The sequence below is a fragment of the Panthera leo genome, chromosome B3, assembly GCF_018350215.1.
Source record: "Panthera leo isolate Ple1 chromosome B3, P.leo_Ple1_pat1.1, whole genome shotgun sequence".
NCBI classification, from domain to species: Eukaryota; Metazoa; Chordata; class Mammalia; order Carnivora; family Felidae; genus Panthera; species Panthera leo.
Genome location: NC_056684.1, coordinates 110,027,886 through 110,253,807, shown reverse-complemented (window position 1 = coordinate 110,253,807; position 225,922 = coordinate 110,027,886). Strand labels below are relative to the sequence as shown.

The 225,922-nt window shown below is 41.8% G+C and overlaps 4 protein-coding genes, 2 long non-coding RNA genes, 1 other non-coding gene and 1 pseudogene across 19 annotated transcripts in view; 6 read left to right on the top strand and 2 right to left on the bottom strand.

Annotated features, from left to right (window-relative positions):
* Nucleotides 1-8,746: 8,746 nt before the first annotated feature.
* AKAP5 (A-kinase anchoring protein 5) lies at nt 8,747-10,279 on the bottom strand. The gene has a single exon (XM_042943484.1). It carries the CDS (start codon nt 10,039-10,041, stop codon nt 8,752-8,754), a length of 1,290 nt encoding a protein of 429 aa, XP_042799418.1. The 5' UTR covers nt 10,042-10,279; the 3' UTR covers nt 8,747-8,751.
* A 7,545-nt stretch (nt 10,280-17,824) lies between these two features.
* MTHFD1 (methylenetetrahydrofolate dehydrogenase, cyclohydrolase and formyltetrahydrofolate synthetase 1) lies at nt 17,825-86,444 on the bottom strand. Of its 2 annotated transcripts, XM_042943465.1 has the most exons (29): nt 86,294-86,444; nt 85,964-86,105; nt 64,658-64,742; nt 57,239-57,298; nt 56,516-56,569; nt 55,289-55,425; nt 55,049-55,149; nt 52,859-52,995; nt 51,748-51,859; nt 47,357-47,484; nt 46,663-46,760; nt 45,851-46,024; nt 45,082-45,218; nt 43,511-43,557; nt 42,761-42,868; nt 42,544-42,618; nt 39,189-39,291; nt 35,232-35,308; nt 34,471-34,611; nt 32,019-32,087; nt 31,634-31,745; nt 31,396-31,535; nt 28,848-28,889; nt 26,430-26,530; nt 25,426-25,603; nt 23,030-23,137; nt 22,103-22,255; nt 19,388-19,481; nt 17,825-18,078 (listed from the first exon to the last, which is right to left on the bottom strand). In XM_042943465.1, the coding sequence occupies exons 3-28, from the start codon at nt 64,703-64,705 to the stop codon at nt 19,392-19,394; spliced, it is 2,730 nt and encodes a 909-aa protein (XP_042799399.1). In that variant the 5' UTR covers nt 64,706-64,742; nt 85,964-86,105; nt 86,294-86,444; the 3' UTR covers nt 17,825-18,078; nt 19,388-19,391. The 2 variants fall into 2 exon arrangements, with proteins under 2 accessions (XP_042799399.1, XP_042799398.1); XM_042943464.1 differs by lacking the exons at nt 85,964-86,105; nt 86,294-86,444 and adding an exon at nt 80,184-80,322.
* Nucleotides 74,333-80,176, top strand: LOC122222818. The gene is made up of 3 exons (XR_006203887.1): nt 74,333-74,994; nt 76,587-77,014; nt 79,774-80,176. It is a non-coding gene; the product is annotated as an uncharacterized LOC122222818 (long non-coding RNA).
* On the top strand, nt 80,338-129,769 carry LOC122222814 (coiled-coil domain-containing protein 170-like). 10 transcript variants are annotated; one of them, XM_042943474.1, is made up of 9 exons: nt 86,537-86,632; nt 88,645-88,710; nt 95,837-96,019; nt 103,179-103,435; nt 114,127-114,262; nt 117,492-117,692; nt 123,719-123,958; nt 125,227-125,442; nt 129,458-129,769. In XM_042943474.1, exons 1-9 carry the CDS (start codon nt 86,630-86,632, stop codon nt 129,617-129,619), a joined length of 1,464 nt encoding a protein of 487 aa, XP_042799408.1. In that variant the 5' UTR covers nt 86,537-86,629; the 3' UTR covers nt 129,620-129,769. The 10 variants fall into 10 exon arrangements, with proteins under 10 accessions (XP_042799406.1, XP_042799405.1, XP_042799403.1 ...); XM_042943477.1 differs by lacking the exon at nt 88,645-88,710 and adding an exon at nt 95,338-95,359 and having other exon boundaries at nt 86,560-86,632; XM_042943472.1 differs by lacking the exons at nt 86,537-86,632; nt 88,645-88,710 and adding an exon at nt 80,338-80,478 and having other exon boundaries at nt 95,837-95,965.
* Nucleotides 85,897-86,103, top strand: LOC122223510. The gene has a single exon (XR_006204359.1). It is a non-coding gene; the product is annotated as a small nucleolar RNA U3 (small nucleolar RNA).
* Nucleotides 129,770-137,250: 7,481 nt separating the features above from the next.
* LOC122221364 lies at nt 137,251-145,629 on the top strand. Its single transcript, XR_006203165.1, has 2 exons — nt 137,251-137,380; nt 145,377-145,629. It is a non-coding gene; the product is annotated as an uncharacterized LOC122221364 (long non-coding RNA).
* Nucleotides 145,630-179,935: 34,306 nt separating this feature from the next.
* ESR2 (estrogen receptor 2) overlaps nt 179,936-225,922 on the top strand; it is a 59,642-nt gene continuing 13,655 nt past the window's right edge. For 2 of the 3 annotated variants that reach the window (XM_042943462.1, XM_042943461.1), the window contains exons 1-6: nt 179,936-180,364; nt 182,732-182,904; nt 195,089-195,205; nt 206,224-206,523; nt 206,907-207,045; nt 214,884-215,017. In XM_042943462.1, the coding sequence (XP_042799396.1) occupies nt 179,946-180,364; nt 182,732-182,904; nt 195,089-195,205; nt 206,224-206,523; nt 206,907-207,045; nt 214,884-215,017 (1,282 nt within the window). In that variant the 5' untranslated portion in view covers nt 179,936-179,945. The remainder of the gene's footprint in view (nt 180,365-182,731; nt 182,905-195,088; nt 195,206-206,223; nt 206,524-206,906; nt 207,046-214,883; nt 215,018-225,922) is intronic. The other variant, XM_042943463.1, reaches the window with a different exon arrangement.
* On the top strand, nt 194,726-194,913 carry LOC122223246 (annotated as a pseudogene).

Genomic DNA, 225,922 nt, shown 5'->3' with positions numbered 1-225,922 from the left:
TAAACTGAGACCTTCTTTAATAGAGTTCTTTTGCCTTCAACTCTTTTTGCCTTCCAATGCTGAGTGAGTGCAGTGTGCCCTCTTTTTCCCTCCATCATTTCAGCTTGCAGTGTTGTTATTATTACCCTAGAACTTTGTATCTAATCACTAAATGCTTCTCTTAAATTCATTTTACAGCTGAGTAGCCAATTTGGAGAATGAACCCCCCTCCTCTCAGATAAACTATCTTTCATCGTTTAGACGGTGTTGAAACTTTTTTCATTGAAACAACTTGGTGATATTGTATCAAAATAATAAAGTATCTTCCTCTAAACTATTAGACAACTATGGTGTCCTTTCACGCCAGAAATCTGAAGGAATAGCAGGACCTTGGGGAGGGTTGTCTGCACACCTGAACTGGTCCTTGCTCTCCTGGGAACTGTGGGAGGGGCTTGTGTGGGAAGAGGGCCTAAGAAGGAGGCCGTCGTCAGCTGTAGCTGTTACTCCTTGTTTGGTCTGTCTGAATTTCTGGAAGGTCCATGTTAGATTCCTGCGGACCAAATAGGCCCTGGAAGAATGAGGTCTTGTGAGTTTAGCCTTGCCACATTTTTCTGTAGTGGGAGCCATATGGTACTTAGTCCAAACCATATGTAGGTAAATATCTAATTAAGGAAATTTTTTTGTTGTTCTAAGTGCCTTGTAGGGAGAAACATCCAAAGAATCTATGGTGGTTCTTTAGAAGAAGGACATAACATTTAAAAAGGTAAGAGAAAAGGTTTTAAAATGCAGACCAGAGAATCCAGCAGTCTCCAAGTTTTTTGTTTTTTGTTTTTTTTTAACTGGACTATTTCTCATTTTGCAACATCGCCCTTCTTACACATATGTGCAAAGTCTGGTGCTATGAGCTCAGTGGTTCTCATCTTCTCTTTCCATCACAATCTTTTAAAATGTGGGAGGAAAGGCATATAAATGGAAGCCTCCTTTTTTATTTTAAACATCTCCTGTTTCACTGTTAACACCATCACAGTTTTGCAGATCTCTCAAACTGGTGGCTATATTCAGAGCCACCACGTATGGCCATGATCATGCACAATAGACGCTAGGGGGCGCCACTCCCTGCCATGACTGCAGTTGAGCTGTGCAGTTTGCACAGCCGTGCATGACAGCCTTGCTTTTCCTTCCTGGTTTAAACATAGGGTTTAAGAAGCCCTTATTTTGAGTGTCTGCAGCAAGTAGCAGTTTCCACTTATGCAGTCAGGAAATTAAACTAAAATACACATGTGGTATAAAAAAATAATGAAATCAGAATAAGAAAAAAAGACTCCCTAGGTGACACAACTATATGCTTGTCAAAATCTGTAGAACTGTGCAGAGTGGATTTTACTGTATATAATGATTATTATTCACTGTTAAACCTCCGCAGATCAGAAAAAAACACATCAGCCAGACATTCAGGGTATAGAAGAAACCCATAAAACTAAAACGATAATTCTAAGCAAATTCACTATGAAATCAGTGAAATTGCCGATAAGGCTGTTTGTGGCATATCTGGATAGAAGATTATAAAATACATTTAATACACCTAACCCATCGAACGTCCTAGCTTAGCCTAGTGACTTTTTTCACTGGAATTGCGTGGTGACCTATTGTTTTGGCATTCTGTACATCTCAGCCTTACCCAGAGTACAAGGATAAGTTCTAACTAGTTCTGATCAGGAGGATGGAAATACTACGGTTTGGGATGATGTCTTTAAATAGTCAATATTCTACATTTTTATGCCATAAATGGTTGTTCCACATGGAAGCTGTGCATTGTAATTTGTATATGAGGCTATCTGATTGATCTGAGGGTGCATGCCTGTAGCTGCAGTAGTTGTGACTGACTGATCATCACAGATGTGGCCCGGAGACCCACTTGTAGGCATACTGACTAGAACTTCCTGTGTCCTGAAGGTATGGATGTCACAGGAGGGATTTGGGAATAAAGGATTCGAGTACAAGTATACAAATGACGCCATCTGCTTTTTGTGTCACCCTGTGTTCCCCATCTCCCCGAGTGCAGAAGTGGAAGGTCTGGGTTTCACGGCCACAAGTAGAGCTGTGAAAAGCTGAATCCTTGCCCCATAATTGCACTGCAATAAAAAAATCAAGGCTGAAAGTCCGATCTGAGTTTAGGCACAAAATGAGTCAACAGGGAAAGTGCATCTTGTCTTGCTAATGTGCAGAAACTGTTGAACACCACCACCATTGCTGTTATGAGCTGGAATTTACAGAGACAATTTTTTTTTTTAAGTTTATTTTGAGAGAGTGCATGAGCGCATAAGTGGGGGAAGGGCAGAGAGGGAGAGAGGGAATCCCAAGCAGGTTCTGCACTGTCAGTGTGGAGCTCAACACAGGGGTTGATCCCACAACCCTGAGATCATGACCTAAGCCAAAACCAAGAGCTGGCCGCTCAACCGACTGAGCCACCCAGGCGCCCCTACAGAGACGAGTTTCAGTTTGGGACTTTTCTAGTCTGGGAGCCACCACACCATTCTCCACTTACCTAGGTTGTCTTTAATTATTCATGGCACCTGTGCCCAGCTTTGCTGAGGATTTTCTGAGGATGTGTAGTGTGCTCATGTACAAACGCATATAATCTTCCTCAGTCTATGGCGGGGTTACGTCCTAATAAACCCATTGTAAATTGAAAACATCGTAAGTTGAAAATGCATTTAATACACTTAACCCACTGAACAGCAGAGCTTAGCCTGGCTACCTTAAACATAGCTCAGAACTCTTACATTAGCCTACTTTGGAAAAATCATCTAACAGAAAGCCTATTTTATAATAAAGTACTGAATACTTCATGTAATGTATTGAATACTGTACTGAAGGTGAAAAACAATGGTTGTATGGGTACAGAATGGTTTGAGTGTATCAGTTATTGACCCTCATGATCACATGGTTGAATGTGAATTGTGGCTGCTGCCAGAGTATCACACTAGTGTTAGTCTAGGAAAGATCGAAATGCAAACTTCCAAGCATGGTTTCTACTGAACGCTTTCACACGATCATGAAGTCAAAAAATCAGGGCACCTGGGTGGCTCAATTGGCCAAGCGTCCAACTCTTGACTGCAGGATCATGAGTTCAAAGCCCCGTGTTGGGCTCCATGTCGGGTGTGAAGCCTACTTAAAAAAAAAAGAAAAAGGCCCTTGGCCCTCACTGTCCCAATGAAGTAAAAAAATCATTAGTTGAACAACCTAAGTTGGGGACTGTCTGTACTCACTCTCAGAAACTCAACCCCTCATGATCTCAAGCTTCTCGGGGGGAGGGTGGGGAAAGTAGGAACTCACTCCAGACTTCAGCAGTAATGGTGGGTCTAAAAAACGATTCACAGGATTGCCTGTGAAAACAAGTCTTGCAAAAGGTGGTGTATCTTTCTTTTACAACAGAATTGTGATTTAATAAGAATTTTTAAATCCTGCAGAAATACCCTATATACGGGGTCTGTTCACTAGTAAGACATTTTACTTTGGCACACATTTTGGTTTTAGGACGCTATCCACTCTATTTTCTTTTTTAAGTAACCTCTACACCCAACGTGGGACTCAAACTCACAGCCCTGAGATCAAGAGTCACATGCTCTACTGACTGAGCCAGCCAGGTGCCCCAGACACAATCGACTTTAAACTGGTCCTGAGATTTAGAAAAGACAATCTGTAATAGAAGTCCAATTATTACCATTGTGCTGTGCTTAAGAAAAACAGGGTTGTCAATGTTAGGGAAATAAAATCAGTGTCTGTAAACACAGAACTTGTGAAACACCCAGCTTTAGCAGCAACATCTGAATAATTTAAGCATTTTCATATCAAGATTGCTTAATTATTTGGAAAACCATAAAGATTACTAACAATTATTAGGTTAATATAATGTAGAAAAACAACTAATGAGTATAGCAGGAGATGGTGAAAACAAGTGGACTTTTTGCCAAATTTATAGATGGCATCAAAGTCAGAAATGCCCTTTAGATGGATAGTTCGCTGATATTGAATTCAAGTTTGAGGTGTTTGTGTTTCTCTTTGCTGTAGGTGGAATCTTTTTTAAGTCTGTTTGATCGTTTCCTTATTTATAGAACACATGAGCAGGGAAGGGTCAGAGAGTGAGAAAATCCCAAGCAGGTTCCACACTATCAGCACGGAGCCTGATACAGGGCTCGAACACATGAACTGTGAGATCATGACCTGAGCTGAAACCAAGAGTCAGGCGCTTAACCGCTTAACCAACTGTGAGCCACCAAGGAGCCCCTGCAGGTGAGCTCTTTTGGGCAGATCATTGTAAAATCTGTCCGACACCCAACTAGCAAAGTAGAACTCTTGGTAATGTTAACTCAATAGTTTTCATCAGTGTGATCTTTATACTTTTAGGAAATAAATATAATATACCACATTTCTCTTAAAAGATTTAGGTAAATAAAATAAACATGAGCCAATATAACATTTATTCTATATTAATAGTCAGTACATATATTAATTCAGGTTAAAACCTTTTTTCTACAGAGTATTTCTTTAATATTAGCATCTGATCCACAGTCCTATAGTACTAATTTTAATGAGAAATACAAAATGGAACTTTTACTTTCATAATAGCTCATCCACTTAACATTTTTACAGACAAAGAACTACTATAAATATGTAACATTATGCAGGCTTTTTTCTGCACCTGTTCACAAATCATAATGAATATAACTGTGTAACTATTTAGGAACTGAATGCTTTCAAACTGTCCCTGTATTTAGATGACCGCCTCCCCACACTGGGCAAATTAACCAGTGTCTCTTTATTCTCCCCTCTATGGCACTCACGGTGCTGCATTGCCTGTGGCTCTTTGCCCTAATCCCTGCCCCAGTTCCTGTGGTTGCTGTTGCCTGGCTTGAGCTCTTGAAGGGCTGGGAGCCCGTCTTCTTCACCAAACAGTGTTGGGCATATGTTATACCCAACACATGTTGAACCAAACTGAATTTAATCAGGACATCTAAATTTCATGGAGCTTCCTTCTGTTTAATTTTTGTAACTAAATAAGGATTGCAAGAACTTTTTTTCAAAAATGTATCATAAAATGTACTATTGATTGAATTCTGCATAATAAGAAACTTTATGTTACAGGATGAAACATCATAGGAATTTGAACCTAAAGAACCTGAAACCATAAATGAGGACTTAAAAAAAATTTTTTTTCAGAAATGGCAGGCAGAAAAGTCAACCCCTGATGTATTGAGTATCAGATGAAATTAGAAAGACTTTACATATCTGAATAAAGTTGAGATTAAAAGGATCTTTCCAAACAATGGGGTTCTAAAGCCTAACAATTATTTTAAAAATTCTGCTGGAAAGCCCCCACCCCCACAAATGAACTCATAACTATAAAAAATAAGGCAACTTGAAGTTAAACATTTATGAAGTTAACTCTGGATTGCATGCAAAAGCCAGATTTGACTGGTGCCCTCCCATGACTAATGGACTTTAGCAGTAAGGCTTTTCACAGATACTCGTGAAATAAGATAATCTCTCAGAAATAAATCAGAGTTTCTTAGACTCCACTAAATAGTAGACCAATTAAGATCATCACAAACTTCGTGCTGTCAAATGCCTTGAAATTGCCTTGAAAGAAAATTATGCAGACAGCTTTTCTGAAGAACTCCATTTGTGCCGCATGCTTATTATTCTTTGAGGTGGAGGAGGAGGCAGGGAACATAATTTCTGTTTGAAAGTTCTTTTGTTTTCTGCTACCTTCACTTAGATATTACCCAGTACTATTTTTATACCCTATAAAGTACTTTGAGAAAATGTTAAGTGAATAGTGCTAGAGAAAATAGAAGAGGGTTTTCATATTCACTGGGTTGTAAAGCGAAGTGAATAATACTGGACTCTTAGAAGGGGGAAGATAATGTGCCGAAAAAATTAACAAGCATCCAATAAACCAACCCACCTTGTAAAATCCTAAACTCAAAGACAAACTGAATCCCAACTAATTAATAAGTGTTCATTAAAAGCAGCATTTATACCACAGCACGTTTAAGTGAAAATTAATGTAGTGTCATTGAATTGCCTTTTAAATGATCATTTTAATCATGTCAAATGGATATGAATTGAATAGGAACCTACTTAAATTCATTTAATGTCTCGCATATAAAGTCGAATTGCTTAAAATAAACACTATTGAAATGAAACATATTTTATAAGAGACTTCCAAGTTATGTGACTCCTGCTTGTGTCTACAACAATACAGTTTGGATCACCTTAGAATTCCTTTTAATAGGATTTGGCCATGTGGCAGGTATATTTAGATGGAGACCAATTAATTTCTGGATTCCTTTTTCAAACCGGAATCCTACTTATTTAACTCCCCAGATATTCTGAGTAGGAAAGATTAAGGAAAAACCAATTAAGATGAATGCAAGTGGAGTTACACATCTTACCACAGAAACAATCAATTATAATACATTCTAACCAAAAATATATATCAAACCATAGTGGAAAAAAAAAAGTAGAAACCTAGGACTAGAGAAAGTGCTATTTTAACAAAAATAATTACACATATTTATCTTGTATCTGTTTTTAAAACTCCCAAATAAATATGCTTAAGCCTTCCAAAATATTTTCAATCACTGGTAAGTGCTGTGCTCTGTGCTCATTCATGAGAGATTACTAAAAAGTTTACAATGCAAGTATATTGGCTTGAGCCATTCTGGCAGTAAGTGAAGACAGGATTCTTCAAAACAGTTAAAATGCACCAACTTTGATCAGGTTTTTGACAATTGTTCACTTTTAAATATGATCTGGTATTTGCTGGTAGCCATCCAAGTCCATTAGCACCACAGAGAGTGAATGAAAAAGAGTAGTTTTAGGGAGAATGACTTAGCAGTCTTTTTTAAATGCTTAAAAATTGTACACTAAAAGAAATTCATTTCTTGGGTCATGTGTTTTGAAAATCCACGCTCACATTGCTAAATTGAAGGATTTTTGTGGGTTTCTGGTCCCAAGGTTATAGGCATGAAGGTAGGAAAGTCTGGGGGGATAATTTTGCACCTCAGGAAAGAATCTTGCTAATAATATCCATTATTTGGTTCAGTTCCAAAGTCAGATTAGGTTTTTCTGCCAGAGGTCTCAAGATGTACTCACAGCAAGAAACAAAGAAGGTTCTATAGGACAAATTAGCACATACTTTCTATACGTAATAATGCTGGAAGTCACCTAGATCATTTACAATCATCCAATGTACACTCTTTTCCCCAAGAATGTACAAATATTCTTTAACAAATACCTTACAACTCAAATGGAGAGCTCTTCATACTTCATCCACTTTCAGAGTAATGCCGCCCCTTAGACAGTGGGGGACTCTACAGTTTGAACCTTTACCTGTGAGGTAGGGAAGTGTATTGTAGTATTATGGCCATTTCACACAAGGAAAGATTGAAATGTAATTACTTTTTCAAAAAATATGGTAATTATTAATGAGATCGGTGATTTAAATAACCGAATAAAATGCAAACAAGCCCTTATGGTTACATTAAGTTCATTTCTTCTGTAAGGGATTAGCTGGACTGGAAATACTGATGAAAAAGTTATTTTTCAAAATCCACGTAAAATGTTTGTTACTGGTATCTCAACACAGAGGCACAATGAGAGAATACTGACATTTAAAATTCAATGTGCTTTAGCAGTAACTTTTTACTTTTTCTATTAACTATGTACTTGGCTCCTTCTTGGTCAAGAATGGACAATATTTTCACCAGGTTATTATGATTTCCTAGTACTTTCACTGCCAGGCAGGCTTTGAATTCACGTTCCCTCTTCGAGGAGAGGTTGATGAATACGGGCTCTAGAGAAGCAATCCTGCAAGATGAATCCTATGTTATCTGTGATAATTTGTTACTCGGGCAGTGTGCCTTCCCCTGGATGGAAAACAATGATCTCACTTTTTGTTGCTGCTGTTGCTGTTGCTTAGCTTTTCAGGTTTTGTTTTTAAGCTTTTCAGTAGACGACCCCATGCAGAAATGGATTTATACAGGTCTGCTGGAGGCAGAAGATGGAGAGCGAAGATGCCCTGCCTGTTTCTACACCTTTGCACTTGGTAATTATTTGTCTGTCTGAAGTAAATTGTGAATGGCTTGTGTACAGTATTTAAGCAGGACTAGAAAAACACTCATGTTTAATTCAAATATGCACATTCTGCTGAAACTAAGAAAAGGCAATATTTTTTTGAGGTAAGACTACTGCCTATGAGTGTAACAACTATAAATCACACATTCACAAAAATAGCTCACCTTCTTCACCATTTTAAACATAAAAGTGCACTGTGGGGGTGGGGGGGAAGCTTTGAAAATCGAATGTGATGTTAACCTATACACAGGATCGAACTATCAAAGGGAAACCAGGCTTTGTGACATCAGAGAACAGTAAAGAGTTTATGTCATCCCATAAGTGCTCAATTAATACAGCTTCCTTCCCCCAAGTACCCCAATCTCCACGTGTCATTTTCACACCTCCCTGTATGTCACTGTGCATTGCAATCTGTATGGGCTTCCTCTGATCCAGAAGTGACTACATCTCAGGGGGAGAAAGGGTTTTATAAACGTAATTCTTTAGCACTTCTGGATCAGAACTGTACCTTTAAATTCCACAGATGATAAATCCCTCATTTGTTACTGAAAAAGAAATGCCACAAGTATGTAAAATAATTCAGCCAGCATTAAGCTTTTTTTCTTTTCCTCCCATGATTTGGAAATTAAGTCACTGCAGAAGATTGTTTATTTTATTATCATCAGAGGCCATTTCATTAATCAGCTGTTCTATAGACAACTGAATAGCATTCTTGACAAGAGAAGAAGCCGTTTCTTTTAAGAGTGTTTCGTATTGTTCTGAAGTTCTACCCTCAAAACCACTATCATTAGCAAAAACCCCTATTTGCTCATTTTCAATTGAAATTAAGAATTGCTTAGGGACATTTTTAGATTTCTTAACATCAAATTCACTGATTTCAGTGTCTGTAATAATAATAGCGATTGGCTCCATTCTTTTGCTTTCTTCTGGTTTTGGTTTCTCTGCAGTGACCTCATTTCCTCTAAGCTCTGATTCCTGGCTCAGTTCAGTATCTTTTGGCTCACTCTCTTCAGCAACCATCTCTCCACTTTCGTGCTGTTTCCAATTTGGTCCACTTTCTAGGATATTGCTTTTGGCTTCTTCCACAATTTGCTGATCTGGGACTGCAGGTGAGGGAGGGACATCAGAAGCCACCGGCAGTTGCTGTTGTGTTTCTGAAGGTTCAAGTGGGCTTGCTTGCTGGGGTTGAACGCGTTGTTTTTCCTCAGTTGTTTCAGTATCTCGTTCAATGACTAGCGTTCCTGTGTGAATGGCAGAATGCCCAGTGTCTAACCCAAGTTCTACTGCAATCACTTTTTCCCCAGGTGCCGTTGTGCTGTGGCTCACGTTTGGCTCACAGACCTCATCGCCCCCTTTCTGTGAGACAGCTTTACTCACATCCTGGGGCAACTTGGGCGTGGTTGCCTGGTCATCGGATTGGGTTGGAGCTTCTGTATCCAAACGTTCAGCCTCTCCCTGGACTCTGAGGCTGCAGTCGGAGTCTTCTATAATTTTGGAATGATTACTTCTTTTCTCTCCTTTTGAGAATTTTATGCAGGGAATCTTGAGTCTGGATTTTGCCTTTTTCCTAGAAAGATCAGCATCCTCAGCACTGATTTCAGGTTGCACTTTAGCCTCAAAGGGCTTTTGCTGCTTTGAAGCTTCTGACCTTTTCCTGTGCGTTACAAGACGTTTGATTGACGCCCAGGCCCCCACTGGGGCCTGGGGCTGATCAGAAGCTCCCGCCTCTGGGAGACCCGTTCTTGCTGCACCAGCAGCTTTAGAGCTAGCTTTGGGCTTCATCTCTTTGGCTGCTTTCTTTCTTCTCTTGAAGCAAAGCACTGATGCTTTTTCCTCCTGCCGCTCATCTTGAGGACTAACTTCTGTGGGTCTCTTCTCATCCTTGCTTTCGACTTGAATTTCAGAAACTGTGGCTTCCATTTTTACATTACACTCGTTCTTTCTCTAGAAAACTATATTCTTTCTTCCTTAGCGGCCTTTATGACCAAAAAGTGGGCAAAAATACCATACTAAGTAAAATTTCTTCCAGATGTATTCACTCTTTTTGTCTTACTCCAGTTATTTTAGGTGGCTTCTCCAGTGCACAACTCCTAGTTTCTCTATTACTTGAAATTTCCTCTTTTTAATTTCTTCATGAAAGCCCTTTACGGGATAGATTTTTATTTTATTTAAGGATCAACCTGATGAGAGAAAAGAGAGTGGCATTTTATTTCACCATCAGCCTATTGTTTTCTAGGAAAACAATTTCCTAGATTTCCGTCGAACGTATATGATTCTACCAGGCACGTTTCCCACAGAATAACTTACTGAAATAACTGGAGAATTAAAATATCAAAAAGATTTCCATGTGAATCTATTTTCCTCTACTCTCTTTCTTAAAACTTCATCTTGGATTATTTGCAAATCTGATATCAATTCTTTCATTGCGCTGTCTTTACGAATGTTTATGACTCAATTCCAAACATTTGTTAACAAAGTTAACAAAACAAACATTAACAAAACAATGAAAGGCAAGGTGATAAGCAAGCTAGGGTAATTTTTATTACATGCAGTAAAGAATTCTGCAGCTGCAAAGGATCTTAGAGATTTTTCAAGCCCAGCCAGATGAAGAAATCGAGCTCCAGAGTGGGTGGTTGGACTGCTGAAAGCCATACAGTTAGACAAGGTCATAGCCAGAGTTAGAACTGAAGACTTTGCCTCTCCGATGTTCTTTCCATTCTACCATAAGGTTTCGGTTCTAAAAATGTATGTTCTGTCAGGGAGCTGCTACTTTTCATACATACTTTCAGGAAATTTAACATCACTGTCATTCACCACTCTTAAATGTAGTTGTATGGTTTTGACATTTTTTTCCCTAAGTATCTACTGTTCAAAAGTTTTCCATAATGAGCACATAGCCAAAGGTCAGTAAGAGTGAATGATAATAAGAACTAACATTTATTGAGCAGCGTCTGTGCCTTAGGAAAGGCTAAGCACGTTTACATACATCTCTAATCTTCCCCACAACATTACGAAGTGAGTAGGTGCTGGTATCACTATCTGCAGAGGAAGAAACTGAGGCACAGAGTTAAGCAACTTGCCTGAGATTCCACAGCTAGTAGGTAATCTTTGGTTGAATCCAAGCTCTGAAAGTGCGCAACAGAGTTTTATCAGGAAAATGAATTATTTGGAGATACTAATCTGCAGTAGATTCACTAGTCAAAAATGTTTTCATTGCTTAAATTTAACTTATGGTTATTTAACCATAACACAGCCCATGAACTCATAATTGAACCAAGACTAGACTGGGTTCGTGTTATTTTAAAATCAAGCTTCTGAAATTCCTTATATTTTGTTTTCTTGGTTCTGGAACTAATTAAGGAGCCAAAGATAATCGCTAAGCTATGTGATTGGCAAACTGATTGGTTACATATAAATATAAAATTAATCCACAGAATAGCGTGACCAACGAACAAAGATGTGAGGGGATGATCTCAACAAAAGTTGTACCAATTTTTGTTGATCGAAGTCCTAAAATAAGCAAGGGGACTCTTTCCTTGTACTATTTTTATGTAAATCCTTCAGCGTTGTAGGTTTATTTGGGCAGCTCTTGATTCTATGAACCACAAGAGGAACTGGAACTCTGCAAATCAGTTTATGATCTAAGTTTTCCCTTAGGTTGGATTTCCATACTCGATGCCCCTGATGGAAGGACAAGATCATCCCAGAACAGCGCGGGAACTAAAATATGAACATTGTAGGTGTCCCTCCTCAAATGATGCTTCCATACGCTCCAGAATCACAGCTGATTATAGCTCTCTCTTTAAGTCTTCTCCTGTCTCGGAGTTCTCAGCACCTGAGTGTTTACCAGCCAGAGAATGTATAACTAACAGAAATATTGAAATTAGACCATGTTTAAGACTGTAGGATTTGAAATTGCTCTGGATTGCCCAAAGACAACTGCCTGAGAAGCTCACTTGAATGGATATCACAGTAGAAATAAATTCCCCAAAAACCTAACCGAAATGGGGAAAATACAATCTGAAGACCTTAAAACTTTGAAGAGTGTTAGTCTGCAGATGATTCCTCCTTAGCCAGCAGGGTACTCTTACCGCCACAGCAATCTTAAAGTCCCTGTTGTCATTTCCTGACCGAGTCTCATGTCTAACGCCCCTTTCCCCCTTGAGCAGAGAAACCCGGAGGAAAAGAGCGAGCCCCCTGCGAGGAAAGCTGCGAATCTCTCCCAGGGCCGGATGCGGACCACCAAGCTGCCTCCGGAGGAAGGCGGCTCGTTCGGCTGGACGCGCTCGGTGGCAGGTGCTGGAGCGCACGATAAAGAACTCAAAAAGGAAAGTGCCGGGGGCGTGGAACAGATAGCCCAGCTTCAGGCTGTCTGCACAAACAGAATGGCCAGGGGCCCCAAATCACATTCCTCTCAAATGAGGGTAAGGAAGGGCAAGCGGTCCCCGCAACCCCTGCTGCCAGGACGAGCTGTAACGCGGAGAGGGCGGGTGGGCACAGCTGACCAGGGTGGCCGCTGGCTGGAGATGCGGGCGGACGGACGACCCTCCCGGTTCTTACCCCGGCCACCTCGGGGGCCCCGGTTGTGGGCGCCCACCCCGCCGCGCGGGCGGCCAGAGGACCTGACCCTGGCCCAGACCCCCTTCCCTGCCACCCCCTCGCCGTCCCTCACTTACCGAGGGCGCGGGGGTCCCCGGCGACCCTGCTGCCGAGGTCAGGGGGCGGCTCGCGGGGCCGGGCGCCCAGGAGGCTGGGAAGCCTCGGTCGTACCCGCAGTGAACAACCCTCTGCAGTGGGACCGCAGCCCGCGGCGCCCCCTCCCCAGAGAGCGGGGAGCGACAGCCCGCGGCTCCAATGCGCGCCGGGAGGGCGGGCGGGCGCGGGGCGGGGCCAGGGCGGGCGGGGGCGGGGGCGCGGCCTGAGAGAGCCCCCTTCCCCCCCCCCGCCCCCCCCGCCGCGTGGGAGCGCACCCGGCGCTTCGAGCCCCCGCGCGAGTTCCCGCCGCGCGACCCCGTCCGGCCCGGGGCTGGGGACCACCCGCAGATGGGGTGGGGACAGGGGGAGTGAGCCCCGCACCTCCTGAGATGCAAAGTAGCAAAATCTGGTTTTAAATTATGGGCAGTGCCATCGAAGCCCCCTCGACACACCAAATATTTAAAGACACAGCAGATACATTTTGAAAGGATTCAAAACTGTGCACGGTGAGACCTCGTTTGGAGAGAAAATTACGTCTGTGAATTGAGACCAAAAAAACCAAAAAAACAAAAAAACAAAAAAACAGAACAAAACACAGACACACACAAACCAGCTATCCTAGGAGTGGCTTTGGGTGCAATGGTGTCATTATGGTTCATTGCCAAATGGACTCTGAGGCCCAAGACCTAGACAGACCCTAATCTCCCTAGTCTAGGGGGCCAGGTGGAGGTGATACAATCTGTGTGCGGAGGAGGTCAGGGCACAGGAACCCAGCCCCATCCATCTTTTATACCTTACGTATTTACAATGTGTGCTTAATCTTGTCCCTCTCGATTAAGCGGGAGTGGGGATCAGGAGATTGCTTTCCTCACGATTCCAGTCCCAATCAGAGCAAAGGGCACAGGCAACATCTACCCTCCTTCCTGACTGGATGGCTAGGTTGTGTATTTTCATACGTTTTCTGGGTCTTTGTCTAAACCGGTTACAAGCGTAGTGAAACACACCGCAAGCATTTATTTGTACTTAGCGCATCGGTTTCATTAACCAATGAGGTGTTGCTGTGAGGGCTTAGGTGTGAGGGCTTCAGGATTACCAGTACCTACCCGGGCATTCCTGGGAGTTCCAGCAGTGAGGTCCTCCCGGGGTTACAGTTCTGGGCTCCTCAGGGGCCCTCCCCGGGACACCGTCCAGATGAAGAACCTGTTCAGGCGGAGCAAAGAATTACCAAACAGCGCTGTACTTACTACCTCCATTCTTTGACAGGATTCTGATCTTCACGGAAATAAATCTGGTATCTGCTTTTGGATGTTTTTCCAGAAATACATTTTACCTTTGTGAGATTCTGTAGCTCTCACTGAGACTTAAGAAAGAAACACGAGGACCCAACAGCAAAGCCGAATCTAAGTTGTCGGGGTCTTAAACTTACAGGTAAAGTTAGAGATGAAAGCTGTAAAACAGGAAAATCCATTAGCATCTACTTTAGTGGTAATTAAGAATTCAGTTTGTCTTTGTGCAGACAGCCAACACCAGCCTGTGAAAATGCCATTTATATTCCCAGATGGGTTGCTAACCTTGCTGACACTTTTGAACTTTAAACAAGCCAAAAGAAATCCATGGCACTCATAAACAACTGAGATGCTATTACTCATTGAGATCCAAGTTTCCCCAAATCTACTAGACATAGGCATTTACAACAATTTCAGGCAAAAATAAGATGAGCTTATCCAGATGAAGACAGGTAGGAGAGCTGTCTTATTAGGCAGGAGTTGGAAATAAAATAAGGGACAGGTAAAAAACAACAAAATCCACTTTAATGACTTGTAGATCTTTTATCACTTTTCTTGGGAAAAAAAAAGACTAGTGGAAGGGAACTGGTAAGAGGTTGAGGTAAATTGATTTTGTATTTGAAGGGAAGATTTCTTTAAGGTATATTTCAAATAACTCATCCCCAACCTGTACCACATGTGCGTGCACACACACACACACACACTCACAAAGAATATAGTACTATAAATAAAATACTGCACTGTGATTTTTCTTTAGGATATGACTACAAACTGATGCCATATCTGAATTTTAAGAAATGTATTCAGTACTTCATGCATGAAAGAAACCCGTCATCCCTGAACTCAAGTGACAGTTAGTAAGCTATTACCCATATCGTTGTCTGCTACTCCATTAGTAGCTTTTCATTATATAATGAGAAACAGGCTATAAATAGATTTCTCCAATCTGATGAGAAATTATCCTTCCTACAGCTTATCTTGTCAATATCACCAGCCATAGCGTGCCAATAGCATAGTTTGCTTGTTTATCTGAACTCCTCTTTACCTGATCTCAACTGGTCCTACCGTTTCTCCCATTCTGGCCCTCATCCCCCCGGGCCTGGGCCTGTAGCTACCAAAAATGGCTTAGAACTCCTTAGCAGTAATTCTTACACACATTTGAGAGACCTTCTGGGAATCAGCCCACCACCCTCTTCCCTGGTACACCATTAAATGAACTTGTGCCTCGTGTTCTCTGGTACTTTTATCTGTTTCGGGGCACCGTCCGGTTGGTTGTACCAGTGAACACAAACTCAACGGGAGTTCTGTCGTAATCTGCTTTACTTGACAGTACATGCGTGCTGCCTCTTCTGAATTGTTACTACGAACATCTTCAGTGCATGGCGACAGCCTCTGAAGTACAGAATAGAGAAGGTCCGCTCTGTTCATCAGTAACATTACAAATAGGGGGAGGGAAAGCATCAGTGGCCCGGAAAAGGGTTAAGAACGGGGAGGCCAGTGATCTGGAAGGGCTCCTCGGCCCAAGGTAAAGACACTGGACTTTGTCTGGCAACATATAATATGTACTCCGAGCACTAATGCTTCTGCAGGTCTTGAATTTAGGTCTTCAATTAGCCTGCAGTTATTTATTTATTTTTTAGCCTCGGTGCTCTTTACCCTTAAAAAAAACTTTTTAAGTAATCTCTACTCCCAGTGTGGGGCTCAAACTCACGGCCCTGAGACCAAGAGTCACATGCTCCACTAACGGAACCAGCCAGGTACCCTCTTAAGAAGTGTGGTCACACTTCTTAACCACAGATCGAAGAATCAGTTTCACAAAACCCATGCTATTAATCGCTCAGCAGCCTTCCCAACCTCTTTATTTCTTCCCTCTGTTTCTTCTGCCTTTCACTCTCCCTTCCTTCAAGAGGGAAGTGAAATGGACACAGCTTTCCACCTGTCACAAATGGGAAGTCTGCTTCTGTACCACGTGGCAGGGGCTGCCTTCCAGGAACAGCTCTGATGGGCAGAATAACAGGAGCAGAGGCTTTAGTGTCAGAGGACTTAAAAAGTCCATCTGGCAGGCAGCAAGTAGTGCAATTTTGAACCCTGCCTTCCTGCAAAATGGAGATACAAACCTAATTTACAAATTTGTTCTGTTATCATTTCTCTTGACACATTTCTAGCCAAAGCTCAGCTCCCATTTTGAAGCTAGAGGTCACTTTTGAGCAATTCCATTACTAACAATTTACCCAACACGTGCTTCTACACAGACTGCACAGATGCATGAGAGAATATTCGCTGCTCTCATTTGTAACAGCAATAACCATGAAACGATGGTAAGTGTCCATTGATAGAGGACTGCTGAAATACTACACAGCTGTAAAAAACAAGGTGTGTCTCCAGCTGCTGACATAGTAAGATCTCCAAGATATACTGCCGGGGGAAAAAGCAAGTGGTACCATTTGAATTTTTACTGAAGACATTTTACTCCTCCTTAGGAAAATTCTTGCATTCGTGATAGTCCATTCATTCTAAGCAGTATCTGGTAAAAAACAGTTTGGACTACTTATTATATTAGGGGTTTGTTTACTATCTTTGGCTTATACACCCTCCACTCACCTTCTCCCACCAATCGTGTTCACTATTCCTATCAATATTAAGGACATAAACCCACCTGGCTTTTGGTGATGAGGAAGCCTAAATCCTTTAAGATGATCTTTGAGTCACCACGTCTAACAATAGCCTGCTTTCTACCCTTATTTACAAAATGAATTCCTGGCAAGTCCCATTCCAGATGACGTCTCATAGGACATTAAAAAACCCCATCAAAAACAGTGAACTCTGTGCAGACGGGGCCCAAATGATGCTTTGGAACAGGAACTGACACCATCGTTGTGAACAATGTGCCAGGCACTATACAAAGCATGGTGAAGCTTGGGCTCTGCACTCATGATCCCTTTACCATATGCCTCCGAAGCACTGCCATCAATTCTTTGGATGGCAAAACTGACTGCATGACAACACCAACGTGAACCCAGGGAATTAAATGTAATAAAACCAAGGACACCGGGACAAATATTGCTCTGCCAATGCCAGCAGTGTTTACATCAGCATCAATGGTGATGCAACATCTCCTGGAAGGATCCAACGCAGGAAGATAAGGGAGAAGAGGGAGGAAAAAACAGGAGAGGAAGAACAGAGAAGATAAACAAGAAGAGGAGGGAAAACATTTCAGGGAAAAAAACATTCCAGAGGGAGGGGTAGAGACCAGGGCACATGGCACAAGCCCAATCAACATTTGCTGAACCAACAGAGCAGACAGGATGGACCTGTAGTTAATGCTTCATGACCGTCCTTCCTGAAGACTTAAAAAAATGAATGGTGCTAAAGCTGTGCCAGAAATGGGACCTCCAAGGAAGTTCAGCACAAAAACCTGGATAAGTGTGACTTTCTCAGGTCTGTTTTAAAGGAACAATATAGAAAGGTACGTGATTAAAAAGGCACATTCTCTACACCCTACTTCCCCCTCAACCCTCTCAGGAGGGATCCCGATTGTGTCCCCCCCAAGAACTCTGCGTGCATGTGCCATTTACCCCTTTGAACACAACAGTGTCAATAAAGAAGGTCTTGCAACTTGCTTCTTCAGTCCCGGGTGCCTGCTGGCAAAGGGGCTCCCGCAGGACGGCAGTGATACTGTAGCACAGTCTGTTAAGGCTAGAATTTATATTTAAACATCCAGATTGCAAAATCATTTCCTTTTATTCTGTGGAACTTCAATCAAGTAAGTTGACTTGTGCATGATTTATGTTAATTTATACATGGTGGTGGGAATTAAGACTGAAGAAAGGCTCCTGGGGAAACTTCTGCTCTTTCTTTCAGAAGATCTTCAGGGCAAGGGCTGACTCCTCTCCACCTTCCCCACACTTCCTAACCAACAGTCGGCCCGAATAGACACTGGCCAAATGTTCAGAGCGGCTCCTCGAAGAGGGGAAATCTAGAAGGAAAAGGACATGAGAAGTAAACGTTCCTCTACGAGCTGAAACACACCCCCACCCCCACCCTGCAGCATCCTCCTTTTGCTCTGCCAAAGCTGCTAACGCTTCCATCCTTCCCACAACCAACTCCAGGAGGGCAGGGTTTGCCCACGGACCTGAACACAATGCACGCCACTCTTCTACTATGGCTATGTGAACACTGTTCGGGCCGGGAGTGAGCCAGGGGGACACCTCCAGTGTCACATAAGTCCCCCAGGCATGGAGCACACCGTCTCTGCTCCCTCTGCAGGGACTTGTGTAAGCACCCATCCTTGCGGCTGCTGGGAAGAGGACTATACTTTGCCATCAGCCGGACCTTTACTTTCTTAAACAACCTGAGAGTTTTCGTTCTGCATTATTACCCTCTGACACCCTTGTCTTCAATGGCTCCTTCTAGTTAGTGTTGCTTAATTCCTAGACTTGTAACTCTAGGTCACTTGCAGCTGTCAGGATTCCCCTTTGTAACTGCCCAGATCAGGACTCAGTTTCCTGAAAACCAGGTCTTCCCTTTTCTTAGTTTATTCCCCGTTTTGCTGGAGGACACTGCTAAATACCTTCCTAGGAAGGGAGGTGGGGTGGCACAGCTGGACGTGTCTGAAAACATCTAGATACATTTGGTGGGGTGTTAAGCACAGGTGGGGAGTCAGCTTGCCCCGTGAACTTGGGAGTCTATTCTTCCATTGTCGAAAAGTCCCTTACTGCTGATAAGAAGACAAGTCTTCAGTCTGATTCCTATTTTCTCATAGACAAACCATTTTTTCTTTTCTGGAAAAGGCTTTTTAGGATTACATCTTTGATGTTTTTGAAATTTCAACTAGATGTATCTAGGGAAGGCTCATTCATTGTGACGAGTACTTGGGAGCCTTTCACTTAAGACCCCATGAAGTCCTAGACTCTTTTCTTTTCTACATTCTGGAACATTTACTCAACTCCTGCCCACCATCTACTCAGAGTACACAGACCCCTAGTGGCACCTGCCTTCCAGGGTGCCAACAACTCAGAACGCAGCCTCCGCACCAGTCCCTCCAGAGTTCACGAGACGGTGGCTTTCTCCCCTACACTGCCCCTGAACAAGCCACGCTCTTCGTCCAAAAATGTGTTGAGATATTTCCTTCATTGGTCACTGCAACTCTCCCCTCAGTGATGTTTGGAAAGAGAAGTTCTGAAAGTATCACAACGGGCATTTTCAGAGCGTTAGCTTGAGTCCCATAATTCATAACTGTGCCTTGTAAGGAAAAAAAAGCAAAACTCTCACAGTTGACAACTTACCTGTTTAGAACAACCCATTCACCTGTTCAGTTTCAGGGTCCAAATCAATATCATAGAAACAGGGCCGGGTGGGGAGTCCAGGCATTGTGCTCATCTAGGAGATGTGAAATAGCAGTAAAAATAAAGTCATCTTCGTTTCCACCTTCCCTTCAGATAAAAAGCCCAAGGCACAAAAACAGAATATTATTTTTACAGTTGTCAATAAAGGGGCACTCTTCTTGTTACACACCAAGTCACCGATCCTGTTATGGTCTCACAGAGAGACCAGCGAGTCTTCAGCAAGCCAACACCGGGCTTCACTACCATCTCCCACATTGACCACTGCAACAAGAAGTAGCGAGGAAGGCCTTCCACCTACATTCTCTAAGGCAGGTATGGGGATGCTGAGGAGTCTCCTCCCCCCTCCTCAGCCCTCATAAGACCAAAGGGAGGTGCAGGGTTTGTCTGCCTTTTAATTTTGTTTTAATTTGTTTTAATAAGTCTGGGGTTGGGGTGCCCGGGTGGCTTGGTGGGTTGAGCATCCGACTTTGGCTCAGGTTATGAACTCGCGGTTCATGGGTTCGAGCCCCATATCAGGCTCTGTGCTGACAGCTTGGAGCCTGGAGCCTGCTTCGGATTCTGTGTCTCCCTCTCTCTCTGCCCCTCCCCTGCTCATGCTCTGTCTCTGTCTCAAAAATAAATATAAACAGGGGCGCCTGGGTGGCTCAGTCGGTTAAGCGGCCGACTTCGGCTCAGGTCACGATCTCACGGTCTGTGAGTTTGAGCCCCGCGTCGGGCTCTGTACTGACAGCTCAGAGCCTGGAGCCTGTTTCAGATTCTGTGTCTCCCTCTCTCTGACCCTCCCCTGTTCATGCTCTGTCTCTCCCTGTCTCAAAAATAAATAAAATGTTAAAAAAAAAATTTTTTTTTTAAATTAAAAAAAAAATAAATGTAAACATTAAAAAAAAAAAAAAAAAAGTCTTGTGTTGATGCCCGTATCATTCTGCTTCAGCAGCACATTAGGAATTAGTATCCGTTAACTTGGGCCAAGACATTTCTGTACAAAATCGAAATAGTTTTACAATCACTGTTCTTAGGGGTCCAGTTTGGCCTTCTAAAACTGAGCTTGTAATGCCTATGGATTATATTTGTACTTCCTTCTTTTCTAAAGACCTGGCTTTGACAAAAATCTACCTCGCGACAAATCCTTAAGGCTTGTAAGTAAACTTTCACCTGTAACAGTATCTTGTATAATGAATATGTACAAGTTCCAAATCAGATCCAGACAGGAAAAGAGTTTAAGCTGAACTTCCACAACTTAACGATAACTTCCCAGAACATTCTCTAGGGACCTGCTATCAGTCTCTATTCTGGAACTCTGTAAGCAACTGGTGGGTGTGTGGACAAGAAGGGGGAAGGAAGGGATTGGTCCTCAGACCTAGCAGAAAAGCCTGGAGGTGACGGTGAAGATGACGGGCTTGTGCCCATTGATGCAGACATGCTACTGGCAAACTCAGGCCGGACCTGTCAGTTTCGCCTTCCCCTCGATGGCCAACCCCCTGCACGCACATCAAAAGCGAGCGCCCAGTGCAGCTCCTCCTATTCCAGCTGGCGGCTGCTGACAGTGTCTCCAGAGAGAATAACACCCGTTTCTGTGACAGTCAAGATGCCAGGCCAATGGTTTAACATTCCTATCGAAAGGTAACTTCTCTAAATCCCCAGGACCGAAGAACGTCGTCACAAAGCTGAACCTCCTGCTCTCTGCAGTGGCTGAAGGGGCACCAGCTTGCCCCACGCTGAGAGCTGAGTGGAGCAGGGCACACATCTTTAATAACTTGCCCAAGGCCAAAACCAGCAGTGAAAACTGGATGTGGCTTTAAAGTTACACACTTCAGACTTACAATGCTACCTCTTACCACTTTCTTTCTATCTATCCTGAAAGAGTAACCCAGCTCCAGCAGGAGATCTGTTGGTTTCTTTTCCATTATGAATTGGCTCAGTTTACTATTTCGATCCTGTACTGCAGGTAAGGACTAGCTGCAGGTATAGGACATTGGGCGGATCAAAGGGGGAAACCTAGGCACAGGATCAGCATTAACCTGGGAAGGTCAGTGCAAACTGTGAGTGTGCCCTTCAGCACTCTCCCTCCCTTGTCAGCAAAGCTCCTTCTTTAATATGCAGGAAGTCATAAGGAAGCATTTGATAATTCATCTTGAAGCAGAAATAAGCAACCTCATTTTCCAAGTCTAAAGGGTTCAATCGCATTTTAAGGGGGGAATTCTTTACTCAGAAACAACCAATTCCTTGAGTTTCAGGCATAAGCTGCAGGCCTGTCAAGATGATCAGGGAAGGTCGGAGCCTCTGTCCCTACCCCCTAACCCCCTACTGTTGGCCGGACTGAGTTAATCTGTGAAAGGTACCCAATGAATGTCAGTTGTGATGATACATTAGCACTACACAGACTATCGATTAGGCCTGTCCTGGATTCAGTCAAGGTCATACTGCCCCTGGGAAACTGATGAGAACTGTTACTCATCACAAGTAGTCATGGCTTCACCCTTGAAAGGACACCAGGATGATCCACAGCAAGAGGATTAATCCTAACAGGCCCGACGCCAGCTTGCTCGTCAGCCATGGACTCTGCTCAGCTGGCACTTGCTTGATAGCTTCAGTGATCAATTTCAGACGAGAAGCACAGATGAACCACCCCCCACTCTGCCTGCAGCACTCACTTACCGTCCCCACCAAGGGGTACAGAAAACCGGCCCCGACGCTGGCACGGATGTCACGGATGGGCAGGACGAAGCCTGTGGGCACGCCCTTCTGCTCTGGGTTGTGAGACAAGGACAAGTGTGTTTTGGCCATGCAGATGGGCAGGTTCCCAAAGCCCTGGGGAGAGAAAGAAACAAAGCAGGACAAATGAAAGGTTGACAACAAAGCACATCTGGGCATCGTGATGATACGGATTCTTCAATTTACTTAAAACGTCTAATTCCTGGGGCACCTGGGTGGTTTAGTCGATTAAGCCTCTGACTTCAGCTCAGGCCATATTCTCGTGGTTCATGAGTTCAAGCCTCATGTGGGGCTCTGTGCTCACAGCCCAGCTCCTGAAGCCTGCCTCAAATTCTGTCTCCCTCTCTTTCTGTCCCTCCCCTGCTCGTACTCTGTCTCTCTCTCTCAAAAATAAATATTAAAAAAATAAAAAAAACAATAAAACATCTAATTTCCTTTACATACACCTCTACCTCACTGACCTCAAGCTCTGTATTCTAGACCCCCCCCACCCCCCAAAAAAAGAATCACTGTTGGGTGAGGGAGGTAAACATCCACAACCATATTCCAAAAGTGAGCATTTTATTTTCGTCCATACAACCTATTAAAAATGATAGTTTGGAGCAGATGTGAGGACACAACTGAAGGTAGGCTCTCAGTATTTGAGGAAGACACTTCCTATTTCTCCATGGCTTTTCTACGCGTTCATATACCACCTCTGGGTAGATAAAGAACTGGACCACCTAATCCAAGCTCAGTATCCAGAGGGGAGAAGACTGTCACCCAGAGAAGTGAGGCAGTGGGTGCCCAGCAGGGTGGGGAGAACTCAGGGGCTCTGACACCCAGGCTGCTCTGTAAAGAGTTAAAAGAACCAACCAACCAAACACCCACCTGTTTTGTGTAAACGTCAGCTTTGTGTTGAGCTTCGGGGAGCAATTCAATGTCATCGGCCCCGTAGATCTTCTGCGCAATGATCCTGATTTTATCCTCAACTGGAAGCTAATGCACAGGAAAGAGGGGGAGATGCCATGACTGGACACACATGATGATGCTGAACTGGGCCACAGTCTAGGTCCGAGTTCCCACAAGGGCGAGAAGATGCTTTCACATACACATACAGATACACAAATAGTTTGAGGTGCATGTGGGTTACAAACATTTTCTTTTTTAATATCAAGCTCCAGATTTTATACGTGGAAAACGTCCCACAGAGGTAAAGTTACTGTGTGTGTGTGTGTGTGTGTGTGTGCGCACGCACACGTGTGTTATGTGTATTCAGGACCTCCCTAGGTACGTCATAAACAATACTGCTGACTACCCAAGAATAATTATTTCTTCATAAATACAAAGTAGTGTTCTAATATTGCAGATCAGACTCATGTCAAACCAGACCTGGGATACTCCTGACGAAAGACAACCAGCATCCATCCAACAACTCCCAGTTTGTTATGTGAGAGGCAGATGCTATTTTTAACATAAGGCAGTGACTGCAAACCACTGTTGCTTAGAAATAGCCATAAAAACAAAATCACCTACGTATTAAAAAAACACCCCAGTGACTTACACGACAACATGCACCGGGCGTGCTGCAGAAGGCCATGACTTGTGTGGCACCTGAAACGAACAGTGCCAGGCACGGAGGCCAGTGGTCTCTCACCCAGTGAGAGCCTCCCCCTCCACGGGGCTGCTCCGCTGGGGAATGAAATGCAAACCGCGTTAAGGAGAGACTGACTAGAGGAAATGGGAAGGAAAGCTCCTTGGATGAGCAAAGTACTAAAATTAGGCAATAACCTGACTATGCTCCCTGGCAACTAAGGCTAACAGGACACATCGGGCGAATGTTGTTTTCTGAAAGGAGCAATAATCTATAAAGATAAAAATTTCCTTTGGAGCTACACAGTGCCAATTTAAGGAGAGGCTTTATATAATGGACAAAAATAAGAGGACTATTCAATCACGGTTGTATACAGACGCGACAGAGATCGCTTTCCCATGTGTCTTATCATTGGAGCTTTATAAATGCTGAGGCACATTCAGAGCTTCTGAAGTGAAAGTACTTTCATTGAGGGGTGACTGAAGGCTAACAGATGCTAAATAAGACAAAAAGCGGCAGATTCCAGTTTATCAGAACAGAGAAAATTCCAAGTAGAAACGAGTGATAAAGTCTTTATCACTCAACTTCTGGGCCTCCTGCTGATCTTCAAGGACTGGGGGTTCCTAACTCAGGTACTAAGGATGGAGCTTAGAGAGAGGCCCTATAAATGCTTTCTTTGCATGTGTGTACAGATTGGCATTTACGGCATTTCCTGAAAATATGATTGGTTGAACAGATTTTCAAACCAGTCTATAAAACTAAAGCCTAATGGGAAAATGTCAATGTCAATAGGACAATGTCAATGAAATGTCAGTGTATTTTATCTGCAAAGGGCAAACAGAAACAAGAGAATGTTAAAAACCCAAGAATACTTGGGTTTCTTCCCTCTACCTTTTTATGGCTATTTTTGAAAGTCTATGACTATATTTTAAAAACCAAGCCAGAACCAGCCTGGAAAATACAAGCAGAATTAACTACCACATCCATCCCATGTTCCTAACAAAGTTTCCAGGTGTCGTGAGCATGCTGCTTAATGTCTAATCACATCCTGAAATACACGGACAGACAGCTGAAAACAAAACACAACCCTACTATAAGAACAACGTTTCCCTGAACTCACTTTATCGCATCACAGAATAAGCAGTTACTCAGTGATGAAAAGAATACTAAAACCTGCCGGGATGCTTTGGCTTTGCACTAGAGCTTCTCTGCACGTGAGGCAGCCCCAAACCAGGAGGTGAGCTTGGGAGCACGCAGCTTTCCCCTGGTACTGGGAAGTGGTCAAAAAGCTTTTCTGAGCATGATGGAGCTCCCTGCCGATTTGCAACAACATGGCTGGTGCCTTGGGTTAAAGGCTGTAGTGAATTACACTACTGGTTCTACATTTAACCCTTTCTCCTGACAGCAGAGAGAAGGTACCATGAGCCTTCCCAAAAGTTAGCCCGGGAGCCAACCTCCCAGAGTGTTCTTGCCTGGACCTGCTCCTCTGTAAATAAGCAGAAACATGCACTGGTAAGAAAGCTGTCTAGGGTTGAAAGCCCAGGCTGTGGTTGTGTAACTCACCTACGTGGGAATCAAACTCACAAGGCTAAAGACGCTAAACACGGGCTCTAAAGAGAGGCAGCCACACAGAAACCTCACTGTGCTTTTTTTTCCTTTTTGTTTTTGTTTTGTCTTATAGCAAGTAACCCACCTTGAGGTCATAGAGGAGCTGGAAGCTGCTGGGTGCCTGAGCTGCTCTCTGGACGGCCTGAGCTAGGGCTAAGGCGCCCTTGCCCCCTTCTGCCCAGTGAGTGCATTTCACAGCATCGAAAGCCCCGTGTTCTTTGGCGAGGCGGCTGACGAGGTCCAGCTCAGCTTCCGTATCTGTCCTGTAAAGGTAGCGCTTCGTGTTAAAGCATTGATGACAGTTAGGACAAACTCTTTTGAGCTACTCACCGATAAATGGCAACTAATCAAGTAATACTGACTGGGTTTGAATCCCGGCTCCATCAGTTACCATCTGGGTGAACTCCTGGCTAGTTATTTAATCCTTATGTGCTTTGGTTTCCATGTGGTACAATGGGACTAATCATAGCACTTATTTCATTGGGATGTCATCAGGCTTATTTGACAAACACATGCAAAATACTTAGAACATTCCAGGCACATCACAGGAATCAATAAATACTAGCTTTTTAAAAACGTTTCCTCCCATTCTGTTGTGGTTAGGCCATTATAACAAGACCAAAGCTAGCACTACAATACCTACACAGCCTACACAAGTTGCCTCTTGCACGAACACTTCTAGCTCAATACAGTCGACTCTTTGTCAAGATAATGTCCCACCAGACCTCCTAAAATAATAGAACTCTGTAGGGCTATGACCTTCTGTTAGCACAAAAGGCCTCTAGAGAGCACAAAGAACATTTAACTTCAGGCCTATGTGTCACCCACTTCACCCAGTAGAGAAGGGGACCCATGGGAGCCAAAGCTGACCCTGGACCTTCAGTGGCAGGAGTGATGAGTTTGCTGTGGCGTCTGTGGTGTAGCTCACACCACAGGCTCTCATTATTGGCTGCTAGAACACAGGCTTAATAACCAATACCAGTAGCTGGAGAACAAAACAAAGCTAAAAGCAGTGCTACACAGTCAGCTCCAGGAGATGTTTTCTGACCATTTTCCACAGTCCCGTTGACTCCTACTCTTTGTACTTACTTGAATGCATTCACAGCCACTACCACTGGAACTCCAAACATTCTGGCATTTTCAATTTGTTTCTTTAAGTTACTGAAGCCTTTTTCAACCAGCTCCAGGTTCTGTAATAACAACAGGAAAGGTCCATGAGGTCAGCTGCAGGTTCTTCTTAAAAGAACTCCTTGAACCAGCAGCCAGCCACTTAGTCAGAACAAGCCAAGGGCAGATCTGCTGATGCATTTCGCACACCGTGGTGAGGGGGCGCTAGGGAGCCATAACCCTGGGCCAGCCTGTAACACTGGAGTGGCGTCAGGCTCGTCTCCTGGCTCTCTTGAAAGCATGAGAGTGGGCATAGCTGCTGTCATCACATCACATCTTAATAGCATATTTGCTGTTTGCAGAGAATCAGTTGCTCTTAAGTAAATTTTATTTATAGCCTTGTGTTTATAGATGTCATGTACTCATGTGGTACAATGGTACAAACTCTACTCAGCATCTTGCACAGGAGACAGAGCCTAGCACAGTGCCTGGGGTTCATTACACAGCCACCGCACGTGCCGTCAGAAAACACGAAGTGATCAGTGAGGCTTTCAAAGGTTCTAATGAGCTCAACCGTGTACCTTCACTCGGGACAAAGAAGATAGATGCCACCTTTAATAACCAAATACTATGACGTTTAAAGGAAAGTCATTAAGGAGACATACCTTTAAATATGTTAAATGTTAATGGCAGCTCTACTTGCAGCCTTGGAAAACTGCAAACACAAACCTCCTTCGATGGGGGACTGTGCCAGTGAGTTATGACATACACCCTCTATTAAATACCATGCAGATGCCATGAAAAGTGAGATAATCTGCATTAACGTGGAAACTGTCAAAGATGTACTAAAGTGTGCCAAAGTTATAAAACTATGGACAGCTTCATTAATTCCACTTCTGGACAAATACAAAAAATACATGTATATATTCATGAAATGTTTTAAATGTTGAAAAATATATACCAAACTGTTCAGGGGACTCATATTTGTGTATTATATCCTTACATTGCTTAACTTTCTTTTACAAAAAGGATGCTACCATTATAAGCTTAAAATACATTAGATATCTTTAAGATAAAAATGTAATAGTTTTACGTAAAAATACATACACTGGCTCATGAGCAAACCCAGCAGTAATAGCCCTTGGTTTGTGGATTCAATGAAAGAGCAGAAAAAGGGGGCAAGATAAAGGTAGAAAACAATTACGGTTATAAACATGACTTAGGCTTTTTTCTCCTTTAATAGTTGAAAACTAAAATTAGGATTGAGTTGATATTCTAAAGAGCACTGCTAATTCTTTACCTCTAGTCACATGGAAACCAATTAATATGTAAGACTGATTGAGAACAGTTTTTGAAAAGTAGAATTTCGTAAATGAAGACACCAGCTGGGCCAGTGAGGGGCAGTCACTCTAATTAGACACAGGAAAGGCTGTGGGGTGGCAGGAGGGCCAGAACTGTGAATTCCCCTCCTACGCGTGAATCAGACAAATGACCATAAAAGGCAAATCATAACTCAGAAGACAGGCAGACTCAAGGCACTAACAATTCTCTTCTAGCTGCTTCTGAAATACTTCATTTAGGGCTTGAACAGTGGCACTCGATTGCTTGACAACTTCAAAAGCCTCCACAAAAGGCAGAAGAATTGAATTCACAGTGGCAGCGGCTGACCTTCCCGTCTCATGCGAGGGTCTGTCTCTCACAGAACCACCCCAACAGCCTCCAGGGATTTGGGCAGTAAATGATATAAAGAGGAAAAGGCTCAAGGTCACAGTTCTTCTTTGAGCTCCTCCTTGACAGCCAGAGACCAAATCAGCTTAGGGAAACTTTACCTAGAAAAATATAACCAGGATCCCGACTGCATAGTGCCCCTTTAAGGTGGATTTAAATCCGCAGAGGAAGAGACATTTCACAAAAAGTCCCTACTTGTTCCAGACTCAGATGGCATTTGGTAAGGAAGCAGCCGATGCGTTAAGGCAGTGGAAAGAAACGTCATTAGTCTATAGGGCAGGGTTTCTCCGCCTCACCACCTCTGACATTTGGGGCCAAATGATTCTTTGCCGTGGGGCTGACCTGTGCACCACATGGTGTTTAGAGGCAGCCTTGGCCTTTACTCAGTGCCAGCAGCACTTTCTACCTGAAGTGGAAACAACCAAAAATAGGTCTCTAGACATTGCCAAATGTCCCCCGGGGGGCAAAACTGCTCCCGATGGAGAACCAACCACTGGTTTCACTAGAAGCACTTCTTCCCTACTTTATTCGATAAGATTCTTCAGCACACAGCAGGCCTCTTAGTGCCCCTGTCCACAGGAGCCATACCCACCCCCCTCATTTCCAAACAGGCTGAGAGACGCTGATTCTGCGTACTCTCTAGGACAAGTGGTTAGAAATGACTGAAGTTACCTCCTCTATGTAAGCCTTGGGAAGAGGCAGTCCAGCAGTAACCTGAAAGGAAAGCAGGCAAAGTCAGAGGCATTTTCTACTTACAATCCGGTTTTAGCTTAAAATGATGCCTTGCCATGTGTAAAAGGCCAGAAGCTGCATACTGGCGGGAGGGGTAGTTTACAGCAGGATAAGGTTGTTTCCTGTCCAAGGGATTTAGGGCATATGACCAACAACAAAAATGTCTGGTTTGAGCATTGTGGGAAACCTCTATGGCCTGAATGAGGGACGTGAGGGCAGATCTGTGAAGGCGGTATGGAAAGGGATGTGTTCTAGGCAAGGGGCATAACCTCAGTGAGCAAAGCACACAGCAGTGGGGGCGGAAGTAAAGGTGCACGTATGGAAAAAGGCAGTGGTCAGAAAGGCCACCCTGAATGTCCCCCAGAGAAGTCTATGACAGGCCCTGCAATGGGCTCCTGACCTGGCCCACGGAGCCAACGCGCAAGTTTGTGGGGCTGAACTAGGGAGCATGAGCAATAAAACAGGAGGGACACAGCCCAGGATTTTCTCCCTCCATCAGAGTATATTTCAAGGTGTCAGAATACTTAAGTGGTGAGTTCACTGTCACGGAGGTGGCCGGTGGCTTGGCTTCTGCCGCATCCACAGGGACGAGCACTGAGGTAAAGGTGCTCATCCCAGGGACTCCACTGTGGACAATGGGCGTGCCTTACAAGGCTTCAGCCACCCAGTGTGGTCCACTCCCATTCCTCTGTCTCCAAAGGGGGCCAGAGAGGTGGGGCGGCAAGCAGGGACCTGAGCCGCCGTGTTCTGGGGCTGACATGTAGCTCCATGAGGGACTGTGAGCAGCATGTCTGGCTCCTTGACAGAAGTGAGGCTACGTACGAGGCTCTCCTCTCACTGTTGCCTGAGTTAAGTGTCTGGCATTATGTTTCAGACCGTGAGGGCAGGAGGAAAGAAGGTGCAATGGTGTGAGGGGCGCAAGAGGAAAACATGTTGGTTATAACTGGGAAAAGGAGTCCAACCTACATTCGTGGGCTAGGAGTGCTTTTGGTACCTGGGGGACCAGTGACACTGGAGAGGTGTCCTGGGGTTGCGTTATGGCAGTGGTTCTCACAGAGTGGTCTGGGGACCGAATCCTTTCACAGGGCCATGAGGTCACGACTATTTCCATAGTAACTCTAAAATATCACGGCCCTTTTCACGCTCATTCTCTCACTGAGTGTACAATGGACTTTTGCAAAGAATACGTGACATGTGCTAACACAACTGATTCCGTGCAGAACATGAAAATCCAGTAGTTTTCAATTAGGTCAGATACTGAAGAGACCTGAAAACTGTACGATTCTTACATTTTGTTTGGGGAAATGTAAGAACTTTTCATGAAAAAAAAATTGTTTTTGTTAAAATGTAACTCATCTTCAATTCCCAATATAGTCAATACCGATATAACTACCGAAACAAAAGTTCTTTCAGCGCCTCAAGAATTTTAAATGTAAAGAAGTTCTGAGACTAAAATGCTTGAGAACTGCTGTATGATAGCTACACGAAGAACACTGATTTTAGGGGCGCCCGGGGCGGCGGGGGGGGGGGGCTCAGTCAGTTAAGCGTCTGACTTCAGCTCAGGCCATGATCTCCCAGTTCGTGGATTTGAGCCCCGCGGCAGGCTCTGTGCTGACAGCCTGGAGCCTGCTACGGATTCTGTGTCGCCCTCTCTCTGCCTCTCCCCCACCCACACTCTGTCTCTCTCAAAAGGAATAAACATTTAAACAAACAAACAAACAAACAAACAAACAAAAGAAACACCGACTTTAAGAGAGGGGGCTCTTATTTCTCAAGTTGTAAGACCAGCTTCTAGAATTTAAGAAGGCTAGGAATTTAATACTTCTTCAAGTAATTTCTGAAAACTAGCACACTGTCTTCATGTACGTGTGCTAAAGAAAAGGTATTAAAATAATAGGATAAAAAAGTGTAATTTCTAACCAGTAGGAATTCAGGAACACACAAAGTTCAGGTTGGAGTTGAAGATAAGCTAGTCCTAACCTAGTTTCTCTCTGTTACCCGGAGGCAGTCCAGGGCAGACCTACCTTTCTCCTCCCCTTCTCTCCTATTCCGTGCTAGTCCCACCCAGCATGAGCCTTTCAAGAAGGCCCTGACCTCTGTCTCAGCTTAATGGTTTGCTTGGCTGGCTGCCAGCGTCACCATTTAGAGGGAAAATGGGACTCATTTAAAAACAGTCTAAACATAAAGGGGCTTTTTGTGGATATAGCCAAGCCCATGTCCTTGGAGGGGCTTAGATATTATCAGATGGCTCCCTCAGAAGACAGGCCACGAAGCCCATTTCCACCATCTGTAAATGCCAAGAGCCGCCAGTGCCTGTGAGTGATAAGGCGGCCAGTACGAGAGCCGTCTGAACACCTCTTGCTTTGGGCACCTCTTAGTCATGAGAATATGAGCAGCTTCATGAAGAAACAGGCACAGGTCATCCCAAGTTCCTCCTAGCCTTCAGAACATTCCTGACAATCAGATCCTTCCAACTCTTGGTCCTCACCGTCGGGCCGCCCCCGTGCATTTTAAGAGCCCTGACAGTGGCAACAAGCACCACCACGTGAGGGCGGAGACCAGAATACCGGCATTTGATGTTAAAAAATTTTTCCATTCCAATGTCGGCTCCAAATCCTGCTTCAGTCACTGTAAGTAAGGAGAAAAGCAACTGTAAAAAGGCCATCCCGACTCCTTTGATATTAAAAGGAAAACAGTTGATCCACCGATTTTGCAAAAATACTCACCCACAAACCCTTCAGGGCCAACAAGCTTGAGTGCGATCCGGTCTGCAATGATAGAGGAATTCCCATGTGCAATGTTGGCAAACGGTCCAGCATGAACAAATACCGGAGTGCCCTATGGAAATCAAGACATCGTGAGCAGTGCTGCCAACATGGTCAAGGGGACGAAAGTCAGTTGGAATCCGAAAGATAAAGACTTCCCAGAAGAAAAATACAAAGCCCCCTCTTTTCTATTTCAGCAGCATCCCAATCACAACAGTGAGGAAGAATGGGAAGAGAGACACGGGCAGGTACAGAACTCCCTGACTCCCCAAGAGAAGTGTGATTTAGAACCGCTCTGCTCTGACACGGAAGACTGGTCTGGGAAGGCGGTGGTCACTCTGCTCACCTCTAACGTCTGCATGAGATTGGGCTTGATTGCATCCTTCATAAGCACTGTCAATGCACCACTCACCCCCTACAAAACAAAGGCATGGAGCATTGCTTCCGACCCGCAAGAAACCCCAACCTTTTCAAACCAAAACTCAACATTCTCAGGTCTTCCTTTTTTTTTTTTTTTTTTTTTTTTTTTTTTTTTTTTTTCAACGTTTTTATTTATTTTTGGGACAGAGAGAGACAGAGCATGAACGGGGGAGGGGCAGAGAGAGAGGGAGACACAGAATCGGAAACAGGCTCCAGGCTCCGAGCCATCAGCCCAGAGCCCGACGCGGGGCTCGAACTCACGGACCGCGAGATCGTGACCTGGCTGAAGTCGGACGCTTAACCGACTGCGCCACCCAGGCGCCCCAGGTCTTCCTTTTTTAGCCACTGTGCACCAATCCGTACTTTCACCTGAGCTGTACCATCCATTTACTTATTTTTTTCTGGATATACTATGAAGTTATCACTTATTTTAAGCAGAGATAACACACAGAATGAAAATGACATTCACGTGGAATTTGTGCAAAACATGGAACTCTGGAAACAAGCATCTCAATCAAGCTCTGTTGCTGACTGATGAGGGGAGTCCATTTTATACTGGTTTATAGCACAGAAATGCTAGCTCTTAGAGAACTGAGTTATTTGTAACTTTGATGTCTGGGCAGAAATGGCTAAAAACCAAATTCAGTGTGTGTTTCCCAAAGCTGAAACTGAAAATTTACCCAGGAGTTCAATACAAACTCTTAAAATCTGGTCTCTCTTTGAAACCATCCAACCATAGTTGAACGAACTGGTAACGAAGTAAGAAAGAGCTATGGATCCCACCCATGTTCAATTTTTGGGAGTTTCCAAGTTTCTGGTTTGGGTGTAAAACTTTATTAAAAAAATTTCTGGGAGGGCACCTGGGTGGCTCAGTCGGTTAAGCATCTGACTTCTGCTCAGGTCATGATCTCATGGTTTCTGAGTTCAAGCCCCGTATCAGGTTCTGTGCTAACAGCACAGAGCCTGGAGCCTGCTTCGGATTCTGTGTCTTCCTCTCTCTCTGTCCCTTCCATTCTCTCTCTCCCTCTCTCTCAAAAATAATAAATAAACCTTAAAAAAAACATTAAGGGGTGCCTGGGTGGCTCAGTCGGATAAAACATCCGACTTCAGCTCAGGTCACGATCCTGCGGTCCATGAGTTTGAGCCCCGCGTCGGGCTCTGGGCTGATGGCTCAGAGCCTGGAGCCTGCTTCCGATTCTGTGTCTCCCTCTCTCTCTGCCCCTCCCGCATTCATGCTCTGTCTCTCTCTGTCTCAAAAATAAATAAACGTTTGGGGCGCCTGGGTGGCGCAGTCGGTTAAGTGCCCGACTTCAGCCAGGTCACGATCTCGCGGTCCGTGAGTTCGAGCCCCGCGTCAGGCTCTGGGCTGATGGCTCAGAGCCTGGAGCCTGCTTCCGATTCTGTGTCTCCCTCTCTCTCTGCCCCTCCCCCGTTCATGCTCTGTCTCTCTCTGTCCCAAAAAAAAAAAAAAAAAAAAAAAAAAAAACGTTGAAAAAAAAAAAATAAACGTTAAAAAAAATTGAAAAAAAATTTAAAAAAAATTTTTTAACGTTTATTTTTGAGAGAGACAGTGTGAGCAGGGGCGGGGGGTGGGGGGCAGAAAGAGAGGGAGACACAGAACCTGAAGCAGGCTCCAGGCTCTGAGCTGTCAGCACGGAGCCCGACACGGGGCTCGAACTCACAAACTGTGAGATCATGACCCGAACCGAAGTCGGACTCTTAACCGACTGAGCCACCCAGCCACCTCTGGGTGTAAACTTTAAAATGATTTTTCTTACACATATTGGCTGTGAAAACAGAAACTTAGTATTTCCCCTTTTCTGAATTCAACTGACAGACTGCTAATCACAGGCTGAACATTTTGGTGTATGTGAACACAAACAGGCTTTCAAAAAATTAATCTGTAAGATTCTCTCATTTCAAACCTCTTATTACCACCCAGTTCAGAAATAACCCTGAAGTGCAGAAGTAGCCTAGTGGGACCATCAGATAAACCACTAATAAGTTGTTCCCAATGTGCTTGTTAGCATGGACATGGCGGTCAGCGAGCCTCGTGACAAGAGGCCTCTCTGCAGGGAGAGGCCAGGTATGGCTCCAAGCTCAGCTACTAAGGACCTCACTGGGACACTGGCTGTTCTCTGAAAACTGAAATTATACATCCGCTTTTAGGAATACTCACAGGTTCAAGGTGTTGCTCAAACCATCGGAAACCTGTGGTCTATGACTGGAGCATACCACCCGTTACTCGCTACGAAGTACTGTTTATAAATTTCGAATTCTCTTACAAGCAGGAAAATCACAGTGAATTCATCAGTAACTGCTGAGATACGCTAACAGACACAGGCGTGTCACTGAGCTTGCAGCAGCCGGGTACCCACCAGATCTTCGGTACTGATGGGCTCCCCCTTCTTGCTGGATGCCACCACCATTTTGCTCAGTCTCTCCCTCATGTCTTCTAGTGAACTGGTGAGAGCCAGGACAGCCATGATTTCACTGGCCACAGAGATATCAAACTGGGCCTGTCGGCAGGGAAAAGACACGACACATAACACTGCGTCCAACCAGAAGACTGGATCGCGAAAGCAATCCCTGTTTGCATCCAAGCCTTAAACAAATACCTTAAAAGGACAGAATGACAAAGTAGTGCACAAAGAACTTAACGAAAATAATTCTCCAAGAGCAAAAATGTGCAATCAATTATTCCAAGACCTTGAGTAGTTAATTTTTAAAAATAAATGCTCCAGTAGGAAAAAAATAAGCTCCGTTGAAGGCAGCCTTCAAGTGGTGATGGTTTCCCTAACCCACAAGGAAACGACACAGAAGCTCTTACATCGAAGAAACATCATAAATGGCCACAAAAAAAGAGGCAGTTTGAATAAATCACGTACGAGGATATTCACTGGGGGCTTCCACCTCCAGGAAAAAATACTGGGGGGAAAACACACAGGTGACACATGGGATTTATTGCGAAACCGTCAGGAGTGCTCGTTACCACACACCTACTCACTTCCATTTTAAAAAGGAGAAGGCAGAACAACACCTGGCAGGATCAATCGTACGGGAGAGGACGGAGGAGGACAGAAGCAGCAAGGATCTGGGTCACAAGAACGAATTTACTGAGAAATGAACAAATAGCTACCGTCCGTGTGTGCCCTTTCTCTGTTGGAGACTGTCCAATTGTGATCTTCCTCAGGAATCTATCATTGGTGTCCAATACTACAGTAGAAAGAGAAGATACAGAACAGCCTTCAGTACAAGCACAGTAAGTTAACCCAACAGCCTTACAAGTCCAACTCAACGACAGTCTACCAAAATTTGACTTCAAAGCTGATGGCGAAGCTAGAATATGGGTTGAAGTTCAGAAATGATGCTCACAAACTATAAACGAACAGGGAATTATTTTAAAAGAAGGAGGGGTGCCTGGGTGACTCAGTCGGTTGAGCATCCAACTTCAGCTCACGTCATAATCTTGCAATTCACATAGGGCTCTGTGCTGACAGCTCAGAGCCTGGAGCCTGTTTCAGATTCTGTGTCTCCCTTTCTCTCTGACCCTCCCCCGTTCATGCTCTGTCTCTCCCTGTCTCAAAAATAAATAAATGTTTAAAAAAACAAAAATTTTTTTAAATGTTAATTTTTGAGAGAGAGCAGGCAAGCAGGGGAGGGGCAGAGAGAGGGGGAGACAGAGGATCTGAAGCTGACAGCGCAGAGCCCGACATGGGGCTCCAACCCATGACCTGAGCCGAAGCCAGATGCTTATCCAACTGAGCCACCCAGGTGCCCCTTATTTTATTTTTAAAAATATGTATATTTTTAATTTTAGAGAGAGACAATGCAAGCAGGGGAAGAGGGGGGCAGGGAGAGAGAGAGAAAATCTCAAGCAGGCTACACACTCAGTGTGGAGCCCGATGCAGGACTTGATCCCACCGGCCTGGGATGGCGACCTGAGCCAAAATCAAGACTCAGATGCTCAACCAAATGAACCACCCATGCACCCCTAAGAGACTTCATTTTTAAGTGATGCCCCCAATTTGGGACTTGAACTCACAACCCCAGGTCAAGAGTCATATGCTCAACCGACGAAGCTGGCCAAGGCACCCCTAAAGAAGGATATACATTTTTAAAGTTTATTCATTTATTTTTGAGGGGGCCAGTACACAGAGAGAGGGAGACAGTAACTCCCAAGCAGGCTCTAGGCTGTCAGATGCAGGGCTCGGACCCACAAACCACGAGACCATGACTGAGCTGAAATCAAGAGTCGGACATTCAACAAACTGAGCCACCTAGGTGCCCCAAAGAAGGATATTTTTAAAGAAACAGAGTGACTTGGTTTTATTCTGTCTAGAGAATTCAAACAATTAACTACAAATCTGGCATCTATTTTAAAGCCCATTACACGTAAAAAGAAAACCAGAGCTGGCCAGTTTTTTAAAAGGCCAAGGTTATTGTTCTGTGGGGTGTCACTGACCTTACACCATCCTGACACACAAGAGCCACAAATGCAGGGCAAGGCAAATGCTTTCTGAAGCATGCTAGGTACAGGCTTACTCTTTCCTTTAGCACACTTGGAAGAAATAATTTCCATTCTGATGACAGAATACGTATCCAATTGTATACCCCTGGAAAACATGGCAAAGATCAACTAGCTAACTAATCTTAATTCCACCTTCCAGGACTAATTACTGTTAACATTTTGGTGTATTACCAATTTTGTTTTTTGTATGACGTGCCAAACAATAATGAAACACACAATGAACAAGAAACCAGTTCATACTCTAAACGGGTCAAGGGTGGGAGGGAGGGGAGGGTGGGTGATGGGTATTGAGGAGGGCACCTTTTGGGATGAGCACTGGGTGTTGTATGGAAACCAATTTGACAGTAAATTTCATATATTAAAAAAAATAATAATAAATAAGTAAGTAAGTAAATAAATAAATAAATAAATAAACGGGTCAAACAGGAGAGACATTTTTAAGGCCCTTGATTACATGTGAAATTATTTTCCATAAAGACTGTAATAATTTAAACCCCCGGGGTGCCTGCGCAGCTAAGTCGGTTAAGTGTCCGACTTTGGCTAAGGTCATGATCGTGCGATTTGTGAGTTCAAGCCCCAGCTCTGTGCTGACAGCTTGGGGCCTGCAGCCTGCTTCAGAGTCTGTGTCTACCTCTCTCTCTGCCCCCTCTCCCCCTCACGCTCTGTTTCTCTTTCTCAAAAATAAACATTAAAAAAAAAATTTTTTTTTAAATGTAAACCCCAAAAGCAGGGTCTTGCACAATGCATAACAATGCATGTACACACACACACACACACACACACACACATACACACACACCACTTGGTAAGTGAAGGATGTAATGGGCTGTTGGAGCCTACTCTTATTTTCAAAAACTATGTCAAGTTCTTTGTATTTGATTTCTCTCTATAAAATAGCCACTCAATAGGTATGATCCATTTTTTTCCTTGTCTGCTTCTACTTTCTTAGGAAGCATGAATTAGACATAAAGCAAAGGAAAAGGGAATGAGATACTAAATTTTCAAAATGGATCTTTACCTTATTCCTCATAAAATATTATACCATCTGTCAATGAAAGCAAAGGAAAAGGTATACCAATGTGATTTTAGATACTTAAGAAGTCATCTTTAAAATGCCATTAACCTAGAGCACCTGGGTTGCTCAGTTGGTTGGGCGTTTGACTCTTGATTTCGGCTCAGGTCATGATCTCACAGTCTGTGAGTCAGGCCCTGCATCAGTCTCTATGCTGACAGCATGCAGTCTTGTTTGGGCTTCACTGTCTCCCTCTCTCTGCCCCTCCCTGCTCACTCTCTCTGGCTCTCTCTCTCTCTCTCTCAAAATAAATAAATAAGCTTTCAAATAAACATTAAAAAAATAAATTTAAAAGATTTTTAAAAAGGAGTACCTGGGCGGCTCAGTCGGTTAAGTGTCCGACATCAGCTCAGGTCATGATCTCACGGTCCATGAGTTCGAGCCTCTGCATCTGTGCTGACAGTTCAGAGCCTGGAGCCTGCTTTGGATTCTGTGTCTCCCTCTCTCTCTGCCCCTTCCCTCCCCACACTCTGTCTCTCTCTCTCTCTCTCTCTCAAAAATAAACCTTAAAAACAAAATTAAAAAAAATTTTTTTATAACATCTATTTATTTTTGAGAAACAGAGTGAGACAAAGCGTGAGCAGGGGAGGGGCAGAGAGGGAAGGAGACACAGAATCTGAAGCGGGCTCCAGGCTCTGAGCTGTCAGCACAGAGCCTGATTCGGGGCTTGATCCCATAGACTGTGAGATCATGACCTGAGCTGAAGTCGGACGCTCAACCAACTGAGCCACCCAGGTGCCCTGAAAGACAAAATCTTTAAAAATGCCATTAGCTAGCAATAGTTACTAAGTCAATGAAAATCACAAAAACAGTGAATAAACTTGCCACTAGCTGCATTCTGCATGACTGGATAAAAATTTCTTCTTAGCAATGACACAGAATATGTAGATGCACCACATAAATAAAATTTATGTTGGTAAATTTGGTACCAAATAAAATTCTAAGCTACACCAGTTGTGCACAGAGAAAAGCAACCTACCGCCAACTGTTTAAACCTTGAAACCTACCTACTTTGTTACAAGAGTTTAATAAAATGAGGTAAAAATGAGTAGGCAACCTAGAGAGTGACAAGAAAAAGTACATCACGTGTGCCAGACAAGAGTTCTGGGAGTAAAGAATGGCATGATTCAAGAAGTGATTAAACATAATTTCTCTACTTCATGAAACCCAAACTTTTTGCATAAAAAGAAACTTGCAGAATGTTATTTCCAGTTTATGCATGAACTTCCTTATAACTACCCTCACTGCAATCAACACTGAAAAGCCAGCAAAATGTCCAACTAACTCGACGAAAGGAGGATTAATTACAGCTCATAAGGAGAGAGACTGATGGAGGTGGCCAGAAAAACAGGTCAGGCACCATCTTGGTCATGCCTTAACCATGAAAACACCAACACACAAGCTTCCGGACCTTACACTCGAATAACCCCCACAGGCAGGGAGGGACATGCAGCACAATGAAAGCCAACGGGGCGCAGACACTGCACTGGTACCTCTTTGCCAAGTTATGGTTTCTGGATCAATGTCCAATCTTGCAAATCTGTTTATCTCTTCATCGGTCAGTGTGTTAGGGTCAGTCTTTTCAATGCCCAGTCTCTGAAGAGGCAGGAAAATTAAAACATCAGTAAGACAAAACACAAGCATGATAAATTTTTTAAAAATTTATCTCCGGAGGGAGTGCCCTCTAGGAAATATAAACCACGTGATATTCTGAAGGGAAAATTAGAATCCTTAGGCCAAACCTTTATTTCTTACGCTTTCTCACACACACAGGTGTTGTTAACATGTTTATCCCTATAACTGGGCCCCAGAGGCATTTCCCTAAACCTAGCCCGAAATAAGCATAGGGGCACCTGGTTAAGCTTCTGACTTCGGCTCAGGTCATGACCTTACGGTTCATGGGTTTGTGGCCCATGTCAGGCTCTGTGCTGACAGCTCAGACCCTGGAGTCTGCTTCAGATTCTGTGTCTCCCTCTCTCTCTGCCCCTCTCCTGTGTTCTCTCTCTCTCTCTCAAAAAGTAAACATTAAAAAAATTTTTTTTAAAAACACAAAAGCACAATGACCAAAAAGTGCTGTACCTAATTCACCAAGCCCAAGTGTATGAAAGGAAACACAAGGTACAAAAGCTTTCTCAAGCAGACAGTTGAGAACCCCAATTCACATGAAAAATTAGGAAGGGTAAAAATAAGTTATTAATCAGTAAAACTCTGTGTTAATCACCTTCACATGCTTTTTACACAGCACTGCATTTTTTAGTGCCTTCTTACTGTTCCAAAAGGCACAAAAAAAGTTTGTCTCTTCTTCCTCACAGAACTTGGAAATTTTATTTATTTACAGAGTATATGTATACAGGTCGCATCCTGAAATGGAAAGTGAGTATAAAATGTATTCTCCTAAAAAAACAAAAATAAAATAAAATGTGTTCTCCTTTTTTTTCCTTTTCTATTTTTTAATGTTTATTTTTGAGAGAGAGAGAAAGAAAGAGAGAGAGAAACAGGGTGCGAATAGGGGAGGGGCAGAGAGAGAGGCAGACCCAGAATCCGAAGCAGGCTCCAGGCTCTGAGCTGTCAGCACCGAGCATGACATGGGGCTCAAACCCAGGGACCCTGAGATCATGACCTGAGCCGAAGTTGGACACCTAACGGACTGAGCCACCCAGGTACCCCTCCTTTTTTTTTTGCCTAATGTGTGGTAGATCTGAGTGGGCTCCAGCAAGCCCTGTTCTTCCCACAGTTCCTTTTTTTTATACGTATGTGAAGACTTTGTTTTAAAATCTCAGATGTGGGGCGCCTGGGTGGCTTGGTTGGTTGAGCATCCGACTTTGGCTCAGGTCATGATCTCGCAGTCTGTGGGTTCGAGCCCTGTGTCGGGCTCTGTACTGACAGCTCAGAGTGTGGAGCCTGCTTGGGACTCTCCCTCTCTCCATCTCTCTCTGCCCCCTCCCCTGCTCATGCTCTGTCTCTCTCTGTCTCAAAAATAAATATAAACATTAAAAAAAATTTTTTTTAATAAAATAAGTAAAATAAAATCTCAGATGTGTTTTCAGAGCTGGCCCTCACTGGCTCATCATAGGCCTCAGAAGCCTAGTACATGACATTGTTTACAGAAGTTAGCCCAACTCTCAGTCACTCAGCTGAGAATCTGCCACTGACACCCCACTCCGACTGGGCACACGGGGTGTAGACCGTGAGCACACTTTGCCACAGAGAAGGCCTGGGGACCCAGGAGGAGACCGAGGTTCTAGCTCAAACCTGGTGGTGGGGGGGGGGGGGGTGAGAGGCTACTGTGGCCTTGGGCAAGTCCCTTGATTTCAAATCCTAGAGACTTTTAAAGAATCATTTACACATTTAGTCCAGCACCTCCCCACATCTGACAGAAAGTTCCATCAGCAAAGGTAAGGTTAGACGTTGCCTGCTCTTTACATGCCTCTCAAAACATGACCCTTTTACAAAACAGAGCAATAATTAACTTACCTTACACACAGGATTTTTGGGGGTATGGAAACAAAGTAAGCTAGACATATCATAGTGTGTCTAAGTCACTTTTTCTCAAGTCCAGAAAAAAAATGCATATAAATAAATAAATAAAACATAATTGTAAAGCAAGTAGGGCAAAACATAAACGATGTAGCTCGGTAAAGGGGAGCTTCATGTACTACTCTTGCAACATCAAAATATAAAGTTGCAAAAAATTTAAAATAAATAAAACTATTGTTGCTAATAAGCAGCACATGCCATTTACTTAAGCTTACATATGCCAGGTTGTCTAAATAATATATATGTACAGGGCACCTGGGAGCCTCAGTCGGTTAAGCATCCAACTCTTGATTTTGGCTCAGGACGTGATTTCACGGTTCATGAGGTCTGTGATCACACTGACAGTGTGGAGACTCCTTGGGATTCTCTCTCTTTCTCTCTGCCCCTTCCCTGCTCACAATCTCTCTCAAAATAAATAAACATTAAAAAAAATATATATACATATAATTTCTTTCATATACAAAAGTGATGAATATATTTTCAAATTTTATTTTAAAAAACCCTCTTGTGCTATCCCTTTTGGGTCACACCCTCCCCAGATCTATAACCTCTGGCACCTACTGATCTATTCTCCATCACAACAGCTTTGTCTTTTTGAGGATGCCATGTACACGGAAGCACACAGTATGCAACCTTTTGAGACTGGCTTCTTTCACTCCACATAATGCCTCTAAGAGTCATTCTAATTGTGTGTATCAATAGTTCATTCCTTTTTATTGCATAAATGTACAGGTTTGTTTATCCATTCATCCACTAAGGGACATCAGAGTTGTTTCTAAATGTTGGAGGTTATTAGTTGAACTGCTAAAAACATTCGTGTTTCTGTATGAACACAACTTAACATCTGTCTTGGATAAATACCTAGGAGTAGGATTTCTGGGTCACAGGGTACAATGTATGTTTAATGACTATATATTTGTTTTTATTTTAGAGAGGGAGGGGAGGGGCAGCGAGAATCTTCAGCAGGCTCCACACTCAGCGCAAGCCTGATGCAGGCCTCTAACTCATGAACCGTGAGATCATGACCTGAGCCGAAATCAAGAGTTGGATGCTTAACCAACCGAGCCACCCGGGTGCCCTGGAATTAACAGTCTTCTTGACTGAGGGTGGGGTGTCAGTGCTGTATGTATTCCAGGACTAACCACTTATAATTTACAGATGGATGAGAGATACCCTCCACCACCAACCTTTGTTATGTATACAATGACCGTAAGGTTACGGTTATGGATGTAACTTGATCTAAAATAGGTATCTCCTTATTAATCACCCAACTTCATACAATTATCAAAAATGAACAGGGGAAAATCTCACCCGTAATCTTCGGATCTGGATATCAGAGAACTTTCTCACTCCATTTACGGATGGTACCAAACGATTAAAGAGAGCCTTAAAGAAAAGGAGGAAAAGGGCTTTGAAGTGAGAGGAACCCCCTGCCTTGCCACCTGCATCATCAACACCCAAGGGACCAACAACATTAGTTTGGGTGCTTCAGCCCTTTCAAAAGTGCCTGTGGGCCTCAGGAGCCTACCTTGTCTGTCTGGGTTAGTTCGTGGAACATCCGGGCATCAATGGCTGCAGCCACAAGGTTGTTGGCTGCGGTGATGGCATGGATATCACCAGTGAGGTGGAGATTAAACTACAAAAGAGCAGAGTCTTTTGTCAGTCTTTCACCTTCTCTGACATCTTTCCGATGATCATTGTATCGCAACCAAATCAATCCCTGTGTTAAAGCTAACAGAAACCTGACAGCAGCAGAGTTAGCAAACAAACACCCAGTACAAATCGCTCTTGAAAACATAAATTACAGAGTGTGTAGCCTCACAAGAAATTGGTGTTTACCTGAAGGGACACGTCCTGTAACCACAAACCCCGTACCACCAGCATCAGGAGCAACCACGGGATACTGAGGGCACACTCCTGTCCTTTAGACTGTGAGCACCGAGGGGTTCATGAGGACAGCCCTGTGCCTGTATGCTCATACCATGCTCTCGTGTCTGGAGTTACCGCTCTGAATACACCTTGTGTTGGTCCTTCCCATTCCCATGCTTTGTTTCATCTCTTGCTTAAAAATTATTATTCCCAGTGAAAGCCAGACCTTGAAGTCCTTGTCACGTGAAAAAAACTAAGCTGTCTCACAAGCCTGCATATTAAGATGTTTTCCCCTTTCTGATTAAAAAGAAGTCATTTGTCCACTAAGAACTCTGCACAAAAAAAGTTAATCTCTGTAAGAAAAACTATAAATAAAGGTCCAAATGAAACCAAATTCCAGGCACTTTACCTCTTCCATGGGAATGACCTGGGAGTAGCCACCTCCTGCAGCGCCACCTACAGGGCAGGCCAAGGGTGAGGACTCAGGTTAAGTGTGTTTCTCCACCACTTGCAAATCAAATAAAAGCAAATTGGTTTTCGTCGCTGCTACGCACATGATCTATTTACTTTTTTCAACCATTTGGACAGCTTTGACCAAGTGTTTTCTAATTTTCTTTTACCAGTCTAAAACATTTGATCTCACTCATGCTGAATAGTCTCCGTTGAAATCTGACTCTAAATGACAAAACCATGAACACATACATACCTACTCATTATCTTTAGAGACAGGTTCCCCATGATTCCTAACATTTGTTAAAAGACCCAGCCTACAGTTACATAAAGGCAACTCTGCTCAATTTCGTACTCTCATAAATGCTACGCTGGCATTTTAAAAAAAGGAATGTTTAAAATATACACGCCAAACACAAACACAGAGACTGTACTTCTTCCTAAATAGGAGACACATGTTAGAAAACAGCTTAACTGCTAGCTTTTGCTGGTCTGTTTGGATTATTAACAAAAGACCAGTCAAAAATGTTCTGGTTATCAGTGAGACAAATGTCAATTTGAGGTTTAGATTTTGTGGGTTTTTTGTGAGGCAGAGACCACGCGATGAAAATGGGGCAATTAGTGATAAGAGGAAAAGCAGAATACTGGGTTCAATAAGCAGTGCAAGGGAACAGTTCATTCTGAAGTGGAAAGACGGTTGGTAAGACAAGCTCAGAGTGTACTGAGTCGGGACATTTATAAAATATATTACTACAGGCAGAAGAGCAAAGGTGTGCCCTGTGCAGCAGTCTCTAGAACAAGCAGAATATGTGATGCTCTCACCGAGCACATGAGAACGCTAACTCTACGAACTTACGATTAATGAAAATACTTTAAATGAAAAGAGCATGTTTGCAGTACCACAGCTACCAAAAACGAAAGGTGGAGAGTGAATAGTGACGTCATGTTTTTGTGGAATCAGAAGAAACCCTGTGGGGGCAGTGCTGTTAAAGGGTCTGAAACTGACATGGCACCCACCCTGGCACTTGACAAAGTTACTCTGGGAGTCCCAGCCACTGCTGCTGACAACTGGTGGCAGCGGTAACTATCTCATATTAGAAGAGAAAATGCATACGCTGCGTAGCATAAAACACAGCGCAAAGCATATACTCAGTAACAGTAGGCTTTTCTTATTCCCAACAGGCTGAGACAGCTGTAGGGTGTCTTTGTTTCTAGAAAGTCAGCATGATGATCAGTACCTACGATTACCTTTATTGTTACTGTGACAGTTGACTATTAGTCATAGAAAAGCACCTCTCGCTACATTATTACCCATCCCAGGGAACCCCTGTGCAGTGTCAAATAGTGACAGCAAGAGCTGGGATGATCTGATGAAAAGCCTTCACCAAAAGCATCACAATAGGGGCTGCACCACGAGGACATTCCCGGTGTCTATATGAAGACCATAAGCATTTCTGGGTCAAGCGGACCAGGGGGGACTGAAGGAGAAGCAGTGGCCTCTGGCCACCCAAGGTCTAGTGCTACTAATACCTTTTATTCCAAAGGTGGGTCCCTGAGAAGGCTGTCGCACACACGCAAAGACATTCTGATAAAGATGGGCGCCAAGGGCTTGCACCAGCCCAATGGTAGTTGTGCTTTTCCCTTCTCCCAGGGGCGTTGGAGTTATTCTTCAAGGTGAAAGCAAAAGAGGGAAAGTGAATTTATAGGAATTAAATTTATGTGAATCACTAAGCCAGACCTAGAGAATAATTTTTAACCTGAATAGTAAGGAAGAAGAAAGACCTGAAAAGGTTCTTTTCCAAGAGTCTTACTGAAGTTGCAAAAAAATGTTACATTTAAAAAGACTGTTGTAATTGAACCCCTCGCACTGTGAGGAGAAAATACATTTGATCTTATAGAGACACTGCTATAATTTTAATAGCTCGATGTAATCTAAAAAATTAGCTATTGTGTATAACTCAGCCGAACCATAAAAATAAATGCTCAATACATCTACTGAATAAAAAAATCTGGGGTTGAAAAGAAAAAAGGTGATTCCATCTGAAGACAAGCTTTTAAAACTCAACTCTTTCCCCTACTAGATGGATAACCTTGACAAATTTTCTCATCTCCAAAGGGTTAGAATCTACTCTTAATTACCTCACAGGGTTGCTGTTAAGAGTCGAATGAGACTAAACACATGTGAAAATGCCAAAACCAAATGAAAGAAAACTTCTCATATATATGCTAAGAGGAAATGCCATCTTTGATAATAATAATCAGGATTACGATTCCAAGAGCAAAGGAGTAACAACCATACCCGGTCACCACAACGTATTTTCCATCGGGTTGGTGCTTCAGGCGTTCCAGTGCTGACAGCAGAACCTTGGCCTTTGTCTCACCGTACAATTCTACCTCTTTGGAGAGCAGACCAATTTCCCGAGCCAGGCTGCCAATGGACTTCGGCTTGCAAGATCGTGATATGTCAATGTCACTTACAAGAAACAGAGAAAATATCTATCAATCTTGACTCACTGAACTTTTTTTAAAAACTTTGTTTAATTTTTTTTTTAATGTTTATTTAATTTTGAGAGAGAAAGAGCGTGAGTGGGGTTGGGGCAGAGAGAGGGATACACAGAATCTGAAGCAGGCTCCAGGTTCTGAGCTGTCCACACACAGCCCAACGTAGGGCTTGAACTCATGAACCATGAGATCGTGACCTGAGCTGAAGTTGGACGCTTAACTGACTGAGCCACCCAGGTGCCCCTTTAAAATTTTTTTCAATGTTGATTTTTGAGAGAGAGAGAAAGAGAGACAGCATGAGTGGCAGAGGGGCAGAGAGAGAGGGAGACAGAATCTGAAGCAGGCTCCAGGTTCAGAGCTGTCAGCACAGAGCCCGACACGGGGCTCGAACTCACAAACTGTGAGTCATGACCTGAGCTGAAGTCGGACACTTAACCGACTGGGACACCCAGGTGCCCCGACTCACTGAATTTATTTAACCGCATCCTAGGAATGACCCACCCCGACCACTGATGGCGTTTCTGGAGGAGGCACATATGTAGCCATAGTATCCGTGAGCTAAAAACAGATAATCCACAAAGTTTTAAACCCGTAAAATTTTATTTTTACCTGGGAACAGGTGTCTTGAGATTAAGGCTGTTATACCGGATCGTCCACTTTCCTGGCTTAAATTTCTCCAGGAAACGCTTTGCACTCTCTACTGTGCTCTAAACGAAAGGTCACAAATGGAACTTAGAAGAAGTGGTTATTTTAACTTCCACCTCAATTCCAAATCCCAGGTCACTCCAGTTCAACCACAAAATGAACAGCTTTATGACCCCCCTATAAACATGCTTCAATCCTAGGCATGTTTGAGAGTTTGAGAGTTTGAGCCCCTAGAATCTACAGCCGCTAAAGTGCCCTGGGTTTGCCCCATCTCAGCTTGTGTGTGTATCAACAAGGGCAAGCAAGACAAAGTGCACTTAGCAAAGCTGTGGGTTCGCACTTTCCTTTTCCTGAGGTTCTGATACTCCAGAGTAAATCCCCATTGTGCCATCCCTACCTTGACCTACTAATAGAACTGGTTCTATATCTCTGTTCTAACAGTCCCTTTTTCTCCTTCAATAGATTCACATCCTTACTTAAAAGCAATAACTTGAATTCTGGCAGCTTTTCACAACCATCAGAAAAACTTTTTTTTTTCTGGCATACAACAGTATTAGTTTCAGCTGTACAACACAATGATTCAATATTTGTATATACTGCAAAATAATCACAGTAAGTCCAGTTAACCCCCAGTGCAGAAACTTCCATTCACACGCACCTGCATTAGCATTGCCACCGTCATGGGCCCCACACCGCCAGGAACAGGAGTGATGAAGCCCGCCCTCTCTTTGGCCTCATTGTAGGCCACATCACCCACAACTTTTCTCCCATTCGGTTTTGTATCATCTGGTCAAGGGGGGAAAAAAAGCAAGGCAAGGTCTCACAATTGCAATCATGGTGTTTATTTCCAAGTTAAGTGATTGAGTATGACAGCTTGCACCAATAACTAGAGTTTAGGGTGTGTATTCCCATCAGGCTCAAACATCTACTCTACTAAAAAGCTATAGGATGACAGGTGTTTGCTATTTTCTAGGTAGAAACTTACTTTATCCGCAAAAATTCACAAGTTGCATAAGTGGTGTTTCAGAACCAGGAGAATCCTTTTGCAGTCATGTGGCAAATAAAATACCAACTGTTTTTTATTCTTAAAACCAACTACCCAGTATGTAATGAGCACCTTTTAAAATGTTAATTTGCCAAGGCCTACAAAGGAATTTTTTGGTGCACAAAGCTCCAACTATGTCACAGCTGCCAGATACCGTTTCTACAGCAACTGTCAGCACTTTGTAAGCTCCATGCGTGAGCTGGAGGAACAATTCAACATCCAATTCCAGAGACAAGCAGCTACTTAAATGTATGCAAAAGGCAAAGAATATAATTACGCTTCCCTTAAAAGGAAATCAGAACAACTACAAATCTCACCAGCAAAGAACAGCTATTCGAGAGAACAAAACCCAGTGATGCATCACTGCTCACTCACACAAAGTACCTCCTCTACTTGGCTTCAGTGCACTTCCGGGAGGGGCTGGGGGACAGGGCTAGACCCTGCAGCTCTAAGGCTCCCGAGGCAGGATCTGGTAGGATCTTAGCCATTTCACCTCTTCTGTTTGATCAGATCACCACAACCGACAGAGCAAACTTTAGGATGTAGCCAAAAGTCAGACTTCAAGAGATCTAAGTTCTAGGATCAGCTGACTGCCAGTCCTTAGCCTCTGTGGGCTCCTTCCTGACCAGAAGGCCAAAGATTGCAAAGGACTGACACTACCTATTTCACAAGCTCGCTGAGAATTAAGTCAGAAATTGTGTGCATTCTTGAAATCGAAAAAGCATTCTCTAGGGGCGCCTGGGTGGCTTAGTTGGTTTAGTATCCGACTTCGGCTCAGGTCACAACCTCGCGGTTCGTGAGTTTGAGCCCCGTGTTGGGCTCTGTGCTTTTTTTTAAAAAGCGTTCTCTAAACATAAGGGTTTCTCTTCCCATCCTAGATACATAGGATATTTTCTATATGTACTATAAGGAGCTGGAGAATATCTCTCCTTGGGATAGTTTCAGGTTGCTAAATTATAAAGCAAGCTACCACAGAACATTTCCTCTCAGAACCCTATAGTCATTTCATTTTTTTTATTTAAGTTTTTTTTTAATGTTTATTTATTTTTGACACAGAGAGAGAGAGACAGAGCATGAACAGGGGAGGGACAGAGAGAGAGGGAGACACAGAATCTGAAACAGGCTCCAGGCTCTGAGCTGTCAGCACAGAGCCCGATGCGGGGAACTCATGGACCGTGAGATCATGACCTGAGCCAAAGTCGGACGCTTAACAGACCAAGCCACCCAGGCGCCCCTACAGTCATTTCAAAATGCCAAGGAGCTATGGCTAAGAGCTACTGTACAGGTTTCAATAGTCTAACATGGACATTAGTCTAAAATGCCCTGTACCTCTTCCTATTCATTCATGCTAGTCATTTTAGTGTCTTTATATATAGGAGACATATCAATCACTGTATAACTGCTACACTAGATGAGCTCTGTTTTGCTCCTGAATCAACACTATTAGGGTTGACCCGAGTGCCCTCTGGTATATGGCCAGTGTTTTGTGTAAAGTATGATGTGGTCAGTAGAAAAAGTGACCACTTCTCAAACTAAGTGTATGGTTTCACTAACCAATAAACATTCTGGTTATTTATCTGAGCCCTAGAAGTTCTCTTTCATTGTGAATTATAGGTACAAAATCCAATCACTGAGTTACAGACCAGTGGGTGGACTGGAGGAACTAAATACTATTCTTTGCCAATGTTCATTTTCAAGGCATCATGTTCTGTAATTGGGCCGTATCCTGACTTATATTTTGATTATTTAAATCATTTGCAGGGCATCTGGGTGGCTTGGTCAGTTGGGTGTCGGTTTGACCCTTGATTTTGGCTCAGGTCATGATCTCAGGCCCCATGTCAGGCTCTACAGACAGGATAGAGCCTGCTTGGGATTCTCTCTCTCTCTCTCTCTCTCTCTCTCTCTCTCTCTCCCCTTCCCCCTCCTCATGCTCTTTTTCTCTCAAAAAAACTTTAAAGAAAAAAAGTCATTTGCATGGTCCACGCAGGGATAATATCCTAAGACATTTGCCAAATTAAGAATGAATTAAGGGGGCGCCTGGGTGGCTCAGTCGGTTGGGCGGCCGACTTCGGCTCAGGTCATGATCTCACGGTTGGTGAGTTCAAGCCCCGAGTCGGGCTCTGTGCTGATAGCTCGGAGCCTGGAGCCTGTTTCAGATTCTGTGTTTCCCTCTCTCTGACCCTCCCCCGTTCATGCTCGGTCTCTCTCTGTCTCAAAAATAAATAAACGTTAAAAAAAAAAAAAAATTTAAAAAAAGAATGAATTAAGTTGTTTTTTTTTTTTTTCCAAAAAAAAAAAAAGGAATACTTTTAAGATTCAAGTTCAGAGCAGAAGAGAAACACATAAAAGCAGCCTTCCTGCTTGGCTTACTAAAGATAATTTGAGAAGGAAACAATAAAATCCAGCCTTATCAAAACTTATTTACTAAATACCCCAGATCAGTAAAAACACAGCTGACCAGATATTGATTTGCTCTTACTCATATTTCAACATCTATGTGAGGAATAAATGTGAACAGGATGGGGAGTTTCATGTTTAAGTCAACATTTCATGCCTGTGGGACTCAAGATTCCTATCCAGGTGTTTTTTTCTTCTATCTTCTCAAATCTCTCAAATTCCCCTCCCCGCCCCCCAAAATGCCAAAATGCAGAAATATGATACAGAAGATGCAAGGTTTTAAACAGAATGGGCTTGAATGTCATATCACAAGTACTCAAAGTGAGGAGTTGTAGGAGAGCAATTTATCACCCATTAGATAATTACACTACAAGAAAATGAGTGATCAATTATGAGCTACTGTCTTAAAAGCACGGTAAGGAGAGTGGGAGGGAGGTTAAAAATGGTGAAGGCTTGACAGTGACTAATGTTCCTGGCAGCTTAGTGTCTATGTTTCAAACTTGAGATGGGAAGGGGGAAAAAAAACCCCAATATTCTTGCTGAAACTCCCTTCAACAATTCAACAGGTGGGAGTGCCAGCAGTTAGAGGGCATAAAGCTAGACAAGGAACTGCAGAGACCACGGCTCCAAGGTGGAGGACAGCACAGGACACCACACACAGTAAAAGAGACACCAGGTTCTGTGGGAGGGGAGGGAGGGAGAGAAGGATTTTCAAGAGAAGGAGAGATAGAGAGGAAGTGGCTTAAACTGAAGATCAAAGTAGAGTTTTTCCGACCACATAGCCCAAGGCCTGCCCTGGTGTGTGATGCACAGAAACAGCTGTCTGATGAAAGGCTGTTCCTTTCTTGAATCTGTGAGGCACAGTTATTCACTGTATCGTCCTGTCAAATTTTGAAAACATCACCACGAGGGAATCACCCACTGCACAGAGGATGCGGGGATAGAAGCCGCCAGGGACAAGCAAGGCGCAGGCAGAGAAGGGCACGTGGTCCACTCGGCAACACGTGAAGACACGTGTTCAAAAGTGGTGTGAGATAAACGGCCACAGAGCTGGCTGAAACCAGGGTGGGGCTGAGGAGTTTGACAGGTAACGTGGGAGGAAGAAGCTCCACGTCAAGACCCACCAACACGGCAAGAACTCGCAGATGGATGTGCGTGGGAGTCAGCTGGCCGTGGGAGACCAGTAACCGACGCACAGCAGGGCATCCACCTGCGAGGGTTAACACTCACTGGAGACACCGAAGACAGAAGACAGGGAAAATTTCCGATATTTAAAAACGAATCTGACACAGGGAACAATTGGGAGGGGATGACGGTGCGCTGGCTTTACTCTCTCTGCCTGGAAGGGTCTGGGCCCAAGCCTTCTCAGTAAAGCCCTCCTATGGGAGTCTTGGCGAAGCTAGCCCCTCTCCTGGAGGCACCCGAGCATTCTGCAAAGATCACGCTGCATTTTAAATCCACTCATCCTTTGTTAAAAAGGGTTAGGGTTAGCACTTCGAGCCTGAAACGGGACAAGAGGTTCTCACATAGGCTTCACGTGATGACCTAGATGTCTTCCTCTGCCCACCCTACACCAGACAGCACCTGCATCCTCCAGCAGCACTCACCCGGGATATAATTGATCCCACAGTCGATGACTATTGCCCCAGGCTTGATCCACTCCCCTTTTACCATTTCTGGCTGACCAGTTGCAACCACCAGGATGTCACCTTTATTTACCTAGGAAAAGAGGATTTTGATTTGAGAAATTAAACAGTGAGACATAAAACAAACAAACAAATAAAAATGTACATGTGGAACAGACATCCCTGAGCTTTGTATGAACTTGTTCAATGTCATCAGCTATTTTATGCAGACCACACACCACGTCTGACAGTTCCTATGCTGGGCTCATTCCTCCATGTGCCAAAATGCTCCCCGCTACTAAAATCTTCCCGAATGGGGAACGTGATGAAAACACGTAGGGCAGGGAGGAGCACTGGCTTGGAGCCACAGGCCCGGCTCTAAATTACGAGGCGTTGGGAGGCTGCCCCCTCTCCTATGCAGTACGGGGACCAGCACCTCCTGCAGACCACTGCTTCGGGGGGATTAAAAGAGAAGGTGCGGGGGCGCCTGGGTGGCTCAGTCGGTTAAGCGTCCGACTTCAGCTCAGGTCATGATCTCATGGTCTGTGAGTTCGAGCCCTGCGTCGGGCTCTGTGCTGACAGCTCAGAGCCTGGAGCCTGTTTCGGATTCTGTGTCTCCCTCTTTCTCTGACCCTCCCCTGTTCATGCTCTCCCTCTGTCTCAAAAATAAATAAATGTTAAAAAAAAAAAAAAAAAAAAGAACAAGATGTGACAGGGGTCCAGGGGACCACCGTCCACATCCCCCTCAGGAGCACCTCCACCTCTGAGGCCCCCACTGTGTCACACATCTGTGATCTGGCTGCTGTGATCCACCCCAGTTTCCATACTGCGAATCCCTACCTTCCCACGAGGCAGACCGGTAAAGAATACGATCAGAACAAAATCTGTACAACCTGGGCAAGTTTTTAAGTAGAATTTGTTTCTTCATCATGTAAAATGAGACAAGAATTGAGGGAGTTGCTGTAGGGGTTAAATGAGATATTGAATGAAGTACATGGCAGTTTCTGCACTCAAAACCAGGTGAGAACGCCCACCGCACATGTGTGCACACAGGCACACACAGAACCCTTCCACTCGGCTGCGGTCCCCTTACCTCCTCGCCTAGGTTGGCGGTCTTGGAGTGGCAGGTGGTCACTGTGGCGTGGTTCCACAGAAGCAGGTCATGCATGGGCGCACCGACTATCTTACTGCGCCCGACCACCACGGCGTGCCTTCCAGCAATCTGCACCCCTGAAAGAACAGCCAGGGTGAGTCAGAGTGTGGGGAGAAGTCGCCCTCTTCACACACCGCCTAAATGGGAAAATTCAGAACAAGTGCACAAACACGGGTTCTGAGCATCAAACAGAAATCTTCCTAAAAACATCCCTTCTTTGGCAATAATAGTCTCAGCTCTAGGGTTTCAGCTGCAAATTGGGACTTATACTGTGCCTTTCTTGCTGTGGGTTTTGGGGAGCAGACTAAGCCAAGATCCATTCATTGAGTCATAGGAGAGTGGGAAGAAAACCTACACTCAAAGAAGAAAGAAACCCTGACATACAGCTAAACAGCCATATGGAAGACAGTAGATTTACTTACATGGGAAAAATAGTTACAACAAATAGGGTACATATGACGTGCTGGACAGAAGCAAAGGAAATTAGAGGAGTATCAGTAATTCTTTCCAGCTCTGGTAAGTTTATTTATGTAGTTCCTCATCCAGATTTCTCTTTTGGCATAGGGCCTGAGCCACAGGATTATTTGCAGGGAAGTGATAAAGGGGAACTTTAAATGTAGCAGAAAGCTTTCTTTTTTGATGACTCAGCATCCATTCTTCTGGCACTATCCCAATGTCCTTTCCAGGACTGACATACTCTACTCATTAAAGGAGATGATCTGGGTACTCCCCCACATTTTTTTTTTCTTTTTTAAATATTTTGTTTATTTATTTTGAGAGAGAAAAAGAGAGAGGGAGAGAGAGAGCGAGCACATGATCACAGGAGGGCAGACAGAGAGGGAAAGAGAGAATCCCAAGCAGGTTCTGTGAGTCAGCATAGAGCCCAATGTGCAGCTCAAAGTCACAAACCATGAGATCATGACCTGAGGTGAAATCAAGAGTTGGACGCTTAACCGACTGAGCCACCCAGGCGCCCCTCACTCACATTTCTGTCCCTGGCCAATGAGAGCTAATCGTATGACTGTCAGGCACAAGGCTGGAGATGCTCGGGGCAGCCAAGGAGAGCCCAAGAATGAGCCACCACAAGAAGAAAGCAGGGGTAAGACCTCAAAGACTCCACCTGAGCTCCTCTATGCAGCCCGGCTTGAGTGGACTCTTGCTTATTTAAGGTGGCTTATTTTAAACTGTGCTTCCTGTATAACATTAATTTTATTCAAAAAAGATAAGCTTCTATGTAATGCTAATATCATAAGCATCTAGAAGTAAAGCCCTCAAAGTCTGAGGTGTCTGAAAGGTACCTTATTATAGACTTTCGAGGATTCAAAGAAGGACTTGAAGCTGTGTTGGGGCAGAGAAGCTGCTGTGGCTCATGGGATTTGCTTCTGTAATGCATCGTTTGCTAAATATGCTTTAGAGTACATAAATTTAGTTGGAGGACTGAACAGTAATAGCTGTCCCGAGGCTTACAGCTTAACCTTTTCTTGCCAACCACAGAAAATTTTCATATACGTTGGCCAGCATTTTCCACTTGAAACTTCTGATCCACTTCCTTTAAATAGGACACATTTCCTGGTAAAAAATAACCTCTGCAAAAAGTGTTCATGATGAAATTAAAATACCAAGATGTTGACTAGGTGGTGGGGTAATATGGCCAACTGTTCAAGAGATCTGTTTCCAGCCATCTGTCGAGTCCTCAAACTCAACTCAGCGCCCATGTGGGGGGTTGGGACTTTTCACTTTGTCTGAATTCTTAGGACTCTGTAAGTTACTTTTCCATAAAAAGCAAACTTCTTTGAAAACAAACAAACAAAAACTAATAAAAACAAAAACAAATAACTAAATAAATAAATTTCGTTGAACTCAAATAACCCTGAGCTCACATCTTGACATGGCTGCCTCTGGGACAAGTTATGCGTCTCTCGGAGCCTGTTTTCTCAAGCTGTCAAACAGTAACAGTACCTAATCCATAGAGCTGTCGAAAAAGTTGAGAATTTAGGAAAAGCCCCCAGCCGACAGGTCGTTGTGCCAATCAAGTCCATTCATTTAGGGCCCACAGTGTACCTCCCCCTTACCTCCATGGGTCAAGACCAGACCCAAGAAATGGTGCTTTGTTTTCACATTTGTTTTTACCTGTCTCTTTGATGAGCTCCAAGCATCCTTTAGGTGTACAAGGGATGAAACAGTCATGGAGGTCACCTCTAGCAAGTTTTCCAGCACTGATGCTAGTCAATCTAAAACAATTAAAGCAATGAAGGGAGAAATAAAGATAATTAGATGTCTTTACTCTCCAGAAGCACATATGGTTTGTTCTGGAAACAGAAATATAATTGGAATCACGCAACGTGATACAGAGAGCCGAGGCACACTCACCCATCCACATCCTTTTCGGGTACAATGGCATTGACCACTGCTTCGGTGTTAATGGGATTCTCTGAATCTAAAGGTAGCTGCACTATGAAACCATGTACAGTGAGGTCTTCATTCAACAATGTAACGTACCTCAACACCTAAAAGAAATAGCGCACACAATTTGTGTTATACACAGAAACCAAAAAGGTGGAGAAACACTTTTTGGTTGCCCTATTTTCCCCCAGGAGTTTAATCGCAGTCCTCTTAGAATGTACCTCCCCTTGAACCTGAGAGCAATTCTAACACCATATGTAATCTTCAGTGTCTGCTAAGAACACCATCAAGAAAAAGAGCTAAGAACTTTAATAGCAATAGCCATGTTACTCACCCAAACCAAGATCTGTGATGACAGAAACGTTCTATAATGTGCCCTTTACCACACAGTAATGTCTACTGAATGCTTGTAAACATGGCTAGCACAACCAAGGAATTGAATTTTACATTTTGTTTCATTCTAATTAAACGGCCACAGGGGGCTAGTAGCTACCCCACTGGACACAGAACGTAGAACATTTCCATGACCTCAAGAAGTTCTTTCTCCCTCCTGCCCCTTCACAGTTACCCCTGCACCCTCAGGCAACTACACTTCTGAGTTTAATCACTCATGACCTGTTTGGCCTATTCTTGAACATCACATAAATGGAATACATATTTGGTTTTTATTTATTTATTTTTAAAACATTTTTTTTTAACGTTTATTTATTTTTGAGACAGAGAGAGACAGAGCATGAATGGGGGAGGGTCAGAGAGAGGGAGACACAGAATCAGAAACAGGCTCTGAGCTGTCAGCACAGAGCCCGACGCGGGGCTCAAACTCATGGACCGTGAGATCATGACCTGAGCCGAAGTCGGCCGCTTAACCGACTGAGCCACCCAGGCGCCCCCATATTTGGTTTTTAAAAGACAAACAGCTACAGGTCCAGGATTGGTTTGTAGTGAATACTGCAGGGGGTTTGAAGCAAAAGATACTGTGATCACGCACTGAGTATACACACAGCCATACCCCAGGATGGCACCATTTACTCTGGGTGTTTCAGAAATTTTCTGGAAGCAGAGTCTGCAAAGAAAGAATTACCTCGAGGTCTTTCATATGGTGAATGTACCAATCCCTAAAATTCCACTAAACCAAAGACCAGAGATGAAAGCACTTTAGCTGCCCCTCTTAACAGTCAATTCCTCACAGCTCACCTCAGATTCTGTGGCTGTTCTTGGTAACTTAATGTGCGTGGCTTTGATCCCAATCTGTAAAAATGAACATTTAAAACAGGCAAGAGAATGTCAGACATGGGCCCATTTCTTTTAACCAATATGACTAACAAATCAGATGGCCTTAGTCACCCTTTCACCCTTGTATGCTTGCTTTTATTTATTTAAAGAGAGAAAGTGTGTACGCGCGCACACACACACACACACACACACACACACACACACACACAAAGCAAGGGAGGGGCAAAGAGAAAGGGAGAGAGAATCCCAAGCAGGCTCCGCTATGCTAGGGCAGAGCCCAACACGGGCTCGATCTCGAGAACCGTGAGATCATGACCTGAGCTGAAATCAAAAGTCAAACACTTAACTGCTTAACTGACTGAGCCACCCAGGCACCTCACACCCCCGTATGGTCTGAAGAATGAGTCTCTCACTTTGACCCATTCATCCTTTACTTGTTCATTGTCACCACTGTACTAAAGCAATTTCACGTCCACTGTTCCTGCTCTTTGGGAAGTCGGCACATCACTGATTAGAAAACATTCCAGGGTAACCGGAGGCTGCAGCTTCAGCCCTGCATTTCTGACTCAAACCTGCTATGGGCAATGAAAGCTTTTACAGGGAGGGCACAAAGGGCACGGGGTCACCAACAAGACTGGGGAGGGGGTGGGCTGGGGGTGATGGCGCTGCCATTCCGGGCTTTACCTCTTCCGCAGCCTTCAGCTTCACATTTATATAAAGATTAGAATCATCTCTGTCGCCAACCTAGAATAATAAATACATGCAAATCAGACGATCAAGGAAAGGCAAAGTGTACAGAAAAGCTTCTAAAGTTTTAGTTTTGATAAAAGGAATGTTTAATCATGAGATTCTTGTTGCAGAGGACTTCACAGGAGAATAGGAGAATGTTGGGGCAGAATGGAGATATGAACACAGTGGTGTTACCAATCCCTCCCCAAACAAGGCCCACCCTGATTCCCACTGAAAAAGCCACAAGGCAAAAAAAAAAAAAAAAAGTAATAAAGGAGGGGACATCTGCATCTGCCATGGGAACTAAACAAAGGAGCCACAGGCTTGCCTGAAACATGTGGAATCTGCCTTGGAGCTGCCGTACAGAACCACAAAACATGGAGGGTTAAACTGTCATCAGGCAAGAGAAACACCATAGCTGTGGGAGTCAGGAAAACCCAGAAGGTATATTCGGCACCCTCTCTCCCACCCCCCAGCCCCCGGGGGCAGTGGAAAATTCTCTTGCCCAGTTACACAGAGAAGAGAAACCCGCTGGGGTGGAGCTAATCCTAGCTTACTCGGAAGAGCTATGTGAGGCAGAGGGCATTCCGCTGCCCTCAAGACGGAGAGCAAAGTGTGGTGCAGGAGCAAACCCTCTGACTACCATGCCGGTCTCACTGGGTTCCCTCAGCTTCTCTAATCATGAACATACTTAAGAGTTTTTCACTGTTGGCCATATATCTGTAAATTTTTATTTTACAACTATTTTTCCACGTTCTCGTGATCAACAGTAAGTTCGATTTCTCCCAAAACTGCAGAGGGGAAAAATGGTAGGTCCACTGATACCACAGATAACAGACGCAGGACTCCTTTTACGAGGACAACCGCACAGAAAGAAGGGTGAGCGCTTCCAGTCCTTGTCATGTTGATGGGGTTCCTGGAAGCTCTCCTCAGGGTCATAGAACCTGGCCTTCCTCTTAGCTTCGGCTGTCCCTTATACAGATACTTCTCAGTTCTGCCTGCACTCATCTGAATTTCAAGAGTCAGATGAATCCTTTGACGGGAATTTGATTTTTCTATGGGTTACCTGCTTCCTGTGGGGGCATCCCCAGAATTTCAGAGCCTCTCCTGTTTCTTCTTCAGTCATTTTCTGTGTGTTCCTTGCCCCTATCATTCAAGCCCTCACTGATTCAGTTACCACATTAAACATACTCTGGGATTCTTAGATCTAAGTAGGAAAGGAGGTGGTTCCAAACACAACAGTATTGTTCCTCTCATTATCATTAATATTTAAACTACATTTATTTTTTATTTTAGAGAGAGAGCGTGTGCTGTGTGCACGAGTATGACTAGGGGAGAGGGGCAGAGAGGGGGGAGAGAATTCCAGGCAACCTCCATGCTCAGCACAGAGCCCAAAGTGGGGCTCAATCTCACAACCCTGGGACATGATCTGAGCTGAAGTCAAGAGTTGGACGCACAACCACAATTTGCCACCCAGGGGCCCCTACAATTAGTTATTTAAACTCAATTCTGAGATTAGATGGTTTTGTTATTCACTGCCAGACATTTTTAAACCACAACTTCTCTGTTCTATAGTTCATCTTCATACATCCCCCAGGTAGCGGAAATGCAACTTTAAGTCACTTTCCCAGAAAAGGTATGTGGGCATTTTTCTGAGTCTATGTGTATCTGAAAATATTTTTCTGCTGCGTTTGCCCTCGAGAGGATTTACCTGGCTGAATCTGGAGTCACGAAGTTTTCCTTCATAAATGCTATCTTCAGCATCTAGTGGTAAGTCTCAAGTCTTTTGTTGTGGTTCTTTTACAGGTAACTGCTTTCTGTCTGCATATTTCTGAAAGAATTTTTCTAAAACTCCAAAACCAAGGGCACCTGGCTGGTTCAGATGGTGGAGTAAGCGACTGGCTCTTGGTCTCAGGGTTGTAAGTTTGAGCCCCAGACTGGGTGTAGAGATTACTTAAAACTGAAATCTTTTAGGGGCACCTGGCTGGGTGGTGACGGTAAGCGTCTGACTCTTGATTTTGGCTCAGGTCATGACCTCATGGTTCATGAGTCCTTGCCCAGCGTCAGGCTCTGTGCTGACGATGCAGAGTCTGCTTGAGATTCTCTCCCTTTCTCTCTCCGCCCCTCCCTTGCTCTCTCTGTCTCTCTCAAAAATAACACATTTTTAAAAGATGAAATCTTTTTTTAAAAAATTCCAAAACTGCCACCAGTTTTAAAAATAAAGTGCAATAGTTATGATTACAAGCATGTATCAAAGTTTTAAGGTAAGCCTCATGCAAAGGAAAAGACCTCCTAAAGCCTCTCGGTATGGACACGTCATAGGGGAAAAGGTTACACAATCGCTGGTAGACTAGATGCGGAAAGAATGTTTAGCTGAAAAACAGTAGATTCTTGACTGACAGTCAAGTGAGTAGGTGGAAGACTGGTTTCCGAGAACAAATCTTAATCCCATCACAGTTTATCAAGAAAATCACTGAAGCACTTTATCAGTAATGCTAATTTCCTCCCTGAAAAAGGTGAATTGCATTATTCTAAAAAGGTCCTATCCCAGAATAAATTGGGGACTTTTTTTTTTCTTAACACCAACAGTCTGCAAACTATTTCTGTACAGGGTCAGACAGTATGTATTTTAGCTTTTGGGGGCCACATACTCTGTCGTATATTCTTCTGCTTCATTCTTAACGGCTTCCAAATTGGGCAGCATTTGGATGGGGCCCCAGTTTATACTGATCCCTGCTTTATGCCATAAAATATCTTGGGTGTTGGCCTATTTATCAATTTTTCTTTCTGCTTCAGGAACCTTCTGTAGATATTCAGACCAGTTGAGTTTATTTGTTTTATTGTTTTGTCCATGTCTTTTGTGAGGGCTGAATGAGTTACTATATATAAAACACTCTGAATAATTCCTGATAGGAAGCAACTAATGAATTATATTATTAATAATGAATATTTTATGTTGTAAAGGGATAGAAATACAGCCTCAATTTGATCTCTTATAGTGAAAAGTCAAGTCTTAATTTCCTTTAAGTATTCAGTTGTTTGGGAAGTCACCAGTCCATTGTTCTTTAAAAAAAAAAAAAAAAAATCCAACTTTTAGGTGTATATACCTGGACCAGATCACAAATATCCTTGACTGCAATGCTAAGGAATTAGGAAAACAAAAAGGAAAAGCAAATGGGGGTAGAGATAGACAGACCGGGGTTCACATCCCAGACGCAGGCACTTCCTGACTGGTTTGGGGCAAGTACCCACGATCTTTTGAGCATCAGTTACTGTGACTATAAGGAAACGCGATTATAGGCTAGTATGCAACTCAGAACAACTAGAAATATATACAGACCGTTTGGACTACAGCAGACACTCTGTATAAGCAGTACTCTCACTCCTGTAAAGGACAGGGTGTGTGTGGCTGGATGATTGTGGGTCCTGCAGCAGCAGCTAAAGACAGGCTGGAAGGGTCCAGATTAGAACCCTAAAACCTGTAAGCAGGTGACTGTAGTGGCCCCAGAGGGTGAAAGCAGTACAAACTGAAAGAGCTTATGAGAGGCACAATCAGTAGCATGGCATTCACTAAGGGGACTCAAGAGAGTGAGGGAGAGAAATCCTAAAGAGAAGAGTGCAGGTTTCTGGTTGAGTGTGTGGGAAGATGGTGTCAGTCATCAGGAGGGAAAAAAAAACAAGAGGTCCAAGGTAGCAGGGACGTGATTACAACATAATATGTAAACCTTGCATCAGGGAAAGATGTTGTAAACTTTGGTGCTGAAGTGCAAGATGAAAATACTCTAACACTGTTTCACTGGCAGCAACACAGAGGAGACAAGCTGCAGAAGTGTTTATGTAACAAAAAGTCTCGCAATCAATAAATTTGAAATACGAGTTCAGAAGTTGATCTTAAAAACGGGGGGAAAAATCCCAATATTGCTAATATTGGGATTTTTTTTTAATCCTTTCTGAAATCTTCTGAAAAGGTTTATAGAAATAGAGTTCTTGCCTACCACGTTTCCTCTTTCTACACTAAACAATTCACAAGAATAAGTCAAGAAATAACTGGTCTCCCAAGCGAACCAAGTGAATGCCCACAACATATACCTTTGATTCTCATTAATCTGCAAAGAAATGAAAAGCCCACCACAGGCGAGAACACACCCAGGCCTGTGTGCTTTTCTTCTCGGCTAAGGCCTCCTGGATAATGAACAGCAACAGGGGGAAATATTTAAGAACCATTCACTCTGGAATTCTTGATGAACATGGAACAGAAAACTTAGTAAGGGATTAAATGATAACATGTGGAGACACACACAGAAATGTGAAGTGAGGAAGCAGCCATCTCTGAAGGGAATTTCAAACGAAAGTTATCGGCTTCCTGTCATCCAAGTCAACCCTTCAAATGTGCGTCTGTCCATGTGTCCATCTGACAAAACATTTATTGAATGCCTCCTACCAATTTGTTGAAGGCGTCCTACTGGGTGAATCTGGAGCTCAGGAAGAAACCCTGGACAGAGGCCTCAATCAGGAAGGACTCTCCCGGGTAGCCATGGAACCAGGTGAGCTCACTGAGGGAAGGAATAGGTGGAAAAGGGGTTTTGTGGCTGTACCCTATGGCATCCAAATGGTTCAGGTATCAGGAAAATAAGGAACAGGAAGCAAAGGAGATCAGAGAAGGAAGGGAAGTGAGAGTTTTCCAAGAAACCAAGAGTCCAGAATTCAGAAGAAGCCCGGGTTTAGAAGTTACTGACCTATGGGAATGCAAACTGGTGCAGCCACTCTAGAAAACAGTATGGAGGTTCCTCAAAAAACTAAAAACAGAACTACCCTACAACTCAGCAATTGCACTACTAGGCATTTATCCAAGGGATACAGGTATACTGTTTCGAAGGGGCGCGCATGCGGCCCAATGTTTAGAGCAACACTATCGACAATAGCCAAAGTATGGAAAGAGCCCAAATGGCCATTGACAGATGAATGGATAAAGAAGATGTGGTGAATACATGTACAATGGAATACTACCCGGCAATTAAAAAGAATGAAATCTTGCCATATGCAACTACGTGGACGGAACTACAGGGTATTATGCTAAGCGAAATTAGAGAAAGACAAATATCATATGACTTTACTCATATGAGGACTTTAAGACACAGAACAGATGAACATAAGGGAAGGGAAGCAAAAAGAATATAAAAACAGGGAGGGGGACAAAACATAAGAGACTCTTAAATATAGAGAATACACAGGGTTACTGCAGGGGTTGGGGGAGGTGGGATGGGCTAAATGGGTAAGGGGCATGCATTAAGGAATCTACTCCTGAAATCACTGTTGCACTATATGCTAACTTGGATGTAAATCCAACAATAAACTTTTTAAAAAAGAAAAAAGAAAAAAAAAAAAGAAGAAGTGACTGACCTAGAGCTGGTATTGAGAGCCAGGTTAAACTGCCAGATTTGGGGCAGCTTACCCACTTTTGAGGGAACCCCGAGACCCTTTCAAGTGCCAGACTACTTTATAATGATACCGTGATGTCATCTGCCTTTTTCACATCTGTATGGAGGCTGCAAAGCCAATGGTGGGTGAGACTTTGCACAAATCAAGGCAATGGCACCAAACTATACTAGTCACTGCCACACTCTCAGTAAAAACAGATGCCAATTTCACTTAAAGTGCTCTCGATCGCTTCTCGGCCTTTTGGCTTAGATCAAGTATAGAAATGCTCTCGATGAAGCAGTAAAAATGATTAATTTTATTAAACCTCAACCCTTGAATACATGTCTTTTATATCCTGTGTGGGGAACTGGGAAGGGCTCATCAAACACTCGTGCCCCACACAGAAGGTGTGGTCTCCAGGAAAAGCCCTGTGCTTTTTCTCCTGGCCAGCTGAACTGCCACAGTTTTACATGGAACGCTATCTTTACTTGAAAAAACAGCTGACAAACAATGATTATTCATGCTTGAATATTTGGCAAATATTTTCTCAAAACTGGACAGAGCGAGCCTGCTACTTGAAGGAAAATAGCTTAATAGTATTTGTTGCCAAAGGTAAAATCTGAGCTTTCAAGTGAAAATCAGAAGTTTTTTTATCCACTCCTGTGAGCTCCACAAGCTTCTCAATAATCAAAGACTCTTCTGATAAGTTTGTTGTGATACTAATGATTGTGCTTTTCTTTACATTGCATAATGAAATGTGTTAACATTCAGAAGATCTGCATAATTCAGTGAACCATTATTTTCTAAATGAGGAATGAAGACAAAACAAACCAAGCATGGGTAAATATCCATTCAAACTGCAACATAAAGCAGTGGGTTTGGATGTAACCAAGCAGGAGAGAGTTCACTGCAGTGTCAGATTCCACATTGCAACTAAACTATAAAAACTTACTGAGTCCTGTTGTAGTAACAAAAGTATCCACAATTACCTGGGAAGACTACAAAAACAAACACAAAACAACAACAAAAAAACCCTCTTCCTTTTTACAACTATACATCTATACAAGTCCAGATTTTCTTCATATATTTCAATCAAGCCAACATGTAGCAAGAGGTTGAACACAGGAGCAGATGGGAATCCAGGTGTCTTTCATTAAGCCAGATAGTAGAGTACAAAATAATGCCCCTCTTCTCACTAAATTTTGCTTTTATTTTATTTTTAAAATTTTTAAAAATGTTTATTTATTTTTGAGAAAGAGAGAGAGAGAGAGCATAAGCTGGGGCAGGGCAGAGAGAGAGGAAGACACAGAAGCCCAAGTAGGCTCCAGACTCTGAGCTGTCAGCACAGAGGCCAAAGCGGGTCTCAAACTCATAAGCCGTGAGATCATGACCTGAGCTAAGTTGGACGCTTAACCAACTGAGCCACCCAAGCTCCCCTCAATTTTGTTTCCTCAAAGTTATTTTTTTTCATAAGAATGTTACTCATTCTAACATATAATAAACTTACTATTGATATTTTAAAACGTATAAATATTTAAAAACATTTTAGCTTCTGATACAGTATACATCAATGGGTGAATCCATATAAACAAAAAGTCCTTAAGGTCTTAAAATTTTTTAAGTGTAAAGGGATCCCGAGACCAAAGGTCTAGGGACATTGGACTACGGAAGAGGTGCCCCCAGAGAATAGCAGACGCCAGGATACAGCAACATGTACAAGCTGAGCTGAAGAAGAGCGGCCTGCAGAGAGAGGCTGAAAAGGTATGAGGAGGTTTCACGAAACCGAGAAAGAGAGAAAGAGAGAAAGAGAAAGAGAAAGAGAAAGAGAAAGAGAAAGAGAAAGAGAAAGAGAAAGAGAAAGAGAAAGGAAGGAAGATGTGTGAAGTGCTTGCTGTCTGAAGGGCTACTCATGAGTTGGGAAAAGAGGATATTCGTGCAAATACACTATCATAATACCTGTAAAATTGCCAGGCCTGGTGTAAAACCGGGAATTTGCTCCTTCATCTGAGTGACTTGGTTCTTCAGTCTCTCCCTTATTTGCCTAGAGAAAAAGGAAAGGTTGGAATTAACACTGAATGTCTCAAGCGCAAGTAAGTCATTTAAAAGAGGCCGTTTCTCTTTTAAATTAAAAATACCTCCCTTGAATAGACATTATCTGGTATAATTGAGGATATTACGGATATGCATCCATTTTCCAGGACTCAAGTAGATGTGGATCTTAGATTCTAACTCCTAACTACACTGACTGGGCCATGTGGAATGAGGACATTTAGTTTAAAACATATTAGTTGACGGCATTCAAAATCATAGAGTGAATAAATGAAAACTTGAACCAACACTTCTGGAAGGCTGTTAATCTTCATCTTTTTCAGCATTCCCCCTCTCCAGGTGCTAAATGAAAAACTTTTGCAGGAAAGAACTACAGCTCACACCTGCTCAACTTTCCCTGCTAAGATGATCACAGGGTACCCACATAAGGCTGAATGACAATCAATGAATCACACTCCAAAGTCAATATGAATTTATAAATATATTCCAATTCAGAAAAGAATTTTCCTTACAGAAGAATTTAACACAAAGTTAAAAGTATAACCTCTCATGAAACAAAGGACAAATCAATTTACCAACAAACAACTTCTTGACAATACATCAAGTACATTAGATTACATCATTCGCCTTTCTTCATCTCAACCACATTTGACATACGAAATATATATGGACATTACAAACATCTCTTCCCTCTTTCTGACTTGATTAGTTCCTGCTCCAGTCCTCCACACTTATAAACAACGGACATAAATAGGCACAGGTGTTACAAGAAATAGATTATTTGGATTAGCCTCATCAATGGTAAGAATGTTGAATGATACAAGAAGTCATACTTAAGACTTCAAAATTGTATTTCTGATGAAGTTTTGAGGTGATGGGGGGGTTCATGGAGTCTGGAGCCAACAACCAAGAAAGAATTCTTTAAAAAAATTTTTTAACGTTTATTTATTATTGAGAGAGAGAGACAGAGACAGAGCATGAGCACAGGAGGGGCAGAGAGTTGGGGAGACACAGAATCCAAAGCAGGCTCCAGGCTCTGAGCTGTCAGCACAGAGCCCAACACAGGGCTCGAACTCACAAACTGCCAGATCTTGACCTGAGGTGAAGTTGGACGCTTGACCCACTGAGCCACCCAGGGGCCCCAACCAAGAATGAATTCTTAAAGACATCTTTGGAGCAAAAAGGTGATTTTATTAAAGCAAGGGGACAGGACCCGTGGGCAGAAAGAGTTACACTGCAAGTGTAGGGGGTGACCATTTTATGCAATCGGGAGAGATAAAGTCAAGAGGGAGTTTCCAGACTTTCACATGCTGGAGGCCTAGCTATTGTCAAGCTAAGGTGGTTTTCCCTCTAGCAAAGCATTAACTTTAAGACACTAGGGAGTTCCTGGACTTTAGGCTATAATGGGATTGCCTTTTTCTGGTAAACTGGTGGAGACTCTTATCAGTTTAACCATTTGTTTTTTGTCCTTTCCATATTTTTGGGTAGCCTGGGAGTGTCCAAGGAATATTATACATGTCCCACTGGTGGGGGCGGGGGTGGGGTGGGCTTGCTGTTAGCCTGCACCTTGACCTCGGCTTGCCCCACATTCCCTCATCATCTCAAGCTTGTGACCTTATTTTTAAAAATCATTTTGTATCAATTATCCCATACAATGATATAGTTCAAAAGAATGAACAGATTGTTGGATTTTTCTATCAGAGATTTGACCTGGAGATCACAGTTCTGCTCGAACACAAGAGAACAGGAAACACGTGGCATTTCCACTGGCCCTGCCTCTGAAACTCCCCAGCAGTCCTAGCCTTGGCTGCCTCCCCACCAGGACAACTAGGTGTAGTGCTGGGCTACTCAACTCTCTCCTGTCCCCTCCCTTCCCTCCAACCATTATAGTAACACAAAGGCCTAGGCACAGGTTCCTACAGGTTCTCCTTTAGCCCTCCCAACCCAAACAAAGCTCACTTGGGGGGGAACCATTGCCAGGCACAATGTAAGACATTAACAGGAACCATGAGAGGAAACAGCTCGTTACAGGGATTCCCTGCTTTTCAAAAGTTCAGGTTTGCCACTTTGCTTTTCAGAAAAACCTCTGTTAATATCTGTTTCCACTAGCCCAAAGGAATACAGAGGATTTTTGCTTTATGGGGAAAAAAAGCAAAAACAAAAACAAAACAGCATTTAGTGTTTGTATTGCAGCAAGCCCTTCCTGAAAGGCACTCCCCAGCTCCCTCCTGGGGAACTCAGCAATTCAGCATGAAGCCACGAGAGCTTTGAACTGTGTGAGTGTCTGGGCTTTATCTCAATGTATTTTGCGCAAGATGTGTCCTCAGGTATCAGAGAAGCCTAAGTGAGGTTATTTTTTGGGTCTTGGAATGCTCGAAAAATTTTCCAAACCTGCTTCTTTGCTTTGTGCCACTTTGGCTTATGAAAGGTTTCATAGGAATACTGTACTGTCGAATAGTGGAGGAAACCTGTATCCGAAATTCTCAACAATGTTACGAGATGGCCAAGGGAGGAGAGGCCTTCCTGTTTCAAGATATAGAAACAGGCTCTAAGCAGTCATGTGGTGTTCTGAAAGCCAATTAGCTGAAAGCAGCAAGCGCAAAGGCTCTGAGTGGGTAAATGGGGTCCCAGGAGAAGCGGTAACCGGATAGGGTAAAGCGGGGTGCCTGTCTTTTATTCTGAATGTGATAGGAAGCTGCTAGAAGACTTGGAACAGGGCTGACATGACAGGACTTAACACTTCTGAAAAATTACTCCTGGCTGCTGAACTGGGAACAGACTAAAGGGAGAATGGTGAGAATCTGGGACACAAGCAAAAAGTTATTCAAATTGCAAAAATCCAGGCCAGAGGGGATGGTGCCTTGGACTCTGGTATCCATAGCTGGCAAGAAGTGGCTGGATTCTAGATATATTAACATGAAGCACAGAGAAAATGTGGGGCTACCGATGACTCTTGAGGTTTGGGGAGGGGGTGTAAAATAGAGCTGGGAAGATTGACAACTACAAATATTTTAAGGCACAGAGCAGATTTCATACTGATACTGTGAATTCATTTCCCAAATCTTATAAGGATTCTAGAATAACAACCATCTGAGGCCTGAAGAAGGGACTCTAGGGACAACTAAAAGTAATATCCTTACCCAGCAGGTAGCAAGCTATGAGAACCCAGTACTACAAGGTGGTATAGGTGGAAAATATTTCAGCCCACTAGGTTAAGAGCAAAGAACAAAATGTTCTGTATTTTCTATGCTATAATTTAAATGGATCTAAGTGTGCAATTTTTTTTTCTAAAAAAGATCATAGACTGAGATCAGTTACAGTGACTCCCTTAAGCTTTTCTCTAAGAAGCAGGACTGTTTTTGAAGTTGCATTAGCAGGGTTATTCTTCCAACTAGAAAGATTTGTTTAAAAGCTAACATTTAGGTCTCCTTATGAGACATGATCAGAATAGCAATGAAACATTTAAAAATGCACATAAACCACAATCAGCAAGAATTAGACAGCCCAGAACACTAAAGCAATAGGCAGAAACTTTTCTGTCTTAGCGAGGAGAAAAAAAAAAAATCAAGATTGTTGTAATTAAAAAAAAAAAAAAAACTGGGTGCCTCGGTGGCTCAGTCGTTAAGCATCTGACTTGGGTTCAGGTCATGGTCACACGGTTTGTGAGTTCAAGTCCTGCATGGAGTGAGCATGAGACCGGCTTCTGGTAAGCCCCATTTCTCTCTTTCTCTCTGTCTCTCTGTCTCCCTCCCTCTCTCTGCCCCTTGTGGTACCGCCCTCGCTCACTTGTGCCCCCTCTCTAAATAATAAATGTTTAAAAATTTTTTTAATTAAAAATATTTTTAAAAAAATTTAAAAAGACAGTTGTAATAAGGTCTCCACGGTCCCTTATAAGGTTTTCCCTGCCTTGGTTTCTGAGTTGGCCACTGAGGAACTCTGGAATGAAAAGCAGAATAACAACAGCCAAGTGCAAGCATGCTTGAAGCTCAGAAACTATAAAAGACATGGAGAGAAAAGTTAACACTCTCTCCCTCATCTACCTTTATTTTAGGGTCAGAGAGCTATGAGGAGCTAAATGCTGGGAAACTCTTTAGTTTTCATAGTTCATTACTTCCAGAAAGCTAAAATGCCACATCACAGAACACCTTCTGAAACACTGACACCTGCTAAATCAACAGAAACTTTGAGTTGCAGATGCCTTGATTTCCAGCCAAGGCCCATGAGTTACACTGCTAATAAAGATTCAGGGAAAAGTGAGGCAGAAATAGGCACTTGGAGAACACCCCTGATGCCTGGGTGGTAGACCTCCATATGCCAGAGTCTCACCATCCTGCATGAACATTCTCTAAAACCTAAGGGAAGATACATCTCAATCTCAGTGGAGGAGAAATCAGTACTAAAGTGCAGGTGAATGTGGCAAGACAAAGTGGCAGTAAACCATTCAAGTCTCTGGTCCTGTTAAACTGATACTAGTAAAATAATCATAGCGATTAGATACAGACACAGATGCAGTTTTAACTAAGTTGCTACTGGCATCTAGTGGGTAGAGGCCAGGGATGCAACTAAATATCCTACAATGCAATGCAAACAATTATCTAGCCCAAATGGTAATAGTACCCAAAGTTGAGAAGCATTGCTATTGGCCAATAAGATGCAATGTTTGGAGGTATCTTTTTGTCTAAGGGGTGAAAAGCAAGGTAGAAATCATTTATATTTCAGGGCACCTGGGTGGCTCAGTCAGTTAAGCAGCTGACTTTGCCTCAGTCATGATCTCGCAGTTCGTGGGCTCAAGCCCCATGTTGGGCTCTGTGTTGACAGCTCAGAGCCTGGAGCCTGCTTCGGATTCTGTGTGTGTCTCTCTCTCTGTCCATCCCCTGCTAGCGCTCTCTCTCAAAAATAAACATTCAGGGGCGCCTGGGTGGCTCAGTTGGTTGAAAGGCCGACTTCGGCTCAGGTCACGATCTCACAGTCTGTGAGTTCGAGCCCCGTGTCGGGCTCTGTGCTGACAGCTCAGAGCCTGGAGCCTGTTTCAGATTCTGTGTCTCCCTCTCTCTGACCCTCCCCCATTCATGCTCTGTCTCTCTCTGTCTCAAAAATAAATTAAAAAAAAAACCTTAAAAAAATTTAAAAAAATAAATAAAAATAAACATTCAAAAAAATTTTTTTAATCATTTATATTTCAACCTGTCAAAATTTGTTTAAATCTGTATAGATAAGAGTCATGTGCATTACTATTTTCTCCAACTTAACTTCTGCCACATACAGTTGTTAAACAGTCTAATCAGTAAGTCAAAGATGCATGTCCCTATAGAATCACATTACCCCCAGAGAGTCCCAGTCAGATAATACCCGTAAATAGTCACCCAGATTTCTTTTGCCAAAGTTGTACAATTACTCCTGGAAAAGCCCAGTACAAATTACAACTCATTCTTTATGATATAAAATGTTGGCTCATTTTCAAATTTTGGACATTTTATGACAGAGACAAAAGCATTGCTAAAATATAACCCAACAGGGCCATTCCAACAGAAGCTATAGGTGGAAAAAGGAGGCAGTAAAGGGTATTTAACCACCTGGCTGAGAAATCTACATGATGAAAATAAAGCTGCCTCAGTCAACAAACAGTGAAATACAACACAAGCTTAGAGTAATTCCCAAATGATTCTCAAAGGTGAACAGAATATACCTTCAGTAACTGACCAGAGAAAAAGGACGGACATTCATCTTCATTCAGTATGTAGAGCTTTTCTAAAGGACACAAATTTCTTTTGCCCAACTTCCCAAGGAGTAAATTATTATTGTAAGGTTTTAACTGTGCAAAACAACACACATATTTTATTTGCATTGTTTTCATGTTGTTCATTTGTTGTTTTATCTCATTTGTCCATACAATGTTATGCTGCTAAAAATAAATACTTCAAATTAAAAAACAAAAACAAAAACAAAAACACGTAGTTTCTTGTAAAAACAATTGTGATTGTGAGGCCACCTAGTGTTCCAAGAAATACATATATTTCAAATTCCTAGTTAAATTAAAAGTCTAAATTACCTTCTTGTTAGAACTGTTTTCAATTATTAAAAAAGAAAGGAGGGGGGGGAGGTGGGGAGGGTTGTCCTGGGGTGGCTCAGTTAATTGTCAAACTTGATATCAGCTCAGGTCATGAGACTGAGCCCCGTGCCAGGCTCTGGAACCTGCTTGGGATTTTCTCTCTCTCTTTCTCTCTCAAAATAAAAAAATAAGCATTTAAAAAACACCTGATTGTTTTCACTGATACATGGTATAATAGCAACAGCTACACTGTATCAGTATACAGATCAACTAGTATCAGTACTTTCCTTCATTATGTTGAAGAATAAAATATTTAATATGAGAATTATTATAATTAATGCAAATATATACTAAACTTGACAGATACCTCAAATATATATTTGAAAGCTTAATGTGAATCCATTTCATGCTCCAATAAAAATTTCTAATGTAAAATTCTTCCATCCAATCTCTCCAACACCTAAGGAAGGTAAAGTGCCTGACATTCAGGACATGAAAACAGCTAATGGTGTAAAATTCTAGTGAATCTTCTAATTCTCAGGGAGTGTACAAGGCATCATTAATCCATATACACAATGATACAATAACTACTTTCCTTAAATTTCTAGATCAGGGTTTATCAATCTCTGCACTACTGACATTTGGGCCAGATAATTATTCGTTGGAGGGGCCTCTTCTGTGCACTGTAGGATGCTCTGGAACATCCCTGGCTTCTACCTCTTGATGCCACCAGCATAGATGACAAGTCCCCAACCGACAACCAAAAATGTCTCCAGACACATCCAAATGTGCCCTGACTAAATGTGCCTTGGGGTGGAGAAAAGGGCAAACTGGCAGCATTTGAGAACCACCGATCTAGAGACAACACATGGAGCTGGGAAACCAGGTTGAACTGGTCAAGAAAAGCTTCCTGAAATGTATGATTTTATTTATTTATTTATTTAATTTTTTTTAACGTTTATTTTTTATTTTTGCGACAGAGAGAGACAGAGCATGAACGGGGGAGGGTCAGAGAGAGGGAGACACAGAATCTGAAACAGGCTCCAGGCTCTGAGCTGTCAGCACAGAGCCCGACGCGGGGCTCGAACTCACGGACCGCGAGATCATGACCTGAGCCGAAGTCGGCCTTTCAACCGACTGAGCCACCCAGGCGCCCCTGAAATGTACGATTTTAAAAGTGGATTAAATGTGCATTAGAGAGAGAGACAGACAGAAAAAACGTGCATTAGAAAAAGGTCACAAAGTGGAAAACACTGCCAAGTCCAGGTGGACACAACCAAGTGTGGTAGGATTCCTGAACAATGTGGTCCCACCGCCCTTTCCCCTCACAGGGGAGAGGGGGAAGCTTGTACCCTGATCCAACAAACTTGGTGACATTAAGAATAGAGAGCACAGCATTGCTAAGCTTTCCCTTTCCTCTCAAAAAGTCAGGATTCCAGATTTTGGGGTATAATTATACACCTAAATGTGCTGGAAAGCAATCCAATTTTTAAAAATAACTCTGTAAACCCAACAAAATGTATAACTACATCTGGCTGCTAGGCCACCATTTTGTAACTGTCAGTTGGTAACAAGAGTTATGAGACATCACAGGATGGCCCCACATATGAGGCTCTGTAAGCAAGAGCCCAACACGCAGAGTTAGTCTCCCCATTAACCACACATCTGGCCATCAGAGCTGCTTTTGGGCCCAAGTCCAAGAGGTCTTTGGATCATCATCCAAGCAGAATGTGGAAAGAAGGTGGAAGGCTGGGGGCCTCTGGTTGGAGAGGAAGAGCAGGCCAAGAGCTCTATCTGAGAAAAGCCTCACAAAGACCTAAGCTTTCTGCTTTTATGGAACGCTAAAGGAAAAACTTGGGTAAAAAGGGCTTACATCTAAAAGGCGCTTGGGGAAACTGGGTGGCTCAGTCCACTGAGCAGCCGACTTCAGCACAGGTCATGATCTCACAGCTCAGGAGTTCAAGGCCCACATCAGGCTCTCTGCTTACTGACAGCTCAGAGCCTGGAGTCAGCTTCAGATTCTGTCTCTGTCTCTCTCCCCACCCCTCAAATACAAATAAACATAAAAAATTTTAAGTAAATTATAAATGAATGAATGAGTGAGTGAATAAATAAATAAATAAATAAATAAATAAATAAATAAATTTTTAGGAGGCTGCTTACAAGGACTCGTACTTGGAACCAAAACGAAAGATCATTTATCACGTTAGGTCACTGAAGATAAATTCCTTTTAGGCTCTGGCAAAACCTTTTACAGAAATACTCCCTCTTTCCTGGTAGTCCTCAAACACCAGTAACACAAAGCTATACCTCTCCTGCCCAGGCTCTAGGGGAAGAACTTCTTATCAAGGGTGAAAAGAAAAACTTAGCTAACAAAGCAAGAAGGCTTGACTTGTCTCCAACCTTGAAAATGACTTTCTGAAGAGAAGCAGTCTGGGAGCCTTCCAAACTGATTTAATTTGTCCTTTCATCTCCTAACAGGAGGATACAAGTTTGCAATTTCTTTTGGCAAGCAAGTAACAAGCCCTTGGCTAGGAAGAAAAATACACTGTGGAGTCCCTGCCATCAGACTTGTAACTCTTCCCCCCACCCCCCACCCCTCCAGCCTTGTAAGTCTTGGTCAAGTTAGTCATTCTGGCCAAAGCTTCAGAACGTGCAAAATGGAGGGTGAGGTGGCCAGGGTGGCTGAGGAATCCTGACTGTGGCACCATCCTCCACCCACTCCTTCAAGCTCACGGAGGGACAGTGCCCGGAGATACCTTACATGAGAGTATCAAGGGGAGCTAACTGCACAGTGCAGGGGTGCTGGGAACTTTCAACACTATGGATCAGACCTCACTGGATACAGTCATAACCACAGTAGCCCACAGTAGCTCTGTGGCTCTGAGAGCCTTACATTACACACCTTTGTAATCCTCTCTGCAACCCCAGGGTATAAATAATTGCTACGGCCACCCCCACAGTACAGAAGAGGAAAAGAGAGGAAAGCGAGGCTCACTAACTTGCCCTGGTCTTTCTACCCTGCTCAGCCCCTACCAGGGTCCATGGAAGGACAGGGTGTTTTTTCCCTCTGCTCCAGGGACCCTACTCCATGCTAGGCTAACCTGATATTTCTTCTTCCTGAGGGATACACAAGGGACCACACACCCCTACTCAAAGCCCCACTGTCCAAATCCCAAACTGCCTGGTGCCAACCTTCTTGATGGATGAGGACAGACACTTATTCTTGGGCCACATCCTCAGGATTTTCGCTGGAGCCATGGCCACAGTAGTTGGCTGCCAGCTCCAGACTCTGCCAGGGTCCGCTTACAACAATACTCCAGTAGCCTAGATAGGCGGCCTAGTTACAACCTCGCAGAAGATCCCACTCCCCTGCAAGGCTCCCAGAGTCAAGCCAGCTTGGGCATTTGAGGTTCCGTGTAACTTCTGAAAGGCCTGCACTTTGGATCTCATTACAGGCAAATCTTTTTAAGCACGAAAGGTCTACAGGTATTTTATCTACAGGACAAAATGAAAAGCTTATCAACATTTAGCAGCCCTTCTCTGTGGTGGGCAAATTCTTTTCACAGAAATAATTTTTCTAGCCCTGGAGCTAAATGTATAGCATGGTTCCATTTTTATATTTGATCAGTAGGACAAATTCTAATTTTAAGGTTCAAGGTTATAAGGCAGCTACCAAAGACACGGCCTGGATAAACACAGACACCACTTATTTATTCAACAGATACTAACTATAAAGCACCAATTTATTAAAACCTACCATGGGCCAGGAACTGCTCCAAATGCTTTCAAAGTAATGAATGACTCATTTAATTTCAACCACCTTATGAATTATGTGCCATCACTATCCGCAACATGCAGATGAGGAAACTAAGGCACAAAGAGGTAAATTAAGTTACCCGTGCTCCCCAGAGGGAGCAGCACTATGTCTAGATCTGGGGATTCCGCCCACAGGGAGCATAACAAACTTATCCAACTTGCTCTGCTCAACCCAGAAAAACTAAGAGCACCTTCTCTCAGTGCCTGACAAGTAGCAAGCTGCCTGTCTCTTCACAACTAGTCTTTGCAGAAAGAAGACCTGACCAAGAAAAATGCCACCAATGGAGGGAGTGGGCTCAGGTATATCAAACAGAAGATGGAAAAGCAAACAAATCACACAAAATCCAGCAAGTCTCACTTTGAAAAGCACACACAGGTAAGAATTGTAATTTCTAGCCTAAAAACCAAATTGTGGAGGCCACTTTTAGGCAAGCAGGCTTGAGCAAAGGAATGCAGAAAGGGCCACAGTGATCACCAGGCTGAACACAGACAGGCCCATCAGGCGACCCACCCTGAAATATCCAGAGGCCCTAACCGACCAAGGGGCTGCTTACAACCAGCCAGTTGCCAAAAAAGGGAAAATTCCCTATGTCACCAAACCTCTCACTTTCCCTCCTGAAAAGCTGCCTCCTTCCACTGCCTCCAAGCAGACAGCCTCTCCTCTCCCTCGCTGCATATTCAGTAAACTTGTACCTCCTTTGTTCTGCCTCAGGTGAATTCTTTCACCTCCCTCGTCCCCACAGGCTTCCACCTGATTGTTGCCCCGCATTTAGGGCCCCCATCTGATCAGGAGATACCCCACTGAGGCACCACACAAATCAGGGCGGTTCCTCCATCTAATTTCCATCTCTTTGTCTCTTTAAGGACACCTCTTTTAAGCCAAGGTGGTGGGTCACCGCCAAAGACAGTGTACTTCACCCAGTTATGCTTAGTCAGCTTCTCTGGGGCCCTCACTGTTGACCCTAAGGCAGTCATTTAATAAAGAATGAGGTCAAAGGTCCATGGCACAGGCTTGCTTTTGGTCAGGAACCCTCTTCCCCATAACATCGGTAGGCTCATGGCCCCACAGCCTTCAAGTATTTGCCCCAAAGTCACTTTTACAATAGTATGAGCTTAATTCCCATATTTAAAATTACAGTCCCCCCATGTGGCAGGAATCTCTGTCCCTCTTCCCTGCTCTGGTTTTCCCTTTGGCACATCTCACCACCTCACATTTTTGTACCTATTTTATTGTGCATCTCTACCTATCAATACACAAACTCCAGAAACAGGGATTTGAGCTATTTTGCTTACTGCCATCATCTCTCTAGGTCCTGAAGAGTGCTTGCATACGGGAGGCACAGAGATATTTGTTGAATAAGTCAATAAATACCCCAAAATGACACACACTTGTCTCTGACCCTCAGATCTCTCCCAACTGTCAAACGTGGACTGCAACCTTCAAACTCCCCTTAAGGGAGAAATGGGGTGTTCCTCCCAAAGGGAGATAATTTGGCAACTAGATCCAGATTTCCCACAGGGGAGAACAGGCAGAGATGGAATCTGGAGATGATGAACTCTGTCTAGTCCTGGCTTCCAGGAAGGTATAAAGGAATAATAAAATAATAAAAAAATAATAATAAAATAAATAATAAAATAAACAATAAAAGTAAACAAAAGTCAAGGATGGTCTTCTCAGCAGTGGGAAGCACAGCAATGAGAGACTGCTGTTAAGTAAGACAAAGATTAGTTTACGAAATTCCTTTCAGCAAAGTTATAAGTGCCTGATAGCGTGAAAAATGCCATGTGCTGGGTGAATGAGACTTGGTTCCAATTGAACCTCTGCCATTAACCTTTGGCCAAATCGCATCACTTTCTAGCCTCAACTATTATTGCCTCAGCTGCAGGATGGGATGGATCGAGTGGACTGGATTTTGGAGAAATTCTGACTGTAGAACTCATGGCCTGTTCCACTCTTTCTCCCCCAAGGAAGGGATTTTACATTCCAAACACTGTATCAGGGAAGAAACTGCCCAGGGCCCTTGAAGGCTTGCAAATTTATCCCCAGAGAGACCCAACAGTTGCTGGCAACCAAGAAAGCTGATCTGAAACTTGGGGAATGAGGGACCCTTTCCTTGGACTCCAGGATCCCTGGTTGCAATGTAAGAAGTTCACTTACCTTTCCTCTCAAGAGTGTCCCTGACCCAGTAAAAGACGACAGGTGGGGATACCCTGCCCAGAGCCTCCGCCTGCCATCCAGCCTACTCAAGCTGAATCTTGTTCTTCAGATTCCCACTGAGCCAGCAGCCAAGTCAGAAACCTGTTGCAGCCTGAGTACAAGTTGCTGGGGAATTGCAAGATCCCCATGAGCTAGGAAGGCTGTTCCCCCTGCCAAGGCTCCCTCTCTCTGAGGAACTGTGAGTACAAGCTCCATGAAGGTCAAGGTGGCAAGGTATGGCAGTCTCTGAACCATTTTATTAGCACATGAAAGACAGATCTTCCGTAAGGACAAGGAGACCTTGGTCTTAATGCTCCTGTAAGAACTGTGTTAGGAACTAACTGACTGCTCTACCACAGGGCAATGTAAAAAGTTAGCTATGTCAGCTCTGAGCAGGCTGGGTAGAAGGGACCCCTCCAGTACCTGGAACAGTCTTTTCCAGAGAATGCTTTCAATCCTTATAGCCAAATCGTTGCCATACTTCAATGATGAGAACTGGATCTATATGTAAGGTTTTAAATAAGTGGTTCTCACTTTCAAGATGCATTAGAATCATAGAAATGAGCTTTTAAAAGATTTAGAGAATATTTGAATCCAGTGGCTTATTGCTAGCCAATTCAAATGAAATCAGTCTGGTGTGGGCACCAGGCATTGATATGTTTCAAAAGTACCCTATGAGACTCATTGGCAAAACTATCTTGGAAAAGACTGGCAATTTCTACTAAATACAATTATACATATTTGTCCTACTACTCTATAATCCTCTTAAATATGTAACCAACAGAAATATGCATATATTCCATCAAAAGACATGCAAAAGAATGCTCATAACAGTAAAACTCCTAATCACCAAAACTAGAAACCTAAGTGTCCTAGTTACTGGATGAGTAAATAGTAGCATAGTCATATAGTAGAATACAATACAGCAATGAGAGTAAATGAACTACAACTACATGCAATATGAAATAATCTCAGAAACACAATGTTCATTGAAAGGAGCCAGACCCAGAAGTCTTTATGCCATACAATGCCATTTATATAAAGTTCAGAAATGGGCAACATTAATCTACATTGTTAGAAGTCAGGTGAATGACTACCTTTGAGGCACCTGGGCGGCTCAGTTGGTTGAGTGTCCAACTTCGGCTCGAGATCTGAAGGTTCATGAGTTCAAGCCCCACATTGGGCTCTATGCTGACAGCTCGGAGCCTGGAGCCTGCTTCAGATTCTGTGTATTCCTCTCTCTCTGCCCCTCCTCTCCTCTCAAAAACAAATATTTCTTAAAAATGATGACTTTTATTGGGGATGGTGACCGGAGGTTTAGGAAGGGAGGGCTTCTTGGGTGTCAATGCCATTTCTTGATCTGGGTGCTATTCAGTTAAGTTCAGTTGCAAAAAATTCATTGAGTTGTATACTTGTGATAGGCACACTCACTGTATGTATTAATGTTTAAAGTTCTTGGGTTTTTTTTTTGGGGGGGGGGCAGAGAGAGAATCCCAAGCAGGCTCTGTGGTCTCAGCACAGACCCCAACAGGGGCTTAAACTCACAAACCACGAGATCATGATCTGAGCCAAAATCAAGAGTCGGAAGCCTCAGTGACTGAGCCATCAGGGCACCCTTGTATGTATTCATGTTTAAATAAAAAGAAATAGTAAACAAAATCTTCCTCAGTGACTTCAATGTGAGTTAATATTGGGAACCATTGAAATAAATCTCAAGCACCTATCACCGTCAAAAAGATCATGAATCAATCATCCATGATTACATTAACTAATTTCTAATCGTTAACACAGCTAACATGTGTTGAACACTTATTACGTGTCAGGAATAACTCTAAATGTTCTTCAGCTAAGAACTCATTTAATTTCTCCTAACAACTCAATGGTCCACATATTATCTTTATTTTACATCAGAGGAAGTTCTGGTATAGATAGGTTAACCAATTTGCTTAAAGCCACATAACTAACTACTAAGGAAAGGTTTCTAGGTGTTTTGGACATAGACATAAACAAGACAATGCCTTTGTGGAGTTAACAAACATATTTAACTTGCTCTCCACTCAACAAAAACGTACCCATTGAGCACCTATTTTCAGTGGCCTGCCAAGAAGCAAGCCTAAATTATCTCTTCAACCAGTCTTTTTAAAAAGACTTTATCAGAAAAAAGCCACTGGTAAAGGGAGTAGGTTTGACTGAAGGCAAGCCAAAAGCAAAGTCAAGCAGAAACAATGTAATTCAGCATACCACATGTTCAAAAGCACTCAGATGTATTGTGACTTCCAGTCTAAAAGTCTGGAGTTTCTCTTTCCCAATGTGGAAGATTCATTACCATTTACTGTACATCTCACCTCCTTTGTCCACCATCTCTACCTTCCAGGAAAAATCATTTTGCCCCAGGATGGTTTTCACTACCAGTGACTCCCTAATACACTCAAAAACCTTTTACCCACAGAGTTGGCAGGTTTACAAGACAATTACTGTTGCCAACTACAGTAGTTATTAAATAACTGCGAAGTCAAAGGCCCCAAGATCAACCTCCCCGGAGAGTCACACAAAATGTATCCTTTCCTCTTCTACTCTCATATTTTCCCACTAGTCACCTCCCAGACAAAAAACAGCAGGGTGTACTTCTTGGGAGTAAGTCTGGCAATCATATCCACCAGTTAGGCATTTACATTTCCTATATAGGTAGAACAAGCAGAGGCCAAATGCTACACAGAATAGTGTCAGGACTCAGGAGCCAAACTTGAAAGTAACTCTAGGGCCTGGATGCAGACAAGGGTATTAGAGGAGCATGAAATTGAAGGGAAAGCGAAAGCTTATTGGGTTCCACTTAGCAAATGATGACTGACTCAGGTGTAGTGGGAAAGCGATGGTTGGAAGAGGTCCCTCCGTCACTAATCAGTCTTGTACCCTTGTCAAGTTTTGTCACTCATTAATCTTACTAATTTGTCTCCTCAGCTCCGAATTACAGCGTAAGTGAGGAAACTGCATTTGAGTTCTGATATGGTGCTGCAGACAGTCCCAACCACTCTCTTCTGGCAGAGAGCCGTCAGCAGCTGCATTTTGAGGAGCACAGTCGGACGGGTTAAGAAAACTGGTCCAAAATCCAATAGCCAGCCGGCCCAGCCATCAGGGAGCCCTTCTAGAAACGCGGACGGTGCCCAAGTCCCCATTTTTTCGACTGCAGGGGATCGATCTTCAAGTGTGATGGGTTCAACACTACGTCCTCCCCCACGCCCCCGGCCAGCCTTACTCTTGCGCTACAAGTGTCCCTCCAGCAAAAAAATGGGAATATGGGGACCTGCATACTCTGCTCAGAACCCTCGCCTGCAGCCCAACATGCCCTAACAACAATGACAGGTGCTTACGCGGAGACCACCTTCCCGTTCAGGATTTCCGCCGGTGCCATGGCCTTTATTAGTCCGCTGCCCACGATGGACACCACCGAAACTGAGGATCCAGTAGCTCCACTGGCGCGCTGGCCAGCACAACCCACGTGCTTAGCGACCACCCCCGGAGATCATGCTACTGCGCCTGCGCCACCCGCCCCTCCCCCCCTCCGCCCCATCGATGCGCATGCGCAGTCCGGAAGGACCTAGGCACTTCTGTAGTGAAGAGCCGGGATTTGGACTTCCGAAAGCCCCGGAAAGATGGATGAACTCGGTGATGAGCGACTAGAGGAAATGATTGGCTGGTGGAAGGAGTAGTTTCAGATTGCGCCTTCGGGTGGGGTGGGGAACTGTCCGAAGAGGGTTCTGGCCTCCAGGCCAGCTCTCCGTGGGCGGAGCAGTGGGCGGAGTCGGAGGGGCGATCTCGCGGGAGAACGGTTTCGCGCGCGCGGGAGTGAGGCGGGTCTCTGGGGCAGGATTGCTCCCAGGGGAGGGTGTACCCCGGGGGCTGAAGGCGCGTGGCTTCCCCGGGAGAGTTCCGCCGGTCTCCGCGCGGGGTACCTGGTGGGGCGCAGGGCTGGCCTGGGGCGGCTTCTTCTCGCCCACCGGCGCTGTCAGACTGGTGTGGGGCTTCCACCCCTATTCTGAGTCCGAGGGTCCGAATAGCGCCCGTAACCGTTTTTGAAATCTCGGGTGAATAGCGCCCGTAACCGTTTTGAAATCTCGGGTGACTCCTACTCAGCCAAGGTCGAAGCGCTCTGGGTGAGACCCCTCTGAGCTGAAGCGCCGCCAGTCCCCAAGCGGCCGGGGTAACCTCGGGGTCGGTCAGTGCAAGCAAGGAGGGTCGTCGGCTCAGCAAGCCTAGATTTTGTCAGCTCCCCCGCGAAGATCTAGGGTTGGAGGGGACGGACGCTGCTTGAACTAGTCGCCAAGTGACCCACGGAGGGGACACTCCCTCCCCGCAGGCTCCACTCCGGAAGCGGGATGGGGCGTTTGTCTGCTCAGCTCTAGAAACTAGCTGCGTTCTTACTGTGCGGTCATCCCGGTGTAGCTGTAAAGTTAAGTTGTTCAGGTCACTTCCTTTATTTTTTACCCCCCAGTTTTACTGAGAGATAATTAACATACAATCCATGTAAGCTTAAAATGTAGAATAATGATTTGATCCCCGTGTAGGTTATGAAATAATTACCACAAGAGGGTTAGTTAACATCTCCATTCTCACATAATGACAGTAGTTTGTGTGTGACAATAACATTTAAGGTTTACTCCCTTAACTTTCAAGTGTATAATACAGTATTGATGGTCGTTGGTTGTAGTCACCATGCTGAACATTGGATCCCCAGAACTTACTCTTCTCAATCTGTAAATTTATACCCTTAGATCGCCCCATTTCCCCTACCCCCTGGCAATCACCATTCTATTCCTATGAAGTAGGCTTTTTTAGATCCACATATAAACTATATCAGTATTTTTCTGTCCCTTACTTCATTTAGCCTATGCCCTCAAGGTCCACGTTATCCTAAAAGGCAGGATTTCCTTTTTTAATAGTCTTGTGTGTAGGTGGGTTGGATTGTGTATAACATTCTTTTTACCCATTCTTCCATGGGAATAAGTTTTTCCATTTATTGACTATTGTAAATAATGCTTTGATGAGCAGGAGGGTGCAGATACCTCTTTGAGATAGTGATTTTGTTCAGGTCATTTTGGATTGACCAAATATCTGGGTTTCTTATAAAACATCTTTTACAGTGTCATGCTTCAACTAATGGCAGAGCTCATCTTCTGACTTTTTTTCTTTTTTTTTTTTTTAATTTTGGGCTTTTGGTAGGTGACTTTGGCCTTATTCCTAAATTCCGAGGATATTTTACAGTAGCCTTATATAGAGAGTCAGAGAATCTCTTTTTTTGTTTTATTAACAGTTTTATTGAGATATAATTCATATGCCATAAAATTCACCTGATTTAAGTGTACAACTGAATGATTTTTGGTTGATTTACAGACTTGTACAACCACCACCAGTAGAATTAAAAATTTTTTGGTGAATTTTTTTCTAGTAATTGCATTTACTTTACCTTTCTTAAAGTTTGCACAAGTAGACAAAATAGAAGTACAACTTAATAATACATAATATGGGGGTGCCTGGGTGGCTCAGTCAGTTGGGTGTCCAACTTTTGACCTCAGCTCAGGTCATGATCTCAGAGTTGTGAGTTCAGGCTCCGTGTTGGGCTCCGTGCTGACCATGGAGCCTACTTAAAAAAATAATAATAGGGGCGCCTGGATGGGTGAGTCAGTTGAGCTTCCGACTTCAGCTCAGGTCATGATCTCACGGTTCGTGAGTTCAGGCCCCGAATCGGCTCTGTGCTGACAGCTTGGAGCCTGGAGCCTGCTTCGGATTCTGTGTCTCCTTCTCTCTCTGCCCCTACCCTGCTCGTGCTTGGTCTCTCTCTCTGTCAAAAATAAACATTAAAAAAATTTTTTTTAAATAATATATAATATAGTGATGTAATGTAATAACTTAATATAAGGACCCCTGAACACATACCCTTATGTTGTGTTTGACCTAAACAAGTAAAATTAAGAGGAAAATTGAAGCAAATGTTCCTGGTAAATTGCAGGTAGTGAAACTTTTGTGGCTTATAATACCAAGTACATATTGACTATTTCAGCTGTCTTGTTTGCTGAGGAAGATGGCAAAACCCCAATTTACAGCTGGAGAAATAGACTTTGAAGGATAACTTGCCCAAAGCTGTATAGCTGTGCCTGGGACAGGCCCCAAACCTTGATGCTTCGTCTCTAAATATATTGTCTTTTCCACCTCAACAACCTGGTTTTCAATAAAAATATCTTTATGTGACCTGTATCATTCATTCATTCATTGAACAAATGGTTATTGAGTGGCTACTGTGCTAACAACAAAAAATACTGGGGTGCCTGGGTGGCATCCAACTCTTGATTTCGGCTCAGGTCTTGATCTCATAGTTTGTGGGATTGAGCCTCACGTTGGGCTCCATGCTGTCAGCGTAGAGCCTGCTTGGGATTCTCTCTCACTCCTTCTCAAAAATAAATACAAACTTAAAAAAAAAAGTACTGCTCAGGGTGCTAGAGATACCATAGTGAAACAATGAATTTCCTGTCCCCAGCTAATATTCTGGTAACAAAACAATGACCAATTAAAGAAATATATGCTCTAATTTTAGATGTTGACATATCATTTTTTAAAAATAGACAAGCTGAGGGGCGCCTGGGTGGCTCAGTCAGCTGAGCATCTGACTTCCACTCAGGTCATGATCTCGCCATTTGGGGTTCGAGCCCCGCATCGGGCTCTGTGCTGACAGCACAGAGCCTGGAGCCTGCTTCAGATTCTGTCATCCTCTCTCTCTGTACCTTCCCCACTCATGCTCTGTCTCTCTCTGTCTCTCAAAAATGAATAAATGTTAAAAAAATTAAAAAAAAAAAATAGACAAGCTGAGAGGCACCTGGGTGGCTCAGTCGTTTGAGCATCTTGACTTCGACTAAGTCATGATCTCATGGCGTGTGAGTTTGAGCCCTGCGTCGGGCCCTGTGCTGACAGCTCAGAGCCTAGAGCCTGCTTTGGATTCTATGTCTCCCTCTCTCTCTCTGCCCCTCCCCTGCTCGCACTTTCTATCTCTCAAAATAAATAGACATTAAATTAAAAAAAAAAAACAAAAAAAATAATAGACAAGCTGAGAGGATGGGCAATGGTGGTTAAGAGGCAGGAAAGTACTGTTTTAGAAATGTGGTAAGAAAGGCTTCTCTGGGGAATCTGACTTGGGCAGAAGCCTGTTTGAAAAGAAGAAATTGGGGTGTAGGAGAATGGATTTGGTTCGAGCAACTGGAAAGATGGAGTTGTCATATATTGAATTGAAATAAGATAGCTCTGTGGCAGGAGCAGGTTTTGAATTTTAATTCAGTTTTAGATGTTTTCAGAGACTTCTTAGACATCCAAATGAAATAGATATTTAAGTCCATGAGATTAGATAAGAGCCCATGAAGGGAATGGGTGTAGGTAGAGAAAGGACCAAGAACTGATCCCCAGGATATTTCAATGTTTAGAATTCAAGAAATGAGGAAGAACCTGGAGAGCAGATTGAAAAGCAAGGTTCAGGGGAACCTGGGTGGCTCAGTCTGTTAAGCATCAGCTCAGGTCATGTTCTCATGATTCATTGTTTCGAGCCCTGTGTTGGGCTCTGTGGGGACAGCTTAGAGCCTGGAGTCTGCTTCAGATTCTGTGTCTCCCTCTCTCTCTGAACCTCCCCTGTTCACGCTCTGTCTCCCCTGCTCATGCTGAGTCTCTCTCAAAAATAAATAATAAACATAACACAATTTTTTTAAGAAAGCAGAGTCCAGTGTGTTATGAGGAAAACCACAGAGGCATACTGCTTTAGAAGACAGGTAAAGAAAGTGTTTTATGGGAAAAAGGGTAACTCAAATATATTGCAAATTGGTCAGATCAGGTAAAGATTGAGAATCAATAATTTCACAGAGAATAGAAAGACAAAATATTTTTATCCAAATGATCTTAATGGCAGTTGCTTGAAAAAAAAATGCAACCTTTTGCAGAAGCTGCATTTGTTCCAAACTTTTTGAGGAAAATCTGATCCTATCAGAAACTTAAATGTATGCTTTCTTTAACCTTGTAATTTCACTTGTAGGAATTTATCCTGGAGTATAAAAGTGTACAAATGTATAAAAGTGTTCCTCACAGTGTTGATTTCAGTAGTAAAAAAATCTTCATCAGGATGGATACAGTGGTTAAAGGAGCAATAGACATGTAATGGATGCATATAGATGTGTAAGATAGCTTTCACATTTTGTTAAATGATAAACTCAGGTTATTCAATAAAATGTATAATATGATTTAATTTATGTTAATATATGTAAAACAGGCCTTCTTTGATTATACTATCAAAAGCTGCCTGCCTACTCATTTAACTCATAACTGTCACATTAGCCTATTTTATTCACAACTCTTATCACTATATAAAATAATCTTATTTATATATTTGTTCACTTTTTCCACCAGAAATGTAAGCTTTGTAATACATTTCCTGTCTTGTTCATGCTTCTATTCCTGCTGCTTAGGGATATAATTTTTAAAACCTTGTTTTAGGGGAAAATTATATTGCTTATTTTCTAAGGTTAGTTATTAACTATTACTCTCATTCCAATGAATATCACTTTGTGCTGCCTCATTTTTAATATTTATAAATGAAGATAGTACAACAGTCATTCTCAACCCTAAAGCAACACTAAAATTACTTGTGTACCTTTAGAGAAAAAAAAGTTATGCATAGGCTCCAGTGTAGACCAATTGAGTCAGAATTTGGGGTGGGATCGGGGTATCAGTATTTTTTTTAAAGTTTTCGCTGAGATTCTAATGTGCAGGCAGAGCTGAGAACCAAGAAGATGAGAAGATGACATTTAAAGTATAATCCCAATGATTCTGGTATCAAGAATACATAACAGGAAGACTATACTTTCAGGGAGCATTTCTTTTTTTTTTTTTTTTTTTTTAATTTTTTTAATGTTTATTTGAGAGCGTGTGCACGCAAGTGGGGGAGGGGCAGAAAGAGATGGGAACAGAGGATCCGAAGCAGGCTCCGCTCTGACAGCGGAGAGCTGAATGTGGAACTTGAACTCACGAAATATGAGATCATGACCTGAGCCACCCAGGTGCCCAGGGATCATTTCTGTAGTTCATTACTAGAGAAGTTTCTCTGAACATGTAGAGTACTTACAACCACAGGGAGGAGGTGCAGTGTCCTTTCCTGAGTATGAAGCTGGCTTTGGTGTTGCTTTTATAGCTGCTTTTTACCCTTGGTGATGGTTCTTTTCCTCCTTTGAGCGATTAAGAAGGAAGGGACATGGTCTGGGTGGTTTCTTAAAAAAAAAAAAAAAACATATTAGGGACACACTTTCTCTAGTGTAAAAAAGTATTTGCTTAGAATTAGAATATCAGTTTTGCAGACAAATCATCTTCTGCTTTAGAAATAGTAGATTGAATCAAATCATTTTTTCCTCTCAAAGTACTTCTTCCCTGAATGAGGTATTGGAGACAAAAGTTTCACCTATTTCAAGAATTTCACAAAAGGCCCCAAATTTTCTGGAAGGTTTACTTTCAGGGGAATCACTTTCTTCAGAGTTCTTAGGTTTACTAGTGCTTGATGAAAATCACTTTGTGCTTTCACGTCATTAATTAAGGAAATAGTCATGGGCTACCTTACTGCGTCACTTTGGAAGGACTTTTCCCTTCCTTGGAGTTCTGTGATGCGTTCACCTAGAAACAGCTTCTTTGTTGTGCAAACATTCTACTGGCAAATCTTGCCAGGCTGCCACTCACCTTGTACAATTGAAGTGTCTTCTGGGAATTGAACTTAAATTCGGACTTTTCTCTTGTGTTTGATATGGTAAAAATGTATGGTTTTTACATTCTGAAGCATAGTGAAGTGTAGCATACTGTATCTTTTCTCATTTGAAGTATTGATACATCTTTTAAATGAATAGAAAAACAGAATAGTCATCTAGGAACCTCTCGTCACAGAATAATTCTGTCATATTGCTCTATTTTGTGTAGTCTCCTAATACATTTTTATTATATAAGGTTAGTTTGGGAAAACAGTACTATTACCCATATGAGTTAACTTTGTATTAAGGAATTTTTTTTTTTTTCTGTTGGGTTCTTTAGTTGTTCAATGTGTATTTTTTGTGCCTACTCTTGAGATGATAGAGATAAACCAGAAATAGATCCTGCTCTTAGGTACCTTTAATGTAGTAGGAGAGATAATATTTTTACATAATCCAACATTGAATGAGGTAACAGTTGAAAGGAAGGTGTAGATCATACACTACAAGAGTTAGAGAAAGAGATTACCCCCTTACCTTGCAGGAATTGGGGACTAAGGTGGTATTTGAACTGATATTGAAGAATTTATATGTTCATGCTTTTGGAGGTATAGTTTGGTCCACATAATAATATAGCCTGGTTTTTAGAAGCAATATGAATGAAACTCATTAAGTAACTTTGTTTTTAATACAGCATAATTTTCATAAAATGTAAGGAAATAAAAGTAAAGGATAGAATTCTTTAAAAAAATTTTATATTTATATTTGAGAGAGAGAGAGAGAGAGAGAGAGAGAGAGAGAGACAGTGCATGAGCAGGGAAGGAGCAAAGAGAGACACAGAACAGAATCTGAAGCAGGCTCCATGCTCTGAGCTGTCAGCACAGAGCCCGTCATGGGGCTTGAACTCATGAGCCGTGAGATCATGACCTGAGCCGAAGTCAGATGCTCAACCAACTAAGCCACCCAGGTGCCCCTAGATTTCTTACGGAGCCGTTTGTCTCCACTATCATTTTTGTTCCAGAATTTAGGAGCTATTTATTCTCCCTTTTCATTCACCAAAACTTAAGTTGTTTTTCAATTCTCTTCTTTGGTTCTTAGAAAAGGAATGTAGTAATGATTGTAGGTATTAAATGATAAGAATGAGGAAAACACTAAAGTCTCATTAGAGATATTTGCACTTTATTTATTTTTTAAGATTTTATTAAGTAATCTCTACACCCAACATGGGGCTTAAACTCACAACTCTGAGATCAAGTCACGTGCTGCACCCACTGAGCCAGCCAGATGCCTCAGAGATATTTGTACTTTAGTAATTGCCTTAAATATCAAAAGAATGAAATAATACAGGAATTTCAAAATGGATTTCAGGGTTAGTAAATAAAATCAGGCCTTCATGCTTTCTGTTCCATGTTATTCAAGTCACACATCTTGATTTTTTTTTTTTTCTCTGTGAAAATGCCTTTAATCTAGGAAAGTTTAATTTCCTGGGAGATACCAACCAGCCAAAGAAACACATACCCCACTTACATGCAGCCCTCTGGCCTTCAGTTTTTCTAAATGTGGCTTTCTCCTCCCCTTCCCTCATACATCCCCTGATCTTAAAAAAGAAATCTCCTTTTCTTAATAAAGAAATCTCTTATTGTCTAATAAAATGTGAACATTAATTTGGAAGATGGCTTTCCACTCTTGCCTTTACTTTAATGTTAGAAAAGAAAGATAATATATGAAGTTGAACTGAGTAGGGAATATGGATTTAAGGCAGTACTGAAGTTCTTGGGAAATTGAATTTATGAAAATTATAATGTAAAGTTACATTCTGCTGGGGCAAAAAGAGCACTATGAGTTATCAGATGCTACGTTATGAACTCGTGTTAGACTTTCTATCTTTTGGCTGAATCCAGAGGGATATAGTTAGGGATCCTGATAGATAGAGAAACTGAAAATGAAGGCTATTTGCAAGTCTTATTTCCATAGATATGATTCATAAGTAGCATTTAAATATGATATGAGTACATATATATATACGTTAGCAGGCTGTTTCCACCAGTTACAATTTAAACCATGATTTGCTCTTTAGAAGGTAGATCTGCCTTGTCTCCAAGCAACAGGTTCAGCAGGCATCTCCTTCTCAAGTCTGGCTAAGGTGTGTGGATCTGAAGTGGAACCTTCCTAAAGACATTGTTATTGAGGCTGGGCATACCTCAGCAGCAATTCCTGACTGCTCTATGCAGACTCTCCTTGGAAGCACCTTGGATCACCATTACTAGATCTGTTTCATGCTTCTTTTATCTCCAACATGTCAGGCCCTCTCCAGTTTTTAAACCACTCAGATCCAGGAAGCCTTGCTACTGGCCAAAGCAAAGGGCTCCACGAGGCTAAGCCATCAAAAGCCAAGCATCTATCAGCTCACACATCTCAGAAAAATAGCCCAGTGGTGAGTTGTACGCTGGCATTTATTTTTTTGCCCTGTTCTTAGAAGACAGAGGTACAACAACTCCTGCACAATTGAGGGCCAGGAGAAAGGAAAGTCCAGTTCTGTTTGCCCACCTGCCTGTGCGAGCACCCTTTTATGTCTTTGCTAGTGACTGATCTAAGATGTGAGGTCAAATGAACTCTCATTTCTTTTGATTCCCGGCTTGACTCTAGAATAAGGAACAGTGAAGCAACTCAATCTAATGGAACCTCAAAGTGGATTTTGTTTATATTTGCCTTTTTGGTGGTTCTGACATTTCACTGAGGCCCAATAATCCCAAAACAACATAAAAATAGACTCTAACAGGCCTCTGAATTAATTTCATCCAACTCTATCATTTTCCAAATTAGGAAACAGCACTAGAGAGGCCACAGTGATTTGGGGGCAGAACGAAGTAGTCTTGAGTCCTGTTACCTTTTACCATATTACCTCCATATGCACCATATTACCTCCTTGGTTTACAGCCTTGTTTCATTAGGGCTAGACCCTAATGAGAATCTTTCTGAAGGTTACATATCCTCTTGTATCAGTTGATGTCCCTTCCATTGATGTTTTTAAGATCACTAGAAAGATCCACCTTGTCTTTAGCATACAGCTCTTCAGGGATGAAGTCTGAGCTTGGGGTGAAAATGCAGACTAGCGTAGTTTATTTCCTACTCCCCATATTGGGGTTAAATGAGAATCACAAGCTTAGTTGCTTTGCTAGGAGAGGAAATGTTTTACAGTAAAAATAAGTTGTGGATGAATGGATAAAGAAAGTTACATATACATGTATATACACACGTACCCATTGCACAGATTTATATTTGACCCCCCGCCCCCCCCCCCCCCCCCCCAGTTTGCTTCACTTCTTCTTTTAAAAGAGATTAAACTTGACTGGTAACAGTTGATGACCATTGTGTAACTTTTGATCCCATCCCCAGCTCTCGGGACGGATGATATAAAAAATTTAACAAGATCAGACATCAACCAGTAAGAATCTTTGCCATTCCTAGCACTGGGGCAGGCCTTGGAGTTTCTGCTGTTGAGCATTAGGTATCTTGGATACTAGAATGAAGTGGGGTGAACACCCCCAGGGTCTGGGGTGGTGAGATATGGAGGTGTTAGGGAAGCTGCTATTTTTTTTTTTTAACTATTTATTTTGAGGTGGGGGGAGGGGCAGAGATCGAGAGGGAGAGAGAAGCCTAAGCAGGCTCTGCACTGTCAGCACAGAGCCCGGTTAGGGGAAATGTGAGATCATGACCCCACCTGATACCAAGAGTTGGACACTCAGCCGACAGAGCCACTCAGGTGCCCCAGGCAGCTGCTATTACAAACCTCTGTGAAAGTGTTATTTGGCCATCTTGGGCCTTTTTTTTTTTTTTTTTTTTTTTCATTTTGGGAGAGAACTCTTGTGAACTAAGTGTATATATAATCTTTATGTTCTTGCATATATATGAAGACTTTTAATGTTTTGGACATTTAAAAAATTACATAAATGGTATTCTAGACATAACTTTCTGCCATGCTATTTGCATTCAATCTTATGTTTTTGAAAGTTGTTCTTTTTGATTCACATTAGTTTAGTCTGTGAATGTTAACTGCTGCATAGAATTTCATTACAAATTAATATATCACATTTTTTATATATTTTAATTTCTGTATATATACAAGCCGCAGTTGCGTATTCTTTTACGGCATGCCTCCTTATCCATACCTTTTAAACTATGAAATAAAAAGTTTTCAAACTGTATTTGAAAGAACTATATACAAAAAATAAATTGTAGGTTGTATATTGCTTATTTTTATGAACCAAAAGCCTAACTGGAAATAATAGTTATTATTTTCATTTTTATTATTGGTGTTTTAAGTCTCAGTGATATTGCAAGGAAAAATAATGCTTATTTTTTGTACATGACTTTCTTAAATCCTGAAAGCTAACTATATTAGCTTTAGTCTTAAAAGGGAATAAAAAGACTGGGACACCTGGGTAGCTCAGTTGGTTAAGTGTCTGACTTCGGCTCAGGTCATGATTTCACGGTTTGTGAGTTGGGCCCCGCGTCGGGCTCTGTGCTGACAAGTCAGAGCCTGTAACCTGCTTCGGATTCTGTGTGTCTCTCTCTCTGCCCCTTCCCTGCTCATGCTCTGTCTCAAAAATAAAAAAGGATTAAAAAAAAAAAAAACTAAAAAAAAAAAAAGAGGGAATAAAAAGAAATATTCCTTGTTTAAAAAAAAATAAATCTTAGTGAGATTGAAATGTACTAGTCTACGGCCATACCACCCTGAATGCGCCCGATCTCGTCTGATCTCGGAGGCTAAGCAGGGTCGGGCCTGGTTAGTACTTGGATGGGAGATTGAAATGTACTAAATAAGATAGCTAGCACATTTTAATCAGTTTACTCTTATTTTGGATCTCGGGTATGCTGTCAAGTTACTCATGTTAGTTCATGGTATATTGTCATCTTTCTGTGTAAGGTTGTGCTTTACTTTTTCCCCCATAATCTCCATTTGTATCCCATTTCAATCTAATATATTTGATATATGCCTTTGAATATATATACACATCTTTTAAAAATACGTGGCTTTGTTTTGTGTATGGACTTACTTTAAAAAATACGTCATGCTTAGAAAATTACAAAATGTATACACACAGATTAGATAACGAAACAAATACCTATGAACTTACTCCCTAGTTTCACAGAACATTGCCTTATCCGCTTCCTGTGTGCCCCTTCCTAACTAAATCCCTTTCCTCCCACCTAAACCTCAAAGTAGTAGGTGTTTTGAATTTTGCATCTGTCATTCCTTGTTTCTTTTCCTAGTTAATCACCCATACATGTATCCCTAATCCATGTTTTTATCGGTTTTGAAAGTTGATTTGAATTGAATTATACTGCTCTCTTTTGCTTTGTGAGTTTGTGTTGATGCAGTTATTAATAATTACTACAGTTATTAATAATTTTGGGGTGTCTGGGTGGCTCAATCATTTGAGCACCTGACTCTTGATTTTGGCTCAGGTCATGATCCCAGGGTCATGGGATCCAGCCCTGCATCAAAGAGATTCTCTCTTTCTTGGGGCACCTGGGTGGCTCCAGTCAGTTAAACATCAGACTTTATAGCTCAGGTCATGATGTCAAGGTTTGTGAGTTTAAGCCCCATGTTGGGCTCTGTGCCGACAGCTCAGAACTTACTTTGTATTCTCTGTCTCCCTCTTTCTCTGCCCCTCCCCTGCTGGTTCTCTCTCTCTCTTTTCTCTATCTCTCAAAATAAATAAACTTTAAATTTTTTTTTTAACATTTATTTATTTATTTTTGAGACAGAGAGAGACAGAGCATGAACGGGGGAGGGGCAGAGAGAGAGGGAGACACAGAATTGGAAGCAGGCTCCGGGCTCTGAGCTGTCAGCCCAGAGCCCGACGCAGGGCTCGAACTCACGGACCACGAGATCGTGACCTGAGCCGAAGTCGGACGCTCAACTGACTGAGCCACCCAGGCGCCCCGAAAAATAAATAAACTTAAAAAAAAAGATTCTCTCTTTCTCTGCCCCTCTCCCCTGTTTGTGTGTGCTCTCTCTCTCTAAAATAAAAAAAATAATAAATGAAAAATTAATTTCCATCATTATGCAGTATTTTATTGTATGAATATACCACATTATTTACCTATTAAACTCTTAGTTGTCATATGGTTTTTCAGTTTTTTGCTTCAACTAATGTCGATAATCTTTGCTTTTAACTAGAAGGATTAGTTCATTTACATTTATAGATATTACTGACAATTTGGATGTATATCTGTCATTACATTATGCATATTCTCTTTTTTTATTTTTTTCAATGTTTATTTATGTTTGAGAGAGAGAGGGTGCAAGGTGGAGAGGAGCAGAGAGAGAGGCAGAGGAGCTGAAGCAGGCTCTGAGCTGTCAGCACAGAGCCCATCATGAGACACGAACTCAAGAACTATGAGATCCTGACCTGAGCCGAAGTCAGACACTTAACTGACTGAGCCACCCAGACACCCCACATTATGCATACTCTATTGTCCCATTATATTTCTGTTTCCTTTTCCTCCTCTTCTCGTGCCAAAAACTGACTATGTTTTTGTTTTGTTGTATTTATTTTTTCATTCCATTTTTTCCTTTTCTACCAGTTTAAATTTTTTTTAATGTTTTTACTTATTTTTGAGACAGAGAGAGACAGAGCATGAGCAGGAGAGAGAGAGGGAGACACAGAACCCGAAGCAGGCTTCAGGCTCTGAGCTGTCAGCACTGAGCCTGACACGGGGCTTGAACTCACAGACTGTGAGATCATGACCTGAGCTGAAGTCGGTTGCTTAACTGACTGAGCCACCCAGGCACCCCATCCTTTTCTACTAGTTTAAAAGTTATATGACTACAGTTTTAGTAGTTATATTAACTATATTACATTATATACTTAACAAAGCTAACTGAAATCTTTGTTAACTCCTGAGAAATCTGAAGATTTTATACTGCTTTAAACTATTTTTCTCCTATCCATGTATATGCATTTTTTTGTCCTGCATTGGTTCTATTCTTTATTTTCAATCCCCTAAATCCTATTTTTAAAATTACTTAATGCTTCTTTAAATATATCCACATATTTACTGTTATTTTTTACTATTCTTGCTTGTATTTTAGACTTTGTAAGTTAATTTTCTATGTGAAATCTATCCTTTAGAATTTTCTTAAATGAGGGCATATTGGTAAATTCAGTTTTTGTTTCTCTAAAATGTCTTTATTCTACCCCCCTATTAAAACATAATTTCATTCAGTATAGAATTCTAGCTGCCAGTTACAATATATCCTTGATTTGAAGAATTGCTACTATTTTATGCACTATTATAAAGTTTAAAAATGTTGCCACCTAAACTACCCACTATATGAAATGGCACCAACTTTAGATGCATCCCAGTTGTAGAGACTTGACAAGTTGTGTCTCTTAGAACCGGTGGAAATTTTTCTTAGCTATCATTTTGCAGTTTTCAATCTTCTGTATTATTGTTGAGAAGTCACTCACCAGTCCAACAGCTATTTCTTTGTAACTACCTGTCCTTTCTAATTATCTGCTTTTTAGATATTTCTTTGATGTTCTGCAATTTCATTATGAGTGTGTAGGTAAGGAATTCTTTTTATTTACTCTTCTTGGGATCTGCTAGACCACTTAGATTGATATCTTTCAACAATTCTGTAAAATTCTCAGACATTATGTTTTTAAATAATGCCTCTTCCTGTTCTTTAAATTATAAACTTCTTGAACTCCAAATAGACATATGATAGACCACTTCATGTTGTTTCTGTGCCTTTGAACTCTCTTTTATATTTACCATTTATTGTCTCCTGTATGCTGTCCTCTTGTTCCTTCCTATAAATCCGTTTATTCTTCAACTAGGCCTAATCTGTTTTTTAACATGTCCATTCCATTTTTAAATTAAAATTATACTTTTAATTTCTAGAAATCTTATTTGGTTGTTTTTTCCATGACATTTATTCTTTGTGATCCTGTGACTTATTTATATTTTCCAAATTCCCTTTTCTCTCTTTCTTTCTTCCTTTCTTTCCTTCTTTCTTTCTTTTTTTCAGAGTGGTGCCCGATGTGGGGCTCAATCCCACAACCCTGGGACCATGACCTGAGCCAAAATCAAGAGCTGGATGCTCAAGTGACTTAGCCACCCAGGCAGCCCTCTTATTTTTTTTTTTTTTAATTTTTTTTAACGCTTATTTATTTTTGAGACAGAGAGAGACAGAGCATGAACGGGGGAGGGTCAGAGAGAGGGAGACACAGAACCCGAAACAGGCTCCAGGCTCTGAGCTGTCAGCACAGAGCCCGACGCGGGGCTCGAACTCACGGACCGCGAGATCGTGACCTGAGCTGAAGTCGGCCGCTCAACCAACTGAGCCACCCAGGCGCACCTCTTATTTTTTTATTAATGTTTTGTTTTGAAGTAATCTCCATACCCAACCTGGGGCTCAAACCCACAACCCCAAGATCAAGAGATGCACGCTTTACCGACTGAGCCAGCCAAATGCTCCTTTTTTATTTCTTTAAATAGTTAAACATAGTTATTTTGTATTCTCTTGTGCAATTCTGTTTCCTAGTATGTTGGTAAGCATAAAATTCTAAAACCTGGTAACTTTAGAAAAATGTATTTTGTTCTTTAGCACATTAAGCACCATGTGATAGATTTATATGTTTTTTTAGAGATTTATGTTAATACATGTTTCTTGGTTTTATTTGAGTCATATAAACTTTGTTCTTAACAAAAATTGTACTAATTACAATTACACTTTGCACACCCTTTTGAGAAGAGGAGGAGATACTGTCATACAGGTAAATACTTCCTAAGTTTTACCCTCCATATAGGTGTGGAAAAAACAAAATTGACACTGATTTACTAAAATCAGATTTAAAAAAAATCAATTTGTATAATAATAAAATGCATAGGAATTGATTTGTAACCAAAAATAAAACAAATACATACTGGTAATTCTTTCATCAATGGCTTTCTAATAGTTCACGTCTCTATAAAGGTTTTATTGGATGTGATTTAACATTTCCCCAGATATCTCATATGTGTTGTCTTGATTCCTATACTCTTAGAAATTATATTTATTTAGATAAATAATATGGGCTACTTGCTATTTTCCTGAGACCTATTGCATTTGTTATCCCAGCACCTCAAAATAAATATTTTAAAGTTGTATTCTGTTTAAAGCTACTTAATTGCATCTGTGTGAGTTCAAACATTGTTGGTTTTGATCAATAGGGTACATGTTCAATTAATTAATTTGCAGTTTCTCTTTGTAGGCTTGTTTTGATCCACCTGTTAAAACGGTTCCCACCAAGAACCCAATGATGTACAAGAAAAGAGCAGCTGACCCAGTCTGTCCTGACCTTACTGCTTTGTTGGTGAAAAACAAGACTCTTTTAGCTGAGGTATATGGATTATCTGAAAATAAAGTGCCACAGGAAAATGTATCCTCTGTAAAAGTAAGGAGAGAAACTTTTTTTTTTTTTTTTCAGAGACAGAGAGAGAAGGGAATGCACGTGGAGGCGGGGCAGAGAGAGAGGGAGAGAGAATCCCAAGCAGGCTCCGTGCTATTAGTGTGGAGCCCTAAGTGGGGCTCAGACTCATGAGCCATGAGATCGTGACCTGAGCAGAAATCAAGAGTCAGACTAAACAACTGAGCCACCCAGGTGCACCAGAGAGAGAAACATTCTGATAAGGGACTCATAACTCAGTTGTGCTTTTTTTCTAAATTTTGAACTGTCTTATTACTGAGGAACACTAATTTAGACCCAAATCTGTTTGCTTTTTTACCAGATAAATCCTTTTGAAGATGGTACATAGTTAGATACTTTTGAGTGGACCACTGAATGCTGTAGTGTGAAAATCGTGCTAGGAACTGCCATGCTCAAAACTTATGTAAAAATACTAATCAATTACGTGTATTATGCGTTTTTTAATGGAAAGATTGAGTTCCTATTTAAAACAGCACCAAATGTCAAATATCCACTAGTCTTATATAATACTTGAGGAGACATCTGAGTAACATCAACAGTTGAAAAAGAAAGAAACCACATTTGTAGAAAATGCCTTCACTTTTCCCTTAACACCAGGTGATGAACTAGAGTGTAGTAATTTTTTTTTAATATTTATTTTTAAGAGAGAGAGAGAGAGAGCGAGCATGAGTGGGGGAGGGGCAGAGAAGGAGGGAGACACAGAATCCAAAGGAGGCTCCGGCTCTGAGCTGTCAGCACAGAGCCCTACGCAGGGCTCGAACCCACGAGCTGTGAGATCATAACCTGAGCTGAAGTTGGGCGCTCAACTGACTGAGCCACCCAGGCGCCCCAAGAGTGTAGGAATTCTTTAGTTGAGCTCAAGCACCCTCAGGCTATTTGTTGCAAGAGAGTCTCCCAGATAACCATGATTGAATCTCAAAGGCCACTATCATTGTTAAGGTACTGTGATGTGGCTGTTTATGCCTGCCCTGTCTCTATGGTTACCTTCAAGTAAAATATTCTGAATGCTTATATTGTGGGACACTGACCAGCCTTTCAAGTAAGTAGCTATATATGGCGTGTGCATGAGTTTGCTAGGGCTGCCATAAGAAAGGAGCACAGTCTAGATGGCTTAAATAATAAACATTTTTCTCATAGTTCTGGAGGCTGGAAGTCTAAGACAAGGTATCAGCAGGATTAGTAGTACTCCTCCACCTCCTTCTTCTCCTACCAATACTGCAACTGCTACTTCTCCTCCCCCTCTTCCTCTTCCTCTCAGATTTATTGCCACATAATTGACATGTAACATTATGTAAGTTTGGGATGTACAATGTGATGTGGTTTTTTTTATAAATTTTTTAAATGTTTATTTTTGAGACAGAGAGAGACAGAGCACGAACGGGGGAGGGGCAGAGAGAGAGGGAGACACAGGATGCGAAGCAGGCTCCAGGCTCCGAGCTGTCAGCACAGAGCCCAATGTGGGGCTTGAACTCACAGACCGTGAGATCGTGACCTGAGCCGAAGTCAGACGCTTAACCAACTGAGCCACCCAGGTGCCCCTGTGAGGTTTTGATGTACATATATTTTGCAAAATGATGATCGCAGCTGACACCTCACATAATGACTGTGTGTGTGTGTGTGTGTGTGTGTGTGTGTGTGTGTGTGTGTGTGGTGAGAAGGTTCATTTCTTCTGAGGCCTCTTTTCTTGGCTTATAGATAGATAGCCATCTATTCTCTGTGTCTTTATGAGGTTTTCCCTCTGTATCTGTGACCAAATTTCCTCTTCTTTTTTTTTTTTTTTATGTTTATTTTTGAGAGAGAGCATGTGCAAGTGGGGGAGGGGCAAGGGCCGGGCGGGAGCTGGGGCAGGAACAGAGGATCTGAAGCAGACTCTGTACTGACAGCAGTGAGCCCTATGTGGGGCTCAAACTCACAAACTATGAGATCATGACCTGAGCTGAAGTCAGACACTCAACCAACCGAGCCACCCAGGTGCCCCTAAACTTTCACTTCTTTCTGAGAACATCAGTCATACAGGATTATGGCCTACCCTAAAGATCTCATTTTAACTTAATTACCTCTTTAAAGATCCTGTCCTCAAATATAGTCACATTCTGAGTCACTGGGGGTTAGCACTTCAACATGTGAAATTTTGAGAAGACAAAACTCAGCCTACAACAGGGGCCTGATTCCTTGGGCCTTCTTTTCTGCTATCTCATCTACCAATAGTCTGACTCCAGGTTTTATTGAAACATATAGATAAAGAAGGGCACCTGGGTGGCTCTGTTGGTTGTGTCCAACTCTTGATTTCGGCTCAGATCATGATCTCACAGTTGGTTCGTGAGTTTGAGCTCCAATCAGGCTCTGTGCTGATAGTGCAGAGCCTGCTTGGGATTCTCTCTCTGTCTCTCTCTCTCTCTCTGTCTCTCTCTCTCTCTCTGTCCCTCCCCTGCTCACACTCATGCACACTCGTTCTCTCTCACAAAATAAATAAACATTAAAAAATAAATAAATAAACATAGGGGTGCCTGGGTGGATCAGTCGGTTAAGTGACCAACTTTGGCTCAGGTCATGATCTCATGGCTGGTGAGTTCAAGCCCCACGTGGGGCTCTGTCTCTCTTTCTCTCTCAAAAATAAAATTTAAAAAAACATGAAAAAAATAAATATACAGGGGCGCCTGGGTGGCTCAGTCGGTTAAAAGTGTCCGACTTCGGCTCAGGTCGTGATCTCACAGTTTGTGGGTTCAAGCCCCACATCAGGCTCTGTGCTGACAGCTCAGAGCCTGGAACCTGTTTCAGATTCTGTGTCTCCCTCTCTCTGCCCCTCCCCCACTCTCACTTTGTCTCACCTTGTCTCTCAAAAATAAATAAATGTAAAAAAAATTTTTAAATAAATATACAGATATATAGATAAATATATTTCTTTTAATTCTATTTATTCTAAATTTTTCCCTCTTTTAGTATATGGAAGTGAATAGAGATTAAATTTAAGTGGTGGAGTTTATATAAATGCAATCCATTTTATGACACTGGAGAGATTTCTTAATTTGTCTTTTTTTTTTTCCCCCACGGAAAAATATAATGCCAAATCCCTGAAAACCTTAGCAGTTTTAGTATGGGTAACATTATTGTTCTTGTCCGCAGTATAACTTACTACTAATATTTAACAAGTTAGAGATTTAAAAAAATTTTTTCTTTAGTGTTTATTTATTTTTAAGAGAGGGACAGAACATGAGCAGGGCAGGGGCAGAGAGAGGAGACACAGAATCTGAAGCAGGCTCCAGGCTCTGAGCTGTCAGCACAGAGCCTGACACAGGGCTGGATCTCACAAGCTACGAAATCCTGACCTGAGCCCAAGCTGGACACTTAACCAACTGAACCATCCAGGTGTCCCTTGGGATTTTTGATAATTCAGATTTGGAGTAGATTAAGTTTATCTATGCCTAATTCATAAAGAAGGCTTTTAAACCAAATTGTCAACAAAAGATCATAGGTTTTAAACCTTCTCTAAAGGAAATATGTAAGTTATTTTCAAGAATTTCAAAGTACTTTTTAAAAGCAATTCTCTACATGTACATAAGTCATTGGTAACTGTAAGTATGTTTAATCTATTTATCAAAACACATATGAAAGGCTCTACAAGATATCATTTTGACTTGGTTTTTGATAGTATATGTATTAAAAAGTATTCCGTAGGGGCGCCTGGGTGGCTCGGTCGGTTAAGCGTCCGACTTCGGCTCAGGCCATGATCTCGCGGTCCGTGAGTTCGAGCCCCGCGTCGGGCTCTGTGTTGACAGCTCAGAGTCTGGGGCCTGTTTCAGATTCTGTGTCTCCCTCTCTCTGACCCTCCCCCGTTCATGCTCTCTCTCTGTCTCAAAAATCAATAAACGTTAAAAAAAAATTTTTTTTTAAATAAAAAAAATAAAAATAAATTAAAAAAAAGTATTCTGTATCACTTATTGGGATTTTCTGAATTTAATAAAAATTGGTGACTGTTATTGCATGGTTTCCCAGTGTTAAAGTTATTTCAATGTTTTATTTATTTATTTATTTTTGAGAGAACACAAGCAAGGGGGGGTGGGGGGGCGGACAGAGGATCCAAAGCGGGCTCTGTGCTGACAGCAGCAAGCCATATGTGGGGTTTGAGCTCACAAACCCATGAGGAACCTTGAGATCGTAACCTGAGCTGAAGTCAGACGCTTAACCAACTGAGCAACCCAGGTGCCCCTAAAGTTATTTAAAAAAAAGAGTCCAGTGATTTCAACAGAATATCTTCAACATGAGTCATCTTTCTCCTTTCCAATAACCTATTATTTAATTCCACAGGAACACAATTGTCTTGATAAGCCAGTTTATTCTCTTCACTGCATGCATTTAAATTTTTTTGTTATAATCAACTTCATTTCTTTGTGGGACATTATCATGTGTTTCTGCCCAATAATGGAGACACAGGTGCAAGAAGGGCTATATTTAAGAAAAGCCAGATATAGAAGTGATGAATATTAAAGAATGCAGTTGGTGATTGTATTGTCTAATTTAGGCATTGTGATATTGAACTAAAACTCTTGTATAGTCAGGTACACTGCTGTAGTAATAAACAGGAGTTAAAGAACTTGTAAAAAATGTTACTAATATGTATAATAAGGCCTGGTGTCCTAAAATAAATTTAGTGTGTTTTGCCAGTATTTTTAGTTTGATTTTTCATAGAAATTTTTATTTGTGAGGGCAATATGACTGTGTTCATGCAGATAAGATGCTTCTCTTCCTTTAGCTTGGTAATAAGGCAAATAGGAGAAACCTGGTGGATTCAGCTAGTTCTGGAGGGGGTGAATGGAGGCAATGTAAATTTTCCTGCTAAGGAAAAATATGTCAGAACCCATTATTATTAATTTTAAAATTGAAAATTTTATTGAGATAATTGAAGAATCATTTGCAGTTTTTTTTAAATTTTTTTTAACATTTATTTATTTTTGAGACAGAGAGAGACAGAGCATGAATGGGGGAGGGACAGAGAGAGAGGGAGACACAGAATCAGAAGCAGGCTCCAGGCTCTGAGCCATCAGCCCAGAGCCCGACGTGGGGCTCGAACTCATGGACCATGAGATCGTGACCTGAGCTGAAGTCGGATGCTCAACTGACTGAACCACCCAGGCACCCCTATAATGTTACATCTAATTTGCCCTTTTCCCTCCTCTCTTACTAGTTCATAAGGATCTTATACAGCCTATTAAGAAATTTGAACAAATTAGGTTAAATCAAAAGTTAATTGACCCCTGGGGCACCTGGGTGGCTCTGTCAGTTAAGCATCTGACTTGATTTCAGCTCAGGTCATGATCTCACGGTTGGTGGGATCCAGCCCTGCGTGAGGCTCAGCACTGACAGTGAGGAGCCTGCTTGGGCTTCTCTCTCTTGCTCTCTCTCTGCCCCTCCCCCCACTCATGTGAGCTCTCTCTCTCTATATTAAAATAAACATTAAAAAAAAAGTTAACCGACCCCTGAATATTAGCAGTACCTCAATTTTCTCCATCTAGTGAACTTTCTTCACTTATCAGATAGAAGAGCAGAGGTTTAAAAAATGATACCAAGGGGCACCCGAATGACCAGTCAGTTGAGCAGCTGACTCTCAGTTTTGATCTCAGGGTCATGGGATCAAGTCCTGCATCAGGCTTCCCCCTGAATGTGGATCCTGCTTAAGATTCTCTCTCTCTCTCATTCTCTCTCTCTCTCTCTCCATCTGCCTCCTCCCCCACTTGCTCTCCATTCTAAAATTTAAAATTTTTTATTTTATTTTATTATTTAAACAATTTTTAATGTTTATTTATTTTTGAGAGAGAGGGAGAGACAGAGTGCAAGCAGGGGAGCGGCAGAGAGAGAGGGAGAGAGAATCCGAAGCAGGCTCCAGGCTCTGAGCTGTCAGCACTGGGTCTGACAAGGGGCTCAAATGCACAAACCACGAGATCATGACCTGAGCCAAAGTCAGATGCTCAACCGACTGAGCCACCCAGGCACCCCTAAAATTAAAAAAAAAATTTTTTTAATGCTACCAAAAGATAAGTAAGTCACCTGACAGCAGCCATGCACTCTGCCTCTCCAATCTCTTTTTGGTCTTTCTCAGCGGTTTGTGGCTGTCTTCTGTTGCTTCCTCTCTCGCAAGCCATCACTCTTGCTTCTCTTCATAACTTTATGATCTTTTCTTTCCTTTATTTGCTTTAAAATAATATATAGTCAGTATAAGCCTCATTCTTTCTCCTGACTCTCCTATGCAACCATTTCACTGATGAGCACAGATAAGGCCAGGAAACAAGTGGTGTAAACATAGCTTTTAAGGAGAGAGGCCTCTGAACATACTCCCCTTCACAACCAACATAAAGTAACACGTCTACGGTGAAAGCATTAGGTATTTCTTTTCTGCTAGGCATCATAGAATTCATTATTGGTGTGATTTACTCTCACAACAAAATTTGAACAACTTTAATGTTGATGAGAATAAAATCGCTTATTCTAAACCCTATGTGTCATTTTAATGGTTTTTGTTGTTGTTGTGGTTGTTATTGTTGTTTAATTATGCTGCTTCAGGAGTCCCTGGGTGGTTCAGTCGGTTAAGGGTCTGACTCTTGATTTAAAGGCTCAGGTCATGATCTCAGTGTTCATGGGATCGAGCCCCACGTGGGCTCTGTGCTGACAGCAGCACAGAGCTGCTTGGGATCCTCTCTCTCCCTCTCTCTCTATCTCTCAAAATAAATAAATAAATGTTTAAAAAAATTACACTCTTCAGGGGCGCCTGGGTGGCTCAGTCAGTTGAGAGTCCAACTCTTTTTTTTTTTTTATTGAGAGTCCAACTCTTGATTTTGGCCCAGGTCATAATCTCAGGCTCATGGGATCTGTGCTGTTACTGCAGACCCTGCTTGGGATTCTTTCTCTCCCTCTCTCTCTCTGCCCCTCCCCAACTCTTGCTTTCTGTTTCAAAATAAATAAGTAAACTTAAAAAAAAAAATGAGTGTAACACTGGAATATACTGTTAGGAGATTTGAGAATCTTCATTTTATTGTATAATAAGTTATAACTGAAATATCCATAATGATTTAAAGTCATGAATTTTCTAAAACCAACATTATGATTTTAAGTAACATTTTCCCTTTCTGAATAGCTAAGAAACCTTCAAAACAAGCTCTTCATAAAAGAAACTTCATTGCAAGAGATGAAGAGTGAGCTAGAAAGTTACAAACGAAATAACGTGCATCAGTCTTCCCAGATAATGTCCCTGAAAGAGGATATCAAGGACCTAGAGGAACTTATCGCTTCTCTAACCAGAATTAAATCTTTGAAAAACACCAATATTCAGAATCTTGAAAGAGGCAACTGGGATCTAACTGAAAAAATTATAGAACTGGAAAACAATCTAAGGTAGGAAATGTTCTAGTTTGTTTTCAAACATCTCATTTGTCATAAGTTTGCAAATAGTATATAAACTCCATATTCCTGATGGATCACAGAATTTAAAACTAGTAGAATTTCATGTAATACCTGACTCAAAATTATTATGTTTAAAAAAAGACATTTTTTTTTAGGGGCGCCTGGGTGGCTCAGGCAGTTGGGCGGCCGACTTCAGCTCAGGTCATGATCTCACAGTCTGTGGGTTCGAGCCCCGCGTCGGGCTCTGTGCTGACTGCTCAGAGCCTGGAGCCTGTTAAAATAAATAAATAAATAAATAAATAAATAAATAAATAAATAAAGACATTTTTAAAATATTTATTTTTGAGAGGGAGAGAGAAGGAAAGAGTGAGAGAGAGACAACACAAGAGGGGGAGGGGCAGACAGAGAGGGAGACACAGAATCTGAAGCAAGCTCCAGGCTCTGAGCTCAGAGTGTGATACAGGACTTGAACTCATAAACCATGAGATCATGACCTGGTTGGACGCTTAACCAACTGAGCCACCCACGTGCCCCTAAAAAAGACGTTTTTATAGAGATGTAATTCACATACCATTAAAATTCACCCTTTTAGTCAATTGTACTTCAATAAAAAAAGAAAAAAAATGCACCCCTTTAAAGTATGCAATTCAGTAGTTTTTTTTTAATTTTTTTTTTAATGTTTATTCATTTTTGAGAGACAGAGACAGAGCATGAGCAGGGAAGGGGCAGAGAGAGGGAGACACAGAATCTGAGGCAGGCTCCAGGCTCTGAGCCGCCAGCACAGAGCCCGACGTGGGGCTCGAACCCATAAACTGCAAGATCATGACCTGACCCGAAGTCGGTTGCTCAACTGACTGAGCCACCCAGGTGCCCCAGTAGTTTTTAATATATTCACAAGATTGTGCGATCATTACCACTAATTCCAGAACATTTTTAATCACCCCTCAAAGAAACCCCATGCCTATTTTCAGTTACTCCCCATTCTGACAACCACCAGTCTACATTCTTTCTCTATGGACTTGCTTTTTCTGGACATTTTCCATGAATGCAGTCATACAATATATGGCCTGTGTCTCACGTCACTTAGCACAATGTTTTTAAGGTTAATCCATGTTGAACCATGAATCAGCATACTTCACTCTTTTTTATGGCTGAATAATATTTTATTGTATGAATATACCACAGTTTGTTTATGCATTCATCCGTTGATGGACATTGGCTTGTTTCCTTTTTTGGGGGTGACTTAATGCATAACGCTCCTGTGACCATTCTCGTGTGAGTTTTACATGACTGTATGCTTCATTCCTGTTAGGTATATGCCTTGGGAGTAGAATGGCTGAGTCATAAAGTAACTCTGTTTACTTTTGAGGCACTTCGAGACTATTTTCCAAGGCAGTTACACGTTTTACATTCCCACCAGCAATGTTTGAGGATTCCGGTTACTCCACATCCTCACCAACATCTGTTATTGTTCGTCTTTTCTACGATAGCCGTTCTAGTGGATAGGAATTCGTATCTTACTGTGATTTTAATTTGCATTTCTGTAAGGCTAAAGATGTTGAGCATCTTTTCATGTGCTTATTGGCCATTTGTGTATCTTCTTTATAGAAATATCTATTCACATCCTTTGCCCAATTTTCAATTGGGTTATTTGTCTTTTTATTTTTGAGGTGTGTTTTTTATGTGTTCTGGACACTGGACCCTTATCAGACATATGACAGGCAGGTATTTTCTCCCATCTGTGGGTTGTCCTTTCACTTTTTTTTTTTTTCTCTAAGTAATCTCTATACTCTATGTGAGGCTTGAACTCCTAACCCCGAGATCAGGAGTCGCATGTCCCTCTGAGCCTGGCTCAGTCTTTTCATGTTCTTAATGGTGTCCTTTGGAGCACAAAGTATTTTAATTTGGATGGAAGTTTATTTTTTGTCACTTGAGACTTGGTGTCATATCTAAGAAACCATTGCCTAATCCAGGGTCACAAAGATTGACGCATATATTTTCTTTTTAAGATGTATAGTCTTAACACTTAAATTTATATCTCTGAAAATTTTGGACTAATTTTTGTATATGATGTGAGTTAGGGGTTAGGAGTTCAAATTCATTCTTTTTCACGTGAAGATCCACTATTCAAGGTCTTTTGTGATTCCATACAAACTTTACTATTATTTGCTCAAGTCCTGTGAAAAATGCCATTGGTATTTTGATAGGGATTGCATTAAATGTATAGATTGCTTTGGATAGTATAGGCATTTTAACAATATTAATTCTTCCAATCCATGAGCATGGAATATCGTCCCATTTGTGTCCTCTTCAATTTCTTTTTGTCAATGTTTTACAGTGTTCAGAGTACAGATTTTTCACCTCCTTGGTTAAGTTTATTCCTGGATATTTTGTTCTTTTTGGTATAATTATAAATGGGATTATTTTCTTAATTTCTCTATCTGCTACTTTATTAGTGTATAGAAATGCAATCGACTTATGTGTATTAATTTTGTATCCTGCAACTTTACTGACTTTATTTTATTTTTTATTTCTAATAGTTTATTGTTGGAGTCTTTAAGGTTTTATATATATAGTATCATGTTATCTGCAAATAGTGACAGTTTAACTTTTTCCTTACTAATTTGGATGCCTTTTCTTTCTTTCTTTTTCTTTCTTTCTTTCTTTCTTTCTTTCTTTCTTTCTTTCTTTCTTTCTTTCTTTTTCTTTCTTTTGTCTGATTGCCGTTGGTAGAACCTCTAACACTATGTTGAATAAAAGTGGTGAGAATAGACATCCTTGTCTTGCTCCTGATCTTAGAGGAAAAGCTCCCTTTTTTTTTTTTTTTTTTTTTTTTACCATTGAGTAGGGTGTTAGCTGTGGTTTTTTTCTTTTTTTTTTTTTTTTTATATGGCCTTTATTATGCTGAGGTGTGTTCCCTCTAAACCCACTTTATTGAGAGCTTTTATCATGAATGAGTATTGGATTTTATCAGATGCTTTTCTTTCATCCACTGAGATGATCATATGATTTTAATCCTTCATTTTGTTGATGTGGTTTATCACATTGATTCATGAATGTGAACCATCCTTGCACCCCCAGAATAAATCCCACTTGATCATGGTGGATGACCCTTTGAATGTATTTTTTTTAATTTTTTTAATTTTTATTTATTTCTGAGATGCAGAGAGACAGAGCATGAGTGGGGGAGGGGCAGAGAGAGAGGGAGACACAGAATCAGAAGCAGGCTCCAGGCTCTGAGCTGTCAGCACAGAGCCCGATGCAGGGCTTGAACTCATAAACCATGAGATCATGAACTGAGCAGAAGTCGGTCGCTCAACTGACTGAGCCACCCAGGCGCCCCTCAATGTATTTTTTTAATTTTACTTTTGAGAATGAGAGAGAGAGTGAGGGAGAGAGAGAGAGAATGGGTGAGGGACACAGAGGTGAAGAGAGAATCTTAAACAAGCTCCTTGCTCAGTGTGGAGCCTGACACAGCTCTTGATCCCACAAACCCATGATCCGCAATCAGGATCATGACTTGAACCGAAATCAAGAGTTGTATGCTCAACCAACTGAGCCACACAGGCTCCCCTCAATGTATTTTTGAATGCAATTTGCTCCTATTTGGGGGGAATTTTTGCATCTATGTTCATCAGGGATATTAGCCTATAGTTTTCTTTTTATGTAGTGTCTTTGTCTGATTTTGGTATCAGGACTCATATTTGGAAGCTTTCCTCCCTCTTCTGTTTTTTGGAATATTTTGAGGAGAATAGACATTAACTCTTCTTTAAATGTTTAGTAGAATTCACCTGTGAATCTATCTGGTCCTAGACTTTTGTTTGTTCAGAGATTTTTAAAATTTTGTTATTACTGATTAAATTTTGTTACTAGTAATCTGTTCAGATTTTCTATTTCTTCCTGATTCAGTTTTGGAAAATTATATGTTTCTAGGAATTGATACGTTTCTTCTAGGTTGTCCGATTTTTTGGCATATGATTTTTTGAGTAGTCTCCTATAATCCTTTTTATTTTTGTCATGTCTATTGTTTCTTCTCCTCTTTCATTTCTGATTTATTTGTTTGTGTCTTCTCTCTTTTTTTCTTGATGAGTCCAGTTAAAGGTTTATCAATGTTTTATTTATCTTTTCAAAGTAATAGTTCTCGGTTTCACTGATCCTTTCTTTTTTCTTTCTTTGTCTCTTTCTTTTTTGTCTCTATTTCATTTATTTCTATTTCAATCTTTATTATTTCCTTCCTTCTACTAAACTTGGACTTTGTTCTTCTTTTTCTAGTTCCTTTAGGTATAAGATTAGGTTGTTTATTTGAGATTTTGTGTTTGTGTGTTTCTTGAGGTGGACCTGTACTGCTGTAAATTTCTGTCTTAAAACTGCTTTCATTGTGTCCTCAAAATTTTGGACCATAGTGTTTTCATTTTCATTTGTCTCCACGTATTTTTTTATTTCCTCTTTGATTTTTTTAAATTGACCTATTGACTGTTTAGCAGCGTGTTGTTTAGCCTCCATTTGTGTTTTTTTCTAGTACATTCTTATGATTCTTTTAATTTCATACCATTGTGGTCAGAAAAGATGCATGATATGATTTCAATCTTCTTAAATTTATTGAGACATGCCTTGTGGCCTAATGTGTGATCTATCCTGGAGAATGTTCCATAGGCTCTTGAAAGGAATGCATAGTGTTGTTTTGGATAGAATGTTCTGTATATATCTGTTAAGTCCATCTGGTCTAATATGTAATTCAAAGACACTGTTTCCTTATTGATTTTATGCCTGGATGATCTATCCATTGATGTGAGTGAGGTGTTAAAGTTCTCTACTATTATTGTACTACTGTTAATTTCTCCCTTTATGTCTGCTAATGTTTTCTTTATGTATTTAAGCTCCAATTTTGGGTGTATAGATATTTAGAGTCATTATATACTCTTGGTGGATTGACCACTTTATCTTTATGTAATGCCCTTCTTTATCTCTACTTACAATCTTTGTTTTAAAGTCTATTTCTTCTGTTATAACTATTGCTATCCTGGCTTTTTTTCTTCTCTCATTTCTATTTGCATGGTGTATCTTTCTCTATCCTTTCACTTTCAGTCTGTGTAAGCCTTTAAGTCTGAAGTGAGTCCCTTGTAGGCAGCATATAGATAGCTCTTTTTTTTTTTTAATCTAGCTGCCAACCTTTGTCTTTGGATTTGAAAACTTAGACCATTTACATTGAAAGTAATTATTGATAAGTATGTACTTATTTTCATTTTGTTGTTTTCTGGTTATTTTTGTAGTTATTCTGTCTTTTCCTCTCAAACTGTCTTTCCCTGTGATTGATGACTCTCTGTAGTGTTATGCCTGAATTCTTTTTCTCTATTTTTTGTGTATTCATCATAGGTTTTGAGTTTGTGGTTACCTTGAGGTTCATATATAGGACCCTAAGTTTTTAGCAGTTTATAGTAAATTGATTAAAATTTGAACACATTCTAAAAGAACTTCTTTTTTACTCTCCTCCACATCTTATGTATATGCTGTCATATATTTTGTATCTTCTTATTCATAATTGTCTTACTTCTAATTATAACCTTTTTTTTCCTACTTAACAAAGCCCCTTTAACATTTATTGTAAGCTGGTTTGGTGGTGATAAACTTTAACTATTGTTTGTCTGGGTAACTCTTTTTTTTTTAAGTTTATTTATTTGGGGGAGAGGGGAAGGAAGATCAGAGAGAGAGAGAGAGAGAGAGAGAGAGAGAATCCCAAGCAGGCTCCACACTGTTAGCTCAGAGCCTGATGTGGGGCTCGATCTCACAAACCATGAGACCATGACCTGAGCCAAAATCAGGAGTCAGATACTAACTGACTATGCCACCCAGGCACCCCTGTTTAGGAAATTCTTTATCTCTTCTTCAATTCTGAATGATAACCTTGACAGGTAGCATATTCTTGGTTGTAGGTTTTTTTCCTTTCAGCTCTTTGAATATATGCCACTCCTTTCTGGCCTGCAAAGTTTTTGTTGCAGAATCAGCTGATAGCCTATGGGGTTTCCCTTGTATGTAACTAGTTGCTTCTCTCTTGCTGCTTTTAAAATCTCTCTTTATCTTTAACCTTTGACATTTAATTATTTTATTATGTGTTGGTGATATGGACCTCCTTAAGTCATCTTGTTTGGAGCTCTCTGTGATTCCTGAATCTGGATGTTTGTTTCCTTTCTCCAGTTAAGGAATTTTTCAGCTATTATTTCTTCAAATAAAATTTTTTCCCCTTTCTTCTTCTGAGACCCCTATTATGTGAATGTTTGCTTGCTTGATGTTATTCAAGAGATCCCTTAACCTATCCTCTTTTTGTTTTAAGTTTATTTTACTTATTTTGAGAGAGAGAGAGAGTGAGCAGGGGAGGGGCAGAGAGAGAGGGGTGGGGGAGAGAGAGGATCCCAAGCGGGCTGTCAGCACAGAGCCTGACATGGGGCTCAAACTCATGAACTGTGAGATCATGACCTGATCCAAAATCCAGAGTCAGTTGCTTAACTGACTGAGTTACCCAGGTACCCTATCCTCTTTAAAAATAGATTATTTTTTCTTTTGGCTGTTCAGCTAAGGTGATTTCCATTACCCTATCTTCCAGATTGCTGATATATTCTTCTGTATTCTCTAATCTACTATTGATTGCCTTCTAATGTATTTTTCATTTTAGTTATTGTATTCTTCAAATCTGATTGGTTCTCTTTATGTTTTCTATCTCTTTATTGAAGTTCTCACTGAGTCTACTCTTCTTTCCAGTCTGGTGAGCATCTTTATGATAATTACTTTAAACTCTGTAGCAGGCATATTGCTTATCTCCATTTCATTTAGTTCTTTTTCTGGGGTTTTGTCTTGTTCATTTATTCAGAGCATATTCCTCTGTTTCCTCATTTTGCTGGACTGTCTGTGTTTGTTTCTATGAATTAGATGGAACAGCTCCTTCTCCTAAACTTGCAGGAATGGTCTTGTATATGGTCATCTTCTGTGTAGACTGTATGTGGCTGGTGCCTTTGGCTGGCTGGCTGGAACTGTGTCTTCATGGGCTCGGGTCCCAGTGCACTCCATGCTGTGGCTACCCTGGTGGGATGGCTGGAGCGGAAGTGAGTGTGGGCCTGGGTGGTCCCAGGACTCTGTGTAGAAGGTGTCCCAGCAGGACAGCTGAAGCTGAAGTGAGCTCAAGCCAGTGGGTCCTGGGGTCCTTCACACAGAGTGCCCTGGCAGGGCAGCTGGAGCCACAGGAGGGCATGGCCCAAGGGTCCAGGGGCACCTCATGTAGGAAGTGTCCCAGTGGGATGTCTGGAACTGAGGTGAGGCATGTGCTGCACAGGATCAGCCTGGGAGGATACCTGAAGCAGAAGTAGGTGAAAGCTAGGGTGTCCTGAGGTGTTCAGTGAAGAGTGTGCCCTATTGGGGTGATTAAAATGGAGGCCAGCATGGGCCAGGTTGTCCCAGGATATTCTGTACAGAGGGCTCCCTGGTGGGGTGGCTGGAGCCGAGGTGAGGGGTGGGCTTGGGGTCTCAGGGTGCTCCATGCAGGAGGTGTTTTGGCAGGGCAGCTGGAGCTAAAGTGAACACGGGCTGGGGGTTCCCAGGGTGCTCCATGCACGGGACATCTTAGCAAGGCAGCTGGAGCCAAAGTAGGCATTAGCTAAGAGGTCCCAGAGTGCTCTGTGTCAGGGGTCCCCTAGCAAGCTATCTGGAGTTGAAGTGGTGTGGGCCTGGAATTTTCCAAAGAGGTGCTTTGTGCCTGTGTCACCTTGGCATGATGGTTGGAGCCAAAGTGAGTGCTGGACCAGGGGTGTCCCAGTGTGTGTCATGCTGGGGCCATCTTTGTGTGACAGCTGGGGTTGGCGGGCTAGGGGCCTGGGGCTCACTGAGGTGGTAGGCTGGCTATGGCACCTGGACCTTGTTCCCGTCCACATTATCAAGTTGGATGGGGAACATAACTGTGGTGCTCACCAGCCCTTTCAACCTGGAGAGTTCTAGCAGGTCCCCCTGCTGTCTGTTAGAGTTCTAGGACTGGCTCTTTTATATTTGGTTCCTCTTTTAAACTGTGGCTTTTCTGTGCCCCACGGTGTCTGAGGCTGGTGTGGGCCAGGGGCATGGGGCTTGTTGACATGACAGGCTGGCCATGGAGCCTGGACCCTGTCCTATCTGCACCATCCAGGTAGAAGGGGAAGGTAAACCATGGTGCTCCCCAGCCCCTCTGACCCAGCAAAAGCTTTACCTGTTCCCTCACTGCCTAGCGAGATTCTAGACCTAGCTCATTTACACCCTAGCTGCTCTTTTAAACCGTGGCTTCTCCTCCATGCCCCAGGGTGTCTGGGGCTGGTATGGGCCCAGGACCCAGTGGGCCCAGGCTCGCTGGGGTGGCAGGCCAACGAGGGGTTTGGAACCCTGCTCCCATCCACATCCCCACCGTGGTGGAGGGGGAGCACAGACTATGCTACCCAGAGAGAGTTCCAACAGCTCTCTCACCACTGGGCAAGGTTCCAGGGCCAGTTCCTCCACATTCCAGTTGCTTTCCAACCTTCAGCTTTCCCTCCAAGCCCCAGGGCATCTGGACCTGGTGTGGGCCAGTGACCCGGAGCTTGCAGGGGTATCGGCTACTCTGTCTGTCCTGCCTCTCCATGTGGTCACCCCATCCTCTGTTGTATAGAAGCTGCTCAGTCAGCCCTCAGCTCCCCCTAGGGCAGAATTGCTGTACAGATCGATGTAGACCTGGTGCCTCCATGGAGGAGGTGAGCCCAGGGTCTTCCCATGTCACCATCTTGGACTGGAACCTCCCCTAGTGTTTCCTATAAAGCATTTCTTCTGACAGTCTTTCTGTTTTTTCTTCTTCTTCTGAAACTATATTATTTCATTTTCATTTTTTGAAGGTCATTTTTTGTTTTGGTTTGTGTTACTGAGTACAAAATTTGGGGTTGCCAGTATTTTTTTCTTTCAGCACTCTAAAATGTCATCTGGTTATCTTCTGACATCTATAGTTTCTGTTGAAAAGTTATTTATCAGTCTTATTGCTGTGCCTTTGGAGGTAATAAGGTGTGCTTTTTATTGGTAGCAATTTGACTATGATGTGTCTTAGTGTGGCTTTCTTTGTATCTGTCCTGCTTAGGATTTAAAGAACTTATTGAATCTATCAATTATGTCTTTCATCAGGTATGGAGTCTTGGGAATTATTTTTTCAAATATTGTTTTTTCCATTCTGTCTCTACTCTCACTCTAGGCCTACTGTTATAGGTGTGTTAGACCTATTGAGGGTCTCCTGCATGTCTCTAATATAATCTTTTTTTAAAAAATTTTTAATGTGTTTATTTTTGGGAGAGAGAGACAAACAGATCATGAACAGGGAGGCGCAGAGAGAGAGAGACACACACAGACTCTGAAGCAGGCTCCAGGCTCCGAGCTGTCAGCACAGAGCCCAATGTGGGGCTTGAACCTGCAAACCATGAGATCATGGCCTGAGCCAAAGTCAGACGCTTAACTGACTGAGCCACCCAGGCGCCCCTCTAATATAATCTTTTCGATTAAAAATTTGTTTGGATAATACAGGTAATTTCTTTTAACCTGACTCAAATTCACTAATTCTGTAAGCTGCAATTCTTAGACAGGAGAGGATCAAAAATGCACAAACAGCAACAAACAAAAATATGGAAGATCGGCTGAAACTTTGACCTAGCTATGGGTACAGGGTAGAAAATATTAACAATACCTAGCAATTGATAGGTAATCAAAACAAGAACCAAACACACACACACACACACACACACACACACACACACACACACCAAATAATTAGCTATTTGTATATTTGATAATAAAACAAGTTTTTACATATGTTCTTCTCTATTGCTGCATCATTATTCGAATTCCCTTTCCTCTCATTAAATCCCAGTGGAAGAGCCATCAGATATTATTAAAACAGGAGTCCTCGTACCTCTGTGGAACCTCCTGGTCATCACAATGTTACTAATAGTGGCAGGCAGATATTCATGCTCAAATTTCCCCGTGAAAAGAACAGTTTAAAAATTAACCTTCCCCAGGGGAACTACTAGAGGACCTAGCACTGGATTGTTTTCATCTCTATTTCTCTGCCATTTCTAGTTTCTCCCTAGAAATAGTTGGGTAACCGCACAGCTCTTTGCAAAAGTACATTTCTAACTTGATACATATATTTAATATATTTTAAGTGGGGATTGCTTATTTAATGATTATTATTTTTTAGAACTTTATTTTGAGAGAGAGCAGGGGAGGGTCAGAGAGAGGGAGAGAAAGAGAGAATCCCAAGCAGGCTCTGCACTGTCAGCGCAGAGCCCCACATGGGGCTTGAAATCACAAACCGCAAGATCATGACCTGAGCTGAAATCAAGAGTTGGACGCTCAACCGACTGAACCACCCAGGTGCTCTCTTTCATTATTTTTTTTTAATGTTTATTTATTTTTGAGATGGGGGCTGGCTGAGAGAGAGAGAGGGAAACACAGAATCTGAAGCAGGCTCCAGGCTCTGAGCTGTGAGCACAGTGCCCGACAAGGGGCTCGAACCTACAAGCCATGAGATCATGACCTGAGCCAAAGTCAGATGCTTAACCGACTGAGCCACCCAGGCACCCCAACTTTAATTATTTTTAATTGAAGTTTGAAAATTGAGTTGGTTTCATGATATTGTTACCCACCAATATTTTACACAGAGTCCATCTGTCTGAAAGAGAAAAGGCAGAGCGGAAAGCAGGCCTTTTGGAGAAAAAGTTAGCAGGTGCTAATGGATTCACCCATCATATGAATATGAAAGGACAAGAAGATTCCTTGGATAGTTTCATGATGAAGGTGAGAATAAATATTGATTTTTCAAGAAACAGGATTTGCAAGACCTCGTGTTACTCTGAGAGATAATTGGCAAATGTTTAGTAGGTTGTTGGTCTGCTTCTGATCCTGGGGGGATGGGGAATGGGGGGCGTAGGGTGTTGGGGGGAATCAAAGGAAGCTGTGAAGTATGGTTGACCGAAAGCCTTTCTGAGGTAGAGTAATCACAAGGTGAATCTAAGACCTCTGTGATAGAACCGTAAAAGGGATTGGAGCTGAGCGAGACCTGGGAGGAGCGGTGGTGATAAGAGAATGAAATGTCGTCGGTGTTTTACATTTCTGGTGTGAGTTACCTCCTGCTGCTGCCAGCAGCTGGATTTTGGGCTCTGAATGTGTGTTGAAGGGCGGTGTAGGCAAAAGTCATTGAAACCGAGGCACAGAAATCACAAAGCTAAACTGGCAGGTCATCTACATTTGACCTTGAAATCTAGAATTACGGCATGAGTTGGGTTTAGAAGGAAGAGATGAGCCTGGTCACTAGTAGAAAGCAATTCACCGGATGAGTAGAGGTTTTATAGAAGAATGTCGGAGGATGGGAGCCAGGGAAGAAGTACAGCATTTTTTTTTTTTTTTTTTTTTTTTTTTTTTTAGCCCTGACTATTTATAATGGAAGCAGGATGATTACAGGAGTACAAGGGAAAGGTTGGGGGAAAGAGGTGTGACTTCTTTCATTTCTACATCTATACATCTACATAGTCAAAGTTGTGGTTACTAAGTGATGTTATAGAACCATGATGAAGTCTTTGTAGAAATATCTGTTGCCCTCCCAACTTTTCATTAAGTGTCTTAGCATTCATTGACGGTCCTTGCCTGAATCAGTTATTTCATTAGATAGAAAATGCTGATTTTTAAATTTCTATCATTCCTTCTACATTTATTAGCTCAGAATTTTCTCTTTTTTTTTTTGTTTTACATTTTTAATGTTTATTATTTATTTTTGAGAGAGAGAGAGGCAGAACACGAGTGGGGGAGGGACAGAGAAAGAGGGAGACACAGAATCTGAAGCAGCTCCAGGCTCTGAGCTGTCAGCACAGAGCCCACTGCAGGGCTCGAACCCACAAACTGTGAGATCATGGCCTGAGCTGAAACCAAGAGTCAGATGCTTAACCAACTGAGCCACCCAGGTACCCCCAGAATTTTCTATTAAGAGTTTAACTTCATAACTGAGGCTATTTGGTTAGCTGCTTCTCTAAGCTAAATTTCCTGTGTTCTCAAAACAATTTCTTCGTACAGTCATTTTAATACCTCTTGATATTCCAGTTTGCTCCTTTGAGCATGCCCTTGTCTGTCTTATGACTCCATAACTCTTTACTTCTTTGGAAGACCTTTCTCCTGAAGTCTTGTATTATGACTATATTTCTGTTTCAAGAAAACAAAAGGAAGTCAATGTCTCCATATTAAATTCCAAATGGGAAGTTTCACGTGTGTTGGCACGTTTAGGATATAGGGGAAGCTATCCTGACCAAGAACTTGGAGAGAGACAACATTTTTCACTCTGAAGGACCAAAAGATGGGAAGAAAATTTGGGATAAATGTCAGCAAGATTCAATCCAGAAGGAAAAACAAAAATATGAGTTGGACAGACCTTTGTATCCTTCCGTCTGGGAAACAAAAACTGCGCGATGTTACTGTCAGAAATTCCTCAGTCGGTTGGCTACTCTTCTGAGCACCAGTGTTGTCCCCACACTAGCCACGGAGGAAGCTGTGAAAGAGAGGGTTCAGGAAGTTGGTGCAAAGGAGCAATCTTGGAAGTCTGTTAAGTGTATTGACAGACAAGCCACCCTTTCAGATTTGTTTCTTTTAACATGTGGATTTTTTTATATTAGCAGAGTTAGTAAATTCCGTGGCTCTGAATTTTAATTTTGATTTCATTTTTATTACTACAATATAAAAGGGAAGAGGATATCCATTATTACAGCAGAGGTAGTATAGTGTATTTGTGAAAAGTAGAGGGCCCCAGTATGAATCCCAGCTGAGCCATTGCCAGCTGTGTGCTCTTGGGCCGGTTCCTTATCCTCTCTGTACCTCGGTTTCATTTGTAAAATTTGGTGGAGAGGGGTGGGGTGGGGACTGGGAGGGCACAGTTCCTGTCTCACAGAGTGGTAAGGATTAAATGGATTAATACATGATAAATGCTTACTACAGTTCAGTGGAAGGTCAACGAATGCTAGCTTAAAGATAGTGGTGTGGTGGGGTGCCTGGGTGGCTCAGTCGGTCAAACATCCGACTTCCTCTCAGGTCATGATCTCGCGGTTCGTGGGTTCAAGCCCTGTGTCAGGCTCTGTGCTGACAGCTCGGAGCCTGGAGCCTGCTTCGGATTTTGTGTCTCCCTCTTTCTCTGCCCCTCACCTGCTCTCTCTCTCTCAAAAATAAATAAAAATTAAAAAAAAAAATAGTGGTATGGTGAAGATATATATGTGTCCATCATGACTAAATACTGGTCAGTTCAGTCAATGGGGTAAAATATATTGTCAAGTCAGTCATTTGTTTGAATATACTGGCCGAGTCTATCAAAAGATTGAACCGGCAAGTTTAAGTGGCTATATATCTCCTTGTCACGTCCACATGATTTTAGTAAAATTTCATGCCTCTTCGCCCTAAAATTCAAACAAAGTTAGAACCTGCTTAAATTCAGTGTGTCGATAAAATCTGCTCAGGCTGTTTGTTGGGGAGTTCCATTTTTTTCTTTTACTTTTTGCTTAAAATTCATTACGCAGTTTTATTTCTCAATGCTAACTAAAATGTCTGATTTTGTATATCACACCTTTCAATTTCTTTTTCTTTCTTTTTTTTTTTTTTTTTAATTTTCTTTAACGTTTACTTATTTTTGAGACAGAGAGAGACAGAGCATGAATGGGGGAGGGTCAGAGAGAGAGGGAAACACAGAATCTGAGGCAGGCTCCAGGCTCTGAGCTGTCAGCACAGAGCCCAACGCGGGGCTCGAACTCATGGACCGCGAGATCATGACCTGAGCCAAAGTCAGATGCTTAACCGACTGAGCCACCCAGGGGCCCCTCAATTTCTTTTTCTAAAACCAGCTTCTACATGTCAAATCTTAGAAGTCTTCCCCATTCACCTATTTAGTAATGTGATGTCAGCACAATGTCAGTGTCAGTAGACCTCACACATAGTTTTGAATTGAAATAGAGGTCACAGACCGTCGGGAGCTTTGTCTATCCTTTTCTCCCTACAGAGGACAGCAGGTCTGCAGCAGGAAATCCAGATGCTCACCAAACGGCTGGAGCAGCTACGTGGCCACTCTGAAGAAGCCGCTGGAGAATTCTCCCAAATGGAAGAAAGGCAGAGGGAACAAAAAAGACCCTTGAAACGTCTGGAGGGAAACACTGCTATTAATGACTTTTTTCAAGAGAGATTAGAATTGAACAGGAAAAAAGTAAGAATTTCCTATATATAAAGCATTTCTTTGACAATGAAAATGATCGTATTTTATGGTATCATCTAACGTTTAAAGCTGTTGATAGTTAATATTAGAAAAGGGAGGAAAATCTGCTACAAACCTTTAAACCTTCTGTTTTTATCAAAAATCCTCTCCTTGGAAAGCCTGGGCAGCTTAATTGATTGGGCATCTGACTTCAGTCCAGGTCATGGTCTTGTGGATCATGGGTTCCAGCCTCATGTCGGGCTCTGTGCCGACAGCTCAGAGCCTGCTTCAGATTCTGTGCCTCCCTCTCTCTCTCTGGCCCTCTCTTGCTTGCACCCTCTCTCTCTCTCTCAAAAATAAATAAACATTAAAAAAAAATCCTCTCCTCTTTCCATATCTCTCATTTCTCTAAAATGCACACATTTGGTATTTTTTATGAGGGCATTTGTTAATGTATTTCTTAATGTGCTTTAAAAAGCCGATTCGAGGGGCGCCTGGGTGGCTCAGTCGGTTAAGCGTCCGACTTCGGCTCAGGTCATGATCTCGCGGTTCGTGAGTTTAAGCCCCGTGTCAGGCTCTGTGCTGACAGCTCAGAGCCTGGAGCCTGTTTCAGATTCTGTGTCTCCCTCTCTCTCGCTGAACCTCCTCCATTCATGCTCTGTCTCTCTCTGTCTCAAAAATAAATAAACATTAAAAAAAATTAAAAAAAAAAAAAAAGTAAAAAGCCGATTCGAAGGAAAGAAGCCCAAAGGAATGACTGTACAAGTGGAGCATCAGGCACTGTGTTCCCCAGAATGTCAGGACACGAACTGTCAGTGTCGCGACACAAACTGTGAGATCATGATCTGAGCCAAACTCAGGAGTCAGATGTTCAACTGACTGAGCCACCCAGGCACCCGTAAAATGCCATATTAAATTTTAAGAATATTCAATTAACACCTGCTCTCTATAACTCTTGAAACCAAGTGAAAAGTTTTTAAGAAAACAATAGTAATTTCCCCCAACCTTCTTTCTGCCTATTTTACCCCAGTAAACAGTAGTATATATATCTTCTACAACTATTGCCATGGTTATGGAAATAGTCAAGTACATGTATGTAGGTACTTTTTATAAAACTGGGACTGTGTGGGGGCACCTGGGTGGCTCAGTATGTTAAGCATCTGATTCTTGGTTTCGACTCAGGTCAGCATCTCAAGCCCTGCGTCGGGCTCTGTGCTGACAATGCGTGGGATTCTCTCTCTCCCTCTCTCTGTCCTTCCCCTGCTTGCACCCTCTCTCTCTTTCAAAATAAATAAACTGGAAAAAAAAACTGGGACTAGGCTAGTTAAATACTCTTTTTACATAGTAAAAAGTAAGTACCTCATGGTTTTTCCTTAGGTTAAAAGAATGGATTTAACTCATTCCTTTAATAGCTGCATAGTATTCCACAGAGTATATATAATTTATTTATTTGATTAGTTCCCTACTGATGGACTACTAAATTATTTCCACCTTTTATGCCACTACAAATAATGTAGCAATAAATATATTTATACATATGTCTTTCCACATTGGTGCTTTCTCCCCCTAGGCGATTGAGTTCTAGATATGAAATTATAGGATCACAGTGTATGAGTATTTTAAATTTTAATAGCCACTGCCAAAATACTACCTTCCAAAAAGCAAGAGTTTCACTTTCCAAATAGAAATGCCTGAGTGCCTGCTTCTTCTTCACAGCCTAGCCAGCATTGGATGATGTCATTCTTTGAGAGAGAGAGAGTTGGGTTAAAATAGTATAGTTATAACATTTACCTGATTACTAGTAAGGCTGAGCACCTTGTTTTTTGTTTGTTTGTTTGTTGGCTTCTTGTATTCCTTTGCTTCCCTACTCCTCACAATTTGGACCTCATATGCAGAAGGTTGAGTTAATCAAACTCTATGGTTCATAACACACTATCTTGGGTCATGGAAGAGCTTTCTCTTATTTATTTACTCCTTTTAAGTCTATTTTCCCATTCCCTCTTCCAAAAGAGAGCAATCTAATGTGTTTAATGTGTATCTTTTTGTCTATACAATGTGGGGGTTAGGGGTGCTGACACCTTCCCCATGTAGTTGAAAGGTCCCATGTATAATTTTTGACTACCTCAGAACTTAACTACTAATAGCCTACTGTTGACCAGAAGCTTTGCTGATTACATAAAGAGTCAATTAACACATATTTTGTATGCCATATTTATGTATATGGTATTCTTATGATAAAGTAAGCTAGAGAAAAGAAAATGTTAAAAAAAAGTCATAAAAGACAATACATTGTACCATGAGAGAGTACTGTACCATGTTGATAAAAAATTTGCATGTAAGTAGACTCACACAGTTCAAACCCATGTTGTTCAAGGGTCATTTGTATATGTTCTTTTAAATATACTTTTATTTTATTACTTATTTAATTTATTTATTTACTTATTTACTTATTTTAATTTTATTTTTTAAAATTTATATCCAAATTAGTTAGTATATAGTGCAACAATGATTTCAGGAGTAGATTCCTTAGTGCCCCTTACCCATTTAGCCCATTCCCCCTCCCATACCCCTTCCAGTAACCCTCTGTTTGTTCTCCATATTTATGAGTCTCTTATGCTTTGTCCCACCTCCCTGTTTTTATACTATTTTTGTTTCCCATCCCTTATGTTCATCTGTTTTGTCTCTTAAAGTCCTCATATAAGTGAAGTCGTATAATATTTTATCTTTCTCTGACTGACTAATTTCACTTAGCATAATACCCTCCAGTTCCATCCACGTAGTTGCAAATGGCAAGATTTCATTCTTTTTGATTGCTGAGTAATACTCCTATATATATATATATATATATATATATATATATATATATAGCACACCTGTATACTCCAATACTCCAGTATATATATATACTCCAATATATATATATACCCCAATATATATACTCCAATATATATATAGTACACCTGTATCCCTTGGATAAATACCTAGTAGTGCAATTGCTGGGTCGTAGGATAGTTGTATTTTTAGTTTTTTAAGGAACCTTCATACCGTTTTCCAGAGTGGCTACACCAGCTTGCATTCCCATTAAATTATACTTTTATATGTGTATTTTAATTTGCATAAATAGTACTGTGGTAAAATCTCATTCTATTACTCAGCATTATATATATTTTTTAAATATTTATATTGAGAGAGAGAGAGAGAGAGAGAGAGAGAGAATCCCAAACAGGCTCTGTGCTTTCAATACAGAGGGTGACCCGGGGCTTGATCTCACAAACCATGAGATCATGACCTGAGCCGAAATCAAGAGTTGGATGCTTAAATGACTGAGCTACCCAGGTGCCCTCAGCTTTATATTTTTAAGATCCACATAGTATTGCTATTTTCTCATCTAGTTCATTGCTTGTGTCTACTGCATGGAATTCTACAGTGTGCACATGGGCCATGATTTGCCTGTCCACTCCTCAGTGATGAGCACCCCAGTTACCTCTGTCTTTCTGCCACCACAAATACTGCTACCAACATCCTTGTACAAGTCGCCTTAAGGACCTGTGAGAGAGTTTCTTAGGGGTGTTTGCTCAAGATTGGAATTGGTGGTTCATTGGGTAGATGGACATTTAATTTGATTAAGTACTGCCAGTCGGCTTTCACAGAACAATAGTCCCACCAGAGATACAGGAGGGCTCTTGAATCTCCACATTTTTGTCATTTCTTGGCATTAACCAGCTTCCTAAATTTTCCTATTTTGGGGGGTATAAAGTGTTGTTAATTAAATTTGCATTTCTCTAATTAGTGAGTTGGAGCATTTCTTTTATCTTTTTTGTCTTTTGGCTTTTTAGTCTTTGCCTGGATGTTTCCTTCACCCATTTGCCTATTTGGGTTCCTGTCTCTTCTTGTTAATTTCCAAAACCGTGTGCATGCCTTCCTCACCCTGCTCGGGCTGTTACCCTCCATGGCAGGTCACCTCTCCACCTGGGCTCTCCTTTCACCCTGGTCAGGCTCTGAGTCCCTCCGCAGGGCAACCCACCTCTGTGTCCACTTCTGCCAGCCCGCTTGGGTCACAGCTTTTCTCTTTTCATTCTGGTGCCTACCTTGTCCCGCCCATCTACCAGCATGAGGACTATATTGTCCAGAGAGGAAAAGAAAGGAAAGGAAGAATAAGAAGAGAAGGAATAAGAGCACCTGCTTTATGTTTAACCTTTCAAATATCCTAATAAATGTGCTTAGTTAAACTATAATTATTCTGTCAAGAGGCACTTTAGCTTTGTGCCACAAATATTGACATGGACTGTTTTCCTTATTTTTCATTTTAAACATAGTAATACACTTTTAGGTTTCCAGATGCATGGGATTTAAGATTTTTGTCTTTTATTACAACATGCTGGAAGTACCTGATCCTTGAGAATTTATTGAGACTTCTTACATGGCTTAATACTGGATTGATTTTGGTAACTGTTCCACGTGTGCTTGTAAAGAATGTGCTCTCTGTTTCTTGGGCATAAAGTTCCATAGATAGTTAATGCTCATATAATTCATATGGTTCAAATTGTCAGTATCTTTGATTTTTTTTCCTTGATTCTGAAAAAGTATGCCAAATTCTCCAAGTATAATTCATTTTATTTATTTATTTATTTACTTACTTATTTATTTTGAGGGGCAGGGGCAGAGAGAGGGAGAGAGAGAATTCCAAGCAGGCTCTGCACTGTCAACATGGAGACTGACACAGGGCTCAAACCCATGAACCATGAGATCATGACCTGAGCTGAAACCAAGAGTTGGATACTTAACTGACTGAGCCACCCAGGTGCCCCTTTACTAGGGTTTTTTGTTTTCTGGTCATGATTGCATATTATTGTTTTCTAGAAAATAATGTATTTCTTTTAGATTTTCAACTTTTTGCCACTGAATTATAAAATATTCTTTTAGAATTCTTTTCATATAATTGTCTCTCGTCCTTTTGGCTAAGATCAAGTGTAGAATTATTTTCATATTTTCTGTATCTATGCATTCTGTATGTTTTTCCTTCCTAATATTATGTATTTTTTACTTTCTCTCTTTTCTCTTTAACCAGGCTTGCTTGGGGCATCTATTTTATTCTTCCAAAGAACAGTTGGGTTTTTTTTTAATACAAACGTTATTATCTTTTGATTTATATATAGTGAAAATATATGGTATTTTTATTCAATTTTTATCCTCTCTTTTTTTCTGGTACTAATTTTATAAAGTATAGATTATTAGAAAGAATATAATTAAAATCACAGTAATCCTAGCACTGTAAGATAAGCAGTGTTAAAATATAGGTATAATTCTAATATTTTTCCATAGAGGGGCACCTGAGTGGTTCAGTTGGTTAAGCATCTGGTTCTTGATTTTGGCTCAGGTCATGATCTTGCAATTCATGAGATCGAGCCCCCGGTCTGGTTCTGAGCTGACAGCATGGAGCCTACCTGGGATTCTCTCTCTCTCCCTTGCTGGCTGCCCCTTCCCCACTCATGCTCTGTCTGTCTCTCTCAAAATAAACAAATAAATACTTAAAAAGAATATTTTTCTATACCTATGTTAACATAATTGGTAGGCAGTTTTTCTTAATCCTCCTCTCTTCATTTAGTTGTAGCATTAATATTTTCTTTTAGTAAATATTTTTGAAGCTTGACTTCTAGGGAATGTATAATCAATAATATGTAATTTTTTGGCATTTGCACTGTTACTGCTTTTTTGTGTTATAAATAATGTAAAGAATATATTTGCGTATGCATCTTTACTAAATATTTCCTTATAATACATTCCTTGAAAAGCTGATCTCCTCTGTTACCATCCGATGTTTATGAAATTGTCTACTTACCTGTGCCCTTGTTAGCACTGAGCCACCCCTTATATTGTCATACTTTATTTTCCAGATTATTTTAATAATGCATATTTATGGTGAAAAAAAATTTACTTATATAAGTATTACTGTCTGCAGTTTATTAGACTAGAGTAGATGTGGTATACTAGTGTGGAACACCACCTTAAAGCACAACTTCTTTATTTCCATACTGTTGATTTCTGCAAAGGAAAACTCTGGGATTAAGAATTCGTGGATAGCAGAACATGGCAAGATATCCAAACAGCTAGAGAAAGACAATGAGCAACAAACACTATTGAATATTCAGCAGAATTTGCAGAATGCTACGACTCAAAGATTAGAGGAGAAAATTCAGAAACTTCAGAAACAGCTGAGTGATTTGAAATTGTCAAATAAAAGTATGAAAACTCAACTGACAAGAGTAAATGTCCTTAAGGTAAGTAAAGGAAGTGAGCTTTCAAAGATTCACTTAAGCTTTGGTCTTGTTACTATTTTAGCTGCATGTTTCTCATTGAATTAAAAAGCATTCTTATATACACACATAAGAATATATATTGGATAATAAAATTAGATGCATGCAAATCTACCATTTATCTTAAGAACGAGAGCATTATCAGGGAGCCTGGGTGGCTCAGTTGGTTGAGCATCCAACTTCGGCTCAGGTCATGATCTCGCGGTTCGTGAGTTCGAGCCCTGCATCAGGCTCTGTGCTGACAGCTCAGAGCCTGGAGCCTGTTTCAGATTTTGTGTCTCCCTCTCTCTCTGCCCACCCCTGCTGGTGCTCTCTCTCTCTCTGTCTTTCAAAAATGAATAAACATAAAAAAAAAAATTTAAAGAACAAGAGCATTATCAACTCCACTGAAGCCATCATGTATTCTCTTCCCTACTTCTCAAAGGTAACTGGTATTCTAAATGTTGGGATTCTAGAACCCTTGCTTTATTTTATTTTATTTTATTTTTTTTAACGTTTATTTATTTTTGAGAAAGGGAGAGACACAGCATGAACAGAGAGGGAGACACAGAATCTGAAGCAGGCTCCAGGCTCTGAGCTGTCAGCACAGAGCCCGATGCGGGGCTTGAACTCACGGACCGAGAGATCATGACCTGAGCCAAAGTCGGCCGCTTAACTGACTAAGCCACCCAGGCGCCCCAGAACCCTTGCTTTTTAAGTTTTATTTTGGTCTTTCTTATTGGGGTAATAGTTAAAAGTTTTACTCATTTTGGGGGCTCCTCTTTGGATCTTCTCCATACCAAGCTTCGCTGTACTATTTCAAGCATACATTTGATTCCTTAAACCAAAGGTGCACTAAATACTTATGGATCAGTGTGTTTTTTTTCCCATTCTATCACAATATTTATCTTACTTCAAAGCCAGTTATTGTCTGTATTTCTGAATTTGGCTAGCAGAGGCTGTAAGACTTTTGAAGGCATGGAATACTCGTTAAACGTCTTTAAATCCCAAGTGTCTAATTGATACAGGTGCTCAGTGACTGTTGGTTATTGATGAGTTTGATGGTTAAGAAATGTTCTCTTAATTCATAAATTATGGAATTTTCTTTCTTTTCCGTATATCAGGTCAAAAAAAAAAAAAAACAAGAAGAAGAAGAAGGAAAAGAAGCATGGGTTATACCATGCATCTTGTCTATTATTTAGAAAAGATCTAATCACAGCCATCTCCCTTCCCCCAACCTTATACCCTCACAGGACAAAACAATTGAAAAGCTCAGGCAATCTTTAACAAAAGCTGAACTAACGCAAGGGAAGACAGTTATGAAAACAGACAACTTGAAAACTACATCAGACTCTGCCAAGACAGAGGAAAGAGGAGACAAAGAGAAAGTCCATCAGATGTTAGACGCTATCAGTCCTGAGCGCTACACAGCAAAGAGCACGCTTGATAAAGTATCAGGACAACAAGAGGTTTGTTTTATTACTTTATTAAGATTCTTTAAGTCGAAGTGATCAACACCCATCTCAACTTAGACTCTAAGCCAGATAAAAAGGACGTTGTTGGCTTATGGAATCAAAGGTGAGTTAAACAGCCAGACCTCTGAGAGGGCCCCAGGATCAGTGCCTGGAGCCTCATACAGCTCTTTTCACCATCTCTGCTTGGCTTCGCCATGTATGTAAGCTTGCTTGATATTTAGAGATTCTGTGACAGGAGAGAGAATCCCAAGAAAGTGTCTTATAAGCCCAGCTTAGATCAAATGCCTATTCCTGGTAAATCCTCCGTGGCAAAGGAGGGGATATATGATTATCTTATGTTAGGTTTGCATACACATCCTCCGATTAACCGGTGACAAGGAGGAAAACGATGTGAGAGACTGGGAGTTCAGGGGAACCCACGTGTCTGGGGCTGAGTCACTTTTAGGAAAAGAGGGCTGTGCTTCTAAATTTGCTTAGATTTCCACTGCATTTACAGAGCACATGTTTTCGGAGAATTTTTTAAAGGCTAACTGGTAATTTAGGGCTATTGTGAGATTATATGCCGCCTGTCCATTATTAATTCTTACAAAATATGTAACTTTAGAGATTACCTTAAGAAATTCTTAAAACACAAAATCATGATATTATTTGGCTTTTTCTCTTTTTAAACTTCTGCTTATGTATATTCTTGTTTTTATTCTTCTCGATGTTCCTTATTATATTTTCAGTCAGATCTCTTCTACTTTGGGTACTCTGTAGCTTACTCCTTATCTCTGAGATGACTTTGTCTTGTTCTTGCCTGACTTCAACCTGACCTCACATCTTATCTATGAGACATCTTGGATATCTTTTTTTGTCCATTTGTATTCTGAATACTGTATTTCTGATTCAAAACAAAGGTTTCCCCCCCACCATGTCTGCAAATCCTTGCTTGATATTTAATCCATACCGGGTATTGTGTCAAACATGTTTCTTTTGCTTCATGGGAGTTCTTTGAAGGGGGGTGGGGGGTCGGGGCAGAGTTTCATCACCTGACTAGTTTGGAGGAGGCTATTTTCTTCTTAAGGAAATTTGGATGGGGGCATCTGGGTGGCTCAGTCGGTTAAGCGTCCGACTTGGGGTCAGGTCATGATCTCACGGATTCGTGGGTTTGAGCCCCGCATCGGGCTCTGTGCTGACAGCTTGGAGCCTGGAGCCTGCTTCAGATTCTGTGTTTCCCTCTCTCTCTGTCCCTACCCCACTGGCACTCTGTCTCTCAAAAATAAATACGTTAAAAATTTTTCAATAAAAAAAAGAAATTTGGATGGATATTATTTGCCATTTATCTATTCACTTTAAAATCCTTTTAATTGTCCTGCCCTCTCAATTTTAGGTGTTTCTACTTTACGTAGTTACAGGGCAGGGTTTACTTACTTAGTTACTTAACTCAATACTACCCTCTTGTGTTGGTACAGTAAGTGCAGTTTCTAAAGTTTACCACCTCAAGTCTTTTACGTTGAGGTGTGGGGGGGTTTATGTGATGTCTGATTCTGCAGTACACTCTTGTTTATAGAAATCATTCATTTCCCACTGTTTGCTTTTCTCTTTTCCTTTATCTCTAAACCTCCAAGGAACACCTTACCCTTCCAAGTATCTCTTTCTCCCCTCAGAAACCTTGTCCTTTACAACTGCCCATTTTGGCTAATGTGTTTCCAAGGCCCTCTCTTTTCCCTCTCACTTGCCAGGGTTCTGACCCACTAGGTCTTGGACTTCTCAGTATTTCCTCATTTATGCATTGTCCTATTTCTGGGCCACCCCTGGAGGCCAGCTGCATCCTTCAGCCTGGGCTCATGATTTATGGGTGATTAGAGCTGCTTTCCTTATAAGGGAGGAGGGGTGGAGACAGATGGATTTCGGGGACTGCTATTATCATACAACAAGTCTGAAATCAAAAAAGGAATTACCTGGCACAAAAACAGACACATAGACCAATGGAATAGAATAGAAACCCCAGAACTAGACCCACAAAAGTAAGGCCAACTAATCTTTGACAAAGCAGGAAAGAACATCCAATGGAAAAAAGACAGTCTCTTTAACAAATAGTGCTGGGAGAACTGGACAGCAACATGCAGACGATGGAAACTAGACCACTTTCTCACCCCATTCACGAACATAAACTCAAAATGGATAAAGGACCTGAATGTGAGACAGGAAACCATCAAAACCTTAGAGGAGAAAGCAGGAAAAGACCTCTCTGACCTCAGCTGTAGCAATTTCTTACCTGACACATCCCCAAAGGCAAGGGAATTAAAAGCAAAAGTGAACTACTGGGACCTTATGAAGATAAAAAGCTTCTGCACAGCAAAGGAAACAACCAACAAAACTAAAAGGCAACCAACGGAATGGGGAAAGATATTTGCAAATGACATAACGGACAAAGGGCTAGTATCCAAAATCTATAAAGAACTCACCAAACTCCACACCCGAAAAACAAATAACCCAGTGAAGAATTGGGCAGAAAACATGAATAGACACTTCTCTAAAGAAGACATCCGGATGGCCAACAGGCACATGAAAAGATGCTCAACGTCGCTCCTCATCAGGGAAATACAAATCAAAACCACACTCAGATATCACCTCACGCCAGTCAGAGTGGCCAAAATGAACAAATCAGGAGACTATAGATGGCGGAGAGGATGTGGAGAAACGGGAATCCTCTTGCACTGTTGGTGGGAATGCAAATTGGTGCAGCCACTCTGGAAAGCAGTGTGGAGGTTCCTCAGAAAATTAAAAATAGACCTACCCTATGACCCAGCAATAGCACTGCTAGGAATTTACCCAAGGGATACAGGAGTACTGATGCATAGGGGCACTTGTACCCCAGTGTTTATAGCAGCACTCTCAACAATAGCCAAATTATGGAAAGAGCCTAAATGTCCATCAACTGATGAATGGATAAAGAAATTGTGGTTTATATACACAATGGAGTACTACGTGGCAATGAGAAAGAACGAAATATGGCCCTTTGTAGCAACGTGGATGGAACTGGAGAATGTGATGCTAAGTGAAATAAGCCATACAGAGAAAGACAGATACCATATGTTTTCACTCTTATGTGGGTCCTGAGAAACTTAACAGAAACCCATGGAGGAGGGGAAGGAAAAAAAAAAAAAAAAAAAAAAGAGGTTAGAGAGGGAGAGAGCCAAAGCATAAGAGACTCTTAAAAACTGAGAACAAACTGAGGGTTGATGGGGGGTGGGAGGGAGGGGAGGGTGGGTGATGGGTATTGAGGAGGGCACCTTTGGGGATGAGCACTGGGTGTTGTACGGAAACCAATTTGACAATAAATTTCATATATTGAAAAAAAACCCAAAAAACAAAAAAACAAAACAAAACAAAAAAAGGAATTACCTTAGAGATGAAAAGCAAATAAAAAAGCAAATAAAAAAACCTAGGTTTAGTCTATAAAGTGTAAAAATAAAATCTTAGGAGTGCTTGGGTGGCTCAGTCAGTAAAGCATCCAACTCTTGATCTCAGAGTCATGAGTTCAAGGCCCATGTTGGGCTCTGTGCTGGGGGTGAAAAAGACTTAAAAAGAAAAATCTTAAAATGAAAAGGACATTTTAAATAAAGAGTTCTTGTAATAGAAGAGACCACTTTTCTTTCTTTCTTTTTTAAATGTTTTTATTTATTTTTGAGAGAGAGAGAGCAGAAGAGGAGCAGAGAGAGAGGGAGACAGAGGATCCAAAGTGGGCTCCGTGCTGAGAGTGGGAGAGCCCCATGTGGGGCTTGAACTCATAAACCATAAGATCATGACCTGTGCCAAAGTCGGAAGCTTAACCCACTGAGCCACCCAGGCACTCCAAAAGAGACCATTTTTCTATCTTAAAAATACAATTTCAATGTAGAATGTTACATATCATAGAGAAATGTTTAATAAGACTACATTTCTGATACTGATTTTATTGTACATAATATGTAGGTGACTGAAACTAATGGTATGACTTGATGTTTTTGGTGGTTTTTTGTAGCTTACTGATTTTCGAGAAACTATTATGAACATGTTGGGATTTAACATGAGAACAGCAGACAAGGAAATCATCAATCACCTAAGGCTTATTATACAAGATTATAAAGCATCTGACAAACCAAAGGTTGCTTCTCACTCTGAGACTGGACAGGATAATGAATAAAAAAGTTCTGTCCTTTTCATTACTCCCGACAAGAACTCAGTAGATATGGGCATCTCCTGTAGCATCTTGAATGCAGCAGCTATGTTATGAATAAAATGCACTGGGAATTTTTCACTTGAAAAATTCTCACCTTTGATATTTGGCATTTAACTTTGTCATTGTCGTGTTCTACACATTTATTTATGGTCTAGTCTAGATTGTTACTTGCAATATACAATATCTAATTATATTTATTATTAATTGTATTTTAAGCAGGGTATTAATCAGGACTTGTGTTCTTAGTTGTAATATTTATATTTATAGTTAACAGCCTATTTATTTCTAGAGTGAACAATTTCCTGGGTATACCCGCTTACAAATCCAGGTACAGTTGTGTTCTATACTTTGAATCTGTCTTATCTATTTGATTAACTGAGAGTGTGAAAACCAGATACGAAACGTTGAGTGGCAAAAAAGTAATTAAGAATACTTACTTTTTAAAGGCTTTTTAAAGAGTTTATTTATTTTGAGAGAGAGAGAGAGAGAGAGATCAAGTAGGGGAGGGGCAGAGAGGGAGGGAGCGTGAGAATCCCAAGCAGGCTCTGCACTGCCACTGTGGAGCCCCATGCAGAGCTTGACCTCACAAACTGTGAAATCATGACCTGAGCCATGTCATGAGCCATGCCATCAGCCATTCACCTGAGTGAAATCAAATTCGAGTCAGACACATAACTGACTGAGCCACCCAGGCACCCTGAAGTCAATGGCTACATTTTAAACAATTATAACTTCTTGGGGTGCTGAGTGGCTCAGTCAGTTGAATATCTAACTCTTGATTTCAGCTCAGGTCATGATCCCAGGGTCATGGCATCAGGCCCCATGTTGGGCTCTGCTCTGAGCATGGAGCCTGCTTGGGTTCTCTCTCTTCCTCTCTCTGTATCTCCCCTGCTCATGCGCATGCATGTGGGCTATCCCGGAAATAAAATGAGGGTGCCTTGATGGCTCAGTCGTTGAACATCTGACTTGGCTCAGATCATGATCTCATGCTTTGTGAATTCGAGTCCCACACTGGGTGAGCAGGAGCCCCAAATTGGGTGAGGCTGCTTCTCAATCTCAATCTCTCTCTCTCTCTCTCTCTGCCCCTTGCTTACTTACACCCTCTCTCTCTCTCTCTCAAAATAAATAAACAGTTATTATAATTTATTATTTATTTCATTTAAAATAGGAAACTATTCCTCTTCCAAGGTAGTTTTAGACTTATCCAAAATGTCCTCCATAGGAACAAGTCAGAATCTGGACCCTCAGTATCTGCTGTGGTCATCTAAAAATATCTCCTGCGGAGCTTAGTTTTATTATTTATTTATTTATTTATTTTTTAACGTTTATTCATTTTTGAGAGGCAGAGACAGAGCATGAGCAGGGGAGGGGCAGAGAGAGAGGGAGACACAGAATCCAAAGCAGGCTCCAGGCTCTGAGCCATCAGCACAGCACCCGACGCGGGGCTCGAACTCACAGAGTGTGAGATCATGACCTGAGCCAAAGTCGGACACTCAACCGACTGAGCCACCCAGGCGCCCCTGGTTTTAGAAGAATCTTCAAGGTGGAAGGGGTCAGGTTATACTGGAGCTTAGAGAGGTTGTATTTTGGAGAAAATGATTATCTTGAATACTCAGTCAAGGACTGTTATGCCCAGAATTCGTGATCCCCAAAGACAACTAGGGAGCCCAGTCCGATGCAAAAGCAAAAGAGCCTTTATTCGACCTAGCTCGAGCTCAATCCCCTACCGGCACCGACGCAGCGGTGAGATGCCGGGGAAAGGGCAAAGGTTTTATTGGGGCCTAGGGGCAGTTGGTGAGGTAATAGCTGTGGCCTCAGCCAATTGGTTGGGGAAGGGTCGGGGTCCTGTTACGCAGGCGTGTTTTGATCGGGAAGTTTGAACGGGTGAGCGGGAGGTTACTCAAGGGGAGAAGGCGTGGTCAAGGTGAAGGACACAGAACAAGATGGAGTTGGGAGGCCTGCCCTTTCAGGACAAAATGAGAATTGCTCAGTTTCTAAATGGTCATGGCTGTGGTTCTCACATTGTGTGACAGCACACTCTGGTGTACTGCAGGGATCGTAGCATGCCATAGCATATTTCAATTAAAAAAAAATTTAAAAAAAAAATTTTTTTTTTTTAACGTTTATTTATTTTTGAGACAGAGAGAGATAGAGCATGAAAGGGGGAGGGTCAGAGAGAGAGGGAGACACAGAATCCGAAACAGGCTCCAGGTTCTGAGCTGTCAGCATAGAGCCCGACGCGGGGCTCGAACCCACGAACCGTGAGATCGTGACCTGAGCTGAAGTCGGACGCTCAGCCGACTGAGCCACCCAGGCGCCCTAAAAAAAAAGGGCCGCTTGGGTGGCTCATTTGGCTGAGCATCCAACTTCAGCTCTGGTCACGATCTCGCGGTTCGTGAGTTCGAGCCCTGCATAGGGCTCTGTGCTGACAGCTCAGAGCCTGGGGTCTGCTTCGGATTTACGTCCCCCTCTCTCTTCGCCCCACCCCTGCTTGTGCTCTGTTTCTCTCTGTCTTTCAAAAAATGAATAAACATTAAAAAGAATGTTTTTTTAATTTTTTTTTATTTTAGAGAGAGAAGGAGTCTGCAAGCAGGGGAAGGGGCAGAAGAAGAGAGAGAGAGAGAGAAGGAGGGAGAATCTTAAGCAGGCTCCACTTGATCCCATGATCCTGGGATCATGACTTGAGCCCAAATCAAGAGTTGAACACTCAGGGGCGCCTGGGTGGCTCAGTCGGTTAAGCGTCCATCTTCAGTTCAGGTCATGATCTCATGGTTCACAAGTTTGAGCGCCACGTCGGGCTCTGTGCTGACAGCTCAGAGCCTGGAGCCCGCTTCGGATTCTGTCTCCCTCTCTCTCTGCCCTCCACCCTCCCCCCCATGCTCTGTCTCTCTCAAAAATAAATGAAACATTTAAAACAGTTAATAAAAAAAAAAAGAGTTGGACGCTCAACCAACTGAACCACCCAGGCACCCCAGAATATTTCAAATTTTAAGGGAAAACAGTGATACATGACATTTGCCAGGAAAATACTTGAACTATCAGCTCCAAGTAGTTTCATAGTTTCAATATTGGATCACTCTTCATTCCTTTTGATATCATATCTTTGTGATGGAAACTGCCCGAGGCTTCTCAGGACACATAAATTTGATGCCAAGCAGGGGCCAGTAGTTGGTGGAATCACTGCCTGGGAAGTTGACTCCAGGCTTCTGACTGCAACGCAAGCAGCTCAGTTAGCTTTCCTCTCAAGATTACCTTGGGCCCTGGCAAAACAGGAAAGGCAGGGATGCCCTGTCCAGAGCTTCCACCCGCAGCCCAACCTGCTGAAGCTGTAAGAACCACCTTCTTGTTCAGGATCCCCCCAGGGCCATGGCCCAAGGTCAGCACCTGCTGCAGCTTCAGCAAACAGGGCTGGGGGGACTGTATCCCCTGCTGCCCAGAGCTCCCCTTTTCTGAGGAATTGCGAATACTACCAGTTCCTAAGGTCACGATTTCCATGAAAATAAAGGTGCCAAGTTGTGGCAGTTTCTGAAAGAGCCACTTTATAAACACATTAAAGAAAGATCTTCTGTAAATACAAAGAGGCCTTAGCCTTAATGCTTCTTTATGAATTGTGTCAGTAGGAACTGATTGTTCAGCCATGGAGCAGTGTAAAAGGTTAGCTATATTAATCTTTTTTTTTAACTTACACATACTTGATTGAAAGCCTATATGGTACATATGATGTTTGATATAGTTGACCTCAGCTTTTTTTTTTTTTTAAGGTTTATTATTTATTTTTGAGAGAGAGTGAGCAAGTGGAGGAGGGGCAGAGAGAGAGAGGGACAGAGGGTCCAAAGCGGACTCTGGGCTGACAGCAGCAAGCTTGACGTGGGGCTCGAACTCACACTCACAAACCGTGAGATCATGCCTTGAGCATGAAGTCAGACAATCAACTGAGCCACCCACGTGCCCCTAGTTGACCTCAGCTTTGTTCACACTGACTTCAGTGAGCTGCATTTGGGCTTTCTGTGCTTAACATTGCTTACTTGCTGCTGTTGCCATTGGTTTGTTTCATTTCAGGAACATGGTGGGTACTTTCAGGAAAAATCATATTTTTAATTCCTTCTCTGGCAATTCTTTCCTGGATTCTTAGCTTTACATAATTATACCTACAATGGAACCAGCATCCTAAAGGCATGAAGATGAGTCCTACTCCAACATCACATGATCTTTTTTTTTTTTTTAATTTTTTTTTTCAACGTTTTTAATTTTTTTTATTTTTGGGACAGAGAGAGACAGAGCATGAACGGGGGAGGGGCAGAGAGAGAGGGAGACACAGAATCGGAAACAGGCTCCAGGCTCCGAGCCATCAGCCCAGAGCCTGACGCGGGGCTCGAACTCACGGACCGCGAGATCGTGACCTGGCTGAAGTCGGACCCTTAACCGACTGCGCCACCCAGGCGCCCCATGATCTTCTAATTCTACTAGTTAACAAGAAATGTCCAGCCACAAGAGATCCCAATGAACTTGGTGATAATCAGATCCTGTGCACAGGAAATGTTTTTGACATCTAACATTCCTAGGAGCTTAAAAGGCTTCCCTTTAGTAGACCCGCTGGGCTTCAGTGCATCAGCCATGGACTCCAGTGGCCCCCTGTGGCCCCTGGCTATGCTAATTCTTTTTTTTTTTTTTTCTTTTTAGCTATGCTAATTCTTGAGTAGACAAGGGAGAAGGACCCTTCTAGCATCTGCAACTGTCTTTATGAGAACTGCTTTCAATCCTGTGGTCAAATCACTACCACATTCTTCAATGATGAGAACTGGGTTTAGCTTTAAGGCTTCAGATAAGTAGTTCTCAACTTCAGGATGTATCAGAATCATCTAATGAATTTAATTACCACTGCGCCGCCCCCGCCCACCTCCCCCCCCCCCCCCCCCCATCATGAGATACCAGTTCAGTTAGAGAGGTATAGGGCTGAAGGCTGGATATTTTTTCAAAGAGTCCTAAGTCTATGAATTGACAAAACTACTTTGGGAAGCAGTTGTGGCAGTGTATTTGTTTCCTGTTGCTGCTGTAACAAATTGTCCAAACTTTGTGGATGGAACAATATTTATTATCCTACATTTCTGGAAGTCTCATCAGATGTTGGCAGGGCTACATGTCACTTCTGGAGAGGAGAAAATCTATTTCCTTGCCTTCCCCAAGTTCTAGAAGATGCACACCCTCTTGGCTCATTGCCGCCACTTTTCACCTTCAAAACCAGGGACATCAAGCCCTCCCAGCCTTCCTCACACTACCATTTCTCTAGTTCTCTCTGTCCTGTTTCCCTCCTCCCCTTTTAAGTACTCTTGTGATTACACTGGCCACACCTGGACAATCCAAAATAATTATTTTAAAGTCAGCTGATGAGCAACCTTAATTTCCTTTTGCCAGGTAGCCCAAAATACAGATTCCAGGGATCAGGACATAGACATTTTGGGGGAGCCATTATTCTGCCTACCATAGTTCACATGTACCCAAACTGAATACATGCATGGCTTTAAACAGGCAATTCTACTCCTACATATATACCTACCTAGTAGAAATGCGTAATAGATTCCACAAAAAGACATTTACAGATTATGGCAGCATTGTTGATAATCGCCCCAAACTAGAAACTGCCCAAATGACCAAAAGTAGAGTTAACGATGACAACCAGATCCACTAGCTAAGCAATCAGATCTCCTTCGTTTGTGGGATAGGGAGGGGTTAACTGGATTGATGAATTTTCTTAGGGGCCAAACTAGAAAGTGACTCTAGGTCTAAGACTGGGGATGTGCCAAATGGAAGACAGCATGAGTTTGAGGAGAAATGGTAAATTTATGGGCCTCCACTTAGCATGCAGTAAAACTCTTAACAGTGGGGAAAGCAGCGGCCTGGAAGGAGAAAGTTCTTGTTGCCTGTTATTAACCAGCCTTATAACCCTTGCTCAAGTGTTGGGTTGAACAAAAAAAATTTTTTTTTTAATTTTTTTTTTTTTATCGTTTATTTATTTTTGAGACAGAGGGAGACAGAGCATGAACAGGGGAGGGTCAGAGAGAGAGGGAGACACAGAATCTGAAACAGGCTCCAGGCTCTGAGCTGTCAGCACAGAGCCCGACGCGGGGCTCGAACTCACGGACCGCAAGATCATGACCTGAGCCGAAGTTGGACGCCCAACCGACTGAGCCACCCAGGCGCCCCGAACAAAAAATTTTAAAATTGACCTCAAAATTAGGAAGTGTGGCCTGGATTTCTGACTTGTGACTCTGGGGTTTCAGGCAGCCCCAATTGTTGCAGGATTTTTTTTTTTTTTTTTTTTTGCCTCAAAACCCAGGATTCGTTGTCTCGCTGCTTTGAAGAATGAAGAGGTGGACACGAAGTGAGCAGCAGGCGAAAGTTTATTGGAGTATAAGATCAGAAAGGAAGAATAGTATGAAAAAAAGCTCTCCTTACAGAGAGGGAGCATTCCAAAGTGAGTGCCCCCGGAAAATAGGCAAGGACCTTTGTTATATAAGGTTCTGGTCACCCTCTCTTTCTCTTCCCCCTTGTTCCTTCTCAGGTTCTACCTTAACTGGCCTGATAGCTCTACGAGCTGGGTTGTCCATTGCTGATTGGCTCATTTCCGTTGTATGTCTCTGACCATACCATTCCTTGCGGGTCATATGTTTTATGGTACTGATTTTTAGTTAGGTCTTTGATCTAATTCCTGAGGGAATCCTGAGGGGGAGTAGCTGGTGTCTGTTACATTCCAAAGAGGAACCTTATGCCTGAGGGAGTTTGCTAAGGTCAGACACTCCCAGCATTGTTCCAAAATAGGTGTTTTTCCTCACCCTGAGACCTCAGGTCCTGACCTTTCCCTCTCTGCCTATTGTATCCCATCTTTTCCCAATCATACAACTAGCCTAGCAGCAACATTTTTCGGGTCAGAATAATGGAGCTTGTTAACCCAAGACAGGAGCCAGCAGGCATAGCCAGGCACTTTCTGTCTGGAGACCGTTCCCTCAAATGAAAGGGCCATTTTCAGGCGTGAAAGATCAACAACCTCTCTCCGGGCCTATGAGCAGTGTCCCCTTCCGCAAAAGAGGGACCATGAGGACCACCCTACTCTGAACGCTCGCCCGCGGCCCAACACATGCTAGCGACAAGTGCAGCTGCTTCTACGGAAACCACGTGCCTGGGCAGGAGTCCCATTCAAGATTCTACAATGGATGCGGCCAAAACGCAGGTGGGATCCTTTCCCGGGCTGCGCGCAGCAGCCCCGCCCGTCATTAGCTACGGTGCAGACGACCCGCACTACTGCGCCTGCGCCGCGCCGAACTGGGCTGCGCCGGGGATGCTGCGCGGGGCGGGAACGGAAGACGCTCGTAATCGGGGCGGTAGACGAGCGACGCTGAAGGCGGAAGTGGGCGAAAAAGACGCAGAGGACCTTGCTGGTGACTCGCTGGCGGAAATGATTGGAGGGTGGAACAGCCGTATCAGTTCGCGCCTTCGTGTGGGGCGGGGACCTCGCGATTCCAGCCCAACCCAAAGGAGGGGCGGTCTCGCGGGAGAACAGTTTCGCGCGCGCGGGAGCGGGGCACTGGCGGCCAGGGCGTTCCCGGCTGCGCGCGCGGTGCTTACCCCGGGGGAATTCTGAGCGAGTTCCCGCGCGGGCAGGCTCTGGTGGCACCCACAGCCCCAAGTCGGAGGGTTCGGGCGGCCCCCGTAACCGTTTTAAAAACTCAGGTGACTCCTTGGCCAAGGTCGAAGCCTATGCGCTGTGCGAGGCCATTCTGAGCTGGAGCGCCGCGTGGCTCCCAGTGCCCGGGGTAACCTCGGGGTCGGTCAGTGCGAGAAGGGTCGTCAGCTTCCCCGCGCAGATCTGGGGTTGGAGAGGACGGACGCTACTTGAATTAGACTCCAAGTGCCCCCGTGTGTGTGTGTGGGGGGGGGGGGGGTGTTGGGGGAGAGAGACAACCTCCCCGCAGGCGTCCACTCTGCAGGAGTGAGATGGGGTTTTGCTTGCAGAACAGGACCGGAGGGAGGCATCTCGTGAGAACTGGTACCGCCAGCTTCCGAGTATGAAGCTTTCTTTGCTGGAGGAACCTGGCTAGGTTCTTACAGCTTTCAGCTTAGTTATCCCAATGCAGTTCTGAAGACAGGTTGTTCAGGTCACTTTGGACTCTACCAAATACCGGGGTTTCTTTCCTAAACCGTGTCTAACCGATGGCAGAGCTTACTTATTGAACGTGATTTATTTTTTTATTTGGGGTTTTTTTATTAACGGTTTTATTGGGATGTAGTTTACATAGCATAAAATTCACCTGTTTTAAGTGTGCAGTTAATGATTGTTAGCATATATACATAGTTGTGTAGCCGTCACCATAGTGGAATTAGACTGGCGATTTTTTCCTAGTAATTGCCTTTATTCTCAAAAGTTTGCACAAGTGGACCTTTAAAGGTACAGCGTACTGCATATAAGAGACTCTGAAGATGTACACTCAAATCGTGTTATACCTGAGTAGATGAAATTAAGAGGAGACTCGAAGCATATTTTCCTAGGTGTTGCCAGTGGTGAAACTTGTGTATTGCAATCCAAAGAAATACTGTATCAACTGCTTCATTTGCTGAGGAATATGGCATAAACCCCATTTTACATGTGAACAAATCAACATTGAAGGATAAATTGCCTAAACATAGCTGTGCCCAGGCTAAGCCCCAACCCTCCATGCCTTATCTCTAAATTTATTGCGTTTGCCACTTCATCAGCCTGCTTTTCAATTATAGCTATGTATGACCTGTACCGTTCACTCATTTATTGAGCAAATAACTATTGAGTCACCACTATGCCAACAGCAACATAAAACTGCTCTAGATGCTGGAGATACCATAACGAACCAGCTAAATTCCTACCCTCCTCTAAGGTATGAGACCATGAGCAATTAAAGAAACACCCTAATTTTAGATATTGAGACGTGGCATTAAAAACAAAACAATGTTTATTTAATTTTTGAGAGAGACTACAGGAGTTGGGGAGGGGCCGAGAGAGAGAGAGAGGGAGACACAGAATCCAAAGCAGGCTCCGGGCTCAGCTATCAGCACAGAGCCCGACGTGAGGCTCAAACCCATGAACTGCAAGATCAAGACCTGAGCTGAAGTTGGACGCTTAGCCAACTGAGCCACCCAGGTGCCCCAAGACATGGCATTTTAAAAAAAGAGGCAAACCAGGAGTATAGGGAACAGTGGTAGGAGGCAGGATTTGTCTTGAGCAGAAATCTGAAAGAAGAGAGGAATTGGGATGTAAGAGAAAAAAGATTTGGTTTGAGCAACTGGAAAGATGGAGTTGCAGTTTACTAAGTTAAAATAAGGTAACGCTGTGAAAGGATGAGGTTTTTGAGTTAAGCTTATGAATGCAGCTTTAGATGCTTTTTAGATGTCTCTTAGACATCTAGTTGGAGATGTGGTATTTCATTCTGTGAAGTTACATGTCATTTGACCAAGGGAATGGTCAAATTCAAGGAGATGAGGGGGAACCAGGAGGAAGGATCGAAAAGGGGAGTGTAGTGTGTTACGAGGATAACCAGGAGAGCATATAGCCTGAGAAGATAAATGAAGAAAGTGATTTGTGGAAGAGGGGATAATGTTAAATGTTAACAGATTGATCAGATAAAATGAAGACTGAGAATGGCCCATCTGTAAGAGAATAGAAATACAGTTAAATAACTTGGGTTTGAACTGCATGGGGCCACGTGGATTTTTTAAAAATAAATACCGAACAGGGGCGCCTGGGTGGCTCAGTCGGTTAAGCGTCCGACTTCGGCTCAGGTCACGATCTCACGGTCCGTGAGTTCGAGCCCCGTGTCGGGCTCTGGGCTGATGGCTTAGAGCCTGGAGCCTGCTTCGGATTCTGTGTCTCCCTCTCTCTGACCCTCCCCCGTTCATGCTCTGTCTCTCCCTGTCTCAAAAATAAATAAAACGTTAAAAAAAATAATAAAAAATTTAAAAAAAAAATTAAAAAAAATAAGTAAATACTGTACAGCACTGTAAATGTATTTTCTCTTCCTTGTGATTTCCTTAACATCTTCTTTTCTCTAGTTTTGTTGTAAAGATACAGTGTATAATACATATACAAAATGTGTTTAATCAACTGTTTATATTATCAGTAAGGCTTCTGGCCAATAGTGGGAGTCAAAAGTTATTTTAAAAAGTCATGTGGACTTTTCAACTATGCAAAGGGTCGTTTCCCCACCCCACCTCCTTCAGTGGTCAACTGTATATAAAATCTTTTGATATAAAATCTTTTGATATATATGTTTATACTGACAGCTACTACAGAAACAGTGTTTACCCTTTTTTGAGGAGGTGTACGTTTTTACAACCTTTCTGAAGTGATGTTATCTAAAATTTAAATGCGTGCTTTTTTTGACCAAGTAATTTCACTTGTAGGCACTTATCCTACAGAAATATTTATACATGCACACAAAGGTATGTGTGTGTATATATATATATATATATACATATATATATATGTATATATATATATATATATATGATACAATATGAGTGTTAATCGCAGCATTGTTTACAGTTGGGGAAGAAAACAAATTTTCATCAAGATGGATATAGTTTTAAAGGAAAGATATTAGTGTATAGAGGGGCACATGAGTGGCTCACTTGGTTTAAGCATCCAACTCTTGATTTCAGCTCAGGTCATGATCTCACAGTTTGTGAGTTCAAGCCCCACATTGGTCTTTGCACTGACACTGTGGGGCCTGCTTGGGATTCTCTCTCTCCCCTTTCTCTCTACCCCTACCCCACTTGCTCTCTCTCTCAAAATAAATAAACAAAAAAAAATTTTTAAGTAAATAAATAAAGGAAAGCTATTAGTGTATAGATATGAAAGACACCTGCTACAGCTTGAAACTTGACCTTCTAGAATTCAAGTATTGAGGACCTAACCCTAAGTGTGATGGTATTTGGAGGTGGAACCTTTGAGAGGTGATTAGGTTTAGATGAGGTCTCAAGGGTGGGATCCCCATGATGGGATTAGTGTTCTTATAAGAAGAGGGGGACCTGAGCTCTCTTCTCTCTGCCATGTAAGGACACTAAAGCCATGAAGTAAGTGCTCGCCAGAACTGAATTGACTGGCACCTTGACAGAGTTCCCAGCCTCCAGAGCTATGAGAAATAAATGTTTGCTGTTTAAGCTACCCAAACTGTGGTATTTTGTTATTGCAGCCCTAGCTGGTTAAGACAGATAGCCTTATTCAATGATAAAGTTGGGTTATCTAATAGAATGTATATGATCTCATTTATGTTAATATACCTGTGGGAGGCCTGTCTAATCACACTGTCAAAAATTACTCTATTTACCTTCCCTGATACTATTACTTACCCTTTTCTATCTGTAGCACTTATCACTATCTAAAATTATTAATTTTTATACTCATTTATTGTTTTGTCATAGTGGAAGGTAAGTTCTGTAAGATTTTTGCCTTTCTTGTTTATCTTTCTATCCCCAGTGCTGGGGTATATAACTTTTAGAAACATTATTTTAGGGAAAAAACCTTAACAGAGAGTATTCCTGCAGCAAATTAGACCACAAATTCTTTCATGATGTTTCCTTCAAAGGGTGGTGGCACATTTCCCTGCTTTTGAGTGTAGGACTTAGTGACTAGCTTTTAGTAAGTGGAATATGGCAGAAGTGGAGGGATGTCAATAGGCCATAAAAGGCACCATGACTTCCTCCTTGCTCCTTCTCTTGCATCATTCATTTGGGTAGACCAGCTGCCCTGTCATGAGGACATAGCAAGCAATGCTCTGGAGAGTCCTCTGGGCAAGAAACTGAGGCCTGCTCCCAATAGCCAGTGGGGAACTTAGGCCTCTAACAATTTCGGTCAGCCCCAGTCAGGACTTAAGATGACTGCATCTCCAGGTGACAGCTTGACAGCAGGGTCACAGGAGGGAGAGAAGGACTGGAAGCAGGTCCTCTGGAGTGGACTCTGGAGAAGATTCTGTACCAAGATTCTTAGGCCATGTCAGATTTCTAGGTCTTTTACCTGTCCTCTCCTTGCAGCGAGGGCTAAATTGACTGAGATTTTTAGACTCAGTAAGTTACTGAGAAAAGTGTGTTAAAATTGGCACTTAATTATTATGGGTTTTTCCCTGTATAGTTCTGTCAACATTTACTTTTTAATTGTGAAACAATTTGCACACAAATTTAAGATTTTTACTTTTCTGTTGAATTGCCCCTTTTTATCATGAAATCTCACCCTTTATTTCATGTGATACTTCTTGTCTCACAGTGTCTCATACTTTTGATATTTAAAAAAAACTTTTTTTTTTAATGTTTTATTTACTTTTGAGAGAGAGACAGAGCATGAGCAGGGGAGGGGCAGAGAGAGAGAGATACTCTGATATTAGCGAAACCACATTTCTTTCAGTTGGTGTTTGCTGGCAGTTTTTTTTCCATTTTTTCTTCAACCATTCTGTGTTGTTACATTTAAAGCTTATCTATTATGTAAACAGCACATAGTTGAGCTTTGTGTCTTTTAATCCAATCGTATAATCTTTGCTTTTAAATTGGAATGTTTAGACTATTGATGTTTAAAGTAAATTCTGATGAAGTTGGATTTAAGTCTACCATGTTGATGTTTATTGTCTATTTTCCCCATCTATTCTTTGTTCATATGATGGTTAATTTATGGGTCAGCTTGGCTGGGCCACAATGCCCAGATATTTGGTCAAATAGTATTTTTGATGTTTCTGTGAGAGTGTTTTTGGATGAGATTAACATTTAAAGTGGTGGATTTTAAATAAAGCAGAATGCCCTCCATTATGTGGGTGGCCTCATTCAATAGTTGAAGTCCTATTCAAAACAAAAATTGACCTCCCCTGAGTAAGAGGGAATTCTGCCAGCAGATTGTCTTCAAACTAAAGTTGCACAACATTGGCTTTTCTCTGGGTCTCCAGCCTGCTGGTTTACCCTATAGATTTTAGACTTGCCAGGCTTCATAATTGCATGAACCAATTTCTTAAAATAAAATCTCTTTCTACATACGTACACACAGTCTATTCATTCTGTTCTCTGGAGAACCCTAACACAGTTTCTTAATTTTTCCTTTATCACTTTCTTTGAATTAAATATTTTAATTTTATTATTGTATCTTTCTTTTGTGTTTTAATTATATACTTCTGTTATCGTTAGTGATTACCCTTGACCTACAGATTAAAAAATGCATATGTATTTGACTTATAACTTAAAATTAAAACTTTTATAATTTCTGCCCCAAATTAAGAAATTTATATTTTAACTCCATTTTAAACTACCCTATAGCCACTGCACTATTATCATGTACTTTTCCAAATGTAATAAATCCTACAAGACATTATTATTGTTGTCATTATTAACTGCTAGTACTTATTTCTGTTTCTCTACACATTTACCAATTCTACTGTTCTTTATTCCTTTCTACTATTCTGTGTTTCTAAAATGGGCTAATTTTCCATCAACTTGAAGAATTTCATTTAGTATTTCTTATAGTATAGTTCTTATAGCAGTAGGTCCCTTCAGTTTGTTTTTTTTTCCCTGAAAACTTCTTTATTTAATCTTAATTTTTGAACGGTATTTTCATTGGGCGTAAAACCCTAGGATAACAGGTTTTTTTCCCCAGCACATTGAAGATGTCATTCTATTATTTTCTGACTGCTTTAGTTAAAAGTCAGTCCTCAGTCTTCTTGTATCTTTGAAGGTAGTATGTCTTTTTCTCCCCTCTGTGGTTGTGTCTAAGTTTTTCTGTCTTTAATTGTAAACACTTTGACTATGATGTGCCTTGGTATGAGTTTATTATCTTTATCATGCCTAAGATTTGCAGAGTTTATTAGAATCTGTGGGTTGATGTCTGTCATCAGGTTTGGCAATTTTTTTCGTCAGTATTTCTTCAACCCTGTTGTTTCTCTTTTCTTATTTTGAAACTCCAATTACAAACATGTTAGATCTTTTGAGTGTGTACCACATGTCTTGAATGTAATTGAAAAAATTTTTTTCTGTCTGCTTCAGTTGGGTTACTTATTTTGACTTGACTTCAAGGTCATCAATCCTGGTGGCTGTGCTTCTAAGACACAAAGACAGAAAATAAGGAAATAGGACTGAACCTGTAAATTAGCTTTAGAATAGGGAGATGTTACCATTCCCTAGCAACTGGTATTCAAAGCAACATGTGAGCATAATTAGCTGTGTATCTAAGCTCTTTATGTATATGATGACAAAGCAAGTTTTTACAAATGTCATTTTCTATTGCAGTGTAGTTATTTTCAATTCCTTTCTCCTTCAAATCCAATTAATGAATCCCCTTTTGGGATTGTTGTGGTAGAAGTACTTTAGTCCATGTGTAATGTCCGGACCATCACAGTATTATATTAGTACAGTAAGACCTTGGTTTGCAGGCATAATTCATTCTTTTTTTTTTTTTTTTTTTTTAAATTTTTTTTTTAACGTTTATTTATTTTTGAGACAGAGAGAGACAGAGCATGAACGGGGGAGGGGCAGAGAGAGAGGGAGACACAGAATCGGAAGCAGGCTCCAGGCTCTGAGCCATCAGCCCAGAGCCCGACGCGGGGCTCGAACTCACGGAGGGCGAGATCGTGACCTGAGCTGAAGTCGGCCGCTTAACCGACTGAGCCACCCAGGCGCCCCAGGCATAATTCATTCTAAAAACATGCTTGTAATCCAAAGCACTTACATATCAAAGTGGATTTCCCCATAAGAAATGATGGAAACTCAGATGATTCATTCCACAACCCCAAAATATTCATATATAATTGATTACAATACTGTAAAATGATACAAAATAAATACAAAATAAAGAAAATGCAAAATATAAAGAAAATTAGCCAATTAACCTCTACTTACCTTTGAAAATCTTTGTGACTGGGGTGAGGGAGACAAGAGAGAGGAGGGTTATTGTGTAGGACAACTTTCACTATCTCTAACAGAATCACTGCTATGTATTGGCTCAATGAAATCTTTTTCTACATGGGGGCTGTTGTACACGTTCACACAAATGTTGACTGTAGTACAGTATTAATAAACTTGTCATATACTGTATTTAATGTAACTGGAAATAAGGCAGGAGAGGAAAGGGTCTGTATCTGCAGGCCGCCTCACCTAGAGTGAAGGAAAGCATTCACAAGCTTACTCTTGTATGGAAAAGCAAAGGACTGTCCATAGGCGCTTTGAAGTGACAAAAAATACAGTAGTGTCAGTTGTGGACACCTGCCAACGTTCTGAAAAATCACGGGCCGAGACCCACAGTGAGAGAGAGAGAAAACTGTTGGCTCAGTTGTGATTATGTGATGTACAGCAGCATCATGTACTACTCGTATTGCAAGACATCGCTCGTTTATCAAGTTAAAATTTATGAGAAATGTTTGCTCATCTTGTGGGACACTCACAAAACAAGTTATTCTCAATCCAAGGATTTAAGCAGATGCTTCTCCCAAATGTTCCCTTGAGGGGATGTTTTCTGAAATGGCATTCCTCATGGGAATATTTGTATGACTGAACAGCTATTTTCATTAGAAATCCATTGTCTGTCTCTCTATATATTTCTTTTTATTTTTTTTTATTATTATAAATCCATTTCCTGTCTCTCTATATATTTCTTTTTGTTATCTTTGTATTATGTTTCTTTTTATTTTAAGTGACATTCGAAAGTTAATTGATCAATTGTCTGTTGATACAGGGCACATCTGAAAGAGAAAAGGCAGAAACCACTTTAGATCTGTTGGCAGATATGAACAGATTCACCCCCTATATGAATACGAAGAGAAGATCGCATTGCAGCCTGTAGAAGCTGGAAAAGGCAAGAAAATAAATTCTCCTCTAGAGCCTCTAGAGGGAATGCATCTGTGTCGACACCTTGATTTTAGTTTGGTAGACTTGTATAGGACCTCTAACCTATATAACTGTAAGATAATAAATTTATATCATTTTAAGCAACTGAGTTTGTGGTAATTTGTTACAGCAGTGACAGGAAACCAATACACTAGTCCTCCTCCACTTATTCCTGCAAATACACATATCATTTTCAGATTATAAGGACATGTATTTTATATAATTTCCTGCCAGAATTGTTACTCAGAACCTCCTGAATGGTGTTGCCTGATTGTTTGATTTACCTTTTTGATTAAAAAAAAAGATAACAGGTATTTAAAAGAGAGAGAAGAGAGGGGCCCTTGGCTGACTCAGTTGGTAGAGCATACTACTTTTTTTAAAATTCTCTTAAAATGTTTATTTATTTTGAGAGAGAGAGAGAGAGAGACAGAGTGCAAATGGGGGAGGGGCAGAGAGGAAGACACAGAATCTGAAGCAGGCTCCAGGCTCTCAGCTGTCAACACAGAGTCTGACATGGGGCTCGGACCCACAAACCACGAGATCATGACCTGAGCTGAAGTCAGATGCTCAACTGACTGAGCCACTCAGGTACCCCTAGCATGCTACTTTTGATCTCGAGGTCATGAGTTCAGGCCTCATGCTGGATGTGTATAGCTTACTTAATTAAATAAAATAAAGAAGAGAAGATACCACGAACATTTCTTTTTTTATTAAAAAAAAATTTTTTTTTAAGTTTATTTATTTTTGAGACATAGAGAGACAGAGCATGAACGGGGGAGGGTCAGAGAGAGAGGGAGACACAGAATCGGAAGCAGGCTCCAGGCTCTGAGCCATCAGCCCAGAGCCCGACGCGGGGCTCAAACTCACGGACCGCGAGATCGTGACCTGAGCCGAAGTTGGACTCTTAACCGACTGAGCCACCCAGGCGCCCCAACCATGAACATTTCTTGATGAAGGTAAAAACAAATTTTGATTGATTTTTGAAGAAGTAGGATTGTTATTAACCTTGCATTACTCCAGGAGATAATTGATAAATGTTGAATAGTTTGTTTGGTTTCTCAATGAAGGATCAAAGGAAGCAGTACCGCATGGTCAACTGGAAGCCTTTCTGCCTCTGTGATGTATAGACAATACGCAAGTAGAGCCTGAAGGTCTAGTGTGACATTGAAGAGAAGGTATAGGGGAATAGGGCTGTGGGAGCTGAGAGTTGAGGTGGTGGTTAAAGAATGAAATGTTCTAGTTTTATATTTCTGGTGTGGGACAATTCCGGCTGATGACCAAGTCCCGGGTTGTTTCTGAATCTGCATGCGAGAAGTTGAGGTGAGATAGAGGCAGTCATTACTGTTAGGGTCAGGCGTAAGGCAGGGTAAAGATAGGAGTCAGAGGCTAAAAAATTTTAGCAGTCAAAGGCTTTATTTGGGAACTAAGGTCTCAGGCGAGGTTCCGTGACTCAGGGAGGGAGAGAGAGAGAGAGAGAGAGAGAGAGAAGAGAAGAGAAGAGAGAGGAGTCAGGGAAGTCACCCCCAGGTGTGGTGGGGTGGGGTTTTTAAGCTGCAGGGGTTTAGGTCCGGGTGGGCCTTTTTCCGTGTGATTGCTCGGTGATTGGTTGACCTCCAATTCGTTCTGGCACTCTACTAGGGGCTTTTCATTGGGTTGTGCTGGCAAGATGGCCGTCCCCTCTACTGTGGTTCCAAGGACATCCTAACAATTACTGGTAAACTGGTCCTCAAAAATTAAAAAAATCCCTGATTTGTAGCATTTGTTGATTTTAATCATGTAAATACTGCCACCAAGGTGATTTCAAGTTACCAACATGTTACTGAGTGCAGAACTAGAAAGAGATGTGAACAATCAGCTCTCAAGAGCTGGAATGAACTGGCTTTGACAACACATCACTGAATCTAGGTGAAGGTCACTGGAATTAAATAGATACCCTAATCACAAAGCTATCCTGTTGGATGAGCCATGTACTGTGGCTATTGAAATCCAGGATTATGGCATGAATTTGGTACAGAAGCGTGTGAACAAGGTTCCCAAGTCTTCCTTGAGTAAAGAATTGGAGAGTGGTCATTTGGTAAGAATTCGTAAGAGTAGGTTTTATCAAAGCCTGGGGTTGGAGGGGCAGGGAGGGATATTGTCAAGGAAATTAGTGGAAGTGTTATTCAAATGCCTTCAATTAACTCTCCTAGCTGATTTATGTAAAGTAAAACTCTGGTTTATGTTTATGTGAAGTAAAGCTCTACATGATTCAATATGTGTGGGGTTCCAGTTATAAAGGAATAATTCAATAACCAAAAGTAGTTGATGTAGAGGCTGCTTTGAGACAAACAGGTGGTTAAAAGGTTTGAGCAATGGAATACAGACAGGCCCATAAGGTGACCCACCTCAAAATATCCATAGGCCCTAACTAACCAATGGGCTATTTACAACTCAGCACAGTTACCAAAAAAAAATTCCATACATCACCATCCTCAGCTTCCCCCTTGAAAGCAGCCCCCACCCACTGCCCCATGGCCGACAGTCTCTCCTCTGCTGTCCTGCCTGCCACTCCCAAATTTCTATCTCTTTTGTTCTGCCTCACTAGAATTCTTTCACCTCCTGCAGCCTGTGCCCCACCAGCTTCCACGGGATTGGCTGATCTAGAGACACCCCATTTAGACACCACAGTTGATGGTAATTCCAATCAAGCAACAAAGAAATCCGATATCCATAATTCACAGTAATAACTTCCATTTTTTACTCACTATATTTCTCACATTCTAAAACCCCTTACCCTCCTGTTAAAAGAAAAATGTCCATAATTTACTGATCTTCTGGCTTTTATTCAGCAATTCATGAATCGGGCAGCATCCAATCTAGCAGATAGAAAAGGTCTCCCAGAAGCTGTATAAAATGAGAGACTTTCACAGGCACAAGGAAGCAGACACAGGGAAGTCATACTAGGTAGAAACAGATTGGTTACTGCAAGGTTACTTTCCTTACATGGCACAAAGGGAAGTCTCAGAGCCAGGCTGGGGAACTTGTGTTGAACAGGGAAACACAGATTACTTGCCTAGGCCTTCCTTTTCTGGGAGAACCAAGCATAGAAATGTAGTTAAATTTTGGGTTACTGACATGAGTCTTAGCTCTATGTTGGGCCTAATCTGGTTGCTTTGACAATTTTTCACCCTACTCTCAACTCTCTTGGAAAACTCACAGAACCAGCACCCATGTAGCCCAGGACTTTTTTTCCCCTCCTCTTTTTTCTGCCTTTTTTCTAGTTTCTTTCTAGATCAAATTTATCACTTCTTTAATAATTCTTTCTCCTCTTATTTCCCATTTTTACCTGACAGAAGTTCAGGAACTGAACTTGCTAACTCAGAGCCCAGAGTTTAAAAATGGGACATGAGATCCTGGATGTTATGGGGTGCAAACAGAAGATACTATTTTGTTTGTAACTGAGGGTTTCACAGCTGGTTAACAATAATTGGTCAAGGGTAGACAAAGAGCTAGGATTCTCCTACATTGCTGGTAAGAGGTTAAATTTGTACAAATTTGAAAATATGTTTGGAAGTACTCCTAAAACCAAATATATGCATACCCTGTGACTGACTCAGTGGTTCTTCTCCATCAACAGTAGAATGGATAAATTGTGGCTTATTCATTCAACGGGATACTCTACAGCGATGAGAATGAATGAACTATTGTTTTACATCCAAATGGATGAGTCTTACAACTATAATAATAAATAATATATGATGTAATGGCAAATAAAATAATTGGCAAAAGAAGTCTCAAAACGTTATGATTCCATTTATAAAGCTAAAAAAAACGGCAAACCTAAAATACAGAGTTAGAAGTCAAGAGACTTGTTCCCTTTGCAGGAGGTAATAAAGGTGGTGAAGAAAAGAACCCTTGAGCTACTGATAATTGTTTCAGATACTAGTTACAGGAGTATAGATTTCTTGTGAACCTCTATCCAGCTGTACAGTTAGGATTTGTTTGTTTTTCTTTATCTGATATACTTCAAAACAAAGTTTTTAAAAAGTAGACTTCCTGTTTATAATAAGGGCAGTCTGGGTTATTCTACAGGCTCTTTTGTTAAAAAGATCTAAATAATGAAAGATTGATGCTTTTAAGGAGAAATTTTTACTCTTTTATCTAAGAGTTGACAAAGGATTAAGGAATAGATTCGAAAATGAAGGGAAAATCTGGTCAGGCATTCTAGCAGAAAGCCATTTTTAAGCTACTTTGCCCTGAGGGCATTTGTCTAGCCCAAACAAAAAGAGCTTTGATTGCCTTATAGGATAAAGCTGACAGAAAAGAGGGCAGAGACCTTGTAAAAGCTGGAGTTTTTGCCAAAAGATCCTCCCCAAATTCAGCTTGGTTGAACCAAAGTAGAGCTGCTTTATCTAGGATGCAGCCCAGGTTCTAAATGAAGTGTTAGGGAAAGGGGCAGGGTCTGACAGTGGAAGCAAAAGGGGAGCGAGAGGGGAGTAGACTTTTTGAGATGTTTGCCTCGAGTGGGGTAGATTTGGTCAAAGGCACTGTTCTGGGAAGCTCTTTTTCCTGGTCCTGTGGCTACAGAATGTGGGCTTTTCTTGGAGCATTTTGGTCTCTGCCCATTGGTCCTTTGCAATATGTATTCATTTTATTTCCTTTTTTTGACTTGTTGCACTGGCTAGGTTTTTCAGCACTGTGTTGAATAAGTATGATGAGCATAGACATCCTCTACCCAATCTTCGAGGAAAAGCGGCTTAGTTTTTAACCATTAAATATAATGTTAGATGTAGATATTTGATATTTTTTTAAACCAAATTGAAGACGTTTCCTTGTATTCCTATTTTTGGAAATTTTTATCATGAGTGGGTGTTGAATTTTGTCAAAAGCATTTTCTTTACATATTGATGTAATCATATGATTTTTCTTTTCTAGACTGTTAATACAGTAGGTAACGCTGATTTTTGAATGCTGAACCAGTCTTGTATTCCTGAAATTAAGCCCACTTGGTCATGTATGTAATTCTTTTATATATTGCTGAATTTGATTTGCTAATTTTGTCAAGAATTTTTGCGTATATTCATGAAGTACATTCATTGATTTGTAGTTATTATTATTATTTTTCATATTGTCTTTGTCTGGTTTTGGTGTCCAGGTAATACTAGTGTCATAAAATGAATTGAGTCAAATCATTGTGTTGTCCACCAAAACAATGGTATATGTCAGGTACATATCAAACTTAGGAAGTTAAAATTGAAAAATACCAAATAAATGAATTGGGAAGTATACCCTCCTTTTCTGTTTTTTGGAAGATATTGTATGTAGAATTGTTGTTAACTCTTCTTTAAGTGTTTGGTAGAATTCTCCAGTAAAGTCATCTGGACCTGTAGATTTGGGAGGGGTGTTAACTATAAGTTTAATTTCTTTAACAGCTGTAGGGACACTAAGAATATCTAATTAATGTTAGATGAGCTGTGGTAGTTTTTGTTTTTCAAGGAATTGGTCCATCTAATCCAAGTTGTCAAGTTCATATGTGTGGAGTTGTTTGTAATTGCTGTCATCTGAATGTTTGCATATCCCCCCAAATCATATGTTGAAACCCTAATGCCCAATGGAATGGCATTGAGAGGTGGTGTCTTTGGGAGGCGATTGGGTTGTGACAGAAAAGGTTTCACGAATGAGGATAGTACCCAGATAAGAAGCTCTAGAAGCATCCACTGCCCTCTTCCACCATGTGAGGACACTGCCAAGACCTCCCAGCCTCCACAACCGTAAGAAATAAATTTATGTTGTTACCCAGTCTGTGGTATTTTGTTATAGCAGCTCAAATGAACCAAGCTGGTAATATTCCCTTTCTATTTTTTTAGATGTTGCATCTCTGGCCAGCTGACTTCATTTGCTCCAAGTCTGGGACATCTGAGGCGTCAAAGAAAATCCAGGCAACTGGGCCACCGTGTTGTTGCTCAGATCCCTGGCTGGTCTGCTTTCTTCTTTCCACCTTTCAGTCTTATGTTTGTTTTATATACAGTGTCAGGGTTTTTATGGTACTTAAGTAGCAGGAGGAATAAGGCAAAGTTGATCTACTCTATATTCCTAGAGTGTAAGCCCCCATCTTTAGTTTTTGATGTTAGTGTGTGGCTTATGTCTTGCTAAGGTATTGTGTCCAAATCATTTTTTTGACAAGATAAAATCATTTTGTGCCTATTACTGTAAGACCGTTGTTGTCCATTTGGCAAGTCTTACTTATATTCAGTGGCCTGAGATGCTTGGTGAATACAACTTCTGAATATGTGGAAATATTTTAAGATTGATTTAGAGCAGACTACTTCTATTATAGCAACAGATTTGCCCTCATTTTTATTTGTGAGTATTTATAAATAAAAGTTTATTTGACAAATAAAATATGGTAGTTTAATTCTTCGAAGGCAGTTTACAGACAGATCTGCTATAGGATAATTATAGGTGTTTCAAACCTGGATTTGGTTCCATGGACAAATGTATAAGTAGAAGAGAAACATTGCCAGGAAGGAGCATAAATGTGCATTCAAATGACTTTAATCATTAAATTATACTTTCAGTTCTTTCTGATAAGAATGTCAAATCTGTCTCTCACAGTTAAATTGATTGGCCCAGTAATCTGAAATAAATGGTCTGAGATTGTGAGTTTACGTTTTAAAATCCTTTCCATTTAGCCAGAGGGAGAGACCATATTACACACACACTTCTTCTATGAAAAAATATGACTATTCTGCCCGTTTTAATTTTGTTAATCAGTTTCCCCCTGTTATTCGCATTGCTTTATAGCGGTTTTCATAAACAGTGCATTGGCCTACACCAAGGATTATTAGGTGTTTCACAGCACAGGTGTGAGACTTCTTGACATCTCCAGTGTTAATCATCATTGACTCAGTGATCCTTGTGCAATGGTGAGTAAAGCTAAGGGGGGGAATGTAGGCTTTTAAATTGTGAAGCAAAATCATCGTTCTGGGATTTTACTGGGAATCACACATTGGGTTATGAAATGTCAAGAGGCCCAAATATGAATTTAAGTTAGAGCTTTACAAAGTAACATTAAGTTATCCTCTTAATGCATTTTAATATAATTTCCTTTAGTATCCTTCAACATCCTCTAAGCCCATAGTGCTTCACAGTTATTTTAAAATCAATCCCTAAGTCAATATCCTTTCTTTGTAATTTTAGTATCCTCCAATCTCCTAAGAACAGCTGCAAGTTGAAATGGTGTTGGAGAACTGTGGCAAAAATCTAATAAAAAAAAATGGCTTCATTTTGCAGGGAAAGGTGTATTAGGTAATTGACAGAGAATGACCAGGAACATGGATGCAGGAGTAGGTCAGACAGATTGAATTGTTAAGTATTTTCAACCCACTGTAAATGAAATTTTGAAATCAATATGCCATTTTTGTTGCATAAGCCTGTTAAGGACAGAAGCAAGATGGAAAGATGTAATACTGATTTGTTTAGCCGCTAAAGCAAGTGGAAGTGCTGTGTGTAAAAGTTCCAGGATCTCTTGAAAAAAGCAAGTTGCGCTCTTACATAATTTTGCTTTAGAAAAGGGTATTTATAATTGTGTATGAGATAATTGTGCATTATAGACTATTGCAATGCACATGATGCTAATTTTTCATCTTGGAACATCTTATTGACTTTTTTTGTTTGTTTGTTTCTTTAGGGTTGCAGTGGGTTTTCCGTAACAGCTTTTTTTTTTTTTTAAGTTTATTTTTTAGTAATCTCTACACCCAATGTGTGGTTCAAACTCACAACCCCAAGATCAAGTTGAATTCTTTTCCAACTGAGCCAGCCAGGTGTCCCCCATAACAGTTCTAGGCTAGACACAGACTTACTGAGGTTTCTCTATGCTTTATCATGCTGCATGCAAATACAGGAATTCTAGGCAGCCGTGATATCTCAAGTACATTTGGTTCCTTACCCAACAGCCATTTCCCTCTTTTTTTTTTTTTTTCCACTAGGCCTCCATATTTTTTGGGTTCCACTCATTCTTTGCAGTCCGGTGCTTAGAGAAGAGATAAATCCTGGTAAGGCCCTTTCTCCTAGCCAGTGATCTGTTTAGAGATGTGACTATCAACCAGTTTGGCCAAGGAGACATGGGAAATATGCTGGAGGAACTTCTGGGAAGATTTTCCCTGCTTTCAAAAAATGACACAGGAGGGAGGGAATCATCTGTTCTTCTGAACATTGTGACTGAATGTGACCCTTGAACTACTCATGGATAAGCAGAAGATGGAAAGGACAGACCTGATGACAATACTGAGCTGCTGAATTTGGAATGAAATTGGGGGCTGCCCTACACCCAGACTTGTTGGTGAGATGTTACATCTCCCTCTGTTGAGGCCTTTTGGGTCAAGATTCTTTATTACTTGCAACTGAAAATCCTGTTAAAATAGTATTATATTACAGCAGCCTTGGCTTACGTAACATCTTCCGCTTAGATGACATATATAAGATTTGTGCTCCTAACTTGGGTGATTCTCTCTTATTAAGCATGATGCACTAGTCACGAAGGATTAAAGAAAAAAAGGATAAGATCGAAATTGCTTTGTAGCTTTGGAAAACTATCAGGACTTTCCATCCCATTGAAAGCAGGCTTCTAAGGATGAGTTGCTCTTGTTTCCAAATGATGTGTGGTGGTGAGAGGGAGAAATGACAGTGATGGTGTCACACAGGGTGTCACACAGGGTGATTGTTCTTCTACGAAGCCTGGACGATGAGGCTGGAGAACTGGGGTTCTGTGGAATCATGCTATTGCTGCAGGTGAGCTTTTTAAGGATAAAAAATGAGGGGCGCCTGGGTGGCTCAGTCGGTTAAGCGGCTGACTTCGGCTCAGGTCATGATTTCGCGGTTCGTGAGTTCGAGCCCCGCGTCGGGCTCTGTGCTGACAGCTCAGAGCCTGGAGCCTGTTTCAGATTCTGTGTCTCCCTCTCTCTGACCCTCCCCTGTTCATGCTCTGTCTCTCTCTGTCTCAAAAATAAATAAACGTTAAAAAAAAAATTTAAGGATAAAAAATGAGAGTTAGGGGAGAATCATGGAGGGAGGCGTCTAAATTAAATTTTCTCCTCAAAATAAAGCAAAGGGGGTTACAGGTTGGAGGGATAAGGGAGAGGTCCATAATTATACATAATGTTCCGGTTTTATTTTATTAAACAGTTTGTTTAATGTTTATTTTTGAGAGAGAGAGGGAGACAGAGCATGAGCAGGGAGGTGCGGAGAGAGAGGGAGACACAGAATCAGAAGCAGGCTGTAGGCTCCAGGCTCCAGGCTCCGAGCTCTCAGCACAGAGCCCAACGTGGGGCTTGAACTCACGAACTGTGAGATCAGGGCTTGAACTCATGAACTGTGAGATCACAACATGAGCAGAAGTCAGACACTTAACTGACTGAGCCACCTAGGCGCCCCTGTAATATTCTGGTTTTAGATGAGACTGAGCCCATGGCAGGCTTTATGGCAGCATATGTATAGGCCTCAGGGATGATCTAGTCCAGATTTCCATTCAGAATTCTTCCTAAGAGAGAAATAGACTCTCAGCTCATGAATTTCATGAAGTAAACTGATTCTCTCATCAGTGTCTTTCGGGATAGCAATGTCAAGCACGCTAGATCCATTCAAGTTTCCGTTCAGGGTTCTGAAACAAAATACTGGATCACAATACACCAGAAGTAGCTGAACAGTGATATATGTTTGTTTGTTTGTTTGTTTGTTTCTTTCTTTCTTTCTTTCTTTTTTGATGTATGTTTCTCAATGTTGCCCATTTCCATCTTTATCTCCACAAAATATCCTGGGAATGGAGGTAGACTTGCAGATTCTAGCAATAGTGAGAAAAGGCCAGAAGGATCTGAAACCTCAGAAAGAAACTGGAAGTGAATGAAGTAAACTGATCAGAGAGAGAAGTGGCCCACAGCTCCCATTGTCTTCCCGAGGTACAGGTCAGAAGTAGCATGTCCCCAGAAGATTAAATTCTTCCTGTAGACACCAGCTTCAGTGCCTGAGAGTTCCAGTGCCTTTCCTGACCCCCTGTGGATTTCAGGCTTGTTGAGCTAAGCCCCCATGATTGCATAAGCCAATTCCTTGCAACAAATCTCTTTATATAGATCTCCTACTGGTTCTGATTCTCTGCTTGAACTTTGATTGCTACACAGTCATGAAGAGGAACTCTTAAAAGCAGCTAGAAAAGAAAAAAACATTATGCCCAGAGAAATAAAGAATGACAGCAGATTTCTCATTAAAACACACAATTGAGAAGATAGTTGTACATCTTTAAAGTAACAACAACAAAAAATTGCCATTTGCATACTGTAATTTATATATTCCAGCTTTTTTCACTTTGAAATTATAATTTTTTATTTTTTATTATAGGACATAAATTGTATAAAAATCCAATTATAACAAAATAATTGGTGACTTTCTTGAAGCAAAGGCGAGAGATGTAACTGCTATGGTCTCATTAGTCAAGTGTCCTCAAAATTCATAGACTGAAACCTAATGCCCAAGGTGATGGTATTAGGAGGTGGGGCCTGTGGGAGGCCGTTAGGTCATGAGGGTGGAACCTCATGGGATGTGTGTCTTATAATAAAGATATCAGAGGGATCCCTCCCACCTTCCATGCAGCAAGTAGCCAGTTTGTAATCCAGAAAAAGACTTTCACCAGAACCTAACCATGTTGGCACCTAGAATTTCCAGCCTCCAGAACTGTGAGAATAAATTTCTGTTGCTTCTAAACCACCCAGTCTGTAGTATTTTTTTACAGCAGCCTGAATGGACTAAAACAATAGCTTTTAGGGAGTAATTGTGAATTCCGTATTTTTTCATATTAGTACTCACTCAAATATTATTCATCCAAACAGTGTTGTCCTATCCACAAAGCCAGACATGCATGATAATAATTAAATTCAGTCATCTTTGATATTTTGCCACCTTTCAGTCCCAGCCAACCATAGCTTTATATACACTTTTCAATTTTTATCATTTCAAAGGTATATTTGCAAAATATATTTGTACAATAAAACCTTGTGTTTAACAATTGGTTGGCTTATTTATTATGTTTAAAAATTTAAGTGTGTAATGTGTAAGCATTCATTTGTACCCTTCCCTGAGGCCCCCAAAATGTTAGGGCCCACAGGAGGGACTCTCTCAGGTCTTGCTCTGGTACTGTGCTATGGAAAGTCACCTGAGTGTGAACCGTCCCTAGCTAATTTCCTCTCCTTCCCTTCCTCTCTCTTGTTTTTGTTGTGGAAAACTGGGCACAGGGTGAAAAGAATCTCCTGGAGATCAGTTTACACACTTTCCCTTCCCAATAGAGAAATAAAACAGTTGAGGAGCCCTCCATGTGACAGAAGAGGCATCTGTGAAGACCATACTGTACTCAACAACCAGCAAAAAGACTGGTTGCCTTCCTAGCTCCTACCCAGTCCCCAATGCTGGAGGATGCCTAGAATTCCACCCTTAGAACTTTATTTAAGGGGCACCTGGATGGCTCAATCAGTTAAGCGTCCGACTCGATCTCAGCTCAGGTCATGAGCTCATGGTTCGGTTGGTGAGATAGAGCCCCACGTCCTGTCATCGGGCTCTGTACTGACAGCAAGGAGCCTGCTTGGGTCAGTCCCACTCTTTCTCTCTGTCCCTCCCCCATTCACACTGTATCTCTCAAAACAAATAAAAAAAAAACACCTTTATTTTAAGGTTGGAACCATTCTCTATCTTTGTGTGTTGGTAATTCAAGAGATTTGATTTGGGGAAAGGAGCAGAGAAGACCTGTGTTTCCAATGCAACAGGGCAGATGAACCACTGGGAGGCTGAGGTAGAGATGAGGGGAGGTGGGAGGGAGATGAGGGGAGGTTGGGAATCTTGGCAATTTTTTTTTTATCTCAGTGTATAGCAAATTTTCTCATTCTTTTTTGCCATTGTGTCATTCATAGCTTTATACCTCAATATCTGGTGCATAGTTAAGCAAATGATAAATATTGAATACGTGAAATATTGAATGAATGAAAATAAAGGGACATTTTTGTGCTGCTCTTGGAAATTAGCTGAGCAAGTTATTATATACATGTTTCAACACGTAATATAGATAAATTATACAAAGCCTTCTGATTCAACAATTGAAATATTACTTGTCTTATTCTTTGCCATCCATTAGAGGGAGACATGACTCTGTTGTGTAAAGCCAACACTTTGATCCTCTAACTGGAAAATCTGAACCAACTCTATAGCAGGTGGTCCTTTGTAGAATTTGAGCCCTTAATAACTCTGTCTAGGGCTGGATGTTCTAGGGATGATAAAGGATGTTACTTTCAGGAGGAGAAAATGTCTGGACCAAAGCACTTGGACCAGGAGTAAGGACACAGGTGAACTTGGCTCAGTTACTAACAGCAAGACTGACTACTTTTGTTAGGTGGGGTGCTAGTAAACTAACTCTTTAAAATAAAGTCCTGTTCTGAACGTAGTACTTATGGATTCCCTAAAGAAAAAGACAATACAGTATTCACAGTGAGCCATGAACCAAAAACCAGAGAACAGCTGAGAAGTGTTCACATCAATCAATGTCTTCTGTTCTGAAGGAAACAACACTCTCGGGCCAAGAGAAATCCGTAGTGTATCTACTTACTATGGTCAATTTCAAGCTATGATTGGTTTAACAATTGAATTGCAAGTTCCTTGAGTAACAGTCCACAATCCGGAGCCAGTGTGAACAGACTTCTGCACACTGCTGAACTTTGTTGGGTCTTAGTTGCCTTTCCTGGAAAATGGGGATGGTAAATAACCCATTACACAGATTCCATTATATAGTGGGCATCTAAGCCCTTTGAACATTTTAAAGCAATGTTTTCCAAACTTCCCTGATCATAAAATCATCCAGTGGGTTGTGGAAAATGCACACTTCTAGGACCCACCCCAGAGCTCCTGGTTCAGAGTCTGCTGGGGAGGAGGTGCCTGGGAATCTGTATGTTAAACCAGTGACTCGGGTGACCCGCGATCTAGGAATATGGAAAAACACTGCTTTAAATCAGTCTCACAACCGGGTTCTAGGTCAGTGGGTCCTTCTCTGACTCACTTCACAAGTGGGCCTGCCTGAAGAGCTGCAGGCAGAACTCGACTACGCCGGACAGGGCACTTAGTTCTCTGCTACCCCCTCCATCCTAGGAACCCAAACCTCTTTAACCACTAAACCTGCTGTTTGCCTTCTCCGAGGCCAAGTCTTCCCTACACCTGTGAAGCCCTTTGTCCTAAGGGCTGCTGGATTTTTTTTTTTAAATTTTTAAAAACTGTTTATTTTATTTATTTTTCAGAGACAGAGAGAGGCAGCATGAGTGGGAGAAGGCAGACAGAGAGAGAGAGAGAGAGAGAGGGAGACCCAGAATCTGAAGCAGGCTCCAGGCTCTGAGCTGTCAGGACAGAGCCCCCGACGTGGGGCTCAAACTCATGAGCCGTGAGATCATGACCTGAGCCGGTCAGACGCTCAACTGACTGAGCCACCCAGGTGCCCCTGGGCTGCTGGATTTTTTAAAGCCATCATGTATGGAGAACCAGCCAGGTGTCAGGCAGGTTACAGCTCATACCCACAGCCATCTCATGCAGTATATTCTTGTGCTCTTATTTTACAGAAGGTCAAAGAGGCCAGAAAAATGTTCAAGGGCATATATGCGATAAGAGCCTGGGCTCCATCCTGCTGTGGGCTCTTCTGGGCTGCCTGCTCCTTTGGTGCCTGTGTGTTCTCCATCTTCTCTGTGGAAGCCTCGTGCTCTGAAAGCAGCTTCCAGTAGCCGGAGTGGAAGAATGAAGGATGCCGAGGGCTGGGCCTGGCACCTGCAGAATTCAGAGGAGCCACCCAACCTGGGGAGATCAGGGGAGACCTTCCACGTCTGAATGAAGTTCGGTCAGCTCAGGAAACAAGCGCCGGGAGGGGGAGGGGGGGTCTAATTTCTAAGAGGAACCCAAACATGCAGGGGATCCTCTGAATGTCCACAAAAACTCCCCATCTGTGCCCTCTACGTGTCTCTGATCATTTGTGACAGGCACTGTGGGTCATTTCTTAGGCATTGGTCTTCTCCCCTCCACTAGAGTACAAAGCCTTCAGGAGATCAGCAGTTAAAGAACCCAGAGAATGTTTTTGTTCTGTGAAATAGATCTGATCGGAACCCTCCACCTACTAGCTGTGTTATATCGGGCAAATTACTTAAACTTTCTGAGCCTTAGTCTTCTCATTTGCTGAATGGGAACATAAATCGTGCCTCCCTGGTGAGACTGTTTTCAGGATTAAACGAAATCGTGCAGATAAAGTGTTTACAAGCAGTTGCTGAACGAATGATCTCCTCCTCCTCCTCATCTGAGAACAAACACCTTCATGTTCTCTTGTGTCTTAGGCAGGGACTTAGAGCATTTTTGTTTTTCAGCATTAAGAGGGCATTCTCACCCAGAGAGAAATGCATGAAGGCGAGAAGCCTTCCCAAAGAAGAATGTTTTGTGGAATAAATGTAACGTCGAGTGTCAGAATAACTTGAAAGTAAACATAATAAAGAAGTTGTCAATGATTTTTCTCCCTCGAATGGTATTTTAGCTGGAGATAAGGTGGGAAGGGATGGGGCCAGGGGACACAAGGCCAAGGATACTCGCGGTAGCAGTATGGCGAACACTCTGAGAACTTCCCAAGTGTTGGGGACACAGGAAATGAATTTCTCTCAGGGAGGCTGGAATGGATCTATGCAGAGTCAGATAACTAGGGTTTCTAGGACCGTAAATCGGGTGAACTCACTTAAGTTTCCTTACGTGCAAACCGGGAATAAGATCACCTTGACACAGTTGGTGTGAAAATGAAGCGTGGCATGGCTACGTAAGTGCTTTGTCAACTGTAAAAGCCACCATCGCCCTAAGAAAGCAGTTCTCTTAGTAAGTTGTGGCGGCCGGGTGGAAGAATATGGTGGATGAGAGCAGGCTGAGGAAGTATGTGGCCAGATGTGGGCAGAACCAGGAAGAAAAGATCAGTGAACAAACTGCCTGGACAGACAGGAAAAAAAAAAAAAATAAAGATATAAAAAGAAGCGAAAAAAGGGGAGAATGTTGGGATCCTAGGACACTGGACAATACCGGCGACTCCTCAGAAGCTATATAAGCCACTTGGAGAAGTTCGTCTCCTGGTTGTAATTCCCAGCAAAAGGGGAGATGGAATCATGGAACAGATCATTCCTCTCTCTGCTTAGACTCATCAGATCAAGCAATGACTTCTGTGCAAGAAGCAGCATCTCTCTGTACACAAGGGATGGGGTCTGTATTTTTATAAAAGCCGCTGATGCAATTTGCATCACTAGAGTGTTATTTGACACTGAGACATTTCTGGTAACTTTCCATGATATGAACAAAGAACTTGAAAATGTCAAATACATTTACGGGAAGTAGAAAAACTTCAACTTTTTTGAATTCTAAACTCTATGGAAGCAGACCGTCTTATTAGAATCTGTGGCTTCTTGAGCCATTTCTGTCTACATATGCTATTTTTTTTTTGACCTCATATCTGGGACTATTACACTGTCTGACCTGTTATTAATATTATTTTATTCTGTGCCAGAAGAGGCAAGGAAGCTGCATTTCCAGAATCGCATTTGAGTCATTTGTGAAATTGCATATTACAATTTGCCACCATTTCTAACAGTTCGCTAACATTTTCTTTCTCGACTGGGTGTTCACATTCCTGCCAGTGACCTCCAGGGGCTAGCTGCTTTGCTAGCTCAAGAGAGAATTGCTTCAATCAGAGTTGGGGCTCAGGACAGGAACGTGTCTTCTTCATGCCGTTTGTTTTCAAGTGGATAGAAAATTAGAAACAAATTATGCAAGGGATTTTTGTGGAGTTTAAGTACCTTCAAGGAGCGGTAGATAGGACAGAAACTTATTTTATCTGTACATTTGCAAATGTCAAAGACCAGGACGGAGACAGATGGAGGGTGTGTTATAAGGAGTTGGCTACGTAAGCTAGCTGCCCAGGTGGTTCATTTCAACTGCAGGTCAGAGTAACCTTGTCCTGTGGTCTGGGTGCTTAGGTATCAGGTTAGGTCTACCTTGCTGCTCATGACCTAGGCCACCTTACTAAGGGCTCCGGTCAAAGCCATGTCAGTGAAGAACAAAGTTATATAAATATGCACACAGATGGTCATGCCTAGGCAAGAACTTGACAAGCTTTCACTCAGCAATATCCAGGCTCTACAGGACACACAGGCTTCAGATGACACAGCAAATAAGAAAAACGTCACAGTCGTAACAGAGGAGAAAGCAAGGGATTAACACGTAGGTAGAAAACGTTGGGGTGCAAGCTTTCACTCTGCCATAGGCACGTGGGTGACCTTACAAAAGATACGCCGTCTCTCTGAGGCTCTGTTTCCCCATCTGTAAAGCAGGGACAGCCAAAGGGAACTTACGAGGACTAAATTCAATCAAAATGAGCCAACCTTGGGCAAGCCTGCCTACTGCAGTGTTTGGGTGGGAAAGGTGCATACACGTTAGGTTCCTTTTGATTTCCACAAAAGACGTGATCCTAGAGAGCTCTACCCAAATCCAGTTTTCAAATATCCAATTTTATCTGACAAACCCTGATTCATAAGCAGCTGCAATATCCTGACGGACGCGTCGCATTAGTAATCCCACCTTTCCAATTCATCACCTCCAAGTGAGGGTGTCATTGTAGGTGCCACGTTCTTTCCCTTCTCTCTTATAATTCCGTAAGTTTAGGGTTACATCCCTCAAGTCCTCTTAGAACACGCCAATATATACTCACACATCATGAAGAAAGGGGCTGACCCTATCATACTCCGGAGCCGTCAAGAGCATCTGGGGACCTAAGTCCTCCCACTTGACTTCAGGTTAAGAAGAGAAAGAGAGCGACAGTCCAAAGCTGTCCTGGAGCCTGCAACGCTTTGTAGGAACCCTCCCCTCCACATCTGTTTTTGCTTTCTTGCCTTCAACAAGGTTTTCCTTGTTTGTTTTGCATCTTAATAGTTTCTCTACTACAGGAAATCTCTCACCTTTTCCTCTGATTTTTCCAGGTTGAAGCCGTCAGCAGGTACTTGTTGAAGGCTGGGTTGAACTAGGCGTGTGTTGAATGCTGTGGGTGCTGTGCTGCGGTGGGGGGTGGCTAGAGAGCCAAGACGTGCACTGCACAATCACGGCGCAGACAGAGCGCACAGGCAGGAGGGGCGCTGGGGGGCAGGCAGCCTGCATGTTCCGCTGGGCTGTCTCCGCCTCCACTTTATTCAGCCTCTCGGTTTTGGGCTGGGTAGGACTTCACTAGACGAAAAGGGGCAGGATGAAAAGAAGAGGAAGGGGGCACCTGGGTGGCTCAGCTGGTTAGGTGTCGGACTCTTGATCTCGGCTCAGGTCACGATCTCACGGTTCGTGAGTTTGAGCCCCGCGTCGGGCTCTGCGCAGGCAGTGGGGAACCTGCTTGGGATTCTCTCTCTCCCTCTCTCTCTGCCCCTCCCCCGCTTGCCCTCAAACCTCTCTCTCTCAAAATAAATAAATAAACATTAAAAAAAAAAAAAAAGGTGAGGAAGGTGCACCCCGATGGAGAGGCTTTCTTTCCTCCTGTAGCAAAATGTCCCTGCCGAATGCCAACCTCCTTTGCTTTCCTAGGTGACACTTAGCTCATCTTGGAAGCTCATCTCCTTAGTGTAATCATAAATGCTAGTAAATTAATATCACCCATCATATATATAGCATGACTGAATTTGAACAATTCAATGCTGTAACCCCAAAGGATGACTGAATGGTGATTTCTTTAGTCCCTGTTATAGAATATTTTGGGAAGAGGAAATACATGTCATACCATGTAGGTGCTTCCTTGGGGAGGTCATGAGTGAGGTACAAATCAGATGGGGAATCTCCTTTCTTTTTTTTTTTTAATTAAAAAATTTTTTTAATGTTTTTATTATTTATTTTTGAGGCAGAGACAGATCATGAGCAGGGGAGGGGCAGAGAGAGAGGGAGACACAGAATCTGAAGCAGGCTTCAGGCTCCGAGCTGTCAGCACAGAGCCTGACATGGGGCTCAAACTCACGGACTGTGAGATCATGACCTGAGCTGAAGTCAGATGCTTAACTGACTGAGCCACCCAGGTGCCCCATCTTTTTTTTTTTTAATTTTAAAAGTTTTATTTTAGAGAGAGAGAGAGCATGAGCAGGGGAATGAGGCAGAGGGGGAGAGAGAGAGGAAGAGAGAATCCTATGTGGGGCTCAATCTCATGACCCTGGGATTGTGACCAGAGCTGAAATCAATAGTCGACGGTCAACTGACTGAGCCACCCAGGCACCTGATGTGGGGATCTTCTGAACAGAGGCATGGTCCTTAATACTAGATTTCAGGGTGCTTTTCAGTCTAACCATTGGTATTAACTGTCCCAAGAATCCCTTCTTAGTTTTGGTCGTGTGTTAGGAATAGTCAGAATAATTATCTTCCCTACTCATTGCGTTAAACCAGGCAAAGTTTCCATTCCTAAGGTACCATTATCTTTCTCAATCCACAGGATGAATCAGAAGGAAATGTACTCACTCCCATTCATTCTTTTTGCTTAATATTTCCTGCAGTGAGGGTTCCTTGCGTAACAAAACGCTTCTGTGGGTGTTTGAGGGTCTTTAAAAAGAGAACATGCTGTTCCCATGAGTGGAACACCTTCTGAAGGAAGCATCACAGCAAACACAGAGCTCTAGTTCTGAGGTGAGCTGATGCTTATCTCTCCGGTGGCAGGAGGCTTTGAGACAGGGCTTGTGTGTGGGAGCTGTCGTGCCCTGACATTCAAGCCATCTTCATTTCTGATTGATTGCAGTCATGGCATGCAAGAAAGCAGTCTTGGGCTCTTGCCTGGGTTCAACTCTTTCTCGGCCACGGACTGGCCATTTTCTCAACTGTCAAACGGAGATACTTAATGATAGAATTTCCCTCATAGCCCTGTTGTATATAACTTTTTGTTAATGTTTATTTATTTTTGAGAGAGAGAGAGAGAGAGAGCTGGGGAAGGGGCAGAGAGAGAGGGAGACACAGAATCTGAAGGCTCCAGGCTCTGAGCTGTCTGCACGGAGCCCAACGTGGGGCTCGAACCCATGAACCATGAGATCATGACCTGGGCCGAAGTTGGACACTTAACCGACTGAGCCACGCAGGCACCCCGTTCATAGCCCTGTTGCGTATAAAATGAGCTAACATGTGGGCAAGCAGGGCATGGCTGAATGCCTAGCAAGTGGTAGCTGTCAACGAAACCATTAATGCGACTTGCTCCTTTCTTACCACGTGTGGCTTTAGGTAGCCGAGGTAAGCTCTGCAAGCCTCGGTTTCCCCATCTGAGGAGGAATTAGTGGATAGAACTGCCATGTGGAGTAAATGGGATGCTATGCAAGCACTTAGCTCACTCTTCTGGCACGGTGGAGTTACCCGACAGGCGTCAGTTTTCTTCACGCTCACATTATTTTTGTCTGCCTGTCGGCTCATCCCTGAAACTCCCTCATAGTAATCTCCCTTCCAGAGGAAGGTATCTTGTTCACAAGTAAGTACTTCCAAATGGGAGTGATTTTTTTTTTTGAAACCATCACTTAAAATTCTCTCCTGAAGGCGGCAAGGAGGAAGGAGCCTATGGGTGCTGGGGACGTGCAGGGACACCCAGGAGAGGGGACAAGGAAAGCTGAGATTGGTCGAGATCAGCATCGCGTCCCCTACAGTCCTGCACCATGAATCCGGTCAGTTCCGCGTCCTCCTGTTCAAACGAACTTCTCTACCCCGGGGAGCGGGAAACCTGGCCTTCCAACTTGAGAGGATCCAGGAGTCTTCGCTTTCATGAAAACTGAAGGGGGTGGCAGAGTAAAGATTTTTCATAACCATTGTTATCAAGTGGGTGGCTTCCCGTGTTTGGAGTCTGCCTTCGCCACCTGTGGCCCTCACTCTCATAAATGCAGAGCACAGTAAAGTCTGTCTAGGCTGTTTTTGGCTAAACCCCTCAGCGCTTGAGCCTGGCGTGGTAAGTCTCCCTCCCGATGCCCTTTCGGTCTTTTTCTGTCAGGGATCTGGAGTCACAGCCCGATCAAGAACCATGTCCCTCGTGTCACGCGTCCGGATAGTCTGATGATTAGACACAAATGTGGCCCTGGGGTCTCAGCATGGCCTATGGGACACCCGTAACTTGCCGTTCGACTTTCGCCAGCAGTGGCTGCCGTAAAGCCAGTTGCTTCTTAATGACTATCCTGAGATCCCAGTCCTCGCACTGTGTGCCACCGCAGGGTAGGTGAGGAGACCTTGGGGACCCTGCGGACCGGGGACCTGGAGCTGCCACCAGGGGGCGCGCGCCTGCGGAGAACCCGACGGAGGTGCTGCAGAGGGAGGAGGGGCGCAGCCGCCGCGGAGGCACAGATTTCCCCCCCAGGTGCTTCTTCGCAGTAGGTGAGTTTGAGGAGGGCTCCTGGGATCTTTGCTCCAAAGCGAAAGGTCTTCCCAGCGAGCCGCTGAGAACCCACACCCACCCCTCCCCCCCGCCCGCGCCCGCGTGGCGTGGCCTCTCCCGCGGCGCGAACCTGCGCTTGCTGCCCGGGATTGGGCAAATCCAAAGCCTCTCTAGTGCCGCCACTAGATTCTTAGAGTCAGATTTCTGTATTTGATGACGCCGAAACATCCAGCCCCTCTCAGACCCACGTGGGTGAGGGTCTAGGGACGTGAGCCGCAAAGTGTGGTTCCCAGCGGGGCAGCATCAGTTGCAGCCGCACCCTGAACCTAGTTAGAAGTGCACGTTCTCAGGCCCCACCCCCCAGACTCCCTAAATCCAAGACGGGGGGGAAGGGCGCCAGGGGTGCTTTGCTCCCCCTGAGGGTGACTGTGAAGCGCTCGAGGGTGGCAGTCCTTTCCCCGGGGCTTCTCCCTACGTCCAGGTGAGTGTGGATGGCCGGGCAGGGGAGTCCGCGTCCTCCCGAGATTTCCTGGCAGCCGGCTGGGTGGTCACGTGGGCTCTTGGTCTTTCTTCCCCACCTCCTCCCCCCGGGTCTTTAAAAGGAAGGAGAGGCGCCTCGTTAAGTCGTCTGTGATCTTTGCAGTGTCTCTGGCTACTGGACCTGTTGAAACCCACTTCGCGTCCCTGCTGCTAGGCAGCTGGACGCGCCGAGGCTGCGAGAACCGCCGCTGGAAACTTGCGGGGTGGAGAGGGACCACCCTGGGCTGCGACAGGCGCCCCGTCTGCGGCGATCGAGGGCTGGGCTGAGCGAAGTGGGCTCTCTCTCCGCAGCTGGTGGCCGAGCGCCAGGTGCGAGCCAGGTGCGGGAGCCGCTACTCTGGGAAAAGCACGTGTCCGCATTTTAGGGACCGCTAGGCCGGTGTTTCCCTGTAAGGTAAGTGTCCCTTGGCTCATAGTGTGATTTGTCTGCTTTTCTGTTTGAAATCCCGGGATGGGAAACCAGTAATATTGAGAATAAAAGACCAACTCCCCCCGCCCCGCCCCCACCCCCAAACCACTTGTCTTGAAAATTATAGGAAACAAATTTCATGCTCTGATAAGTATTTTCATTCAAGACGCGGACAAGTTCATTTACTTTATTAGTTTGTGCCTGTAAACTCCGACTTCATGCGTGCCTATTAAAAAGAAAAACTCTGGGAGAGTGGACCGTGGTTCAAGCAGGTGACCAGTGTTTTAAATGTATTAACTGTCATTCCTCAGTGATAACAAAAACAGATTTGCTTCTGTCCTGGGCAAACTGAGCAGGATTAAGATCTGGTCTGTTGTGTTTGCAGAAGACGAACACAGCTGCTGCTCTCACCCCTTTGTATTACCATTTGTGTCTCATTCATACTGGAAGCATGAACTTTAGTCGAGGGAATGGTATTTGTGGGAAAAACAAAACTTCAGGTTTGAGTGGATTTCTATTTAGGAAAACCAGGTTGACTCAATTTTACTAGCTTTTTAAAAAGCAACTTTGTGCTTTGGTGTGGTACACGGCACTTTGGAGGAAAGGGTTTTGCCTTGGTTGTTAGATTTTTAGCCTTCACATGGACATTCCATTGGGAATTTTTACTTTTAAGTTTCTGAACTCACAGTGGCTGTTGTCCTTCGTGTGTGGGGGAAGATGTTTGTTACTTAAGTGAACATGTGAAATCAAAGGTTTGTGCTGTATTGTCACAAGTCTGTGTGCTGTGACTATGACACTTATTCTTTGACTTTTATTTTTTTTCTGCAGAAAAATCTATATTTCTGTATATATTCAGGAAGAGAGAAAATGTAAGGGCCTGTTCAACAATAGGTGTTAAGGCATAATCTTAGGATCCATATGACATCCAAGCATTTTTTTTTCAGTTGAATTAGTGAAACATTTTCATTTCAAAAGTAGCCAGTGTCCTGTAACACTTACGACTTATCTCTGAAATCAATTAAAAACACATTTCATAGTGGTTCCGAGGGACTCGAATGAATCTAATGACTAATATTCCTCAATTTATAATATGGAAAAGGTAAAATTTAGTAGTAAATTCAATGCTTAAAAATATAATTAGCACTTATAGATATTGTTATGTCCATTTTTAAGGCACTGCAGTTTTCTATACATCCAGGTAATGATGCAAAATACATCTTGTGATAATTTTAGTTCACCTTTGAGTCATTTTGTAGAATACCTATAAAATATAATAATTCTATAAAATACTGAAGGCTGAACTTCAATCATTTATGGGTAAGTTTTTTAGTAATTACATCTGGAACACTTGAGAACTGTATACTTCATGATTCATTGCCTAGCACATGGATCTAGACATAATAGCCTTTAAAAAAAAGGCAGGCTCTTGGCCTTGTAATTTACATACAGTAAAATCTAGCCTCTTTAGGTGTATCACTCTGGGAATTCTGACAGGTGAACATTTATATAATCGCTTCTACAATCAGGACCTAGAACAGTGCCATCACTCCCCAAAAGGCCCCCTTTGTGCCTTCATACTTCACCCTCTCCACCCATCCCCCATGCCTGGAAATCACTGAGCTGTTCTCTGATTTTACCATTCTGCTCTTTGGTATGTTCTTACCTAGAAATAATGATCTTCCTTTGCTTTTCAAAAAAGAACCTCAGCCCCCCCCCTCCCCTTTTTTGTTGGGATGAGTCAGGTTGTGGGTTGTGTACTTTTGTTTTAGTCCTATATACTTTGGAATAAATTGAGGCAACAAGAAGCAATTTTGCAAATAGGGCTACATGTTAACTTCCCATTAGACTAATAGATTCCATTCTTAGCACATTTGGATTCTGTTGCCGGATAAGCTTTGGTAATGTACGTCATTAATTATCCCAGATGAATTACACAGTTATTTACAAAACATTGGTTATTTAGGTAATATTGATAGAATGTATTGCATTTTTATAATCTGGGCACTTAAAAACACTTTTATTGTACTTGTAATCTCAAGTTACAAGAAAGTTACCTGAAATTACACATTATTAAATGGTGAGGAACAAAACAGTGATTGAAAATGGCAGTTTGGAGACATTTAAAATATAAGACAGAAAAAAAAATATAAGACAGAGTGATTGTGACTTAAGTTAGAATACATTCCTTTCTTCTTTTTTTTTTTTTTTTTTAAGTTTATTTATTTATTTATTTTGAGAGAGACTGCAAGTGGGGGTCAGGCAGAGAGAGAGAATTGCAAGCAGGCTCCACACCACCAGTGCAGAGCCTGACCCAGGGCCAGACCCCACGAACCGAACTGTGAGATCATGACCTGAGCCAAAGTCAGACGTTCAACTGACTGAGCCACCCAGGCTCCCCCAGATACTCTCCTTAATAGGCTATGAGGTCGGTGCCCAATTTATGTGCAGATGTCAGAGTTTCTTCATTTCTGTGCTCATGCTTTGAAATCTAGATTCTCTTGCAGGACGTAGATGCAAAATCTTTTGTAAGCTAGTATTCTTTACGGCTTAATATGCTATTCAGTGAACAGTCAGGAGCCATTTCCTAAGAGTGGTACATCTTCCCTGACAGTTGGAATTGGAAGGGGCAGAGACTTGCCGAAGACCGTGAAGACTGATGGGCTCCCCCTCCCTGCCCCTCCTTAGCGTGTGATGACTTTGCGGCTGAGGCTCAGTGCTCTTCCCCATTCAAGCCCTCAAACTTCTGTTTGCCAGCCAGCTCAGTAAGGACCAGTGGGCTACTAGGGGAGTTAGGTTTTTCTCATTTCAGAAGATATGTGTACACATTCCTTTTTTTTTAATTTTTTTTTTTCAACGTTTTTTTATTTATTTTTGGGACAGAGAGAGACAGAGCATGAACGGGGGAGGGGCAGAGAGAGAGGGAGACACAGAATCGGAAACAGGCTCCAGGCTCCGAGCTGTCAGCACAGAGCCTGACGCGGGGCTCGAACTCACGGACCGCGAGATCGTGACCTGGCTGAAGTCGGACGCTTAACCGACTGCGCCACCCAGGCGCCCCATGTGTACACATTCCTAAGAGTTGCGTGTGTGGGCGCTTGGTAGTTCAGTTGGTCGAACATCCGACTCTTGATCTCGGCTCAGGTCTTGATCTCAGGGTTGTGAGTTCAAGCCCTGCGTCGTTAGGCTCCGTGCTAGGCATGGAACCTACTTAAAAAAACAAAACAAAACAGTTGCATGTGAATCAGTTATTAATGATCAGTTCCATGGTGATTTTGGAGTGTTTTTTCCTTTCCAGTGAATACTAAGTTGATCGAGAGCTGTGTTTTGCTGTGGAAAATTTAAGGCCAAAGGCTGGTAGCCAGCCACAGACACACATGAAGGATGCTTGACAGTTAAATATTTGGTACCTTTTCCCCCAAATTCCTTCCGGTGTCTGCTTTGTGAATGTGCATCTATGACACATAATGCATGCATTTGTGATGTATGTTGCATGGGGCACACACACGAGGGGTGCTTGAACTGAATGCTTGGGGAAGTGTGGTGGACAGGCTCGAGAACACAGCATGAGGAGAATGTGGCATTGGGTGCTCCACACGGTGCTAGCAGCCTACCAGCGGCCCAGCTGTTTGGACTGGTGTGATGGATTGTTAAGCAGAAGTTACCAAAGTACAACGAGGAGGCAAAAGTCTTCAGGGCGGTCAGAAGAGCCTTTTACCTCGCCTAGAAGTTCTGCCACCCACTATTGGCGTGTCCAGGGGCATGTAATAGACTGACGTCAGCTTCCTGGACTGTGATAATCCCTCACAGGACGCTGTCACACACATACCATTTCACTTCATCCAAGTGCTGTGAAAAAACGCAGCCCATAGCAGGTCCCCGTTTCTGCTGAAGAAGCCGCGGAGGCTCAGGGAGTTGACGTGATTTGAGTGTCATCACCTGGCTTTCAGCAGAGTCAGGACTTGGACCCTGTGTGCTTCTCTGTCCACCGGGCCGGAATATACGTAATAACAGGCCCGGTGGCACCTGCCTTCTTATTGTTGAGCTAGATTTGATAGGTGCTTTGATAAGATCATTCTACTCTTCGTGGAGTGCCTTTCTACCATTTTCTAGGGCTTTTTTTTTTTCTTTTTTAAATATCTCCCAAGGAATCACTGTCCATATTTGGAATTTTTTTTTTTTTAATGTTTATTTATTTCTGAGACAGAGAGAGACGGAGCATGAGTGGGGGAGGGGCAGAGAGAGAGGGGACACAGAATCTGAAGCAGGCTCCAGGCTCTGAGCTGTCAGCACAGAGCCTGACGAGGGGCTCGAACTCACAGACTGTGAGATCATGACCTGAGCCGAAGCCGGACGCTCAACCGACTGAGCCACCCAGGCGCCCCCATATTTGGAATTTTAAAAACTTTTTTTCTGTTTAAGTCCTATAATGTGTTCCTGAGCCAGTGTGTTAGAACGCTGTGTACCATCACATGTGTGCAAAACGCTCTCCTGCTGAACACAGATGTGACCCGAAAGGGCTCACCACCGGCGTGTGAGCTGGACGAGTGGGGCTGAGAAGCCTCTGCACAGAAGACCGGGGCTGTTCATCGTGAGGGCTATGGGCCAACTCTTTGCTGTGGCGACTAATGAAAAAAAATTGACACGCAAAGGAATGTTTAATTCTTAGAATCAGGATGTCCGGGAACATGTTCTTTGGTTGGCCAGGTGAAGTTCGGTGCCTGCCAGGCCCAGCAATTAAGCTGTTGAGAGACTGTTTCTCCCTCTGGTACCTCGTATTGTGCTCGCTGAGTCAAAGCGTGCTTGTTCAGAGGAAAGTGTTGGGAAACTCCCACCCTACAATGAGATTCTTTCCCTCACCCATTTTGTCTCCCCAGTTTCAATAGGACCTGCTCACATAACCGGTACAGGTCTGCTCATGCACTTTTCTAGACGTCCAGTGAAGACGTCTGCTACTTGTTTGCTTGTCCATCAGGCCTCTTGCCATGATTTAGGTTCATCACCCCTTGTGTCTTTGCTTCAGAGGAGAAACCCTTTGCGTTGGCTACCAAGTTCCTAATGATCTGAGGTCCCATGTCACATGACTCTGGATGCATCCAAAGGATATCCAACCAAAAGGCAACGTGGTCTTTCAATCACTGTCCAGCAACCAGCGCTCTCACGTGAATTACTGTGCGAGGCATGTGTGGAAACTCTGGAGAAATTGATTGGTATAAGTATGTGAAATCCGTTTTCCTAAGCAAAGTCACCATGGCACCTGATTGATTGCCTGGATGAATCCTGGCACTTGCCATTTGGCGGTGTGTCTGACAGGTCATTTCAGCATTTCTGGTCTGAGAATGAACATTTCAGCTGTAGGTGAAAATGAGTAATGGGGTTGATTCTGTGCTCCCGAGAGCTGTCATATTCATTTTAAATTGTGTGTTCACTTTCCACCTGGATAACAGCAAGTGTTATTTCAAGTTTATGAATTTCCATGCTGCTGTTCGTCACTTTGTATCAGTAGGAGCTTTGTGTTTGTAAGAGGCCTAATGAAAGTAAAAGATTGCAGTGGTTTTCTGATAGGTGGCTGTGTTGGCTTTGCTGAATTACTTATGCTAAGACGCTGAGTACCTTTCTTTGGGGCAATATAAAGTTGAGACAACGTGAAATCCAGTAAAACCTTGATTGACCAAAACGTTGAGAATGTTTTTTTGTTTAAACCGTTCAACTGATTTTATTATTAATTGTGTATTAACTTGAAGTCTTGCTTAAATTGTTACTCTAACATTCACTGCTGCCCTGCTTCATAATTTCCTGCATACGATGTGTATACTCACCACAGTGACCACACTAACTTTTGGATATACTTTTATTTATTAAATTGGGTAGGTCATACACACACACACACACACACACACACACACACACACACACATATATATGTTCCCCATATGTGGAGTTCCCCAACCTACTCCTCCTCCAGCCCCTGGCAACCACCATTCTCCTTTCTGTCTCTTATGGATTTGACTACTCAGTTCATATGGTCTCGTGTGTCAGAATTTCCTTCCTTTTTAAGGTTGAATAATATTCCATTGTGTTTATGCACCACATTGTGTATGTGTGTGTGTGTGTGTGTGTGTGTATGTATATAGTCAAGAAATGCAAAATGTATTACCTCCAGGTTACATTTTACTATACATAAATACAATTTGTTAAGCATGCTACCTTCAGTATTTTCCTCTCCGTTGTTATAATGTGTAGTGTTTAAGTTATGTTGTTAAAGTACTTTAAATGTTTTTTGATTAAACATCTGGATGCACAAGATATGCTGAGATCACATAGCAAAAACAATGCACTAAAAAACAGTCACCAAGGTACAATATAAGAAACATAAAGTACAGAGAGCGAGCACATGTGTAGGTGGATTGAAATAGGAGAGGTGTTTTCAGGACAGATTGAGGGATAGATGGCTCATCACAATACTGATGGTCATGGAATTGCCATCTAAACATTACCAGTGAGCTAATTACCAATGCCTGTGTTTCTTCTAGATTCAACCACTTGCTCTAACCTAGGTTATTTCCATGGACCTGTAAATGTTTTCAAGCATCTCTGTTTAAAACCCTTTTTGATTGGGGCACCTGGGCGGCTCCATTGGTTAAGCATCGACTTTGGCTCAGATCATGATCTCATAGCTGGCGAGTTCGAGCCCTGCATTGGGCTCTGTGCTGACAGCTCAGAGCCTGGAGCCTGCTTTGGATTCTGTCTCCCTCCCTCTGCCCCTCCCCGACTTGTGCACACGCGCTCTCTCTCTCTCCACCCCCCAAATATAAATAAACATTAAAAAAAAAATTAAACCCTTTCTTGATTAACAAAATGTGGTGCACAAACACAATGGAATATTATTCCACCTTAAAAAGGAAGGAAATTCTGACACACGAGACAATATGAACGAACCTTGAGGACATTGTGCTAAGTGAAATAAGCCAGACACAGAAGGACAGATACCGTATGATTCCACTTATATGCAGTACTGAGTAGTCAAATCCATAAGAGACGGAAAGTAGAATGGTGGTTGCCAGGGGCTGGAGGAGGAGTAGGTTGGGGAACTCTTGTTTAACAGGTGGGGAGTTTAGTTGTGCAAGATGGAAAGAGTTCTGGAGATGCACAATGCTGTGAACATATTTAACACTACTGAACTGTGCATTTAAAAGAGGTTAACATTGGGGCGCCTGGGTGGCTCAGTCGGTTAAGTGTCTGACTTCAGCTCAGGTCATGATCTCACAGCTCGTGGGTTCGAGCCCAGTGTCGGGCTCTGTGCTGACAGCTCAGAGCCTGAAGCTTGCTTCAGATTCTGTGTCTCCCTCTCTCTCTGCCCCTCCCCTGCTCATGCTCTCTCTCTCTCAAAAATAAACAAACATTAAAAAAATAAGGGTGGCTGGGGCGCCTGGGTGGCTCAGTCGGTTAAGCGGCCGACTCCAGCTCAGGTCATGATCTCGCGTTCCGTGAGTTTGAGCCCGCGTCGGGCTCTGTGCTGACAGCTCAGAGCCTGGAGCCTGTTTCAGATTCTGTGTCTCCCTCTCTCTGACCCTCCCCTGTTCATGCTCTGTCTCTCCCTGTCTCAAAAATAAATAAAACGTTAAAAAAAATTAAAAAAAAATAAGGGTGGTTAACATATCATAAGCTTGATGTGTGATTTACCACCACTTAAAAAAAAAGTTTGGAAACTGTTAGTTTTGACAATAGTTACTATTATATGGTTTATCCTGCATATTTTCTGTTAGGAATCAGGGATTATATGTGTTGATTAGCAATCTAAGTAATGGACGTTATGAAATTCTGTCATTAACACATGCACATTGATTTTTTGTGTGAAATGTATATAAAACATATATATATATATGTATGTATAGGTACATATATATGTATAGGTAAATAAACTTTTTGGACACTATATTCTTCTCCAGTTACCATTCCCTCTCCTGTCTTTCATGGTCAGTCAATGTCGATTTTAAGTTGTAGCACGTTTGTGCTCATGCCTTAGCATCTCGCCTGGTCTTTCCTGCCTCCTTTACCTGGCACGATAGCCCTCTGCAGGCAGAGTGTGTGTGTCGGGACTCCTCGAGCTCTCTCCTGTCTCAGCACGGTACCATGCCTACGAACGGTGCTCTCATCTCTGGCTGACACCCCTGAGTGCCTGAAATCTTACATTTCCTCGTAGTCTTTCATAATAACAAATATTTATTGAGTTGTAGTGGAAGGTGAATAAAAATAGCGTGTGCCTTCAAGGAGCTTGAGTTCTAATCCTACTTCTGCCATTTACAAGGATGATTCAGTGCTGTTCTAATAAGGAGGATTACATTTGCAAGTAATTATAGAGGAGCTAAGAGTGAAAAAAGTGCTAAGGTATGAAATGCCAGCCACTCCACGATGCATTTTGCATATTTCTTACGGACACGGCAGGTCTCCTGTAGGAAAACAGCAGATTAGGGTGGGATGGTGGGTTGGGGCAGTGGCATGGATTGCCTTGGATGTTGGAAGAGTGTGACTGATTACACAGGCTGGTGGGAAGCAGAGGGCTGATCAGAGCTGGGTTTCAAGAATGTTAATCTGGCAGCTGTATGGACCTGGAGAAGGAGCTCACTGGAGACCAGGAGTGGTAAGGAGTCTATTACACATGCACAGATAAGAAGTAATGAGAGCTTGCTCAGATGGTGGCAAAGACAGACCACGAGGAAAAGGCACTGGGAGGAAAAAAAAAAAAAAAAGTCTGCCTTGGTGGTTAAAGATAATTGGATGCAGGGGAGAAGTCAAAGCTAACTGTACTGGGCTTTGTCATTAACACAAATAGGAAATTAGGAGTGGTTTGGGGGAGGAAAATGATTAATTTTACCTTGGATATTGTATTAATTATCTAGGGCTGTAGAATTTAGCAGCTTAAATGACAAACATAATATCACACACATTTTCTGAGAGTCAGGGGTCCAGGAGTAGCTTAGCTGGATGGTTCTTGCTTAGCTCCTCTTAGGAGGTTGGAGTCAAGATGCTGGCCAGGGCTACAGTTCCTCTGAAGGCTTGCCTGGGGCTGGCAGGTTAGTTTCCAAAATATCTCACTCACAGAGCCATTGGCTGGAGGCTGTGTTTCCTTGCTGGCCATTGGCAGGGGGCCTCCATGATACTGCTTGAGTGTCCTCACACTATGGCGGCTAATTTCCCCTGGAATGATTGATCCAAGGGAGCCAGCCAGGAAGAGACCTCAGTGCTTTTTATGACCTAGTCATGGAAGCTACATATCATCCCTTCTGCCATAATTTATTCATTAAAAATGAGTCATTGGGGTGCCTGGGTGGCTTGGTCACTTAAGCCTCTGGCTCTTGGTTTCCTCTCGGGTCATGATCTCTCAGTTCATGGGTTCGAGCCCCACATCGAGCTCCGTGCCGGCAGTGCAGAGCCTGCTTGGGATTCTCTCTCTCCCCCTGCCCCTCTCTGCCCCTCTCCCACTCACACTGTCTCTGTCTCTCTCAAGTCAATAAGCTTTAAAAAAAAGAGTCACAAATCTAGCACATACTCAAGGGGAGGTTAGACTCCACCTTTTGAAGGGAGGAATGTTGAAGAATTTGTGGACATGTTTTAAAACCACCATACGTATATTGTTTTGAGGACAAATGAAATGGGCATTCATTTTTTTTTAATTTTTTTTTTTTAACGTTTATTTATTTTTGAGACAGAGAGAGACAGAGCATGAACGGGGGAGGGTCAGAGAGAGGGAGACACAGAATCTGAAACAGGCTCCAGGCTCTGAGCTATCAGCATAGAGCCTGATGCGGGGCTTGAACTCACGGACCTCGAGATCACGACCTGAGCTGAAGTCGGGCGCTTAACCGACTGAGCCACCCAGGCGCCCCTGAAATGGGCATTCAAGTGAAAAGGTCAGGAGAAAGTAGATGGAGATGGAGAGATGGAGATGGAGAGCTTCTCCAGGCAAGTTTGTTTACTTCACGATCTCTCTCAACCAGTCTAGTTATTAGTGGTCGTTGTTCCCCTTCCCAGATTATATTATTCCAATTATCCTAGTATTTTTTTAAAGTTTATTTTTATTTATTTTGAGAGAGACAGAGGGCAAGCGGTGGGGGGGGGGGGCGGGGGTGGGTGGGGGGGCGGGTGGGGGTGGGGGGGGCGGGTGGGGGTGGGGTGGGGACAGAATCCCAAGCAGGCTCTGTGCCATCAGCACAGTGTCCATGCGGGGCTCAAACTCACAAACGTGAGATCATGACCTGAGCTGAAGTTAAGAGTCGGATGCTTAAATGACTGAGCCACCCAGGCCCCCCTATTCTAAGCTTTTATTATTAAAGGTTTCCATTTGGAATTGTATTTTTTTGTGTCTTTCCACCAAAGCTTCTTGTGAAAACTTTTGAACTTCAAGAAGAGGTGGAAGACTGGTATAATGAATGTCCACCATCTAGACTCAGTAACTGTTAACGTTTTTACTTGGTTTCTATATCCGATTTAGCCATCCAAATATTTTATTTCTAAACTATTTAGTGGGTGGCGTTCTCTTGTAAAGAAGAGCTTGCCCTCAACTGTGGCATAAACTATGGATCCTCTCAAAAAGTCAGGGTACAGGTTTAATTTCTTTCCCTTAATTACTACTTTTCAGAGTGAGGGACTGATGTAACAATCACTTGCAATGGTAGCTGATGATTCTTTTTTCCCTTTTTCTGGATTCATAGTCCAAAGGTAAAGCATGAGTTCTCTCTGTATAATGCCCGATATCTGTGGAGATTGTGCCATTTTGCATTCCCACCAACAACGTCAGAGAAAGTCTCTGTTTTTCCACAGCCTCGCCAGGGAGGGGAGGTCAAACATTGGAATTTTTGCCAAACGTGATAAGTGAGAAATGGTGTCTTGGTGTAGTTTTAATCTTTATGAATGGAATTGAGCATCTTTCTTTGCATTTGAAGGGCCATTTGCCTTCCCTTTTCTGTGTTCAGTGTCTTTTGCCTGTTTAAAGAATTTTTTTTTAGTCTTTTTTTCACTTTAAAGTTCTCTATATACTAGGGAAATTAGCTCCCTATTTCTTTTAATTTTTTAATGTTTATTCATTTTTGAGAGACAGAGCAAGTGCAAGCAGGGGAGGGGCAGAGAGAGAGGGAGACACAGAATCTGAAGGCTCCAGGCTCTGAGCTGTCAGCCCAGAGCCCGATGCAGGGCCCGAACCCATGAATTGCAAGATCATGACCTGAGACGAAGTCAGACACCTAACGCACTGAGCCACCCAGGCGCCCTGAACCCATTATTTCTGATAGAAGTTGAGAGTTTTTCCCCTGCCCCCCCCCCATTTGTCATTAGGCTTTTGGCTTTGCTTACGGTGTTTTTATGATGTACAAAGATTTACTTTTCTCTCCTGAATTTATTGGTCATCTTTTTATTGCCTGTGGATTTTAAGCCATAGTTAAGGTTTTTCCCACACCCATGTTATAAAGCAATTTTTCTGTGCTTGCCTCTAGCACCTGTGTGGTCCCCTCTCCTTCTCCTCACTCCTGGTTGCCTTTCTCTTTTAACATTTGGATCTCTGAACCCTTTGGAGTTGATTCTGGCATGCGTTCTTTTTCCAATGGCAATTCTACTGTCCAATGTTTTCTTTGTGATGTAAACTATCAGAGACCTTTACCATATGCCAACTTTCCAAAAACTTTTGAGTTTTTGAATTTTCTATTTTGGCATTTTCTATTCTGTTATGTAGCAGCCTGCGGCCGATCAGGGGGTTGAAACTATAGGTTTCAACAGAGAATTTTTCTTTTAAAAATTTTCTAACATTTATTTATTTTTGAGACACAGAGACAGAGCATGAGCAGGGGAGGGGCAGAGAGAGAGGGAGACACAGAATCTGAAGCAGGCGTCAGGCCCTGAGCTGTCACCGCAGAGCCAGGTGCGGGGCTCGAACTCATGAACTGCGAGATCATGACCTGAGCCTAACTCGGGCGCTTAACCGACTGCGCCACCAAGGCGCCCCCAACAGAGGAGGATTAATATAAAGAATAACTATGATAAGAGATTAAATATAATAAGTAACTCTATGCGGTTCCGTAGGGGTAAGGGAGAGCACCCAAGGAAGAACCAATTTGGAGGGGTTCAGATCTCTTCAGGAAGGGTGGGTGGGCCGCTAACCAGGGTGCAGTGGGGGGGCGGGGGGGGGGGCGATCAGCAGCCCGTTGAGTGGTTGTGCCCTGGGAGTCTGGATGGCTGCGCAGGACAGAAGGCCTTTACAGCATGCAGGTAGCAGGAGGTGAGGAGGTTTGTACAAGGAACGACTTCTTTGTGACTCCTCAGGCCACAGTCTGGACAGGTGACTGTGGAAAGGACCCGCCACAGGGCCAGTCTCCCCTGGTTGTTCTCACCCTCATACTGCCGCCCTCTGCCCGTGTCAGAAGTCACAGCAGCTTCTTGCTCCTGCGGTGTCCGTGCAGCGCCCTCTACTGAGAAAGGTTAGCATTGTGCTCACTTTAAACAGGTTAAGCGACTCGAGCGCTTACCATGGGCCATACACTGAACCTGAGAAGCGATAAATTAATAATTGACACGAGTGCAGTGGCCTGTCTGTTCCTTGTGTTTATTACTGGTGACTGATTCATTGTGTGTTTGAATGTCTGTTAATGCTATCCAGGCCCATTGACCTGCTCTTTCGAGGTTTCTTGGCAATTCTCGTTTATTTTTCGATAAGAATTTTTAAATAAACTTACCTAGTTCCAGAAGGGGGAAAAAAAACCCTTGGCATTTTAATTTAATCCTGCATTTTTTAATTTTTAGAAGTATTTTATAATAAATTCTTGTGGTTAAAAAAATTCTTGGAGCTAGCAACAACAAAAGTGATAAAAAAGTGAATAAAGTAGCAAATGAGAGTTCCTGCCCCCTGAGGTTAGTATTTTTTTGTCTGTCTTTCAGGATGTGTTTCTAAGCTGTGTGTGTGTAAGTAAGAAATATGTGTGAACATTTTGAATAGTTAGGCCTATAGCTCTAATTTAGAAATGTCTTCTGTTTTTCTCTACAGCCCCTGAGTCTTTGAGAACCTTATAATGTCCCTTTGTGCCTCTTCTCACAAAGAGTTTCCTCAGCTGTTACCGATTCAAGACATGGATATCAAAAACTCACCATCTAGCCTTAACTCTCCTGCCTCCTACAACTGCAGTCAATCCATCCTACCCCTGGAGCATGGCCCCATATATATACCGTCCTCCTACGTGGAGAGCCGCCATGAATATTCAGCCATGACGTTCTATAGCCCTACTGTGATGAATTACGGTATTCCCAGCAGTGCCAGTAACTCCGAAGGTGGACCTGGTCGACAGACCACAAGCCCAAATGTGTTGTGGCCAACCCCTGGACACCTCTCTCCCTTAGCGATCCATTGCCAGTCGTCGCTTCTGTATGCAGAACCTCAAAAGAGTCCTTGGTGTGAAGCAAGGTCACTAGAACCCACCTTACCTGTACACAGGTAAGTCCAGTCTTTATTCTGAATTGTACTTCAGGGGCATTATTCAAATCACTTTATGATTTAGTGAGAAGAAAGATAGGCATTACTCCAGGTCTTTCTTCATCACATAGATTACTTAGAGCACCTAACACATATATTCTGAATTCTAGAATATCTATTCTGCTCTTCTAATCCTCATTTAAAAAGTAAGCTTGTAGATCTGGGTTCTGGGGAAAATTCACTATCATGACTACGGTTTTTAGACATTAGAGTTTGAAATAAAAAATCACTTTTCTCTTGATGAAGTGACTTGGGTTTGAAAAAGAAATTTTTAGGGGTGCCTGGGGGGCTGTCGGTTGAACATCTGACTCTTGATCTCGGCTCAGGTCACGATCTCACAGTTCCCGGGATCGAACCCTGCATTGGGCTCTGCTCTGACAGAGCCTGCTTGGGATTTTCTCTCTCCCTCTCTCTCCCTCTGCCCCTCCCCTGTTTGCACACTCTCAAAAAAACAAAAAATAAAAAAAAGAAATTTTTACTTTCTTTTCAAGTTAGATCCTTCTTATCTTGTAGCGAAATCACAGTTGAGTGTTCATGGCACATTGTGTCCAAGAGAAAAGCAACTGGGGAAGTGTTACTGCTTCAATGAAATGGACTGGACACATGAAGCCTGAAAAGACAGGCAATGATTGGTACAAGTTTTTGACAGTGAACTAAAATAGCATTTCATAAAGATTGATGGGAAACTAAATGTAGACTTTAGTTGAAATTTCTTGAAGTTAAAAAGAGTATCTGTACTCTTAAATGCAAGGTAACGTGGGTTATTTCCATTTAATTTGTAATGTGTTTAATGATAATTACAGCTATGGAGGGAAGAGGTCGGGTAGGGAGAAGGATGAGGGGGAGATAAATTTCTAAAACAACCAAAGTATTAAGTTCTTGCATGTTGGATATTGAAATTTGTTACTTTCAAATGCTGTCCTAACACTTTGAGAAAGCTATGTTACACTGTAATTTTATTTTTCTCCTTTTAAAAATCTTTGTGGGTAAAAGAGAATATAAACATTGTAGATAACCTTTTTTTAATGTTTATTTCTGAGACAGAGGGAAACAGAGTGCGAGTGGGGGAGGGGCAGAGAGAGAGGGAGACACAGAATCCAAAGCAGGCTCCAGGCTCTGAGCTGTCAGAACAGAGCCGGACACGGGACTTGAACCCATGAACTGTGAGATCATGACCTGAGCCGAAGTCAGGAACTCAACCGACTGAGCCACCCAGGCACCCCATGTAGACAACTCTTTTAAAGTCCTGTTTTTCACTCAGCCTTTAAGGGAAGAAATATTTTGTTTCTGATCATGAGATCTAATCAGAGTTCTAATATAGGGTAAATTAACCCGTAGTATAATTATCTTCGTTTATATCAAGATATAAATCTTAAATCTTATATCTTGATTGATATCAAGATATCAATTATATCTCTGACATTTCCTTTCCAAAAGAAACATGGCTTAGCACGATTAGGAACTAGCCAGGTATGCCTTTAGTGTCCGCTAATACTGCCTTCATGGGCTGTCCCTTCCTCTGTGGAAGCCACTGCCCTTCTCCCCAGCACTGCACACCTGCTTCCTTCAGAAACTTCTCTGAGGACCCGCGTGTGTGCACTTTCTCCCCCTCTCTTCTCCTTTCTCTCTTTTTCTTCTCCCTGCCTTTTCCTGTCCTTCCTTGCCCTTCCCGGCTCTTCTCCACCCTTCTCTACTCTTCCCTACCCCTTCTCTCTCTCTCTAAACCAGAGTATAGCGTTCACTTCGATGTAACTTAAAGTCTATCGGCTACTCCTCTTACAGTTATTTTCACTCTAGACCTTCATCTTAAATTGCAGAATGAAAGTTTTTGTTGCCCATTTAAATGGGAACTCTGAAGGGCTATTTAGCACCACTTAGGAATGACTGATACTTGAAAATGGTTAGGTGAGATTAGGTCCATCCTTACAGTGTTGATGAATTAGCAATTATGGAAGGCCACTGCACATCCTGCTTGTAGTTCAGACCTGTGGGTAAGACTTGTTCTGGTCACTTATTACACTCAGAGATGTGCAATCTGATGGCCACAACCAGCTGTCTATAGTTACTAGTGACCCTCAGCATTGCATGGATGGGCATAGACTCACCTAACTACCTTCAAACATCAGTCATTCCCAACAGTGTGACTCTTTCTAGATCTCATGATATCAGCAACAAAGGTCGTGCTTGATCAGATTTCCTGGAATTTATTTATTATGAGCTCTGGAGGGCAGAGGTAAATTAGGCAGTGTTCGTGCTATATTTTTTTTCTAGAAAGTCCATCTTTTCCCCTTAATGCTGTGTTACAATGAATATTTATTTTGCCCCCAGAGAGACACTAAAAAGGAAGGCTAGTGGGAGCAGTTGTGCCAGCCCGGTTACTAGTCCAAGTTCGAAGAGAGATGCCCACTTCTGTGCGGTCTGCAGCGATTACGCATCTGGATATCACTATGGAGTCTGGTCGTGTGAAGGATGTAAGGCCTTTTTTAAAAGAAGCATTCAAGGTACAAGAGTATTGTTAGCTGCTTCTGTAGTTTTCCGCTTTTGCTTTCAAAGAACTCTGCAGATGACCTGGCAGAAGTTTCACCGTTGGCCTGTTTGGTACACAAAGTACAGCAGTTGAGAGGCTCGTGTGTGTTGGGGGATGGGGTGAATGGTGGAATAGGTTGTTTCAAGCATAGAGCCCCTTATCTTTAATTCTGGATCTCTACCCCAGAGCTCCAGAACTTGAACGGATCTCTTCCCACCATCACCCATCACCATTTTCTTGGGAAGAGAGGCCTAGTTACAACTCTCATGTATCTGTTACTGGTTTTTGATCTGTGGTTACCATTAGGTTTGTATGTAACATCTTATGCATATGGTAGTTTATGTTAAGTTGATGGTCTCTCTTTTTTTTAATGTTTTTTAAAATGTTTTATTTATTCTTGAGAGACAGAGAGACAGGGCATGAGTGGGGGAGGGGCAGAGAGAGAGGGAGACCTAGAATCTGAAGCAGGCTCCAGGCTCTGAGCTGTCAGCACAGAGCCCGATGCGGAGCTTGGTCTCACAAACTGTGAGATCATGACCTGAGCTGAAAGTCGGACTCAGCTTAACCGACTGAGCCACCCAGGTGCCCCTTAAGTTGATGGTCTCTTAAGTTTGAACCCATTCTTTACTCCTCCCTCCACTCCCCTCCCCTGCTGTGTTTTAAATCTACTGTGTCATACTTTACATCCTTTTATTTTGTGAATTCCTTGACTGGTTTTTATAGATATATTTAATGTTACTGCTTTTGTGCTTCCCACTTTTCTTACTTCTGCGTATGGTTACTTTCTTTTCCACTCAAAGAGTCCCCTTCAACATTTCTCATAGGGCTGCTTTAGTAGTCATGAATTCCTTTAACTTTTGTGTCTGGGAATCTCTCTCTAAGTTTATTTATTTTATTATTATTATTTTTTTTTGAGAGAGAGAGACGCCGAGAGAGAGAGTAGGGGAGGGGCAGAGAGAGAGGGAGAGAGAGAGAGAGAGTCCCAGGCAGGTTCAGTACTGTCAGTGCAGAGCCTGATGCAGGACTCGAACTCACAAACCATGAGATCATGACCTGAGCCGAGATCAAAAGTCAGCTGCTTAACCGACTGGGCCACCCAGGTGTCTCACTTTTTCTCCCTTTCTATTCTGAATGACAGCCTTGCTGGATAGAGTCTTCTTGGTTGCAGGTTTTTTTTTTTTTCTTTCAGCACTTTGAGTATATCATGCAGAGTTTCTGCTGAAAAATCAGTTAACAGCCTTATGGAGGTTTCTCTTTTATGTAACTGTTTTCTCTTGCTACTTTTAAAATTCTCTCTTTATCACTACTTTTTGCCATTTTAATTATTATGTGTCTTGGTGTGGCCCTCCTTGGGTTGATTTTGTTGGGGTCTCTGTGGGCCTCCTAGATCTGGATTTCTATTTCCTTCCCCAGATGCAGGAAGTTTTCAGCTATTATTTCTTCAAACAAAATTTCTGTCTCCTTTTCTCTCTCTTCCTTCTGGGATCCCTATAATTCAAATGTTATTATGCTTGATGGTGTTGTTCAGTTCACTAAATCTAGTTTCATTCTTTATTTTTTTCTCTCCTATTCAGCTTGATTCCTCCCCATTACTCTGTCCTTCAGGTTGCTGATCCATTCTTCTGCTTCCTCTAGTCTGCTATTTATTCCCTCTAGTATGTGTGTGTGTGTGTTTTAAGTTTTTAATGTTTATTTATTTTTGAGAAAGAGAGAGAGGCAGAGGGAGAGAGAGGGAGACAGAATCCAAAGCAGGCTTCAGGCTCTGAGCTGTCAGCACAGAGCCCACATGGGGCTTGAACTTATGAACTGCGAGATCATGACATGAGCCGAAGTTGGATGCCTAACAGACTGAGTCACCCAGGTGTCCCAGCCTCTAGTGTATTTTTAATTTCAGCTATTGAATTTTTCATCTCTGATTGGTTCTTTTTTTGTTTTCTATTTCTTTGATAAGAGTTTTACTGAGGTCCTCTACTCTTTTCTCCAGTCCAGTGAGTATCTTTATGACCATTACTTTAAATTCTCTATCAGGCATGTTACTTATCTCTGTTTTATTTAGGTCTCTTGCTATGATTTTATCCTCTTCTTTCATTTGAGACCTTATTCCTCTGTCTCCTCATTTTGTCTAACTCTCTGTGTCTATTTCTATGTGTCAGGAAAGTCTACGTCTCCTGCTCTTGAAAGTAGTGGCTTTATGAAGAAGAGGTCCTGTAGTGCCCTGCGGTGCAATGTCTTCTGTTCACCACACCTGGGTCTTCAAGGATGTCACCTCTGTGTGCTGTGTGCACCCACTATATAGTGGCCAAGGTGCTTTGGCAGTCCTGTTGTCTGTAATGGCTCTCTTTGCCTATTGTGGGCTGAGTTGGGTCCCTTTGTTGTTAGTGAGCCAATCTGGGGCCACTTTGGCTTGAATTGAGTCAGACCAGGCATTTGCCAGAGATGTGGTAGCACTGAACTACAGGGCACTTTTCATGAGTTGTCCTTTGAGAAGCTTTTGTTGGTGGGTGGGGCCAGCAGTTAAGACCAGATGTCTGCCTCCAACCCACTGCTGGGGCCACAATTGGACTGGTGTGGTGATCTTTCCCTCTCCCCAGGTCAGGAGTCACTTTGGAATGGTGCTGGCCCCTCTCAGGGCTGCTTGTACGCTGTCAGGCTTGTGACACCTCTTTGGATGGGCTCTGGCCAAGGGCGTATTAGAGAGGGCAAGTCTGCAGGAGAACATGGGCCATGGCAGGCCTGCTGTTAGCAAGTTATATAGAGGGTATTGGGACTGTGCTGGTTTTTGCAGGTGTCTGTGTGTCTAGGCTGGGGTGTGGGGGAGGGGAATGGCACCCACCAGCTCCTTTGTTCCTGGAACAATCTCCCAATGATTCCTTCCACTCTAGCACACACTCTGAGATTAGTAAACAATCTCCCTTTCATATACCCCAGGCATTTTTCAAATAGCTGCTTCTATGCTGTACTTCCATGGGGCTGTTTGTTGTGCTGTCTCTTTAAGGGCAGGGTCTCCATTTCCTGTTTCCTTCCCAGCTCTCTCAGAGTCAAGTGCGCTGATTTTTAAAGTTCCACCTGTTAAGCCCCCCTGATTGTAAGAACTCATGAAATTACCCCCCTCTGGTTTTCAAAGCCAAATGTTAATGGGGATTTGTCTTACCTGTGTGCATTCCCCATACTTGGGGTGCCTGGTATGATAGTCTGTTCTTCTCCCCTCTCCCAGCCAGTGGGTCCTTCCCCTGCTGTGGACAGTCCCACAGGTCTGTTTAGCTCCTGACTACCGTTCCACCCTTCCTACCCTCTTCATTGTGGCCTTTTCTCTACATTTATCTGTGGAGAGTCTGTTCTGACAGTCTTTAGGTCATTTTCTGTATTATTAACACAGATGTGGGTGTTATCTAGTTGTATCCTTGGGACAAGGTGAGCTTAGGATCCTCCTATTCCACCATCTACCCCAGAAATCCCTAGTTATAAACCTTGTGAAGAAAAAGCTTGGAAAAAATGTGCTTATTAGGAATTGCAAAGATTGTTTCTTCCTTTGACTTATGTTTAATATTTGGCATGTGTAAAAGTCATGATGGTAGGATGGCTCCTGACCAAATATAGAGAGGGTGAAGGGTACAATTTAGTAGTAAAGAGTTGCCTTCCTGTAGATCCCTTGAAATTCATCCTGCTGTATAGATGGCCACCTATTTTCCTGACTCCTCCATTTAGTAGCTCTATGACTTTACCTTCTAGTCTGTTTCTTCCTCTGTGAAATGGAGATACTTACAAAGTTATTCTAAAAATGAAATGGAGTTGGTTATGTGAAAATATTTGGTCATGTATAAACATTATGCAAATTTAGGATATTCTAGTTGTTTCCTATCTCTTCTACATTGAGATATCAACATCCTTTACCTTTTCTTTGTATTTTTCTTCTAATCCTAATCTCCTTTAAATCTAGTTCCTTTAAAAGCATAGTTGGGTGGATGAGGGCCGTCTGCTATTTCCAAACTTAATTTTCTCATTAAAAGAAGAAAGCATCACAGATAAAGAAAGCATATGTCATCGAATTATCAAAACATAAATTGTATTGTTTGCTTATTTATAATTGCTTTTATACACCAAGCTTTTCATTCTGTATTTAATATATTTAGTGCTTAGATATTTTTATTTATGATAATTGCAGTAGATTATAAGGCCAGGTCCACTTCCCTATTATATAGTAAGAACAATTCAGATATCTAAAATTCAGAACTGAACTCTTGATATGATGACAGTTCTCTATCTTGTTGAGATTCCAGAATGTTATTCCTTAAGGAAATCTTGACCTAATACAACTAACTATATCCTTTGAGAAAGATCCTTTTTATTTGCTGTTGGGAAAAAAATCTACCTGAAATATCTTTGAACCCTTAGACTATGGCTGATTACAATAATAAGGGAGTTTCCTCTGCTTTCCATATATCATTCCTTCCCACCACATGGGTCAAGGAACTATTGGGAAAGGTGAAAGAAATGTCACATTGTAAGTGTGCAAAAGGGAAAGAGGTAGTGCTCTGTGCCCTTACAATTGCTTAATGTATAAATGATCATTTTTTTTGGACTCCATATTTTTCACATCCCCTAATATAAAATGTGTTGCAGCAACCAAAAATGGACACTCAATTCTTTTTGTATATTGAATAAGAATGAAATGTATTTATCATATTATCATTATTCATGATAAACGCTCTCAACAAAGGAGGTTTAGAGCATATCTCATCGTAATAAAGACCATATTTGAAAAACCCACAGTTAACATCATGCTTGGTGGTGAAAAACTGAGAGCTTCTAAGATCAGGAACAAGACAAGGATGTCCACTCTCTCCACTTTTATTCAATGTAGTACTGGAAGTCCTTGCTAAAGCAATCACACAAGAAAATAATAAAAAGCCTCCAAATTGGTAAGGAAAAAATAAAACTTTCACTACTTGCAGATGACATGATATTATACATAGAAAACCCAAAAGTCTCCACCAAAAACCATTAGAACTGATAAATAAAATAAATTCAGTAAAGTTGGGGATACAAAATTAATATACGGAAATGTGTTGTTTTTCTATACACTACTAAATAGCAGAAAGAGAAATTAAGAAAACCATTCCATTTACAACTGCACCAAAAATAATAAAATACCTAGGAATAAACTTAACCAAGAAGGTGAAAGACCGATACTCTGAAAACTATAAAACACTGATGAAAGAAATTGAAGATGACATGAACAAATGGAAAGAGATTCCATGCCGATGGACTGGAAGAACAAATATTGTTAAAGTGTCCATACTAACCAAAGTAATCAGTCGATTCCCTATCAAAATACCAATAGCATTTTTCACAGAACTAGAACAAATAACACTGAAATTTGTATGAAAGATCCTGAATAACAAAAGCAGTCTTGAGAAAGGAGACCAAAGCTGGAGGTATCACAATGCCCGATTTCAAGATACATACTACATACCTATAGTAATCAAAACAGTGTGGTACTGGCACAAAAACAGACACACAGATTAATGGAACAGAATAGAGAACCCAGAAATAAACCCATGATTATAAGATCAATTAATCCTTGACAAAAGAGACAACAAGGTACAACGGGGAGAGAACATTCTCCTCAATAAATGGTGCTGGGAAAACTGGACAGCTGCATGCAACAGAATGAAACTGGATCACTTGCTTACACCACATACAAAAATAAACTCAAAATGGATTAAAGACCTAATGTGTGTGAGACAGAAAACCATAAAACTCCTCGAAGAAAACATAGGCAGTAATCTGACATCAGCCTTAGCAACGTTTTTCTAGATATGTCTCCTGAGGCAAGGGAAACAAAAGCAAAAATAAACTATTGGGACTAGACCCAAATAATAAGCCTGTGCACAGTAAAGGAAACCATCAACAAAAGAAAAAGTCAGTCTGCTGAATGGGAGAAGGTATTTGCAATGATATATCCAATAAGTGGTTAATATCCAAAACATATATAGAACTTCTACAACTCAACACAAAAACAATAGTAATCCAATTGAAAAATGGGCAGAGAACTTAAATAGAAATTTTTCCAAAGAAGACATACAAATGGTCGATACACACATGAAAAGATATTCAGCAGCACTAATCATCAGGGAAATACAAATCAAAACCACAATCAGATATGGCTGAAATAAGTCAGTCAGAATGGCTAAAATTAACACACACACACACACACACACACACACACACACACACACACACACAAGAAATAACAAGTGTAGAGAAAAGGGAACCATCATGTACTGTTGGTGAGAATATAAACTGGTGCAGCCATTGTGGAAAACAATATGGAGGTTCCTCAATACATTAAAAATGGAATTACCAAAAGATCTAATAATTCCACTATTGGATATTTAACCAAAGAAAACTAAGACTCTAATTCAAAAAGGGATAATGCACCCTGTGTTTATTGCAGCATTACTTACAATAGCCAAGATATGGTAGCAATCTAGATGTCCATCAATAGATGAATGGATGAAGAAGTTACACACACACACACACACACACACACACACACACACACACAGTGAGAGAGAGAGAGAGAAAGAGAGAGAGAGAGAGAGAGAGAGAGAGAGAGAAAAATATTACTCAGCCATTAAAAAGGATGAGATCTTGCTATTTGTGACAACATGGATGGATCTAGAAGGTATAATGCTAAATGAAATAAGTCAGACATAGAAAGGCAAATACCATGTGATTTCATTTACATGTAGAATCTAAAAATAAAACAAATGAGCAAAGAAACAAAAAACCAGACTTTCAAATACAGAGAACAAACTGGTGGTTACCAGAAGGGGGTGTAGTGGGGGATGGGTGAAATAAAGGGAATGAAGAGGTACAAACTTCCAGTTATAAAATAGTCACAGATGGGGCGCCTGGGTGACTCAGTTAAGCATCCGACTCTTGATCTCACGGTTCATGAGTTTGAGCCCCATGTCAGGCTCTGTGCTGGCAGTGTGGAGCCTGCTTGGGATCCTCTCTCTCTCCTCTCTCTCTGCCCCTCCCCTGCTCATGCTCTCTCTTTCTCTCTCTCTCAAAATAAACTATTAAAAAAAGATCATTTTAAAGTAGTCACAGATGAAAAATATAGCATAGGGAATATAATCAATAATACTGTAATAATGTTGTAAGGTGACGGATGGCGACTACACTTACATGGCCGGCACTGAGTAGTGTACAGAATTGTTGAATCAAAATGTTATACACTTGAGCTTTTGTTTCCCAGCCATGCCTGTGGTCTTACCACAGCTTGTTTGTTCTGGATTCTAATTCTCTTTTATTCCCAAATAAACCAATCTTCCGGTTGGAAAAAAAAAAAAAAAGTTATACACCTGAAACTAATATAGCATTGTATGTTAATTATACTTCAATAAAATAAAGCTAAAAAAAGAAAAGAAATTAAATGTATTTATCTTAGTCAATTTTCTTCACATTGTTTTATTAAATAACTTTATTTTCATTGATTTTTTTAAATATGGGAGGTTATTTTTTTAGTTGAATTTGAGATACAATTTACATATAATAAAATTCCCCTATTTTATTTGTATAGTTTTATGAATTTTGAAAATGCATGTGGTCATTTAACCACCACCATCATTAAGATATGGAATGTTGCCATCAGCCCAAAAAGTTCCCTTAGGCCCATTATGGCCAATTGTCCCCCAACCTCCCAAGGCCCTGTAACCATCGATCTATTTTCTGTCCCTATAGTTTTGCCTTTTGCTAGAATGCCCTATAATTGAATCGTAAAGTATATAATCATCTGTGTATCATTTCTTTCATTTATCATGATGCTTTTAGGATTTATCTGTGTTTCATGTACAGTAGTTCATTCCTCTTTGTTACTGGGGATTATTCCAGTATTTAGATGTACCACAGGTTATGTATTCATCTGGGTTGTTTCCAGTATTACGCTATTTTGAATGAAACTTCAGTGAATATTCATGCATCTTCCTTTCTCTAGACCTAAGTTTTTGTTTCTCTTGGGTAAATACCTAGGAGTAGAATTGCTGCTTGTATGATGAGTGTATGTTTAATTTTATAAGAACCTAACAAACTGCTTTCCAAAGTGGTTGAAACATTTTGTATTCTCAACAACAGACTATGAGACTTCCAGTTGGTCTACATCCTTGTAAAAACTTGATATTGTCAGCTATTGGGTATACAGTGTGTCTCATTGTGGTTTTAATTTGTGTTTCCCTGATTAGTAATGATTTTGAGCATCTTTTCATGTGTTCATTGATTTTTTTTCTCTCTCTATATGACCTATTAAGGTCTTTTATATACTAATGTTTTATTCTGTTCTATTGTCTAGTGCTTCATTCTTATAGAAGTACCACCACATTATTTTAACTATTATAGTTTTCTTTTTTTTTAGTATAATTTTATAATGCATTTTAATACAAGCCAGTATAAATATCTCCTGTTTTAAAAGTATTCTGGCTATTTTCCTTGGTTTATTCATACATAGGAATATTAAAATAATTTTATTAAGTGTCCTCCCATCCATAATGTTAAGAAAAGTGGAGACTTTGTTAAACCTAAGAATTATTTTGGAATAAATCTTTTTAATAGTCTTCACATCAAGAATATGTCTCCATTTATTTAGGTCTTTTATATCTCGTATACAGTTTTGTTACACACACATGTATATAATACATTTCTCAGAGGTATTTCTGTAAATTTCATTCTTTTGGGCTATTTCTTTTATGTCCATATACAATAGTAATACTATTCTATTCACTTTAATTTTGGTATTCATATGAACCTTTTATCATTGTCTTTTGAAAGTTAAAATCTTTTTGAGTGCCGCTCAAAGATCTTTAATTCTTTGTTTCTTACAACTTTGAGTCTGAGCTTTCAATGGGAAGCTCTGACAGCTGGTAGGTTATACAGCAGATTCCTTATCTTGGAGGCACATATTCCATTACTTGGGATTCATTTGGCCTTGAAGCCACAAAGGATGTCCTGAGGGAACAAAACACAAGGTTGATTCCTGCTGTTGAGGGATAAGCGTGCCAGGGAGGGTGTGGATGATAAACATTGCTCTATCGTTGAAGTGACAAAATCGGGAAGCTGAACTGAGCTTAAACTCAGATCTTCTGATCTCAGTCCAGTGCTGTCTCTCCCCTCTGTGCTATGGATATGAATGATGACAGGTATTCAGACTCAATAATTTTGTAGAGTATACAGATAACCTTTTATCTGTATACAGATTATAAAAAGCACATTTTCCTATACAGCTTTATATCTTTAAGAATTAGCTACCTATTTTGCTTTGAACTTTTCTGTCAGTTCTGTTAGTATAGAATAGCATGCCTCTCAGGTTGTTGCATGAAACAGGAAAACCATTTTATTTAATTTTGTTGGAGAGGGAGAGAGAATGTGAGTGGGGGAGAGGGTTAGAGGGAAAGGGAGAGAGAGAATCTTAAGCAGGCTCCACACTCAGCATGGAGTCTGATGCAGGGCTCAATGTCACGACCGTGAGATCATGACCTGAGCTGAAATCAAGAGTTGGACGCTCAACCAACTGAGCCACCCAGGCGCCCTGAGAAAACCATTTTAATATGTGAGGTAGTTCGTATAGTTTGAGGACTTTTTTTCCCTTTTTTGCCAGAAGTGAATTCAATTACCCTGGCCTTCTTGTATAAGACATTTTCTAGGCTATTTTTATTTAGTGTGTTCATATTACTATGCTTTCTCATTGTTTTTAAGTAAAATGGTCTTTTAAAATGAGGTAAAAAAGTGAACCTTTCATTGTCCCTTAAATGCTTATTGTTATAAACCTCTATAAATCCAAAAAGGGTAACATCATGTATTATTCTTTGAGTTTTTAGAAGGTCCTTAAAAGATTGATACCTCTATGGAAAGTACTGTGTGGTTACATTTACCTTCTAGCCATAAAAGATTATGTTTTAGCGGACAATTGAAAATTTCTAATTGGGAATGTATCTTGACTTTTAGCATATAATTTATTTTTGAATGTTTTAAGTGATCATAAAAGCAATAACCAATAATTATCTGTTCCTTTTAAAAAGATTTATACCATACCTCATATTGCCTCCTACTCTTGGTGTGTGTGGAACCTGTAAATATGAGAGTTGCTTCCTTGGTTAGGTTACCTGATATGGCAAGTGGTGATGGGGGAGTCTTGTGATTATGCTATAATTATGTAAGACTCCATCATACTGGAGTGGAGAGACACGTGGGAAGTCAGAGATATGCCCCCCCCCACCCCCGCCCGGCCTGGAAGAAAGCAGACATCATGCTGTGAACTGCTTTTGGGCAGGGAAGTGGTTCCTCTATGTGTTGTCAACAGCATCCTGCTGACAGCCAGCAAGAAAATGAGAACTTCAGCCCCACAGCTGCAAATGGCTGATTCTGCAAACACCTTATATGAGCTTGGAAGGGGATGCTGAGCTTCATATGAAACCACAGCCCAGCCAACACCTTGATTGCAGCCTTTTGAAACCCTGACTAGAGTAAGCTGTGCCTGGATTCTTGACTCGTGGAAATGAGATAAGTGGGTTTGGTTTTAAGTGTGTAAGTTTGTAGAAATTTATTACGCATCACAGAATACTAAAACCATAACCTTAAGATGATTCAACTGAAGTTACATGTTTTCTTTTGTAGAATGGGGATGATAGCTCTTTCTAGGGAAGTTATGGGATTCAATGAAATGTTGATAAAGTATCTGGGAATCAGTACGTTGTCAGAATGTTGGTGAGCCAGGCTTCCTGTGTGTGGCCGGGATGAAGGTCGCTTGAGAGGGCGTTTGCATCTCTTCGAGAGCTGTACAGTCTCTGCCGTTGCTGCTACCCCAGGCTGGTTCAGGAAATGGTGGTAAAGCCACAGGCAACTGAATTTCAATTTGTGTTTGGTTGAACAAGTGTTACTGGAATCTACCTAAAGTGGGAGAGAATTATAAAATTCGATTTCGGTGTAATCGTGGAACAATGTCTTTTTGCTCTAGGGGTCGGGTAGGGTGCATCTATTTCACAAGGCTCAGCTCTGAACTCTGGGTGGAGTTCAGCCTGCACATTTCCTTATTCTCCTTGGACCAGCAACTACCCGAGGCATTTCCTTTTTTTCAAAGGGCCTCTTCTTGGCTCCAGCGGCCAAGCCAGACTGTTGGAATATCCCATCTACTTACATACTATTGGCTAAACCAAGTTTCATGGCCACACTCAACGTTAGTTGGTAGGCGAGCACACTTTGGCTGCTCTAGTGCACTGCAGGGTCACAGGGCCGCGGGAGGCAGTGGCAACTGAGAACAATAACCACAGCCAGCCTCAAGTGGCAGTTTTTTTGGTTCTTCAGTTTGCTAATTTCATTATCCCCTTAGTGATTAGTTTCGCTCTCTTATTTGACTATGAATTCCCATAAGGGGCGCCTCGGTGGCTCAGTGGGTTGAGCGGCTGACTTTGGCTCAGGTCATGATCTCACAGCTTGTGGGTTTGAGCTCTGGGTCCGGCTCTGTGCGAACAACTCAGAACCTGGAGCCTGCTTTGGATTCTGTGTCTCCCTCTCTCTCTCTGCCCCTCCCCCTCTCACGCGCTGTCTCAAAAATAAATAAACATTTTAAAAAGTAAAAAAAAAATCATGTTAAATCCCAAAGAGGGATATGTATAAAAGAATGTAAGCAATTGAATTTGGTGACCTGATACACAAGTACTATCCTTGAGGTGTTCTGTGATTTGCAGAACCAATTTCAGACGACTGTCTTACTTTCCATGTCCAAAGGAGAATATTTCAGCTTTGCGCAGTGGCAGAATTGTAGCCAATGAGGTGTATCCGAGGCACGATTATTGCTAATTGAAACCAAAGGAGAATATTTCTAATGTATCTCTTGAGAATTCTAAAAACATGCAGAGAATAGCCTAGTGGTCAAAGAGTAGGATATGGAGATATTCCTGGATTTTCTATACTCACTAATAAGGTGCTTATGACGCTGAACTTTGGCCTTTGTACCTATACCTATTGTTAAGAAGATGCCCCCTACCTCTCAGCTGGGTAGCATTATTGGTGTTGTTGACCAGGAAGACATGTAATCAAAATATTGTAACAATACCCTGCCTTTTTTGTTTTGTTTTGTTTTGTTTTTTCCTCCGTTGTAGGACATAACGATTATATTTGCCCAGCGACAAATCAGTGCACAATAGATAAGAACAGGCGCAAAAGCTGCCAGGCCTGCCGACTTCGGAAGTGCTATGAGGTCGGGATGGTGAAGTGTGGTGAGTGTTCGCTTCCTGTTTCATTTCATCGTATGGGGGGGCGTGCCGATGGCTCTTTCAAACAGGACAGGTGGGGGAACTGGGGACATGTAGCCTGGATGGGAGGAGAGTTAGGACTTGGTAATTATCATCAAGTATTTGTACGCTGCCACATTGGAGGGGGCATTAATGTATTCGCTGTAGCTGCCGAGGACAGAGCTGAGGTGAACAGGAACGAGTCACAGGAGGCACATTTTGGCCCAATATAGGGAAGAACTTTCTACAGCTCAGGTGGTCTGACGACACAGTAGACTGCTGCTGGGTTTAGGGAGCTCTAGAAACCAAAGTGCTCAAATGGGCTGGATGACCATCTGCCCGAGGCCTTGCAAAGTCTAAGGATGAAGTTCAGATAAATGTCCACAGTCAAAGCTGTGACAGAAAAGTAGAGTATCTTGTGGGTTACTTGGAGAGCTATGGGAAAGATTCATGCCTAGCCCTGTATTAGCTTTCTAGAAAAGGTACATATAGGTGTCAGAAACATGATAGAACCATGGAAAGCACACAGAACGTAGATTCTGTTGTATGATGATATCTATGTACGCATATATGCGTATAAACATACGTATGTTTGTGTATGCACACATACATGTATATGTACATGAAGAAGAAAGAAAAATGGGCACATTAGTATAACATCTGACAGTAATGCGTACCTCCTGCTCTCTCCACCTGGCTAACTTTTGATTCCCTGTCTGTACACACTTGCATGTATATATACTCACAGCAGCTCTGCCCGAGTTTTCCTGTTATTCTCTAGTCAGTATTTTGCCTGTGGTTAGTTGTAATTTCTCTATTTAAAAAATTTAAAACAAAAGTCTCTTTTCACCCTGACAGTCTCTTAGGAGCTCTGCCTTTTGAATATTCTCTCTTTTTTTGTATTTGCTATGATATAGGACCTTTAATTTCAATATTTATAATTTCTCATCTTTTACATAGACTTTTATATATATATATAGACTTTTATATATATATATATAAATGTATATATACACATATACACATATACATGTACACATATGTGTATATATACATATATATATGTGTGTGTATAAATATATATATATATACACATTTATATATACATGTATAAATGTATATGTGTGTGTGTGTGTGTGTATAAATTTATTGTTTAATTCACTTCCAAGTTAGTTAGCAAATAGTGTGCAACAATGATTTCAGGAGTAGATTCCTTAATGCCCCTTACCCACTTAGCCCATCCCCCCCTACCACAACCCCTCCAGTAACCCTCTGTTCTCTATGTTTAAGAGTCTCTTATGTTTTGTCCCCCTCCCTGTTTTTATATTCTTTTTGCTTCCCTTCCCTTATGTTCATCTGCTTAGTATCTTAAATTCCTCACATGAGTGAAGTCATATGATATTTGTCCTTCTCTGACTAATTTCACAGCATAATACCCTTCAGTTCCATCCACATAGTTGCAAATGGCAAGATTTCATTCTTTTTGATTGCCAAGTAATACTCCATTATGTGTGTGTACACACACACACACACACACACACACACACACACACATATATATATATATATATATATATATATATATATACACCACATCTTCTTTATCTGTTCATCTGTCGATGGACATTTGGGCTCTTTCCATACTTTGGCTATTGCCAACAGTACTGCTACAAACATGGGGGTGCATGTGTCCCTTCAAAACAGCACACCTGTATCCCTTGGATAAATGCCTAGTAGTGCAATTGCTCGGTCATAGGGTAGTGCTATTTTTAATTTTTTGAGGAACCTCCATACTGTTTTCCAGAGTGGCTGTACCAGTTTGCATTCCCACCAGCAGTGCAAAAGAGATCTTCTTTCTGTGCCAACATCTGTTGTTGCTTGAGTTGTTAATGTTAGCTATTCTGACAGGTATGAGGTGGTATCTCATTGTGGTTTTGATTTCTATTTCCCTGATGGTGAGTGGTGTTGAGCATTTTATGTGTCTGTTTGGACATCTCCAATGTCTTATTTGGAGAAGTGTCTATTCATGTCTTTCGCCCATTTATTCGCTGGATTATTTGTTTTTTGGGTGTTGAGTTTGATAAGTTCTTTATAGATTTTGGATACTAACCCTTTATCTGATATGTCCTTTGCAAATATCTTCTTCCATTCCATTATTGCCTTTTAGTTTTGCTGATTTTTTCCTTTGCTGTGCAGAAGCTTTTTATTTTGATGAGGTCCCAATAGTTCATTTTTGCTTTTGTTTCCCTTGCCTCTGGAGATATGTTGAGTAAGAAGTTGCTGCAGCTGAGGTCAAAGAGGTTTTTGCCTGCTTTCTCCTCTAGGATTTTGATGGCTTCCTGTCTTACATTGAGGTCTTTCATCCATTTTGATTTTATTTTTGGGTACGGTATAAGAAAGTGGTCCAGGTTCATTCTTCTGCATGTCGCTGTCCAGTTTTCCCAGCACCATTTGCTGAAGAGACTGTCTTTATTCCATTGGATATTCTTTCCTGCTTTGTCGAAGATTAGTTGGTCATACGTTTGTGGATCCATTTCTGGCTTCTCTGTTCTGTTCCATTGATCTGAGTGTCTGTTTTTGTGCCAGTACCACACTGTCTTGATGATTACAGCTTTGTAATACATCCTGAAGTCTGGGAGTGTGATGCCTCCAGCTTCAGTTTTCTTTTTCAAGATTGCTTTGGCTATTCGGGGTCTCTTCTGGTTCCATGCAAATTGAAGGATTGTTTGTTTTAGCTCTGTGGGGAATGCTGATATTATTTTGATAGGGATTGCTTTTTCTTTTTCTTTCTGTATGTAACAGATAAGGCACCTCATCTGGCTATATTATAGTAGAGCAGAAGTCCTCTTATTTGATCACACTTCTCTGGCTTTATAATCACTGATGTTTCCTGTTTTCTTTGTAAGACACCCTGCCAATGCCCATGAGCTCCCCGTGTGTATTGGTTACTCTTTAAAACGTTCAAGCATTTCTGTTCCCACCACTTTAGTTATAGCCTTATCAGTAACCAGTAGACTTTTTCCAAAACCTATTTCTACTCATTGTAACTGTCAAATTATGTAATTTAATTAGAATTTATACAAACATGAGGGGCGCCTGGGTGGCTCAGTCGGTTGAGCGTCCGACTTCAGCTCAGGTCACGATCTCGCGGTCTGTGAGTTCGAGTCCCGCGTCGGGCTCTGGGCTGATGGCTCAGAGCCTGGAGCCTGCTTCTGATTCTGTGTCTCCCTCTCTCTCTGCCCCTTCCCCGTTCATGCTCTGTTTCTCTCTGTCTCAAAAATAAATAAACATTAAAAAAAAAAAAGAATTTATACAAACATGAAATATGAGTAGGAAAAGATATCATTTCTGTGAAAGCTTTGAATACAACCGTAAAGGAGGGACACCAGGCTGGCTCAGACGGTAGAGCATGTGACTCTTGATCTCAGGGTCGTAAGTTCAAGCCCCACATTGGGTGTAGCACTTACAGTAAAACAGCAACAACAACAACAACTGTAAAAGACTAGTAGCTGTTGAGTTAGGTATGAATGAGATTGTGGCGGGGGGGGAAATCATAAACCTAGAAAAATTCTGAATTTGGATTGCTTTATGAGTGCCTAAGTTCTTGCTCCGTTGTAAAGAAGTGGAAATTGGAAATTCAGAGGCTGTGCATCGTGGATATGGTTTATGTAGGAAAGTTACTTGTGATTTAATTGGCAGATGTGCTTAAGGAGAAAGATTTGGTCCTCTGACAAAAGATTACAAGTTAAGTGTTTCATATTTTAAGTTAACATTTTAAGGTGAGTGTGTATTTTTTAAAAAGCTATTTACAATTTAGTCAGGATAAGAACACTTTTATTCTACTACAGGTAGACAGGTGTACCTGGACAGGTGTAGCCCTGGTGGTTTGGGACCAGGGCAGGAGCACATGATAATCCGCCTGCAGGGGGCGGTGTATGCGGTGGGAGAACAAGAGGACAGGACTCCCGAGGGTTGAATTTCCTTTTTTGTCTTATTTCTTGCTATCTGTGACTATGCTCAAACCTAACGTTTCTGGCCCTTGGTTTTCTTATCTCTGAAAAGAAGATATCTGTTTCACTGAGTTTTGTGAGGAATACATATGAAAAAAAATATAAAGACCTAGCACAGTGTTTGGCACTAAATTTTAGTTTTCCTTCCTTTCCCCTCCCTCTTTGAAAAGCTCATATAAGTTATGAGGAGTTTTGATACAATACGGTCTTGCAAGGCAGAGTACAGAGATGTACTTTAAAACATCTTTCTGGGGCGCTTGGGTGGCTCAGTTGGTTAAGCGTTCAACTTGGGCTCAGGTCATGATCTCAGTTTGTGAGTTCGAGCCCCGTGTCAGGCTCTGCACTATGAAGCCCGCTTGGAATTCTCTCTCTCTGTCTCTCTCTCTCCCCCCCTCTCTCTGTTCCTCCTCAGCTTGTGCTTTCTCTCTCTCACAAAATAAATAAACTTAAAAAAAATCTTTCATGATACCAACTCAAAAGAGATCTGCAACCCTATGTCACAGCAGCATTATTTATTTGTTTGTTTATTTATTTATTTTTAAAATTTATATCCAAGTTAGTTAGCATATAGCAGCATTATTTATAATAGCCAAAGCATGGAAATAACCTAAGTGTCCATTGCCAGATGAATGGATAAAGAAGTTAGTGCGTGCGTGCGTGTGTGTGTGTGTGTGTGTGTGTGTGTGTGTGTATAAAAATGGAATAGCATCCAGCCATTAAAAAAAAAGCCCACAAAGAAATCTGCCATTTGTGACAACTTGGATGAACCTTGAGGGCACATGCTAAGCGAAGTAAGTTAGAGAAAGACAAATACTGTTTGATCTCACTTACATTGGAGTCTAAAACAAAAACAAAAACCCAAACTCATAGAAAAAGAGATCGGATTTGTGGTTACCAGAGGCAGGGTGTTGGGCGAGAGGGAATTAGAGAAAAGTGACCAAGGGTACAAACTTCCATTTACAAGATAAGTTTTCTGACATAATGTACAGCATGCTGTCATTAACACTGCTGTATGATAGATATGAAAGTTACTAAGAGAGTAAGTCCTAAGAGTTCCGAAAGAAAAAAGAAATCTTTTTCCTTTCTTTCTTTTTTTTCTTTTAACTTTCCCTCTTTATTGCATCTATATGAAATGATGGATGCTGACTAAACTCACTGGGGTGGTCATTTCACAATATACATAAGCCAAACCATTATGCTGCATACCTTAAACTTACACAGTGATATATGTCAATTATATTGCAATAAAATTGGAAAGAAAAATCTTTCATGGAAAGGAAAACCAGAGAAAAGGTCATTAAATTTGGCCAAAAAGAAATTGGGCAGGGCTCTCTAAGAGAAAACATTTTATCATCTTTGGAGATTGCATGCTGAGATGGGTTGATGTGCAAACATCTGGATATATCGCCCTTTACTGACCACAGAGAAGGACCATTAGGAGTGAACTTTCTTAACTATGCTTCCCTCCTTTTCCAGCACTCTTCTTGTCTGTCCTCTCAATAAACCCTCCACCCATATTCTTCCTTCCTTCCAGTCTTGGAGGAGTAGAGACTCCACCTGCACCATTTCCCTTTTATTCAGAAATTTTGTCTTTTCTGTTATCACCGTTTTCTTCACCAATCTTGGGTTTTCTATTGAGGTTTTAATATGGTTGTTTAAATGGTGGGAAGATGCTCACCCAGACTTACTTCAGGGATGAGGCTTTGTTGTAAGGATACGCTGAAATGTAAATAGCCCGGAAAACAATCCAAAAGGCCATGCATTTGATCTCTAGAGATTCCTGTGTTGGGAGAATAAATCTGTATCTTTAGATGCCGTCTCTCTATTCATCTGCTGTATATACACATGACAGGGATTGGATAGGGATGTGGGACAAAGTAGTAAAACTGCCAGCTTTGGATTCAGACAACTGCTTTCACTATTTTCTAGTTTTCTACCCTGGGCAAGTTATTTGAGCCTTCTTGTGCCTGGCCCCTCCCCTGTATCTTGGAGATGCTAATAGCCCCTGCCCTCTAGGGCAGTTTTCAGAATGAAATAATCTATATACATTGTACAATATCTGACACATAGAAGCTTCCAGTAGCTGTGAGCTGTCATTTTGATCATGTACCATTATTATCATTGTTGTCATTGTCATCACCATTGTCATCAACATCTTTTCACTGGGGCTATTTACCACTTTCTATTTTTTTTACGTTTATTTATTTTGAGAAAGAGCACGCATGCATAAGTGGGGGAGGGGCAGAGAGAGAGGGAATCGAGAGAAAATCCCAAGCAAGCTTCCCACTGTCAGCACAGAGCCTGATGCAGGGCTCGATCTCATGAACCATGAGATCATGACCTGAGCTGAAATCAAGAGTCAGGCACTTAGCTGACTGAGCCACACAGGCGCCCATATTACCACTTTCTAATATGGAGCACTCCTGTTTGGTAGAGTTCTTTATCACGCTTCCTCAGAGCCACACTGAGTGACTGCCTAGATTCCAGTGTAAAAGCCGTGACACTAGAAATATCCTTGGTAGAAAACAGTGAGTTCCTGGCTGAAGACTATTTTATTGATCTGGAATCCCCAGGACTCTGTCAGAGCTCAGTATATAGGGCTTTGTCAGTGAAAGCTGATCAAATAAATTTGAGTGTGTGATTCAAAATGTTTCTCTTTGTATGTTAACCTGTGTCCTCATATACTCTACAAAAAGGAGATGTGTGATCAGACAGGCGCTTTCTTAAACCAAACATTTTGTTCCTTTTTACCCTGGGGGTATAATTGATCTTAAATAATACCTATTGTTTTATGTCTGATTACTAACACAATGAATTATATTTTAGGCTTTTAATTCTTTTAGTAAACAGTTTGATTTGGTTATCTCTAGATAGATAGAGGCCTTCCTTCTAGTTTGATTAGCCAAGGATAAGAAGAAATTCAGATAACTTTTCTTGGGAGCAAGTAATTTAAATGTACTCATACCTCTTAACTAATATTTCTTTTTAAAATATGGACAACTGAATTTAGTAAACAAACATAATGGTAGGAATATAGAAACTAGGCATTTTTCAGATATTTTAGTTTTTTTGTGTGTGTGGGAAAGTTGTACCCATGCTCATGACATCCTGACTTATGTCTTTCTTAATTTTCGCTTTGTATTTTTGTCTTTAACCAATGGATTTCAAATTTTTTTTTAATGTTTATTTATTTCCAAGAGAGAGAAAGAGAGACAGAGCGTGAGCAGGGGAAAGGCAGAGAAAGGGAGACACAGAATCCAAAGCAGGCTCCAGGCTCCAACCTGTCAGCACAGAGCCCAATGCAGGGCTTGAACCTACAAACTGCGAGGTCATGACCTGAGTTGAAGTCGGACGCTTAACCCACTGAGCCACCCAAGTGCTCCTAACCAATGGATTTTTAGAAATTCTTTTGTGCTAAACTTTACAGGGGCCTGGGTTATATTTTTGTTATTTCTTGTGATCAGAGAATATGATCTATATGATACCAATTTTAGTTAAAATTTTATTCATGAACTAGTATGTGATAATTTTGTTCAAGTGAATTGTACAATCCGAATGTTCTGTATTCTGCCTTTCCCCTTATTGTTTACACTGTCAGTTGCTGAGAAAGATACATCAAAATACCCAAATAGGGGTGCCTGGCTGGCTCAGTTGGTGGAGCATGAGACTCTTGGGGTTGTAGGTTTGAGCCCCACGTTGGGTGTAAGGATTACCTAAAAAACCTTAAAAAATAAAATATCCATTATAATAATGTATTTGTCAACTTTTTCTCTCAGTCACTTTTTCGTGTTACATTTATAGGTTGTGTTTTCTTATCGTTATTTATTTATTTATTTATTTTTATTAAAAAAAATTTTTTTTAACGTTTTATTTATTTTTGAGACAGGGAGAGACAGAGCATGAACAGGGGAGGGTCAGAGAGAGGGAGACACAGAATCTGAAACAGGCTCTGAGCTGTCAGCACAGAGCCTGACGCGGGGCTCGAACTCACGGACCGCGAGATCATGACCTGAGCTGAAGTCGGCCGCTTAACCGACTGAGCCACCCAGGCACCCCTCTTATCGTTTTGATAAGATAAGAATTATCTAAGTTTAGAATTATTTACCTTCCTTTTATAATCTACTGATGAGGCTTTAATAATGATTTGTGCCTTACAGTTTATATTGTCTGATATCGATAGAGTAACTGATTTATTTCATTAATTTTTGCCTGTTATTTTTTTCTATCCCTTTGTTTTCAGTTTTCTGTGTGTTAGATGTATCTCTTACAGCCAGTCTATGTCTAGATAAAAAAAAATATAATCTCAGAGTTGCTCTCAATTGATGAATTTAGTCTATTTATGTTTATTGTGATCATGATATTTGAATTCATTTCTATCATTTTATGCTTTAAAAAATTCATCATATATTTTCTTTCTTTCCTTTTTGGAATTGACACCATTTTACTGTTTTATTTTTCCTCTTCTAGTTTGGAAGTCATACATTCTGTTTCAATTCTTTTAGTGACAGTTCTATTTTTAGCATGCATTCATGAGAATTCAAGCCACTCTCTCTAATTGATGTTTCTCTTCCCAAATAAACAATCTTAGAAAGGTCTAGCCAAAATTATTCCTCTCTCATCTTATTTGTTATTATCCAGTATTTGGTGCTACCTTATTTCTGTACCTCCAAAAATCAATTGTTATTATTTTATACATTCTATGTTTATTAGGTTTCCTCTCATGTTTAACAATTTAGTTTCTTACCACTGCACCTTGAATTTCATTGCTTTTCTTGGGTTCATGTTTCTCCATCCCAAAGAAACAGTAATTATTTCAAAGGGGGTATGAGTGATATATCTTTTTAACCTTTGCCTAACTGAAATGGCTTTAATTTATCCTCACTCTTGAATGATAGTTTATCTGAGAATATAATTCTAAATTGAAGGTTTCTCCCTTCCCCCACCATCTTAAACACATTATCCCATTGTGTTTCTGACCCATAAACCTACAATAACTGAAACATATTGAGACCAGCAGAGGAGTAAAAACATATATATACATATGTGAAACATATATGAAACAGAGAAGACAATCCAGAAGAAGAGACCTTTATACATATTTCTTAAATGACATGGCATTTTATAAAAATCTGTGGGAAAAATTTATCCAATAAATGCTACTGGGAAAATTATACATCTGTTTGAAGAACATAATATGACATGATACAAACATACATAAACTTCCAAATAGATTTGAACCACAAAAGTGCTTAAAGAAGATATAAGAAAACATTGGTATAATCTTGATGTGAAACAAAAGACCGATTTGGCTGTGTACTAAAGCTTCTTATGACGAGAGATACCATGAGTAAAGTGAAAAGATATATAACAAGGCAAATATGGTATATAAGAAAAGTTATCTATAGTTCCTAAATAAACTTCATAGGTTTCTGGGGGTGGGGGGAAGAACAAAAGAAATAAATAGGCAATATACAAGTAAAAGAAATATAAAGTATGGCAAATGTATTAGTCAACCTTGCTAGCAATTTAAAAAAATACAAAGTGAAATGAGGTTGGTTAGTCATTTGTCAGATTAGCAAAGATTAGAAATTATTTTTAATGTCCAATGGTGTTATAAGGAGATAGGAAGCCCCTTAAAGTATCATTTGGATTATAAATTTTAAAATAGTTTTGGAGGGGGCATCTGAATGGTTCAGTTGGTTAAGTCCGATTATGACTCAGGTCATGATCTCACAGTTTGTGGGTTCGAGCCCTACGTCAGGCTCTGTACTGACAGCTCAGAGCCTGGAGCCTGCTTTGGATTCTGGGTCTCCCTCTCTCTGTGCCCCTCCCCCACTCACACTCTGTTTCTCTCTCTCAAAAATAAATAAAGATTAAAAAAAAATTTTTTTTTTAACATCTATTTATTTTTGAGAGACAGAGAGAGACAAAGCAGGAGAAGAGGAGGGGCAGAGAGAGGGAGACATAGAATCTGAAACAGGCTCTAGGCTCTGAGCTGTCAGCACAGAGCCCGATGTGGGGCTTGAACTCATGAAGCATGAGATCATGACCTGAGCCGAAGTCAGACGCTTAACCGACTGAGCTACCCAGGTGCCCCCAAAATAAATAAACTTGAAAAATAAAACAATAAAATAGTTTTGGAGGGGGCCCCTGGCTGACTCAGTCTGTAGAGCATGTGACTCTTGATCTCAGGGTTGTGAGTTTAAGCCCCACGTAGAGATTATTTAAAAATAAAATCTTAAAATAGTTTTAGAGGGTAATCTATCAATAATCTTAAATGTGTATATGCCTTGGTTCAGCAACTTGACTTCTTTGAATTTATTTTAAGGGACTAATTGGATACAGGTACTCATTTTCATTGTAATATGAATACTAGCAAAGAAATTAGAACCAACCTAGATTTCCATCAAGGGACACTTTAGATAAATAATGCTATATTCATAAAACAGAATGCTATATAGGTTTTTAAATTGTAAAATGACGCCTTTCTAATGAAAAGAAAAAGGTTTAAATAGTATATACACACTGTGATCTAAATTTTGTGTATGAAATATGCAAAAGTAAATAGCATTAAAAGAAAACTGAAAGAATTTATGCCAAAATTTGTGCTTTTCTATATTTTTCAGGATTTAAAAAAATTTATTACTTGAAATATATTTATTTGTGTAAATATATAAAAATGCATGTGTATATGTGTAAGCACACACAAGTACATGTGACTATTTTCAGAATGTATTATAAAAGTGTATTATTTGATAACTGTTTGGAAACATTAGTGTTCATTCAGTTCCTAGTTTTGCCTATCTTTTGTCTGAAGAAAACTCCTAATTCTGTGGTTTGAAAACTGAGGTTATGTCAGCACTCTTTTTTTTAAAGTTTTATTTATTTTGAGAGAGAGAGAGAGAGAGATGAGCGAGCACACGACTCGGGCGCCTCGAACGCCGGGTTGGCGAAGCCACGGGAAAGCACTGTGTGATCGTCTCTCCGGTTTAGGCTCCCGGAGGGAAAGGTGTGGCTACCGTGTGGTGCGAAGGCAGAAGAGCTCCGAGGAGCAGCTGCGCTGCGCCAGCAAAGCCAAGAAAGCCGGGGGCCACGTGACCCGCGTGAAGGAGCTGCTGCTGAGCGCCCTGAGCCCCGAGCAGCTGGTGCTCACGCTCCTGGAGGCGGAGCCGCCGCACGTGCTGGTGAGCCGCCCCAGCACCCCCTTCACCGAGGCCTCCATGATGATGTCCCTGACCAAGCTGGCCGACAAGGAGCTGGTGCACATGATCGGTTGGGCCAAGAAAATCCCAGGTAGGGCTTTCTGGATCTCAGCTCAGTGCAGAGGACTTTAAAAAATATCTAACTAAAAACGATCTGTTCCAGCTTTCTGTTCTTCCCTGGCATCTGTCTGGGGAGGGGGCGGGGAGCTGTGAGCCCAGGTAACTGTCCTTTATAATCTTCGATGACTTGTATTAAGTCTGTAGAAGGAGTCCAAGGCCGGACGTTGTGAGTTGCACACGCAGAGTTCAGAGTTTCCTTCCTTAGGGCAGCGTGTAGCCGCAGCTTTAAAACGTTGGTTGTTTTCTCTGTGTCATGGGTGTTTTCGTAGCTTGTGAAAACTTGCTCTTGTTTTCACAGACACTGGGAGCCGAGGAGGAGGGTGGGTGTTTCTCACGGCCTCTTGCTTTCCCCAGGCTTTGTGGAGCTCAGCCTGTATGACCAAGTGCGCCTCCTGGAGAGCTGCTGGATGGAGGTGCTGATGGTGGGGCTCATGTGGCGCTCCATTGACCACCCCGGCAAGCTCATCTTTGCTCCCGACCTCATTCTGGACAGGTGAGAGAAAAATGCATCGCGTTTCTCCTCCCGACTTGTCTGAGCCCCGGGCGCTGCCTCACACCTCACACCTGAAAGGTCAGTCAAGAGGATGATAATGTCATGAGCTCCCTCACCAGGTCAAGAGCCCAAGAAGGAGAGCATGGGTACTAAGATTCAGTGTCCTGTGACTTATCCTTACCCGCAGTGGGGTGACATTTACAGGTCAGACTATAAGAGCCCCTATCTTGCAGAATATGTGGCTAGTAAGTGTGCAGGTCAACTTAGATTTTTCAGCATTAGAAATTTCATTTTCAGTTTATAATTTTAAGTTGCCCTGCTGTTCTTTCCACTTGTGGGGACCATGCCTATCTCTTCCTGGACAGGTGATAAAATTCTTACAGATCTGCAGTTTATTTTAATGTGCTTTGACTCTAACTGCACGCTCTATAGCATTTTTGACAGTAGCAGTGGAAGGAATGGTTATTAAAACCAAACGAAAGGTAATGGAAATTGGGGAATGATAGCGCCAATGCCATCACTCGATTGCGCCTTTTCTTTTAAAGATGGTGCAGAAAAGGAACCAATTTTTAATTGACTCAGGGGAACTGTTCATGGAGGAAAAACTTTTGTCTGAAGAAAACTCCTAATTCTGTGGTTTGAAATTTTGTCTACAAAATTTTTGTATACAACACTAAAAATGTTAGTAGGAAAAGTGGGACACTTTCTTGGAATACATTTGAGCAGTTTGAAAATCTCTCCATGGAAATGGATTTCCACGTTCCTTATTTTGAGAAAGTTCTAATGTAGAATGTTCAGTCACATTTGACTCTGTGCACAGTGTAGAAGGAGCCATTATATGAATGGAAAATGTCTGCCCCCAACTCTTGGAACTGCCTGTTTAGATCATCAGGAGACCCCCGTGCACATGTTACACAGATGAAAAGTGATGCCTCTAAGTTGTTAGCACCCACTCGCCTCTTGTTCTGCATGACACCGTTGACAAAGCACTGTTTTAGTGGAGAACAGAGCCTTTGGGAAGAGCAGGAGCAAGCCCTGGTGTTAAACCATAGAAGAACGTAGGTTCTGGAAGCTGAGACCCTTCAGTAACAATCAAAACAGTCAACTTATTGGCTTGTATATATCAGTCCCCATCTTAAGCATTTGATGTGTTAACTCATTTTATCTTCACGGCCCTTTATGGGTAAGTGCCATTATTATCCTTATCCTTCAGTTATGGAAATGGGGGGGTCAGGTAATTTGCCTGTGGTGACAAGGTGACAGGGCAGTAAGTGGTAGAGCTGGATGTAGGGGCTGGCTGTGAAGTCCATGCTCTTAACTCTGACAGTAGTTACCTGTACAATGGGTCATGCCCCTCAGAGGGACAGAGAACTGAAAAGGGAAAGAGGAGGAGGCTGAGAGGCAAAGTGACTTTCTACTTGATTCTTTTATCTTGGGACAACTCCATTCTACTCTCTGCCCACTTCAGAAACCTCCTCCTCTTCCTGTCACGGAGGATACCATCTGGCAAGGCAGCCTGGAAAGCCAAGCCCCCTGCTGAGCCATCACTATCGTTCATTTACTCATTATGTTCCTCTTGGCGTTCAGATGAAGCCACACACACACGCACACACACACACTTCTCCTAGAAGTTAGTGCTAGGAAGAAGTTTCACGCCTTGAATCAATACATTTGCAGACACTGGGATTGGGTTGTTGTTGCCTTTTGTCCTGATTTCTACATTGATGCCACATTTAGTGTTTATGTGCAGTGACTGTTTCGTTCCTGGTTTTTAGTATAACCACCTCTCCTCTTTGTGTGAGTTCTTTGATTCCTGTGGATGGAATTTACTGTAAACGGACACGAATCCTGGACAAATTTTAGGCCTACCTTTCGGTTAAGTAATAGAAGGAAAACAAGAAGTAATTTTTGTTACAAATGATTTTTAATAGACTCACATTACTTTTTATAAATATTTGAAAGTATTGTGTTGCCCAGCACACAAATCTAGTATATTTGAGTAGAGGAGAGGCGCCTTTGGAATCGTAAATGCGTTCACAGTGAGCAAGCATTTTTTTGTTTGTTTTTGTAGTGCCTGTGGTGGTTATTTTTTGTTGCAACCTCTAATATTGTTAACACATAAACTTTGTGAGGTCTAGAATTTCAAGTCTAAGATAAGATAGTTCAATTCTTTTGTGCATCTATTATTACAGATAAATATTGTTTTATGTGATGGGTATGTTTCTGGAGGAGTTGTTGCTTCAAATATGCTTGAAACGTTTTTTATTCAGAGTCAGAGGTGATGCATCACAAAGAAGTTCTATTATGAGGTTTTTCTGCAACATGAATAAATAATTTGCACACCGCTTAAAAATCGCTCTCTTTTGGCAGACTGTCCCATCAGAGTGCCTTCACGTGGTGGTGTGACCATTAAAGCTGGGAATATAACTAAATTAGCCCACTTGTGGAGACTGAGGCAACAATTCCTATTTCCCTTTATTCTTGTTGAGGCTTCTGCAGTGAGAAAACTTAGACCTATTGAGGATGAGAGGAAGAGCCGGTTATCTCAGCTTATTTCTAACAAGGTAGTTCTCTTGGTAACTACTAGAGTCACAAATTCATGTGAGGATCTACCACAGAATCTGAGCTTTTATTTGCTGGAAAAATCGTATCTGCTAAGACATGTCATGTCCTTGGCATCAACAGGAAACAGTCTAATGTTAAGTATTATTTAAAAATCAGGGGCGCCTGGGTGGCTCAGTCGGTTAAGCATCTGACTTCAGCTCAGGTCATGATCTGACGGTTCGTGAGTTCGAGCCCTGCGTCAGGCTCTGTGCTGACAGCTCAGAGCCTGGAATCTGCTTTGGATTCTGTGTCTCCCTCTCTCTGTCTGCCCCTCCTCTGCTTGCACTCTGTCTCTCTCTCAAAAATAAATAAACATGAAAAAATTTTTTTTAAAAATCGGAGGGAGTTTGGATCTGGGCACGTCCCTCATTGTGGATGCGTATGGAGTTCCGTGCACTCGTATCATTGTGCGTGTACTGAGTCTGCATTCACATTAGTTCTTTGTATGTCGACTTTCTTTAAGATACCCAAAGAATCTTCACTTTAAAAATTTCATCTCCCTTTGGTACGCACGTAATTTTCATTTCTGTTCAATATTTAAGTCTTCTCCATGTGTTAAGCTTTAAGCCCCTAACCTGTTGCCCTGACACAGAAGTAAACTATGGTCTCCAGCCACAGGTGTGCTGCCACCAGATATGAACGTGGGTACAAAATGGTGCACCCAAAGCCAGGTCCACTCATTCAACATTTTGTCGTTGGGATCAAATAGAATCTTTTTCTTTTATAAAGGAGTGGTTATCACACAATAAGACATTCCACATGTAGTTACTAATTTTACCTTTACTTAGCCCTAGTTAATGGACAAATGGTGTGCAAAAGTAAGTTTTTATGAGTGGGTTGGTTTGACTGATGGATTGTTTCAGTATTTTAAAATTCAAATCATGTTCTTTCTCTCTTTTTTTTTTTGAGAGAGAAAAAGCGTGTAAGTGAGCAAGGGGTAAAGAGAGAGGGGGAGAGAGAGAAAATCCCACGAGGGGTAGAAGGAGGGGGGAGAGAGAGAGAGAGAGAGAGAGAGGGAAGCAGGGCTCACTTGAATTGGGGCTTGTGTTCCCCCAAAGGGGGGTTCGTGCTTACCTGAAGCGGGGCTCAAGCTTATCTGATTCGGGACTCAAACTCACAAACTGAGATCATGACATGAGCTGAAGTCAGATGCTTAACTGACTGAGCCACCCGGGTGCCCTGTTCTCTCTTTTTAATTCAAATCTTTTAATCCCATCCTAATTTCTTTTTTTGTTGTTGTTTTTTAGATTTTTTTTTAACATTTATTCATTTTTGAGAGATGGAGAGAAACAGAGTGTGTGCAGGGGAGGGGCAGAGAGAGAAGGAGACACAGAATCTGAAGCAGGCTCCGGGCTCTGAGCTGTCTGCACAGAGCCTGATGCAGGGGTTGATCCCACAAACCGTGAGATCATGACCTGAGCCGAAGTCAGATGCCCAGCAGACTGAGTCACCCAGGTGTCCCCCATCCTAATTCCTTACGCCCAGTTCAGTTCATTCCATAGTTATAAAATAAGAGTAATAGATCTCATTAACTTAGTATTTAAAAGTCCTTCCTCTGTAAGACTCATTTTAAGGCAGAGCTTTAGTAGGGTGTCATTTATGAGGTGTTGTCCCATATTTCCTGTATTTCTCATTTATTGTCTACAAAAATTACCTGGTTTCTCCAGCCTGTGAAGTGAATACAAATATTCTAACCGTGCCACCCCTTGAATGAAATGGCTGGCTGTCACATCTATTTAATAAAAGCAATCAAACCTGATTCTTTAAAATTCATTGAGAGATTCACTTTTTCCATGAGGTATACATGTTCTGATTACAGTGAGTTATAGCATTTCTCAGGGTTTAGGATGCTCTAGAATATAAACTCTCCCTCCATTTTTTAAAAAAGTTTATTTATTTATTTTGAGAGAGAGAAAAAGAGCATGAGTGGGAGAGGAGCAGAGAGAGAGGGAGAGAGAGAGAATCACAAGCAGGCTTCAAGCTGTCAGCATGGAGCCTGATGTGGGACTCGATCCCACAAACCCTGAGATCATGACCCAAGCTGAAATCAAGAGTAAGATGCTTAACTGACTGAGCCACCTAAGTGCCCCTCCCTCCATTTTTGAAATATGAGTTTGTGTTTAAAATGGCAAGCATTTTGGGATGCCTGAGTGGTTCAGTCAGTTAAGCATCTTGGTTTCAGCTCAGGTCAGGATCTCACAGTTCATGAATTTGAGCCCCGCATTGGGAATGCTTGGCATCCTCTCTCTCTCCCCTTCTCTGCCCCTCCCCTGCTCGCGCTCTCTCTTTCTCTCTCTCTCTCTCTCTCTCTCTCGCTCAAAATAAACTTTAAAAAAATGGCATGCATTTTAATGAGGAAATTATACTAGTTTCAATACTTAGGGATGTGTTTTTAGGTACACGTGGCAACCTCTGCACAAAATGGTTTTGATTTCAGATGAATCCTCTTATCATACTGTTTGGGAGTGGTGTGAGTATGCATGCATCTACATGTGCATGACCCCCCACCTCTGACTGGGTCTCAAAGAAAAGAGCCAAACTGTTAATCAATGAAGGACTTGGGGGGCTTTTTGTTTTTGTCCCCAGGGATATTTTGTTTTGTTTATTTAGTTTGTTAGTTTCATTTTATTTTATTTTTTAATGTTTATTCATTTTTTGAGACAGAGGCAGAGTACAAGTGGGGGAGGGGCAGAGAACGAGGAAGACCCAGGATCCAAAGCAGGATCCAGGCTCTGAGCTGTCAGTACAGAGCCCGACATGGGGCTTGAACCCACGAACTGTGATATCATGACCTGAGCCACAGCTGGTCACTTAATCGAATGAGCCACCCAGGTGCCCCTATTTATTTAGTTTTGTAAAGATTTAAAAAAAAAAATTTTTTTTATTTTTGATAGAGACAGAGCACAGTGGGGAGGGGCAGAGAGAGAAGGAGACACAGAATCTGAAGCAGGCTCCAGGCTCTGAGCTGTCAGCACAGAGCCCGATGTGGGGCTCGAACTCACAAACTGTGAGATCATGACCTGAGCCGAAGTCGGACCCTTAACTGACTGAGCCACCCAGGTGCCCCTGCAAAGATTTTTTTTTTAAAGTAATATCTACACCCAACGTGGGGCATGAACTTACAGCCCTGGTATCAAGAGTCACGTGCTCTGGGGCGCCTGGGTGGCTTAGTCGGTGAGTCATCTTGATTTGGGCTCGGGTCATGATCTCGAGATTTGTGAGTTTGAACCCCTTGTTGGGCTCTGCGCTGATAGTGCAGAGCCTGCTTGGGATTCTTTCTCTTTCCTTCTCTCCCTCTGCCCCTCTCCCGTCAAAATAAATAAACTTAAAAAAAAAAAAGTCACATGCTCAGGGCACCTGGGGGGCTCAGTCGGTTAAGTGTCCAACTCGTGATACCAGCTCAGGTTGTGATCTCAAGGTTATGAGATTGAGCCCCGCTTTGGGCTCCGTGCTGAAGGGGAGCCTGCTTGGGATTCTCTTTTTCCCTTTCTCTCTGCCTCTTTCCCACTCATGCACGTGCACTCTTCTTGTTAAAAATAAAGAAATGATCATTAAAATAGTCATTACAAATGTGTAACATGCTGTAAAGACTGAGCCAGCCAGGTGCCCCTGACCCCCCAAGACATTTTAGAACCAGTTTTATTCAGCATCAGCTCACCTCAAGCCCAACAATTACGATTTCCAATAATTGTCCCCAAGCATAGTGATTTGATTATGTGGCATGAGGGGCCTTCAGGGAATAGGTATTTCACTACGTGCAAAGCATGCGTTGTCCTTACTGGACACTTGCAGCTGGCTGCCTGGGAAAGCCCAGAGCAGGGGAGGTGGGAGGAGGGGAGATTTGGAGGTTTCCTACCGATTTGGGCACCCTTTGCCCAGGGCTGATTCTCCAAAGTGGCCTTTCCCTATGAGTGACTTCTAGGAGGCACTGGCGTTTTATCACTTAACCTGTGCATGTTCGGAAAGCCTCAGGTGGTTGCAGAAGTTACCATATTTGTTTGCAACTTGCAGTTGGCTTGCTTGTAGCTTTGTGCAGGTGAGTCTGCGAGGGTTTGGATGCTGTGGAATGCAGGATCCTGGCAAGCTGCTGTCCTCTCACAGAACCCAGTGGGAAAGACTCACCGCCATCGGTGCTCCATTTCGATTCCGCAGAGGCCCTTTCTCCAGCCACCGCCATCACTGGAAACGTCCTGGCTTGGGGTTGGGGGGAGGAGGAGAGGGAACAGTCAGTTCTCTGAAGATCTCAGGTTCCCTTCAGGGGCTGCGTGGGAGACTAAGGATGAAACCCGCAGACACCCACCTCTGCCAGCCTCCCCTTCATCATGCTCTGCAGGTGTTAAGAAGCAAATGAAGTTTCATGGGAAAATCATCTAACTGCTTGTCAAGGGCTTCCAATGACTATGGCTGATGATAATAGAAGATTTTGGGGGGAGCAGTGAGGCAGAATAATGTGTGTCTGGCTGGAGTGAACTGAAGCTGGTATTTTCCAGATACAGTTCAAGTAACTTCCTTCAAAAGTACGCATATAAAAATTCATTTCTATGAATGTTCAAAAGAATTTTGATTATATGGTTTGAAGTTTGTCTAAAACCTTTGCTTAAAAATAATCTTTGGCAAGTCAAAAATGTGCATATTTCCATTTCTACCTTCCTTTCCTGATTCTAATCTGTCTTCTCGGATTGTGATTTCTTTGGCTTTTTTTCAAGTTACGTTAAATGTCTCTTAGTTGCCCCACCAGTTTCTTACATGACCTCCAGGAAGTGAGTTAAGCCCTCCGGTATGAAGGATTGTTTCAGTATCATTCAGTCTTCCTCATTAGCCCTTCAAAGTCTTCTGATGGGATCACGGAAGGTCTCATTTTAGCAACGTGTGTCGTGTGTCGTAACTAGGGCTGGTTGGCCGAAATGGTCTAGGAAGGAAAATGATCAACAGAAACGGCAATCTGTTAAGGAAACATTTGGTGCGCGGGTAGAAGGAAAATGCATTTCTAATGCACACTTTTGTCTCAGTAGCATTTATTCAAATGTTTGCTGTCGGAATTTATAGAAGTTCCCTATCCTCTCTATGTGAAGATTATTCTAGTAATTTTATATCACTGGATGTGCTTTCATTACCGGTTTGTCAGAGTTAAAGGGTGTTCAAGATGAAATTTGAGGTTAACAAGAAAATACTCATTGCTTTTGCTGGTTGCCTAGTGCTGCATGTTTCTTAAATTTCCAAACAAACTTTTGTAGGGATGAGGGGAAATGTGTAGAAGGAATTCTGGAAATCTTCGACATGCTCTTGGCAACGACTTCAAGGTTCCGTGAGTTAAAACTCCAACACAAAGAGTATCTCTGTGTCAAGGCCATGGTCCTCCTCAACTCCAGTAAGTAGCCACACAGCTGGGCTGTGTTCTATGGGGGAGAGATGCTGTTTCTAGAACTAGCCTGGTGGGAAGAACAGTATCAAACTTCTTATTTTACTTAAAAAGGGAAAAATGGCTTCCTTTCTGACTTCTCTGTTTCATTTTCTAGGGATTGAAACAGTAGTTAACTTTTGGTAACTTGAATGTGAATTATTCACTGGCTAAATTACTGGCAGTAATTTAAAAAGTGGCTCAAGCTGGAAAAGAAAAAAAAAAAGAACTTTAAAATACTTACTTTACAGCTTTGTTCATTGTTTATATAGGCATTTTACATGGTTGACCCGCATTTATATTTACTCTTTTGCTTTTACAGATTCATTCATTCATTGATTTCATTTATTCATTTGGTAAAGCCATTGAAGATGTAGTCCTGCCTTCCAACAGCTCACAGTCTAGGGAGGGAGAGAGAGAAAACAAATTATGAAAAGCAGTGATCGGTGGTCTAATAGAGTAGGTACAGAGTGCTGTGGGAAACCAGGAGAGACACAAGAGTGGCTGCAGAAGGAAACACGGTTTGAGTGCGTCTTCAGGGATGGGCATACATTGGCGGGACAAGGGAAGCACTAGGAGGAATGAAAGGAGGGCCAGGAGCTGCAGGCTGTGCAGAGGAGCAGAGGGAGGTGCGTATGGTTGTGCAGGGTGGTACCAGAGATTACACTGCACGCCTTGGCCGAGAACTGCCCCTGGGGTGCTGAGCAGCCCTAGAAGAGGTCCAGGCAGGGCAGTATCACGGACAGAGAAGCGTTCCGTAGAGATCACTGTGGCTTCCACGTGGAGGACTGGCTGGAGAGGGGAGAGACAGAGGCAGGGGCCTACACAGAGTCATCAGGGACGATGAGAGCCTGAACGGACTTGCTGTGGAGGGGCCAGGGAGGAAGGGCCTGACTTGAAGGAAACATCGGGGTTCGAAGTGAGAAATGAGAGAGGCACTGAAGGTACATGGGTGTGGTAGTGTTGCTGCTCTTTTCTTATTATATAAGTAAAACCTGGTTCTTGTAAACATTCAAACAAAAGAAAAATATACAAGGAAGAAAAAAATCACCAGGAGTCTCCCCCCGCCCCTGGGCAAGATAACCACCATAAGTTTGGAGACCAATCTTTAACAGCTCTCTGTAGATAGATAGATAGGTAGATAGATAGACAGATAGATAGATAGACAGACAGCTCTCGATAGATGTATAGGTACATAGGTAGAGATGGGTAGGTAGGTAGATAGGTAGATAGATATACGCACACACACATACACAGAGAGGGAGATACCCATGCACACACAGGCTTATATGTATAATTTTACATAAACAGCAGAGCATCTTATGTTAAAAATTATAAAGACTTTGAAAGAGGCCTACTTTCATCTAATTATTGGCTTGACCCTTCCAGCCCAACACCAACTAGCTAGTCTTAACAACCAGAGGATAGATTTTATACCTTCTTCTATCCTCTAATAATCTTTTAAAATAATACGTCCCCCCTCCAATATCCACATAGATAAGCTTTTTCCCCCTATTTAAAAAAAGTTAGGGGGAACCTGGGTGGCTCAGCTGGTTGAGTGTCCAACTTTTGGTTTCGGCTTGGGTCATGATCCCAGGGTCGTGGGATTGAGCCCCACTTGGGGCCCCGTGCTGAGTGTGGAGCCTGCTTGGGATTCTCTCTCTTTCTCCCTCTGCCCCTCTCCCCAGCTCACACTATCTCTCTCTCTCTCTCTCTCTCTCAAATTAAAAACAAAAACAAAAACCTCACTTTAAAAAATTAGCATAATTTTAAAAGTTGGGATACCTATATATACAAATACTTCTCTGTGTCTTGCGTTTTTACTTTCCAAAATGCTGTGAAATACCTCCAGGTCAGCTAGGAGAGGTCTAACTCATTCTTTGAGTGAGGACATTGTTTGAATTGTTCAACCATTTCTTTGATGGGCCTTTACTTAATTACAGCTTTTTTTTTGCCATCATAAACACTGCTGCAGTAAATACAGTTGTGCTATTTTGTACACATTTCTAAGTTTTTATGTAGTGTTGACACTGTTTAGTTTACCACCTACCTGGTGTTTGGCCCAGCTCCTGTCCCTGGTATTGCTTGCTTTGCTTAACTATTTACTCTCGTTGGCTTATTTCTTTCTGAAATAATATGGGTATGCAAGTTTTTGTTGTTGTTGTTTTGTATATGCAAGTTTTAATCCTCCAAGTGATGACTTACGGATAACTTCATTTGGGCATCATATGGGGCTTTGCTACCTAGATTTTATCCAATCTTACAACTTCATGCTGGAAACAATGGGAATCTCTGGGATCGTTTGATGCCACTTTCTTTTAAATCATCCAAAGCAGCAGTTCCTGAAGCCAAAACTCAATGCAGACCCTGTGGCCACCTTCTGGGCACCTGCCCACTCCTTCTGTAACCTACACTCTCCTGCGTGTCTAACACCCCCACGTACTGTTGGCCACTGGCACTAGATCTGATGAGAGGGAAAGGGAGACATACAGAGCGGTGCTTCTTGAGCCTTGGCATGGAGCATGGAGATAGAGGGCTGGATCTGGGCAGGGAGAGTCAGTCCTGAGGGAGGGGAAGGGGGGAAATGAAGAAGGAGATATAGAGACCCCGAAGACAACCTTTATGTACTTCCCAGTTGGGTTTCAATCTGGCCCTACCTGCCTAGCAGGGCATTTCCCCTATACCTAGTGCACTCTCCACCCCAGTTCCAGAAAACAGTTTGTGAATAGAAATGGTCAACTGTTGGACGAATGAAAATTGTAGAGAAAGCCAAAGAAGACTCCTAAATGCTCTGGCGCTTCTGGCACCTTCTTGACATTTGTACCATTCACCTTTTACAACATAATACGAGGCTTACATCAGCGATTAAGGTGATGTGTGTATAGAGTACGTCCCACTGAGATCTTTGAAATTGATCGTGGAAGAAAATGGACTTTTCCTGATCTCTTTGAATCCACCTACAGACCTTACGTCACACGTGTGCTGTGATTTCTGTCTTTGTTGCTTGAAAAGTTCATTCCCATCTTGGCACAGGAGGATAATCAAGTGCTAGATTATGGGGCTTCTCTTACTTTTGGAAATAATTTAGAACTCCTTTCTGTGAAGCAAAGTGCTCCTTGCAAAGCCATGTGCTTCTTGTTACACCACTTTGCAGTAGAAAGCCTTCTGTTTGGCAAGGCTTCTTACTGTCAGTTTAGCCTCCGAGACATCATATTGTGTTGTTGTGAAAGCTAGAAGTATCATCTGTGCAAATGGGAAAGACCAAGGCTACAGCGTCCCTCCTGCAGCATCTGACAGAACTGCCATCATAAAATTACAGAGGGTGAGTCAGGCATGTGACGTAATTACCATTTGTGGTGGTAAATTGAGTAGAATTTGTTTATACTCAATCTATATTTAGGAAATCTTCTTTTAACAAAGTTCCTTTCTCACTTGGTAGTCAAAACAGTTGTCAAATGCATTTAGGAAAACGGGATTCTGTTTCTCCTGGGAAATTTCCATTGTCAGGAGAGAGGGGTCTTTTGTGTGCTAGATTTTAAGCATTTGAAGGTATAGGCTTTTGCTGTTGTTGTTTTGGATTATTTGTAGCGTTACATTAAAAATAGGGACAGAATCTACTTTCCCACCTTAAATTTAAAAAAAAGAAAAACTGGAGAATATACAAAATAGACCTTGGACATTGGACAACAGACCACACAGGACAGTGATCCCCAAGAGAAGGCACACAAATGAAATGAACTCTTGGATCACCCAGTTTACTATCTAGAGCCAACTACCAGGTTCCATAGGGAGAGGTAACCCAAATAGACACCAGTGGTCTCCCTGCACAGGGAGGACAGAGTCGTGAATTTGGGGAGGTCAAGGCAGCTGGGATTTGCAGGGGAGGAGACTACTGGAGAGAAAGAGCTGGGTGCATAGGCTTTGGAGATCTGTAGCGGGTGCCCTTCAAGTTTTCATCTGAGCATTAACCTCATGCTTATGAGGATACTAACCAAAGACAGGGAAAGAGCCATCAGAAAGGAGCAGACAGAAAATCCCTAGCATTCACACAGGGGCTGGAATAGTTCATGTGCTCACCACCCAGCAGGAAAACACTGTAATATACTGGACACTGGATGTAGTATCCAAAAAGGTATTGCATTGGTAGTGAGGTGAACTTAGCCCTAGACTTAAAGGCTGCTCTGATCCTACCAAACAAAACTTAAAAGCACGCCTGAAGGATGAAATTTATTGTCAAGTAATGTAACTGCATCACAGAACAAAGTTCAAGAGTATTTAAAAGAATCCAAGAATATCCAATACCCAACCAGGTGAAGTTCACAATGTCTTATAACCAATCAAAAGTTAGCAAGCATGCAAAGAAGCAGAAAACATGACCTACAATAAGGAGAAAAACCAATAAACTGGAAAAGACCCCAAAATGATACAGATGATAGAATTCATAGGCAAGAACATTAAAACAATAGTTTAGTAACAATAATTACTATAACTATTTTCCAAACGTCTAAGAGGTAGAGGAAAGCATGAGCAGATTTAGAGGAGACATGGAAAATATGAAATACACACAAATTGAATTTCTAAATGTGAAATTTATAGCTATATGGGATTTATATCTGTGTTAGGAAGTGGAAGAGGGACAGTAAAATATCCTGCAGACTGAGAAAGCACTTTGAGACCAAACAAACAATGCAAACCACTCCACACTGTTTATATGGTTTTATTTAAAGATTAAACAAGTTTCTTTCAGAATGGTAAATGGGTATATTTGTCAAGAAGACATAAAAATGCTAAACATTTATGCATTAAAAAGAGGATGTCAAAATATCTGAAGCAAAATCTGACAGAACTGCAGAGAGAAATGGACAAATCTCTTGTTATAGTTGGAAATTTTAATGTCCCTCTGTTCTATCAATACAGAACAAGTAGACAGAAAATCAGTAAATATAGAGACTTGAACAATATCGTTAACCAACTTGATCTATTTGACATGTATAGAACCCTCTAACCAACAACAGTAGAAAATATGTTCTTTTCAAGTATTCATGAAATATTTACCAGGATAGACCATATTCTGAGTTATAATACAAGTCTCAATATGTTAAAAAGGATTTAAGTCATACAAAGGATTTTCTTTGATAGAGTGAAACTAAATTAGAAACCACTAATAAAAAGGTCTTGGAAAATTTCCAAACATTTGGAAACCAGATAACATACATCTAAATAACCCATGGATCACAGACAAAAATCAAAAGCAGTACTAGAAAATATTATGAACTAACTTACAATGAAAATACATTGTAGCAGAATTTGTGGGTTGCAGCTAAAGCCATAGTTTGAGGGAGATTTATAGCACTCAAGACCCATAGTAAAATAAAAGCAAGGTCTCAGATTAATGACCTTAGCTTCCAACCTTAAGCAACTAGGAAAAGCAAAGCAAATGAAACTCCAAGTAAGCCAAAGAAAACAAATGATAAGGATTAGAGTGGAAATCAATGGGACAGAAAAAAGGAAAGCAATCGATATCAAGGAAACCAAAAGCTGATTTTTTTTGAGAACAATAAAATTGTTAAGCCTCTAGGCAGACTGATTAGAATAAAGGAAAGAAGGCACAAATTACCACTATCAGGAGTGAGAGAGGTGACATTACTGGTGACATTATTATTCTGCAGATATTAAAAAGAATAATGAGGTCATATTTGAACAACCTTATGCCAATACATTTGAATACTTAGATGAAATGGAAAAATTCCTTAAAAGACAGAAATTACTCAAGAAGAAATTTTAAAATGCTGAGTAGCCATATATTTATTAAGGAAGTTGAATTTGTAGTTAAAAACTTTCCCATAATGAAAACTCCAGGCCCAGATGGCTTTTCTGGGAGAATGCTACCAAACATTTAAGGAATTAATAATCCCAGATTTGTACATACTTTGTTTTTTACTTTTTTAATGTTTAATTTTTTTTAAATTCCAGTATAGTTAACATACAATATTCTGTTAGTTTCATGTGTACAATATACTGACTCAGCAATTCTGTACATTACTCAGTGTTCATCACTGACCACTGAGTGAACAAGTGAACTGATGACAAGTGAACTCCTTAGTCCCCATCACCTATTCCTCCACTCACCTCCCCCATGGTAACCATCAGTTTTCTATATTTAAGAGTTGTTTCTTAGTTTCTCTCTCTTTTTCCTTTGTTTATTTGTTTTGTTTCTTAAATTCCATATATAAGTGAAACATATGCTATTCATCTTCCCTGACTGACTTATTTCACTTAGCATTCTCTAGCTCCATTTATGTTATTGCAAATGGCAAGATTTCATTCTTTTTATGGCTGAGTAATATTCCTGTGTGTGTGTGTGTGTGTGTGTGTGTGTGTGTGTGTGTGTGCGCGCGCGCGCTCGCGCTTTATCCATTCATCTTTTGATGGACACATGGGCTTCTTCCATAATTTAGCTATTGTAAATACTGCAATAAACATAGGGGTTCATGTATCCCTTTGAATTAGTATTTTTGTATTCTTTGGGTAAATATTCAGTAGTGCAATTACTGGATCATGGGGTGGTTCTATTTTTAACTTTTTCAGGAACCTCCCTATTGTTTTCTACAGTGGCTGCACCAGTTTACAGTCTCACCAACAATGCCTAAGGGTTCCTTTTTCTTTACATCCTTGCCAACACCTATTGTTTCTTGTGTTGTTGATTTTAGCCATTCTGGCAGATGTGAGGTAGTATCTCATTGTAGTTTTGATTTGCATTTGCCTGCTGATGAGTGATGATGAGCATCTTTTCACAGTGTCTGTTGGCCATCTATATGTCTTTGGAAAAAATTCTGCTCATGTCTTCTGCCCATTTTTAAATTGGATTGTTTGATTTTTGCTGTTGAGTTGTATAAGTTCTTTATAGATTTTGGATACCTTTGCTGGGTATGTCGTTTGCAAATATCTTCTCTCATTCAATAGGTTGCCTTTTTAGTTTTGTTGATTATTTCCTTTGCTGTCAGAGGTTTTTATTTTGATGTAGTCCCAATAGTTTACTTTTACTTTTGTTTCCATTGCTTCAGGAGACATATCTAGAAGGATGTTGCTACAGCCAATGTTAGAAGAATTACTGCCTGTGCTCTCTTCTAGGATTTTTATGGTTTCGTGTCTCACATTTAGGCCTTTAATCCATTTTGAGTTTATTTTTGTGTATGGTATAAGAAAATGGTCCAGTTTCATTCTTTTCCATGTAGTTGTCCAGTTTTCCCAACAATATTTATTGAAGAGAGTATCTTTTTCCCATTGTACATTCATTCCTCCTTTGTCAAAGATTAATTGACCATTTAACTGTGGATTTATTTCTGGGTTTTCTGTTCTGTTCCATTGATCTATGTGTCTGTTTTTGTGCTAGTACCATACTGTTTTTGATTATTACAAATTTGTAATATAAAGTCTGGGATTGTGATACCTCTAGTTTTGTTCTTCTTTTTCTTTTTTTTTAATTAAAAAAAATTTTAATGTTTATTCACTTTTGAGAGACAGAGCATGAGCCGGGGAGGGGCAGTGAGAGAGAGAGAGAGAGAGGGAGAGAGGGAGACACAGAATCTAAAGCAGGCTCCAGGCTCTGAGCTGTCAGCACAGAGCCTGACGCGGGGCTCGAACCCACAAACTGCAAGATCATGACCCAAGCTGAAGTCGGACACTCAACCGACTGAGCCACCCAGGCGCCCCTTGTTCTTCTTTTTCAAGATTGCTTTGGCAGGGCACCTGGGTGGCTCAGTTGGTAAGATCCGACTTTGGCTTAGGTTGGAAAGATAACATGCTAATTGATATAGATAATACCAAGGGATCGTCCCCCCCCAAAAATGGGTTAAGGTTGTAGGATAAAAGGGTAATATATATAAATCAATTGTATTTCTACATAGTAGCAATTAACAAATGATAATTGAAATTAAAATCAATACTATTTATATAGCATTACAAATTATTAAACTTAGGGATAAATTTGACAGAAGGTTTGAGACTGAAAACTCAAAACATTTCTGAGAGAAATTAAATAAATTGTAAATAAATGGAGAGATATGTTAATGGCTAGCAAATTCAATATTGTTAAGATGTCAGTGCTCCCTTCAAAATCATCTATAGATTCAATTTGGTCCCAATAAAAATCTCAGCAGGCTTTTTTTGGTAGAAATTGACAAACAGGTTCTTAAATTCGTAGGGAAATGTAATGAACCTAGAACAGACAAAAGAACTTTGAAAAAGAACTAAGTTGGAAGACTCATACTACTGGACTTCGAGATTTATTCTAAAGCCACAGGAATGAAAACAACATGTATTGACATCAAAATAGATCACTGAAACAGAATAGAGTCCAGAAATAGACCTATACAACAAGCAATTTTTAACAAAGGTGTCAAGGTAAATAGGGAAAGAATGATCTTCCCACTAGATGGTGCTTGAACTAAAATAGGCAAATTTTGGGGCGCCTGGGTGGCTCAGTCGGTTAAGCGTCCGACTTCGGCTCAGGTCACGATCTCGCGGTCTGCGGGTTCGAGCCCCGTGTCGGGCTCTGGGCTGATGGCTCAGAGCCTGGAGCCTGCTTCAGATTCTGTGTTTCCCTCTCTCTCTGCTCCTCCCCCATTCATGCTGTGTCTCTCTCTGTCTGAAAAATAAATAAACATTAAAAATTTTTTTTTTTTAAATAAAATAGGCAAATTTTGAATGGATACCTCATCAAAGAAGATATGCTGCTGGCAAATAATTACATGCAATGGTGCTAAAATTATTCATCAGAGAAATCTAAATTAAAACACAATGAGAAACCACTCCATACCCAATAGATTGGCTAAAATTAAAGAGACTGACCATATCAAGGGTTTGTGAGAATGTGGAATAATGAGAACTCTCACTGCGCTACTGGGGAGGATATAAATTGGTACAACTACTTTTATTTACTTACTTATTTTGGTGCAGCTGCTCTCGAAACCTGATTGGGATTTTCTTAAATAGTTAAGCATACACGTACCAGGTTACCCATTCATCCCACTTCTTGGTATTTACCGAAGAGAGTTGAAGGCATATGTTCATACAAAAACTTGTATGCAAATGTTTATAGCAACTTTATTTGTAATAACGCTAAACAGGTAACAACCCAAATGGCCACCAACAGATGAAAGGATAAACAAATGTGATATATCCATAGAGTAGAATACTGCTCAGCAGTAAAAAACATTGAACTAATAGATACATGCAGCATTATGAACCTTAAAATAATGGTGCTGAATGAAAGAAGATAGACAAAGCATACATACTAGAAGACCTCATTTATATAAATTTCAGAAAAAGCAAGCTAATCTATAGTAGCAACAGATCTGTAGTTGCCGGGGGATGGGATGGGGGTTGGGGAAGGTGGAGGGATAGATTACTTAGGGACACGAGGGAACTTTTGAGGGTGATGAATGTGTTCATTATCTTGATTGTGGATTATGCTTTTAATGGTGTGTGTATGTGTGTGTGTGTATGTTTATATATATGTACATATATCAAGACTGATCAAATTGTACACAGTATGTGCAGGTTATTGCATATCAGTTATACTTCAACAAATCTGTAAACAATGTAATTAAAACAGAAAAAGAAAGACGAAGAGGGCAAAAATTGTAGCCTGAATGGAAAAGACATACTGCGCAGCAGGGACTGTATCCAGTACAGGAGGGAGACCCTGGGGATGAGGGTCAGGAAAAGAGAAATGGAGTAGGTTTCTTAAAGTCCAAAGGCTGTGGATGTTCTCTGTCCCGTATTGAGAGAGCAGAGTCTCTGAGGGCTGCTACTTGTTGCTGTCAGCTTCCCTTGTGTGCTAGGTAAGCATTGGGCTGTCTGGAGGTAGTCTCCTGCGTAAGTGATGAGCTCAAGTTGGGATGACATCATTCAGTCAGGTCTGAATTGGTATCAGCATGCTAGGTGGCCAGGTCAGGGTTTGTTAGTAGTCATATGTATGTATACGTATGTATGTGTTTATATCTGACTTTTTTACAGCCAAGACAGTGTTTTTAACAGAACTATGAGGTATAATTAATGTACAATAAACTGTACCTGTTTAAAGCATACAATTTTATGCATTTGGGCAATCATATACGCCCCTGAAAGCGTCACCACAGTTAAGATAGTGAACATATCTATTACACTCAGAAGTTTCCTTGTGCCCCTTCCTAATTTCCCCCTTCTTCATTTCTTCCCCCGTCCAATCCCATGCAACCCCCCAATACAATTTCTGTCACTATGAAACATAGTCAACATAAAATGTCACAGATTAGTTTGCATTTTACAAAATTTTATATAAAATGTATTTTGGGGTGACCAACTATTTAGATTTACCTGAGACTGAGGAGTTTCCTGGGATGCAGGACCCTCAGTCATGCTAACAGGTGTGTGATGGCATATATTTGTGGTTTCTTTGGTTTTTTCCTATAACTAATGATGTGAATTTTTTCGTATGCTGCTTTGTGATATCTGTATCTTCTTTGGGGAAGTATTTGTTAAAATAGTCCATTTTTAATGGGATATTTGTTTTCCTTTTTTTTTTTTTTTTGAGGTACATTTGACATACAATATTAGTCTCAAAATTTTTTTAACACTCAGCTTTGAGAGACAGAGCAGAACTGTGAGTGGGGGAGGGGCAGAGAGAGAGGGAGACACACAATCTGTAGCAGGCTCCAGGCTCTGAGCCGTCAGCACAGAGCCCCACGCAGGGCTTGAACTCATGAACCGTCAAATCATGACCTGAAGTCGGACACTTAACCGACTGAGCCCCCCAAGTGCCCCTGTGTTAGTTTCGGATGTAGGTAGTTATGTTTTAAATAGCTGCATACTTCTGTGTTATTTATCTCTATT

Excerpts from the sequence above, each read along its gene's own strand:
- AKAP5 (XM_042943484.1), bottom strand. The coding sequence starts at position 10,041 with ATGGAAGCCACAGTTTCTGAAATTCAAGTCGAAAGCAAGGATGAGAAG.
- MTHFD1 (XM_042943464.1), bottom strand. The coding sequence starts at position 80,224 with ATGGCACCGGCGGAAATCCTGAACGGGAAGGTGGTCTCCGC. Across the intron at positions 39,292-42,543 it reads TCCAGATCCGAAGATTACGG|AGACTGGGCATTGAAAAGAC; the intron begins GTGAGATTTTCC and ends CTGCCTCTTCAG. Across the intron at positions 31,536-31,633 it reads TGGCCCTGAAGGGTTTGTGG|TGACTGAAGCAGGATTTGGA; the intron begins GTGAGTATTTTT and ends CCTTACTTACAG.
- LOC122222814 (XM_042943469.1), top strand. The coding sequence starts at position 80,338 with ATGCTACTGCGCCTGCGCCACCCGCCCCTCCCCCCCTCCGCCCCATCG. Across the intron at positions 123,959-125,226 it reads CAAGAGTAAATGTCCTTAAG|GACAAAACAATTGAAAAGCT; the intron begins GTAAGTAAAGGA and ends ATACCCTCACAG. Across the intron at positions 125,443-129,457 it reads AAGTATCAGGACAACAAGAG|CTTACTGATTTTCGAGAAAC; the intron begins GTTTGTTTTATT and ends GGTTTTTTGTAG.